The sequence below is a fragment of the Camelus dromedarius genome, chromosome 8 (genome assembly GCF_036321535.1).
Source record: "Camelus dromedarius isolate mCamDro1 chromosome 8, mCamDro1.pat, whole genome shotgun sequence".
In the NCBI taxonomy this organism is placed as follows: Eukaryota; Metazoa; Chordata; class Mammalia; order Artiodactyla; family Camelidae; genus Camelus; species Camelus dromedarius.
In genome coordinates this window covers 26,383,582-26,665,750 of record NC_087443.1, presented here as the reverse complement: position 1 = coordinate 26,665,750, position 282,169 = coordinate 26,383,582, and the positions used below count along the sequence as shown (strand labels likewise).

At 55.1% G+C, this 282,169-nt stretch overlaps 1 protein-coding gene and 1 long non-coding RNA gene across 10 annotated transcripts; one reads left to right on the top strand and one right to left on the bottom strand.

The window, feature by feature from the left end:
* Positions 1-41,651: 41,651 nt before the first annotated feature.
* On the top strand, positions 41,652-270,683 carry ZMIZ1 (zinc finger MIZ-type containing 1). Of its 9 annotated transcripts, none has more exons than XM_064487994.1 (25): positions 41,652-41,968; positions 88,094-88,214; positions 108,378-108,473; positions 129,542-129,619; positions 165,192-165,300; positions 171,425-171,538; positions 178,667-178,772; positions 236,314-236,458; positions 246,759-246,873; positions 247,895-248,112; positions 248,831-249,029; positions 249,958-250,248; positions 252,993-253,175; positions 254,168-254,245; positions 254,914-255,088; positions 255,626-255,767; positions 255,881-256,091; positions 257,313-257,418; positions 258,334-258,494; positions 259,359-259,426; positions 259,765-259,833; positions 260,316-260,560; positions 261,794-261,960; positions 265,360-265,617; positions 267,052-270,683. In XM_064487994.1, the coding sequence occupies exons 5-25, from the start codon at positions 165,241-165,243 to the stop codon at positions 267,157-267,159; spliced, it is 3,219 nt and encodes a 1,072-aa protein (XP_064344064.1). In that variant the 5' UTR covers positions 41,652-41,968; positions 88,094-88,214; positions 108,378-108,473; positions 129,542-129,619; positions 165,192-165,240; the 3' UTR covers positions 267,160-270,683. The 9 variants fall into 9 exon arrangements, with proteins under 9 accessions (XP_064344064.1, XP_064344063.1, XP_064344065.1 ...); XM_064487993.1 differs by having other exon boundaries at positions 129,539-129,619; XM_031461062.2 differs by having other exon boundaries at positions 41,653-41,968; positions 129,539-129,619; positions 249,976-250,248.
* LOC116155759 (uncharacterized) lies at positions 150,653-152,019 on the bottom strand. Its single transcript, XR_004139598.2, has 4 exons — positions 151,878-152,019; positions 151,465-151,625; positions 151,116-151,286; positions 150,653-150,944 (listed from the first exon to the last, which is right to left on the bottom strand). It is a non-coding gene; the product is annotated as an uncharacterized LOC116155759 (long non-coding RNA).
* Positions 270,684-282,169: the final 11,486 nt, after the last annotated feature.

Below are 282,169 nucleotides of genomic sequence, written 5' to 3'. Positions count from 1 at the left end.
GAGGCCATGGACACGAGCCACATCCCAGAGATCTGCAGCTTCCTCATCTGCTCAATGGCAAAAATACTAACCTGCCCCCGGGTCACTAGGGGAACTAGAGAGCATCTTGTAAACTGTAAAGTCCCATGCACATGGAGATGGCCCAAGGGGCCAGAAAGAGGGTGACTTCAGGGATGATAATAGGTCACACTGATCAGAGTGCTTGCCATGTGCACACCACTGCTCTGACAATAACCCTCTGATGTATCAGCCCCGTGAGTTAAGTAACTTGCCCAAGATCTCAGAGCTAAGAAGAGGTGGAGCAGGGATCAGGACTCTTAATCACACACAAGAGGGCCCGAGGCAGACACGGATTTGGGAGCTCACTTCTGAGAAGGGAGCAAGCAAGGGCGCTGAGTCAATGCAACCCCCAGGAGATGAAGAGCCCCCCAGTCTCATCCCCTTCCCTTGGAGCAATGCTTTGCGTGGGGAGTGTGAGTCTAGCCTGATACCCAGGGGCCATGAGGGAAAGACAGTCTGGGTGGGACCCCTGAGATGATCACATGGTGCCTTCCCAGCTGGCATAGCTGCGCTGGTTATCTATTGCTGCGTAACAAATCACCCAGAACAGTGGCACAAAACAACCTACCGTGTTCTCAGATTCTGGGGGTCAGACAGAGCGTAGTAGGCATGATTTCTCTCTGCTCCACAATGTCCGGGGCCTCAGCTGGGAAAACTCAAACAGCTGGAGAGGTGAGGCAGCTGGGCTCAGCTGGGACTGTTAAGCAGAGTGCCTAGACAGGGACCCTCCGTGTGGCTTGGGCTTCCTCACAACATGGCAGCCTCAGGCTAGTGATTCTTACCTCTTCCACGGTGGCTCAGGGCTGCAGGAGCGAGTGTGCCAGTGGACAAAGGAAAGTCGCATGGTCTTTACTGACTTAGCCTCACTTCTGCCACTCCCTGTGGGGTGAAGCCATCACAAAGCTGCCTGGATTAAAGGGGAGGGGAAATAGAGGTTATTTCTCAATAGGATGAGTGTTGAAGAATTTCTGGCTGTGTTTTGAAACCACCGCAATGGCCAGGGGTGGCCCAGCAGCCTGAGGGGGAGCACTGCACGGACCCGCCCCTCCACGGCAGATTCGCAGAGGCCGAAGGAAGTCATGGTCAGTCAGGGCAGAACCAGGACCTGGCTGGGCCTGCCTAAGCCTCCTGTACCTGTGCTACTGGCCTCCTGCACCCCACCTTTGACTTGGAGCCTCCCCCAGAATGCTGACAAGGTTGGACCAGGCACTTACCACGGAGGGCTCCACGGCATCTCTGCCACGGCAGGACGGTTTTGAGTCATATGACCTCTTGGGGCCTCCGGCTCCTCACCTGCACTGTGGCAAATGCTTCCTCGCTGCCAGGCTTCTGGGGAGGAACGGAAGAGAGAACATATGTGAAACCCAGACACCCAGTAAGCTCCCAGGGAATGCTGATTTCCTTCCAGGGAAGATGGGGAGGGGCGGGGGTGCCACATGCAGGGGTAGGATGTGGGGACCTGACTCACTGGGTTCTTGCCCAGGGACTTCACCAGAGCAGCGTGTCTGCACTTGAAGCTGCAGCAGGCACCTCTCGGGCCTGTGGCTCCCGGCTCTAATTACAGCTTTCTCGACACGTTTCCTGTTTGGGAGCTGGCAGGGTCCCCTTAGAGGAGCCACAGATAATGAGCAGTTGTCTCCAGAGCAGAGCCTTCATCCACGGGGACATTGACCCCCACACAGGCCTGAGCAGGCCCAAGCATGTCCACCTAGGAGGGCAGAAGGCCCTCCATGTCCCCTGGGCTCAATCCTGCCCACCTATACACACACACACACACACACACACACACACACAGACCCACCACCAAGGCCACAGGATTTCCTAGTCTCTGCTTGCATAGCTCCAGTGACAGGGAGCTCACTACATCACAGGCAGTCTGCTAACCTCCAGACAGTACAGGCAGTTAGAAGCACATCCCAAATCAGCCTGCCCTTCAGCTTCCAGCTGTGACCCCCAGGGGTCCCAAGATCCTGGCAACATGGAACAGAAGAAAGGGTACAACCTCTGGAGTCAGGAGGAACTGGGTTCACATTGTGATTCTACCATTTTCAGGTCCTGCAGCCTTGGTCAAGTCCCTCCACCTTGTAGAGTCTCCGTTTCCTCCTCCATAAAATGAGAGTAGTATTACCCAGTGGGAAGGGAGATTGGGAGGGTGAAATGCCTCAGCACATGTGAAAACGCCAGCACAAAATAGATGCCAAATAAAACTCATTTCCTCCCCCTCCCCTCTTGTACACTTTGCATTTGGGTGGCTTCCTTAGGCTCAGATTAAAACAAGTGATGACCCTGCAGAAGCACTGGACCACCCGAAGAATCAAGGAGGCAGAAGCCCGCTTCTCAGCTACACAGCAGAGCCTCCCAGCAAGCTGGAGGGGGCGGAGTGGGGGCAAATCTTCCCATTTCAACAACTTCTAGGTGCAACTGAATGACTACTGAATAAAGGAGGGGCAGATGGATGGATGGATGGACAGACGACAGATGGACAACTAAACAGTTTCAACAGGTTTCTAAGTCTAACCAGGAAACACCACCTTCTTTTAATCCCAGCCCTGCTAGATGTTATACTTGGGTGAGAAAATACATAGACAGTGATATTTAAACTTTATAAGCATCAGAGGAGAACTTGTAAAATACAGATTTCTGGGCCCTCCCTCCAGAGATTTTTGACACTGTAAGTCTGGGGTGGGGCCCAGCGTCTGCATTTCTAACCAGCTCCCAGGTGATGCCAACACAGCCGCGGCTCCATGAACCACGCTCTGAGAAGGAGCAGAGCAGAGCTGCAGATTTCAGCGCCTTTGGATAACAAGCTCGTGACCAGCGTGGGGTCCTCTGGCCCAGGGAACTTCCGCAGGAGGGAGAAGAAAGGCACCTCTCCCAGCCCTGGGATGCAAAAGGCAACATGACAGCACCGCCGCCTCCCACTTCTTGGAATCTTCTACTCCCGTCTCCCTCTCGTACTCAGAGCAGCCGACCTGGGCTCTCTTCAAAGGCTTCTTTGCAGACAGGGCTTACATCCAAAAGAGAACACCTCCCTGCAGGGAGTTGAGGCTGCACAAAAATCCCATTGAATAGGTGAGGTGTGCAGGGGCCACACACAACAGCGGCCCACAACAGGCCTTTCCAGCAGGAGGGAAAAAACCCGAACAGGAGGGAATCCAGCCTCCTGGCTTCCCAGACAAACACACACACACACGCATGCGTGCATCCACGCACATGCACGCATCTGCAGGCAAGCACGTGCCACGGAGGAAGGCCCAGTCCCCCCCCACCCCAGACACCCTTCCTCGCCGTGGCTCATGGCAGCAGAGCCACTGTCCAGAATCCAGCTCAGGCACCAACTTGCCGCACCGCCTTAGACAAGTCCCTTCTCCTCTCCGGGTCTCATTTCCCTGCCTGAGGTGGTTGGTCTCGGTCTTGCTTAGGAAAGGAACTGGCATGACTGAGACACCCATGTGTTCATCTGTTAATTCTTTCATTCAACAGATATATATCGAGCAATTCCTGTGAACCAGGAGCTGATCTACAGCACCGAACAGAAGCGACATGAAGCTCATGCCTCACTCACAGAGCTGGCCCTGTTCTTTGTACCCGAAGTTTTATCCCTTTTATCTCATTTCATCTTCACCTTCTCCTGTCACCTCCAGACAATTACATGAGCTGGACGTCCTCAACCATGCTTTACAGATGACGAAACTGAGGCACGGAGTATGTGGTAGAGCTGAGGCTCCCACAGTCAGTGGGTCTGCAGACCATCACACAGCCCTGAGACCTCTGCCTGGCCAAGCCTCACATGCAGCTGGGTGGGGTCGTTCCCTCCAAGTGCTCCTCCCCGCCCTCCAGGGCCCACTGCCTCACAGGGAAGCGGAAAGATGAGTGGCCATGGGGAGACTCTTCCCACCCGCCCTAGATTTGAGGATTCCAGGCTGGGCCAGGGCTGCTACCCGCTCCCCTCTTCCACCAATTCCAGGCCAGACTGCTCAGACCCTCCCTTGGCAGTGGGTGCCCTGAATCACTGGGTGCTGGCAGGTCCTTCTAAATCCCCCTTCTTGATCCATCCTGCTCATCATTTACCCCAAGTGCCCATACAAGATGCACGAGGCAGAGCAAGCCCACGTCACAGGCACTAACACAACATGGCACCTCAAAAACGAGACAAGATCTGCTTTGGTGTACTTAACCAGTTTTGCAATCCAGAAACTAGAAAGAGGCTATTTTAACTTCAACATACAAAGCAGCTTAGTGTCACTATGGAAAATAAACTTTATTCTGAGTTATGCCGAATGGGAGCGAGCCCCGGGATCCTCTCAGCGCTCGGCGCCCTTAAGGTCTCAGCCAGCCTTGGCCCCCTGCCTCGCCGTCCCACTTTGAAGATGTGCCCAGTCATTTCCCACGGCTGGGAAAACTCCTTCTCCCCTCTGCTTCTCCAAAGACGCGCATCCGTCATGGCTCCATTCACCTTCTACGTCCTCCAGGAAGCTGCTCTCCGCCCCACTCGCTCTCCCAGGGCCCACTCATCCAGCTGACAGCTCCAGGGATTACTGAGCTCTTAGACCTGGTGTCCTGCCTTCGGCTGATTGCTGGGTTCCTGCGGCATCTGTCAGGTCGAGGAGCCCGTGCAGGGGCCATACCGGGAATGATCTAAGACGCTGATTCTTTCAGAGGCTCTGCAAGGTGAAAAGGTGTTATTTGCCTTATTTACTCTCTCTCTTTTGCAAACATACAGTGGAGTTTTCCAGAGGCTTCACCTGATTGAATTCAGAAGCAGACAGGAGAACGAAACTGTCTTCTCTTAAGTGAACCATTCAAGAGACCTGCAAAACCGTAGAGTGGTACCATTCTCAAGTTTTTCCATTTTAGAAAATAGTTATTTGTCATGAAAAATAGATTCATGGTTAATATGTCATGTTCTTCAAGAATAAACATTTCATGACTTCTCAGTTTTCATTTCAAGCATGGTAAATACCAATAGATGTAACCACATAAGTAAAAATTCTTTCAGGTCCTCAATAATCTCTAAGCGTGTAACATGGTCCTGAGACCAAGTTTGAGACCTGTCAGGTGAAAGGAAATTGCCCACCCACCGCAGCTGACTGCACGAGGGCTGGGGCCTGATGACAGTCAGTCAACCCAGAGCAGCCAGGGCAGGGGACCTCACAAGGCGGGAAGTTGACCTGGGCTGTGCACCCTGAACTAGGAAATAAGTGAACTGGGCAGGCAGCTGGAGGAGAGGGCCTGAAAGGAGATGTGGACAGAAGCAGAGAGGAGAGCTGGGCTGTCAGGCAGCCACATCTGTGAGGAGCAGGGGTCCAGCACAGATGCACAGACAGGAAGAAGAAAGTGCACGAGTGGGACCAGCAGAAGCAGAGATGGGAAGGAGGAGGCGATGGGGGCGACGCCGACATTGCATCCCAGGCTCCTGTCTCCTGCTGCTCCACACCACAGGCCAGTCCTGCCCTCAACCAGGGACTTGGCTCACCCCAGGTCCCCACAATGTTTCTCTTTTCACTCCGCCCTCCCTTACTTGAGGTCAGCTGAGTACCTCTCTTCCTTGCCATCCTCAGAGCCCAACCAAAATAGCCTTGGGTTCTATCCTAACTGTGAAGCCCTGGGCAACTGCAGAGCATCCATCCCTCATTGTCAGTGCTGGGATGATGAGTCCAGCTCACGGCCCAGGGGAGGGCTCACGAGGACTGACATCAGCGCACATACGGGGGCCTGGCACGTGCCAGGCCATCAACAGGTGCAGCTAATATTAGTCTGCTTGCTCCTGCCTCGACGGCTAATGTTATTATTAGTGGTGGTATTAATATCCCAGCAGGAAATGATCTCCAAGGTCACAGAGCTCCCGATGTTACTGAGGGACAAACAGGAAGGCCAGGAATGGTCAGAAGCAGAGCTGGAGTCAGAAACCCAACACATCCCAGCGAGACCATACGCTCCCAGGGTGCTGGGGACATGCCAGCAATGTCCACGCTCACAACTCCATCCATTCCTTCTCAATTTTTTGGACAGGCATTAGGCCAGGTGCTGTCTGCCCACGATAGGGCTTGCCCCAAATGGGTTCAGTCAATGTTTGTAGATCAATCCATGGCCTCTCTCATATGGGTGGCCACTGGGAATCTAGGCCAGGGGTGGGGTTTGGAAAGGGTTCCATGAGCCATCCCCCTGATCACCAATAACAAAAACACAGCTGTTACTCCGAGCAGATCCGGTACCTGGTACCAGCTCTGGGGCCCTCCTGGGTGAACAAGGTCTGATTCATCATCTTCTTTAGCAGGAGAGAATACAAAGCCCAGAAAGGTTTAGCACCTGGCTCAGGACACACAGCCAGAGACAGGAACACAGGCTTCTCAGTGCAGATTCTGGACTCCAGAGTGCAGCCGGGGATAGCCATGGAGGTCTCGGGCACGTGGACACTGGTCAGGATGTACCTGAGAGTGGGGAATGAGGAGCAGGGTCTTCATGGCCAGAGGGGAGGGTCCAGAAGGGGAGTCTGCTGGTGCCAGCATCCCAGAAACCAGTCCCTTGGAACAGCCATTTCTCCCACCCTCTGCTCCGTGGAGCAGCTCCAGACCCAACTACTTCAAGCTTAAGTAGCGGGGCATCTGTGCTGGACGAAGCTGACTGTCCTGAAAAGGAAGGAAGGTGGAGGGTGGGCCTGCAAAGCCACCACCAGTCCTAGCCAGTGTGGAGAAGTGGTGGGGCCAGGGGAGAACTCAATGGGGAGAAGCCAGATGGGCAAGTGGACAGGGTGCAGGGAGCAGGGTGCACTGTGGCAGAGGAATCAGCTTGGGCTGAAGCGAGAAGCCCACATGCCCCCTGGAGAGGAGGGTGGAGCCTAGAGGGAGAAGGAGGCTGGCTGGGACCCTCCCCTCCTTCCCTTTCCCCAACTTTACTTCTCCATCCCAGCTGGAGTCAAGGAGCATCTTCCCAGATGGATGAAAGGCTCCCTGAAGGTGGGCCCACGTTGTCTTGCTCGCTTCCAAGTACAGGGCCTGGCCCAGAACAAAAGCTTGGCAGCCTGCAGAGGCTGTCCACAAGAGCCCAAGCCACTGAAAACAGAGCTCTGACTCCGGAAGGTTCTGTTTCTGAGGGGCTTCACCCTTGTTTCCTGATTTGTTCTGGGTGTTACGACCCAACAGTGGGGGACCACTGGACAACCAGGGGCCAGCAAGACGCAGGTGGGTGTCAGGGCCCCAGCCCCCAGCAGCTCTGTCCACAGCCCCAGACCCCTGGGGCCGGTGTACACATGGGGAGGAAGGATGAGGTCTGGTGCTGCCCAGGGGCAGCACCTCTTGAACTAGCCCTGAACACAGTGTGGAGGGAAGAAAAGGGGGCTTTGCTCAGAGAGCCCCCTGGGGTGGCAGGGGGAGTGTCAGGAGGGGGTGCAAAATCCCCCTTGGTTGGCACCCAGGAGGCCTGAGTTCTTGTCCAACGCTGCCTCCAGCAACCTGGATGTCCTTAGCAAGTCGCTGACCCACCATCTCTGAAGTCCCTAGGAGGGCTCTGCCATCAGGTAAGGCCCACATCTAGGTCTGTACTCCCAGTCTCTCACACACACACACACACACACACACACACACACACACAGCCCAGCATGCAGGGGAAGGGATGCAAGGCAGCCCAGGCAGCAGGCCCACAGCAGGGCCCCTAACAAAGGCGGTGGGGGTGGGACATTGGCAGCCAAGAGCAGTGGGGGAGGGGCTCGGGCTGGGGAGGGATGTGGCTCAGAGCCTACCAGGCCACCAGCAGCCGCAGCATCTGCTTTTTCTCACCTCTAAAGGGAATCGATTTGTCTCTGACTGATTTCCCTGACGTCTAGTTTTCTTCTCCACCCGGCTGTCAGCCCAGCCACCGTGTGCGGGGAAGCGGGGATGCGCCCTGGCCGCCCGCCCGCCTGCCTGCCTGCCTGCCTGCTGTGCTCCCCCCCCGCCTGCCCAGACTGCCTCCCCCGTCACACCGCCCCGCACACTCACCCCACGCGCCACACTCGCACAAAGAAACCCACACCCATACCGCAGCCACCCTCCCAGACGCACCCACACCCAGACAGACACACACAAACACACACTTCACAACACACACACACACTCCCACCCACACCCACACTGCAGCCACCCTCCCAGACAGACACACCCACACCCAGACAGACAGACACACTCCCTGACACCCAGCAACACTCCCACAGCCACACACCTACACACTTCCACACCAGTCTCCACCTCGGCCCTGCCGCCCCAGCCGCCCAGGAGAGCTGCCCTGAGCCACAGCTCTTCAGAGGGTCCTGAAATGCTGAGGGCAATGATGCCACTCTCCTGTGCTGTGACATGGGGAATCTGGTGGGGGACAAGTCTTGCACAGAGACCCGTGCCCAGAGTCTCAGGTGGAGGGAGGCGTGGACGTGGACAGAGGCGGTGGTCTCGGGTGGCTGCGGGCCAGCTGAGGGCACAGCCGGGTTCTTTGGCCTGGACAGGCCTGCTGCAGAGCGGCCTGGGTGAGGCGCTGGACCCAGATAGGGTCCCAGTGATTTGGAGCAAGGGATGTCAAACCTCTAGGTTACCAAGCTCGGGCCGGGTTTCCCTGGCCACAAGCACCTCGACAGGGTTTCCCAGTCCTCCAAAGGGCCCTGACTAATTAACAACAATGACGGCGGCAATGATAATACACACTGATCCTTCCTATGTTCACATTTTCACTTCCATGGCAGCGTCTGATCAGATCCTGGAAACATCCATTGGGATTGGCATTATTCCCATCTCATGGATGAGAACACTGAGATCTGAACTGGGAAAGGGACTCATGCAGTGTCCCGCATAGTTAGTGAATTTCTGACTTGGATCCAGGTCTCCTGATTTCACAGCCAAAATTTCAGACCAAAGAAACTGACTCCAGATAATGATCCATCTGCCCTCAGAAATCCCATGAGGTTGGTCCACACTGGCACCACTCTCCGCCTCAGGGAACATGAAGGAAGTCCTTAGCATGGGCGCTGGCGAGCCACATGCGCGGAGAACATATGTGCTGGAGTTATGTGAAGGTGTGTGTGATCATTAAGGGGTGGGACAATTGCGTGGAGGCGGGGGCAGGGCAGATGCGAGCAGGCTTTGCTGGCAGATGTTGGGGGCAGTGTGTCTACGGATGGTGTGTGTGCCTGTGGAGATGGGAAGCTGTGTGTGTAGGGGACATGCTGCGGGAGCAATCCAGGTGTGATTATGGGTTCCTGTGCACTAGAGCTGCATGCAGGAGGGCCTTTCGAGGGTGTGGGGCTGTGTGTATGCATGAGAGGGGTGATGGGTTTGCCAGAGATGCACCCATTGTGTGTGAGAGTGTGGGGTGCATGCCCATCGTCGTGTGTGCTCGTGCGCCTTGTCTGCTTCCTGGCCCCCTGCCCCTCCTCTGGGGCTTTATCTGGCCAGGCAGCCCTGCTCTCAGCGCAGACAGCAGATAATTGATTGATAGAACTGGTTCTTGGCTCTTCAAGGTCTGGCCAGAGATAAGAGAAGACGTGAGTACCAGCAAAGAGTGGGTGCTGAGGGTTCAAGGACCACAGATGCCCCCATCAGTCTTTCCCTCCTACGTCTGTGGCCAGTGATCCACACACCCACCCCAGCAGCATACGACAGGCAAAGATGCCCAGTGAGTGCCTGGAAGGCAGGGGCTGCGGCAGGAGCCCCCCACCCCGCCCCCCTGCCCAGGCCTGGCACAGAGCCGGGCTGAGCAATGCTTGTTGAGTGAATGAATCAGCTCTCAGCTCAGCAGCCATTCATTCCTTCCAACACCTGACCCAGCACCTACAAAGAGCCCAGCTTGGGCTGGTTTTCGGAGCTGGGGAGGCCAAGGAAACACAGGCCAGGCCCTGCCTCAGGGACATCACAGCCAGTGCAGCCTGTGAGGGCCCCCCTCCAGGCCAGCAGGACAGATGGGACAGAAACATCAACTCCAGTGGCTGGGTCACATCAGGAGTTGCCCCAGAGCTCAGACCCGCAGTTCTTTCTGGCCAGGGGCCCTGGGAGACGTTGGGAGGGAAGGCACATTTGAGGATGAATGAATGTGGCCTGCCCGGCGGCAGCGCTGATAGGAGGGCCACCACCCGCCTCTCACTTCCTGTTACGTGCCAGACACTCTGTCACTGAGCAGTTAGAGTGACGGTCACGCCACACTGTCCAAAGCCCTGTGGGGAAAGCCCTGTTCTTATCCAAGCTAAGGACCTTCATCATAGGATTTGAGAAAAATTAAAGAGGTGGACAGATGAGGTTTTAGAAAGACCCAGCCCCCGCCCCTCCGTGGGTAAGAAAAAGATGCCACGATTGTCAGCCAAGAACACGCAACCGCCAGGAGGGCTCCCCCCAGGCTGCCACAGAACTCTGCGGGGACTGATCCTCAGGAGGGTTAGGGCTTCTAGAAGGCCTCATTGGGACAGGGCAGGGGTAAGACGGTCCTGGACAGGATGCCTGCCCTGAACTCAGGTGGAGGAGAGCAAATTCACAGGCCCTTACAGTTGGGACGTGGCGCATGTCTGGAACCTCTGAATCCAGGGTCCTCTGGGCAGCACAGGCCTCCCTTCAAGGAGCAGTGACGGCCAGTTGGCTGGTGGGGGTGGACACTGCCTCTACCCTGCCAGGCAGCCCTTCTGGAACATCCCCACCATCATGGCCTGGCCCCCAACAAAGCTTCCCTGTGGTCTCCTCAACGTGGCCCATTCCGATCGGGTAATGTGGAGAACCATAAAAGTCCAGGACCAGAGGGACCTCATTTTACCAATGAAGAGGCTAACGCCAGTGAGAACGGGGAGCAGACGGACTTACAGTCACATGGCAGAACAGGGATTAAAGTTCGTCTCCTGATGCTCAGCCCGACCTCATACTGAGCGGCTGAGGCTACCTGACGTGGGGTGAAAGTCAGTTTTCCATCCTTCCCCTCTTTCTTCTGCTCCTTCTCCTCCTGCCCCATTTTCCTCTCCCCTGTCCTGCCCCCAAGCCCTACATCCTCTTTTTCTCCTTTTCCTCTCCCTCTTTCTTCTTCCTCATTCCTTATTTGCTTAAGTGAAGCAATATAATGCCCTCTAGCTCCAGCTTAGAAAATCTCTCTGGGTAAGGGAGACCTCAGGGGCCTTACCCCCTATCTGTGATAGACAGTAACAGTGCCCCCAAAGATGTCCACATTCTAGTCCCCAGAACCTAGAAATGTGTTGGTTCCATGAAAAGGGGAATTAGATTGTAGATGAAAACTGATCAGATGACCTTGAGATGGGGAGAAGTTCTGGGGTGATCCGGACAGGACTGATGTAGTTACGAGGGTACATAGAGCGGAAGAGGGAGGTGGAAGAAAGAGCCAGGGAGACAGCAGCACAGAAGGGACATGGCAGCACGAGGGGGACATGGCCTGATGTCATTGACTTTGAAAGCGGAGGAAGGGGTTGTGAATCAGGGAAAGCAGGCATCTCCAGAAGCTGGAAAAGGCAAAGAATTGGACTCTCCCCTAGAAGTCCCCAGAAGAAACACAACCCTTCTGACACCCCAATTTTAGCTCAGTGAGACTCATTTTGGAGTTCTGACCTCCATAACAGTAAGGTAATAAATTTGTATTCTTTGAAGCCATGACTTTGGAGGTTGTTTGTTACAGCAGCAATGTGCACCTAATACACAGTTCCATGTCCCCCAAAGCCCTCCGGTTGCATTCCTCCAGTGACAGGGAGCTCCCTCGAACCTCAGCCAGCTCTCGCCGTTACCAAATCCCTCCTCATGGGATCCAGCCACTCTCTGCCTTGGTGATATTTAAAGGCAGTGATCATGAAATTAATCTCCCTCCATTCTTTCCTTCTCTTTGCCTGGCATCACCAGAGTCCTTTTCTGATTGCCCTCCCAAAAAACTCCTCTCAGAGAAATCTTATTCCCTGTTCTTAGCTTTCTTATGATCTCTAGGGGTCACTCATGCCCAGGCCAAAGTTTTCAGGAGCAGAGACTCAATGCCAAGGAAGTATTAGGGTAGGAGAGAGATCATGGTCTCTGCTGGCTGGGTGATCTTAGACAAACCCATACTCTCTCTGGATCTCTGATGTGTCATCAGTACAGTGGAATGAAACCCTGTGAGCTTAATAAACGGCTGTGGGGCAGAGGGGGTCTCACCTGCCCTGATTCCTCTGCCAACACAACTCCCAAGTTCCTGCTTTCCCTCCATGTTGCTTGTCATTAATAGGCAAGAGGACAAGAGGGGAGGAGAGGGAAGGGGAAAGAAAGAAGACAGGACAGGAAGGAGAAGGGAGCTGTACGTCCCTACAGAAATTGTATTCGAATGTTTTATTATGTGCTCTGGCTCGGGCAGCACCTTAGTTAATGGTGTGTCAGATGATGGTACAAATTTATAGCTGAAGGTTTACATCACAGACAGCTGGAATGAATGACAATAAATTAATTTAAAGTGCTACCAAAGTGTTCCCCAAAGTATATGTGCTTATGAGCTCTGGGCTAATAATTTATAAATGCATGCCTTTTATAATCCTGGTCTTAAGTCTTGAAAGCAGCTAGTTAAAAAGCAGTCACATGACATAAATTATTTTTATTAATATCATGAGTGCATGATTAGGGTGGCGGGAATGGTGGTCCCCGGTCCAGGTTCCTGCACACAACCTTCTCTTCCTTCCTCCCTGTCTCCTTGTCCTGAAGGGCTTGGACCTCACAGTCCCAGGATCTGTTCCAGCCCAAGAGCCCCTCAGGCTTCCAGGGCCTGAGCTGGTGCCCCCACTCTTTGATCCCCTCTCCTGGGGTGGGAATTTCACTCCACGTCCATTATGAAGTCCCTCCTCTAAGGAGTTATTATGGTATCAGTACACTCCTCAGACAGGAGAGGGCAAACAACTTTTATGTGCAGACAATCAGCACATTCACACAAACTCATAGAGACAAAGAGACTTGCTGAGCCTCAGTTGCCCCGCCTGTAAAGTGGGCAGCACAACATTGACCTCAGTTGACCAAACAGTGCCATTGGGAGAATTGTGTAAGGCCACATATTAGCATTCAATAATACGTGTTGTTCTTGAGAGTCCCTCTACTATCCTACAAAGGGATGGGAAAGTTCAAAGTGGTTTATACAACCCAGAACCTTGTGGTTAGTTGACCTGCTCAGATCTGATAAAATGTCAGATGACCCTACCTTCCTAGAACCCCATTCCAAACTCTTCTCTCTAAAGCCAATCCCACTTACATGTGCCCTGGGCCCCCAGCCCTGCCATTTTTCTCGATAGATCCATCAGTTATTCTCTTATAGGTTCACCTTCTCCAGTGTTACATTAAAGACTGCCCAAATTCTTTGCAGCTCCTCCCATCAAGAAGAGGTGGACTCTACCCCCAACCCACATCCCACCCTTTGAATTGAGGCTGACCTGTGCTTGTTTTGACCTATAGAATATGGTGGAAGTGACACTGGGCAACTTCCAAGACTGGGTCTTAAGATATCTGCAGCTTCTGCTCTGGAGCACTTGGGAGACCCCTCTTCTGCTGTGTGAAGTCCAATCAAGATGGAAAATTCACACGAAGAACCACGACATTCCGGTTGGCAGCCTCAACTCCCAGCCACGCAATGGGCCATCTTGAGATTCTAGTCAAACCTGCAGGTGACTGCAGCCCCATGCGAGCCAGCTGAGCCCAGTCATTCCAAGAATTATGAGAGACAGTAAATTGTGGTTGTTTCAAGGCATTACAGTTGGGTGGTTTGTTACATAGCAATGGACAAGCAGAGCGCCCCTCTCTCCTGGCTGCTCCGCATCAGCACTTCAGCAAGCCCAGGCTTCTCTCATCTAAAATCCTCCCTGGATCCCACATCCCTCATCAGCTCCAGCCTAAGCTCACCCAATGACTGCTCCATTCACAACCAAACTACAAGACAGAGATGTGATGCCCCAAACCGTCTCCCCTTCCGTCCCCGCCATCCACTCCTCACCACCAGCCAGCGTTCTGGCTTTTTCTCCTCTTACTCCTCCAGGGGACTCATCTCTAAGGTCACCAGGGACTGACAATCCTCGAGTCCTGCCCTTTATCTGACAACCCTTGGGCAGCATGCCTGTTTGTGCCCATCGCCTCGCCTTTCAACACTCCCGCCTCGGCTCCTCCACCACCCCTGGGTCCGCACCTCCACTTCCCATGCCATTTCCTTCAGTCTGGCTTGGACACCTCTTTTCCCTCTCTTTACATCCTGGCGTTCCTCAGGTCTCTGTCTTGAGCCCTGGGCCCTCCACACCCCTCACTCACATTTAGGCCTGCTCGTCTCTCCCCTCCTCAATACCAGTGCCTCCCAATTCCGCATGTCCAGCCAAGATGCCCTCTCCAGGCCACAATATCCAGCTGCCTCCTGGACTTTCCACTTGGACATCTTGCAGACACTTTAACCTCAGCAGTTCCCACATTTCTTCGTTGTCTCTACACCTCCTGCCCCCTCCTTACCTGCTCCCCTTCCAGGGACATGGTTGCCCAAGTCCCAGATCTGGCATCTAGTCTTATTTCATTCTGCCTCCTCCCCATAGATAATCAGTCACCAGATTCTGGCAAGTCTAGCTCTCAGCTGGTCTAAAATCTCTGCTTCCCGTTGCCCTCAGCCAGGTCATCACCATCCCCTACTTGGAATACTTACAACACCCCCCACTGACCTTTCTCCCAGCACTTATGCACTCAATCCTTTCTTTACTCTGAAGTACCGAGACCATAATGAACATCCCTTTGTAACTTGAAGTCTTTCAATGGATCCCCTATGTCTTCAGAATAAAAGCCAGACTCACAGATGCAAAGGTATGGGCCCTAGGGCCACCTCTCCAGCCCCAGATCTGACCACTCCCACATTCACACTGGCCTTATTCCTCCAACCTGCTGTGCGCTTACCTGTTCCTTCTGTCAGGACAGCAAACACCACCTCCTTCAGGCCTGGACTTCCTCAGGAAGCCTTGTCTGCCCCACTGCACTCTGGCCCGGCCCTCCCCATCTCCCACCCTTGCTCTGTCTTCTTTCTCCTAGCACTGCTCTCCCTCAGTGTTAACCACCTGGTGAGTTACTTGTCTTCTCAGCTCAACAGTCAGCTCTGGAGGGGCAGGAACTGTTCACTACAACCTAGCAGTTGGCACAGAATGGAGACTCAGTAAGTCTCTGTGAATGAATGAATGAGAAATGAGTCTTTGGAAAATGTCATCACCTTGCCTCTTCCAACCCCCATCAAAGCCTGGCTTTAACAGATTTGCAAAGTCCCCTCCTTTGGCCTCTATTCACCCTCTCAGCTACTCAACAGCCACTTATTGAGCACCCACTGTGTGCCCAGCCCTGGGATGGACGAATGAGTATCAGATGTGTGGATTAACAAGACACCACTGAAATAAAGAGGACCAAACTATTGGTACGCACAGCAACACACCAATGCATCTCAAAAGCAATACACCAAGCAAAGGAAGCCAGACAACAGACAGCACACTGGATGATTCCATTCATAAGGCATTCTGGAAAAGGCAAAACTATAGGGGCAGAAGACAGACCTGGACTCCCAAGGCATGCGTCACAGAGAATGAGTCAGGCAGAAGCAAAGCTGTCTTTTTATAACTAGCCTCAGAAGCCATTAGGTATCACTCCTGCCACATTCTATTCACTAGAAGTGAGTCACTAAAGCCAGCCCATTCTGAAGGGGAGGAGAGTTATAGTCCACCTTCCAATGGACAGTGTCAAAGAATTTGTGAACTTGATTCAAAACCATCTGCCAACAATGCCACATCCACCAGGCACGGAGGCCACATGCACTAACATTCATGGTGTCTGCAGGCAAGGGGGTTCCATGGACACCTGGGTGGCCCAAAGGCAGCTTTAAGAACATTATTAGAATAATTTTAAAAGAGTATCTTGGGCAGAAAAGAAACCAACTCTAACTGCTACTTATTCTCTGTGTGGCCACAAGGTATTTACCCTTTCTGGGCCTCAGTTTCCTGGTCTGTAGAATAGGCATAGTTCTAGTCCCTACCACATAGGGTTATTGTGAGGACTATAAATGAGGTCATTGTGTAATGTGCTTAGGGAAACACATGGCACATGGCAATTCCTAGTAACATTGTAGTCTTTCTTGAGCTGGCAGAGGAGTAAATGAGAGGATACACAGAGAGAGCTTAGAGCAGGGCCTGCCTGGCACCACAAAAATAAATCAGTTACATGCCACTGTTGTTATATTTATAATTATTACCAACTATCATCTCCTCAAGACCTCCAGGATAATGTGCAAACTCCTAGATGTCATTCCAGGTCCTTTGCAAATACATTCCTGCCTATCTTTCTACTCCCCCATAACCCTCCCCACACACAGACCACAAACACCATCCCTGAATAGGCCCCAGACTCACAACGCTCCTCTGTGTAGCTCCTTCTTCCAAGATGCCCTCCTCCCCACCTCTTCCCAGTGAACTTCTTTCTACTCATTGTGAACGCCGGACGGGAGTCAGTGATGTCCACTCCTGGCCGTGACAGAGTAAGTGGTAATCAGACTAGTACCATCACCAGAAAAAAAAAAAGAAAGAAAGAAAGAAAGAAATAGGAAAAGAAAGAAAAGAAAACCAAAGAAACATAGAAACACCTATTTTCACATAGAAGCACAGGGCAGTGATTCCTGAGAGAAGGGAAACAGATGAGGTCAGCTCTATGATTGTCTGTTTTCTAACTGGACACATGTTCCAGGCCACTGAACAAAGAGAGAGAATCTAAGTAAAGCACAGCCATCTAACTGAGCTGATGAGACAGAGGTTGGAGCATAGGGAGGCTGAGGCTGTAGGAAGTCGTGGGCAGAGTACCAGAGAGGAAGCAGGTAGGCAGAGAAAGTTCCAGAAATCTGCATAGGTGTCCTCTTGAGCCTCAGAATGAATCATAAACTGTGTGTGTCTAGGGTGAGATGTGATGAGGTCTGGGAAAGATCAACTGTCAGAGAACAGTTACTACCGGGGAGCCATGAGTTCAACAACTAACCGAGCTCGCCCAGCGCTGAAAGGCTTTGAGTTACAACCAGCCCAGAGCAGAGAAGCCTCATTGATCAGTGTAACAAAGCCTAAAAATAAACCTCAAAAGGAGCAACTTGATCCACAAGTAAACTAACTGCCTGCCAAAGCAATATCTTTAATACTCTTTAAAGACAACAAAATCCAAACACTCAGCAGTGAAATATCAAAATGCCCAGTGTCCAAACAAAAACTCCTAGACATGCAAGACAGCTGAAAAATGCAATCCATGACTGGAAGAAGAATAATTCAATAGAAACAGACATACATGGCAGAAGTTATGGAATTAGCAAAGACATTGAAATGATTATGATAAAAATATTCAAGGATTTAAGAGAAAATATCATAAAAGGAATGAAAACCATAAAAAGAAACAAACAGAACTTCTGGAGCTGAAAAATACAGTTTATAAAATAAAAATTTCACAGGGAGGAATTAATAACAGTTAAGACACTGCAGACAAAAAGATCCATGAGGTTGAAGCCAGGGCACCAGAATTCACAAGGGAAACTAGAAAATATTTTAAACTAGTAGTATCTGCAAACCCCAAACTCCTAATTTATCCCTCCCCTCTCAGGTAAACCATAAGTTTGTTTTCTATGTCTGTTAGTCAGTTTCTGTTTTGTAAATAAGTTCATTTGTGTCTTTTTTTTTAAATATTTCACATATAACCTATAATGAAAAAGAATAGGAAAAAAATTCTATGTGTGTATGCAACTGAATCACCATGCTACACACCAGGAACTAATACAACATTATAAATCAACTACAATTTTAAAAAGAAAATATTTTAAACTAATTGAAAAAATAAAAACGCAATATATCGATTGTAGTATGGGGCTAAAAGATTGGCTGGAGGGAAATGTATAATTTTAAATGTTTAGATTAGATAAAATGAAAGTTTTTAAACATTTGTGTAGAAGAGAGTTAAGAGTAAGCCTGTGACGTCTACCGTTAGAAAAGTCGGCTTACAAGGTTGACCGTTGACAGGCATCTGGGAACCTACATTTCAAGAGGGGTCCCATCATTCCTGGATAAAAGCGGCTCACTGTACCTAAACTGTTTATGTAAACAACATGGTTTAGCTGAACACTACTGTCTTTCTGGTAGTCTGGTATGTTAGTATGTGGCAGTCTGTATCACAAGCTCTGAACAAAATCCCTGGGCCCTGGGTCTCAAATGAGCTTCCCTGGTAGACAACGTGGCACATGGGTCATCTCAGATCACTGCGGGGGAATTAAGTGCATCATGTGTGGCTCGACTCCGAGTAGACTCTTGGAAGCTTGTGCCTGGTTTCTTCTGAACTTCATACCCTGTGCCTTTTCTCTTTGCAATATTGCTTTGGATCTTTTGTTGTAATAAATTCTAGCAATGAACATGACTTTATGCAGAGTCCTGTAAGTCCTCCTAGAAAGGTCACTGAACCAGGGGGTGGTCTTGGGGACTCCTAACACACCACTGATTCACCTGAGGAAGCTTGAAAAAAAATAAGACTAAATTAAAACCAAAGTAAGTAGAAGAAAGGAAATAATAAAAAGGCAAAATCAGTGAACTAGAAAATGGACATGTACTAAAGAAACCCAATGAAACCAACCCATAGCTTGTGCTTTTGAAAAGATAGATGAAAATCAATGAACCTCTGGCTAGATTAATCAAGAAAAAATAAATAAAATATAAATTATTGTCAAAGTGGGTTCATAACTATAAATCTTATAGATGTTAAAAAGACAATAAAAGAATATTATAAATAACTTTAAGATAATAACTTCGGCAACTTAAATGAAGTAATCAAATCCCTTGAAAAGCACAAATTATCAAAACTGACACAAGAAGAAAGAGAAATAAATAGTTCTATATGTATTACAGATAAAGAACTTAATTTTATTTCATAAAACCTTCCCTCTCCCCCCAAAAATTCTAGGCCAACATAGCTTCATATCAAACATTTGAGTTATAAATAATGACAGTCAAACACAAACTCTTTTAAAACATAGAGGAGGATGAAACACTTTCCAGCATTTTTATAAGGTCAGCGTTACCCTGGTAACAACATCAGACAAAAATATTACAAAAAAACTACACACAAATGAAAAATCACAGCGGACCTTTTTAAAGTAAAAACTGACAGGCTGATTCTAAAATTTATATGAAAATGAAAAGAACCTATAATAGCCAAAATAAATTTGAAAAAGAAGGATAAATTTGGAGGACTTACACTGCTTGATTTCAAGACTTACTATACAATTACAGTAATCAATAGACTGGTATTGGTATAGGAAAAAAAAAAATGTGGATCAATGGAACAGAATAAAGCCTCAAAATAGGACCACATACCTATGATCAACTGATTTTTTTTTTTAACAAAGGTAACAAAGTTATTCAGTGCACCAAGGATTATTTGCAAGAAAATGTGTTAAAACAAATGGATATCAGACTTCCAGTGTCCAGCCTGGCATGTAAGGAGCTTGGAAGTCAAGATTTTCATCTGCATAACAAGAAAAAAGCTAAAGAAACTGAAAATCAGCAATTCTTCTTAGATCCATTAGAGAATTGAGGTCACAGGGCAAACCACTGCCTCAAAAATTGGAGAGACAGACAGGCAGATAAGGCAGATACAGAGAATCACAACTTACTGGAGCAGAAACCCACGAGCAGAAACCTCTGTGGGAACCATGCCAAGTTTCTTTTATCTAGTACATCAAGTCAGGCTTTTGATTAAAAAAAAAAATTACAAGGCATAATAAAAGCGGAAAAATAGTTGGAAGAGAGAGCAAGCATTAGAACCAGACTCAGATATGGTACAAATATTGGAATTATATGACCAGGAATTTCAAACAACTATGGTTAGTATGCTGAGTCTGCTAATGGAAAAAGTAGACCACGTGGAAGAACAGATGGGTAATACAAGCAGAAAGATGTAAATTCTGAGAAAGAATCAAAAAGAAATGCTAGAAATCAGAAACACTGACCCTGGTTCTGCTGATGCAAAACATGGCCCCATGCACCAGTGGGTGTGACTCCACGGGCCCAGTGCCCCTGGGGAGAAGGCGCCCAGGCAGGTGTGGGCAGGGCCGGGGCCATGCCTGCTGCCACCTCTGGGATAGACACATGGCTTCAGTGGGTCCAGGGCAGGCTCTGCAGACAGCAGGAGCTGTGGGAAGCAGGTGAGGAGACCAGAATTTCTCCACACTGAGCAGAGGGCCTGGAGGCCTGGCGTGCGTGGGCCTGGACTGAAGAAAAAGTGATGCTGGTGGCCCTGGGCAGCTTGGACCAAGAGAAGGGCAGCTTAGTGTCTAAGCACAGACTGTGAGTCCTCCCTCACTTCCTAGCTGTGTCACTTGCCCAAGTGGGCCTTTTTGTCCCATCTGTCCCCCAAGTTGGGTCGTCTTATCAGTTAAGGGGGCAGGAAAAAAAAGGGCAAAAGCTGCAAAGGCTTTGACATAAACAAACCAAAGGTTCTGGTCCCTGATCAACCAGTTCCAAGAAAGATGTCTTTGGACAATCACAAACTCTCTGAGCCACACTGTCTTCATCTCTCCAATGGGGCCAATAGAACTATTACCAGCGCACGATGCTGTACCAAAATGTACAACTGCGAAAAATATCACATTCTGGATTTTTCTTTCAAAAAATTAAAATTCTGACCATCCCATCTCCATCACCATGAGGCTGTCACCCTCGGTCTCAGGAAGGGGGAGGCTCCATGGTGCCCAAGAAGTAGGGCAGGGCCTCAGATCTCCACTCTGTCCTGGCCACTGCGGAGGCCCTCGCTCTCTGAGATTGTGTGGCCGCTGACGTCCTGTGGTGTCCTGCTCTGCAGGGCATGAGGCAGAACCAGGTGCAGGACCGGCCTTCCAGGCATGCCGAGGCCTGGTCACACGCCAGGGTCTAGGTCTCCTTTATCCACCTTCCTTCTCGGTCTGCTCCTCCCTCCTCAGGTCCTCATCCCTTGAAGGCTCTCCAGGCCACCTCACAGCATCTTGTCTGAGATGGCGAGAGAGAATTCTAGACTTGGAACAGCTTCTGCTACAGCCCCCAACCCCCCAGGGAAAGGGATGCAAAGGCCTGCCAAACAGAGGGATAACCAGAACAACATCTGTTAAAATCCTTCTGCACAGGACCCCCTCAGATGTGGGTAGATGGTAAGTGGGTCCATTAAGCCCACTCTGTCAGACATCTGAGGCTGCTGTGAAGAAAAAGAAACCATACAGAAGGTGGCTGCCCAGTGTGAGCCCACAGAAAGGGCTTCCAATTCACTCTACCCCCATCCTTTGATCCCGGCAATCCCACCAAGCTGGCACTGCAGGTGATGTAGGAGAGGCCCAGAGAGGGTAAGAGCCTTGGGGAAGGTCACACAGCAAACCAAGGTGAGCACTCCTTCCCTGCCCAGAGCCCTCCATCACCAGGAGAGAGGGCGAGGCAGGCACATTCCCCAAAGTGTCTGGTTGCCGGCCTTAGAGACAATGTGGGTCCTAATAAGAGTTAAAAGTAGAACTAATTGGAAAAGTATTTTTATTACAGGGATGAGCATGTGGGCAGCAGAGGAGCCCAGCATCACAGGAGTAGGCAGAGGGCTGGCAAGGCGCAGCACTCCTCCTCTTGTACAAGAGACTCTGTGTTGGCCAGAAACTGAAAGCAGTGTGGGCAGCAGGGCAGCGCTGGCTTGGAAGCCAGAAGAGAGAATTTCCCTCTTGTCCAAAAGTCCATAGTGTCAGGTTCTGAATATGAGCAAGGATGTCTGGACTCTCAACCTGGACCTTAGTTTGCCTGTCTAGGAAGTGGGTACAATGGCCACAGCAGGGCTGTGAGACTCAAACACTCTTCTCTCCTGCCATTAAATAACCTTTGCCAGAACAAGACTGCCACGATCTGAATGCTTCCCCTGGAAATTCATATGTTGAGATCTTAACCCCCAAGGTGATGGTACAAGAGGTGGGACACTGGGGAGATGATCAGGTCCTGAGTGTGGAGCACTCAAGAACGGGATTAGTGCCCTCATAAAAGGGACCCCAGAGAGCGCCCTCATCCCTCTACCGTGTGAGACGCAGAGAGAAGACAGCTATCTATGAACCAGGAAGCAGGCTCTCACCGACACTGAATCTGCCAGCATCTTGTTCTTAGACTTTCCAGCCTCCAGAACAGTGAGAAATAAAAACATCTCATTTATAAGCCATCCAGTCCATGGTATTCTGCTATAGCAGCCTGCATGGACCCATAAAGGCAGTCCCACCCTCCACACCCTCCATCCGACAAATTTCGGGAGAAGGGGGACAGTAAAGTTTCCTCGAGTGTCCCAGTGTCCTCAGCTACTGCAAGCTGTGGCCCAGCCCCAGGGGAACCCAGCACAGGTGACAGAAACACATGCCAGGGGAATTGTTCACCCAGTGGACGGAGGTCAACGAGAAATGGAAACCGCGGTTCTCAGATGGGCCTGGATTGCCATCGCTTCTCAGGGACACTGGGGCTGCTGCCGAGAGGAGAGTGCCATGTCTCACACCTGGTGGCTAGGGTGGGCTGGCGTCCAGGACCCCATAAGACCTCCAGTTTCTCCTCCCACAGGACATGACAGCTAAAACTGGGAGGAAGCCAAGGACAGGGAATCTGTCCTGGTTAGGAGCTGGTGCTCCATCATGGTCTGGCCTCCATGATTCTTGTGGGGTGGCGGTGGGGGCAGCGGGGACACCATCACCTTACTTCTCTGAAGACAGTCAAAGCCCCCTTCAACAGCCCCCCACGCTCCGCCTCTCCCCTGTGGTCTTCACCCACTCTGATGCCTACACGATCCTTTTGGAACATGGTCTTAGTCACAGTGCTCCCTCACTCACCCATTTTCAGTAGTTTCCCATCACCTCAGCTGGTTTCCCCAACCTGGCTGACAAGTGAAACTTCCCCCGGGCGCTTGTTAAGCAAACAGCAGCCCCAGCCCCCTGCCTGACAGCCTTCAGAGTCCACCAGCCTCTCTCAGGGATTTTTCCAAGCTTCTCATTTAATGGCCAAGCCATCCAATGCTCAGAGAGGCTAAGTGACTTGCCAAAGGTTACACAGCAGGAGGACTTGAAATTCAACTCCCGCTTTGGTGACGTGGCTAGAGCTCATGCCCTACTTACAGAAGGGCCATAAGGCTAGGACAGAAGCTTCAGGAAGCTGTGTCCCTCCGCAGGGGAGAGCTTGAGCCCTGTGTGGGTGGGGAAAGGCAGGTGAGGAAGGAGGAGGTTGAACGGTGAGCTGTGGAGCCCAGCCCAAAGCTGTGGGCACAGCAGGTGTTTATTCCACACTCCCTGCCTTGTTGTACAGAATCCAGAGGCTCAATGTTGTAGGTACAGCCTTCCACCCCAAATCCACCCCCAGCTGCAGCCCACAGTGAGGCCAGTAAACAACCCCTCATCGCCCTCACTAAAAGGAAACTTTTTTCTTTTTTTTTAAAGCAACAGAAACCAACATCTCTGAAGGCTGTGTGTGCTGGTGACGGGAAAACGAGCATCGCTTCTGAGAGGAAAGGGCTACCGGGGTGGGGGCGGAGGCCAGGCAGAGGCAGCAGAGATCTGATAAGGCGCTCTGCTTTGCAGGGGTTGCTGTGGGGCCTGGGGAGCAGGGGAGGCTGGGGCACAGGGCAGGAGGGAGGCTCAGCCCCTGCAGCCATGGAGCTGGGGCCCCCCAGGGTGGCACCCAGCCCTGCTGGGCACTCAGGCCACAGGATTACAAAGCTCAATGAGCCTCCCCATCCTTTGGGGCAGCCCCTTTCCCTGGATGCAGGAACCAACCAGAGGCTCCAAGGTTAGTGGTCCCTTTGTGTAGCTCTGCAGTTGACTCACCCACGGCCTTGGGCCACCCAAGGGGTCTCATTGTCCCCCTCCCCCAAAAGAAGGTGTTGACTGTCTAGCGCGGCAGTAGCAGGACATGGTGCCAGCCTGCGAATCAGGAGGTTCAGGGCCATGGGCTTGCTCTGGGACGCTGAGCAAGTACCTTTAGCCAGGGTGATGGAGACCATCCCAGTTTAGCACTGAAGGCCTGCATCCCAGGAAACCCCTTGATTGTGGGGAAACTGTTGGTTACTTTTTTCCCTCTGGGCTGGGGTTTCCTCTGCTGAGACTAGAGGACTTTCCCAGCTCCCTGCATGGCCCTCCCCATGACTGAGGACTGGGCCTGCCCTCTTGGACAGACTCAGCCTGACTGGAGAGACTGGACGTGATCCTGCCCCAGGGAGCCCAGGCGGAGCCCGGGACAGGGAGGCAGAGTGAGTGGGTATCAGGAACCAGAGAGCGAGCACATACAGGGAGACTTGGTGCAGCACGGGCTTCACGGAGGAATCTTACAAGCAGAGGAGAGCAAAGAAATGCATTCCACGGGGAGTAACAGCCTCAGCCATGGCTGAGAGGCTGGACGGCGCAGGAAGCAGTGCCCTGAGCCTTGTACTAAGTGCTAGGCTAGACAGCGGCCCCTAACTGGCCCTCAAGGGCCCCGCAGTTGAATTTCTAACTCTACTGCCTCCTCTCTCTGAATTCCCCTAGCTGCATCCACTGCCAAATGATTTGCATCAAAACAAACACAGAAAAAAGAAAACCCGCAACAGACAACAAAGGTTTGTCTAGGTTTTCTTCAAGTGAAGATGGGATTTTCACAGAAATTAAAAGCACCCAACAGGGCTCTAAAAGTGTATGCCCACGTCCCCCAAGCTTCCCTGACTCCCCGTACAGCCCACCCCAGCAGAGGAAGACCAACCTAGAGCGACTGACCGGAGGCTGAGTGGAGAGGGCCTGCCTCCAACATCCATGGGCCCACCCACACCCCCAGGGCACAGGGCTGGTCCACCTGGCCCTGCCCACCTGCCAGGCCCACTCCCTCACCCCCTCAAGCATCTCACCAACAGCTTCAGGAGTGGCAGGGAAGTCACTAGCCCACCCTAGCTTCTTGTGCCCAAGACCTCGTACTTCCAAGATGGGCTGCCCCGAACAAGTCACTTACCCTCTGAGCTTCACCCACTTCATCTGCTAAAACAAGGCAGTAAGACATGCCAGAGGGTGGAGGAGAGCAGGTATCTGTGCTAAGCTCAGGAATGTGAGGGCTTCCCAAGAGCCCAGCAAACACTTCTCTGACCCTCCTCTGGAAACCACAACCCCCCGCAACCCCCACCCCACAAAAGGGCAATGGGAGGCAGGTGGAACGGAAGAGTGAGCCCCACTCTTACCTGCTGGGCTGAAAGTTAGGTCCCAGTCCTGTGCAGAACTCTCCGCTTGGAGGAGGGGAGGGGCCGCAAGGGATGGAGGCCGGAGTGCTAGAAGTAAATGCTGTCACTTTCCCTGTGGCTGGTCTCAGCTGGTCTGGGGTCTCAGTGGGGGTCAGGGCTGAATCTGCCCTTCCTCTCCCCAGGCATTTGCTCAGCTCCCCCAGCCTCTCACATGACTCTGCCCCCCTGACCTCCCTTCCCACGTGCTGTGTGAGTTGCATACCCCTGTACTTTCCAGTTCACTCTATACTCTCAATGACCCCATCCTGAAGGCTGTGATGTGCCCAGTCTCCTTAATCAATCAATCAACTAACGAGGCTTCTTAATCAATCAACTGAGGCTCTGAGAAGCAAGGACTTGTCCAGGTTAAAGCAGAGCAACTTTGGAACCAGGTCGGATAAGAGATGCAGATACTTTCCACCGTGTGCAAAGGTCCCAAAGCAAAAGGCCTTGGCAGGAAAGGGGACTTGGGAAGCCACCAAGGTTCCTGAGCAGGGGCATGGCATGATTTGGTGGGCCATGGGAAGTTGGACCTAGGGCCTGGTGCCTGGAGACAGCAAGACCAGCAAGGAGGCTGAGAGAAAGGTGAGGCAATTGGGGAAGCAGTGGGGAGTGTAGGTGTGAGGGGTGCTGGGAGGGCAGACCACCAAGGCACTCAGCCTCTGAGTAGGGAGGGGAAGGCACAGAGGAGGAGCGAGTTGGGGTGGGGAGGACATCTCGAACTCTCCACACCTCGAGCTGCCTTCCATCCCTCCTGGTCACCAAATAGTGGGCCCAGCGGTGTCTTCATCCCACCTCCCCAGCAGGAAGCAGCTGGGGCTGGGCTCCCCCAGCTCAACTCGGCCAGTGCCGGGCTGTGCCCGCTCCTCACCATACACCAGGCTACGGTACCTGCCTCTTTTTCCAGGCTGCTTCCCCACACCAGATTGATGAACAATGTAATAAAGGGGGCAATCACATTATTCCTGAATGCATTTTAATAAAAATCAAATAAAAGCAATTATGTGAATTTTCAAGAGGATCACCTCTCCTCCTTTCCCTGAGGTGGGAAACAGAATGAATTCAGGGAATCATTAAAATCAGAAACCCGAGCTTCGTGCCACCGCCACGCTGGCGGCTGTCACACAAAGGCAGCAGGGAAACCCAGTCCCCGGCGGCAGCACGGGCGCCTTTCTTTAGCTCTTTGAGTGGAAATTCCACCTATGGGTGAAGAAGGGTAATTAAGGGCCAGGAGAGACGCTTTGAATCCAGGCTGACTTTGCCCCTCTAGTACAAATTTCCCAGCTTCAAAGGGGCCTCAGACTCCCCAGGGGAGAGCTCTCCAACTTGGCAGCCCAGGGGCCTGCGGGGAAGGCAGGCACAGTCCTCAGAGAGGGTCCCCAAATGCACACGCTCTCCCCTCTGTGAGGGACGTGCTGCTCTCAGCCCAGCTGGGGGCCAGGATGCTGGATTTGGGTGCAGAAGGAAGAGGTCCCACTGAGGGGCGATGGGTGCATGTTCCCCACCCCCCAGCGTCCCCAAAGTGGGCACAAGCCTTATGATTTGCAAGGCTCTTCCTATCTGATCAGTCACGCTAGCCCCTCATGACCTTAAAACTGGTGTGCTCACTCGGGGCTGAGGACACTGGGCCCTGGGGCCAGTGACACATCCAAGGTCACCCACCTGGTGAGGCAGCACTGGGTTTGGAGCTGGGTTCTCCCAAAGCCAGAAGGCAAGCCTCAGTCCTGTGGATCAGGTGGTCTGGACACAAAGCAGCCAGGCCTTGCAGAGACACTTACAAGAATAAGCACTGACCACCCCAACCACCATTTCCTGGGTACTGGCCTGGGCCACCATCTCCAAACACAAAGAAGTGAGTGTGTTTGTCCTCCTGGTATAAGTTCAGTACAGGGCTCCAGCGAGGTGAAGCGACCTGCACAACCCTGCAGCGAGAAGTGGGAACCGCTGGGTTTGTGCAGGGCTGTCAGAATACAGAAACAGTTCTTGATTGCCCAGCCACAGGGCCATCCTCATCACAAGAAAGAGGCCTTCGTTCAGGGCTGTCCAGTTTGCATTTGGGCACCCAGGGAAGGACAGGCAGTGATCTTCCCTTCCTCCGGCCCCTGTATTCACTCTGGATAACCTACGTCCCCCTCCCTTCTGAACAGCACGCCAGTGTTGCTGCAGAGGGAGCACCTCATCACCCCTAAGATCATCGGGGTCCTGGTTCTCAGATGGGGGCAAGCTGGAAGGCTGGCAGCCATAGGTCCCCGTTTAGGGCAGCCCGAGTTAAAGGAGCAAGCCAGGCTGGGAGGCAGAGGGCCAGCATCGGCCGTGCGTGACCTTTGGCAGCTCCCTTCGCCTCTCTGCACGTGCATGTGAGTGTGTGTGCGCGTGTGTATTTGTGTGTGAGTGCAGGGGTGGGGTGGGGGCAGTGCCCGGTCTCCAGTTCAGACATTTGGTGCTGTTCTACACTGTCCCGTCTGCCTCAGCTCCGAGCTACCCTCAATCCCTGCTGCTGCTAACAGTTATGGCGCCCCCCTACAGGACGCTCAGGGAAGTGTCACCCAAAAAGCGTGGTTTCCACCAGTGGGAAAGCAGAACGACTGGGAGGATTCTAGGTGGCCCCTCCTGATGCCAGGTTTCCCCTGGAAGTAGGGTAGGGGTTTCTGCCAGATGCTGTACCATCTGGAACCCAGACCTGGAATCAAGCACAGAGCTTCGTGTCTCTACTGGTGCCCCCTGAACCTCAGCGGCTTCTTAAGGAAGGCGGAGGCAGGGGCACCTGGCTTTTAGGGCTAGTGCATGGGGGAGGGCAGCCCTGGGAGACGGTGTGTGACGCCCCTGTCATTCCTGTCCCCTCGGGGCCAGCTGCCCCCTACTCTGCTCTGCCCAGCTGCTCAGGTCTTGCGCATACCAGCCACTCCATAAATGTGAGTGGGCGGAAGCTCAGAGAAAAGACAGACTTGTCCAGGAGGGGGACATCAAAGCAGGAAAAGGAAATGCCCCCGCCTGTTCTGTGGAGCCCGTGAACTTGGGACCACGTGTATGCACACGTGTGTGTTAGCACATGCGTGAATGTGTACACTTCTGTGACTACGCCCACTGGCCTGCACACGTCTCTCACACACACACATCAGCACAGCTGATGGGTAAACAGCAGCCCCAAGCCCCGGGCAATCTCCTCCCAGCCTTGCCTCCAAATCCCCCATCAAGACAAACCTTGGAGCAAACTGGCCAGGACCTTGGAGCTCCAGGCCCATGGGGTTCAGCAGGGACATCTATGTGCTGTCACCTTCACCCAGATTCTGTCTTGGTCACTCTGAAAGCATCTGCCTGGGTCTGACACCAGCTGAGCCTGGGCTCTGGGGATAAAGGCTGCTCTTGGGAGCTATTAGAACATCTGCTCTGGGATAAGGGCTGGCAGGGGGATGCCCAAGGATTCTGCTTAGAAGCCCACATCCAGCTCTGCTGGAGGATGAGGGGGTGAGGATCCCAGGGAAGACCTCCCAGCAAATGGAGCCTTGGAGCGGGACCTGAAAGGAGCTGGGTTTCCTGAGCAGACTAGATGGGCAGGGCATTCCAGGTGAAGGGAACAGCTTATGCAAAGGTGCGGGGGCATGCCTTGTTCAGGGAGTGCCCAGCTGCCCACGTACCTGCCCTGCTTTTGCTGGTTGCACCAGGAAGAGGTGTCCTTTTCAGAACACTCTCAGGAGTGAGAGGGCAAAACAGAGCCCCCCATTACAATAGACCCAAAGCTGGAAACTGATGCAGAAGGTGGCCCCTGAAGGGAAGGGGCACTTGCGGTGTGAGCTGCCCCTCAAAACTCCCCCTCTCTCCCTTTAGAGAAGGCACTTCCCCTCGGAATGCAGCATATAATTCAATGTCTCAAAAGCGCAGTTAGCCCCGGGATCCCTTGCGTGTGGTAAAAGCATGTGTTAAAGAAAGAAGAGAGTAATGAAGAGACTTCAGGTGGTGGTTCCCCCTGGGAAGCGAGGGGCTGGGAGAGGTGGATCCTCACTGTTGTCTGTGATATTCTAGTTCTTAAGTACAGGGGTCATGAGCCTTCATTTAATATGCTTACAGATAGTCTTTTATATGTATGAAATCTAATGTAATAAAAGTTTTAGTTGTGTTTATGCCCAAGTTTACAAGACTGTTCCGAGGCCAGGTTACTGAGATGCCTGTATGTGATTACCTGAGCTTGGCATCCTCACAGGTGCCCCATCCCCAACTCTGAGGCAGCGTAGGGCTTAATTCATGTCCCAGCCCCACTGGGGCCATAGAAGATTCTAGTCCATTCCTAGGTGTAGCTGGGAAGGTAGGAGAAAAATGGCCAGCCAACTACCTCTGTGGGCTTCGTACCTTCCCCTCTCTGGGTCTCAGTGCCCTCTCTGTACAGCGAGGGACTCTGCTTAGCTTGTTTCCTGGGTTTGAATCCAGATGTCACCACGGCAGCACAGTGACAGGGAGCAATTTCCCTACCTGGAAAGTGGGGCTATGACAAAGATGCTGTGAAGAATGAACTGACTGGTGCCTTGGGACACAGTTCCTGACATGTAGTGAGTACTCCATACATATCATTGTTTCTCATTTGTTTCTAATTACCAGAATAAACAAAGACCCTCAGGGGAAGTAGGGCAAGATTGGAGATTGGAGATTTGTGTTCCAGGTCTGGACCCACCATTTACTGGTCCAGAAGTCTTTGGAGTCCTTTCACACAGGGCCTCACTCTACTCCTGTGGGAAATGGGAACCCCGGGGCCCCCTCAGAGAGGAGAGAGAATGAGAACGTTGTGGCAAAGGGGAGTGCATTGTGAACGCCAGGGTCAGTGACCAGAGCTCTAATCCCCAAGGCCCGTCCCCAGAGGAGAAACCCCAGTCTGTGGCCTGGGGGATACACCCGGGGGCCTCACCCAGGGCGGCCCTAATCTCCGGCCAGGCCCAGCACCGGCGCCCCGCTCAGAGTTAGGGGCCTGGGCTGGATCAAAGACAGAGGGAATTAGCATCACAGAGAGCCCGGGGGAGGGGAGGCCAGGATTAATTCACTCTCCTCTTCCTGCTGTTTTTCCAACAGCTTGCTGAGTTGGGGGAAGGGTAACCGTCTACCCCCAAGCCCCTACCACACCCCCAGGCCAGTTCTCACAGAAGGAGCTGAGCAGGGGCAATGATTTGGGCGGGACCTGCAGTAAAAAGGGGATGCGCTGGGCACACGTTCTGGAACCATTGGCTTGAATGGACAAAAATGCAGAGGCCTGGGCCGGAGGGGTGTCCACAGAGGTTGGAGCCAGGCCCTGGGGCAAAGGGTGAGCAGTGTGAGCTCACAAACCCACTGTGTATTTCAAAGACGCAGAAGCGCGCACACGTGTGTGTGTATGTGAGTGTATCTATGGCAGGTGGGCACATGCCTGCACATGTATGTGTGTGCGTGTCAATCTACGATGGTGAGCCTCATGTGTAAGAGCCTGGGTGACCCAGGTGTCCAATGTGTGGACATATGGGCACGTGTGTGGACAGAGGAGCTGCCTGAGAACTTCGAAATGGGCAGAAAGGAAAAGTGTGAGGGGGCTCAGACTCGGAGTATTTCCCACAGGGAAACAGCTAGAAGGAGTCCGGACAATCCTGGCTCCACAGGCTGTCTTCATCCCTCAGGCTTCACCTTTGCTGCCAGGGCATGGCCTTGGGACCACTCGGCTGAACTGTTCTGTGCCTCAGTTTCCTAGCTGGAACCAAGGGTAATCACAGTGGTTGTGAGGATTCAATTAGTTAATATAAGGGAAGCATTTAAAATGGCCCTTGGCACACAATGAATGCTCTCAAGGATTTGTTCGTACAATTAATGCTACCTGGAGGGGGCGTGGTGGGGCTGAACCGGGCCGGCTGGAGGAACAGGGTCAGCCCAGAGCCTGCCAGCCGCTGTCCTTGCAGGAGCCGGGGAGGAAGAGTGCTTTTAAGCCAGCAGAGCTGGGCAGCTTTTGGCAGTGCCGGGAAAACGGAACATGTGGTGTCGAAAGAATCACGAGGCACAACTTCAGCCAACTTGGCAGGCTTGGTGTTCACTGGCCCTGCACACGGGCCTCCTCCTGCCCCCTCCCCTCCCCTTCCAGCTTCCCATCCCTCCTCCTTTTACTCACTTTCTGCCCCAGGAGTGTGAGGCTTGTCCCCCACTCTCTATCAGCCCTGTTTTCATCTTTCAACTGGCTCGAAAGGTCCATTCATTATGCCCATTCTGCAGATGGGGAAACAGGCTCAGAGAAAGAGCTGGACTCAAGAATCTCAGAGGAGATTACAGAGAGGCAAAATGCCAGTCTGGCCCCTGGAGCAGCCCAATTGGCTCTCAGCTCTTCGGGGTCTTCACTGGCTTTCAGGGACCTTGAAACAATTCCCTTGGCTCTTCCTGAATCACAGACTGGGCAACTAACATGTCCCTCCCCATGTTCACCCTGTCTGCTCCTTCCCACCCTCCGCAGTGAAGGGAAAGGTCTGGCCTGACAATGAAATGAACCCCTAATGTACCTCTCCCACTTCTACGCTTTTGCTCCTACTGTTCTGTCCTGTCCGTCCCAGTCCAAGTCCTCCTCATTTGCCAAGGCCCACTGCAAATGCCCACCTCTTCCATGAAACCTTCTCTGATTGACTTGTCTGTTAGTGGTCTCTTGGTCCCCTTTTCCCCAGGGACCTAGGGACATTCTTCTCATCAGCACTCATCCCTCTACCTGTTGGGAGGTCCTCGAGGGCAGATCAGGAGCATCTGTGTACACCCCGACTCCCACGTTACAGGTCAGGGCAAAGATGTTCACAGGCTGGGGTGCACCATGGGCACACATCCCCCCAGACCCCTCCAGAAGCCCTTCCAAGCCCTTGTACCATGGCCATATAACACAGTGTTCAACTGCTAAAGCTCTGGAACAGATTTTCCTGGATTCAAGTCTCAGCTCTCTCACTCACCAGCTGTGCGACCTTGGGCTGGTTATCTAGCCTCTCTGAGCCTCAGATTGCTCATCTATTAACGGGAATAATAGTTCCAATGCCACCGGGTTGTTGTGAGAATGAAGTGAGTTAACCTATGTCGGTTCCTAGAACAATACCTTGTACACAGTAAGTGCTATGTGAGTGTTTGCCATTGTTGTTAACAGTTACAGTGTTATTGTTATAACTAGGAGAGTACAAAGAGGCACTGGACACAGTCTCGGTCCCCAGGAGGATGAGAGTCTAGACAGGAATAGGAAAGGAGGTTCACATTTCTAATCTCATGTAATGGTCAAACCACCTTAGTAGTCATCACCAGCCCCACTTTACAGATAAGGAAACTGAGGCTCCAGGAGGCAGTGTAAGCTCCCGAGGGAGAGCTCACAGCCCTAAGTGGCAGGGCTGGGATTCAGGGCCAGGTCGTGCGGCTCCAAAGTCCACGCTCTTTCAACAAGCCCACGATGCCTCTCAGTCTGGCAGTGAGATAAGCCGAGTACACAAATAGCTGTAATCCAAGGTAGAAAGTGATAAGTGCCAAACAGGGACTGATAAAGGCTCCGGGAGGGCGGGGCCTGCCGCCTCGGGAGGGGAAGGGGTGGAGGTCAGGGCGGGCTTCCGAGAGTGGGTGACTTCTGAGCATAGTCTCAAAGGTGGACAGGCTGAGTGGGGAGACTTGCCAGCTGGAAGGGCCAGTGCGAGCAGACATGGGCCCCTGTGTCCACGATACTTAGCACAGTACCTGACCTGTCAATTGAGGCCCAATAAATATTTGTGGAAGGGAGGAGGGAGTGGGGGAGGTGGGGAGGGAGGGAGTGGCGAGGAGGGAGAGGGGAGAGCAAAAGGAAGAGAAAGGCAGAGAGGGAGGGTGGATATATCCTGACCCCACTTGGCTCAGGAACTATCCTTCTCATGGGTAGACAGGGTCAATTCCTCCAATTCTCTGGAGGGCTTCACAGGGCCAAAGGTCCCCCTTGTCCTGTGACACCCCAAAGAAGTAGCTCAGCACTTCCAGGCTGGAGTTCCTGACAATTAGATGTTTTGCTCAATAACAGGAAGCACTTCCCCACAAGCAAAGCTGGACAGGGCTTCTCTGTGGGGCGGGGCAGTGCTGTGCTGGAGCTGGCTTGGACTGGCTCACAGGAACCTACTGTTAAGTTTTCAGGAACTGTGTGACCTGGTTGACGTTAAGATGGCAACCTGAAATGGGCCATGGTGGGAGCATTTTACACCGTGGGAAATCGGCAAATACTACAAATCAGGTTTTCCCCACTTTGCAGAGCCAGCTGTTAAACATTCACCAGCACACCACTGGGCATCCTCTGCTATGTGAGGGAGCAAGCTTTCCATTTCCTGAAGGATGCAAGCAGAGACAGTCACCTCTTGGCAAGAATGAGGCCGAGGGGTGATGGGACTCCCATCAGATGATATCAGAAGCCCCTTTCTGGCTCCAGAGCCTACGAAAAGTCAGGTTAAAGAAAAAAATTAAGCAGGGTAATTATTTATGCCAGGAAATTATTAACCACTTGACCTGGAGGCTGGGATTAAGGCGTGAGGAGCCACATGCTTGCAGATTTCACAGATGGAAAACCTTGTCCAACATCACAGGGGAGTCAGGGACAACAATGGGACTAGAATCCGTGTCTCCATCCTCCCAGCCAGGGTTCCTTCCAGGGCACATGGGCCAGGGTGGTGGGGACAGGGAGCTCTTCCTGCACAGTTTGCCTAGGGTCTGTCTCCTCCACCAGAATATATCCTCTGTGACAACACGAACCGCATCTGTTTTGCTCACTGTTCGGCACAGGCTCTCCAGTGCCTAGTTTTGTGCCAGGCACAGAGCAGGATCTCAATAAATATTTGCTGAAAGCATTATTGTGTCTGGGATTCTGGCTGTGTCTGTAGAGTTGGGAGTGCCATCGTCTTAAGCCATGACCCCTCAGATCCCCAATCCTGCTTAGTGGCATGGAATCAACAGACCAAGTTTTGCACACCAACTCTGCCCCTTCCTGTATGATCTTGGCCAAGCCACTGGGCCTCCTTAGCTTAGTCCTCTGCCAAGTGGGTGGTACAATCTCTACCTGCCTCCTGGGGCTGTTGTGGCACTCAGGTGAGACAGAAAGTGCTCCTTACAAACTCTAAAGTGCTGTACCCACCAGAAGAAGACTGGAAAGCTGGCTTGGGTGGTCAGGTTAAGTCCAAGGGATTCCAGTGGACACTGATTGGTGACCAGGCTGCTGTTCTCTTAGGGCTGCCAACTGGGGTAATCTGGGCCAGATCAACTTTTGCAGGGAGTGGGGGCGAAGGCTTTGCAAAACGCAGCTCAAGGTTCTAAGAGGGCAGGAAGGGGTGGATGAAATGAGGACAGTAAGGATTTGGAGAAGCCCTTTTCTCCTAAGCCCAAGTCTCTTGGAGCAGAGGGAGCAGCTGAACCAGTGACTTTAAAAATCAGTTTTGTGTCTCTGCAGAGCTGTTTGTCACCTGCCCCCCTACACCTTCCTTACTGTCTTACTGGGTGAGCTGATGACTGGCACCTGCCAAGTCAGGTTGTGGATGAGGATAGAAACTCCTGGTATGTTCTGAAGTCAAACCAATGTTCCAAATGATTCCATAGAGGAAGGATTTCTGCCACTCTCCCAGACAGGCATCCACAGGCCCTCCTGGTAAGGTGGGGGAACAGGCTGGCAGGGAGGGAGGCCTACCTTCCCCCAGGCTGGGGATGCATGAGGGAGGAGGCACAGGGTGGCAGTGCCCCTACAGCCCTCCCAAGTGGCATCTGATTTTTGCAAAGAGGGTGAGGACAGCGGGAGGCTCAGTGTGGGGGCCAGGGAGGCAGGTGGAGAGAGTGCCTGTGGAGGGGCCGCAGTGTCAGCCTGGGCCCCTAGTGGGAAGCGAAATAGAAAGGCCCTGTGTCAGCAGCCAGGGCCCTGGGCGGCAGGGCTCTCGGCTCCATTCTGTTCGGCAGGATTCTAGTTGGCACCAGCTGCAGTCAGGAACAATGCCTGGATTTCTTTCTTTCTTTCTTTAAAAAAAAAAAAATTTTTAATAGAGGGGAGAGAGGGACCAGAGCCACTCACTGAACAGCTTAGCATCGTGGAAGCCTCTGAGACCATGTGTCCTTGAAAAAGCACAGACACAGGGGCCCCACAGCCGGCAGCAAGGTGCAAGAAGGCACGTCACACTGGGAGACCAGGGTCCCAGCCCCACTGCTGCCTCAAACTTACTACGTGACCTTGAGCAGGTCCATACCTTACTCGGATCTGTGGTCTCCCTGCAGCCCCCAGTGGAGCCTGCTTTCCAGGCCCCACTCAATGACAAGTACTCTCTTTCCTTCAAACTCTTAAGAGTGGCATTTGGTGTGGGTGGTCCGTGCTGCTAGCCTGTGGGCTCCTAGAGGGCTGAGTCTGGTTCACCTTCGCATGCCTGCTGCATCTCTTGCAACACGTGCCTACCTGTCAGCCACTCAGGAGCTACGCTGAGTGATGGAATAAAGCAGTGAGCCATCCTACAGATCCTACAGCCTGCAGTCTCTGGGGTGGCGGGGAGGGGTGCACACCATATAAGCTCCCTGACTGATGAGGTGTCACTCTGGGCAAAGGAAATTCCCTGTGTCTTGGTTTCCTCATCTGTGAAATGGAGAAGTTAACACTAATAATCAGCTCATGTGAGGATTAGAAGGGTTTATACGCAGTGCCTGGCACATAAAGTAACTGCTATGATGATGATGATTTGAGGACAGCAGTGAATGAGGTTGAGACCAGGCAGAGAGCACATCCGCTAGAGTTATCAGAAGAGGCTTCCCAGCAGGTGGCTGTAGATGTGGCCTGGAAGGCTGGAAGAGCACGAGGAGGAGAGTATGTATATAATGATTACAATTCTGGAAGCCACCCAGCGTGGCTACATGACAGGGTCAGGCAAGGGGTATGTGCCTTGAGGCCGGACACCTGCTGTCCAGGGGAGGAGGGGGGTTGTTGAGGCTCTGAGATCCTCTCCCTCCCCATCAAGTGCCAGAGTCCAGTGCTGTCAGGGTGCAGGAGCTGTCAGGAAGGAGATAGGAAGCTTGACTCTCCTCTGGTTGCTTGTCCCAGAGTTCCTCCAAGCAGTGCCGGACATATTCGCTCCCAGATCACCCCTCCGGCAGCACTGTGCAGGTGAAGGATTAAGAGACCTGGTTCCTGTTCTGGTTCTGACACTTCCCAGCTGTGTGGCGATGGGAAAGCCACCACCTCCATTTGAAGCTCAGTTGAGTCACCCATAAAAGGGCCATTGTGAGGCTCAGAGGGTGAGAAGTACCCCACAAAGGGAGGTGTTAAGATTGTTACCTATTCAGTCCTGGACAGTTGCAGTCCTGTACAGCTTCCTCCATATGCATATATTTCCTTATCCCTACCTGGCCGAAAGGGGGCCTCTGAAAGTACTCCCCAAAGCAGCCACCACCACTCCCAGACTCTAAAGTGTACTGTAGCTCAGTCCAATGGTGGAAGGCCAAGACCTACAGAATTACAGAACAATCAGAGGCAAAAGTGCCATTTCATGTCCCCTTTGTATCCCATTCTCTCTCATCTGGCAGATGGGGAAACAGAAACATGGAGTCTGGGATATGCTCAAGCCACAAAGCAAGTCGGGCAGTGGTGGGCTGGGTGTGGAGGTGTCCCAGCTCCTGAGGCAGGCTCCCAGTTTACTCTCTGGGGACTCCAACTGGAAGAAGTGGGCAGTGGTGAAGCTGGGTCTGGACCCACGTGGCAGAGCTCCATCATGGAAACTGAGACAATAACATGCCTGGTGGAAGGGTCTTGGGTGGTGGTGGGGGGGTGAGTCAAGGTCTGGAGGCTGGGATGATATGACCTCAGAGGATGGAGAGGGGGTGGATGAAAGGAATACAGGAGAGGAGGCAGACCAGGGGAGCCTGACATAGTGAAAAGCACATCTGCTCTCTGCAGGAACTGACCACCCACCCCTGGAGGCACAGGCCTCAAGAGCTGAGCAGGAACCAAATGCCTTCTGGATCCAACCAAGGTGTGAAGACTGAAGGTACAGCCCATTGCCATGGGAGGGGTCCGATTATTCTCTGACAGGTAAGTGAGAGTCTTTACTCCACCTCAAAGCACCCAGGTCACCTTGTCTGCACCACAGCCTGGTGATGAGATGAAGGCAAGTCCCCATTCTCAACCCTGAGGCCCAATCCAGATCTGGAGCCCTATCCTAGCCCCTCTTCTGAGTAGCTGTGAGGTCCTAAGCAGGTCATTTAATCTCTCTGAGCCTCTTTCTCTTGGGGGCAAATTACACCTTCTGGCTTGTAGAGAGGCTGCAATGAGAGAGTATTTCCCAAGTGCTTGAGGTACAGTAAGCACTCAATAAATGTGATCTTCTTCCTGTCCCTTTAGCCCTCTGGCTCCCTTTTGGGGGAGTGGAGGGTGGAGAGTGGAGAAGTTAGGAATTCAGCCCTACAGGTGCCCACCCCGAGCCCACTGAGGGCCGCCTGCCTGAGGGGACCACAGTCACCACACCCTGCACAGGACCTAAAAATTCCCACTATTGCCTTCTTCCTGGCCACCAGAACCCCTTACCCAGGCCTAAGCAATGGCCTTCTTTTCCTCCTGATGGTTCCCCAGAGGGTGGAGGGTGAGGAAATTAATAGCACTTAAGTCTGCTCTGAAGGTGGGTATGGGCTGCGCCCCCCATTGGTGCCCATAGGCAGGTCCCACGCAGCCCGCACCCTCCTGATGGACCTGAAGCCACCTCTGGAGCCAGGTGATTTATGGGCCTGCATTGGCTAAGCAAGACTGACCTTCCAGCCCCCAGTGGCTGGGGAGGGAAAGCACTATCCTCTCTGCTTCGCCCCAGACCTCCAGGCTCACAGAAGCCAAGGCCAAGAGGATAGGGGCTCAGGACACACAATCCCCTAAGAGGCCTGATCACCACCATGGACACACAATCCCCTAAGAGGCCTGATCACCACCATGAAACTTGCCCTTGGTTTACAAAGGCCCAGAGAGGGCTAGCTACTTGCTGAGGGATACACAGAGAATCTAGGGATGAGGATGCAGGGCTGGGGCTCAGGGACCAGCAGGAAACTTTGTTAATGAGGACCTGAGTTTGAATCCAGTTCACATTGGACAAGTCACTCACAGCTCAGTTTTCTCTGAAGGGAGAATGGTAATAGCACAAAGTCAAGGCAATGTGAGGATTCAATAAACTAATACCTAAGAGGCCCTCAGCACAACACCCAGCACACATTAGGCACTAACTAAGTCAGCTTCTTCCAAGACCCCACAAGGATCCAACCTGCCTTGTAATTTCTCTGAAAGTGGAATAGAGACAGCAAAGACTGAGTCCCAAGGCCTGGAACCCAGCGTCCCCTGGAGGCCAGGCAGACTCAGGGCCCAGGTGAGAGTTCTTGGACTTGCTGGCATCAAGCGCCATGCTTGCCCAGCTGGGAAGAGCTGAAATTACCCCTGGCTCCTTGCTACAGAGACTTGGGTCTGCTCTGTGTGTTGGGCTTGGCTCCTCTGCCCTCTGCAGCCACTTCCTAGTTTCTAGATGAAAAAGGAACTGGCAAAGAAGGTGTGTGTGTTGGGGGGTGTCTTCTGGACAGGAGCTTTTGAACATGAGTGGTTACCCCCAAGTTTATCTACATCCTCCACTTCCTGAAGGTGGCTATTCCTTTTCGCTGAGAGATTTGGGCAGAAATGCTGAGAGGACTGAACATCCTGACCGAGGTGGTCATCAAGGCAACAGGAACTGACTGGTCTAGTTTTTGGCTGGGGCTGGATTGCCCTCCAGGTCCTCAAACACCCAGAAACTCTGTCCTAAGATTTTGGAACTGGGGTGGAGATGCCTTTCTGGCTGCTGCAATGCTATAGATCCTTGGGGGTGGGATGCGGATAGGAAGAGGGCAGCCATGGCTCCAGCTACCTTTCAGCAAGCTGAATTCCCACCTTTCAGCCCTGGGTCAGGCTTTCAAGGGTTCCTAAGGCTATCCCCATATCCCTACTTAATGAACCTGGGCCACCCTTAGGATGGGGGGTCCGAGCTCCCTTCCACAAGAATGTGTTAGGATCCTGCCTCATGTCCCTAGAAATCTGGAAGGCTTTCCTACCATCCACACTCCCCGGGGATGCTCAGCTGCCACCTGTGCAGGAGCAGCAGCAAAGTAGCACCGTAGTAACAGTCCATGTGACAGGTCCAAAGAATGAGGCCCATAAAGGAGTGACTTCCCTTGCACCTAATGGCTTAGCGAGGCAGAATTTCCCATGGGAAAATCAAGCAGGCTCCCAGCATCCTCCCTCAGTCCCCCAGCCCCTGTGGACCTGAGCTGCAGTCCTCTGAGCTCTCAGGAATCCAGGCTGAGTTTGCTGGCTGTCAGAACAGTGTAGCCTTGAGAATGAATTCAGGGCTGGCAAATTCATTTTGCCTCCTCTCCCTCCGGTGGTGGAAGGAGTGATCTCGCCGGCCCTGAAGGAGTTCAAGCCGAGGTCAGAGATGCCTCTGAAGGATGTTCTAAAATGGGGGTTGAGGGGGATAGTACGCCGACCGGCTCCCGCGTTGGCCCAGGGTCCGCGCTGATCACTGCCCAGGCCAGGGGCGATCCTCGAGTCTGCGTGGCACGTCCGCGCTCCCAAGCGGCCCTCATCAATCAGGCAGCAGCCCTGGAGAGGCCAGGATGTCTTCTGCTAGTCTCAGGCCCTGGGGAGACCCCCGCCCCGGCTGCCTCCGGGTGCCCGCCCCCCGGCGGTGTCATTGTTCTCTGACGTCACGCCGCGGCCCCGCCCCTCGACCCCCACCCTCCCTCCCCACCGCCGGCTTCTGGCGCCCGAGACCCTGCAGCCTCCAAAGCCCGGGCCGAGCAAGGCTCCCCCCACGGCCCGGCCGGGGCTGCGCCCCCTTGCGCTCTCCCCAACTTGCCTTTGTTATTCCAGCTCCCTTCCTCGCCTCGCCTCCGACACCCCGGTGAACTGCAAAACACGGAGCGCGGAGCCGCCGCCACACCTGGAATTCGAAGCGGACTTCGGGCCGAAGGCTCCCTGGCTTGTGCCGGGAGGGGAGTGCTTGCGTGCGTGCGCGCGTGTGTGTGTCTAACCGCTGATGCGCGGGCACTGATTATTATTTGGGACTGAGGGTACCGCAAATTATGAGTAGGGGAGCTTGAAGAAGGGGTGTGGAAGAGAATGGGGGGAGATGTGTTTGTATGTGTACGTGAACGTGAGGATTTAGTGAACAGGGAAATATTTTTTGAATGTATGTGGGTTTGTACAGTGATGTGTATGTGAGTATGCTTGCTGTGTACGCGGGCATGTGTGTGAGGGAAAGTGTACGTGTGTGTGGGTGCCTGTGCGTGTAGAAGCGTGTTTGTAATACTGAGTGTGGGCGCGGATGTGTGCGGTTTGTGTAGGAGTTTCCGCGTGAGGGGCAGCGGACGCGAGCCAAAGTGGGCGCGCACTTAGATGCTCTCGGGGGTGGGTCTGCCATGGGAACCCTGCGATAGGGCGCACCACCTGCGCCTTGTGAGTGCCATCGCTCTGAGACCCCTGGGGCAGTGCCCAACCCTGCGCCGGGATCCCGCTGCCCCCACCCGCCCACGCGCACTGGGCCCTGGAAGCTCCCCGCCGGGCCTCTGAATCCACGCGCTCCTGGACCGCGCAGGGTGCCAGGGACAGACCATGTGCACTGCTTCTACCCATGGCTCCAGCCACCTCCAACATGGCCTGTGGTTGGGGTGAGGGGGAAATCCTCTGCTCGCCCCCCACCCCGTGCTTTGGGAGCAACCCCAAAGCCTCCTCCAGCGGGAGGCTTTGGCGATCTCGTTAGCAACTCGCTCAGCCCCAGTTCGGGTACCTGACAGCTTTTGCAGCCCCGAGCGCACTTCAGTCGGGGGTGTACGAGCGAAGAGGGGACACTCTGGTGAGACAGGTGATTTTAGCCCCCTCCCTAGTATGATCCCATCCTAGGCTCAGCATTTCTATCTCCAAACTTGCCAAAGCGGCTGGGGATGGGGGTCGAAGGGCGGGGGCGGCAGCCAGGGAGCAGTGAAGAGAGGGGAGAGGAGGTGAGTTGTAGGGGAGGGTAGGACAGTAGGTGGGTAGAGAGGTAGAAAGAATAGGGGCTGGGATGACACGCTAAGCCCATCAGAACCATAGAGGGGAAAGCTTGGAGAGCGCCCAGACCGAAAAGCTAGGAAGAAAGGGAGCAAAAGAAAAGGCGAGGGAGAGAAAAGAGGCGAAAAGGAGAGACAGAGGGAGCGGCGAGAGCGCAGAGAGCGCTCGGCAAGTGGAGCAGAGCGCTGGTGGCGGCGGCAGCGGCGGCGCCGCTCCGCTCCATCCGTAGCTCCGCACCGGCTTTTGTGGCCGGCCGGCGGCGCGGGGCCCTTTGGAAATAGAATAGCCAATGTAATCTGACACTTCAACTTGCTCGGCTCCGGGCGAGTTGATTCACTTACTCACCCCCTAACGCCGAGTTCCTTTTCACTGTCTGTGGACATTAAAAAAGCGAGCGGCGGCGGGCGCCTGGGAGAGCGAGCGGCCAGGCGGCGGGCGGGCGAGCAGCGATCGGGCGAGCGATCGAGCAGCGCCCGCGTAGCGCGGTGACCCCAGCCCCGGTCGGCGCGGAGCAGGAGCCGGCGCGGAGCCGATCTCGGCGCCCTCGCAGCTCCTCCCGGCTCAAGCCGGCCCTGCCCCGGAGCGGCGGCGGCGGCGGCGGCAGCGGCGCGTCCTCCAGCGGCGGCAGCGGCGCTCGCAGCGCCGGGTAAGTTTGGGGCCAGACCCGGGAGCCCGCTGGCCCCAGGCCTTCCTCCCGCTCCCCGTGGACTTTCGGGGTGCGAGCGCGGGGTGCTGGATGTGGGGTCTTTTCCATTTAAAGGTCTGCAGGGACTTGAAGAGGTAGACAACCGACCGGCGGCCGGGCTCTGCTCCGCTCCCCTCGGCGGCCAGGGGCCGAGGCCGAGGCGACCGGCTAACGCCGGGCTGCGCGGAGCCGGCTTGATCTGCGCGCGGAGGCCGGGGCTCATCGGGCGTGCGGGGCGTGAGTGCAGTTGTGCGCGCGCGGACCTGGTGCCCGCCTCCTGCCGGCGCGCCTCCAGCTTTGGTTCCATACACCCGGGGGCCAGGCAGGACCAGGATTCGGGAAGGAAAGGAGGGAGGGAGGAAGGGAAGGACCAGGGTAGGATCACCTCGGTTCTCCCTCGTCTCTTTTGGAAAGACGCGAAGTTGTGCGCCCGTGTGTAGGAGAACCGCCAAGGAAGGCGCCGGGTTTCGGGGTGGCAAGGGATGGTTAAGTTGTGCATCTGAATTTCCAGGGAAAACACACACTTCTGTAAATGGGGGCGCGGTTAAGTTGTTTGTGTGTGAATTGCCCAGGGAGACGCAGCGCAAGGTACTAGCGGGGAACGCCAAGAGGTGTGTGTAGGGGCTTCCGGTAGGTCTTTAGAAGCCTGAGGGTCGTTAAGACCAAAGCCTGGATGGGGCTGCCCCAGCCAAGAGAGGAGCCCGGGAGAAGATGTGCGTGTGTGTGCGCGCGCGCGTTGCAAATACGAAAGTAATTTCCCCGTGTTCTTTCTTCCCCTCCGTCTCCGGCGGCGGCGGCCCCGAGAGAGTGGAAGGCCGACCCGGGCGGAGGTTGGGGGGCCTAGCCCGGGCTGGAGCTGGGGTGGGGGGCGGGTTCTGGAAGCTTGTTTCACATTCCTGGCGTCTGGGCTGGGGAGAAAAGAGTGGGGATCGCGGCCTCGGCGTCTGGGGCGCGGGCAGCAGGCGCGCGTCGCCCCCTCGCCGGGGACATCTGTCCAGGAAGCCAGCCGGGCGAGGAGAGGGCGCGGTGCGGAGGGTAGGCTCCCCGCCCGGGAGCAGCGGGGGAGCGGGCGAGGGGCGGCCGCCTTCCTGGCCATTGTGCGCCAGCAGATTTTCACGGGAGACTGCCCCGGAGCCGCCGGAGAAGGCCGGGAGCCGGCCTCAGCCCGGGGTTTAAAAGACACTCCAGGAATGTAAACAACCCGAGCGGGAGGGCGGGCGGACGGGTGCGCGCCAGGGCAGCCGGCGCGGGCCCCCCAGCCCTCCCCGGGGGCAGCCCGACGGCAGGGCCGCCCAGCCCTACCCCTCTACCTGCCGCAAACTTTTTCCTCCCTTGCCTTCCCTTCCCACCTCGCTCCTCCGGCGGGGCACAGAGCGAGGGCCTCTCCCTGGGCAGGGGCCCAGGGCGCCTGGCACCCTGCGCCTGACCCTGGAGGCCTGGTGGCCTGGCCCCTGCTTGGGTGTCCGGAGTCCCAGCTGCGCCTGCCTGGGAGCCGCAAGCTTCCTGGGCAGGCAGTGCCGAAGTAACTGGGGCTCTGAGAGCCTGCCCGCCTGCCTCCCTCCCTCCTCCCTCCCTCCCGCTGCTCCTTCCCCCTGCTCTCCCCCCTTCTCTCCCCCCTTCTCTCCCTTGACTGCTTTTCCAATGCCCTGACATGAGGGAGGAAGATTTAACTTGGCAGCCCAAACAAATGTTCTCTCAGAGGTCCTCCAAGAAGCTGGCGGCTGGGCTGGCAGGGTGAGGGCACTGCTCGGCCAGCCTTTTCTTCCTCCCTGCTTGGCCATGGCCATTTGGAGCCCCCTGGGTGGACAGCCCAGGGCATGGGAGAGTAGGGCCCAACCTCACAGATTTAAAAGGGCAGGGGGAAGCTGCCTCTGGAAGTCCCTGACTGGGCAATGGGCAGGAGCTGCCCAGAGATGCCTCCTGGTGCCAAAGGTTTTCTGGAGGATTTTCTTGAGCAACAGTTTGTCTTCCTGCTGCAACCCCGGGAACAGGGCCTGGTAGACCAGAGGGTTAACCAGTGCCGTCTCCTCCTCCTCCCTCGTGGGTGTGAGGACAGGCTGGTTACACAGGGCAGGGCAGGAGGCCAGAGGCTGTTCCCAGAGGTGCCTGGGTTTGCTTATTATTGTTTCTTGAAGGTAGAGATAAAGAGGCAGGTGCTGTAGCTGGAGAATGGGCACCCTGGCTGGTGATGAATTCTTGCTGGCCTTTGCTGGCATTTGTATTATGGTCCTGGGAGTTTAAAAGTTGCTTCTAAGCTCTCTAGGAAGTTTAGAGGAGGGAGCAAGCCTTTGACTTTCTCTGTCCTGGCTGCTTTTTGAGGGGTCCAGAGTAGGGGGAATTCCTGGCCCCTCACTTGCCGGCTGCCTGGCCCTCAAGGTGTGATTCGTGAATGCCCCAAGCCTTGTGCTGACCTCCTCCCGTCAGGCTAAAGATGCTGAAGAACCAGCGTCAAACAAAAGACACATTGAAAGCTGTATCTGCCATGGAGCACAGAGCACGTGTGACTTTGGGGCCAAGGGGATGCATTTGGAGGGCAATGGTGTTTTCTTCTGAGTTTTACATTTTCGATTAGGTTTTGTTTTTCCCAAAAGAACAGAAGCATCTCCTTGTCCCAAGTCATGAGGTTACGAAGTGCTGTTTTCACAGGTAAATCTCAAAACTTTAGACTACTCAGAGTTGGTGGCAGTGACTTTTGGCGGGGGCAGGGGAGTGCGTGGAGAGCAGTAGGGAGTTTTCAAGCATTTTAAATAGTTTTTGGATTGGGGTTTTGAGGCATTCAGGGTATGGCTCACAGAGAAGAGTTGGCAATAAGAAATTGCTGGACTTATGGGAAACTTTGATAAGTAGTCCCTGCAAAAAAAAGGATTCCTGGCTTCTTGATGGGGACAAAATGTCCCTTTTTCCTCCGAAGGAAAGAGAGAGAAGGAGGAGCCTCATTCCTTTCTCAGCCAGGAGCAAAGAAAGGTCCCGAGACTGTGGGGTTTCTCACACACACACTCCCCTAGCAACAGTAAATTAGCATTAGCTCCATCCCTGTCCCCTAGAGATGTGCCCCAGCCTAGGACAGGTGTCCACCATTAATGAAACATTGCAGAGGGAAGGACCCAACTAAGAGCTGCAGACTTCACTTTTTTCCTGATCGACAGAGATGGGGATGGATAAGGAAGGAAGACACTTGGAGGCCTCTTGGAGTTTTGTCACAAGAGAATCTGTGTGCAGCCACAGAAACTGAGTTCTCTGGCCTTCATCAGCATCCAACAGGCAGCTGTGACCCCAGTCTCAGGGTGAGATGTTGCTGCAAGAAATTTGGGCACCAATAGGTTAATTTCTGGAAGCTTCTCTGGGCACTCTGTCACGGAACCAGGAAGCAGGGCCTGCCAGGTCCTGACTGAATCCCATACGTTTTCATTCATAACTTTGTTCCCCAGGGCCCTTGCCTGGCTCCTATCACCGCCTCGTCTTTGAGGTTCCTTAGGTTTTGTGTGGACAACAAAGGCCGAGCTGCTGTAATTACCCTGAACCCTGCTGCAACCTTGCCTGGTGACTGCTCTGACCTCTCAGCAGGACACAGTGGCCTCTGTCCACGCCCTCTGAGGAGGGGGGCTCTTTGTCCCCAGAGCTCTACTCTGAGGTTGAGGGGAGACAGAGATTGCCTGGGCTGGAAGCTCCGGGTGTGATTCTGAGGTTGGACCCTGCCCTCAGGGAGGATGAAGGGAGCATGAAAGGAGCTGGGAAAACCAGTCCCAAGCACAGGCTCTGAGGAAAAAGTCCAGAAACCAGTCGTGATTATTCAAGTGTTCCTATTACCTGAGGAGATAGGGGAGAGGTGTCAGGAAGCTGTCACTGGCTGACTGCTGTGGGCTGATAGCTTCACTCTGTGGGGCATCAGTCTCTACATCTGTAAAGTAGGTCCAAGAGCAGAACACCCCCCCCCCAATCCCACTTGGTTGCTGTGAGGATGAGGCAGATGTGGGCATGAGATCCCTGGGTATGTGTCCTCTGAAGGCCTGGCAGACTCTGGGCACAGAATGGATGGAGCACAAAGGGGTTGGATCGGAGGTACTAGAAGCATTTTCCAGAACCTGCTCTCCCATCCAAGCCTATCTCCCTGGCAGCTTATCATCCAGCCTTCACTTGCATGCTCCCTGCAACAGGGTGCTCACCACCTCCAGGCAGCTTCTGCCTTCAGTGGACAGCTCTGACTGTTGGCATGCTCTGCTGCACAGCAGGCCTTCTGGAAATCAACCCCTCCCGACCCTCACTCTGGGCTTGAGGTCTTGTACTTTCTTGAATGATCAAAGATTCCGTACCAGTGCCCAGGCAGGCCACATTCCTGTAGGATGGGAGGACACCCTTCAAATGGCTGCTTCCAGCTGGTATTGGGAGTGACCTGTGGGGAGTCGGGGAGGGTCTGCCTGAGGGGCTCACTGTCATCTGTCTTTGTGTGCCAGGTTTGCCTCTTGGCACTTCCTCTCTTTGGATTGGGTATGAGGGGAAGGAAGGAGATACATAGCATAGCGGTGGGTGGGGGCGGTCAGAGGCCCAGCATTGATACCAGAGATACTTCCTGAGAGTCCGCAGTGTGAGGACTGTGGCCTGTGAGAGACCCTGAAATGTGTAAGACAGTTCCTGTTCCTCAGGAGCTTATAGTCCGGCAAGGGCAGGAAGATTGGTCCAAATAAATAATTAACCACTGGCAGCTGGCTGCCTTCCACGGGGCGCATGCTGACAGTGATAACCGCAGCCCCTTGCCTTTGTATGGCGCTTGGTGGATTGAGAAGCGCTCTCCAACTTTGCTTAATTCCAGTAACAGCAGCGGAAGCTAGGTGCTAACTGTAATTAGCCCCATTTAGCACAGAGGAAAACTGAGGTTCAGGGAGGTGAGATGACCTGTGGCTCAGCCAGGACTCAACCCCAGGCCTCAACGTTCCCTGTGCTGCTGCCTGTCCAGTCTCCAACCAGGCACGAACACTGTGCAGGAATCCACACAGACCCCGAGAATGGGGAATCGGGGACTGAGGTTAAGCAGGAAGAGCTGTGCCCAGGAAGGGTCATGGTGGGGGCCTCACCTGCCCCCTCTGTTTGGCAGCACAAGGCCCACACCCTGAGCAACTGCACCCCTTTCTTTTGGCACAGAGTCTTACAGCCAGAGCTTGCTCTGAGCCCCAAATCCTGCCATGACTGCCCGGGGCACATGTGTCTGTGCAGGGGGCTTCACCCTATCCCTGGCCCTGGAGCAGGAAGCAGAGATGTTTCGAGGCCCCAGGTCCCTGTGCGGACCAAGGATCTTCCCTGGGCTGTGATGGTTTCTATAGATACAGACGTTGAGTCAGCCTGCCCCTCCTCGGGCTGAGTCAGTCCCTAGGCCGTGTGGGGTAGCCGCCCTGTGGGGGCCCTTGGATGCCTTCTGCCCTTGACACCGCTGGCCACACCCCTGCACCAGGGTTTTCTGGGGCTCATCTGAGTGCCACCCCAGGACAAGGCTGCAGGTGGTGGGGTCCAGAGCAGGGAGCAGCCAGGCAAGCTGAGCTGGCATCTCCCCAGGAAGCCTGGCCCAGCCTGGCACACCTGCACAGGTAATGACTGTAGCCAGGGGGGCTCTGTGCCCCGCCTGTCAGGCCCAGCTGCCAGGGTTACTGCAGGATCGTGCTGGGGGAGGCTGGGGTGTCTGAGCTAATTAGATTTCTTAGATTTCAATGCTCCCCTAATCCTGTTAGCCCGGCTGTAATTGTAACCACTCGAAGGTTTCAACCGTGACAGGCTGTTGAGGACAGACGGTGTGAGGACTCCCTCGGCCCCAGGCCCCAGCCTGAGACAGCCGGCTGGGGACTAGGGTCTCCCTTCCCAGGTCTCCCGGGTGGGGGCCTGAGTGATGTAGGTGCTGTGCTTTTCCATAGCTTCGTGGGCTTAGAGATCATCCAGCTCAAACCCTTCACTGTACAAATGGGGAAACTGAGGCCTGCAGAGGGGTAGGGACTGGCCTAGGACTTGGATGGCTGGTAGTAGCAGGGTGGCAGGGACTTGTGTTCTGGCTTTGTGATCTTTGTACTGTAAACTTCAGGGCAGATCTGGGAATTGTCCAGGGTCTAGCCCACCCTCCAGAAAAGTCTGCTCCCAGAGATAGCAGCTGGAGGGATTCATTGGTCCCAAAGCCTGCTCCCCAGTTGGCATGACCCCCCCCACACACACACACAGTGCCATTGCCTCTGCTGACAGGGGTGTCTGCTGAGGACTCAGGCCTGCCTCTCCCAGGGCTCCCAGACATGGGGGCTTTCTCCCTCTTCTCCACCAGTCTGTCCCAGATTCTTGATCTCTTGGAGGGTCCACTTCACTGCAGATTATAGCTTTGCCAGAAAAGGACAGAACTATTCTGGTGGGGGGGGGGGGGGTTATCAAAATACAAACGCTTTGTACTTTCAATGGCTCTTCTAAAATTATTTTGGAATTATTTTGGTGTCTGGCTGAAATGGAAAATGCACCCACTTTTTATCCTTTCTCCTACCCTGCCCGCATTCTCACTTCCCAACAACTCCAGTCATTCACCCACAGACGTTGGCACTTGCAGGGGAGTGGGGCGGGCAGCTGTGGTGCCTTCAGAACCCCTGCCTGGGAGGTTCCCACCCAGCAGTCACATCCTGTCCTCCTCTTCACTCTGGAGCAGTGGGGAGGGATGTTTGAAACCTCCTCCTACTCTGGAAGGTCCCTGCTTGTGGGTTGCACCCATAAGCCTGTGGTATAGAATTGACGAGCTGTCAGGGTTACCTGGTCTGACTTTTTTTTCTTTCCGGCCCAGGAAACCCAACTATGGAAAGAAACACTTGGCTGTATCCAAAGGCAGCAGTGAATTACAGGCAGAGCCAGGCCTGGAACCCCATCTCTCTAGCCCATTAGTTCATTAAACATTTATCGAGCACCTTTTGTTGGCCTGGTGCAGCCCTGTTAGCCGGCCTTTGGAGCTCTGAAATGAATGCTGCCCCATCTTTGACTGGGGAAGGGCTAGATGAAGCTGGGGAGGACAGGGTTCATCTCTGAGCTCTCGGGGTAAAGAATAAGGATGAGACATTTTCAGTCATACCCCCAGATCCTATGCAGCTGGGGGAGGATGGGCATTGGTGCCCCAAACTAGCAGCATGTTTCTTGAAAGGTAATAATAGATTGGTTGCATTGTAGATTTGAGGGAAGTAAAACAGAAACCTCTAGGGAGGGTATAAGGCTTTTCATCTGCCCACGCCTGTTTAGCCAAAGAAGATGGGTGGCTTCCTCTCCCTGTCCCCCAGCTCCACCCAGCCCTCTGAGTGCTGACTTTTGTCCTTTGTAGGACTAATGGGCTGCTGCCTTGTTCCTGCTAACACTTCCTCTGTGGATGGAGAAGCAGGGAGGGAGCTTCCTTGCTCCACCCTGGGAGTCACCTGTGTCACCTCAGGATGGGGGAGGAGATGCCAGGCGCCTGGACCTCACCCTGTGCACAGGCTCTCGTCCAAACTCCCATCCTGCTCCCTGGTCAAAGCTGGGAAACCTGGCACCCGACTCAGACTGGCCAGCCCTCTGGCTGAGGGACAGATGGGGCACAGAGACCTTCTGAAACCCTTACTTGGCATTTGCAAGTGGGGAGGGCCCTTCCAGGCTCTCTGTCCCACCTTCTTGTTTTGCAGTGGGAAAACCCAAAGCTCAGAGAGGTAAAGGGACTGGCTACATGTCACACAGTGAGATGGATCCCCTGCACCAGGGTGTCTCCCTGAGGGGGACGAAGTGTTCTGGGTAGGGAGGTGTGGAATTTTCTATTGATGTTGTATTTTTGGTGCTTCTGCTGTTTACACCTTTAAAACAACTAACCAGAGTCTTCCATAAATATCATAATAGCTGACATATCTTGGGCAACTAATTTGTTTTAGACTTTTAGACTGCCTGGGCTCAATTCTCACCCCACCCTCTATGACATCTATGCCTTTGGGCAGCTGCACATCTGCAAATCAGGCTCACTTCCCCTTAGGTTGAGAAGATAGAGTGCATGCAGGGCCTGGCACATAGTAAGTACCCAAGAAACAGCAGCCTCAGTCATTGTCGTGATGTTGCTCCCGTGACCTCTGGCCACCTATTAGCACTGCCTTACCTCCAGTGGACTGATGAGGATACTCTGGTAGGGGGATGGCCCAAGGTTACCTAGTACCTCAGAACCAACAAAGCCAGGCTTGGGATCCTGGCTTCCTGACTCCCAGCCCCCTGCCATTGTTCACAGTCTCCCCTTTGTAGCAGGAGGGGCTGAGAGGGCATCTCGGAGAGGCCCTGGTAACAACTCACGTAGATTTTCATCCATCCTATTGGGGGAGCCCATTCCCGTTGGAGAGATGTTCAGAGGGTGGAGATTTACATCTGGGTTCCTGCCTCCGAGCCTTATTTTTTTCACGAGTGATGCTAATATCTCCCTCATAGCTCTTCCAGTGAGGAGAAAAGGAAAGAATGAAAGGACTGGGGCTCGTCAACTGTAAACTATCATGCAGAATGGCTGTGAATGGTAACTGACTATGGGGTCTTAGGCCAGTCACAGACCCCGCTGAGCCCGTTTCCTCCTCTGAAAATCATGAGCTGAGACCACATCGAGGGTTCCCAAAATGGGTTCTCGGGGACCACCAGTCCACAGAAGGAGGGATGGCAGAGCTCACCCTCCCTCTCCTGGGAAATTGCTAGCCCCTTTGCTTCCCGCAGGGTTTCCACGCTAGAGGACACTCCTCCCACCTCCCTTTTTAATGCAGAATGACTATGGAAGACACCAGTGGACATCCTGAGGACGGCGGGGCTAGATGGTCCCTTACAGCTATGGCGTCTATGGCTCAGCCAGCAGATGGTTTCCCTGCAGAAGAACCGCCTTCCCCATGGGGGTGCTCATGGCGGAGAGGATGGGGACAGCTTCCTGGTGTTCAGAACCCCCGCCAGCCTGCCTTCTTGGCCTTCAGGCTTTACCTAACTTCTACCCTCTTCAAGCCTGCAGGTCTCTATCACTTTTGTGGGCCTCCTTTCCTTTTATTGTGACCAGACCACAAATCCATTTGTGGTTGGGCAGGCCCTAAACCAAGGCCAGCTTGGCAGAGGGGTGGGACCCCTGCCACGTCCCTAGAGATCAGCCTCAAAGCCTTGCCGGCTATGAGGGAGGAAGGGCCTCATACCTGACCTATAGGGGCCGTGAGCCTGCATGCACACCTTTGCCATTAGGTATTTTTCTGGAAAGATTGTCCCCAGCTTTGTTCTGATCCTTCAGTGAGTCCAGACACCTGAAAGCAGTGTAAGAGCCACAGCCTTCATCCAAGGGTCTAAAATCACCCTGGCCCTGGAGCGAACATGACGGCTGGGTCATCTTTCCCTGCCTCCTGCCCACAAATCCTCTGATTCCCACTCAGTGGTGTGTCACCACCCTAGTCATGGAGGGACTTGCGTTTAAAACTTTGCTTTAAAATCCAGCTTGACGTTGGGCTGGTGAGGAAACCAAGGCTGAGGGAGGGGAAGGGACCTGACCAAGGTCACTAACAGTGATAGGCCCCCAGGGACACAAGGCCTGGCATGGGGCTGGGGTGGCCCTAGGGGGTGGCCTCTTGTGCCAGCTGACCTCACTGCTGAGAGTCTTCTGTCTCATCCTCTGAGCACCAGGATTCGATGTCCCCCGAAAGAGCTAGGGATCAGGGTAAAGGGAGGAAGTCCCCGCCCACTGCCTCTTCTAGGAAGGCTGGGCAGGGATGGTTTAGGGCTTAGCTCCTCTGGGTCAGGAGGCCAGTTTCAGCCCTGCTGGCCGCACTGCCTGTTTCTCCCGCCCTGGTTAGTGTTTCCTCTTCCTAGACCGAGCGGCCCGATGGCATTTATCTGCAGGGGAGGGGTTTGTGTCTTCAGGATGCCTTGCCGGCATGAATCAGCTGTGAGTTGTTGGCTGGGGGTGTCGTGCTGCTGTCGGGGAGGCAGCCTGGGACGCTGGGGAGAGCCCTGGGCCTGAGCTGGTTTCCCATGCTGGCAGGCCGGCTCTGTGACCATGGATGCATCACTTTGCCTCTCTGGCTCACAGTCCTCCTGCCCCTGACTTCGTGGGATTCTAAGGAGTGGGCTTTGTGGCTGTCAGGGAGCGAGTCAGGGGACTCCTTGGCCCTCAGCCTGCTTACCGGGTTTGCCCAACCCCTCTGAGCTCCAAGACCTCTTTGTTCTTCTGATCCTGGAAAAGGAAAGGAAACCTCAGGTGTGATTTCTTGCCTAGTGTTTGGTGATGGGGCCTGGCTGTGAAAGGAGCTTCCGTGAAGCTGTGATTTCATCGTTGATTTATTTCCTGCGAAAGGACAGCTTTGTGATTCCTCTCACCCCAGCCTGGATTGACACTTTCATTTTTACGTGTGCTTTGTCTGTGGGGCTGATTTCGATAGGCAGAAGGAATGGAGATGCTTTGGTGGTTGGAACCCTTGGGGGCCCCAGAATTCTCAGTTCTCTGCCTTGCAGATGACTGCTGCCCTCCTAGCCAGCTCCCTAGAGGTGTGATTGTCCAGCCAGTGTGACTGTCCCTCTGACCTTCCCCCCAGGGGCTCTGGACACTACTACTCCCATTATTCACGGGACCTTTGTTTCTCGAGACAGCAAGGGAGCTTGGCAACCACCTCATCTGATGCCTTGTTACACAGATGACTTCTGCCTCTTTGCAGCATCCCCACAGATCAGCATCTGTTTCGGACTTGCACACCTCCAGCGACGGGCCACTCCCTGCGTCCCAGCAGCAACCTCCACCTAGGAAGTTCCACCCTGTGTGGAGGTGGGAAGGATGCCTCCCCCTAGTTCTCATCTTAGGACCATGCAGAATACAGTGAAGTCCATTCTCGGAAACTCCCTTCCATACTCTATGTCATGGATGTGTTCCCAGAGACTTTTCCTTGCTAGGCTGAGTCTAAGGCTAGAGCGGGCAGAGCGGGCTTCCTGGAAGAGGTGGCTTTCTTTGATCCCCAGGCTTCCTCATTATCTCTGCCTCTGATAAGAGCTTGGATAGCTTGGAGACCAGGGGCCTGACCTGGAAATGGTTTAACACAGGTCATGAGACATTGAATTAGGTTGGGAACGTCCCAATAGTGGCTCATCAGGGTCTGAGAGAAAGAAAGTCCTGGGCATCTGCTCTTCAAGGGGCAGACATATCCAGTGGTTTGAGAAGACTGTCTATCTTTCTAGCCTCTTTCAGCATGGCTCACCTACCACTGGAACTGGGGTCCGTTTCTGGGAAGATAGGGGGCTGTGAGCAATGTTCCCTCCACCTGCCTCCTTACTGAGCCCCTCTCTGCCCCACTCTGTCCCCTGCCATTCTGTCAGGGGACATCCTAAGTGTCCTGAGGCCCCAGACACATGGGATGTCTGCAGAGAGTACTGGCTTGAGAGTCAGAACTTCTGGCAGTGCCTTCCACCAACAGCATCCCTTGGGGCTGTCGCAAGAGTCAGAGGGGAGGGCCCGCACTTTGCATACTGCCCAGTGCCTCAGTGTCGGGGAGTGGAATGTTTTATTACCATGTGCTGTGATGACAGTGTCAACGCAGAAAGGCCTTGGAGATTATCCAGGCCAAACCCTCTCATTTAGCTGCTGAGTCTGACCCCAGAGGGGACAGAGGCCTTCCCAAGGTCACAGGGCAAGTCCATGGCAGAGCTGGAGCTAAAACCCAGGCACCCCTACCATTAGCCAGTGCCCAGCCTCCACCGTGTCGCTTGACAGAAGCCCTTTGCTGGTGTGAGACCCAGGGAGAGGTCCCTCTAGGGCTGTGGTGATGGTGTCTGGCTCACCTGGGACTTACCATCCTCATCTCACAAAGCTCCTGGGCCTTGTGCCTCTGGCTGTGCTCACCAGAACCTCTGGGCCCAGGGGGCAGGGGGTGTTCCCTGGGTCCCCAGGAGACAGGCTTCCCCAGCCAGGGGCTGCTGCCCTAAAGTAGGGCTCTCCCCTTCACTTCCTGCTCAGAGAGGGCTGCCCTGCACTTTGCCAGCTGTCACCTTGGGTGGAAACAGGGTCTCCAGGAGCCCCTTGCCCAGGTGTCTGGTCTAACTGGCTGCAGGATGTTACCCTGGCCTGGGACTATGGGTTGAATTTGTGGCCCTAGTCAACCTGGTGTGACCCCTCCTGGGGCTCTGAAGACCCAAAGATGCCTAGACTGTTGGAGCAGGAGCAGCCTGGGCCACTAGCTTATCTTATTCCTGTCTTATCCCCATTTCCCAGACTAGAGAACTGAGGCCCAGAATGGGAAGGAAGCTGGCTGCAAAGCCAGCAAGATACTAGCTCCTCCCACCCAAGCCAGACTGGCCTCCTTCCATCCCCCGCTCCCTGAGGCTGATTCCTTGGGTTGCCCAGGCCTAGTGTGTTTGGAACAAGGACACTGGTAACAAATAGCAACTATTGCTTTTCCTTCAGGAGCTGTTCAGGCCCTGAGGCCGGGTCTTGCTTCTCTTCTAGGTCTGGGAGCCTGTGCACAGGGAGGGCAGCACCTGGCAATCTGAGAACAAGGTTTCCTAGCTGATTTGGAGCCCCCAGTGTTTGGCCTCTGAGGCAGCAGGGCCTGGGATCTTTCTGTGCCTCCCTTTGCCCAGCTCTCCAAGAAAGATGGATTACTTATTCATTCATCAATTTTGCTGAGCACTTACTGTGTGCCAGGAACTATTTCCAAGCTCTGGGGATATAGTGGTGAACTTGATAGAGGCCTTGCTTACATTCGCGTGGGTGAGACAGTCAGCAAGTCTACAACTTAATGTATGATGTCATGCTGAGTTATGAGAAGTGTTTTGAAAAGAAATAAATCAGGATAATATAATATAAGGAGATGAATGGGAGAACTGGACTTCTTTGGATGGAGTGATCAGGGAAGCCTTCTCTGAGGAGGCTACACTTGAGCAGGTACCTCAATGCGGTAAGGGAGTGAACCCCATGAACATTAAGGAGAAGAGCACTCTAGGCAGAGGGAACAGCATGTGTAAAAGCCCTCTTGCTGCTCTAAGAAAGGCAAGGAGGCCAGTATAGCTGGATGAGTGGGAAGGAGAGGATTATAAGAGAGGAAGTTAGCAAGACGTTCAGAGACCAGGTCACAGAGGGCCTTTTGGAGCACAGGAAGGGCTTCTGACTTCATGCTCAGTGATTCGGAAGCCACTGGAGGATTTTAATTAAAGGACTGAGACCACCTGGTGTACCTTCTAAGATCCCTCTGGCCAGTGAGCTGAGAATTGGCTGTAGGGCACAAGGGTGGAAACAAGGAGACCAGCCGGGCAGCTTTCACAATAATGCAGATGAGGATGCTGGTGGCTTTGACCAGAGTGGTCAGTGGAGAAGTGAGACAAAGTCAGATCTTGGATGTATTTGAAAGTTGACCAAGGTTATGCCCAGAAGCCCATTGGGAATGCCTGCCTACCTCTGCAAAGTAAGCTGAGGGGTTAGAGCTAAAGAGCTGGCCCAGATATCCGAGTCCTATGGGTCAGAGCACTTTTCCTTTTGTGCCTGTCGCCTCCTGTGTAGCTGTAAGCTAGTTTGTCATAAGATGCCCATTTGACAGTTGGAAAAACAGAAGCATGAGGAGGTATTCCTTATACCCTAGTCTACACTTGTAAGTATGCCATTCTTCATTTGGTTTTCATCTTGATTCTCTTCCATTCATCTCCTACATTTTCATGCCCTCTATTTTATGCACTGTCATTTTCTAACATGCTGTCACCCTCAAGCCAGTGGGCCTTCGCCTATGTCACTTCCTCCCCCGGTTCTATCTGGTGAACTCCTATACATCCCTAAGAGCCCAGCTCAAGAGCTGCCACTTCTGGCCTCCCTCCCCTGACACTCTTAGACACAAGGGATTCCTTCTTTCACTGAAAATTCTCCTGTTCCTCCCCCTCTAGCCCTCCATTGCCTGGGATCAACCGGAATGGGGGCTGAGTCTGTGCCTCCCTTCACACCCCCTCTTTCCGCTCTGTGTCCTCACATGCTGGCCCAGGGCTGGCACAGAGGATAGGACACAAACATTTCAGTGTATTCCTGGAGCAGTAGCTAATCACTATGGAAACAAGGAAGTGTTGCAACTTCCCTAACTTTTGAGATTGGGGTCACAGCAGGCAGCTCTGTCTTGGCCCCAGGGGATCAACCCAGGATGACCATCTAGGGATTTTTATTGATTCAAAGTCACTTTAGGCAGGTCCTTTCCCTTCCATGGGCCTTAGTTTACCTGTCAGTGACATGGAGGCACTGGGACTGCTTGGCTCTCTAAGGTCATTTCAGCCCTAACATTTCTTATTCCTGTGCCTCTAGTCCTGCCTCGTCACCACAGGTAGGCCCTTTGCCCTCTGTGGGCCTCCATTTCCCCGTTTTGTTCATCTCTCTCCTCTGAAAGGATAACCTGCCTGAGTCAGGCCACTCCGGAATCCCAGCGCTTCCGTGGCCAGGAGACCTTAATAACTAAACTGGGATTCATGTGACTTGCAGAGGGACAAAGAGGGAAGTCCTGCTTCCTAGGAGGCAGCAGGGGTAGCAGGAAGGTGGGTTGGTGGGGAGAGGCCAGGCCAGCTCACTCTGGTCTGAACCTGCACAGGCCCCTGGGTTTCCTTCCCTCACCTGGAAGGTGGCTGGAGCCAGGGTTCGTCCGGTGGGCCTCGCCTCTGCTGGCCGCCAGCGCTCTGCATCCCGGTGCTGAGCAGAGGGCTGGGGCTGCAGTCCCCGGGCGGCCCCCGAGGCTGCAGGGTGAGTGGGTGGACAGTGCCTTCTTGCTATGACTCTCCTCTCTCCACTTCATGGCTTTGAAGCCAAGAGTTAGCCAAGCTCAAAACCACAGCCTGGCTGCCGGCACCTTCCACGGCCCTGCAGCGCCCCAGCAGGGTGGTTCCGGGGGCTCCACACAGGCCACGCAGGGCTCGGAACAGTGAAGCCAAGATGCCCCACGAAGGCCTGACCCTGAGCCAGATCCCCACCTGCCATTGGGCTCAGTGGGCAGAGGACTCAGCCTGCACCACCCAACCCCGGCTCCCACCTGGCACTTAGCTGTGGGTCAGTCTTTCCCATCAAGCCCAGAAAGAGGGGGACCTAGGATGAGAGGGCCTCTGGAACTCTTTCGCTTATCTGTAAAATGGGCAGAGAGTGCCTACCTCCCAGGGCTGCCAAGAGGGGAGGTGGAAGAAGGCAGTTTGTACCCAATAAAAAAATACTTAGGATCACCAGCTGGAGGCAAGAACAGGCCTCAGCCAGAGGGATGTCCCTGTGAACATCTTTTTCAGGAAAGGAAAGCCTGAAATATTTAAGGATGAGAATCTGGTGTTGCGGAGGAGAAGCAACTCCCTCTCTGTATCTCAGTGGTTCCCAGTGGCCAGGGCCTCATGTGGCCATCCAGATGTGCATGCCCTGCCCATCACCGCTCTGTGTACGTCTGATGTTGGGCTGAATAGCGCTCCCAGGGCAGCAATGGGCACTGGAAGGAGATCTGTTTCCCATCGTGACCAGGGAGCAGCTTCCCGACCTAGTCAAGGTCCTGGTTCTCACTGCCCTCGCTTTCCCAATCTGTGCATCAAGGCCTCTCCTAGCTGGGACTCTTTTGGAAGCCTGTTTGAGCGTTTTTACCTCCAGAGTAGGTGAGGCTCCCTACACCAGCCCCCCAGGATTGAATGTGGTCTATCTCACCTCTACTCACAAAGTTCTCACGTTCGTTGAACAGGGGCTTGCCGTCTGCCCACAGGGCTTTGGACATCATGTGGACAGTGGCATGTGGTCTCCCAGCCCCTTCTTACCGGCAAAGCTCAGTTTTGTCATTGCCTCCTCCTGGGGGCCTCTCAGGTGCTCCCCCTCTGCGTTGTCCCCCACTAGACTGTCCCCTGTGTGAGGGTACCAGCTGGGTCCTATTCCTGTATCCCCAGACAGCCTGGAGCAGAGAAGGTGTTCAGTAAAATTCAGATAGATGGATGATGGAATAGAAACCCTCAGCTATCCAGGTGCTTCCAGTTTCTTCAGCACATGGGTTTCACTTGGCTATATTCACTTGCTGGAATTTTGTTCAGTATATAGGATCCCTTTTTAAAAAAAAATCAAGGTTTTAGTAGGCTCCAAGGCCAGAGCTGGTTTTCTATACTTTTGGCCAATCTTCGTCTTTCAAAACTGGTGCTTGTTGATTTGTGTTTTTGCATTTCGTTTATTTACTTTGAGCAGCTACTTTTTCTTTTCAGGATTCCATATAGTTAATAAGGCCACTGCTCATTTTATTTAGATTTCTCATGCCAAATAGGCAAGGAGGGTTCATAAACACTCTGCTTCGGTTGTTTTCTGCTTTGTTGTGTTTTTACCTTTGTAGACTAGATTTTATCTGTTCGTTCTTCCTGCCTGAACCCGAGGCCTCCAACTCTCCATCTTTTCAGTGCTGGCTCAATGCGTTGTATCTACTGGGACTGGTGTGTGTGATGGTGCACGTTGCACACTGCACAAGTTGGGGGCACTTGCAGTGTAGTCTCCATAGATTACACCTTTATTAGATAAGTTCTGGCGGATGGTGGAAACTGTTTTGAGGAAGGGCAGCTTTGTTCCAATTCTTGTAAAGCCACCATAAGAACTAGGGACTGCCATTGGCCCACTGCCCCGACTGAAACTCGGGAGTCACCCTTGACTCCTCCCCAGGACTGCAGCCTCTGACTTTGGGTTTCCATGTCCCCACTGCCTGGCCCAGAGCCTGGCCTGTGGGAGTATGTAGTCAGGGAACTGACACCTCAGACTCCACCTTCCAGATGTTTCGAAAGCCACCCTGCCTTTTTGCCCCCGTGCATCAGCCTTTCCCTCCGTGTCTATCTCCAGCTTCCCCTCTCTTGTCCTCCCTCCACTTGGCCACTAGTGTGACCTTAACAAAAGTCACCTCTGATGCTGTTACCTCCTCTGCTCTGCTTAAAACTCCTTCATGGCTCCTTATCACCTACAGGCTGGCACTCAGGGCCCTTTTTTCTCTGGCCCCAGTGGAACTTCCACTTGTGAGTGCTTTGTGCATTCTGCTCTCTGCTGTCTGCCTGGTAAACTCCTAGGCATTCTGCAAAGCCCTGTTCAAATCTGGGCTTGCTGTCATGCACCAGCCAGATCAAAGAGGTTTGTCCCCTGCCCTTGCCACCATCTCCACTGCTGCAGACTTCATCTGGCAGGACCTCAGCTACCTTCAGGGTACTGCAGCCACTGACAGGCTCCAACTCCCTGACACCCAGCACCACGCTGGGCATCTAGCAAACATTCTAGCATGCTTGCTGAAGAGGTAGATGACTAAATGATGGCTACACTTTACACAGAGCTGGTAGCTTTTGTGATTTGGAGATATTTATATTTATATTTATACATATGTGCTCTCTAGGTGATCGCCTCAGAAGTGACTCGCACACTTTGCTTGAGAAAGAATTGAGTAATTTTAGTCCCGGAGTCCCAGCTGCCCTGTGCACATGATCTGATCCCTTGGCCTCTTCTTTTCTCTCCCTGCACCCAGTTCCAGTTAGAGCCAGAGGGGTGGCTGGGCCCAGCCTGTCTCCCAGGAGCGCCTCCTGGCCCGAGTGGTTTTGCCCAGGGTTGCCGCCCTCCTCAGCTTGGCTTCCTGGGAGAATTGGCTCAGCAGCTGCCTGGCCAGGCCTCAGGGCCTCTTGGGCAAGACTCCCTGGGCAGGGTCAGGGGCTGGAGCCTTGTACCCACAACCTACGCACCAGGCGAGTCTGCGGGCAAATCGGCTCTGGCTTGCCAGGGAGCTAAGGGAGGGTGAGAGGGAGGGACACTCTTCTTTAGGGTAAACACTGGTGTTCAGGCCTGCCTAGGCACATCCCTGTGCTATATCGGTTAGAGGCGCTGAGCTGGGAGTTGCCAGGTGTCAGCCAGAGGGTGACAGGGAGGGAGTCTTGCCTGGGATTCAGCCCCTAAAGCAGAGCAGAGGCTGCGGGAGGTTTGGGGTCCCCAGGCCAGCCTGACTGCTGTCCCCCCCATCCCCAACAATGGGGCAGCTGCCAGGGACCTGGGGAGACTGAGTGGGCCATGAGCAAGTGAATTTGCTAAGCCAGGACTGAAATCAGAGCTTCTATTTAGTTGTCTCCACTGCAAACACATTTCAATCCATGCTCACCTGAGGCAAAGCTCGTATCTTTGGAAACACCCACTGTGCACCAGGCATGGTTATTTGGGATCTAGTGATTGTTCCAGCGACCCTCAGTAGTGGGTGATGTTATCTGCATTATAACCAAGAGGAGGCTGGAATTCAGAAGGGTGAAGCTGTTCTTGGGATGCTGGTCTCTTTCTCCCTGCATATGTCTCCTTGATTTTTTTCAAATCCATGCCTGTTGGGGCAAATGAATATGGGCATGGTTGCTACCCCCTGCCTCTGACTGGGGAGCCTAAACAGGCACCTGTGCTGGCACCTCTTTGGGCCAGGCGGACAGGCAGCCAGAGAACCTAGAGCAGCTGGTGGAGTTCATTATTACCGAAGAGAGCATCTCTGTGGTCCATGGGTGGGACCCTGACATGCAGAATCCTTCTCCCCAAAAAGCTGAATGCTGAATGGGTCTGCTTCAGTGGAGGAAAGTGTAGCCTGTAGCACTTCTGTAAGTACAGATTGGGGGCTGTGGCATTGACAGAAATGGAGATGCCACCCATGCACCCAGCATTGCAGGCAGGAGTATCCGCTCACTTTCATTCGTGAACTTGGCTGGGAGTGTTTCTTGTCTTCTCTGATTTCCTCTTGGCTGGTTCTGCCCCAGTACTGTTAGAATCTTGCTTTATGCCAGGGGAAGTGGGGGACCCCTCTCCCTGAGCCCTGAAAACCTAGGAACCCTAGGACTGTGATGTTGGATCCGACAGGGGTTAGGGAGAAATTGGCAGTGCCGGGCCCCGCGGGCACTTGGGGTGCCTGCTGCCTGCTTCTGAAGGTGGAATCTCATACAGGGCATCTCAGACAGGTGTGTCCTCATCTGTTCATGGGAATAACACCCTGGCTTTGGAGGGCTGCTGTAAGCATCACCTCTATGGGCTGCACCTGGAACAGGGAACCCACCGGCCCTTCCTAGGACAGGGGCCAAAGCCGCCTCCTCCTTTGTCCCTCTCCCACTCCCCCCCGCCCCCACCTTACCCATGCGCACATGTCCACGTATGTGCACAGGAGTTCCTGGTGTTCAGAAGGGAGGGGACAGGTGGCAGAGAGACAGGATGAGCCCGAGTGTAATTTTATTTCTGTGGTTCTCCTTTCAAGCTGTCACGGTAAATCTATTTTACTTGTCACTTTGTAAATCATTATGCAGGATTAAGCCTTTTACCAGCTTTTAGGGCTTCTGCAGCTGTTGACAACCCCACCTCTTCCCTGTCCTGCTTTCTGAACGCCCCTCGCTGCTCTGGGCACTGGCCCTGCCGTTCTTTCTTCAGGCATGGTTGGTCAAAACAATGGTGGGGGCCTGGGAGACAGCTGGCCATCACTGAGTTTAGCCACCCCATTTTACTAATGGGAAAACAAGCTCGAGGGGAGGGGCAGGGACTCCCAGGCCCAGTGCCCAAGAATGCTTGAGTTTTTCTGCTGCCTCTGAGGCAGCGGGGAGGGAGGCCGCTGACAGTTACCTGGGGCGCTGCATTTGGAGGGTTTTTCCTCATCACCTGGGAGACTTGGAGCCCTCCCACTCCACCTTGGCTACAAGACCCATAGAGAGCTCCAGCTTGGAAGAGGTTTTGAAGGGAGGCAGGGTCTGCTCAGAGCCAGAGAAGAACCTCTGCCCACTCCCACGATGCAGGGCCAGGGACACCAGCTGGGGTGACAGGGAGCTAGACATAGGGGTATGGTCAGAGGCCCCACATTGGCCTGTAGGATCCTATTTATTTATTTCTCTAGAAACCAATGCTCTTCTCCAGAGAAGGCTTCAGGATGCGAGAACAATGAAGCCATTCGTTGAGATGTTCAGAATTGCAGACGGTAGCCAGGGCCCGCCAGGCCAAGAGCCAGCAGTGTGCGGTGGTGCATTTCCTATCGCCGGCCCATCTGGAGAGGACTGCTCAGAAAAGCAGAAAACACAAAGGCCCCACCCATAAGGCTGAGACACATTTCGGGAACTGAGGCTCGTAGGGCACTGGCTTTGACGGCCCAGGGATATATATACCCCACAGAGCCCTGCTGGGCCTGGCTCAGCCCTTTTTCTCTCCACCTGTTCCATCAGGGTGGACTGGCCTCCCCCACCCTCCCGACCAGGGGATTGCTTCTTGTCACTCAGGTCCAGTGCTTCCTCTTGCCTGTCTGCTAGTAGAGGCTCTCGCCTTGGAGGCCAGCATTCACCCAACCTGCTTCCCCCACGCCCCTACCCAGACCTCCTTTGTCTTGCAAGCTGACAGATTAATCACTCGCCTGCAATTTCAGTTCAGCAGGAGACCTGCTGGAGCGTCTCCTTAGGGTAGGGCCCTGTGCTTGGCATGGCGAGGGCTCCTGATGGAGGAAACCTGGAACCTGGAGTAGGAAACAGCCCCACAGCCTCCTGCTTCTCCCGCTGCTGCCCCCACCATGCTGGGTGGCAACTGCCTGGTTATTTTCCCATTTCTAGACTTGTGGTCCTTTTGGAAAGCCAAAGCCCTGTCTCTTGTATTGTCTAGCATGGGAAGCGGGGAGGTGGCATGGGCATAGGGGCATAGGCTAAAGCAATAGTTCTTGAGTGGAAGGATGGCCAAACACAAATCCTGAGACCCTGACTTCAAGGAGTTTCACAGTCTAAATTGGAAACTACGCCTTGGCTACTTGGCACAATAGGAATGATTCATTCTGAAAGGGCTAGAGAAATCTGCTAAGAAGTTCCAAGGAGACCCTGGAACAAGTGAGAGATGAGAATGGGCTAACAATGGGTCTAGAGATGGGTCAGGGAGGACCTCCTGGAGGAGAGGGCATTTTTAAAGGCTGTGTTGAAAATGGAGAGGCTTTAGCTAGAACAAGGCGAGGAGGAGGGGGAGAACAGTCACTTCTGGGAGGTGGAAAGGTATGAAGAGAGAGAGGTGGGCATACCTAGGGTTCTAGGGGATCCCAGCCAGTGCCTGTGTCACTGAGGCCGGGTCTCCAGGGATGTCTGGGACCCCAGTGGGAAAGCAGGGTTAGGAGGGGACACTTATCCTAGAGCAGAGGGATGTCAGGCAAGGGTAGTGTTTTAGGAGATTAATTGGGAATCAGGGAGCTGCTTGGATTGTGAGAGACACTGGAACCACAGATGAATGGAGTCCCTAGGGTGCATTTCAGGACCAACCCACCTGCGCTGGGTGGGCAGGCTGGTGGGGGCAGGACCTAGGGGGCTGGCCCCTCCTCCAACCGGGTCCCTCCATGCCCAGGGGATGAGGAGGAGGTGGAAGCAGCAGGGTTTCTGAAGGTCCAAGTGCAGGCTTGGCACTTACTTCCTTACCAGGCGCCGTGGCCCTGAGCCTCTGTCCTCAACCAGCAAATAGGGAGATTTAACAACCCCCCCGACCCAGCTTGTCTGCCTGGCTGCTGTGAGGAGTAAATGGGGCACAGGGAGGGGAAGGTCTTTGTGAGCTGACATCGTGCATCAGGTTTCATCCCATTTGGGGAAAATCAGTGGCTGAGATGGCGTGGCCATTCCATGGCTGCTGGTTTCATTACCAACAAGCTGTGTGACATTGGACCAGTCACTTCCCTCCTCCAGGCCTCAGCTTTCTCCTCCGTAAATGGGTCCACCCTGGTCATTCCCATCTCCCTGGGTGACACTGCAGTGAATACATACCTCGTATACTGGTGTTTCCTGCTAGGAGACCGAGGCTTCAACGTCCCTCTGTGGGCGGGGCTCCACACTGCCTGGCAAGCCCAGTTGTCACGACAGCATCATGATGCCTCCTTTTAAGCCTTGAAACTGCCACCAAGAGGTTCCAGTGCCATGCTTCTTGGTCTCCAGTGACTTCCAGGTCCATTTTGAGTTTCCTTGCACTTCCTGCCCACTCCCTGGAGGCCCCTTATTAGTCCAGTGGGTAATGAGCCCTTAGCAGCTCCAGGTTATTCCTTTCGTGTGCCTTTAAGTGATGCTCGCAGCTGTTCAGAGATTCTGACACCAGCTGGCAGAGGGACGGTCAGGTAGCTCGCTTTTCTATAAGACTGGGGAGGGTTTTTTTTTTTTTTAAGAACAGATTTTGTTTCTCTGATAAAAGAGCCCTTGAGAGAGTGAAGAGACAGGGTGCTGAAAACAGCACCCCCAAATCTGTTAGAATATGATGCAAGCAGTTGAGGGGCTGAGCAGCCAACCAATAGGAGAAAGGCTCTTGGGAGCCCACTGTTCAGTGGGTGACACGGAGGCTCAGAGAGCAAAAGGGACCATCCTGAAGCCACCCAGCAAGAGTAACTGGGTGAGAGTCTACCTAATAAAACTGAAAAAGGAAAAAAATAAAAAATAAGAAGAGTAACTGGGTGGAAGCCCCAAGCTTCAGATAATAATAATAATGACAATTACTTTATTATCCTCCACCACCACCACCACCACCACCACCACCCTATGCAGGAGGCTTATTGGGGTTCAGCACTGTGCAGAGCTGTCGCTCTGCATTATCTCATTTAATTCTCCAAAGAACCCTGTAAGGAAAGGACTGTTTTTATTCCCACTTGACATACATGCATGAGTAGAGTGATGCTCAGATTAAAGAGAGATTAAAGCCACAGAGCTAGGAACATGTCAGGGGCAGGATTTGAACACGAGTCTCAGAGTCTAGAGCCTTCTCTCCCACTGCTCTCATTGACAACCCCCCCCCCCCCCCGCCGCCACATGCCCTGGACGCCTCTGCAGGGCCTGTCCTCGGGCCAGCCCCCCGTGAAGTGGAGGAGAGATGTCTTCCTCTTTCTCGGAGGTGTGGGGCTTTCTGTATTGGGCAGATAAAAGAGCCCGTTTGGGATGATTTTTATCAGCTTGAGCAAGCCGGTTTCACTTACAGGAAGAAGCCAATTTGCATTTTGGGAAAGAGCTGAGTGTAAAGGCCACGGTGAGCACTGGGTGGATTTATAAATAAACAGTCGGCCGAGGGCATTGTGTGTCCCCAGCCGTACAATGCTGGGCCCGTACTGACACCACAAACCGTTCCGCACGTCACAGCTGCCCTTTGGACAGAAAGGGCCGAATTGAGTAAGAGCCCGTTGCTAGAAATGCCAAGGAAGCTGTCCCCGACCTGCTTCCCCAGGCGCAGGCCAGCCGGCTGAGTGGGGCTGCAGCCCAGCCTGCTCACCGTGGCTGCTGGCGTCGCGTGCCAGGTGCAGAGCCTGCCGGCGGTGACACGCGGGCGACTTGGAAGGCGGCGAGCGCCGGGGCCGGGCAGCCTGGAGGGAGGCGCTCGGGGCCAGATTCCAGGCGTTTGGGCGGGCGGGTGGCACAGAGGTTACCAGACAGACCCCAGAGCTGGGGCCAGCGCCTCACTCTGCCACTAGCGATCCTTTTGCTTTCTGGAGACTTAATTCCTTGGCCATGAAGTCACTTGTACTTTCTCCCCAGGTTATTTTGAGAATTAAGTGAGGTGAAGTTCACAGCAGATTTATCAGTTGTCCTTGCTCTGCCCTGGGATAACTGTGTGATTTGGGGCAAGTCCAAGTCCTTTTGAGCTTTACTTTCCTTTTGGAAAGCGATGGGTTGGATGCTGGTCAGGGGGCGGGGACCTCGGGCCAGAGGAGCTGCTCCTGCCCTACAGGGCCCAGAAGCCCTGACTCTCCGATCAGCCAGGGCTCACGTCCTGCGTCTTCCACCTGCGGGACCTCAGGTTTTGCAACGTCCCCCCGAGCACCTCGGTTTTCACGGGTGTAAAGTGGGGACGGGGCGTCGTTACGATGAAACGTAATAATGTATGGTTAGTCCTTAGCGTAGAGCTCGGCACCTGGTAAATGCTCATGAATAAATTACGTCTGAAATATTTCAGGAAAAAAAAATCTCTTTTCAAATCAGAACACTAGGAGGTCAAATATTCTGATTTAATTGCAGAAAATGCTAAACAACAGTAATAACCATATAATATCAATAGTTAGGGGACCTACAAGGCTCATCCATTTGCCCTGGGAGCTTCTGGAACCTCCACGGTGACCCTTGTTCACAGCTGAGTTTAACCAGTTCTCACCTGGCCTTTCAGCCTCTCCAGCGTCTGGCTCACCTCTCTGCTCAGATAAGGATCATCGCGTCTTAGCTGACTGCTGAGGGCAGACGTGCTGTTTCCCCCGTGTTCTCATTGCGCCTGCCTGTTGCCTGGGATGCATCTCATAATCTGCCATGTGAACAAGTGTCCTTGGTACCTGCTCACCCAGAGACACCACCCGGGCCTCTGCACCCCATGAGGTGCCCCTTATTCTACAGTGGGTCTCTCACCCTCAGAGTCCAGACTTCATTGCTTCAAGCTTTTTGTGGCTCCACATCTCATGGTCACATGGGGTCCCTACACCTCAGTCTTCACGATTACTTTGAACCACTGTCATCTCCTAAAGTCCCAGCTACTCACTCCTGTTTTGTAGGGAGGGAACTGGGCAGAACTTGGTGCAGTCAGCTACATGCTCTGCTCAAGTGGCGAGGTCGGGATTTGAACCTGGCTCCTGACCTGACCTCCAACCCTCAGCTTCCCACTGGCCCCGCGGCCTCTGTGGGCTCCTCCTGGAGGCAGCTTAGGGTGGAGAGGAGGGGCAGGAGATGAGTCCAGGTGGACAGATGTTTGCACAAGGAGCCAGAAGGGAGAGGGTGTTGCAGAACCTCTCGCGTGGGGGTCAGGGGGTCAGGGGTGGGAGGAGGTCGGTTGGCTCTGAAGTAACCAGCCCTTTTCTTGAGAGCTAGATCCAAAACGCTACCTCCGGGGCTGGTGGAAACTGGCTCCTTGCTTCTCTGCTGGCCCTCAGACTCAGGCGCTTATCCCCATGTGGGTACCGCTTGCGAGGCACTGGGGCTGTGTCGGTGACCAGAGCAGATGAGATAAAACAGAGGGGGAAACAGGTCAAGAAGCTGGTCGATGCCCCTGTTATAAATGATAGATGCTAAGAAAGAAACAAGTAGGGCGCTGGATGGGGACACAAAGAGTGGGCGTGGGAGGGAGGCTTTATGGCAGGAAGGCCTTTCTGAGAGGGGTCATGAGATGATGGGGATGGGGGAGGAGGAATCCTGAGGGCAGAGGGAGCAGCCTGTGCTAAGGCAGATTCTGAGACCGGAAAGCGTTTGGCATGTTCTAGAACTGAAAGGAGTCTCGTGTGGCTGGAGGAGTCTCCCGACCTGAGACGAGGTGGGTACCACCTCACATCTTCCATCCCATCTTGGACCCGGAGAGCCAGCAGAGCTGCCAGGCCAGGTGTGGACGTGGGCCCATAACTGCTTGTGGGTTCCATACAGGGCCAGCTTACTGCTCCAGCCAAGGGCAGGTGACAGGTGACATCAATGGCTATTTCTGCCTCCTGCCGGCTGCCTCCATCTTTGCAGCATGAATGGGAGGCCTGACCTCAGCTCTTGATCTGTTCCCCAGCTCTCCTCTCCACAGGAAGGCCACACTTGCCACTCGCCGCCACCTGGTATTTGAGTGACCCCCCTGCTATTACAGAGGAAGAAGGTAGAGGAGCGGGAGGGCCGCCACCACGGGTCCCAGGACGAGCCCAGGTTCTCCCATCTGAGGTCAGCCCTGGCCTCCAACCCTGACTTTATTTACTTTGGTCTTTGCTCAAAAACTCTGGTAGCAAGCTGCCTGGAATGAAATGTGAAGAACTCGAGATAATAATAAAATCAATTGGACTGTTTCCCCAGTAATTCTAGAGACTGATGCATCATTAATGTTGGTAATACAGTGCCTGTCAGATCACAAACTTCTCAATAAATGTGCAGCTGGCAAGCTCTGATAGAAATTGGAGGCAAGCAGAGAATGAGATTTGGGGCCTTTGATATATGGGGTGTCAGCGGTGCAGTGAAGTTTTTATCAATTTCTGTCACTTTGGGCTTTTGTGCTCACTGCATATGTGGTCTTCATGGCACCGCTCTGCGGGCTGCCTGGATGCTAAGTGCCCGCCCCCCCAGCAGTATGAGGAAGAACAGCTGCTGGAGGGGCCTTGACATCTGGGCCTCGACATTTCTGTGGGGCTGCATTACTGAGACTTCTCAGGTGCTGAGGGCTGGGTGGGTGGGTGAAGTCGGAAGCCTCTGGAGCTGACCCCTTGGGTCACTCAGCCACTCCACAAGCATTTACTGAGTCCCTGCTGGGTCCAGGACACCACTGGGCCCTGCCCTAGGGTGCTCCAGGGACGTTAATGGGAGCCTGAGGCTTGGGGAGCAGTTGGGAGTAGTCCAGTGGCCATGTCTACCTGAGGTCAAGGGTCAGAAGGCAAGTGGACGAGTGCCTGAGCTCTAGTGGCAGCGTCTGCTGGTGGACGAGGAGGGGGCACGCTTAGGACCAGAAGCACGCTGCGCCCTGGAGTTGATGGGAGAGGGAGGAGTTTGACAAGGCTCGGCCCCCAGTGGCATTGGAGGGAAGGTGGAACCTTCCTGGGGGGCGGCAGAGCATGGTGGTTAGTGCATGCTCTGCGGAGGCAGCCTGCCAGGGCTGAATCCCAGCTCCTGTGCTCACCACGGGGCAGCTGTGGAGAAGGGACTCTGTCTCTTCATCTGTAAAATGGGGGCGTGTCGTAGCAGAACCAGCTACCGGGAGGGATCTTGTGAGCATAAGGAATTAATGCCAGTACAGAGCTTAGAACAGGGCCCGGTACCTCATGAAAGCCTGGCCAACCCTGCCGTTTCGGGGCCGGCACCTTTCAGAGCACCGGGCCTGTGAGGTCACCGTCATTAGCAGGGAGGTTAACTAGCAGGTGGGCAGTGAGTGGGCTCAGGTCTCACTTGCTGGTGGCCTCTGGGGGCTGGGGAGATTCTGAGACTTGGGACCTGAAGGTGGCTCTTTGGAGTTGGCTCCGGGTGGGTTGGCTGGAGAAGGGCAGCTGCGTCTGTCAGGTGAGCTGGATGGGAAGCACTTTGTTTGCAAATCTCAGCAGCAGGTTGGGATTCAAATGCCTCTGGGTGCCCCCTGCCAGGGATCACGCCCTGTGAGCCAGCAGCCTCCTTAATACCCACACCAGAGCCACGGCCTTGGAAACCAGTGCTAGGGGACCCCTGGGTGGTGGGAAGGACTCAGGGGCGTTCATTCTGATGCAGCCATGGCTGCCTGGGACCTGCTGGGGAGGGCTAGCAGGAGTTAGGTGTGCCAGGGCTGGGAGGTCAGTGCTCCTGGGAGTCTCCTGGGCTCAGGGTCCCTCACCCCACTGGACAGGGGTCCCCCCAGTCTGCCTTTATCATCTTCCTCTTCCCATGGCTTCACAGGAAACCCAGGATTTACTTGCTGGTTCTGCATTTGTTTGCTTTGAAAGGAAGGCCAGGTTGTGCGGCCCCCTGGGGCCTCAGGAAAGAGGAAGCAGTCTTATTGGACTGGGGTGTGCAAAAGACCAAAGGGCCTGCATTGCACTTCGAGCCAGGAGAGGTGGCGGCTGGGCCCAGGTCTGCCCCAGGCTCCCCTGCCCCTCTCGGAGCCTCCACGTCCCCTGTGGGCCCTCGTGGTGCTGAGCCTACGATGCTGGCGCTTGTTCTAGGTGGAGGGGGATGGCAGATTCTGCATTTAGCAGGTGACTTGCCTGGGAAGAATCTCTCTCCATAACTGTCCCCCCTCCAACCTGTGGCTTGGCTTAGAGGAAGTGTCCCCTTGTGGGAGTGGGAGCTGGGTGGGGGCTGGGTGAGGCGCTGAGAGAAGCTGTAAGGTGCGGTAGCTGCAAGTGCATTAGAAGCGGGAGCAGGTGGCCCTCTTTTCACTACCTGGAGTGCCTGGTCCCAGAGGCACATAGGAACACGGGTGCTGGCTAGTTCCACCTTACGTGTGCCCCATCACTACTGCTTATGTGACCTGAACAGCCGTTCTGAACATCGCTTTCCTTATCACCAAAATGGGGGTCCTCATGCCCACCTGATCAGGAGTGTGGTAGGCATGCCCCCATGATGCTTGGAAAAACATACCTGCTGCTGAGTGCCAGCCCTGTCCCAGACTGTGCGTGACTGGTCCTAGCCTGACCCTAGGAGCTCAGAACGTTACAGAGGAACAAGACAGACCATCATGTCTACAGCAGGAGGGCCTCCTGGCCATGATGAGGGGCCTGCCGAGGAGAGCAGCTCGGGTCAGGCTGCTGGGGAAGGGCATTCAGGGAGGGCTTCCCATAGGAGGTGACCTTCAAGCTGCACCCTAAAGGATTTGCCAGGGAATGCTCTGCAGAAAGGGGCAGCAGAGGGCATCAGGCCTGGGTGGGTGGGAGGCAAGACCAGGTTGTTCAGCGGGGGTCTGATCACATTCTCAAATGCCAAACATGCCTCAGAGTTTATCCTTGACGCAGGGTCAGCGAGAAAAGATTTGAGGTTAGGAGTGATGTAGCCAGATGTGATTGACAGAATGATCACTGTAGGGGCTGCCTGGAGGGTGTCCTCACAGGGGCCCTGAGGAGGCCTACCATGGTCCAGAGGAGAGGGCATGAGGCCCAGCGCTGGCAGAGCCTGGGCAGGGAGCAGCGGCCACAGCTATATGGGGTGGGGGGTGCTGGTGGGGTTACTGAGTATTGTGACATCCAAAGGGAGTGAACTCCAGGTGCCAGGGGAAAGGGTGTCCTTGGCCCTCGGGGCTCCTGGACACACAACCCCTGGGCACTTGTTTAACCGTGCGAATGCTGGGCCTCACCCCAGCTTGTGCATATGGAAACCTGTTTGAGAACTGCAGGTCTGATGAGGAGTGCAGAGGCTGGGACTCCAAGGAATTCCAGTAGGATGGGAGGCTCTGAAGGAAAAGTGTGGAGCTGATTGCAGACTCTTGAAGGGATACAGGGAGGTGCTGCAGAGGGTGAGCTTGGCTGGAAAGAGGAGAGAAGAGGACTGAGCTCTTGTCTTGAGAATCAATTCAGCAATTAATACAGAGCATCCTTCCTATGCCAGCCCTGTAAGTGTCCAGGCAAGATCCTTGCCCTAGGGGGACAGACAGCCCTACTGACTGTCTAATGAAGGGGAGCACACAGCACTGGCAAAGTGTGGAGCTCACTCTACTGGAAGAGGAGGCAACTGAATCAGTCATCTGGGATGAGTGGGAAATTCCCAGGCCAAGATGTGAGGAAAAAGCATCTGAGGCAGATGGAACAGAACCTGCAAAGGCTCAGAGTACCAGAGGAATGTTGTCAGAGGAGCACAGCTCTTAAAGTCAGGCCAGTGGGTAAGGACTTTGTTCCCACCTAGGGGCAGCAAGTCAGCCAGGCCTCCCAAATCAGAGAAGAAAGGCCCGAGGCTGCTGGATCCTAGGAGGCATGAGGTCCTCAGCCTGGTGGGTGTTTGAGGCTAAGGGGAGTTAACAGTGCTTGTTGGGTGCTGCCTGCCCAAGGAAGGTGACCAAGCAATGTGCTGTCCGATGGCCTGCAGATTTCATTTTGGCACAACCACATTCATGGTAGCTGTGGGGTCAGAGAAGGCCCTGTTTGTCCAGAGGGAGAGGCTGCCTCTAGGCAGGTGACTGGCACCTGCCCCTCCAGTGCTAAAGTCCATCCGGGGGAACCAGGGCAGGGAGGGGGAGGGTGGCCAGGTGACAGCCTTCTTGGCAGGTGTGCCCTGTCTTCCTGCACAAGGACAAACCACGGGGCCTCAGGGGCCAGCACTGTGTCTCACACTGTCTCCCCTCCTCCCAAACACACACACACGCACACACAGTGAGGATGCACCGTCAGCCCTCCACACTCTGAGGAGGACGTGACATGAGGAACAAGGAAGGCATCAATTACTGACTGCCAGTTGCCACAACACACAGCAATCACTGGGGACCAGACAGGGGAAGTGGCCTGCTCAAGGTCACACAGCTAGTTAGACTACCAGTCAGCTCCCAGCCGCCCCCATGGCACCGAGGCCCCAAAGCTTTGGGATGAACCGGCTGAACCCCCACATGGCTCAGGATCTGGCCACCTTCTCTTTAACTCCTGCTTTGGCTGTGTCTGTGAGCCCCGGATGGAGGAGCTGTCTGCCAGCAGTAAGCGCTCTCCTGATGGAATCAGCTTGTGCCACTTTCTTCACTCTCCTCCACCTAAAACACCCCAAGGGAACAAAGCCAGAAAGCTCTGGTCCTCCCCTGGGTTGGGCCGGCATCACCCAGCCTAGGGAGAAGATGGGACAGCGGGGAATGTGGAAGTAGTGGAGTCCTGAACCCCTCCTGACAGGGAGGCAGAAATCCCAGCTCTGGAAGTGTGTAAACATGGTTATTTTTAGCCCTCAGAGGGCTGTGGGCGCAGCAGCGTGACCCGCATTTGGCTCAGCCCCTTCCTCCTGCCCCTCCCGGGGGGGGGGGGGCGGGGGGAAGAGGCCTCTTTTGCCCCTCTTCCCTCCCCTGCCATCAGCCTCGGGGCTGGGCCAATGAATTCTAGGACTCATCAAGAGAAGGAGCCGGGTGGGGGAATCTCAGCGAGGCCCATGGCCGGGAGCCGAGGCCAAGACCAGCTCACAAGGGGCAGGATGTGGTTTGCAGAGAGGCGACATTTCATGTTGCAAGAGAAATATTGGAGCCATGCGATTTCATGCTTTTTCCATGGGCTCTTATCCCCTAATTCTTGTACCTTCCCTGATCTGGGCGTCATGAGGCCTGGTCGCGAATGAACTTTCACCATTGTGTGCTCCTGACGTGTGTGACACCTCTCAGTGTCTCATCCACGCCCACATCTGTGAAGTGGGATCATTCCCAGCCTGGCTGGCAGGAGCAGAGGGGTGAGCTTAACAAGATCACAGATGTTCACTTGTTCATTCAACAAACACTTACTGAGCACTGATTTTGTGCCAGACACTATTCTAGCTCCTGGATATAAAGCAGGGAGCCAGCCTGACACAGTGCTGACCCTCCCGGGGCTATCATCAGGGTGGGGGCGAGAGACAGATAAGTAAGTACAAGCGTAAACAATAATCAGCTTGCAGTACATGCAATACGGGAATGATACAGTGATGTGTGATGGGGTGAACCAGGTTGGGGAGGGGCACATATTTTAGACAAGGGCAATCAAGAAGGAATCCCTAAGAAACTTAAATAAAACAGAACCAGTCACAGTTTCAGGGAGGAGGTGGTGAGGGAACAACAGGTGCAAAGGCCCTGGGGCAGGGAAACCAGTGGGGCTGGAGGACAAGCAGTATACTTGGTAAAGTTGGCAGGGGCCAGATGCACAAGGTGTGTGGACTGTGAGGATGCCTTGGAGAGGGCTAAAAACAGGAAAAGATTTGCTTTACAGCCTCGGGGAAGATCAGGAGGGAAGTGAGAGTGGGAGGCCAGTGAGGGGCTGTTGCCTTCACCCAGGCAAAGGAGCTGGTGAGTGGTGGGCAGATTAGAGTGCGGGGAGGGTGAACCATGGAAGTGGCGGATGGCTTGACTGAGACGGAGCATCAGAATCAAGGATGGCCCTTTGGGTTTTGGATTTGATGCCTGGGTTGTGCAGGGGAGAGGACAGTTGATCAGAGGGGGCCATTGCAGAGTGGAGAGAGAACAGGACCGGGGGGACGGAGGCTCTTCTGGACACATGTGTTTGGGATATCTGTTGACGTTCAAGTGGAGTTGGTTGCTCAGGCGAGTGGCCACAGGAGGAGCACTAGGCCCCAGTCTGACATGGCTCTCCCCCCACCCCACCCCCGAAGGCTCTCTGCCAGCCTCAAGCCAGGCTGTGTAGGCGGGCACTCCCTCGGGGCCTGGCCTGGGGTTTGTCCCAGTGCATCACAGATGAGGGCCTTCTGGACCCCTGGATTGGCTGGGGGTGGGCAGCTCCTGCAGCTTTGATGCAGAGGGGGTTAAAAGGCTCTGCCCAAAAGCCTGGGCTGACAGACCAGAAGGCACCCTGCTGGGGGACATTGGAGCACCGTTTGCCTTTGGCTGCACCTGAGCCCTGGGTGTCACTACCACGCCTCGTGCCCGGCTGGGTGGACTCTGTATTGTGAAGTAGCAACGGCCCCTCGTGTGTCTGGGTCAGATTTCAAGGACAGAAGGAGTAGCACCACGTTTGGGATTTTTAACAACAAACCTGATTCCCTTTAATTTTGTCATCAGCCAACTGTATGACCCTAAACATGTCCCCTTCCTTTTGTGGGCTTGGGAATCCCCACCTGAGACACCAAGATGGAACAGAAGGTCCTCTCGGTTCTATAGCAACGATGCCTTTAGCTTTGATTATGAAGGTTTGGTGGTGGGGGTCATGGCATGAGCAAAGGCCTGGTGACTGGAGCAGGGACATGTCTTGCAGGGCTCCGGAGAGTAGATGAATGTGGCACAGAGGCCACCTGAAGGCTGGTCACAGGAAAAGAAGCGAGACCAGACCAGTTTACTACACAAGAAATTGTGCCTTCCGGGAAAATCTCCAGGCTTTTTAAAGCCTCAGTTTTTCTGCCTGCCAAATGGGAGTGATAAAGGTCACTGAAGAGAGCTCAGCTTAGCCCCTGGGGGAATGTCTTCGATTTGGGGCAGCTGTCCTTTCCTTGTCCCTTTCCAGTTTTGCAGCCGGAATCCAAATTTCAGGGGAGGGCTCCTTTGCTGTCGGGGCTTCCTGTGAGAGCCACAATCCCGGGCCTGGGAGTCCTGCCAAAACTAACTGTGGGGGCAGTGAACCTCACCGTGGCCTTGGGGACTGGCCCACTGGCCATGGCTTTCTCAGCGTCAGCCTTAGGTCTTGCTGGTAGAGGCGCATTGGGGTTTTACCAGAGGCGGTAATGAGCCCCGAAATCACGCCAGTTTTGTGTTTCATTTCTCAAAGGCAAGATGGGTTCTGATTTCCTATCAGCGTTGATGTGGTTGCTATTGTTGTGTTGTGTTGTGTTGTGTGTATGAGTCTGTGTGTGTGTTGTAACTGCTCTGGGTTTTAGAGCTATGGTGCAAAGTGAGGAAAATAGCAGATGCTGTATCCATTTGCCACCAAACTGTCTTGAAATGCTATAAATATTTTCTAAAAAGACTGGCTTCCTAGCCTGATGTGTTAGTTATCTCCTCCCTAAGAAGCTGATTCCCGAAAATTAAGACAAATAACCTCTTAAATCACAGTTGTTAACCTCAGGTGTAGAAACTGTTACCACGCCAGCCGCGGGTCAGAGCAGCTCTGCTCCGCCTAAGTGACTCCGAGTGGCATTGAGGCGGTGGCAGCAACAGAGGGAAGAACCCTGTGCTCCGTCAGGAGGCCTGAGTCAGAAGCCTGGCTTGGCCACTCACTGCTGTGTGACCTTGGGCTGGTGGGCTCACCTCTCTGAGCCTCTTGTTTCCTCACCTGTGTCATAGAGACATGTTACCTGCCACCTCTCAGAGCTGCCGCTTGTGCTCCTCAGAGGTACACAAAGGTGACTGTCAGGGTTCAGCCACCGCATTCATCATGGCTGAGAAAACCCCTCAGCCCCTAGTCTTTTCCGGCCCTCTGGCTGTATTGAGGATGGCCTCCAGTGCCTGGGACCCTTTTCAACAGAGAGAGCCGGTAGGGCTTGGAGGCTCCAGCAGGCAGGCAGCAAGGTAATCCAGTGTTTCCTCTCCCTGCGTTTGTTGTGATGTTTAACTTCTATTTGCAGTGAGTGAGGCTAATTTCATATTTAAGGTAATTCTGTGGAGTTTTTTTTTTTTTAATAAATGTATTTTAGCAAAAACTGTGACATGATTTCAAAAAAAAATATTAAACAAATGGCAGGTTAGATGGCAGGAGGAAGTGACCCAAACCAGGACGATGGTTAGGAAACACAGGGGCTCTGCAAACTGGGTTGCCCTTTTCTTTCTGTTCACCTCTGTGAACTTCTGATCTCCATCACCTTTGCATCTCCTCGTAGAGGAGCGGACAGGAAGGGGCCCTGGGAGGACACCTTGGCAAGTTGTCTTCTGATGGCATGATGCTCAGAGGTGACCACGAACTCCATCATGCAGAGGGGCTGCAGGCCTCCCTCTCCCAGGGTCCAGGCCTTACCTCCCCCACGTATCGCCAACCCCTAGTCAGCTGTAGTAGCTGCTCCCCTAACAGGGATGTCAAATACTGTAGGTTTTGTTCTATGCTCCCTCTGGGAGGGACAGCCTGGAGTGCTGTTTAGAAGTCATTCTGAGGTCACGTTTGAGCTCTGAAGGGTGTGTTGGTAAGGCCACCATGAGCGTGGGGATGAAGCTGGGTGGGGGACCCACCTGCCTCTCTGTCACTTGGGAGCTCCCCCAGGTTGTGGCTGGATCCCGTCCACCGCGCCAGGCTTGGTGGTCCGCCAGGAATGGGGCCAGTGCTCCTGTTGGACTAAGCAGGTGCTCCTTGGATGGCCCTTTTCTATTTTGCAGGGAGCTTGCGCCAGCCAAGCCACAGGCCCTAGAGTGTCAGCCATCGGCCCATGTGCATGAGGCCCACATACTTCCCATGGTCCCGCCCTGCCATGGCTCACCCAGGGCTACACACGAGGTAGGTGCCCAGGAAGTGGGCTGATTGACCCAGATCCCTCATCCGTTGTTTTTGAGGTTCCCACCAGAGTAGGCACGCTGGCTTCTGGCTTGGAAATCCTAGCTGCCATATATACAGACATCATGATCACGCCCTGTCATGGTCCTTAGAGTGCTCACTCAATTGCCTTCATATCTGGCCAGCAGACAAGGCATCCTCATTTACCTCCATTTTGCAGGTGAAGAAATTGAGGCCCAGAGTTGGCAATTAACTTGCCTGAGGTCCCACAGCCAATTAATGCAGACCTAGCCTGAACCCCTGCCACTCATCTTCTGGCCACAAAGAGAGCTCAGAGGACTTTTATGTTTCCTGCTGCTTAAACTTCATCCATCCATCCATTCATTCCTTTTTTGTAGCCTAGTGAGTAAGAACTCTGGAGCCGAACAGCCTGCTTTGCATTTCAACCATGGGACCTTCAGTGAGTTTCTCTATCTCTCTGTGCCTCAATTGCCTCATCTATAAAATGGGCATGATTGCCACCTGGGGCTGTTGTGATGATTAATGGGTTAGCAGTGCCTGGCTCAGCTGAGGTTCTCCAGGGCCAGCTGGCCATGCTCACTCCTCCTTTGGGCAGGGCGGGGGCTCCCCCTCCATGCTGAGCACTGAGGAATCATAGAGGTGGGCCAACAAGAGCTGCTCGCAGTCTGGTGAATGTGAGGCGAGGGGTGGATGTGTACCCAGAGAGAGCATTTTGGGTGGACAGGCAAGATCAAGGGTGTCCTGGGCCCCATGGAGCAGTGGGAGGAGGATCGTGTGCAGCAGCCTTACCGCAAGAGGAGGTGTTGAGAAAGGGCTTGTTACTCAGAGGCTACGTGAGGGGCAGGGCTTGCAGGGGACAGCAAGAGCCTGCTCGGCGGAGGGACCTGAGTATATAAGGCACAGTCGTAGAGCACTGGCGTGGGGGGCTGGCCTGGCCCTGGCAGATGACAGTGTCCAGGATGTCTCTGGACAGAGGATAGCCCCCATCCCTACCCCCTTGTCACCCTCTGCAGCTGAGGCCCCCGGGCCCAACTGTGGGGTGTAAGGTAAGGGTTGAGGAGGACTGGAAAGGCCAAGTGGTTTGTCCCAGTAGTAGGAAGAGAGAATCCTGCCCCAGAGCCTTGGCACGATGTAATTGTCTATTGTTCATCAGCTGCCAAGGCAGCTCCCCACCGTCGGTCTGCCTGCCTGCCTGCCTGCCTGTCTCCTCTCTGCATCTGTCAGTGCAGTGCAGTATAAACAACCCCTCCCCATCACACAGCCACCACAGCTCCTCTTGCAGACCTGGGGGTGACCCCCAGCCCACCTGGAGACCCGTTTATTCTGCTGCCGGGGCGTGGGGCCATTTTAATCATCCTCGCTCCACCACGAGATACAGATGGTTGTGTTATGAATAGTCATAATTAATCAGCATCCACAGAGGATCTTTTCCCTGGGCGTCCAATCCTCAGGACGAGCAGCCCCAGGAGGTCCCGCTCCAGTCCTCGTTTTACAGACAGAGGGGAAGGCGTGAAGCTGGGAGGAGGGAGGCAATTCATGGGAAGTACAGCTGAGGAGTGGCCCCAGGGCCCAGTTCCCAGGTCTGGTGACAGCACCCCTGAGTTCCTCCCCAGCGTTGGACTCTCCACCACCCCACCCCCAGCCTCAGCACTCCGAGGTCCTAGTGTGCTGGCCACTGGGAGAAGCCTTCAGTGCTGGGGGTGGGAGGGTGGCCCGCAGCCTGGGGGGTAAACTTAGAAGTTTTGGGCCAGGAACAGACGAAGAACGGTAGAATGGGAGGAAAGGCCAGGCGGAGGCAGGGCCTAGTAGGCTAGCAGAAGAGAGGGTCTGACTCGGGGCTGAGGGTGCGGAAGTAGCTTTGGGTGGAGCGGGTGCCACATACCAGGTACTCCCCCACCCCCCGACCCAGATGGTGGGCCTGAGCCTGGAGCCGGCTGCTTCTCCATTCTGAGTGCCATGTCCTAAGGATCGTGATTTAACGCTTGCGGCAAGCTGCTTCCTGATTTATGGGCCTGTTCCAGACAGGCCTGACTCCGCGAGCACAACAGCAGTGAGGGGCGAGGGCGTTGCTCTGCAGATGGCCGCCAGCCCACCTGCTCCCGCGCCCGCTCTCCTGGGCCCCAGCCCTGCCGGGGCCCTGCGCATGCGTGTGCATCAGAACTGTCCACATCCCTGCTCGGCCGCCCCAGATGCCCCGAGTGCAGGTGTGTGCTCTTCTGGGTATGAGCATGTGGGCAAATGAGCAAGTGTGCCCAAGTGCACACACGTGTGCCTGCAGACACTAGTGAGGGGGTGTGCGTGCTCACGCATGTCTGTGTTGGGATGTGAGGCGGTACATACCTGGGGCATGTGGCCACCACCTCATCCTGTTTTCCTCGGCTGGATGCCATCCACACTCACATACCTACACATGGTGACCTGTGTGGCTGGCTCCTGGCCTGATCATTAGACTCAGCAGTAAGACTCCGCTATGGTAAACAAGTGCAGAGTGCCCCAGCCTTGGAGTCCTGTGGGAAAGTGGGAGGTGGGCTCATCCTCAGAGCAGTCCATCCCCCGTCCCCGTAGTGGGAGACTGGGAGGGAGGGACGCAGCCCCTGTCCCCAGGCCTCCGTGCTGTGCTTCTGAGTCACCTCTCCCCACCGTGCACACAAGCCCACACTTACTCTGTGCCAGGCCCTGGGGACAGCCCCGTGTCGTGGGAGAAGCCCAGTTGAGAGGCAGGCAGATCAGAGCACAATGCCAGGCTCTGTCGCCAGCGAGTGGGGCACGGTCCCTCTGCTTCTCCCATCCTCAGCGTTTTCCCATCGGCAAAGTGGGAAATAACACACTTTAACAACAGCCACCTTGTGGTGGTGTGAGGATTAAAGAAGTGTAAAAGCTGTGAGATAAGTCAAGGCCCTGCCCCATCAAGCCTCAGTTTCCCCATCTGTAAAATGGTAGTAACAACCCCCACTGGTTATCTCATGGGGCAGTTTTGGGGATCAGATGAGGAAAGGGCTCAGTGAAGACGGTGGGGTGGTGTTCACAGCACGTCTTCCAGCTCTAAGCACCAGAAAAGAGGGGCTCTGGGCATGTGGGGGTGAGTCCCATGTGGGGGTCCGGGTCAGATGCTCCATCTGAACCACCAACAGCCACACTCTAGCCTTGGGACTCAGGCACATTACCTCATCTTCATGTGCATCTCTAGGAACCATGGATTCCTCATCTTTCAAGCAATGTGTTAACAGGAGGTACCCTGTGGTGTGGTGGAAGGATTTGCGAGAAATGTGTGTTGAGCTTAGCACAGAGCTGGACACAAAATAAACACTCGAGTCGGCAGTATTTGTTCTTATTTTTGCCAGTCTTATTGCCATCAGGTGGACACTAAGTTCAGAAACACAGGTGAATGATGTATTGGCATCTATTACAGTAAGATCTATGTTTCCAGACTGCATGTCCATCAGCCCCCACCCAGGAAGAGTCCAGACCCCCCTTCAGGGCAGTTTGGAGGGGCTGTGGTGAAATTGCACCCCAGCCTGTAGGATGGCGGCCGGGGATGGAGGTGGTCGGTGCTGACCTCTGCTGGTTCCTGGGAGTCAGGGTGCCAGGCCCCCCACAGCCACCTGGCTCCCCCGTTGGAGACTGTGAGTCACTATACCCCTGCCTGGACTGCACCCTTGCTGGCCTGGGGTCCTGAAAGGAGGCCCAGAGGAAGACTTAATGTCTTACCTGAGCTAGGCGAGGACTGCCGACCCCACTGCCAGTGCTTTCCCCTGCTGGCTGCAGACTGAGCCCATGGGCAGCCCCATCACACGTGGGCTCCCTGGTCTGTGCCCCGCCTCATGCCAGCTGATGGGGTCCAGGAGAGGTGCAAAGTTCCCAGCCCGCTGAAGGAACGAGCCCCGGCACCCAGGCCAGCGCTGGCGGACACAGCAAGGGCTACAGGGGCTCAGAGGTGGTGGGCCACGGTGGGCCCAGATGAGCAGGGCAGAGAGGAAGCAGACCGGGCTGGAGTCAGACCTTGAAGGACACAGGGACAGTTCACTGAAGGGACAGCATTCCAGAAGGACAGAAGTGTGTGGCAAAGGTTTGGAGTCGTTCCTGGGGAAAGGCGTGCCCTCTTCCATAAGACATCTGGTCCAGATGGCCTTGGCTCTCAGTGACCAGTGGCCATGGGGTGAAGCAGATGGCCAGCAGGGGGGCGGGGCCACCCTCAGGCCTGAGCCAAAGCAAGGCCAAGTGGCCCACACAGGCCAGAGCCCGAGACCTTGGCATCAGCCACTCGGAGCCCTCGACTCGAGAGTTAATGATTCATTTGTGGCCAATTTCTGCTGGCCTTTGCCTGGAAATTCCCAAGCCTGCTCCTTCCCTCAGCTCCAGGAGCTCCAAGAGTACAGTCTCATTTACACTTGGCTGAGAACATCTCACCCACTATCCAGGGAATGGTTTTTTAAATTACAGCAGTAGCGATGTAGGTTAGCCCTTAGAAGGAACTGATTCTGGCCTACAGGCTAGGGGCTGGAATGGTTGTTTGACTGTAGTAAAGTTAGAAGCACCTCTCTGACCCCATGGGCCAAATGCTGATAGAAGAAACCCTGTTTTGTTCATGGGGCCCCCCACTTAGTTCAGAGCAGATGCAACCAGAATCCAGTCTGGTGTAATGTGAAAAGTGTTGCAACAGTTACAGAGGAGGAAATAGAGCTTGACCCAGAGCAGGACTTGGCTGAGTAAAGAGAAAGCAATCATATATGCAAAGGCCCTGGGGCATGAAAGTGCAGGGGAGGTTGAGTCGTTGTGCAATGGCTAGAATGCAGAGGGTGTAAGAGATGTCTAGAAGTTCGGACGTAACTCATAGTTGAAGGGCTTAGGGGACTTGGGAGTTTGGCAGTGGGAGGTGCTGGCAGTGGGGCTGCTACCTGAGCAGGGACAGGTATGTTTTGATTTGGATTTGGGGGTCCTTTGCCCATTCGTGTCTTGATTCTGCTGGTCAGCAAACCTTCCTTGACAGCCTCTTCTGTGCCAGCTCAGGCCCAAGCCCAGCACAGTTCCCTGCACTTGTGTGGAGCTGGACTAGAGGGAAGGGGACACGTGCAGCAATCCAGGTAGGAGCTACAGGGACCTAGCAGAGTTGCATACCGCTGGCAGGTATACCGGTGTGTGCAGAGGCTGGGGGATGACTGATGACTTTTTCAGGCTCGCCCAGCCCTGTTGTTCCAGGTCTTCGGGTGAGTGTGTTGTGGGGGTTGAGGCAGCTTTGAGGAACTTCATGTTCCTGGCAGACTGTGGATGGACAGCCTACAGGTTACCCCTGTCCTGTAAGGTCACGTGGTCTTACCAAGTCCAGATGTGTATCTGTCGCTCTGGACATGAGCAGACTGAGGCCAAAGAGGCCAAGGTCGACAGTGCTCAGGGCCCCATTCTCCCATTCCTGGCTGGTTGCACACATACTACCCCCAACCTCCCCTACCCCCTTGCAGATTTAAGACTATTTCCCCAAACCATGCAAAACATAAAGCAGCCTGATCTTCCAGGTTGAAAAGTCCCAGGCTTGGGGCTTCCTTTATGTCTTTTCAACTTTGCACATTTAATTTCTTCAGATTATTTCTTGACAGTCCCAGGCGTTGGTGGTAAACAACCGCTCTCCCCAGAATGTTTCCCTGTGACAGCAGCTTTCTCTGGAGAGGGTGCTATCAACACTTGGCAGGGCCTCCTCCCAGCTCCCAGCTCCAGGCTCCTAACTCAGGCTCCTGAGAAGCTCGGGCTTCTGAAAGGCGTTCAAGAACGTGATGCTCTTCCCTGTGTGTTCGGCGGGCAGGGCCGGGCTGGGCATGGGCCTGGCCTCTTTGTTCCCTGCAGCAGCCAGCAGCCCAGCCTGTCCTCAGAGCCTCAAATGGCCCCTGGTTGTGGATGGTCCCCAAGCAAAGAGGTGGGGTGGTATCGGGTGTCCGCTGGCTCCCACAGCCCTGGTGCCCTGGTCCTTGGCATGGCTCAGCGACAGGAGGGAGCCCGTCTCCCGAGGACAGCACTGTCAGGCCTGTCTGTGGCCGGAAGACCAGCGGCGTCCTGGCCCTGCAGCCTCCGTGGTCTGCGTCACACACTGGCTTAGGTGTCCTGAGTCAGAGCCAGGAAATGGATCTGCCATGCGGGGGTGGCGTTGCCGCTGCCCCTGGCAGCTGGGGTGAACCCCAGCCTCCTGCCTGTCCACACTGAGGGGGCCCTGGCCTCATACTTCCCTCCCCTGGCCTGGCCTAGATTTGACCAGGGGCTGGAGGAGAGGCTAAGGTGACAGCCAGCTCTCTGCTCCTCAAACTGTGCTCAAGCCCCTAACCCCACCCGGCCAGTAACTGCAGGGCTATTGACAGGATGGAGCACTGAGATCGGGTACAGCGAGCCCGCCGGGCCTCTACCGGGGCTGTACCGCTTTCCTGGAATGCCCTTCCCGGACTTATGCTCTGGGCAAGAATTTACCCCAGAATCATTTCTTTAGTGAAGCTTTCCCGGGCAGCCCCTCCTCCAGCCAAAGCCGCCCCCTTTCCCTGACCCACCCTGTTGGGCTCCATTGCGGCTATCACAATGCAGTGTAGTCACATTTTCCAGCAAAGACTCCTACATTTGCCTGTGTGAGTGCTCTGAGGCTTATTTATCTGGGCGCTTTGCACGCCTGATGTATACTAGACGCTCAATAAAAGCAGACTGGATTTCACGAAGGAGGTTCCTGAAGGTGGTGTCGGAGTGTTCCTTTGTTAATGATGTGGTGGGGGGGTTTGCCAGCAAAGAGGCTGACCTCCCCCCACCAGACCCCCTCCGCAGCCTCTGCCCCGGGAATTGCGGGGGGCTGCAGCGACCCCTACGCAATTTCCATGCAGCCTTCGCCTTCCTTGCCAGCAGGAGTCAGCTCCCTGGGCTGCCCGTGTGATCACTCTCCAGAAAACACCCCAGTGGAAACTGCATGAATGATTGATAAGAGCTGAGAGCTGTTTAATTTTTCCCCCTGTTTAATGGCTATCAATAATTTAATACGCTCTCTGTATGTTTTTAAGAAATAGCACCCATTTTGCCGTCTCCGGTTTAGCCGGCTAAATGATTTAAGTGTTGGAAATGTGCTCTGAGGATGGAGGTTGAGAGTCAGAGGAATCTGGAGGCTGGGGGTGGGGGGAAGTGGGTTCAGAGCCAGCCAGCAGCATCTTGGCCTGGGTGGGTGGGTGTGTGTGTGTGTCTGTGTGTGTGTGAAGGTGGGAGGGAGGGGGCGGGTAAAAGCCAGTGCCTTTCTGCTAAGAGCAAGATAATTGCTTTTCCGGGTCTCACTGAGCAGCAGCTGAACAGCTGTCAATTCATCCCCTCCCCAGTGCTGAGCTTTTCTGGATGACTCTGGGGGCCCCACGGGGGCTAGGAGAGAGCTGCTGCTGGTACCACCATGGGCTGAGAACCACCCTCCCCCTGACATCTTTGCCTCCTCCTAAAGCTTTTAAATCATTTTTATTTTAACGATGCAGTGAGTCTGCTGCCAGCCACGTCTTCCAGATAGGGTAAGGGTGGTGTGTAGAGGGAGGGGCTTAGAATCACTAACCTCAGGGCCCAAAGGGACCCAACAGGTTATCTGCCAGTGCTCCCCCAAACTTTCTAGATGCAAAGAATCACCTGGGAGGACTTGTTAAAAATTTACATTTCTGGGCTGCATTCCAGACCCACAGACTTCCATTCTCAGGGGAGAGGCCTGGGAAGCTGTGAGTTTAACAACAGCCCAGGTGATTGTTATCATCAGAGGAGTTTGGGACATAGAGAGTTCAGCTCCAGCTCTGATGCTTCCAGCGCCCACAGCACCACACGGCCACTCTCTCTGCTTGCACGCCTCTGGGGACGGGGCCCTCACCACTTCGTGGGACAGCACAGCCACCTGTGGAAGACAGGCCAGAGTTCCTTCCCATGTTAGGCTGGACCTCAGGGGACCCTCATGTGGAGGTTCCTCTGCTGCAGGAGAGACTGCCTTTCCTGGGTCGAAGTGTTCTGCACTCTCCTGTCCTGGCCACCCTCTGGCTTATCTGTGCCTCTCTGCTGGGCAAGGAGCCTTCCTTTCTTAGCAAAGGAATCTGGGTACCAGAGAAAATGCCCAGACATGGGGTGGGGATGGACTTCCCGCTCCAGGCCTGTGCCCCCTTTCCCAGGGGCAGGTGGGTGACAAGGTGGACTACCCTGGGCACATCAGGCTGCTTCTGGCAAGCACCGTCATTGGCACAGTGAAGATTCTGAGAGAGACAGAAAGATTCCTGGGCCTTAAAACTGCCTTGGCCTGTCAGGGGCCAGTCCTCCCACAGGACTGAAAAATGTGACTCATCGGAGAGTTGACTAAGCCAGATCTCTGGGATGAGTGTGGAGGAGCTGAGGCCAGAGGGGTCTCCCCCAGGGCCGCACACCCATTGAGGACAGAACTGGAGCTGCAAACATGAGGCATCTAGAACTGAGGCCCTGGTGCGGGGTTCAGCTGAGACCCCACTCAGCCATTGAGAGCAGGCGCGGGGCAAGGGCAGGCTTCCGCCTTCTTGCTTGGCCCTGGTGGAGACGAGTCAGTCCATGGAAGGATTTTAGCAGAGCTGATGCCCCGTCTGTCGGACATTACAACTCTCCCTTGCTTTGTCAGTTTGCCGTGTTTCAGCAGAGATGCAGTGCTGACTGCCAGTCGGGCTTTATTTTACTAGGTAGTAAAGAGGGAAGGAGTGGTGCCCTTTCACGGGTGTTACCATCTGCTACAAGATGGGGGACACCCTAAGTCCTCCCCCTCTTTATAGACCCTCTTTGTATCCCCAAATTCAGCCGTGCCCTCGGTCTACGTGGGAGAAGCCTGGGTCCCGGGAGGTGCTGGCATACGACCCGTCTTGTGATCACTAGTTCCCGCCATCCTCCTTCACCCCGGAAGTCTGCTCTGATCATCCCAGCACCACTGTGCAGGGCCCGACCCTAGGGGGATAGGAAGACGGGTGCTACCTAACCATGACAGGGCCCCTCTTGGAGAGATCCCAAGAGCTGGGGAAACCAAAGGGAAAGAATTAACTCTGTGCTCAGAAAGATCCAGCTTCAGAGAGAGAGAGTTGTGTGAATCTGGACACCTAGGCAAGGCAGGGGCAGTCTGTGAAGGCTTCCAGGAGGAGGTGCTGCCTGCCCTCCGGCTTGGAAGTACAGGAGGAAGGGGAGGGGCCTCCCAGGTGCAGAGGTGTGAGGTGGGACTATGACTGTGCAGAGGAGAGTGAGGTGAGGCCATCTGGGCAGGGGCTGGGCTAGAGAGGCAGGCAGGCCAGGGTGGGGCTGGATCTAGTCCGCCTGGGCAGAGAGCCACAGAAGGTTTGTTTGTTTTCAGCTTCTATTGAAGTAGTACATCCATGCAGAAAAAGTGTGCATATCCTAAGTGTAGCCAAAATGAATACACTCAGGTAACCACCATACAGATCAAGAAACAACATTCCAGATTCCCTAGAACCACCCCCCCATCTACCTCCTTCCAGTCATTGCGCCCCCTCAAGGACAATGACTGCAGTATCCTTGCATTATCAGCAGCACACTATCAGTTACCTATTGCTGCCCCCAAACCACCCCAAAACTTAGTGGCTTAAAACAAACAAGCACCATTGATTACGCCTCATAATTTTATGGTTTGCCTGGGCAGTCCCTCTACTGGTTTCCCTGGGGCTCATGTGACTCTAGTTGCCTGAAGGGCTGGCTGGACTGGATGGTCGAAGATGGCCTCAGTCACATCTGCCATTTGGTGCTGGCTGTTGGCTGGGCGGCCTCAGTTCTCCTCCAGCCTCCAGTAAGGTAGACCAGCTGCCTTCCATGGCCAGGCCATGTTCCAAGAGGGCCAAGGCCAGAAAGAGAAGGATCTCTTGAGACCTAGTCTCTGTAAGTCACAAAATGCCACATTCACCAAGTCCAGTGGTGAAAACAAGTCTCATGGCCGGCGCAAATTCAGGGGCGGAGGGCAGAACACACCTTTCGATAGGAGGAGCTGCAAAGAATCTGTGGCCATATGTGCTTATTCTACCACAAGCATGGAGTAGTTTTGCCTGTTCTTGACCTTTATATAAATGGACCCCTTAAGTATGTTCTCCACTGTGTCTGGCTTTTTTGGTCAACATTATGTTCATAAGATTTATCTGTATTGTTGGATATAGTTGCAGATTGTTCATTCTCATTGCTGTGCGGTATTCCTTTGTGTGGATACGCTGATTTATTCATTCTACAATTGATGGCCATTTGGGAAGTTTTCATTTTGGGGCTGTTATGAATAGCACTGCTGTGAACATTCTAGCACATGTATTTGGGGAACCACAGGCACACATTTCCATGGAGGTGGAAATGCTGAGTCGCTGATAGACCACAAGGCAGGGGACGCTTCCAAACTGTTCCCTAAGGTGGTGACCAAGGGCGTGCCCTACCAGCAGTGTTTGGGAGGCCCGGAGGGCTTTGTGGAGGGGAGTGAGGTGGTAAATAGGGGTGTTAGAAAGACCCAGCCCCCAAGCTGAAGATGGGCTGGAGGGGTATCATTGACCCTGGGATTCTCCATAATGTCCCCAAGAGGCTGAGGAAGGAGGGCCATCAGACTAGATGGCCCTATGCTGAGTATGCTCTCCTACTGCACTTTTTCTCACCCCAGGGCCACCCCACTGCCCTCTTTCCTTTACCCAAAAGCTGCCTTCCACAGCTAGCCTGATCCCCCAACAGTCAGGGAGGCTGGGGGTCTGCGTGAGCCGACATTAGGACGCAGGATCTGGGTGGGGGGACTGCCATGGCATTGTCTGGGTCGGGGGGTGACAGCTCCAGGCAGTGGGAAAGACCAGGGTACTTGGTTCTACTTCTGGCCTCGCCTCTCTCTCGCTGTGGGACCGTGGGAAGAAACGCTTCCCCTGTCAGGGCCTCAGTTTCCTCATTTGTGAACTGACAGAAAAGAGAGTCAACTTCACTAAATCTCTTTCCTCTCCCCAACCTGACCCCTGGATGCCAGAATCTAACAGGGGGAAGGGCCTGCAATGGCCCAGGGAGAGCTCAGCAGGCTTCCTGATTTCAGAGTTCATGTCAGTTGGCCCATTTTGTTCAGCTTAGTCACAGAATATCTTCACTGCCCCACTCATTCATTCATTCATCCATTCATCCATCTCTCAGGGACTCCCTGTGGCCTTGTGAGCCTCAGAGGATAAACTAGATCTCATTCTCGATGTCCAGGAGCTCCGCTCAGGGAGGAGCTAGGCCTATAGAGAGCTGGGTCAGCTCGTCCCAAAACCGCTGCAGGGTGAACAGGAAAAGGAGCGACAGGTCAGAGAGGGCTCCATGGAGGTATCTGAACAGAGAGGGGCTTTGAAAGTCAGAGAAGTGGGGAAAAGGGCTCCGGGCAGAGCACCTGGCATGTCTGAAGGGTGGGGGTTCTGGGGGTCTGAGCTGACTGCAACCCGGTGGTTGGTGTGCCGGCATGGCTGCCGCTGTAGTCCGGGGTGCAGAGGAGCTGACCTTGGTGCTGGGGCTGGTTCTGGGCCTTGCACATTGAAGTTCAGGAGCTGGGCCTTTATGGGGATGGGGTAGGGAGCAGCACCCAGTTTCCTTGGTCCTCCAAGAGATGACCAGAGGGGCCTGGGCAAGCGGGACCTGGAGGTGGGTGAAGGGGGTTGGGGTCATCCCCAGGCTCAGGCTTGGAGCTCACCATGCCCTCTCCTCTCTCCTGTAGGACCTGCAACAGCTGTGCTTGGCCAAGTTGGACTGCTAGGGCTGCTGCCTTCTTCCACTGCAACCTTTTCCTGACACTCTTAGCGGCCTCCAGTCCTGGTGGTCGGCGGAGGCCTCGGCAGGTAAGCAAGATGGGCTGGGCCTTGGCACCCGGTGTCCACTGGTGTGGGGCCCAGCCCCAGCCACTGGTACTCTTCTGGGGCCTGGAGACCCGGGAGCTGGGCTGTCATCCCTGAGGAATTAGCAGAAGGGGCTTATTTCTCAGTTTTCACCTCTTTTGGCCTCCTCCTCTCAGAGGGAGCCAGAGAGTGGAGGGTTAGGAGAGGGGTGTGCCCCGGCCCGGCACTTGGACGTTTGGTTTTATTCTGTTGCCAGCTCCCGGTGTAGCCTTGGGCATCCATGTCCGTTCATAGTTGAGAGCCTCAGCTCTCTCATCTAGTGCGTGAAAATAATAATATCCTCTGACATTCTGAGTATGTAACTCCATGCCAGGCACAGTGCTGAGTTCTGTGTAGTTAGTAACTCTCTTCATCTTCACCACAGCCCTGTGAGGCAGGTGCTGTTATCATCCCCATTGTACAGATGAGAAAACTGAGGCTTGTGGTCGGGGAGCAACTTGCCCAAGGCCACACGCCTGGCTGAGCCCCCATGGGCCCCTCAGTTCCAGGTCTGTGTGGCTCCAGTGTGCCAGCCTCTAACCCCAGTCCACTCTGCCCCTGGCCTTGACCGCCTCTTCTGGCCTCTTCTTAGGGGTTAGCATCGAGGTGATCATGGGTGTCCCCAGAACTGCTAGGTCCTGTCCCAATTCAAGGCAAAGGGATGAGGCTTTTACAAGGTGACAGTGCCTGCTGGTTGCCTGGGGTCATGACTCATTTGTGGGTGTGTTGTGACATGATCTCTGTGATCCCCAAGGTGGCACCCAGGGCCCCTTCTAGAGGAGGGGTATGCTGGTTGGATAAGGCTCTCTCTCCCTCTGCCTCCCGGTTCAGTTTCCCAAGCTTGTATTAACCACTTACTGTATGCCAGGCCTGACAGCAGCCCCTGTGATGCAGAGGAGAGGGCCCTGTCCTGTTCTGTGCTCTGGCTGGAGATCACAGCAGATGTGGCAAGCACTGTGACAGTGGAGTGGACGGGGTTCATAGGTTAAAGGGGGCATTCTGGGGAGGTGACCCAAAAGTGAGTAGCATTTGGGGAGACAGAAGCCGGGGATGGGGGATGAAGTTGGAAAGGGGATGGGAAGATTATAAAGGGCCACGAGTGTGGGGCTGTTCCCACATACACACAGGGAGGCACTCACCTGTGCGCACACGTGCGCGCGCACAAACACACACACACAGGAAGGGGTGTGTTCCAAGGAGAAGGGGCCGTTCAGGGGTCATTGGCTTCTCACCTGCTGAAACTTCCAGTAGTTCCTGGGGTGGCTGGGCAGCTTTGGGTCAAGGCTGAGCTGTGACCTCTGTATGTATGGGGGGAGAGGGACTGTCAGGGTTTGAGGGCCACTGTGTGACCATGGACATGCTCTTGTCCTCTCTGGGCCTCAGCTTCCTCATCTGGAAACAGGAAACACAGTCACCATCTGGCCCCAGCATCCTGGACAAGGAGCTCGTGAAGATCAGAGACACTGATGTACAGTGCTGAGAACAATTTGTGCTCTGCAGGGCTTCAACAAATCAGAAGTGTTATTCTCATGAGAAGAAAGTGGGTTATGGGTGTGGGCATCGCTGTGGGATGTCTGTGGGGCCTTATTCCTGCTCCTCATCTCCTGGAGACTCCATCCCAGGTCCCTGGAGCCTGGATGCTCTCTGAGACCTGGGCGTGATAAGCTGGTAAGGTCTGTGCCATCCCTGCCCCCAGCTGCACTTCCCCTGTTCGCTCCTGGGGAGTTGGGGTCCTGTAGTGTCCGGCTTCATTATACCAACCATACAAGAGTCCCTGCTGGGGACCTGGCTTGTTACATACATGAGCTTAAGAGCCCAGAGAGGGAGGCCTCACTGAACAATTTCTAGATGAAGAACCTGAGGCCCCATGAGTGTAGGTGAGGTTCTCAAGGATACCTGCTCAAAAGTGGTGGAGCTGGGCTCCAGACTGTCAGCTGCCAGAATTTGTGTTCTTTTCTCCAGTAAGCTCCCTTCAGGGTTAGGTCATTTCATGCCCACTTTACAGATGAGGAAACTGAGGCTCAGAGTGAGTGGGCCACAGAGCCAGGAAGTGGCATTTGCACCCCAGATTCAAGACTTCTCTTCCCTCCCTCTTCCTGGCAGGGCCCATCCAGGTTAGTTGAACTTCCCAAGGGGGCTCCTGGTTCCTGGTTTTACCCTAGCCCTGTATTCCCAGGCCAGAGAGTGTCCACTTCCTTGCAAGTAAAAAGGTGGGTTGTTCTCTCGGGTCCACTGTCTGGGCATGATCTAGTAAATTCCTCTCCGTGACCCCTTTGTAACGTGTCCTTAGCGTGGTCCTTTGGAAACCTGGCCGGCAGGAAGCTCTGGGGTGCTCTAGCCTGGGGGTGGCAGGCACTCCTTGCATACCCATCAGCAGGCTTGTTAGTGCAATGAGGGTGTGGGACCCTGGCATAGGGACCATGGGTCTGCCTGTCTATGGAGAGGAAATCTGGGAGGGATCCCCAGGAGCTGAGTTGGGCATTGGAAGGTAAGGGGAAATTTGCGAGGGAAATTTGCAAAAATTGTAGAGGGAAAAAGGAAGACCAAGTAGAGGGCCTGGCTCTTGCAAAGTCCCAGAGAAGTGAACGTTCATTCATTGGCTCTCCCCAAACACTGTCCATCAGAATGTCCTAGAATCAGGACCAGCTACATAATTTATGGGGCCCAGTGCAAAACAAAAATGTGGGGCCCATTGTTCACAAATTATGAAGGATTTCAAGACGGTGGCCCTAGAGCATTCAACCCAGAGTGGGTCCTTCTGAGCGTGGGGCCCTGTGCAACTGCCCACCCACGTAGCCAGTCCTGCCTAGAATAAGGGAAGACCTGAGTTCACTTGCAGATTCCACCAGTTACTTACTGGCCTCGGGACCCTGGCCAAGTCCCCCACCACCCTGTGAGTCTCATCTGCCCAAGGGAGAGAATATTGCCCTCCTCCCAGCAGCAGAAGCCTCAGCAGTGCCAGCAACCAGCTTGTCCCAAACATCTGGGAACAGTGGCTTCAGCGAGGGTGGGATTACAGCCCCTCCTGTCAGGCAGTGGTGTTCAAGGGTTCTCTGATCTGCCCCTGTCTACCTTCTCCGCCCTGCCCCTGCATACTTTGGAAGCCTGTTCTGTGTGTGTGTGTGTTTCCAAATCCTCCAGGTTACAGGGGGTGGAAGGTTCTTTTCTGTGTCTTATTTGCAGAGTCTTCTGCCTGATGGCCCCTTGCCTGCCTGTCTTTACTTGGCAAACTCACTCCTACAGGTCAGATGCCATGGAGACTTCTCTAACCGCAGCCCCTCCTCCTGACCTTTGCCCCATGACCCCTCCAGTATCTACAATGACCTCTTGTACTGTAGAGTTCTCTACAGTATGCAAGCTCTTTCACACCCCATCAGACCATTGAGAAAGCCCTTGAAAGTTCCCATTCCCATTGCCAGATGGGAAAATAGAAGCTCAAAGGTACAACCCCCGAGCCTAGCTCCTGGGCTGAGGTCAAGCCCACATCAGGAAGGGGTGCAGACAGTGGTGACAGAGGGTGGCACGTGGGCTCTGCTCTGGGCAGCTTCACCCTTCAGCATTTTGGAAGACTGGCTTTCCCCCTGGTAAAGAGCTCCAGCCCCTGGTGGGTAAGAGGCCCCAGTGGCCAGCTGGAGTACGACCCCCCACCCCACCCTTCCCTGTGGGGGCCATGGCCCAATTCTCTCAGCCTGGCGGACTGGAGGCAGGCGTATGTGGTACCAAGGCAGGTCCCACAGCAGGCAGAGGTGAGAAGGCCCCAGATGGTCTGGGCTGTGACAGCGAGCAAAGGCTGGACACAGATAGAGGGTTTCTCATTGGGGGCATGACAGCTGCCCGCTCTGGCTGGCACTTTCTACAAGGCACTTTTGGTGCGTGACTGCAGAGGGCAGTGACGTGATGAGGGTGTGGACTCTGGGCCTCAGCTTTGGGGTTTTCCAGCTCTGCCACTCCCCTCTTTGTGATTTCAGATGAGTGGCCTAACCTCTCTGTGCCCCATTTCCTCATCCGTAAAATAGCGATAGTAATAGAACCGATCCCACTGAGTTGTGAGGAATTCGACGAAGTCCCTCTGGGCTGGGACGTGTACACATTGATGGTGGGTGAACAGATGGGGTGAGTGATGGGGCTGACCCCCAGGGCTGGGGGCAGATAGGGAGGGACATGCTTGGATTGTCATTTCAGAGGGGATGTAGGGGATGGGCTGGGTTTGGGTTTCATATGAGGTGACCCCAAACAGCTGTCGATGAGAGCTCTGTGGGCAGGGACCTGGGGTGACAGCCACACTCCTTAGCCGTCCCCTCCAGCCCCATGTTTGTGGCTTCGTGCTGACAGCATGAACACCACCAACTATCTGTCAGCAGATTTCCAGGGCTACACAGTACGTGGTGGGTTTGGGGCTGGCTTCAAAGTCCTTGAATGCCAAGCCCAGCTCACAATGGTGCTGGCCGTGGCCACACAGAGCTAGGATTCCAGGGTCCCCATGTGGCGTGCCTGTCAGTCTTCAGCGCCAGCTGAGAATGCACACCCTCCTCTCCCTGCCTGGAATTCGTTGCCTGCAGCCCAGGCCCCTCCACCCCCAGCCTCTGGGCCAGCCTTGACCCTGCAACCCCTACCCCAACCTGGAGCTAGAAATAGTCTACAGCCCACTGACTGTTGCTGCCCAAGGTGGAATGCTCCCTGGGTCAGCAGGGTGGGCCGCTGTTCTCATAGGCCCTCTGAGCAGGACTTTTGTTCAAGTCTCAGTCCTTCTGCAGACCTGCCGTGTGACCTTGGACAAGTCCCTTTTCCTCCGATGCAATTGTGCATTGGTTTATAAAGCCAGAGGACTGGAACACATCAGGGTTCACAACCTGCAATGTTCTGAAGGGCCTCAGCAGCCCAGGGAAGCTGGGGTTATCCCACTGTGTGGATGAGGCAACTCAAAGCACAGAGAGGTTAAGAAATATACCCAGGGTTACAGAGCTATTGGCGAAGCTGAGATTCAGCTACTTTTACCTGACACTATGTTATGTGTTTTCCCCACACATCAAACTGTCTCTGGTAGGTACTTTCATGTTTCTTGGGTGAACCATTCACTCCATCAGCCAGAGTGGGCTGAACACTTACTGAGCACCAGCACTGTGCTAGGCACTGGCATCCAAAAGTGAATCTTTGTTCGAGTGCTGGGTGAGCACAGCCCTGGGCTTGAGTGGAGCTCATGGAGTCTACAGTGCAATGTGTGCTAGGTGGGTGCCCTCAGCGGGTAAAGGCAGTAGGGGCTGGGAGGGGCAGCTCTTCCCTGATGCTGGAGGGTGCAGTCAGAGGAGGCTGCCTGGAGGAAGGAGCTAAAGCCTTACACAGAAGAGTGAAGGAGTAAGGTCTTCCTGAGGTCTCTGCAAACTTGGTGGAGTAGGTCAGGGGTCCAGCTGAAGAGGAACCTTCATCCAGCCACAGCTGGAAGCAGGTGCTAAGGCAGCTCCTGAGGGTCACAGAGTTTGACTTTGATCGTGCGGAGAATAGAGGGTTAAAAGGAGCTGTGGAGAGTAGCACCTCATCTGTGAAGGCCAGGAGGTGGGGGTCTGGCCCCAGCCTGCAAGCTGGGGTTCACAGCTCACCCGGAGCCTGTGGCAGCAGGGAGGGTCAAGGCTGGCAGCTTGTATACTCCAGCTGGCCAGACCTGCGGCTCACCTGGCCCTCTTCAGCAACCCAGACACCTGTGGGGCTTCTTTACCCCCAGGGGCTGGGGCTCTTTACCATGAGGAAAAGCCAGTCTTCTACAATGCTGAAATGTGCAGCTGCCCTAGAGCAGAGCTCACTTACCACCCTCTGTCACCGCTGTCTGCACCCCTTCCTGATTGGGGTGGCAGGGAGTTGGCAGAGTGGGGGCTGGCAGGGAGACATGGACAAACCTATTCAGTGACATGGTGGGGCCAGAGAGGCCCAGAGTCCAGCCCAGGATCACACAGCATCATCATGGCAGGTGCAGGAGGCTGACAGGCCAGACAGGAAGGCATCCTTTGGAGGGGGGTTAGGAGGGGGGTCTGGTTCCCTCTGGTTCTCCCAGCGTTTTGTGGGAGCCTTGCTGACTGTGTGTGATCACCCATGTAGGTGTGTGGGGTGGCACACGCATCCCAGGGACGCATGACCACAGCCACCAACAGGGCTGTCCAGGGGCAAGCTGAGATTTGGCAGACTCCGTGGAGAAGGGTTCCTTGGGTGTGGCTCACCTCGGTGCTTCTCCCTCCCACTGATGTTTGCTCACCTGCCCCTCGCTCAGCCCTGGCGTTTGTCTCCCTCTGGTCCAGGAGCCACACACTTAGGGTGAGGACAGCCATGCCCAGGCCCTGTGTCCTGGTCCAAAGCCTCCGTGACTTTGCAGGGAGGGAGCAGACACTGGGTGGGGCTGCAGGGGTGGCTTCTCTATTTGAATCATAGCATCCCGGCTGCCTGGGGGAGAAATGGTCTTTAGAAATCATTTGGCCCAACCCCTCATAATACAGGTGGGGAAACTGAGGCTCTGAGAGAGGAAGGTACACCCCAGAGGAGCCCAGCACGGAGCTCCAGGCTTTCAGCTGAGCTCACTGCGACCGTAAACTGCTTCAGATGCCTAGCAGGTGTAGACCCTGGCAGGGCCCAAGACCTATAGCAGTGGTCGTGAACCAGCTGTGGGGCGTAATGTTTGCAGAAAAGACCCTCAGGGTCTGGGGGCACAGAGCGTAGGGTTGAGGGAGGTTCTGGGGATCTGTGGAGAATTGTGCAGGGTGCCCTCAGACCTGGCTCTGTTAAGCCTCATTTGTCCTCCGCCTCCTGTAATCACCGCCTCCTGCCGAGGCCTGCTACCATTAGGGCCTCTCCTCCCATCTGTTTACCCAGAGAGCCCAGTGAGGCCTGGAGTTTGCAGACCCGGAGGCCAGGGCAGGGAGAATGCTCTGGAGTCAGGCCCCTGTTAGAAAGCTGACAAGATGTGAGGGGGTGAAGAAGGAAAGTGGACTCTGGGAAGCAGGGGCTGCCCGTGTGCCTCGTCAGCCCCCTTTGCCGAGCCACTGCAGGGTGCCCAGAAGCCTGCAGTCTGGAAGGCTGCTGGATCTGTGGGACCTAGGATGAGTTCTAGGGACTCCAAGGGACTCAGGAGACAGGGAGGGCTTCCTGGAGGAGGTGGAGCTCCAGCTGATTCCTGAAGAATGAACAGGACTGTGAACCAAAAGGATCCCAAGCAAAGGGAACAGCTGGGCCCAGGCCCCAAGGCAGGTACGCAGGTACCCTGAGGATAGATCAGTGGGTCTGGGTGAGCTGAGACTGGGCAGTGAGGAAATGAGGTTGGAGATGCCCCCTAGAGGCCAGAAGGCAGAAGGAAGAAATTTGTATTTTGTTTCTAACTTGCTAACTAAACGTTCCTGAGTAGATTACTGTCCCATTTCTGTGCCTCAGTTTCCCTCAGATCTCCCCATAGCCTTGGGCACCTGGGAGCCACAGCAGGGCAGTGCCTCAGGGGAAAATCTGCCTTTGGGGAGTTGTGAGCATGTGCCAGAATCCTAGGCTCCCCTGGGAGCTGGTGGACAGCTGGCTAAGGACACTGCTGCTGGACCCAGGGCTTTTCTCTGACTGGGGACAGTTGACCTCAGACTCCTGGGGTTTGCCAGGAGTCTCCCCCAACCTGGGAGGATGGGGGGTTAATTCCCCTGGGGCAGACCCGCCTGTGGGTCCTACTCCCAGAGTGGACTCCAGGGCTGAGAATTTGGAAGGTGGGCTGAGAGATGGGCTTCCCTTCTTCCTGTGACCGATGGCCGCCTTCCTTCTTCTGAGGAAGCTGGGTGGGGACAAGGGTGGGAGTAGGTGGCCTTCCTTAAGGCTTTGGACCAGCTCAGAACCTGACCAGGAGGAGGTGGCCCTTTGAGCCAGGCCTGCTGGGCCAGGCCTGCAATCTGCTGCAGGGGCTGTGGGTGCCTGGTGCCCCCTTGCGTGCAGCCCCTTCCCGAAGCTCTGGGCTCAGCGGGGGTTGTGCTCACTGCACCCCTACTGACCCACAGCACCCCTCTGTCACCTCTCCTGTTACCGAGGCAGTAGCCACAGGCCCTTCAGCTCCTGGTACCCAGGATTTCGAAAATCCCCCCCGCAGTTTGCACAGCAGCTGGCTCAGGCCCCATCAGCATGGGGCTGGCCCGGATTCCTGCTTGGGAAGCCCAGAATTCTTTTCCGGAATAATACAACAGCCCTTCCACGGCAGGAAGGGCAAGCTGCCCTTACGGCAAAGCTTCTTCATGACTTCTGGCTCCTGTCACTTTCAAAATAATCAGGTGGGCTTAGTGGGGGCGCATTTTCCGTGGAGAGGAAGTAGAGTCGGAAAAGAGAAGGCATGAGACTTGGCCAGGGTCACGTGGCCAAGGCAGGCCTCACCCGGGATTCCAGGCCCTAGTCAAGCTCCTTTTGGGATGGAGCTAGTGTTTCCTGTTCAGGGCCACAGGCAGATGGCCAGGGCTCAGGAAGAGGAGGTGGAGGAGGAGAGTCCCTGGGGGGTGAGGAGCCCGAGGGAGAGGCCCCAAGTCACTGTTTCTCTCCTCTGCTCCAGCTACTTTAATTGGCGCGTCTGCCAGTGGTGGTGACATTTACCTGGTGGGGAAGAGGGCCTCTTCCCTCTTGAATCAAGATGCTAAAAATAACCAGGCCCAGCTTCCCAGGGCCCCTGCCCAGCCAGCTCTTGCCTGCCTGCCTGCCCCAGCGACCTTTTTTCTGGGTGCTAGAAGCTAATTGCTTTTTGAGCCTGTAGTCCCTTGTGCTAAGGACTTCCTAGGGGTCAAAACATGGATGGCATTGAATGCTCAGCTCCTAAAACTAAAGAGGGGTCTCTGCAAGGCCTACCTACCCCCAGGTATTGGGATGATGGGCCCCTGCCCAAACCTGGGCACCCACCCAATTTTCTCCCTGGGACCAGTACCCTGCCAGGCTGGCCACTCTGCCTCTGGATGCTTGAGCCCCTTCCTTGAGCTACTGGAGTTTCTCCTGGCTACCTGGACTCGAGGTGGGGGTGGGCGGAGGGTGGTACCCCTCCTGCTCAGTTATCTAGTGCTCACCTTGAGGCCTGTACCATGCCCAACACGGACGTACAAGTCGTGGCCTCCTGCCTTCACGCTGCGTGTTCGTTCTGCAGCCAAGCAGAGCCCAGACTTTGGGGCTGGACATATTTAAATCCAGCTGTGCAACCTTAGCACATTCCCAAGCCTCTGTAGTCTCATCTCTGAAATGGGCATCATAACTGACTTTGTAGTGTGGTTGCAAGAATGAAATGAGGTAACACGGAGAAAGCGCCAGATCGAGAGAGCTGGCCCCCAGTCCAGCAGGGGCCTGAGCATTTCTGAGGGCTTTCCTCTCTCTTGCTGTGTGAAGCGACCCTGGAAACGTCATACATTTGGTTGATGTGTTTGCACTGTGTTTGGTCTTAAAGACCCAGGCTGAGGACTGGGGACCTAGTCTCCTGCAAAACAGAGGTCCCTTGCCGATTTCCGTGCACGTCCGGAGTGACCTGCCACACCTGCCCCACCTGTGTGTTTGTCCAGTTCTTGCCCTGGGTCAGTGTAATCAGAATTGTGTTGACATTGGCCTGTGTATACCTGGCTGTGGGGTCATCCCAATGGAAATGGAAGTGATTCTCTGGGCTCCTTACTTACCCGCTGTGAGAACCTGGGCTGGTGGCTTAGCCCCTACACACCTCAGTGTCCTTATCAGAAAATGGGGATATTAGTGGCCCCTCCTCCACGAACACTGAGAGATTAAAGTAGCAGTGTAGGTACAGTGCTCAGAACAGGGTCTGGCACGGTGTGAGTCCTTGGAGCATGTTAGCTGGTCATCGTAGTAGTAAGACCAGCCATCGCTCACAGCGGCCGCGTGCCATTTGTTGAGTGATTAGTATCAGATGCTGTGTCAGAGCACGTTACAGTAATACACAAGGTATTCCTATAAGCTCTACGTTCCAGATGAAGAAAACTGAGGCGCAGAGAGGTGACATATAGTCTTAAAGTGGTAGAGCTGAAAACCAGAATTCACATTCAGCCCAGCCAGGTGATCAGCCGTTTGAGTTTGCCTGGGACCGTCCCAGTTTTAGCACTGAAAGTTTTGCGTCCCCAGAACCTCTCAGCTCCAGGCCCACGGAGACAGTTAAGGTACCAGCCCCATCTAACCCCCAACCCGACTCCTACACCCTGGCCCCACTGGACCTCCTCCTTGGCTTCTGGCACAGCCCTCTCCTGCCCCTGCTCCTTTCCCACACCTCCCAGATCCCTCTTCTGCCAGATTATCCGTGTCCATCCCCCCGGCCTGACTCCAGTCTCCCTATCCAGCTTCTGTTCCTCTTCGCCCTCCCCTCTGCCGGCTGGAGGGTTAGGGGTCACACCTGGTGGCTCTCTGTGCCCAGGGCTGTGCATACAGTTGGCTAGTAGGTCCTGGGCTGCACCTCACAGGGCTCAGACCCCCATTTTCACTGAGGGTTTTGGCACCTCTGTTTCCAGCCTTCCAGAGGCACTTTGGAAACCTCTTACTTAAAAGAGGGAAGATGGAGTGAGCCCCTGCCCCCAGCCCTGGCCCCAAGCTGCCGGGAGAGATTGCACTGGCCCTTCCGGTGCATTGATGGAAAGCACTGCTGACAAAGGAGAAAGGTCAGCAGTGGGACAGAGCGGAGTTGGTGGCGGCCTGCCGGCCAGCAGCACCCTCCCCCAGATCAGGGCTTCCTGGGGGGAGGGGCCCAGTGCTCCTTGGGGTCCCGGTCAATTCATATTGACTCATGCAGCCGCTGGTTCAGCGAAGCTGGGCAGTCAAGCCCCCAGAGGGCTGGGGGAGACGCCTGAGTCATCCTTGGCACCTCCCTCTCCCTTACGCCCATGGTCAATTCAACCCCCTGAACCATCCCAGAATCTGTGTCTCCTCAGCACCCCTACCCTCCACTGGCAAACAAGTCTAACTGTCTTCCTGCCTCCGAATTACTGAGCCCTTTCCAGCCCACCAATGCCTTCCTTGGCTTCTCACTGTCACCAGGAATAAAGTCCAAATTCCAAGGTTGACATTAATGTCCTTCTTGAGCTCAATGAGGCTGCCCAGAGCTGCCGGTCCTTCCCCAAGGACTTGAGTTTCTGTCCTCACCCTCAGATGAGGGCTGAGGGATAGGGAACCGCTTCCTCCAGACATGCCTTTCCAGGACCCACCCCACTGCTGTCCATCCCCAGATCTCCCACTCTCTGGGGGAGAGTGAGAGAGGTCACGGGTGAAGTATCGGGGCACCCTGGGTACCAGGCCAGCTCTGTACCCAGGGCTCCAGCCTCACCAAGGCCGCAGGCCTGAGCATGCAGCACAGCCTTTGACTAGGACCCTAGCCCAGCGCACGGCCCACCCCACACCACTCCTCAGACTCCCCTTGAACTGCCTGGTGTGTCTCATGGCCCAGTTCCCAGAGGGCAGGAGCCTCTGTCTCCCCAGCTCGCACGGAGGACAAGCCCCGATGAGGGCAGGATGCTCAGTGGTTAGAGCACGGGCTCTGGGGTCTGACCCCAGTTCCCTCACTTACTGTGTGACCTCAGGTGGTCACTTTATTCTCTGAGCCTCTGTGGCGTCATTTGTGAAATGTGCGTAATAATAGATCCTTCTTCACAGGATGGTAAGATTCATTAAAATGGTACATGTTTGCAAGATCCTGGAACATTTTAAGGGTCAATAAAGCCAGCTTTCATCATCACCAACATCACCATCGTCATCTGGGCCGGCAGGCCCTCTCCTCCAAGTGGGCTCCCCCTGGTTATTTGAGTGCACCTTCCAGTTCTGTCCCTCGCTGTTGCTTTTTGTCCTTTTCTCCCAGCACTCCTCTCCCACATTCCTAAAACCCCGGGAAGCCCAGCCCTCCCTGACCTCGTGTTGTCACCTGAGCACCTGCCTTATTCACCTTGTCCTTCGGAGCTGGGGCCCGGATTTATCCTGTTTCCCCTCCCACGGCCCCTCATAGGTGCCTTGAGCACAGTAGGTGCCTGATAAAAGTTGGTTGGGTTGAACATTCACAGACTCAAAGTCACCTCCAAGAACAACACAGCAATGACCAGCCAGGCCCCTGGGCGCATCCTCAGACTGATGAAGGGCATGTCTGGGACCAGGTCTGAGCTGCCTCAGGTTGGGTCACAGCTTGTGCCCACCATGGCCTCCTCGATGCAGGGTTTAGGGGAGGTGGAGGCGGCGTAGGTTTGGGCCGCTGTGTTAGAAGATTTTTCAAGGCTGATTCCTCTCTGGTCCTCTGCGCTATCCCTGTGTTTCATTTGCCCAGGTCCTTTCCCCACCCCCATGGTTCTCTGTTAAATTGTGTTATTATATTTAAACAAATCAATTCCATTGCAGAGTTTTTCCTGTCCTAATGATGAGTTTGCAGCACAAATGCCATTGATTTCTCACAGCCCTGAAAACCAGTTGATGAATAGCACCAGGCTTGTCTTTGGAGAGGCACTTAAAGCAGCTCTGTGCGGCCCCCCATTACCACCCCACCCCCCATCCCACATGTCACAGCTGCCTGCAGTGGCGCTGAGGCTGCATGATGAAGGAGGACCCTCAGTGTCCGCCAGGGGTGGGACGTCATCACAAGGGGCCCGGCCCCTCGTGCTGCTGGTGCAACAATCATAGTGGAGAATTTTATTGATTTTGGCCAAAGGCAGGAGCGCAACTTACAGAGCAGAGAAGCAGTGCAGTGTGATCTTTGTCTTCCCTTACAAGTTCAGCGCACGGTCCTGAGTGACAGCAGATTACAGCTCAGGCAGAGCTCAGGCACCAGTTCCAGACCTGGGTGGGCTGCCGGAGTGCTTCTGTAAAGGCGCAGTTCAGAGGTTAGGGAGCTGTCTCCACTGGGAAACGTGAAACTTCTCTTTGTGAAATCCTTCCCAACCTCCAGGGTCAAAGTCAGACCACTACACAGGGGTTTACCCTTCAGATCACTGTCAGGATCACGGCTTATCTGAGCTTTGTAGTGACCCCAGGGATTGGGTAGGCGGGACTTATTCCTCCCAGTTTAGAGCCGGGCACCCCAAGTCAAGGGCACTCACTGGGGAGGGCAGGTCAGCAGCCACACAAGTCTGTGAGTTGGGCTGGGGTAAGGCAGGAGGGAGCAGCAGGGACTGCGGCAAACTGGACTCACCTAAATCTGTAAAAGGTAACCCCATGCCCGTAAAACTATCCGGGATGGGTCTGTGGGCTGAATTAGCACTGCCTCTCCCCTAGTCTAGTTCAAGCCTTTGTTTTGGAGACAAGGATGTGGCCTGGAGTTGGGAGTGGCTCTTCAAGGTCACAGTACAAGGCAGTGTTAGAGCTGGGGTTTGAGTAGGGGAAGGGGGGTGAGGCCTCTAAGCCAGTGCTGGCTCCCCTCCCCCCAGCAGTAAGGGTTGGGGGCAGGGCAGGGGCTGTGTTGTAGGAGAAAACAGGCCCCTCACTCAGGAGACCCAAGAGTGGCCCAGCATGCCCCCCCTTCCCTTGGCCCTCAGAGATGCCTCCCTCCCTCCCTCCCTGCAGACAAACCTCCTGTCCTTCCTAATCAGGTTAGCCTCCTGCTCCATGCTCTCTCTGCTGAGCTGGACCAGCTGCCTCTAATGGCCTGTCGACCTGGCCCTCTCCTTGGCTCTGGTGTGGGGGAGGGGAAGCTCAGAAAAGAACTGTGAGTGGAAAGGGACTGCCCAACTCCCTCAATTCAGACCTTTCTGTGGCTTCTAGGATTAAATCCAAACCCTTAGCCTGGCATCCAGGACTCACTGAAATGAGGCCCTGCTTATTTCTCTAGTCTCCACAGCCCTAATGCACTCTTTGCTAGTCACAGGATGCTATTTTTTACCTCCCCACTTTTGTACATGCAGGTCTTTTTGCTACTTCCCAACTTCTCAGAAAACTCCTGGGCATCCTTCAAAACCCAACTCGTGTCTCTTCCTCTGGGCTGCTTCTTCTCAAGACTCCTGCCTCTGTCTCCCACTGGATGCTCCACTGGTCTGGAACTTATTCCCCGTGTTTGGGTGCATTATTTCTAGACCTGCTTTCCCTTGAGTTTCTGGGGAAAGGGAGAACATTCTAGAAGAATATGCTTCAGGGTGCAGCACAGAGAAATGTTCAATGAAGAAATAGGGCCAGCAAAGAACAGAGAAGTGGGGACTGGGGAGGGAAAGAGACAGACAGGAGTGCATGGAACAGCTGCTCCCAGACCCTCCACACCGCTCCAGCCTACTTCCTGCCAGGGAGGCCATTCCCAGCAACACATGTGGGGCCTGAAATAGACACGTGGGGCCTTGGTAGTGCACTTACACAGCCCACCGCTAAGCAACCCCCCCCCCAATTCTTTGGGCACAGAAGCTCCCTCTCCTGCCAGACCCCTCCTCCAGCAGTGCCCAGGCCTCGCCCCTCTGTTCCTGCTAACTTTGTTTTATAAATAAACTATATAAATAGGCTCCTCTGATTCCTTGGAGCACACAGCGTTTAAGGACTGGGGCACTGCTGCAAGCATAATTGTACTACCGAATCCATCAGCTGCCTAATTACCATTCATTTTGCATTTATTTCTGCTAATTAAAAAGAGAGAAACTCCTAACAACTTTTACGTAAATACTATATTTGTTCTATGTAAAGATGGGATGCTAATTTCCTGGTGATTAGCTGATTATCTAATTTTATAGCTGTCACACAGCCTGGCCCCGTCTCCCCTTCGCACCCCAGACGCCACTCGAGGTCCCTGATCAAATGTGGGAGGAAAGGATTCAGGGAGGTGGTTAGAGCCTCTTTATGAGGCCCAGGGGTCACCAGGAACACCACATATCACCAGGATTCAGAGGGGCTGCAGTCAAAACGACAGAGCTGGGAGGAACCATTGGCTCATCACTGTTTCTGTACAGATGGAGAAACTGAGTCTCAGAGGGGTCCAGCATCCCCTAGTCAGACCGCGGTGGAGAAGGACCCCTGACCCAGGTGTTTGGGCTACCTCCTCAGTGCTCCCTCTGTGTAGAGCTACTGTCAGGAGGAATTTTCAGTCCTTGTCTACTCCTGGAGAAATTTCTGGACCAAATCCAGCCTGAGTGGAGGATAGATACAGTCTGGTGACCCAAACCAAATCTGCCATGTGCCCTTCTGAAAACCCCCACCTCCTCTGACTTCCCCATCCAGCCAGGGCTCTGTCCCTACAGCCCCCTGACCTCACCTACAAGGCTCGCCCTCCCAGCCCAGGCCTTACACCCTGGACCACCAGGACCCGTGTGAGCGTCTGGATCTCAAATCTTCACATTATGTATTTATTTTCATGTGAATTAGAAACAAATATAATTCATACATCAAACCCATATTTTCACAGACATATTATTGCTTTAGATGAGGTGAAGTAAAAAGAAGTTGGTTCAAAATGATTTAAAGAACAATATGTGAATGACTGCGATGAAACACGATGTGGTTTAAGGTGTCTGGTAAGTGGAGTCGAGGACACTTGGGGAGGGTCTGAGAACACCGGGTCAGGGGCCAGGCAGTGAGGCCAGGGTCAGCAGCAGGGACCTGAGGACAGGATTGGCTCGTCCCTGGCCTGCGGGCCACCACTGCCTCATCCCGAGCCCGGGCCATAGTTTCCCTGCATCGTGCCCTTCTCCCCAGCCCCGCGGCCGGTAGTGGTTAGCCCACCTCCTGATTCCTTTGCCCTCAGAGACACTTTAAACAGGACTGTGTTTCAGGGAGGCCAGAAGTCAGACATCCCTCTGTCTCACACCGACTGACCGGGCATGGGTGACTTCTCAGGCTCCCCGGCCCGCCCGGCTCCCCAGGTGTGGGTGAGCGAGACCCCTCTGCTCTCTTCCTGAACTGTCTGAAAAAGGCCGGTTCCAGACGTAAAGGGAGAACGGCTTTCATGAGACCAGGTGTCGTCTGAGCTGCCAGGCAGGTCAGGGCCAGGGTCCGCACTGCCCCAAGGCCAGGGTTCTGGTCCTGGCTGCCACTTTCTGGAGTCTCAGTCTCCCGCTCTGTGATTGGGAGACACTGTGCTGAAGGGATTCCGAGAGCCACATGTAAAACCTCTCAGAGGAGTGCTTGATGTAGCTGGTAGTGGGCCCAATTCCTGGCCCAGGGCCCCCCTCGGCCTCCCACCCGCCGCCACAGTGTCTGTGCAAGATGACCCACGGCCACCAGAGACCTCCCGCTCATCTGCCCTTTTATCGCCCTGCACACAGTCAGGGGAAGCCTGGAAGACTGCGGGGGTGTGGACAGATGGAAAACAAAGAGAGAACAAAGGCGTTGCCCTGAGGAGGCCAAAAGGCGAGGTACCTCCTCCTCCCCCCACCACCACTGCCTGGCCAGCCTGTCTCACCATCACCCAGCCTCAGCCACCCCAGGCTGCGGGCCACCTGCCCCGCCCCTGCATCGACTAGGCCAGACTTCACATGGGGTCCCTACACTGGGTGACCCTCAGAAAGTCACTCCAAATCTTTCATCTGTAAATGGGGGAGTGGACAGTATGCTCTATGACCTCCAAAAGACCCCACCCCTCCCACCCCTGCTGGGGTCTCTTTGGGGCAGGATGACCCATTTCAAGGGCATCCCCAGCCCTAGATGGTCAAATTGGGTGCCCACTTCTGCCCAAAGAGAGGACCCCAGTGTGCCTTGGGCTGAGTAAGGCAAGCAGGAAGCCCCTGTTCAGGGCCAAGATAATGCCAGCCATGTAAGTGTTTGTGTGAAATGAATGAACGGTTTAACCAGAAGGGGGCTTAACTGTCAGCCCTTGGTCAGTGCTGCTGCTGCAGTCCTCCAAGGGAGGGGAAACTCTCCTGGACCTTCCAGAGCAGTAGCAAAGAGGCGTGGTTGAGGGCTCCTAGGAGCCCCGGTGCCAGGCTATCTGAGTTCATATCCTAGCTGTGTGACCTTGGGCTGCTTTCTCAACCTTTCTGTGTCTGTGTCCTCGTGTGTTAAAATAGGTATGGTATGTACCTCATAGGTTGTGTTGAGGTTAAATGAGTTAACATAAAGGACTTAGAACAGTACCAGCTAAAGGCCCATTAATGTTGGGCATTACTATTATCATCAGTTTCAGCACTGCTGTTGTTTAGAGGTAGACTTACTGGGAAGCTCATGCAGCATCAGCCTCCGGGCCCTGCCCCTGCAACACCTGGGTGAAGAGGGTGGTTTGCTTGCAGCTGTGGAGGGTTCTAGCTGGGGAGTGGTGGCAGGTTGCCATCAGGAACATTTCTATGTAAGCATTTCTGGTAAATTATTTAAAGGGGTCTGGCTTCCTAAGTCTCTAGGAATTTATTTCTTTTCTCATTCTAAATATGTATTTTTTTTTAATGGAATTACTGGGGATGGAACCCAGGACCTCTTGCATGCTAAGCATGCACTCTACCACTGAGCTATTCCCACCCCTGCTAAATATATATTTGTAATTGTATATACATTTCTAAAGAGGACCCTCCAAAATAGTATAAGCTTCGGGTCCTGGAAACCTAGATCATCCCCTGCTTATTCCTGGTACCTTGATTGCATTACTTCTTGCCCCATAGACAGCCATGTATGCACAGGCTCACCCCTGAGCACCCCAGACTGTGGTCTACACCACATGTTCTGGGCCAAGGGAGCTCGAGGAGGACAGGCAGGGAGAATGGGACCCTCAAGAAGGTCTCCTAAAGGAGACCCCACATGTGCAGGGCACAGAGCCCTGTGCCTATGGGTCCAGTGCCCCGTGCTGGAGGCTGGAGCACTGTCCCCTACCTGCCCCCGCTGCCTTCACCCTGTGTGGGCAGGGTGGGCAGCCACAAGGGGCGGCTGGGGCCGTGGGAAGCAGGTTGTGGAGTTGGAACAGTTGCCCTGGAGGCTGTCACTGGTGGGGCTGGCTGTGTGCCAAGCCCTGGGTTTAGTGTCAGGTAGGGGGAGACCCAGGATGGCCCCTGCCCTCTGAGAGCTCTTGAGGTAGCTGGAACCACAGGACTTGCACCTGGAGGGGTGAAGAGTGGGCAGGGGGAGGTGGTATTAGACCCTGTCGCATCAGGCATCTCAGAGAGTAGTCGAGAGAGCCCGGAGGTCATGAGGGTTGGACACTCGGGGAGGGCCTCCTGGAAGAGGGGCCGTTGCCTGGGGAGGCCCCCAGAGGAGTGGGCGCCGTGGGCCTGGGCGCCTCCACCAGCAGTGGGGCCTCCCGGCCCGGGCTCTGACAGGGACATTTATAACTCACAGCTGTGCAGTCCTGGGCCCAACTGACTGTGGTAAACCGATCAGGCTTCAGGAAGTCGCGTCCTGAGGCCACTCCCCACCCCGACCCCACACTCTCCTTCACCTCCTGACACCCACATCCTGTTCTAGGTGGGAGGGGCGGGCAGCTGGGGCACAGGGCCAGGGGCTCTGCGGGGTCTCCGGCCTGTGGGCAGAGGGGGAGAGCACAGAGAATCTCAGTGAGGCCCGAGAGTTGTGAGGTGGGGCCTCTGCGATCACCAGGCTCTACCTCTCAAGCACACACAGGGAGACCCAGGCCCAGAGAGCGCCAGAGGCCACCCAGGAGCCCACAGGAGCCGAAGACCAAGAGCTCAGGTTGTGGGGCCCAGGGGTGTGTTCTGTGCTTCTAAATCTAACCAGAGAGGGGATAAAACTTCCAGCCCCTGGTGACCAATTCCAGCCTAAAGGAGCCTGATAGAAGTGGGCAGAGGTGAACCAGAGGTGAACCTCAGAGAATCCTGGAACAGGTGCTTTCTTGGACCCTGCGGCTCCGCGTGGCCTGCAGCCCTCAGTTGGAACACCCCATTCTGAGACCAAATCCTCACAAGGCCTCTTGCCCATCCACCTAGCTTCTCACCGCAAAATTCGCGTGCGGAGAAAGGAATGCTCTCGCCCAGTGCTGGGAAGAGGGGACAGTACAGAGAGCTTCCGGCGTCCTGTGATTTTGACACCCTCACCTCCCTTGGCCTTATTGGCTAACCAATTCTTGGGCTCCGTCGGCCAGCCACCCCTCCCCCAGGCCTCTTTCTCCTTCCGTACAAGGAGAAGGATGATAAACAATAGTGAGTTTGCCAAAGCTTGGCCCACGTAGCTCTGGTAACTGGTGACCAGGTTCTAGAATTAGTACCCTCCCCCCAAAAAGGAAAAAGAATATGAAAACGAATATATGTATATTCACGTATGACTGAGAAATTGTGCTGTACACCAGAAATTGGCACAACATTTTAAACTGACTATAACTCAAAAATTTAAAAATAAAAATTAAAAAAATAGAATTAATACCCCAAAGAACATATTTTTGTTTCATTCATTATATATTTATTCAGTTTGATTAGAAATATCTAAGCAGCATATGAAACCAGCGGTTTCACAGATATGATCACTTTGGACAAGGCCAGATTTATTAGAACTAAAAGAAGTGAGTTAAAGTAGGGGCAAGTTTTAATCAAGTGGTCGTACAGACAGAACTCAGCTCTGACCAAGAATCGTGAAGGGCACAGAAGGCCTGAAGTTTGGGGAACACCGGGGCTCTTCTCTGCTTTAAACTCTGTTTCTGGGCCTCCTCCAGACTCTAGCCCTCAGTTTTAAGTGATCCGTCAGCCCTACAGGCAGGAGGGGACGAGCGGGGAGGGAGCTGGTTTTTCCAAGGAGGTGTACGCACAGAAAATGACTCCAAGCGTTGGTCAGAGATCTGGTGAACAATTCATAATGAGGAAAGAATTCAGGCAGGGGTCAAAGAGTGGCTTTGGAAGTGGCTGCCGGCGGCCGTGTGAGATAATTCCCCGAAGCCAGGCACGGCGCAGGGAGGAGGGCACGGCGAGGGCTTAGACGCCCGGCTAAAAATACCCCCGGCAGCTTCTCCCTGTCACCCTGCCTGGGGGCCGCCCAGGAAGGCCATGGCTTTCTGCCTTTCTCACCAGGAAGAAAAAGACAACACAAAGGCCCTGAGCCCCAGAAGAATCAAAACTTACACAGATTTGAAATTTTTTTTAAGAATCCCACTAGGAGGAGTTGGCTTGCTGGTTGGAGCACCAGAGGGTGGGGAAGACAGCTGGCTCTGATAAATCAGGCATCCTGGGACGTGCTTAAATGGCCCAAGCGGCCACCAAGATTAGGCCGCCGGTGGGACAGAGGTGGGAGGGAGCGGACTGCAGTCTGCGCCCCCGGCCGCTCACATGTGTCCTGTCTCTCTCCCTGTGTACCCAGGACCAGGAGGAGGAGGCCCGTTGGCATCAGACCAATGCTGCGAGGGGTGTGAGGATTAGAACCGCCATCCATCACTCAGCTGCCAGACCTAGAAAGGTAATAGCAGACCCCTGATGCCCTGATGCCCAGGCAACACCACCACCTTCACCTGAAACCTGGCTTGGGGCGAGGTTGCGCAGTCCGGTAGTGATGGGGTGGGGCCCAAGCCAGGATTATCAGCCTTTTCACCCAGCCCTCCTTGAGCCAGGCTTCAGGGCTCCTCTGAAACTCCTGAGTATGTCCTGCACAGAATGCTTCTGGGCTTCAGTCTGTCCATCTCTAAAATGGGTCCCCCATTTACTCCAGTTCTCAAGGATACTGTGAACCACTTGGGCCTCATTGTTACTTGGAGTTAAGCCATCTTCACAGCCTGACTCAGTTTGAACTCTGGGGACAGAGCTAAGGGTCTTAGCCCTTGTAGGTATAGCATTAAAGCCACGGGGCCAGACAGGGCTTGCGAAGAGAGGATTTTCTAAGGCAGACCACGCTGGGGATGTGTCTCCCTGGAGATGTGGTTGTGGTCTCCTTTGCGGCAGGATTTGAAACTCTATAGTGATCTCCCTGGCAGCTCTGAGCAAAAATTATTTGGGCAGGAAGGGAATAGCTCAGTGGTAGGGCACATGCTCAGCATGCACAAGGTCCTGGGTTCGATCCCCAGTACCTCCAATAAATTAATTAATTAATTAATTAAACCTAATTCCCCCTCAAAAAAAAAAAACCAACAAAAAAGGAATTATTATCTGCATTTTTAGACCATGAGACCACGGCACAAGGACATTACTGGGCCTGCCAGGGGTCCCACAGCAAGCTCTGGCCACACCATAGCAGCTCAGCTTTATCCTATTTGCCATATCAGCCTCTATACTTTTACTTTTACCACACTACACTGGTCTGGTCCATCCTCCCCAGAGAAGTCTGGCTGTTGAACCCAATAAACCACCAGTGTTTATTGCGTGCCCATGGTGGGACCCATCCATCCACCTATCCACCCATCATCCATCATTCACCTACCCATTTTTACATCCTCCTACCCACCCAACCAACCTCCCCTCTATCCATCCATTCATCATCCTCCCCCGCAACCATCCTTTCATTCACTCATCCAGCCATCCATCTACTCATCTATTCATCCACCCATTCTTCCAACCATCCATTTACTCATTAATTCACACATCAAACACTCACTGACTCTTGTGCCAAGCCAGTCCTAAACTAAGGGCTGGGCTTTGAAGATAGATCAGATCCAGCCCTGCCTTGAGATGGTGCGATCTGGGATGGAGGCTGACATGTGATCTCAGATCCAGGCCCAATTCCAGAAGTTCAGTGCTCAGGCTCCTGTAGTGTCTGAGACCTCATGGGGAAGGGAGGGGGGGCCACGTGCTGGTTCTGCAGGCGGGCATTCAGGGAGCGCTTCCCGGAGGAGGTGGCGTTGTTCATTTATTCATGCCCCAATTGTTTATTGAGAAAGTCTCTGTGCTGGGACCCACTTGATGTTTTGGAGACACAGCAGGGAATAAAACTGACAAAACTCCCTTTCCTCATGGTGCTTTCATTCTCATGAGGAGACATGGACAATAAATACCTAAAATGTGATATATAATGTCAGGTGATGCTAAGTTTTAAGAAGGGAAATTAGCCAAGTAAAGAAACAGACTATTGGATGAGGTAAAACATTCTTTGACAAAGGATGGTCAAGGAAGGCCTCTGACAAGGTGACATTTGAACAGAGACGAGAATGCAAGGAGAGAGTGAACCGGGGTGCACTTGGCACATTCAAGGAAGTAGCAGGGATGCCATGTGGAAGGAGGGAAGTGAGGGGTAGGAGGGGGAATCAGAGAGATCCTGGGGCACCCACTCACATAGGCGGGCAAGAGTAGAGCAGGGAGATGGCTGAGAAGCTGTTGCCCACATCCAGGTAGAAGTGGTGGTGGCTTGGACTGAGGTTGCCTGGGAAGGGATGGGAAGCCATCAAAGTCTGACTGTAGTTCAGAGACCTTGCAGACAGGCTTGTGGGTAGACTAGAAATGGAGGACAAGAGAAGAGGGGACAGTCCAGGAAGGCTCTTGCGTTTGGGACAAAAGCCCCTGGGAGAACAGAGGTGGTTGCTTTACTCATCCAGGGATGGCAGCAGGAAGGGCTGAAGGAAGCCGAGGAGTTGTGTTTTAGACCTGTTAAGTTTGAGATGCTTTGAGACATCCAAATGGAAAGTTTGAAAAGGCAGTTAGATATATGAGTCTGGGAGGCAGAGAGAGGTCCCGACTGGAGACATAAATGTGGGAGCTGTCGTGTGTAGATAGTGTTGCAAGCTGTGAGGCTGATGAGGTCATCTTGGGAGTGCGTGGATCAGAAGCCTGAGTCTGAGTCACAGGGCATCCAGCCCTTAGAGGGAGGGAAGATGGGTTGGAGACAGCCAAGGAGATGGAGAAGGTGCAGCCGGGGAGGGCGGAGGAGAACTGAGGGAATGGCTCTTCATGGACGAGGAAGATTTTGCTGGCAAAGCAGGGAAAGAATACTACAGGTAGAGGGAATAGCATAACAGAGGCTCAGAGGCTTCAATAAAGGAGCCATATTTGGAGAGGGGTGATGGAGAGGGTGGAGGGACCAGAGCAGCTCCTGTCTCCACACCTGGCCACGCAGAAGCCAGGGCCCGTGGGTGTCTGGCTGGGCTGTGGGTGAGCCCATATCTGGGGACCTTCCCTGTCATCCTGATTGGCACTCTCAGATTTCAGCTGATGTCTGCATACTTTCCACTTTGTTTTAAGAAGCTTCACGTACTTCTCCTGACCTCCTCCCATGCCCCTCTGGGGCTCTTGGGCCCAGGAGACCTCCCCCTTGCCTAGAGAACTAGTCTGAAAACACAGGGCTGGAGGCAGCAGCTTCTGAGTTGTCCGCAGGGGAACGGGCACCCAACAGCTTCCTATTAAATCTCTAAGCACTGCCTGGAGCCTTTATCTTAAAAGAAACTGGAGAAACTTCCTGCACTACGAGTGTGGGTCCGAGCTGCCCACTCAGGCTCACAGAGCAGAGGAGCTCACTGCCTTTGGTGGGCAAATGTATGCGTGTTTGAGTTGGGGAAGGCGTCCACCTTTGTGCGTCTGGGGTGTTTCACACTCAGCACTCAGCTTTCAGTGGAGAGAATGGCCACCACTCGGTCAGGGAAGGCTGCAGGGAGGAGCCACTGCCTGGAGGCTGAGAAGGGGCTTCCCAGGCATTTGAGGCAGGGTGGGAGGTGGGGAGAGAGCGTGTGGCCGGCCAGCTGGCTGCAGGGGCACAGTCCAGTCCATCTGCCCTGGTAAACACAGCCTGATGTGCCCTGAGATGTGGCAAAGGGCCCGGAGACTTCTCTACACTGAGTGTAGGACGGGGCCAGGCAGGTGACCTCCCGGGGTTGCTCTGGGAGATGTGCCTCTGACTCCACATCGGGGACTAGGGGGGTCGTGGGAAGCAGCTCTGACAATGCGAGGCTCCTTGGCAGGCCAGGGGCAGGAGGCTGTGGGTAATCTAATTAGTGTGCCAGGCGGATGGGGCAAGTAATCCTGTGCCTTTAGACTCACTTTTCTTTAAGCCTATCCCCACTGAATCTCTCCCTAAATCCTTCCACGGCCTGGGTAACGTCGGGCGGGAGGGGACATACCTCCATTGAACAGATGGGTAAACCAGGGCCAGAGAGGAAGAGGCTTGCCTGATGTCACAGCTAATAAGTGGCAGGATGAAGCTTTGAACTGGGTCCATCTGAACCCCCAAGCTCACACTCTTAGCGCTGCCTTCTCCCACCTCCAGAGCTCTCCTAAAATATTCATTTGCAGGCACCTTCATGTAAACCACCTCTCCAACTTCCTCATTTTGTAAATGAGGAAACAGAGGCCCAGAGAAGGTAAGATAGTTGCCTGGGACCACTCAGCAAGTCAGGGGCACAACCTATACCAGAATCTGATCTGGCCCACTGTGTCCACCCACGCCCACCCCCTGTTGCAGGCCCTGGGATCCCGGCCTGGACGCTGCCCACTTCCTCTCAGAGTATCCGCTGCCTTCTGTTCCCTGGCAGCATTTGGCACTCTCTCGGGTTGAAGGCACCAAGCTCCTCATCAGAAAGCTCCATTGTGCCTATTGTTTAAATATAGATTACTAATGAAATGCCTTTTCATTGCCTTCCCAGAGAATAGTTTCCCTGTAAAGTTAATTTGCAGTGTTATGTAAATTCTGTTTAACTTCAATCAAGTTTCTAATTATGTTTTTACCGCAGTAATTCCCATTTGATTTGTCATCTCCTGTTAGGTATTTAATGTTCGGGTGGGCGGGTTTGCTTTCCCTCTGTCTTTCTGTTTTCCAAGGCCCTCTCCCTTCCTGACCCTTGTCTGCCCACCCCCTTTCCTCCTTCGCTCCTGCCTTCTTCTTTCCCTGCCTTTTCCCCGCGGATCCCGTCCCACCTTCTCTCCTTCTTCCCTCCTTCCCTTCTGCCTCTTCCTCCTTCTCCCTTTCCTATTTCCCTCTGCTCTTTCTGGCTTTGTGTCTCCCTCCCTCCTGCCCTCTTTCCCATTGTCATCACCCCACCTTCCCTCTCTTTCTATTTCTCCATCACTCCCCTCTCGCTCATTCTTCTGTTTCTTCTCTCTTTCTCCACCCTCTCCCGCCCCCATCCTAGCCCTCTCTTCCTCTCTCTCTCCTTGTTAATACCCCCATCCCCCCTTCCCCAACTTTTCCCCTCTCTCATCCCTCCAACCCCTTCCTCTTCACCCCGTAGATCTTCACAGAAGCCGTGTGTAGGGCTGCTTCTGTGTATGCCTGGGACAGACAGGATGAGAAGTGGGCCAGCTGGGTATGCATCCCTGAAGAACCCAGGCCCCAGCCCTCAGAATCATTATCAATTGTGCTATAGAGGACAGGCCTCACCCAGTGCTGGGGGCCCAGTCGCTGGAACGTGGGAAGTCGTTAAGGGCATGGATTCTAGAGGTGGACTCTCTGGGTACACATCCCGATCTGTATTTATTAATGGTGTGATCTTTGGGTTGCTGATCCTTCGTCCGTAAAATGGGGTGACGACATTACCTACCTCGTAGGGTTGTGCGGATTCAGGGAGATAACCTATGAAGAAGGCTTAGCAAGGCAGCCTGACTGGAACTGGCTTTCATTTGACACCTCTTGGCCACGACCCTCATTTCTTTGTGGCTTTCCTAAGGTGCCTCGGCAGTGGGTTTCTGTGCTGCTGGGGTGGCGGATGTCAGGCTTGAGGCCAGGGAGGGGTGGGAACCGGCCACAGACCCCGACAGAGCTGGTGGCCGTCCCCTCCGGATGGCTCTCAGCCCTGCCTATCAGGAGATGTGGCCTCTCTCTCCTTCGGGGGCCGTTCTCAGGTCTGTGAAGTTGGACAGGCCTGCTGTTCTGAGGACGCATCTGAGGCACAGAGCCCCAAAGCTGGAAGACCCTCGAGACGCTGATCCCCAGACCTTTCCCAAACAACAAACCAAAGGCAGAGCTGCTCCTTCCAAGTTGGTCTAGACACACCCTTCTCATACCCTTTCTCCCACCCTGGATGCCCCCAGGGCTGGGCCGTGGACTCCAGCTGGAAACCGCTGCTCTGGGTACCAGGCCCGACAGGCCTGTCACTGACTCACTCAGAGACTCCCCTCTGAGCCCCGGCTCCCTTCCTACCCCAAGTCCAAACACTGGGCTTTGGGATTCTCCCCACAGCCAGTGGCTGGGCGGCCACAGTTTCCCAGCAGGCATCTGCCTTCTGGGTGGGGAGGGCGGAAGGAAAACACCAGACAGGGCCAAGGGCCGAGGGCTGAGGGCTGAGGGCCGGGCGCATGCTCCTCCCCCTCCTCCTCCCCCTCCTCCCCGCCCTCTGCTCTTCCCCTCCTGCAAGGCCCTGACACGGCCAGGAAGCACAAAACTAGTGTTTGGAGAAGGCATTCTTCTGGGTGAAGAAAAGCAGGCCCGGTCACTTGTCCTTCAGACACATGGAAACCTGAGCACTGGCCCAGTCTCTGCCCTGCTGGGCCGCATGACCACCTGACCTGCCACAAGTGGCTGTGTGTGTGTGTGTGTGTGTGTGTGCGTGCGTGCGTGTGTCCCTGGTTCAGGAAACCTTAGCCAGTCATGTGGCTTCTTTCCCTGTTTGTCTAAGTAAGCAGTTCAGGCCGGCTGCAGCCAGGAGGCTGAGCCAGGGAGCCAGGGGAGGGGGCCACACTGGCAGGGACAGTGGATGTAAGGATCACCAGGGGCAGAAGCCTGCCCTGAGCCGGTTCCTGGAGTTCTTAGGCCTCCAGATTTGGTGTTGGGGCTTGTCAGCACCCAGCTCTTCCAGAACATCTGTGGGCCCCCGCACCTGGGACGTATTTTCCTCCTGTCAAGTGGGCAGGATCACCCTTCACTGCAAAGACCCTGTGCTTTTGTCAGGAAGCAGCCACGTGCCACCCGCTGCCATTCCAGGAGGATGGAACCTCAACATTGGGCAGGGGACATCAGGGAAGGTGAGAGACAACACTGAGTCCCTGGTGGACCACGCAGCTGGGGTGAGGGTGTCCATCCTCCAGAGAGGAGGGAGTCGGATCTGGGCTTCCAGAGCAGTGTGAGCAGAGTGCAGAGCCGGGGCATCTGGGGCCTTCTCTGAGCCCACGCAGGCAGCAGAGCCCCAGAGAAACGGCTCAGTGGAATCCTTTGAGCAGGGCCTCGGTTCTCCTTCCTCCATGTTTACCTGGCTTTCAGGCTGTGTCTTAGCTGCAGAGGGCACAGTCCCCCGGATCCTCGAGGAGGAGGGCTATCGTAGCCTTTGGGGGCTGCACTTTTTAAGAGCCTACCTAAGTATCTGTTTGTGCCCCTTCCCCACTGCTACTTCTCTCCTTCCTTTGACAAACATTTCCCGGCAGCCAAGACTGTGCCAGGTCTGTGCTTAGTGAAAAACATATCTCTTGCCCTGGAGATGCTCACTGCCAGGCCGGCATCAGCAACATCTCAAGGTGGGCTGAGGGTCCCGGCTGAGCTGAGGCCCAGGGAGAGGCAGCCACTGGGTGGGGATCTGGGTGCGGCTGACCCCACAGGCTGCCCCGGGTTCTGGACAAGCGCAGATACATTTTCCCTAGAGGGTCTGAGGCCGATTCCACCAGGTGCCCAGGATGAGGGGCACAGAGAGCACTGTCAAACCTTGTCTCTGTTGTGATAAGATTTGGGGCTGTTCAACCTGGAAGGGTCCCCCGGGCTCATGAGCTCGAGGCCATTCTAATACTGCTGGAAAATTTCAACCCAGAAAAGGAATGGAGGTGGAGCGGCCACTGGTTGAGCTGGTGGCACAGACCGGCCATCCTGTCACCCATGACTGAATGTGGATTGTGGCTGGGGTGGTTCTAAAGCCTGTGTATCCCCAGCCTTGGCTTGCATGCCCCCAGGATCGGAGGCTCATTAGTTCCCCATGGCCGTCTTAGTAACTCTTCTTGGTAACCTCTTCCCTGGCCACCCACCAGGCTGAAGTCTGGCTTCTCTCTTCCACCCCAGTCACTTCAGGCCCACCCCTTTAGCCCCCCTGACCTGGTCCATCCCAAGCTTCAGTGCTTCTAGGCAGAGCGACAGACTGGGCCCTCAGACACCTCCTTCAGGGCCTGTTTGATTGGACTAGTCATCACTGGACATGTCATCAGTGTCCTGCATTGGGCAGCGAGGTGAGGCCAAAGGCAGCCCCTGCCCAAGCGAGCAGCCCCCCTTCCCAGAATGGCCCTAGGGAGGCCCTGGGGCTGCCCATGGAGCAAGCGGGAGACCTGGCTCCCAGCTCTGTCTCTGTCCCCAGGGTGATCTCAGGCCAGGCCCAGCCCCAGTCAGCCCAGACCGCCTCCAGTCTGCACTCCTCCCCAGCACTGAGCTACAAGAGCCCTTTGTCCATGGTGGGCCAGCAGCCGCTGGAAGATTCCTCCGCACTCTCTGGCCTGTTTGCTCTCTGAGTCGCCTGTTTGCCGAGCAGCCTTGAGAAAGACCGGGGATTCTCCTGCCTCCCATAGACTATGCCCTGGGCTGAGGGCCTTTGTTCAAACCTCTTCCACTTCATTGGGCCAGGCCATTAACTTCTCCACTCCCACCACAACTCCACCTGTAGACAGGTGAGTCCCTAGCTCCTGAGGCACATGGAATGTGTTCAGATCACCTGGAGACCATGGGTGACCCTGCAGGTCCTGGGCTGAGCTCCCATCCCACCCAGACACCTGACACTTTTAAGGATCCACGGGTCAAAAACTAGGGGTGATATGAAGGGTTCTTACTCTGGGTGCTGTGCCCATTGTTTGATATCATATTGTTCCTGGTGTGGGGGCTGCCCTGCCCGACGGGGATGCCACACCTCCTGCAGAAGGTACCACATTGTTCTTCACCTTTGACCCTTGGGAATTTCTGTCTTTGAGGCCTGAGATCCATCCCTCTTCAGCTTCTCCCACTGTCTTGGTCCCTTAGGCATGGCTCCTTGGAAGTGACCCTGCCCCTCTGCCCAGAGTGGGGAAAGACATTGATCCAATCCTCAAGGAGGGGCTACTTCCTGCAGCCTCCGCTCAGCTATGCCTGAAGTCATGAGCTCCTGGGGGTAAAACCCAGGGGTGCTTTTCTGTTCAGGCTTCTTGCTGGAAGACAAAGAGCTGGAGGTCTAGAAGTCAGAGGCCAAATGTCACTGAGCAGGCTGGGGCAGCCTGCCCACTCCTGCCCCAGAAAACTTCGGTGCTTCTGAGGAGGCCTCCACGGGGCCCTGCCTCCCTCCTGGGCTGGGTGGGGCCAGTGGGACAGGAAGCCAGGGCAGGCCTGGAGGATGGGACCCAGGGTGGCCTGGGCCTGAGCCAGGGATGAGGCGAAGCCCAACCCTGGCCTGGCCCCAGGGCTGCAGCCACGCAGGTCACCCACCCAACAGGAAACCCTGCCCGGCACCCCCTTTGTCCCACCCCGTGTTTCCCGCGGGTGGCGCTTCTGCTGCTTCCCGTGGGAGCTGTTGCCAGGAATCATGCCCCCTTGAGAAAGGAAGGGCCTCAGGCTCGCAGCTGCCCTGCCTCTGACCTGTTCTGACCCCCTCCCAGGGCCTCCCGTTGGTGGAAGCTCAGGGCCTACGCCCACCCCTCACCCACCCATGCTGGTGACTTATCTTCTCCTAGATGGTCAGTCACCTTTATGGGAAGGAGGAACCTCAGAGTGGGGCCAGGCCTGGGAGCCCAGAGAGCCGAGTTTTTGTCTGGGATCCACCACCAGCTTGCTGGTGCATGTGGGCTAGTCACTCAACTACTCTGGGCCTCATCTGTAGAAAGAAAGGGGAGAGGAAGAAGCTTTTCCCAGCTATGAGCCTCCCATGGGATAAAAGGTTTGAGGGTGGGATGAACCTCTACCCTTTAAGGACAGTGGGTTTGGGGTTCACTGCCCCAGATCCCCCCTCATGCATCTCAGACATCTCTGTCTCCAACCAGCAGGCACAGTGTCTGGAATGGCCCCCAAGCAGGGAGAGAGAAGTGGGTGACTGTCAGTGTCCCCATGGGGGCTAGGGGTAGTGATTCTGGCACGGCCCCTCTCTGGGTCATCCCATCTCAGACAACACAGGTGCAAACCTGGGTATCTCTGCCCGGGAAGGAAGCCTCCCTTCTCCCTCCTCCCAGGAGCTGAACAGTGGAATGTGCTGGGTCTCTCTGCTCTGCTCTGCTCAGGCAGGTGGGCTGGGGTAGCACCCTGTGGGCCAGAAACTGGGGAGGGGGCAGTGCTTGAGGGGCAGGTTCTCCCACCCCCCTCCCACCTTCCTCCTCCCTCCTCGTAGGTGCTCTGAGGCCCTCGGTTTTCCTTTGGTTGTGATGGTGAGCCTAAGTGTCGGGAGGAACAGGGCAATGACACTAAGAGAGCCAAGCCCTTCTGTGGCACTCTGCGGAGGTGCTGCTCCGACCTGCAGCTGCAGGACTGCGTGTTCACCATGATAGCACCTCTGTCTGTGAGGTCACGACTCCTATCGTCCCTGTTCCCAGAGGTGGAAACTGAGGCACGGAGAGGTGAATTGACATGCCCTGGGTAGTTACATTGGGATTGAACTGGGCAGCTGGCCCTAGAGTCCGCGTTCTTGGCCACTATGCTGCACAGCTTCTCATGACCCACCTCCTCCAGCCAGGCGCCCCCAGCCTAAGCCCAGCTCAGTATCAGCAGGGTTGCAGCCTCTTCCCAAAGGGAGGCAGAGGGCGGGTCAGGAAGCCAAGGTGAGCAGACCCAAGTCACTATGACAGTGGATGAGCTGTCAGACTTGGGACCACCCTGAGCTCTTGGACCAGCTGAAAGCTTGTCAGCAACAGAGCAGACCGAGCTGCCAAGCCCCTGCCTGTAGTGTGGTGACAGCTCAGCCTCCAGTGGCCTTGGACACATTGCCGCTCTGAGCCTTGTCATCTGCATCTGTCAAATGGGCCCTTCAGAGCCAGGGAGCTGTGAGGAGTCCTTGAGATTCAGTGAATGCAGTATCTGAGTCCTGTGGCCCCTTGGTAGGTGTCCCATTGTGTCAGGCCACAGGCACAGGGGCATTCCTGGCAGCAGGATTAAGGTGAGCAGAGTGCGTAGGTGGGAGGTCCAGACACCACAGGTCATAGTCAGGCTGGAACCTTGGACATGAGGTTGAAGAGTTAGAACTGGACCCATGTAGACAAGGGGGAGCCATTGAAGGTTCTTGGCCAGTAGAGTAATGCACTCTCAGGGAGAGGAGGTGGCAGCATGCTCTACCAGGTGTGGGACCCTGATCTAAAGGGAGTCACATGGCTAAGAGAGTTAAGCCTGGTGGGTGTCCATGCCAGCTGGGCTGAGCAGGCCTTGGTTCCCCTTCTGTTCTGTCCACTGGGCACAGGGTCTTCAGGGCACTGGCCAGCACAGGCTGGGAGGGTGTGGGGCACTGCAGGGAGGGTAGGGTCAGTGCTAATGCCGCTTCCTCTGTGTGTCCCGGAGTCCCCCCTGGCTCGAGTTGTCTGGGTTTCCCACCCAGCCCTGGGTGGGGCCCCATTGCTCCTTCCTCCTTCTGTGGCTTTCTGATCCTAAATGGGAGGGGACTCCGGAGGCTGCAGTGGGCTGTGGAGTGTGAGCCAGGGTGGGGACACTGGCGGTGGGTGGAGTCACGGGATGGGTGGCTGTGAGTCAGGAATTGCTGGGCCTGTGTGTCATCTGGCTTCCCTGCGCCTGTCTGCCTCGCCTCTCCCACACGCATCTGCGCCTGTGGGCTGCTCTGCTGGGACGACGGTGCTGTTTCCAAGAGCTCAGAGCCGACGACGGAGAAGTCAGGGGACCTGGACTCCAGGTCCCAGGCTCCGCCAACAAGCAGGGTGACTTTGGATGTGTTCCCTCCCTCCCTGTTGAAAAGTGAGGGTGGGGCTGCCAGGAGTTCTCAGCTCCTGTTATATGTGACATCCAGGGCAGCTCTAAAAGGTAGCACACCCCAGACCAGTTAAATCCCTGGGGCAGGGCCTGGAGCCTGGGTAGGAAGCTCAGGTCTGGGTGGCTGCTCTCTCCACCCTCCCCAGGGCCCCCAGGCTGCCCTGTGGACCAGCACGTGGGTTCTGGAGCCCTGCGCCTACACTGAATCTAGCTCTGCCACTTTCTAACACTGTGGGCAAATGACTTCATGTTTCTGAGCCTCAGTTTCCTCATCTGTGAAATGGGGATGCCATTCCCACTTTGTAGAATTGCCATGGGTACTAAATGGGTTAAGCAGCGTAGACAGTGTCTGTTAGAGACAGGCCTGGGGTGGATGTAGTGAGCACTGTGCAAGTGTGAGCTGCGGTGTTCTTTGATCTAAATCTGTTTTCACACCACCCCTCCCATCACTGCTCATTCATCCCTCCAGCAAACATGCTAGGGGCCAGCCCCGTGCTGGGTGCTGTGGGCGACAGTAAGAAGACACCCCTGGTTGGGGCTGGCCTTGGCCCCTCCTTTTAGCCTGTCCAGGGGTCCAGTCCCAGAGGGCAGTTTCTGTCAGTCAGTCCCAAGTATTGATGGGCAGGTGGGGGGTGGCTCCCCCAAGAATCCCACCAAGTTGCTGGGCTGAGGGAGCCCCTTTTTCTGAATGAACACAAGGAGACCCCAGACTCAAGGGAGAAGAAGGGGTATCCTAGGCTAGTGCTGATGGCCTCAGCTGGGCAGCACCTGGGGAGGTCCTCAGTGCCCGTGGGGGCTGGCAGGGCCCCAGGACATGCTCTGAGTGCACGATGGCTCAGACAGGGCTGGGCCCTGGGGCTGCCCAGGAAGGCAGGATCAGTCAAGGCAGGCAGCATATGGAACAGAACAGGGAGCCTCCTCACAGCCCATCGCCACATCCCCTATCTCCTAGAGTCCTTCTAGCAACCTGAGGCGTTGGGCAAGTATCAGTCCTCCCACTTTACAGATGGAAGATGAAGGCTCCAAGGCATCAGAGGGCACTTGCCCAGGTCGGGGAGGGTACATGCCAGAGGAGCCCACCTTGGTGTAAGCAAGATCTGGGATCAGACTTCCCTGGACAGCCGCACTGGTGGAGCATCTTGGGACAGGCTACAGAGTAGTTTGGTGATGAACACGCCCTGCAGCCCCCTTCTTCCTCAGCCTGCCCAGCAGCAGCCCTGCAGACCACCACCAGGCTGCCCTTGCAGGGAGGGCTAGCATCCCTACAAACAGCAAGAGCTCCCGTGGCCTGCCTCCTCCAAGGGCTGGGGTTGAGCCATGCACTTACCCCAGGTAAACCTCCCTCCCCATTGCACGGTTGAGTAAACTGAGGCAGGGAGAGGTGCAGGGACTGGGCTAAGGCCACATGGCTTGCAAGCAGAAGAACCAGGATTACATCCAGACCTAGGTGATCTTAGTGCCCGTGCTCAGGCTGGCCACCTCCTGCAAGCAAGAACAGTGTTCTCCTTTGTCTGGCATTTGTAAACCTGGGCCTCGGCCATTGCTTCAGACTGGCCTGGCCCACGTGTGGCCAGAATCCCAGAGGGATGCCTGTTTGGGGAGTGTGACTGCTGGGGGCTGGCCCCCGGCCCAGGAAGGGGATCGTCAGGAACGCTTGGTGCTAGGCATTTTGCCTGTGCCGTTGGGAGTGCCCGTGCCCTTCAGCCTCCTGACCTTCCCGCTGCCCTCTCAAGTGGAGGGAGCACAGCCTGGAGTCCAGGCCGCCCCACGGAGCGGACGGCAGCTGGGGCTGCCCGGTCCTGCACCAACCATGCTGTCGTGTCAGCTCAGCCAATCCTCTAGCCAGTGTTAGCCCAGAGGAGGAAACTGAGATCTGGGGGGACAGCTGACTTGCTCATGAGTCCTCAGCTCCTCAGTCCAACCTCCAACCAGAGCTGTTCTGGGTTCCCCTCCTGGTCCCTGGCCCACCCTGTCCCTCTCCAGACTTATGTCCCCTCCTCTGTTTGCTGGCAGGCTTAGACTGAGGACCTCCACGGACTCTCCTGAGAGCCTCTGCCAGGCCCCATGAATGCTGCAGGGGTCGGGGGTATCACAGGGACAGAGATGAGGGGTGTTCCTCCAGGGCCGCCCTCAGATGGGCAGTGCAGGGCCAGGCTACCCCAAGCAGAGTGGGCAGGTGCAAGAAACAAAGCCCCTAAGAGGAGCCATAGGCAGAAAATTCAGTTTAGATCATCGGCATTGGGAGTTGCGAGCACCCAGCTGGGTGGCAGGGGCTGTGGTTTGGCCAGCTCCAGTGGGTTGCCCCTCTGGGCAAGACCCTGGCCCCTGGGAAGGCTCTTCCCACACATGGGGACTGATGACATGATGGGTGTGGAAGGGAGCACCCGGCACAGAGCTTGTACCTGGAGGATGTTCAACACCTTTGGCTGTTCTATGGGGAGGGATTGGGGGCCCCCCTCCTGGGAGCTGGTAGCCCTCAGAAAGCTCATCTCTGGGGAGCAGACCCACTGGGTCAGCTCCTAAGTCAGCCTCATAAGGGACCTGGAGCCAAGATTCATCTTCCCAGAGGCCTGGGTCTTTCTCCATCTCTTTGATAAGAGATCCAGTGCTCTACTCCGGGCAAGACCCCAAGTCTGCCCTTGGCAGCAAACCTGAGCCAGTGAGAACAGTGACAGTCCCTATCTCCTGAGCACTTTCTCTGCTAGTGCAGTGTGGGCATAATCTTAAGTCCTTACGACTCTCTAAGAGGAGCGACTCATTATCCCCATTTTACAGATGAGGAAGCTGAGGCCCAGAGAGGCTAAGTCTCTTGCCCAGCATCACAGCTGAGTAAGTAGCAGAGCACTCAAGTCTGGTGTGTTAGAACCTGGAGTCACACTGTGCACCCTCCACCCATATTGAGCCCCCATCCCTTGATTAAAGGAAAAATTGTCATTCAGTGCCTTGGGGAAACGGGAGCCCCTTCCCTCTTGCTCCAATGTGAGTGAGCCACGTGCCAGAGATACGCCTTTCTCTGGTCTCAGTTTTGCCCCTTTGCACAAGCCCAACACCAAGGGGCTGGTGGCACAGTGGGGACAAGTACCTGTGTGCACCAAGAACCAGAGCACCTCTGAGAGGCAGGGTGGGTGAGTGTCGTTGCTTGGGGCCTGGGTGATGCTCCTTGAGAGAGAGGATTCTCCATTCCAGCTTGGCCTTGAAAACACAACAAATCTGAATTGGGCTCTGGGTGAAGCTTTGGAGGGGCCCCAGGGATGTGTCTGCATGTGCCCTTGAACGCATCTGCCCCTGCTCTCTGATTTCACCTCTCATTCTCTCTTCAGTCTGGGGCTTTTCTCCTGACAAGCCTCTGGGCCTTTGCCCGGGAGGAGTGCCCTCCTGCCTGAGAGACTCTGCCCAAAAGGATGATGCCCCAAACCCCCATTTGGTTGCCAGGCTGAGCTGGACACTCCCTCTAGAACTCTGTCCTAGAATTACTCTGAGTCTTGCCCACCTTGCATTAGACAGTGTGTGAACACCCTTGCAGTCAGGCTGGTGATGTTGGCCTTAGACCCTTTCTTTCTCTTCCCATCCATCCATCCATCCACCCCTATTCTTTTCTCTTCTCCTTCTCTTTCTCCTCTGGCACATAGAGGCAGTGTCAGTTGCTGAGAGAAGGAAATGAATGAGTAGGTGGATGGATGGAATGAATGAACACAGGAAGGAACCATACCTAGGAGTCCGTTTGTAGCCCATATATATTTTCCAAATGAGAAACCCAAGTCTCAGAGATGTGAGGTGTGTGGAGAGGCTCTGGGAGTCCCTGCCTTTCCCCAGCACCCTCTTTGCATCCGCACGGTGCTGGGGTGCGGCCCTGGGCTTGCGCCGGGTGGTCTCCTGGCCACGGGAGCTTTTCCCACATGGGGGCATTCCTGAGGACGCAACAGCAGACTCGCCAAACCTACACTACATTCAGCAGAACCTGCCGGCCTGCCCTGCCCCCGTCGCTTGTGAAGATTCCATGCAGGAGAGGGGAGGTGGGAAGCCAAGGGGCACTCAGCGAGGGTCTGCAGAGCAGAGTCGGGCCAGACGCGCTGGGCTTCCCGGGGCCTGGGTGTCAGCAGGCTGTCAGAACAGCTCGAAACCTTCTCAGAGGAAGTGAAGGCAGACTTCACTTGAACTAAGAATAGTTCGTCATTCTCAGGCAGCCCTGGCCAGGAGTTCCCCTGGACCCCAAACAACCAGCTTCCTAGGTCTACTTTCTTAACCGTTCCTTGAAACCAACCGCAGCTACTGTTCTTTGGTGAAAAGACTCAGGATTTCAGGTCTCCTCAGGACTTCAGGAGCCTCTGGGCTCTACCCTGCTGTGCCTGGAGTGAGAACAAGGGTCCCACAGCTGGAGATAACTGGGTACCCAATTTTAATTATGCAGGGAGAAAGGAAGAAACACCATCCAGATGTCCAGAATTCACAGCAGGGAACGCTCACCTGGGGGAGACTATCAGGGAAGGCAGCATGGTGGAGGTGGTCCTTGTGGGCATCGAAGGATGGAGTCGGTTCCAATGGGCAGAGCTGGGACTGCAGAGCTGTTGAAGGTGTGGTTTGGGGTCAGACAGCGACGTCCTGTCACGTTCAGCTGCTTGACCGCTGGTGTCTACTGGGCTGTTTCTTCATCCATAAACTGGACCTTACAGCTCCCTGGTGATAGGATTGTGCTGAGGATGGATGAGGCAGTGAGAGCTTCAGAGCTTGTTGAGGAAGGGCCTTGGCAGGCCAAAGAATGTGACGTGTTTGTGGCAGGCTGAATCACTCACTCCTTGAGCACAGTGGGCATGTGTGTGTGTGTGTTTGTGTTTGTGTGTGTGTGTGTGTGTGTGTGTGTGTGTGTGATTGGCAGCAGGTGTAAGGAGCTGAGGCCTGGCGACAGCACTGAACTGCAGGCCCAGAGGTGGAATTAATGTAGCCCCCTGCCCAACACACCACACGGAGGTGATCCAACCTGCTACCCTAGTGGCCTGTGGGTAGGTCGGTGCTCTGGCCAATGTCCTGCTCTAAAAGATCAACCTGAGGCCTCCCTAGTGTGTGAGTGGCTAGAGAGACAACTTGTAGCTGAACTTTTTCCTCCTGGCTGGCAGAACCTAGGTCCAGGACCCTGGGTCTGGCTCTTCCCTGTGTCTGGATTCCCCTTGCCACCCCTCATCCCAGCTTGGTGAGGTCAGGGAACATGTATTCCAGGAATGTGGGGGGCGGGGCGGCTGCCGGTTTGGATAACCATCAGGGTAAATATTTGCCCTGCTCCTGGAGCCAGCACTGGCCGCCAGGGGAGGACGCGCGGGGCCTATTCCCAGGGTCATGTAAGGGGATGCTTCTCTGGATGGGTCTTTGAGGCAGAGGAACCCATGTCTCCCCAGGGAGCCTGGGAGCTGGGACTGAGACCCCCTCCCTGTACGAGGCCAGAGACAGGGCCCCTGGCCCACAGAACCAGCAGCTGTCGGCCCATCTACAAAATGGGGGTAGGAAGAGCCACCTGGTCCAGCTCAGGTGATGAGGGTCAGCCCCACGGGAGCTGGTTCAGGTCAATCAGTTCATTCAGCGGAGCAGCAGGTTGGACCCAGTGTGGGTGGCTGCCCACGTAACCGTGTTCTGGTCCCCACTTGGCCACTCATGACCTTGAGTAATTACCCCTTCTCCCAAACTTTAACGTCACCATTCACTGACCTGTTCCTTCCTGTGTGGCACTTGGATCTACATACCTGTGCCCGGTTAAGCCCTCACAGCCACCAGAGCAAGAGAGGTGCTTTGTGTGATTAGCAGCAGGTGGCAAGAGCCCTGAACTTTGGCTCAGCAGCACCATCGGTGTGGTCTCCTGCCCTGCAGACCACACTGGGCCAGTCTGACCCATTGTTCCAGTGGCCTGTGGGTAGGTTGGTGCTCTGGCCAATGTCAAGCTCTGCAGGTTCATCCTGAAATCTCTCCTTGTGAGTGAGTAGCTGGAGGGGCAATCAGTCCCTGTTTAGAAAGATGGGGGCTCAGAGACGCCAAGTGACTTGCTCAAGGTCACCCAGCATTAAAGCGCAAAGCAAGGATTCACACCCAGCTCTACCCACCCTTGCCCTCGACCTTATCACTGAGGACAGGGCTCAAACCCAGAATGTGGGCTTCTAACCCCTGGCTGCTTAGAGAACAGCCAGTCACTTAGCCTCAGGCCTAGAGCCATGGTTGCAGAGCCGTCACGGTGCCCCACATGCTGGATGTCTTGTGGCATGGGCACCTCTGTCCTCCAGGAATCCCTAGTCGGCCCTGCATCTCTCTGGGCCAGCCCCAGCCCCAGTCAGCTTGGCCCAGTGCCTCCACCCAAACCCATACCCAGGTCCTTCCTCCCGGGGGATCCCTAGGGGAGGAGGGGATGGGAAGAATCCATCGGGATCCTGGGACAGCCCCAACCCCTGCGTGACCTCTGCCAAGTCTCAGACTCAGCCTTGCCACTTTCTAGCTGCGACACCCCTGGCAACCCTAACCTCCCTCGGAGCTCAGTGTCCTGCTCTACAAAGTGGGTGCCTATTCCCGCTCTCCGGAGCGCCAAGCACACGATGAGAGTGGAGGCACGTTTCAGCCTGTGGTCTGTGCTCCACCCTTTCTACCTTCGCAGCCAGAAGCTGCCCTGTGGTCAGGGCCTCTGTCCCCGCCCATCCTGGAGCGAGAGTCCTGAGTTGAGGACACCCACCCCGGGCAGTGGGGTACTCATCCCTTGGGGAGACTGGGCGGGTGCCACCACCCCACTTGGCCCTGGCTCTCAGGCTGTGCACTGCTCTGTAGCACTGAGTGCCTTTTAAGCAGGTAACACTTGCATGGATCTGTGTTCTTCATGGTTGTGTCTCGTCAGGCTGGGAGCAGGCAAAGGACACCTCTCCCTGGTCTCACCAAGTGACCAAACCCCTACAGGCTGTCAGGCTCACCTAAGGGCACCCAAGGGGCCGAGGGTAGGGGTGGACGGTATCACCTCTGTGTTCACAGCCCCACCTGGGCCTGAGCTCCCCCACCCCAACCCCAGACAAGGCAGCCCATGTGAGGGGTGCCCAGCACAAGGACAGAGGAGCCTGGCTGCCCAGTGCTGACTGCTGGGCAGGGTGTGGGCCCCCTGGCTGTCATCTGGTAGTGGGCAGAGTCTGAGTGGGGCTGCTTATGTCCCAGCTGTATTCTTACTGTCTGTTCCTTATTGCCTGTGTGACCTTAGGAAGCTAGAGAACCTCCCTAGGCCTCGTGCAAATTGGGGATGCCAGTTTAGTTTCAACCTCACAGCATTTCACTGTGAACTAAAAAAAAGTACCCCAAGCAGAACCCCCGGTGTGGACTCAGTCAAAGTGAGCCTCTGGGTCCTCTCTTTCCCAGATAGGGGTCCAATGTAGCTCATGGGGAAGGGGGTCAGTCCCCAACCAGGGCTCAAGTTCATATCCTGGTGTCCCCACTGTGTAGTGCCCTTGCTGTGTGACCTTGGGCAGGTCTCTTCCCCTCTCTGGTCTGTTTACCCCTTTGCACAAGCCCAATGCCAAAGCACCAGGGTGGCTGGGGGCAGAGAGGCATGCATTGCACCAAGAGTCGGAGCACCGCTGAGAGGTAGGGTGGGCGGGCATCATTCCTTGGGGCCTGGACAATGCTCACTGAGTGAGCAAGGACTTTCCGGCTCTGGCTTCTGTCTCAGTTGCCAAAATAACTATTTTCTCTTTGTCAGCGGGTCTGCAGCCAGCTTGCTTTTGGGAAAGGCCTGAACTGTGGGTGGTGGGGAAGCTGGAGGCTGACTCCAGGTCTGCCCCAGCCACTGACTTGCTGTGTGACCCCAGGATGGGGGCAGGTACTGCCCCTTTCTGGGCCTCACTTTCCTCCTCTGTGGAATGGGAGAAGAATCAGTCAACACAAGGGCCATTTGTGTTCCCATGGCGAGCAGAGTTTGGGGACAGCCAGAGTCGAAGGGTCAGGATGCACAGACATTCTCTTCCCCATGTGGGGTGGGGGTGCCAGGCCTGGCTGTGGGAGCTTGGGGCTTAGTGGCCCAGTGCTCCATAGGGCCCAGCACCAGCTCCTGCAAGGTAATTTAGCCTCAGCTGACTTGGTGGGAAAGCTCGCCACGGGTCTGGCACTTGTGTGTGTTACCTTATGCAGTCTGCACAACTCTAAGCGAGGTCCCCTCCTCATCCCTGTAACTCTGCCCATGGGTGAGAAAACTGAGGCACAGAGAGGTTTAAGAAACTTGCCTGGGGGAGGGTATAGTTCAGTGGTAAAGCGAGTGCTTAGCATGCATGAAGTCCTGGGTTCAATCCCCAGTACCTCCATTTAAATAAATGAATAAATTCCATTAAATTTCTCCATTAAAGACATAAGTAAATAATAAATAAACCGAATTACGCTCCCAAATTAAATAAATAAATAAACCTAATCTCCCCCCTTAAAAAAATAAATAAATAAAATAAAGTGTTAAAAAAAAAACTTGCCCAAAGCCACACTTGGTAAGGGGATGAAACCGGGACGTGAACCAGATCATTTGTATTACGGAGCCCACCTCTCAAATGCCAGGCTCTGAGGCCCCTTATTGAAGCCAGAGGCACCCACTTCACTCCCTGGGAGCCCCTGCCTGCTGCACAGTGAGGGAGGCCTGGGTCTGAGGCCTCCACCAGCCCCCTGGCATGTGTGGGAGCCCACACTTAGCACGCCCACTCCCACTGTAGCCATGGACCTCATTCTGAGAGGTGCTCAGCCCTGCAGGCAGGTTTCTCATTTGTTAGAGGAGGGCGTGCAGGCGCAGCGAGCAATGGTGATTGCCAGAGCCACCCAGCAAGGCACCTTTGTATCTGGGACTCAAACTCGGGGCTCTGTGGCTCCCACCGTGCAGCAGGACTCAGGACTCAGGACTCCAGAGAAGCCCACATGCCAGGCCCCTGGGCCTAGTCCTCCTAGATTCCTGGGGGCCTACGGGTAGGGAAGAGAATGCGGAGTCATGGTGGCCGATTATGAAGCTTGGACAGGTGGACCCCACCCAGTAAGGATAATCATGCCCCCCCACTGCATGGAGGGTGCAGGGAGACTGGGGTGCCCATGCCTCCTCCTTTGCTCCCTCCCTCACTGCACCCACCACACCACCAACTCTCAAGACTTCCACTGAGCCAGGCTTTTTTCTCTATCTTGGAGTCTTCACATATACTGTTCCCTGTGCCTGGAACACTGTTCCATGCATCTTAGCCTGCCTGTTTCTGACTCATCCTTCAACTTTACTTCCACTAAGACACACCATCCCCACACCTAAACCTCGAGTCTATGCTGTGTAACCCCTATACTCATTCTTTCTGGCAGATACCACTTTTAATTATGTGTTGTTTGATTCTTTCCCTATTATCAGAGTTCCTACAGGGCAGGGAACACTATCCTGTTCACAGCTCGGGGCATTTGCTGAAGGTTTCTTGAGTGAATGAATGAATGTTGAGTGCTTCTGTCTGTCCTTAGATCCTCCCAGAAACCCTGGGAGAGATCATTGCGGTCACATTTGGCAGGTGAGGAGACTGAAAGCCGGAGAGGCCAGGAGCTTATGCGCAATCACATAGCCAGGAACTGGCACATGTGGGGTGTCGGGGCCTGTTTGTGTTGGAACCCTCAGCATTATGCACCTCTTCCTCTCCAACTTTCAGACTCCCCATCTGTCAAGTGGGGATGATTGATTTGGCTGGGGGTGGGGGGTGGTGAGTGACGGCCAGGAGGTGGGCAGGGGGTCTGTGACAGCAGGTCAGTTCCAGGGCCCTTGACCACCCCTTTCATTATAGCAGGATGGAACTGGAGTGAGGCAGAGGGGCTGCCAGCTGCTGACCGGCACGTGAGACGCTGGTGATTCGCGGGTCACTGAGGTAGGTGTGCAGCTGGGCTGGAGAGGGTGGCTTGGGCCCAATGCTTGGGGAAGCAGCAGGTGTGTCCTGAGTGGGGGACAGGTGCTGGCCCCAGCACACTGTGCCTTTGACTGGGGCATGGCCCTCATGGGCAGGATTGGGTGCATCCCTAACCCCACCCCCACTGAAACCTCATCAGCCCCCAAAAGGGCCCCCAGGGGCCTCTTGGGCCTGGCCTTTCTCTAGAGTGGCTGCCAGGGCAGGGGTAGTGGAGGGATGCACTCACGGAGAGAGGCAGGTTTGGTGCCTCCAGCCTTGGCACAGCAGCCCTGTCCATACCACACAACCCAGTGGCACGTGGGCCTCGTGCACTGAGCAGCGTGGCAGCCACAAGGGAGGAGGCCGGGGTGAGCAGAGAGGCCTGTTGGCTGAGATAGGTGTTGTGACTGCCCCACCCCCTTCTCTCCCACAGTCACACTGAGGTGTACACTCGAGCATTCACAAGTCTCTGGGCTCTGGGGTCAGAGTGCCTGCACTGACCAGAGTTCAGATCCTGGTCCACCATGACCTTGTGCAGTTTCTCTGTACCTCGGTTTACCTGTCGATAACAGAGGGACTGGGATCATAGCTCCCACCCCCACAGGTGTGCTGGCACACCTTGTACACAGTAAACACTCAGGTTATGTCATCTCACACACCTCAGTACTCACCATCCCCTCCTCCCTGAGGACCCACCAATGCCAGGAGGGACCCGAAGTGGTCGTCCAGCCTAATGAGGGGGCTTGGGCCCCCTGGGAGCTCCTGAGAGCAGCTAGAGCCTGAGGGTCCTGAGATAAGCCACCCTGGCTTGCCTCCGCCAGGACAGCGGTGTGTCTCATCACAGAGTGGCATTTCAGGGTTAATGACACTTGGCCCTATGCCAGAGGGTGACCTTGTTAATCCCTCTTTACTCTGTGGCTCCCAACCCAGAGAGGAGAGGCCTTCACGGAAACGCTGACTTGGGCCAGAGCCCTTGGCCCCAAGACCCTGGGGCCCAGCTAAGGGAGCCTGCTGCCCTCAGCATCCCTCCTCAGGCCCCAGTGCTCCCAGGTTCCCAGATGCAAGGCCAGGCAAGCCCTGGGGACCCTCTGTACTTCTGCTGGGTTCTGGAAGCAGGGAGCAGGCCTTGATCTCCCTTCCTGCTGTAGGAAATCCTTGCTTACCCCTGTCAGCTACGTGACCTTGGGCGAGTCCTTTCATTTCTGTGAGAGTTCTCGTCTGAAAATGAGGGTAATTATACCAACATTGCTGAGAGGGCTGTTATGAGGTTGCTGAGAAGCCTGGAATCTTATAACTGTTACAGCTTGGTGAGAGTCGGCCATGTACCAGGCACTGCGCTCCTTAAATACATATTTCTCCCGACAGTAATCCCATGAGGAGCTGTGTTTAATGCCTCATTCTCCAGAGGCTCAGAGTGGTTAAGAAACCCACAGAGCTGTAAGTGGCGGAGTGGGGATTTGAACCAGGAGAGGGACCTTGGAATTAAGCAGCACACGATGCCTTAGAGACCGCAGGCGGGGCCATGGGGCAGGCTCAAGGCAGGTGCTCAGGAAAGACCCCTCCAAGCCTGGCTGCCCTCAGGAGCCAGCGGGTGGCCCCCAAAGGCTGGTGGCCTGCCCCTCCCTGGTAGGCCTGCTGGCAGCTCGATAAATCTGGGGGAACCCCTTGCTACTTGTGAGGTAACCTTTGAAATTCTCCTTCATGGTGGGTTCTCTTTTTGGGTGTTTTTCAAGGTAACGCATTCCATTTCCAGAAATTGCCAGTGGAGGAGCATTAGGCAGCTGGTAATTAATCATAGGAGCGACTTGCAGTTTATTCTTTCAAAAAAAAAAAAAAAAAAAAAAAACGGCAGAAGAGAAAGCCTTGGTGGAAAAAAGAAAAGAAAAGCTCTCCGAGGCGAGAGTGGTAATCAATACCTCGGTGTCCTAGAAACGGCTGGGGGTGGGGATGGCGGCCGTGCCGTCTCCCTTTCTTCCCGGGGCTGGCAGATGGTCAGCGCCTGCAGCAGCGTGTGTGAGGCTCTACCCTTAACTGTTAGCTCCCTGTGTGGCTCTGAGCAAGTCGCTGCCTCTCCCTGGACTCAGCTTTGTCACCTGTAAAATGGGTGAAGGTCAAGTGTCAGACTAGAAAAGAATATTAAATGATCATATTTGTTCACTGCTACTTCCTAATGCCCAGCACATGGCGGTTGCTCAGGTGATATGTTATCGGTTGAGTGAGTCAGTGAATGAATGAATGATTTTCTTGGATCCCAGTTTGCTGCCATCAGTCAAGAAGGTGGTATTGACGACAGGACATTGTTCTCTGGTTTTGTTATAAATCGGAGGGACAGCCAGGGTGATGGGCCAACTCTGTCACTTTCCAAACAAATGATGACAGCACAGCCTTGACCGGCAGACTTTGGACAACAGAGCTTGAGCCTCTCAGTGGCAACCATGCTGTCTCTCTGATGTCCTCAAGTTCAACTTTCCAAGAATCTGAGCTGTTTATGGAGATTTTTTTTTTTTATTTAAGCTGCTTTCTGGGGAGGTAGTGAGTTCCTTGTCACTAAAAAAGTAGGCAAGTAGGGGCTGGGTCTGCACGTGGCACCAGGCAGCAGATTGAGGTGCTCAGAGCATTCCTGAATTTGGGAGCGAGCATGAGGTTCTCCAGGATGGACACTAGGGAGGCTGGACCGCAGCCAGCCTCCCCTCTGGAACTCCTTCCCAGAGGCCCCCCAGAGAAGGCTGGAGGAGGCCACTGAGAAGGGGGGCTGTTGGTGCTTTAGTGCCTGATCCCTGGAGGGAAGGAGAGTGTGCAGGTGTGAGTGTGCACACACAAGTGCTGGTACATGGCCATGAACAAGTGTGAGGATATATGTGTGATTATCTAGGCTGGCACAGGAGGCCGCGAAGTGTGTATATGTGAGTGCACAAGAAAGGAGAGTGCCCACGCCTGTGTGAGTGCCCCCACCTGCATGTGCAGCTCCTGGAAAGACACTGGCACCTCAGGCCAACCCCATACATGAGGCTTGGCTCCGGCCTCACATTCAGACTGGCCAGATGGACCCTGCTGACCATGGCAGCTGACTGAGGGGTAGTGGTGGGGGAAAGGTGGGCTCCCGAGGGACCCTGGAGGGAAGCACACCTTGTTCCCCAGCTGGACATCCCAGCAGCTGCCCTTGGTCATGGAAAGAGACAGCTCTTGGAGGTCCATGCCTCCTGTTCCAGACTCAGCCTAGTCTGAGTCTAGGGTGACGAGTGGGTGGGCCCAACTGGGCCCCCCTGGGGAGGTGGGTCTGCCTGGGGAGTCCTCTGAGCAGCCTGGCTAACTTGGCCCTAGTTGTTTCTTTACTTCTCTCCTTGGTCTCCAAATCCCAGCTCGTGTGTGTGTGTGTGTGTGTGTGTGTGCGTGTATGTGTCTGCTTTCCCCTCCGTGTCTTTGTCTCTTTCTGTCTGGTTCTGTCTGTGTGGGCGCCTCTCTCCTGCCCAGCCCTCTCTTCTCACATCAGCAGCCCTACTCTGCCTCCTTCTCAGCTCTGTGTCATCACCTCCGTCATCCCAGGACTCCCTAGAACTGAGACCTCCCAGCCTGCCGCCTTTCCCCTGTTTGCCCAACTCTGGCAACACACAGCTCCCTCCCTCCCTGCTTTTTGGAGATGTCCAAGGCAGCACCCCCACAATCCAGCCACTTGGAGGTGTGCGCTGTGTGTGGTGGGCACCGTCCCATCCCTACAGATCTGCTGCCAGCCCCTCAGGATGGAGCCTGGTCTCCCAGCTCAGAGACCTGCCCCCATGGCTGCCCCTCTGTGCTGTCCTGGGCGTGTGGGCTGCTGGCCACAGTCTCGAGCAGGGGGGCGAGAGGGGGCCTGCGTCCACTACCAGAGGCGGTTGGAAACCAGGCGTTTCCCTCCAGCACTAATGAAATTCCTGCTATAATTAGAAGTGAGGTGTCCTGGAGCTGGCTGCCTGGTGGGAGCGGGTATATGCTCATGAATAAATAAGTTGTCCTTTCCCAAGGGGAGAAAGAGCCAGAGGGTGGGCTCCCAGAGAACTGTGGGCCTGGAGGGTCTCAGTGGTCTGTGAGGTGGGCCATGGACCCTGGTGGCCAGACGCCCTCATTCACCTGGCTGCCCTTGGGAGCTCCCTCAGTCCCCACCCCTGGCCAGCCAGTCTTCCTGCAGGTGCCTGCTGTGTGCCCACCCTACTCAGCCGGGCATTTGAGGCTGCCACCATCTGGCCCCAGCCTCCTTCATGGCCACATCACGCACTGGTCATCTGCTGGTGTTCTGAGCCGCAGCCCCACCACGCCACCCCCTCCCCATCGTTGTCACATGTCCCCACTGCTGCTGCTTTCTCCTGCACCTCCTCCTGCCTCAAAAGCCCTCTGCCCTGTGGCCACATGGCTCGAACCTTCTGGAGCTTCCTCAAGCCGTGCTTCCTCCTCGAGGTTGGACACAGCCTCATCCCCCTCCGGTCCCCATGACTTCCATGCCTCTGAGGCTCTCGTCATTTCTTCCCTGAACTCCTAAATCCAAAACCCTCTCCTGCACGCTCTGATGCCCTTCAGAGTGCTCAGCAGACTGCCCGCCACATCATCTTTTATTTTGTATTCATCACGTGTTGGAATGATAACACACTGGATGTTTTACAGTCTTTTCTCCTACTGAAGCCTGCGAAACCTGCTGTGTGTCAAACACGGACACCACATCGCAGGCTCCGGTGTTTAGTTGCCACGTGTGCTTCTTGGCTGTCGCATGGGACTGCGCAGCCTTGGCAGGCCTGGTTTCCTCATTTGCAGAGGGGGAGACTGAGGCTGGGGAAGGCAGCCTTGCAGATGAAAGTTGGCAGAGCGAGTGTGCTCTCTGTAGGCAAGGCTGCTGCCATCCTGCTGTTCAGAATAAAGAAACGGGCACACTGTGCTGGTTGGAAAGGTGTATCAAGGCCAGCGGGCCTGTGGCGAGTACCCAGGCCACCAAAGCTCAGTAAGAATAGAGGGGAGATGATGTGGAGGGTTCCATTCCCCGCACAGAGGTTGCCAGTGCTCTCAGGGCTTCCTTACTGATCCCCACACAGCCCCAGGCCGGGCAGCTCTCACAGGCTGTGCCACATAGGGGCCAGTCCTGCCCCCATCACCCCCAGCTTCCTGGCTCAAGCACACAGCCTAGAACATGGGGGTGGGGGTTGGAGCTCCTGGCCCCTCCCAGGAAAGAAGGGTGCCCCTGTCCTCTACCCACTCCTGCATCATCCAGGACGCATTCTGAATTGCAGAGGTGACCAACTGGTGTGTCCCCATGAACCCAGAGGTTTCCCTCAGGGTGGGGAGATGCCTGGGGCAGGGATGGAGCAGGAACCAGGAGAAAGGAATTGTCTCCCTGGAGCCTGGCCCTGCCCCTGCCCGCCTGGAGGGACCTCCAGAGATGAGGTGCTTCTCAGGAGCAGACTGACAGCTGAACAGCCCCTCCAGAGGCCCCCGCCCTCCAGAGCTGATTTTCCCCTTTGTCACCCGCAGCACCGCCGGCTGCACTTTGCTGTGCGTTTCGTTGACAGTCACTCTTGTTTGCCTCCGCTCAAGCATGGTGGTGGGAGGTCAGGAGTTCAGGTACTGGGCTCACATTCCCTCCGTGGGGCCCCTGCCCAAGAGCCCCCTCGGAGACGCTGTGGAGGTTGTGTGCGCTGAGCTCACCCCACGAGGCCCATCCATCCCCTCCTCAGCCCCACGCACCCCTGGCCTGTCCTGGTCTCTGCTCCTCCACCCAGCCGCCTGCCCTCTCCCTGCTGGCGTGTGCACCCCTGGGAGGCTCAGGGCAACTCTGAACTGTGTACCCTGCACGGGTCCTGGTACGCACACGCTGAACGGCAGCAGGGAGCCAGCAGGCACCCGGCCAGCATGCCCTCGGCTTCCCCCGGGGGTGGCAAGGGGTTTTCTCCGGCACGCTAGTTTTTCACGTGCTGGGCGGGCTGTGTTCAGGACTCTGAGGCTGTGCGCAGGTTGTGAGAAACAGTGTCATGCCCTGCATGGCGCACATTGGCCCTTTCAGCCCTGGCTCCTTGAGCATTGGGCCTACCTGTCAGATGTGTCAGATCTGGGCTGTGGCCGGTGCAGGCAGAGGAAGGAGGGGTAACCGCAGTGTGGTCCCATAGGTGTCGGTCTGCCGTGGCTGCTGGGTGAACAGTGCTCAGGGAAACTTCCAGAGCCCCCGGGTTATGGGGACCACATATGCCCCCCCGAGAACTGACTAAGGAGCACCAGCCCCCGCCCCCCACCCTGGTTAATGGAGAGCAGGGGGGTGTGTGGAAGCTTTTCCCTCGCATCTGTCTCTCCTGTTAAGTGCTTCTCAACCTTCTTCAGTTCCGGTTTGGGAAGCAGCACATCTTGCCTCACAGCTGTTTAGGACCCTCCGCTGCTTCCCTGAGGCATCTTTGGGGGCCTCTTTCAGAGCCCGTGGGAGCATCTCTGCTTCATAACCTCCATGGAATGCTCCTGCAGTGCCCCCTCGGTCTGGCCCACACTGGACAGTCTAGTATGTGACAGCCCTCATTGGGTGGCCCCTAGTGAGATCCCTCAGCCCTGCCCTCACCCAGACTCCCCACCCCTGCCACCCCTGCCCCACTCTTGTCACCGCCTGGGGAGCCAACCCCCTGCACCCCTCTGCCATCTCCACCCCCAGCAAATGCCCTCAGCCGAGGCTCTCAGGCAACCCTTGCCCTGCAGCTCCAAAGACTGAGCCAGGAGAACCTTGATGAACTAGAACTTGTGAATAATCTGGACTGTTTTTCTTTACATATGGATGAAGCACAACGAACAGCCTTGCATCCTTTAGCCAGCTTAGCTTCTCCCCATTCACAGCTCCAGGAGGGTTGATCAAGATCATTCCGTGCCTGCCAGGGCTCCTTTAGCAGCTGCTTGCGCACCTCTGCTGCTGGCGAGCTCACCACCCGAGAGTCCACCCGTGTCAATTTCAGCGTGGTAAAGGACACAGGGTGACACACGCTTCAGGGACAGACAGTGCTGGCTCAAATCCCTGCTCTCCCACCTATCCACTGAGTGAGTGTGGGCAAACTACTTCGTCTCTGGTACCTTCTGTTTTCTCATCTGTAAGTGGGGAGAAGCCCACCCACCTGCAAAGGGTGCTGTGGAGCTGGAATGCAGCAGTGGCTTCATGGGGCCCATGTTGACGGCAGACAGATGCCCTCAGAGAGACACCTCCCGCCCCTCAGCACTGGAGCATCTGCTTGAGGTTGTCATCTGTTAGGTCTGGTACCCGGGTTCTTCCCTCTTCTAGGGATACTGGCCTTCCAGGTTATCTCTGGAGCTCTCCATGGGAACTGTCAGGATGACACTTCCCCAAAGTGCCCACACAGGCCACCTGGGGCACTTGTTTAAATGCCTATTCGTAGGCCCCTGTCCTGGAGTCTGACTCCATGGGTCAAACATGGACCTAGGGCTCTGAGTTTTTAATTGATGCTTCATATAACCCCTGTGATCAGGCCGATCTGGGACACACTGATGCCAGCAAAAGGGAGAGCCATGAGCTAGGGCCGTGGACAGCATCACAGCCCCACTGGGGGAACTTAGGCAAGCCCTGTCCCTCTCTCCGGCTGTGTGGCTGTTTTCTCATGAATGAACCAGGGGTTTAAATAATTTGAAAGGGCTCTTCCTGCTCTTAAAACACCATGATAGCAGGGAGGGTATAGCTCAAGTGGTAAAACGCTTGCCTAGCCTGCATGAGGTGCTGGGTTCAATCCCCTGGGTTCAATCCTCTGAAAATAAATAAACAAATCTAATTACCTCCCCCTTCCAAAAAAAAAAAATGAAACATAAACACTAGGAGGGGAAAAAAAAAAAACACTATGATAATCAGAAGGACATTCCCTGGTGTCCTGTCTGCCAGGCTCCCTGAGTCAGATCTCTGGGTTTCAACTCCATTCCCTCTGGCCACAGAGTGTTTAGGTCAGCAGCCGCTTGCCAGCCCCAGAGCCCTCGGGACAGAAAAGCTGTTCCCTGGGCATGACATGCCATTTAGTGGCGATTCCCTTGGGCCTTCCCGGAGGCCTTAGATCAGTAGGCATCTGCTGAGCCCGCTCAGAGCTGAGATCTCTTCGGCAAGCTGCGCTGGACAGCTAACCTAGGCTGGCCGAGGGAGGCAGGATGAGTGGGGTTGTCTGGCTCCCTCGAGGGACCTTGGAGCTTTATTAGTTAACCCGCAGAGGAACCTGGAGTGGCAGAACTAGAGGGTGGCCCCGAGGAGCCCCTTCTTTTTATAGATGGGGAAACTGAGGCCCAGGGTGGAAGCTGGCCAGGTTCCCCATGGAGAAGTGTGGAGCAGGCCTGGAACCAGGCCTCAGCTTATGGTCTGGTATCTGGGCCAGGCCAGGCTGCCCGCCACCCCTCACCTTGGACAGTCCATCTGGGATGGGTAGGCCTGCCAGGCTTGAGTCCTCAGCCAGCCTCTGCAGCTCCTGGGAAGAGATGGAGGCCGTCTTAGGACATGGACTGAGGGGCCAGCTGCTCCTGAACACTGGGCCCTCTTTGACCCACACTGCCAGCCTAAATTAACAGCCCCTGCCCTGCCCTGAGTCTTCCCGCCCCAGCCAAGGACACCCCATGGAAGGTTTCCAGGAATATCCACGCAGAGGGCAATGTGCTCCAGAAATGACAAGGCTCTCACTCCCTGGTTCCCTCCCATTTTCCACTCGCTGGCGCTCAGGCGAGTTAATAAGCAGAGGTGAAAAGGCCTGATGAGCCCTTGTTTGATGTGCTGAGACAGATGGCAGAGGAGGAGTAATTCCCACTAGGGCCTTCACCCACCCCCATCCCCAATCTGGGATGATGTCAGGGCCTGGGGCTCAGGGTCTGGGCTGCACTCCTCTGGCCACTGGCATCCTGCTTGCATGGCCTGCCCTGGTGTGGGATGGGGCTGGTGGCTCTGTCTCCTCCCTGGGCTGGGAGCCCAACCAGGTCCTCAGTTCACACTGGTGCCTGGGACCAGGCCCATCACCAGGCCTTTGCACAAGCTGGTCCCCCCCACACTCTCCATCTGCAGTCAGTAAGGCGGTAGTATTTAGTAAGCAGCTACTGTTTGTGTGGGTCTGTGCTTAGCTGCTGGGGAGACAAGGAAGCAGAAGGCCCCATGCCAGCCCTCAGATGGCACACAGTCTAGGCGAAGACTCACGTGCAGAGGAGAGAATGAGTGATGCCCAGTGTCCCTGGGGCCAGGGAGATGTTAAAATCAAGGAAGGAGAGTTTTTGCAGTGAGGGTTACGGAAGGCTTCCTAGAGGAGGCTGATTGGAGCCAATTGACACTCAAAGGATTTCAAGGATTTCAAGTAGGGCTGGGATGAGACAGGAGAAGCCACAGTCTTAGGTCAGGTGTGGTCCAAACCCAGACCCTAGATAGATGCCTGTGTGTGAACGTGCTTGTGTGTACACAGTTGGAGAGTAGGGGGCTGGTTGGGTGGTGGCATTTGTACCAGAGCACCAGTGGGCACACACCCAGGCTGTCTCCTGCCACAAGGAGGATGGAGTGAGGCTGTGGCTCTGCCACTGAGGCAGCCATGCCCTCAGGCCTGGTGCACTGTAGGCCACATACATATTAAGTGGATGAACAGCACTGTAGGCCACGTACATATTAAGTGGATGAACAGCACAGAGTAACTAGCCTTCGAGTGTTGTGGGAATGAACAGCACATAGTAAATGCTCAATAAATGCCAATGGAATGGAGGCTACATGACACACACTCAGGTATCTGCTGAATGACTGAGAACCCAGATCAGGAAGCAACAGGGCCAAAGAGATGGGGACAAGGCCTGGGGACAGGGAGCAGAGCCAAGAGTGGCCCAGAATAATTCCTCAGAACCCAGGGTCGCTCAGTGTGGGAACTGACTAAGCGGGGACACGGTAAGTGAAGACATTCAGGGCCCAGCTGCAGAGCAGTGGGAGCGTCCCTGGGACACACTTGTACACAGCGTTCAGTGCACGCCCCAGACAGGCCCAGCTGTCCGGGAGCGTCTGGGACAGGAGGAAAATGCTTGCCCATCACAGGACGCAAACTCTCTGAAAAATCATTTGAAGTCTCCCATTATCCATCTCTGCTCATGTCCTTCCAGACCCTTCCCAGCTCCGTGGAAAGATGAACGCCCAGCGGTGAGAGAATAGGCCCTTCCCCCAAATCAGTCTTTTGTAATGGAAATAAATTATCTGCCAGCCTTTGGTGCCCAGCAGTTTGATAATTCAGGTGTTTAAATGGTAATGACCATGGGGCCAGCCTGGGGAGGAAGCCAGCAAGTCAGATGGGAGATTCAACAGGAATTAAAGGCATTTAATTTCAGTGCAATATGATTTTTCCAAATCTGCCACCTCTACACCAAGAATGAGCTGACTGGAGACACCAGGACCCCTCCGCTGAGGGCTGATGCGCCGGGCCAGCTTGGCTTCACCAAAGAGTACCTGGGCTGTGGAGTTTCTGGGAGGTGGCAGGAGCTTGGTGGTTGTGAGTGCAGAAAAGGACAAAAAGGGTCAGAGGGCAGTCAACAAATCCCTCAGGCCCCAAAGACAACCTGCTCCTTTTTTAGAGGCTGGAGAGGGATCTCCTGGAGAGTAATAAAGGAAGAATTTAAGAATAGACCCCAATCAGCAAACAGAGCAAAGTGACTTGCCCAGGGTCACTCAGTCAGGATTTAAGACCCGGTCCTTGCTGTTAATCATGATGCCTTGTGTGTATGTGTATGTGGGTAGGGAGGGGTCTTAACGGCAGTTGTGTTAATTAGCACTCACCCCATGGACTTTATATGCAGTATCTAATTTAATCTTCATAGAGCCTGTTTTGCAAATAAGTGAACTGTGAAACAGAAGTTTAATAGCACACCCACTGTATGCAGCCACTGGGAGCTGGGGCCAGAATTTGAACCCAGCTCCATTTGACTTTCAAGCCTGAGTCCTCAGCCAGACCCAAGGCACAGAGCTCCCACTCTGGGCATCGTGGGGGCAAAGCACCCCCATCTAACCAGGAAGATCAAAGGGGCTTCCTGGAGGCATGTCAGTTTCATCTCTGACAGACGGGTATCTTTAAATCTTCAGGTCCTGAGCTGTGTAAGGTCAGGTCACCTGACCTCCCAGAGGCTCTTCCTCTTCATCACCTGGGGCACCTCACTAGGCCTTGGAGGCGCAGAGCCAGGGGGGACCTCGGGACACAGCAGGACTTCTTGGGGTTCAGCTGCCCGTCTCTCTCAGTTCCTGGACACCAGCCTTACAGCATCTGGACAGGGAAGGAGACTGCTGGTAGCAGCAAGTCTTACCAGAAGAGTCTGCCAGGGCTTGGAGCTGCTGCATCTGCAGTATTCTGTCTGTCTGTCTGTCCCACTGCCACCTTTGTACCCCCTGGTTGCTTCATCAGCCTGTCTTTGTGGCCCTCCCTCTCACGCTCACCCTCTCACTCTCTGGATCTCTCATGCACCCATTTGGTCTGTCTCCTTGCTTGTGTTTGTCCTGCCCAGGGTAGCTGTGCTGCACAACTCCAGGGGGCGCCCCTTCCACAGATGCGCTCTGTCTCTGGGCCTTTTTCTGACTCTATCTCAGCACTGGTTTGTCCCTTAGAGCCTCCCTAACTTGTTTCCTCTTTCTTACTGCATTCCTTGCTATTTTTTTCTCTCAACCTCTCATTTCCCTCTCTAGATGTGCGTCCATGTGTGTAAGCCTGTATGCGTGTGTCCCTCCCACTCCCTGTGTACACACACACACACACACACACACCCTTCTCTGCCCCTCTGCAGGCTGGGTGCAGGTTCCTCCCTGCTCCAGAGGGCACAGCTGGCTCCCCACAGGCCAGCCAGCAGGAGCACAGCCTGGAGCTGCAGCCCGAGTACCCGCCCCCAGTAGCCCTCGTGTTCTCCATGTCCAGAAGGCTCTGTGGCCGTGTCTGCAGTGGGCCTCCCTGGCCCGGCTTGCAGGACTCCTGGGAGCCGGTGCAAGCCTGGCCATCAACCACCTGGAAAGTGGCTCTCATCTGGGAATAGGGATGCCCTGGACGGAAAGAAGCAGGGAGGAGACAGTTTGTGAAAAAACAAACAAGGGATTAGGATCCCTGAAAATGTGTCCTTTGTCTAGTGCAAGTCCCAGAAGGTGAGAGACGGGGCACAGAGAGGGCACTGTGCAGATGGGGCTGGGTGAGAATCACAACAGGGTGATGGGATGGGGCCCTTGGGCAGGGATGTGTCTCCTCTTCCCCTAGAAATGTCATAAATCTGTGGCTCACAGGCAGAGTTACCAGGCCGCTCCAAACCCACTGTGTGAGCAGAGCCTGCAGACCACCACCCTTCAGTCAGTCCTGCTGCTGTGTCCTAGCACCCTTCTGAGTGTTTGGGAGACCTCAGTGAGCAAGGGACCAGGACCGTGCCCCCACAACCTGACGCTAGCAGCGAGAGACAGAAGCCGAGGTCATTAGAGCCCCCAGGCCTTCCCCACAGTCCCCTTCCCCATTTGAGCAGCAAATAGGTGGGGTGTCAGCCCTGAGGCCCTCCTGTATGCCCGGTCACAGCCCGTCAGTGTTACCCACGGCATTCAGTGCACACTGGCTGAATGACCGAACACCACTGCTGCTGGCATTGCTCAGTTTCCTGGAAGTTCCAGAAGCACCTGGAGATGAGAGGGACTGGCTGGACCTGCGTGGAAGGGAAGCTTATGCCAGCCTGGGCAAGGGCAGCTCCAAACACCAAGGAAGAGAGCCGAGAGCAGCAGTGAGAAGGGGTGGGGAGGCCAGCTTTGCCGTGCACTCAGACCCCTAGTTCCGTGTCACCAGCCACGTGACCGAAGAGAGGTTTCTAAACCTCTCTGGGTGTGTTTCCTCATCTGTAAGATTGGAAGGTCAGACAGCTCATGGGAGTGCTCTGTGGCTTAAATGTGGTCTCAGTGCCTGGCTCATAGGTATGCAGTGGAGGTCAACTGTCATCACCGTTGTGGGGGGACACGGCGGGTGCAGGACAGTCCCATTTCACCATGGGACTCAGTTGGGGACCTGCCAGTCCGGGTTGAGGTCATTCTTTCTTCACGAACAATCTGGTGGCATTGGGAAGCCTCTTCTCTCTGTGGGCCTCAGTTTCCCCATCTGTCAGCAAGGGAGTGGACTAGCTGATGTGGGAGCCAGAGGCCAGGGGTTGGAGTTTGCGGGGTGGAATCACCAGGTGCATCAGCTGCTAAAACCACAAAAACTGCCAAGTGTCCGTGGCCAGAGCTGTCCCAGAGCAACGGCTCTCGGGGATTCCCGGAAGTCCCCCTGCGGTCCTGGGGCTCAGCTGGGCCTGCCAAGGGCTCCTAACGGCACTGGGGCAGAATCGCTCTCCCCGCACGGCTGACTGGTGGAGCGCAGGCCTGCTCGCACAGCGCCTGGCAGGGACCCGTAAATTGAAAACATGATGTTTCCTGTCGGAGGCCAGCGCGGGGCTGGACTCGGTGTGGCCTTGGAAAGCTGGCCTCACTCTCAGGAAGCCCTGCTCCCCACAGCATCGCCACAAAAACAGTGGAAAAGTGAAACCTTTTCAAGTCTGTGTTTCCACTGTAAACAGGGGATGAAAGCTGGCCCCTCGCCTCCTGGCTCTGCTCAGCCAGCTCCTCCACCCTGCGCCAGCCTGCCCAGTCTTTGGAGGCACCTCAGCTGCCCCCTCTGCCCCAGACAGTGCCCCTCTGATTGGAGAAGCCTTTTGCCTCTAATTTATGAAGCCTTTGAGTTTAGTTCAAGCATGCCCAGGCCCAGTAGTCCACAGCACCATCTTTTGAGGTGAGTGGGGCAAGAGGAGAACGCCAATGCACAGATAGGTATAGGACTCCCCCAAAGTCACACAGCAAAATGAGAGCGTCCCTTGTCCCCTCCTTCCTGCCTGGAGTGACTTCACATGGGAGGCTCTCATAGGTGGGCACACGTGCCTATGCAAAGCTGCTACCTAAATCCAGCAAGAGTTTCTTTGACGTCCTATAAATGGAGAATGTGGTGCAAGCAGCATTTAGTGGAAGGTGGCTTATTTATTTTAATCTCTATAAAGTTTTGTTTTCTCCTTATTGTAAAATGAATGCGTGCTTGTTGCATAAAAGTCTGGAAGTCACAGAAAAGTTCAAAGGAGAAAAATAAAACCTGCCCATCATCCTACCAACCAGAGATCATCCTGGTCAACATCCTGATGTATTTCTCTCTGGTCACTTTATAATTCTCTTTCCTTCTCTTTTGGACCTAAAATGTCATGAGCAGTTTTCAGGGTCACTCAGTGTTTGTTGAAAACGTGATTCTTAATGGCCCCGTGGAGGGGCCCAGAGGAGGGCCAAGGCTGTAGCCCCCTTCACAGGTCTGCATGGCCCTGGCTTGGCTGGGGGTGATGTGGTGGGACTCGGAGCCAACCTGCAGTTCATGGTGAAGGTGGCCTTGCCGGGACCCCAGGCTGGAGAACCCAAGTGGCTCTGATTTGCACGTGACTCTGGGTCTGTCTCCCCATCTGTTAAACAGGCAGAAGGGCGGACGGTCTCCATCCAGCCCTCATGCCTCAGTTGGCCTGCTGCGAGCCCTGTGTGCCTGTAGGCGCAGCAATGGCTTCCTTCCATGGGTCAGCCCGACACTGAGTGCCTAATGCGTGCAGGTGTGGGTCGGCCTCTATGGTATGAGGCGCTGTTCCCGGCCCTGCTCTCCCCGAAGCTGCACCTCCCCCACTCCTGCCCCTTTTAACCCGCAAGTCCACCCAGCCCCCCTCCTCCTGGACCCTTCTCCAGGGGGAGGCTGGAGCCCAGCTGGGCAGGGGTGGCCGGGGTCCCAGGAGGAGACATCTCCAGCCCCCTCCGCCTGCCAACGTCCTTGGTGGCCCCAAGACAGCTTTATGGAGGACGGATAGAGGCCGTCTCCCTCCTGGCAGGTTTATTTCTTCATTTTTCAAGCCCTGTTCTGATTTTTCCATGTCTCCCCGCCCCCTCCTTTCGCGTGCTTCCTTTCCTTCCCCCTCTAATCTGTCAGCCCAGCTAGAAGAGAGGGCCACTGGCCTCCAAGGTGATTGAATTATTGGGGTGGGGGGAGAGGCCAGGCTTTTCTGCGTGAGTGCTTTTGGCTTCCTGCCCTTGGAGAGGGGCTGGGGGAGGGGTGCGGTGGTGGCGACAGTGGGCGGTGGGCTTCCCAGACCGCCCTGCTCTCCCCTGTCTGGGCCACAGCTGAGCCCTGCCACCGACAGTGTGGGCTGGCCCCGGGCCACCACTCCACCACCCTGCTCTCCCCAGCCCATGCTGTTCAGGCCTCAGTTTCACCTCCAGCTGAACGGGCAGGCCTCTGTCCCATCACAGTGGGGAAGGAGAGGCATTGGGGCAGCGGTGACTCACGTGTGAGAATTTCTTAAATTCTGCTATCTCTGTGCTGCAGGCCAGGGGCCCAGGATGGAGAAAAGAAGGGAGGTTAGCACTTACCTGCTGTGTACACCAGCCATTTTCACATGCATGACTTCATGTTCCCACCCTACCCTCCCGCCCCCTCAAGAATAACTCAAAGCTAGGCAGCAACAGGTAAGAGATACTGGTCTCATTTTCACAGCTGAGACATATGCCCAGTACAGACCCCTTTTCTCGTTAACCTGCGGGCTCCTGGGGGACAGATGCTCTGTTGGGGTCCTTTCTGGCTCTCCGGGAACAGCAGAAGGTGAGACTCTCAGGACGGACCCAATAAATGCTTGAACTTGATTCTACTGAAGTGAGACCAGAGAAGTGAAGTCACTAGCCCAAGGTCACACAGCTAGGAATGGAGCCCTGCTTTGTCTGCCTCCAAGCCACCTCTCCTGCTCTGGGTGTTGACAGGGAGGCCTGCGTTCTAGCTGGTACTGTCCAGCCACAAGGCTACTGTGGTGGGTCGAGAGCTTGGTGCCTTCAGGTCTCATCCCCCTCCTGCCGGTGCCTGTGCCTCGGCTGCTCAGGCCCCACAGGCTCCCTCTCCAGCCTGCCTCGAGGAGGGGCCGGGAGGGGAAAGCCCCCTCCCCCGCTCTGGTCCGCACTCCAGCTCATGGAAATGAAAAACACATTGGCTTCATTATCCCAGACTGAATGAGCAGGGTTGCCATGGTGACAGCCATCTCAGGCCCGTGAGGGGGCAGGGAAGGGGCTGGTGAGGCCGTGGCAAGTGGGACCGGGCAGCGGGTGAGCAGATGCACTGGGCGGGCAGGCCCCAGGAACAACGGCCACTTGTGCTACCTGCCCTCACGTCAGGCCCCCGGCTTCAGATCACCATCCCTGGGCAGAGAGAAGCAGACAGGCCCCATCCTCCATTGACTGGCCCCTCGTTCTCCAGTCCTACCACCTGTCCATCTCTTCCTTCCCTCGAGGGGAGCCTCGTACCATGCTGGAAGTCAAGAGTCAGGGGAAAGATAGGAGGGGGCAGAAGCCTGTTCCCAGCAGAGAGACCAGCCCTAGGGCTCTGCTGGCCTCTCCAGTGGCGTGGATGGAAGAAATGGCTGAAGGTGCCAGGCCATGCACACCCCAGCACTCCTGGGTGGTCATCCTGGTGACCCTGTCCTCAAGCAGAACCCTCTTACAAAAGGGTTGGTCTCAACTATTCAACAGGACAGTAAGTGTGACAGTGGCTGTGGGGATGTCAGCAGGGAGTCCTGGCCCAGCACAGCCTGTGCCTGTGGGCACCCCTGGCAAGTGTCCTTAGCTCCAGACCTGAGCTGGGTTGTCCCCATGGCCCTGACCCAGGCATCCTGATACCCAAATGAGACCTTGTCTCCCCAGGGCATGGGTACCCCCTGCTACATGGCCTGTCACTCCAGGGCTTGAGTCTAAGAGTAACACCCCTAGGTAGGCCCTATCCCTTTGCTCAGCCTGGTCCAAGGGAGGCTGGCTGTACCTCCTTTCTCTTCCGGCTCCCTGGCGGTGTGGGAGCACAAGCTGCCCCTCTGGAGTGGCCCCAAACAAACATCGCCACCCCCATCTGAGCAGGCAGCCCCAGCTGGTCCTTTCATGTGACCCAGAGACACTGGGGCAGCTGCCAAGGGCCCCTGCTGGGAAGTATTGAGTGCCCTCAGGAGACTTCCCTCTCAGTGAGGGTCAGAGAAATCCAATGGGGACCCCAGCTCCAATTCCATCCTTGCCCCTACCCTAACCCCAGATCTGACCTCAGCCCCGATCTCCTGGCCCAGCCCACGTGGTCTCTCACGCCAGCCACTGTTCAAGCCATTCCGTCCACCCTGAATGCCCACCCTCACAGCCTGCACACTGCCAAGTCCGGCCTCCTCCCACTTCCTAGGTTAGATGAGGAAACCCAGGCGGAGTGAGGCATGTGCCTTGCCCAAGGCCGTGGAGTCAGGGCAGCGCGGCTCAGGGTGGGTTGTCCCTTTCCCAGGACGCTGGGCCTTGCGTTCCTGGCTGAGATGGGCCAAGTGTCCGCGTGTCCCTGGACCAAAGCTTAGCAGCTCTAGGGGTTGGTGACAGTTCCCTGCCAGAGCAGGTTTGGAGGAGAGGCAGAGAGCGCCAAGGTTTTGGCTCCTTGACAGCTATTCTCAGTTGGGAGGGGCCTGGGAAGGGCACTTAGGGGCTGGCCCTAGCCTTGCTGACCGGGCCTCAGTAAGCAGGGACAGTCCAGAAGCCCAGCCCACAAAGCGGTCATGTGCCTGTGAGGAGACAGGTGGTGAGCTGGGCAGACGTGGCCCGGGTGTCCGTGGCACTGCGGTGGCCTTGCCTCCTTCCAAATGGAGGTTGGCGCTGTGGGGAAGGCAGCACAGGAAGGAAGAACCCCAGCACCTCTCTGTGACAGGGGAAATCTAGAGGTTTCCAAGCAGCCGCCTGCCACCCCGCTGCAACCAGATCCCAGGCGCACGTTCTCAAATGCACATTCTCTGACCCTCCAAGGGAGGCTGGGGCAGAGCCCAGGAATCAGTGTCTTCGCCGCTTCCCAAGCCCCAGCCTGTGGGCAGTGCTCGCCCTGTTGCTTCCAGGGGCCTGGTGAGCCTCAGCATCCTTCACCTTTCTGCAGAGGCCCCCTCCCTGCGCTTCTGGTTCCAGGATCATGACCCCTTGCTGACTGTCCCTGGGCCTCATCCCACAGAGGGCCAGCCTCAGGCCAACCCTCAAGTCTTGTGCACTCCTTTCCCCTTCTTCCTTCTCATCCATCGTCCACCCACCCTAAAGCCCACAGTCCCCATGGCATTTGTCCCCACCATTGACCTCCCCTGACTCGGCGGCTCTGTGTCCCAGGCCCGCCTCCCAGCCACCACCACTGCCACCACCCAGCTCCCCGCCCGTCGGCGGAGGGCGGCTGCTGGGCCAGGCTGTCATTTTCCCTGCTGGGGATTATAGGTTTGGGGCTGAGGGAGTCTGAGCTGGAGGAGGAGGAGCCGGGACTCTCACCCTGGTGCCAGTCCCTAGAGACACCTCATGGGTAGGGCAGCCTGGTGTGGAGTGCTCTGTGGGCTGGGATGGGGATTCCTGTAACCCACCCCCTCCCACAACCAGTTTGGCAACCTCTTTGCCCTGCCCTGGCCCATCCTCCCACCTGTGGGGGTGGGGCAGCAGGAGAATTGGCTGGGCGATCACAGACCTCCAAGAGGACCCAAGTGCTGGTTCCCCCATCGGGTGGCGTGTGCTGCAGTCACCATGCTGGCTGTTGGGGAAGGCTCTACGGAGCAAGGTTTGGAAAGAAAGCATATATGCCTTTTATGCTCCACCGTCACAGTGCACCCCGGGGCTGGGTTTGGAGGGGACAGCGTGAGCTAGGCTCAAGAGTGTGTCAGCTCTGGTTCTGGGTATGCAGAAGCTGGTAACATCTCCTCGTGGTTCACAGCTGTGGGAACTGTGATGGGGTTTAACACCACTGGGATGACCCCAACCAAACCCAAAGCTGGGTCCCCTCTGGGGTAAATACCATGAGCATCTGTGCGCCAGGAACAGGGTCCAAAGACCTCAGTGGGGTTTGAGGATTTGAGGGAACACAGTGGAGTGGTTCCCAGAACAGACTGGAATCAGACTGCTTGTGCTGGGATGCCAGATCAAGTCACATAACTTCTCTGAGCCTTGCCTCTGCATGTGACGTGTACTGAAATGAGACAAACCTTAAACACTTGGTATAGTACGAGGTACATGGGACGAGTTCAAGAGACGTTTTCTAGTGTTCTCCCTCTCAGTTCTATAGGTGCTAACAGGCCCTGCTCCCCATTTTCTGAGCAGTGATGACCAGAGTGAGAGGGCTGATGGGGTGTTGGGACCCACTGGAGGGTGGGAGATGGCTGGCCTGTGCCTGGTGGGGCTTCCCTGGGGCCAGGTCACTGGGTTTCTGATAAGCAGGAGCAGGTCACCCTAGGTCGGTGACCACTCCCAGGGCTGAGCTGGCTGAGCTGGCTGGACTGCTGGCCACCAGAGGGACCTCTGCAGAGCTAACCCACAGGTGGCTAGGTCACCTGGGGCCCTTTTCAGGAGCAGAGGCTGCTGGGAGGCCTGACTGTTCTTGGGAATTCATGGCATGTCTGCCTGTCACAAGTACCTCAGTAGGGAAGATTTGTGGGTGAGCTTTGCAATTCTGTTTTCTCGGTGGATTATAAATCAGCTGCGTGCACGCCCTGGATGCTGCCAGTCCAAGGTGCACATGTGTGCACACCCACGTCCATGCACAGAAACGTGGTCCAGGTCCTGCCTGCCATTCCCCAGGGTGGGAGAAGGTGCTGTCTGGGGAGCCGAGCTTGAGGAAGGGAAAAACCCAGGCCTCTACTTGCAGGATCCCAGAACTCTCCAGAATCAAGGAGTCAAGGCTGGGAGGCAGGATGTCCCAGTGGTTGGAGAAGTAGCATACCTTATGCATTAGTGTGAACTCAGGAGTCTGCTTGGCTGGCTCCAAACCTTGTCCCTACAACTAACCAGCTGTGTGCCCCTGGCCATGTTGCTTACAGAGCTCTGTGCCTTGGTTTCCATATCCGTGAAATGGAGCTAATTGTCGCATGAACTTCATAGGGTGGTTGAGAGAATAAAAGAAGTAAATGTGTGTACAGTGCTTAAAACAAGTCAGGTGCATAGTGAGAGCTCAGGAAGGCCTGGCTATCGTCATCTTCACCATCATCAGTTAAGAATATACCTAGATTTCGTCATCAGACGGGGGCTTGAATTCTCTCTCTGCCTCTTGCTCGCTGTACGAATGCGGGCTTGCTTCTGAGCCCTCAGTCCTCATCCATAAAGTGGACTGTTACTACCTACTTCATAGGACTGTCTGGCCTTAAAAGAGATAAAGCTTACAAAGGATGCACTGTGAGGCCCTCAGGAAGCGTCAACCAGTGCTACGTCTGGCTCGAGGTAGAGCGTAGAGACTGGAGCCTCTGAGTCGGAGCCTCCCAGTAGCTCTGCTCTGGGGCCAGGCTTCCTGGAGAATGTTTAGATGCAGGGGGGATGGAGGGAGGCTCTGGGGAGGGGAGCGGAGCTGAGGGGAGGGGAGAATTCCAGGAACTTCTATCTCCCTTTTGCCACCAAGGGAGTAAACCGCTAGCCTGAGCGACTCTCCTCCCCCTGCCCCTGTCACTCTATCCACCCCTCTCCTGAAAACAGGCTTGGAGACTGACAGGTGTGACTCACAGCTCTGCCACTCACTTACTGGGTGGCCTTGGGCAGGTCACTTGACCCCTCCATTCCCTCCAGCCGGGCATAATTGTGTCCGCTTCCCCCAGCAACTGGGGAAAGAGTTCAGTGAGACAGTGCGTGTGGCACAGGGCGCCGTGGGGTAAGCGCTCTGCAGATTCGATCACTGGCTCCTCTCTGTCTCCTCTCCTCTCCTCCTCCCACTCACCCCCACCCCTCCCACACCTGATGCACGGGTGGCATCTTCCCAGGCCAGACATTGAAACGTTTCTCTCCGGGCAGCCGGGCTCTAAAATCCACGAGGCGCCTCTGGAGCCACGTGAGTGAGCCTGGAGGCAGGGAGGTGACAGGAAATTCAGATCCTCTCTCTTCTAACGCAGTTCCCCTGTGCCAGCCACACAAGGCTGAAGCGTGCTGGACCGTCGGTCAGCCACCCACCCCAGATCCTTTACTGCTCCCTTGAGGTCCTCGGGTGCTGTCAAAAGCAGCATTTTTTACCTGCTCAGCCATAAAGCCCTGGAAAGCGGTGATCTGAGGATGAGTAGCTGCTTGCACCAGTGCCGAGGAGAGAGACAGGGACCGGGGCGCACGATTTTGCAGAGCTGACATTTTTGCACCTCTCCCACCCAGCTCACTGCCTGGGCAGGCGGGACAGTGAGACCTTGGCTGCAGATCATTGTCGGGAGCATCCCAGGCCAAGCCTTGGTCTCCCGGCAGAACTCTGGAGGCTGGACTTCTCTGTTGCCAAGGAAACCAGTGTGTTCCCTGGAAAGGAAACCACAGTGCCTTTGGCTGTTAAGACACCCCCCTCCTTCCCCCACCAAAAAAAAAAAAGAGTTCCCTCCAAAACTGATTTCCCCAAAAATGTCGAGTCGGCAGCCTCCTGCCTCCTCCCTGAGCCTGCTATAATTATAGAAGATGAAATCTGCCCCTGACCTTGTGCTTTTCACCTCTTTTTTAAACATTCCACTGTAGCATGAGGACATGTTTTGTTTTTTCTTATTTATCTTCCTCCCATGCCAGCTGGGGCTCCGAGTCCTTCTCTCCTCTTGTTGACTGAAGCCAGAAGGGGAAGGACTTCCACTTTTTTCTGTTGTTGTTGTTCAGCTGTCAGCAAAAAGAAAATAAGCAGGTTATATTTGGAAAGCAGAGGGTCTCAGCCACCAGATCGCTATGTCCAGGGCAGGTCACAGCCTTGTATCTCCTCACGCAACAAAGGCTTGAAATATGACCCACAGATTTTCAGAGAGATGGAAGCTTTTGCAGGAGGCCTGTCTTTACTCACACAGACTTTTAAATGCCTTTGGAGGATCATGGGGAATTCTCCACTGGTTAGGAAAGGGATGGTTCTAGAAAAGGATCCTCTGGAACACCGCTACAGCAGAGCAGTCTGGTGGAGGCAGGGTCTGGAGGACTCACGTGTCGTTTCCATCCATCTTCTGATCCCTGTGCAAGGAGGTAGGGAGCTTTCACCCTGTTCCACAGACAAGGTGCCTGGGCCTCAGCAGAGGTTTTGAGATCGGCTAAGAAGTGGAGTTGGGATTCACAGCCAAGGGCCCAGGGACCCCGTGGGTCAGTTCATTAGGAGACAAAACAAAATAGGAAAAAAAGGAGAGAGAAATGTGGCCAGGGTTCATTTCAAGATCCCTGATGTTTTGCAGGGGAGACAGTTAGGGAAGGAGAAGGATGTAAACAGACCTTGGTCCTAGACCCAGACACGCTTCTCCCCGTCTCGGGCCCGGGTCTCCCCCTCTGAACAACTGTCTCAGGCCTGATGCCTCTGGAGGCCCCGCCCAGGTCTGTCCCATGGTCAATGTTCCCAGAGCCACTTTGTTTTGGTGATCTGAGCAGTTAATTTTTCACCTAGAAGGGACTCTCTGTTCCGTAAGTAATTTTAAACAAATTCTGTTCCTGTCCCTGCACTTCCGTGGGGGAAAAAACAAGACCCAGCTGGGTTTTCCACCATCCTCAGCAGACAAGGATTTGCAGGCAGTAGGCGCTCCAGGCCGTCCGCCCTGAGAGCCCTGGGCAGCAGGGTCTGGCGCTCTATTCAGGGAAACAGCCACAAGGGGCACGATGACCCGACCTCAAGTCAAGCAGATGAGTCCCAAACAACCGTCTTGCTGGGCCTTGAGTCCCTTTCGGCCCCATTCTGGGCTTTTGACAGATCTTTCCTGGTAATTCCTGAACCCCTCTGTCAGATCTTGCTATTAGCATGAGGCTCTCAGAGTGTAGAGTAAACTAATGAATTACAGCATGATTACACAGCACATAATTAACTTTGTAATTAATATGCAACTGCCACTTAAGCTAAAACACTGCTTATAGAGACGTACGGCAATAGTAAATCACAGGTCAGAAATAGCACTTTGGAATTTTCAAAAGAATGAGCGTAAGCAGGGAATCACTTAAGGCAGCAGGGCGAGTTAATTAAAAAGCAGATGAATAGTGAGCGTCCTGCTTCATCTCAGTACCTTCTCCCTTAAGAAAGACCCCAATGCCGCCCTGCCAGGGGGCTGGCCAGGCCTGGTCAGAAGGGCCCTGGGCATGTGTGGTTTTATTTCCAAAATAAACAGGCCTTCCTTGCCCCAGCCCAGCCCACCCCCATGTCTTGGCCCTCTGCCCAGCCACACCGCCCCTGCTAGGCGCCTGGCTCTGCCCCTCCACTTCCAGAAAGTTTATGGCACTGCCCCCAGCCCAACTCTGGGCCTTCTAGGGTCTAGCCCCCGTGGTGGGCACTGCCAGCAGATCACTAAGTACAGCTTGTCTGCCTTCCCCTGGATTCTAGGCTTCTGGGACTCAGGGGTGCCATCTCTTTTGTTGTTACTTAATTATTCCTTTCTTCCTCACCCTCCTCCCAGAGCATTAAAGCTAGAAACCACCTTAGGAGTCGTCACACCCAGCGCCCACTTCACCAAGGCCAGACAGTTGAGGGGCTGAGGGTTACGGTCACAGGGCAATGTGGGCCCTGAGCTGGCGGGCATTCCTCCCCTGCATCCTGTTCTAGCCCTGTATAGGGCTGGGTGGGCCTTTGAAGTGAGTCAAACCTGGGTTCCAATCTCAGCAACCCCACCGCCCCACTGTGTGACGTTAGGCAAGTTACCTAACCTCTCTGGGCCTCAGTTTCCTCATGTGTAGTCTGAGCAATGATGCCTACTTCCAGGGGTCCGTGTGGGAATTAGGTGAGAAAAACATGAGTGAAAGGGCCTGGTGCAAAGTGAGTGCTCACTAAATCCTGAGTGTCCCCTGCCGTCCTCAGAGGTTTAGAGGGTGCGGGAAGACGCACGTGACATCTCAATCAGTCCCATCCTTCAGGGGCTGAGAAAACAGGCCCGAGAGGTCAACCGTGCGTCCACAGCACCACACATGTAACTAGCATGATGGGGCCCCCCGAGAACGGATGCGTGTCCAACCTGTCCACATGTCCAACTCTAGGCCGGGCACAGCCAGGGCAAAGCTGGCACGGGGCAGTGCCCAGCGGACGGCTGAACTGGAGCTGGGCCGTGTGCAAAGCCGCTTTCCCAGCCCCCAACCCCTGGATGGAGTGGAGGTAGCTTGATTTAGGGGACGGATGCCGGGCTCTGAAGTCTGACAGACAGGCTCGAGTCCCAGCTTTGCCATTTTCTGATCTTGAGCAAGTTCCTTAATCATTTTGAGTCTTATTTTTCCCATCTGCAGACGATGCGAATCATTCTGCGTCGTTACAAAGATAATTCACAGAAAACACCAAGTGCGCTGCCGACACACAGCAGATGCTCTGTGATACCTGTTACTGTTCTTCTTGTTCACAATTATGAACACGGCGACTTCTGAGTGGTTGCTGGATGGCTACCCACGCCCACAGCCCCAGGGAGAGAACACAGGCCTGTGCCCTCCCTTTAGAGTTCTTGGCTTAGGTGGGGCAGGAGAGCCAGCCTCCCCAGCCAACCCAGTCTCTGCCTCGGGCACCTCAGTTGACATTCCAACTCTGGCCTTTGCCCTTCCAGAAAGTGACCCAGGCCTCTCTCCTCTGGACCTGGGCCAGCCTTGCTGGGGGTGGGCAGCTGCAACTCCTGCCTGGTTGGGTACATCAAGGTGGTGGTGGCTTCATGAAGCTTGCCGTGATATTGGATTCAGAAACCAGGGTCCCAGTCTTCTCGGGCAGTGGGTTTCTGATCTTGGTGCAGAGGCCCTGTGACTTCTCTTCCCTCAGACACTTCAGTATCTGGTCCCCCAGCCTGTCAGCCTGCCCATCTTCCTCTGCAGTCTCTCTCCCTGCTTTTCAGCCTCTTCACCCTACAGCCACTCCTCTTAGGTCGGCATTTGTCAAAGCCATTTCTGGGGAAAACTAGCTCTGTGTGATTTTCAAATGTGTTTAGCGAAAAAATTGTATTGTGCTCTGGTCACTTTGAAGAAGGCCAGATTCTTTAAGGCCCTTCGACTGCCAGTGTGACTCGTACTCTCCCAACGAGGGTGGGATATGCAGCTTCTCCCCAGCCCACCTGACCAGAGTCCTTCATTCAGGGGGGAGCTCACGAATCCGTGTCCAGGGCACAGACCTCAGGCCAACTGGTCTGGGGTGTGCTGGCCCCTGCCCCCCTTTTTTCCTGGAATAGGCAGTGTGCCCCCTCCGGTTTCCCTAACTGGACAGACTCCACATGGGCATCCAGGCGCTGCTCTGGAGTAGTGGTGCTCAGCTTACACTTCCCAGAGCACTGACCCTATCCCTCCTTCCTTCTGGAACTTTCCACAACTGGCTTTTGCCTCAAGGACAGATCCCTCCCGCTCCTAAACCCGGCATTGTGGCCGGTGGGCACAGGACTCCTGCCTCAGCCACCCACATCCTCTGAGGCCTGGCACCGAGCCCACAGGGTGGTTCCCAGAGGCACCCATGCGAGGGACATGGAGCAGGCAGCCTCGCCCCCACCCCTCCACCAGAGCCCTGGCCCCTTTCATTGTTGCATCAGCTGAGCTTCTGCCTAAGGTGTTGTTGCAAGATTAAAAAAATAAGTTTCAAAAATAGGTTTAAAAAAAAAGTTGAAGGTCTGCAGTGTCTAGGGTGGTGGCTTTTAACTCCCGCTCGCCCCCCAGCAAGCACCGGCTCCTCTCTGGCCCTGGCTTCCTTCTGCTGTGATGGAGAAGATAAGGCCCACCTGCCCCTGTGTAGAACCCGTGCCCACATGCTTGGGGCTGTGCTCAGTGCTTCCTATTCACTAACTCTCTTAACGAACGCGGCAGCATATGCAGTCGGTACCATTGTTGTTGCCTCCCTTTTACAGATGGGGAGACGGAGACAGACAGAGGGCAGCGTTTTGCCCCATGTCACAGAAGCTAGATAGTGACAGAGCCAGGATTTGAACCCAGGCAGCCTGCTGGCCTTAACCGCTAAGCTATACTGCCCTGGGGAAATGAGGTAATGACGAGGGTCAGGTGGGGTTGTGACACCAGTGCTTTGTAAACTGTAGAGTGCCTTGCACAGTTAGAGTGTCAAGTCAGCACACATTTTTGGAGCACCTAGGGTGAATTTTTGTCTCTCAGCAGACATTCAGAAAGCATGTTTTCAGGTCGCCTGTGGGGTACCCAGCTTGTCCCTGGAGGGTGCCAGGGATGGGACCCCCACTCCCAGCCTGGGTCGGAGGTGGCCTAGTCCCTGAGTAACCTCATGCCCAGAGAGTCCCTGAGTGCAGATGAGATGACAGGCAGGGTGATGGGCACCAGACAAGGCTGACTTACCCCCTGTACATGAGCCTTCTAGAAAGAGGCAGGACTTGTGCCAGCGTCAGCCCAGCTGGGATGCCAAAAATCCACACGGAGCCATGAGGACTTCACAGGGCTTCTGCAGAAAAATCCACAGATGTTTCCCAGTGGGAGCAGAGCCCCTGCTCTGGGCCAGCTTGGCATGGCCTGCCATGATCTCCCTGTCCTTGCCCTCCCCCACCTCGAGGCTCCTGAAGCTCCTCCAGGCAGGCCCCCACCCTAGCTGTCTGTGGCTGCAGGCCTGCCCTAGACAGGCACCTGCAGGGGGTACCTAGACATGGTTGGGGCAGAAAACGCTGAGAAGTTCAGGGTAGCCAGAGCTCCCGAGGCCTGAATATAGGTCCTGGCCCCACTTCTGACCCAGAACAGGTACTTCAAGGCTCTGCCTTGCCTCCACCCCCACTGCTGCCCTGGGCCTCAGTTTCCTCATTATGTAAATGACAGATCTGAGCAAATCCCCAGGTCCATTCTAGATCTAAGCCAGGAGGACTGTCCCTAGAGCTGAAGCTGTTTAAGAAATCTGCAGGATATTTACAGCCTTCTAGAGGACACCAGATAGTGGTCAAGGAACCGTGGCTCCATCTCCAGCTTCATCCCACCCTGTGTCCTCTGAGTGCCCTCGGGAAACTGTTTCCACCCTCCCTCTTCTCCACTTCCAAAGCGGGGAAGGCATCTGAGTCTTTGGAATCGCCTTGAGACAAAGCCAGGCCAGAGCCACTGCACTGTCCTGGGGAAGGCCTGCGGCCCGGGCCCAGCACCAGACAGCGTCAGGCAGGACTGGGACTCCCTGTCTCAGCACTGTCCTCCATCGGCCAGCAATGACAGTCACCTTTCTCACATGCAGGGTAATTGGGACCAGAAAAGGAAATGTGAGGAAGGCTAACATATTCCCATGGAGAGCATGATGCAGTAGAACATGATGGGTGGTGTAACCAGGTTGGGGTTCAAGTCCTGCCACTGCCACTTCTCAGTAGTGTGACCTTGAGCAAGTCTTTGCACCTACGAGCCTCATTTTCTTCATCTCCCGGGTGGTAATAATGATAGGCACATATAGGTCCAGTGGTTGTTCAGTTGTTCAGTATCTCTTTGCATTCTGAGCAAACAAAAAGCAGAGGTGGCATAGCCTTGGGGACGAGAGAAAACCCAGCAACCTTATCCAGGGCTGAAGCTGGCCCTCCTTCCCCTTCTGGGGAGAGAAGCTGTCAGTGAAAGTTCACTGTGAGGTCATGGATTTGGAGTACCGCCAGAGGGTGGCAGGAGAGTTTGGCCTCAGGGGCGTGGCCTGAGCCTGTTGAGACGTCACATGCCCCAGAGGGATGAGGCACACTGGAGCGCAGCTGGGATTCCCAGCACAGCGTGGGCCGGGACAGGGGCCAGCACCTTTGTCAGGGCAGCGTCGACACCCGTTCTCCCAGGCCGGTCATCCTCCCCTCTGGATTAACTCTTGTGTCCCAGAACAGGCTGTCGGGCAGACACAGCTGTGTGGGGCTGGCCCTCAGAAAGCCCTGACTCTGAAACACCCAGGGGACACTGTGTCATCCCATTAACACCATTGACACTGGGGGTGACTGTAGACGAGGATGAGCACTGGGAATTGGGTCATGGACAGAGGTGGGCCCACCCTTCTGGGAGCCTCAAGTGCCATGCCAGAGCGTCTGAACTCTGTACCGCCAGGTATGGAGCCCTGTGCAGTCTTGGCATAGGGGCACTCCTCCGAGTTGAGGAGGGGGAACCAGATTTGGAAGAGCTGTTGTCCGAGTTAGGATTTCCCTCTTCAGAGCACTGTGCCCTGCGCGACTTTACTTACTCAGATTCTCAGCCCAGTGGGGCAGGGAGGGGCTGTACCTTGCTTTTGGACAGATGAGAACACAGGCTCAGGGAGATAAAGTGCCCTCCCACAGCCTCACAGCCAAGACAGTCTGGCTCTCAGGGCCCACCCCCTGCCCAGGGGCCTCGCCCTGTGCAAGGCCACAAGCTGGCCCCAGGGCCTGTGCCAGTTGCCCCGGCCAAGAATGGGCAGCAGCTGGTGCTGGTCAGCTGCCTGGAGCTGCCTCTTCCCTCCCTCTCCCCTCTCATGTTCTGTCCCTCTGCCCCTCCTCCCTGACTTCCCTGGGGTAGGGCACAAAGTCACTCTGACTGTCTGCGCTTCACCACCACCCTCTTCCTCTGACTCCAGGCAGGAGGATCGGGAGTGGAAGAGTCACCCGCTCTGCGACCACAGTCAGCTGCAGCACCTCTCTGAGCTCCTTTGCCTTTAAGATGAGGAAGGCATTAAACTGTATCAGTGCTGTCTTAACCTCAGTCACTTTTGTACTGTTTATACCCTGTTTAAAATGTTTCTTTACTCCATTTAGGTCTGCCATCCCTCCCTAATTTAACCCTATCCTAAATAATAATATCCAGGAACTCTCCAGTGATGATTGTTCTAGTCCACATACTCCACTATGAAAATGCAAAAGCTTTGCCCATGGACCACCTAAAACCATTCTTGTTCCACCAGTGGTACAGGTTTCACTCTTTGGGAACCCCAGACTGGGTTATCAGAGTATCTCTCAGTCTAAGATCTTCTGATTCTGGCTGGGTCATTGGGTTTTCAGCTTTTGCCACTCTGGGCTGGACAATGGCCATCCATCCATCAAATGAGGATTGCTGAGCACCTTCTGGGTACCAAGCCCCAGGCTAGGCTCTGGGAGTCCATAACCGGAAGACATCCCAGCTGACGGGGGAGATGGCTGCAAAGATACCCTGCTGGTCTGGTACCACCAAGATGGGGGTGTGTGACAGGGGCACTGGGGACATAGGAGTAGAAGTGAGTGGCTCTGCTGGAAGAAACCAACCAAGAGGGCAACCGTTGAACCAGCCTTGATGGATGAAGGGGGTCAGGCATTCTGAGCTGGGCAAGGGGGCAAAGAGGTGTGATCTCCAGAGCACAGTCCAGGAGATAAGGAGCAGCTCCACATGGAGGACATGGGATGCAGCAGGGTAGGAGGTGGGGGCAGGCCAAGGAGACCCGGACTGACACTGTCATGTGCAGGTCACCGCTGAACCCAAGGCCCCCGACATCTGCCCCTTTTGGAGTTTGAAGGGTAAAGGGGCTGGCTGAGATGGTCCCCTGGAACCCCAGGCTCTCCCACCAGGCTGAGCAGCAGGCAGATCCCAAGCTCCCTGGCCCTAGCGATGTCTCGGAACGCAGCCTCTGCTCTGCAGACTGTAGGTACAGCCCCCCACCCCTGCTGCCGGCACTGCTCGCCCCGGGGGATTGAGCTGCAGATGTGCACGGTGATTGAATCGTTTCTGCACACCGCTGCTCACACAGCTCCCCTGGGGGCCCGCCACTTGCCTATGCAAGCTGTCAGGAGATGTGTGTGCTTCATGAGTCTGGGCCAGCACTCGAGTGCGTGTACCTACACTTAAGTGTGCAAAGGAGGTACTTAAGTATGTGGAGTGTGCACACACATGTGCAAATGCCTCTCCCCTGGATGCATGTGTGTTAAGTGTACCAGTTAACTTGCTTCACCTCAAAAGTAAAACACACTGATGTTAGTACCACTGATGTCAGCCTGCCACCCTAGGGAGCTGCCTCCCGAGCTCCAGCACTGCCCTTCCCATGGGGCAGCTAAGAGCAGCCCCCTCCCCATTTCTAGGGAGGAGCCTGCTGAGGGCCACATGCCACTCCAACGTTTCAGAGGCCCAGGCTCCTCCTTAGACCCAGCGAGACGAGTTCCAGTGCCTCTCGGCCCTTGCCTCCTGGTGTCCCTCCCCTCCTTCGGCCCCTGCCTCCCATCCTGTCACAGGAGGGTACAGGACCAAGTGGTCCCCAGGTGCCCATTCAGCTCTCAACAGTCTCGCCTCTGAGCAGCCCTGAGAGCCTCTGGCCTTTCCTGAGCAGGCCTTCTGTGATCCGCTGAGGGCGAGCTCGCCGGCGCCCCCCTGGTGATGATAAGTGCAAAATAGAAGCTCTGCCCTTTCAGTAGCCCCCCCGGGAGTTGGGAAGACAGGGCCAATCCAGATGTCACCATCAGAAAACCTGCCCACACGCAATTAAGCCGAGCATAAGCGCAAGGAAAAGTGTGCAGCAGAGAAAGATGCAGCATTTTCAGTCTTAGGTGACCCTGGCACAGCGGCATTCCCAGCGTGTCCTGGGCCTGCAGGCTTCGCAGTCCTGGAGGTAAGCATTCCACGCTTGTCTGAGATGGCGTTTTCCGAACAGCTGGAGCTCCTCACACCGACATCCTAAGATGTTGGATTTTGAAGGGCTGAGAACCGCTGGCCAGCCTTCATTTTACAGATGGGAAAACTGAGGACTGGAGGAAGGGACCGCAGGGGGTTGACCACCTGAGCACCCCCGCCATTCCGAGGCAGACATGTCAGGAAGGGCCGAGGCCGTGGGTGCACGCAGGGCCAGGCCAGAGTGAGCTCTGCTTGGGAGGGGGCCCGGCTGTGGTAGGCTCTGGAGCTGCAGCCACCACGGATGATTTGCAGCCACTTGTGGAGTCTTAGAGGAGGCCAGGCTGGGAGGAGGGAGGCAGCAGCCAAGCCCAGTGATGCTCCTGCAGCGGAGGGCGACCTCTGCTGGCCGCTGAGCGCTCGCCACTTCCCGACACTGGCCGGCATGCAGGGAGCCCAGCAGCACTGGGAAGGCCTTGGAAGCAAGTGGATGGGTTTGGGCAGGTTGGGTGGAACCAGGGGAGCATCTCTTTGGGTCCAGGCACAGCCTTGGGTGAGGACTTCCAGGAGGCTCTGATCTCCAGTCTTGGAGGAATGGAAAGAACGACATATGAATGGTTAGAAAGGCAGGGGGTTTGAATCTCAGCTCAGCACCATCCTGGCTGTGTGACCCTGGGCAAGTCCCTTCACTTCTCTGAGCCTTTTAGGATTAAGTGAATTAGCAACTCACAAGGCCTGGCCTGGTGCCTGAACAGAGCGGGTGTGGAACAAATGGAAGATCTCAGGCTGCTACCTCTTGCCCCCATCCTTCAGCCTGCCTCTTTTCTCCAGGCCCAAGACATTCAGCCTTCCAGGCCTTGACCCTTTCTCTGAAGGGGCTAGAGCTGCCAGCCCCGTCCATTCCTAGTGTTAGTAACTCCAGTTTTCCGTTGATCTTGGTGGTTTAAAAATGTCACCTGATCTGTGAGTGTCTCCTTAATCAGCCAGACATCTTGTTCTTTTATAGATTAAGACATACATGGCACACAGTTGTCCCTGTGATCTGTGATGTCTCTCCTCTCTACCCTCTGGGTCTCGCCGGTATCCCAGGCCCGGCCGTTCATTCCTGGTTCCTACAACATGGAGCCCTGACCTGGAGAAAAGCCCCCCTGGGGTCTAGACTCAGCCCAGATGTGCCATGTGACCTTAGACACATCACCTGTGGGCCTCAGACTCCTGAGAATAAATTAGCTAAACTCAGGGTGGTGGGAGACCTCAAAATACCTTTGGCCAATGACATTCTAAGCATCTTTGAATCCAGAAGCCAACTCAGTCCAGCCATTGGGTGCCAGACCAGGGTTGCCCGTGAGCCAGAGTGGAGATGGACCCAAACTTGGACAGTCTGTCTCCCCTCTACTGTTTGCTTCCTCTGGTGAGACCTGTAGCCCTGGCCATGGCTCAACAGGGGAGGACAACCTCAGGGCCCCCAGGGGCTCTCTGGGTGGGTCTGGACTCCTGGTGCCTGCTTGGGGCTTCCCTGGGTGGGCTGAGCATCTGTAGGCCCCAGAAACAATCTGTCAGTCATTCGGCAAGGATTTATCAAGGCCCCACCAGGTCTCTGACCCTACAGACAAAATGCTGTGCCCATCCAGGGAAAAGTTCCTACTTAAGAGGCAGAGCCTCGTGAGGCCACCTAACCCCTGCTCCTCACCATCCTGCTCTACAAATGGGAGGAGCCTGCTCAAAGCCCTTCTGTCCGGGAGCACGCAGGTGCTCACTGCAGAGAAGGAGGGCCCTGATGAGAGAGCCCCAAACCTCCACAGTGCAGATTTCCACCCCTCTGGGCAAGCAGCTTCATCAACAGCACCCCCTGCTGGCCACTTGGGCCGGCCCTTTGTCCTGGTTGGCTGCCGCCTGCGGACAGGGGATTGAAGCCTGGGGCTTCTTTATGCTTCTCTTCAGGCTCCTCCTGAGCTAGTTTAATGGGTCTCTTTGGCTCAGCGTCCCTGCCCCACTGGCTGTGGACACAGCACTCTTTAACTGGGACCTTGGTGGTCATTGTTCACTCCTGCCCCAGGTGAGGGCTGAAAAGGCCTAGCTCCCTGTGTACCATGTGCCTGGGAGACCACCAGGGACACTTCCACTCAGGTGGTGTCTGGCATCGGGAACTGAAGTGGCCTCACCAAAGATGGCATTGTCTCATTCCTGTTCTGCCCCCCCCCCCCATGTCCCTGCTTCCCCCACCATGGCTTGTCCTTGGCCCTGGGAGCCCTTGTCATGGGAGCTCTGGGTGAGGCTCTGTGCAGGTAAACTCAGGAGGAGAAACTCAGCCCCAGCTCGGGAGGCCTGCAGGGGTAGCAAGGGGAGTGACACTCGTCACTGCTTCTCCCTGGACACACACACACTTACGGCACTGCAGCAGCCTCCAGTGGGCACCCCTGGACTATACAAAAGTTTAGGGAAAGCCAGGATTCTGTAGCCCCTGCTACTATAAGCCCTGAGCCTCAGTTTCCTCATCTGTAAAGTGGGGATATAGTAACAGTGTCTATATCCAGTGCCTGGACCAGCACCTAATTTATAAGAGGAGAGCAACAAATAGTCACCTAGTAGGTGACATGGAATGGGTACAGGCTTGGACCAAGAGTTCCTTGAGCCCAAGAAAATGATTTCGTTATAATCTCTCCACACCCCATAGATCTAGTAGGGTATAAAATATTGACAGTATTTCCTGAGTGAGTTGGAAGCATGTGTGGATGGGCAGTTGGAGAATAAAAATGTTTGGATGGATGCATGGATGAGTAGATGGAAGGACAGATGGATGAACAGGCATCTAGACAGGTAAATGATGGAGAAGTTGGATGTCTGGGTGTCTAAATGTGAAAAGTGAGGTGAATGGAGGTTTGCTGGTGGGGTGAGTGTGGAAAAAATCAATGTGGGGGCACTACCCCCATTTTTACCTCTTTGCTGCAGAGCACCAAGATCAGGTGAACCCAAAAAGGATTTATCCAAGTACAAATGCCCGAATGACCTGGAAGCTCCACTTCTAGGAGTGTGTCCTCTAGATTAATTCGCACCTGATGATGTGACCAGTATAAAAGGTGATCCTCCAGCACTGTTTGTAGTAATAAAAATCTGGGGACGGCTCAGGCCTCATCACTCGGGCTGGAATGTGAGCCCCTGAGCAGAAGGGCCTTGTCTAGGGCCTCAGGTGTTAGAACAGCACCTGGCGGGGGCGGACGTTCAGATGGGCAGTTGGACAAATGATTCATCAGTACCTGGGATACTGTGCTGCCATTAGAAAATGAAAAGACTCTTTATGTCTTGATGTGGAATAAATTTTGAAATGTTATTAAGAGGGGGAAAAAAGCAAGGTCCTGATAGTGTATATAGAATACTATTGTTTTATGTTTTAAGGGGTGACAGAGGATAGTACACATAGATATTTGCTTCTCTGAGTCCCTCAGGAGGCGGATGATAGTGGTTCTCTCCAGAAGTGCCCCTGGGGGCAGGGGACAAGGCCAGCACTTCACCGGACACCCGTGATTTTTGAACCATGCAAATGAGTTGCCTTTTCAAGTACAAATGGAACAATGAGACGTGCTTTAAAGGAGCCGTGCGGTGAGGAGCTCCTTGGAAGAGGACCAGGGCTTTCTTCCCAAGGCTGGGGCCAGGCATGCTGTTGGTTCCCTCAACCAGGGTGCTCGTGCTGGGGGCAGAGAGTCAGGATGTGGTTTCAGGACAGGCAGACAAACACAGTCCAAGCTCCTTCTGGCCCTGGGAACTTGGCAGATCTTGGACCTCAGTTTCCTCATCTGTAAAATGGAGATGGTTCCAGTCCTACAGAGTAGATGTACGGAGTCAAGGAGAGAATGCAAGGGCCCAGCCTACAGAAAGTGCTTGGCAGATGGGACCTTTGGTGACATGACCAGAGACGAGGGGCCTGAGTGTTGCAGGGTAGCAGAGAAGGCCAGGGGCCATAGGTCTCTGATCAGCGCCCTGTGTCTGACCCATGTGTCTGCAGCCTGAAATGCCCACTGGGTTCTGGGAGGGGAAGCTCAGCCAGCAACGGGCAGACTCCTGCTTTGGCTCAAGGACCTGGACTCCTGAGCAGTTGGTGAAACAGAGCTGAACCTCTCCCTTCTCTCTCTGCCTCTCTGCCTCTCCCCCTCTGTCTCTAGCTCCATCTCTGCCTTTGCCTTCATAGCCTCCCCGGAGAGGCCTGGGGACCCCAGGGACTTTGGGGAGCCCAGAGGGCTTCTTCTGCGTAGCCTCCGCCTACCCCCCAGAAGGAAGTCACACTCACGCTCACATTCCCCGGGCCCAGCGCCATTCAGGTAGAGTGAGCCTGGTGAGTGTGACATCCATGTACCCCGACCACTCGGCCATGAACTAGCATTCAGAGCCCCAGTTCCTGGTTTGGGCGCTGGCACTGGCTCCCTGTGCCACCCCAGGTAGCCCCCTACCTCTCTCGGAGCCTCAGTCTCCTTATCTGGAAAAGGGGTGGTGGTGCTAATTGCTGCCCTCCTTCTTTCCCAGGAGAGCAAAGGTTAAAAATAGAATTGTGCTTTGTAAAGTGTGCAGAACTCTAAGGCATGGGGGACTCAGGAAGGGCACGTGGCACCCACGACCGGATTGTTGCCCTTACACTGCACACGCAGCGAAGGTCGTCACATGGTACGCTCCCCATGTACATGTGCACGCGCGCGCGCGCACACACACACACACACACACAGCCACATGGAGTGGGCTAAGCCCTGAACTGGGAATCAGGCTGGGGCTGCCGTCCACACCACCGCCACCCAACACGTGTGTGTGTAGAAATGCGTGTAAGCAAGCGTGCAGTTCCATGGCCCATGGGGGACATGCCTGCCCACTGCTCACATAAGCCACCCACCCAGGAGCACCTCCTGCCCTCAGCCCAGGTGGGGTTCTCCCAGGGCTGAGTGTAGGGAAGGGTTGGGCGGCCATGGTCACAGTTCCTCCTCCAGAGCGAGGCTGTCGGGGCAGAGGGCCCTGGAACCTGCTGGGAGCCACTGGGCCCAGCATGCCTGCGTGGGGGCAGGAAGGTGGCTACAAGGTTGGCGGGCCTGGCACAACCCTAATGACACCCGCTCTTCTGTGTCTTCACAGGCTGGACAACGTTCATGGCTCTCGGGTAGAACCCAGCGAAACGGCCAGAATGAATTCTATGGACAGGCACATCCAACAGACCAATGACCGACTGCAGTGCATCAAGCAGGTGAGTGTGTGGCCTAGGCTCACTCCTCCTCCTCTGCCAGCCTGGCACAGCTGGCGAGGGCAGGGCAGTGACGTGCTAGACTACACTGTGTAGCTGAGCACCCAGGTTGCTGGGTGGAGGTGACGGTAGGTGACAGCTGACTGCCTGAGGCTCCCGACCACCCTCCTCGTGAGAATGTGGCTGGTGTGGACCGGCCTAACACTGGCATCACACACTGGGGTTCAGATGTCAGCTCTGCCCTGTCCCTTTCGATCTCCTCCCAGCTGTGTGACTTTGGGCCAGTGTCATGCCCTTTCTGGGCTCTGCTGTGCATTTTGGGCTATTTTGAGGATGCAGTGAAGTACCTAATCTTCCCAGACCCGAGCTCCCCTCCCCTCTGCTTCGGTGGTTCTCTGTAAAGAAACAGAAAAGGAAAGGTCCTGGGAAACTCGATCATCTTACAGAAAAGGAAACCAAGGCACGAATGGGGAAGGGAGTCACCTGAAGTCACATAACCCAGCCCCACTGTTGGCCAGGAGGGCCTCATTCCAGAGGATGCAAGGTCCCCCTCCTGCCTATGCTCACACCAAGCTTAAGAGGCAGTTTGCCTGCCAGGACCCTGTCTGGATTGTTCAGAGGTGGAGAACGTTCTCAGTGGACTCAGAGGTCCCACTTTTAAGACGCCTGGGTGAGCCTGGGCAAGAGCGGGTGCCCCCCAGTGGTGACTAGGAGTGGTGCGCCTGCCCTCTGAACTCAGCCTCCCTGCAGCCCAGGGTGGCAGTGTCCCTGCATAGACTCTGGAGTGTTATGTTATACCAGGAGGAAGCAGATATGCTGGAAGGGGCATGAGCTTTGACGTCAAACAGGCTTGGGCCCAAATCCTAACTCCTCTGTGTACCCATGGTGTGATTTCTGGCTTGTCCCTCTGTTTGTCTGAGCCCCGGTTCCTCCAGTCAAATGGGGCCAATGAGGCTGACCTCATAGGATGCTGTGAGGATATTATCGGTGAAGCACGTAGCCCAGTCTGGCGCATAGCAGGCAGGTGACCAGCTAATACGTCTCAGCGACAGGGAAGGGAATGCTGCTTAGGCGGGCTTAGCAGGCAGCTCAGGTAGCCCCCATAGGCCTCCGGCCTCAGGACCCCAGCCAAGCGGGGGAGGGGGGGCTTACAGCGTCACCCCGACCCAGCCTGCCTTCCCTGAACACCAGGGCCCAGTGGAGCTGAGGCTGGTCCATGGGAATGAGAGATGTGTGTCCTTTCATTAGCATCAAGCAAAGCAATCTCGGAAGCCTGTGCTGGGTCTGAGGAGAGGAAATTGAAGAAGACTTGTTACAGATTGAACTCAGCCGAACAGCTCTCCCAAATGCCAATTATGCCTCTGTTCACAGTCATAGAATAGAAACCAGACGATGGGCTCCTCCTCCCCAGCCCTTCCCTCCTCCCCAGCCCTTCCCTCCTCCTCCTTCTCCTCCAGGCTCTGCGGAGCTCTCTCCCAGCTCTGCCTTTGACCCAGTTTCTCCTGCCCATGAGGGATCAGCTGTCAGTGGCTCCACCCCTAAAAATACAGTCAAGCCCCTGGGCCTGAGCCCTTTATGTGCGGGCCACACAGCTCTTCCTAAAACCTGCTCACAACTTGACTTTTCTCCCTATGTCTGATTCTGCATCACCAGAAATTGGGATGCCCTTTACTCCCTGGACCTCCCAGGGGTCTAGCATAGGCAGAGCCCCACCCAGAGGCAGCCCTCTCGAAGCAAGGTACCCGGGTCTCAGATTTACCAGTCAGCGAGCCTGAGTCCCTGGTCCACCACTCACTGGCCTCCTGACCTTGATTAAGTTGCCACTTCATCTCCAGTCGTCTGTAGAATGGGCATCTTGATGCGCGCCCAGCCAGTGGGTCCCTGAGAGGCTCAAAATCCAGGGATTGCCTCCGCTGCTTTCCCCCAGCCTGCCCCCCACACACATGTGCACCCACACACACACAGCTCTGCTTTTGAGCCAGACAGCGGCGCAAGTGTGAGGGTGAGCTGGATGTCCAGATGCCCCCTGGGCCATCCAGAGCTCCCTGCGTCATCCATGCCCTCTCCCGCACCTCCGGTCACACACAGTTCAGCACTGATGTCTGTCTGCTCCACAGCCTCCCCAGAGGGCAGCTGCTACTGGCTGAAGGCTGTTGATTCTCAGATGCCCAGTATCCTAATCAGAAGAGAAAAGTCTGCATGCTCTGAGGAGGATGCATGTGCTGGCGGTGCCTCCCTCTGGCTGGTAGGGTTACAGTTCCCATCAGGGGCCTCACAACCTCGAACTCTTGGCCCTGCCTCACTTCGACTGCGCACCTTTCCCTCCCCACCCACCCTGGTTCTACCTGCTGCTGGCACTCGCCAGCCCCTGTTCACCCTGCTGTCCATCTTCCCTCCAGGCCCCTGGCTTAGCTGCCCTTGTGCTTTCTTAGCCTTGGGTACTGGAAGAATCAGTGCCTTCTTTATAATGTGCTCCACTCAGAGGTCACAGGCACATCTGGGCTCCACATGCAAATCCATGCAAATGAGCTAATTCCTGCACAGCAGCCCTCCCAAACCCCAGGTGCCCTTTTGAGTATCTGCACCTCCCATTTCTGAGCCCCAACTTTCCTGGACACCCAGCTCCCTCACCCATCCTGCTCTTTCTACCTTAAGCTATAGGCCCTGTGGGGTATATGCATCAGGTCTCCCACCAGGCTGAGTTCCTTGGGTGGGCCGTATTCATCTGTAAGTTAGCAGAGCCCAGGCCAGGGTAGGGCCCAAATATGTTGGAGAAGAACAGGGGAGAAGTGGCCTGATAGGTGAATAGCTAAGGGAATGAATGTGTGGGTGGATGGATGGACATATGGATGGGCAGTTAGGTGGGTGGATATAGATGATGAATAGATAAATAATGAGTGAATGGATAAGTGGGTGGTTGGATAGATTCTGGATGGATAGGAAGTTAGATGAATGGATGGATGAGTGATGGATAAAGTAGTGAATGGATGAATGGGTAGGTGGGCAAATGGATAGACGCATGGATGAATTGATTCATTTTTGGATGGATGGGTGAGTAGACAAATGGATGGATCATTTGATTCACAGATGGATTGATAAGAAGATGCATTCATCATCACTTGGTCTGAGTAGCCAATCCCTAGAGTGGGCACTGGTGTCCCCTACTCCTACCCCAGCAGGCTCAGTGGCCAGTGGATAGAGCCCAGATCTTTTGAGGAATTGAAGAGATGGGCAGGCTTCCTGGTAGGGGATGAATTATTAGTAGCATCCAGTAACAACCACAGCCAGGTAGGCCTCTGCCTATGATTCAAATCTGGACATCCCCAGCTCCCATCTCCAGACCATCAAAGGCTGGCCAAGCTCACAACCACCCAGCCCTGGCCCCTCCATGTGGCATTGGGGACCTGTTCTGAAGCTGCCAGATAGCTGGCCTGCTCTAGACAGACCATCCTTTGGACAGCTAACTGCTCACCAAACATCTCTGCTTGGACCTGGCCTTGTGCCTGTCTTTGGGGTTCTGGAGGTGAATGGGGCACTAATTCTACTCTCAAGGAGCTCATAGGAGAAACAAGAAACCACACAGAGACCCTAGCATACTGACCAAGAGCAGTCTTCACCTGGCACCTGCTCTGCGGTGGGGATGTCATTGCGTATGTTGTTTCTAAACTTTGCAGCAACCCTGCAAACTGTCCCCATCCCATTTTGCAGATAAGAGATATCTGAAGCTCAGGAACACACCCAGGGCTACATGACTCAGTGGCTGAGATGGGGTTTGGTCCAGGTCTGTCCTGTTCATCACGTTGCATCTCTTAGTCTCTGTACACACCAGTCACCTTGTAGTCTAAATGGACGGCTGAAGTACAGAGAAGGGAGGAGGTCTGGCCAAGGCCATGGAGCCGCCGAGCAACAGCTACTCAACGGGATGCCGGACATCCTTCTACCGATGAGTTGCGCCCACGAGTGACCACCCATAGCCCAAGCTGAAGGCCATGAGAGCTGGCTGGGGCAAGGGTGGAGAAGCTCCCAGGTGGACTGGCCAGATAAGGGAGGCTGGGTGCCTGGGGGCCAGAACAAAACTGGGCCCCTGAGACTGGCCTCAGAGGCCACTTGGAAGCCCAGAGCCCTAGGAGGTGGTGCCAGGGTTGGGTGCTGTGGGCAGGCAACTCTGAGAGCGCCATGCGGTGGTCACTGACCCTGTTAATTGGGTGTGACATCATGTAAATAAACGGAATAACTCGGTTAGCAGAGGGAGGCTGCTGGGCAGGGAATTAACTGATTTGCATGGCTTTCCACACAGAGACCAGATGCTGCCTGTGGCCTTGGAGAGGGCGTGTTTTAGAGGGCACAGGAGGCAGAGGTGAGGGCCCACTGCTGCCCTCTCAAGGGGGACGCTTCTACGCGTGGAAGTTCTCCTGTCTTCCACAGATCACGTGCGGGGAGCTCTGTCTTTAAAGAAAGAGCTGCATGTGCAGCCAGGGCTGGGAGCTGGTCAGTGCAGCTGTGCTTCCAGCGGAGCCTTTGGGGGGCAGAGTCAAGTCCAAGGGCAGCCCCACTGGGGAGCACCCCACGCGCCAGGCGCTTTGCCAGACATCGTGTGAGCCTCGTCTTGTTTACTCCTCACCACAGCCCCACCGCGGCGGCCTGTGCTGCTGCACACTTGCCCTTTTCTTTCCTTCGTCTCTCCCTCTCCCTTTTCTCCCCCAGAGGGAGGATAGAACAGTTTGTTTCTTTTTCCTCCATCCATTTTTAAATCTTGCCTCACACAAACCACGTTGTGATAGCAGTCATAACGCCCTGAACAAAACAAAAATTCCTGCCACCAAGCTGTGATCTGTCATCCCCATTTTCCAGATGGGGCGGCTGGGGCTCGGAGAAGTGAGGGGCTGCCCTAGGTCAGGCGCTAGTTGTGGGTGAAGGTGGTGTGACTCCAGAGTCTGGGCCCCACAGGGAGTCCCCCAGCACATCTGCTCACTTCCCAATTCTGGGTCCTGGCAGCTCCTAAGGCCCCTCTCTGCTTTGGCTCCAAGGCAGACTCAGTGCTGCATGTTGGGGGAGAGTGGCTGCCCTGGGGACAGCCCAGTCTCTCCCAGCACCAAGGACATAAGGATGTCAGAAGGCACCACCATCCCCTTTGCAGCTGGCTTATACTCCAACCCCTGTGGATAACTTCTAGGTGTCCTGATGGAAGACCCACAGGCAGTCACACCCAGGCCTGGAGTCCCAGCTTAGCCCCAACCTGTTCCGTGACCTTGGACTCAGTGCCTAACTCTGGCATTGCCTGGGAAGGCATGGAAAAGTGTTAAAGAAGGAAGGGGTAACATGGAAGCCACCCCTCCCCCACCCCCACCAGCCCCTTGGCCTGGCTCTGAAGCAGAATCTAGAGGACTTGCTACCAGACTTCAGTCTCTGTCAAGTCGGATCCCATGACTGGGCGGGGCCTGAGCTCGGGCCAGGACCACTCTCAACCATGCCAGCATCCCCCCTCCTGCCCCCGCCCCCAAGCCCAGCCAGACTAGGCCCAGGAAATCTGAGTTTGGAGAACAGGAGAGGCTAAACCACATACACCCGACCACGCTGTGACAATTACCTGGGCACAGTGTGCTTGAGTGCATCTTCCCTGCTGGGTGTGGCCTGGAGGCCTCTTTCTGACCCCCTTCACGCTAGTGGTGCGCAGAGCTGGGCTGTGGTGGTGATGGTTAGTGAGAGGATGAGGGGAGGGGCCTCATCAAGAAGGAACCTCCAGGGCCCGTCTGTCCTGTCAGGGAGAGCCAGCCCCAAGTATGGGAGCCCGGTGCCTCCCTCCTGAACCCCGCAGGCTTCTGCCCCCGCTGCCAGCATCCAGAAAACATTTTAATATCTAACATCACTTCCCTTTTCTAGAACTTGGTTTTTCTATCTTTGCAATGGGGCCATTAATCCCCATCCTGCCAGGGACAGGGATGGAGGTGGGGATACAAAGCAAAGGTGGATGAGAGGGAGTTTGAGAAAACTCGTTAATCCTGGCCTGCCCCTTTCTGTGTCTCCTCCCAGGGAGACCCGGGGTCTCCACCGCCCCAGACTCCCACACTCTAACCTGTGCCGGCCTCACTCCTGGAGCCTCATGCTGCCTCCTTTCCCTCTCCCACAGCACTTACAGAACCCTGCCAACTTCCACAATGCCGCCACAGAGCTGCTGGACTGGTGTGGAGACCCACGAGCCTTCCAGCGGCCCTTTGAGCAGAGCCTGATGGGCTGTTTGACGGTGAGTGTGCACCCCCCCCACCTGTGCTTGCACCCAGGGAAGACGGCTGGGGGCCAGCATGCCTATCCAGGTGCAGATAACAGAGGATGAGAGCGAAGAAGGCTGGTGCTGGAAAGGAGGGCCCTTCTGTGTATACCCCTGACACATGTACACCCACAGGGAACCTGGTCTGATGGGGAGACAGAGTCCTCAGCATTACTTGGGTTCTCCACACTTGAGAAAGACACAGGTCCTACTTTAAGAAGTTCCAAGTCTGATGTGGGTAAATGTTTCATTATAAGTAAAGCAGAGAGACTCGTGAAGGGTTTTCATCCACCTTTTATCCAGTCATTCATTCATTCACTTAGGTAAACATCTATTGAGCTCTTTTTATAGTCATCCATCCATCTAGCTATTCATATAAGCATTTTTTGAGTTCCTATTACATCCACCCATCTATCCAAATAAACACTGATTGATCCCTCATTTATCATATGCAATCCCCTCTGCTAAGTCCTGGGAAACTGAAGATGAATAAGATCTTGCAAAGCCTGATTCCCTTTCTAGTCAGGGAGACAGATGTAGACAGGGACCGCTGAGAAAATCGTGTACAGGTTGGAGACAGCACAGAGAAGGGAAGCATTATCTGCCTGGCTTGGGGGGCAGGTGCAGAAGACTGAGAAAAGGGAGCCCCTGACACACTTGCAGGAGTTTGATATCCCTGCACCAGCGCTGAGGGCAGTGAGAGTGTCCTAGGCACATGGAACGGGACACGCCAAGGCCGAGATATACAACAGAACCCAGGGAACTGAAACGAACTCAGCTTGGTAAGGGTCTAGGATGCAAACTGGGCAGGGGCCAGGCCCAGAGCTGGTGGTACGATTTGCCAGGCTTAGAAGCTTACCAGCTGATAGCCACGTGGAAGGAGCTTGAAGCTTGTGAGTGTCCCCAGCCACATGAGCTGTATCCGTAAGTGTGAAGGCATCAGCAGTCAGGGAGGGTAGCTGCTCAGAAGGTCCTGAGTCAGCTTTAAAAGGAATGTGGGTAAATTGCTGAGGAGCCCGGCTACCCCAAGGCTTGGGAAGGAGGGGGCCGAGATGGATGCCTGGCCAGATGCGAACGGTGGGTAAAATCCAAGGGCACCATGTGAAAACTTCCAGACAGGTGAGAGGCAAAAGGCCCACATGGCCTGCACTGGAGCAAAAGAAGTAGTGATGTTAACGTGGCCCATCACTGCAAAGCACCTCTTCCGGGGCTGATACTGAGCGTGGCCCGCTGGATATGCCCTCTCACTGAATCCACTACAAGGCTGGTCCTGCCTTCTTGCCCATTTTATAGAGGTGGAAACTGAGATGTTGGGACTGACTGACTTCCCAAGGTCACACAGCCAATTAGAAGCGGACCTGGGATTCGAGCCGAGACCCATCTGCCTCTAGAGGGGATGCTCCTGGCCATTAGGGATGCCAAGCAGGGATGCAGCCAGGACCCTCCTGGGGCTCCTCCATTTGTCTGAAGCCAACACCATCTGGCTCCCTCAGGGCCACTGGGCCAAATCAAGCAGCTGCCTGCACTGCCCAGGCCTCCTCATCCTCCAGCCCCCTGGGCTCCCCCTCCCTCACCCAGCTCCCTTAATCCTCTTTGTGGGGATCCTGGTTCAGGCTAAGCTCCTCGGGCAAGGACAGATGTTACTCCTATCCCAGCTGCTGGCAGCCTTACGTGAAGGAGGAGGTGGGGCTGCCCCCCTTCCCCAGCATCCCACCCCAAGCCTGACCCTGCCTAGGAGGTGGGGACCTGAGGCTGAATCTGACAATGGCTTTGGCCAGGCTAGATGGGCAGGTGGGTATGAGATGACCAATAACTGGCCCTGCCCCTGGCCCTGCCCCTGGCCCTGTCATTCATCTATTCATTCAACAAACATTCATCAAGTTTCTGCTGTGGGCTGGGCCCTGCGCTGGGCTCCGAGGGGAGTCCAGTGAGCACAGTGGGCTTCTCTCAAGCAGCTTACCTTCCAGTGGGGGAGGCTGACACTAAACACAGCACCCCGTGAGAGCGGGCAAGGTGATGGTCAGGAAAAGTCTTCCAAGGAGGTCACCTCCAGCTGAGACCTGAATAGCAAAAAGGAATCAGCTAGGGGAAGATGAAAGAAAAGGGTATTCCAGGCAGAGGGAATTTGCAAAGGCCCTGCGGTTTGATGTGTTCAAGGAACAGACAGAGGTCTCAGGTGGCTGGAGCACATGAGAGGGAGAGCGGTACAAGATGAGGTCGAAGAGGGAAGCAGAAACCAACTAACACAGAGCCTGCAAGCTGAGAAGTTTGGGTGTTATATGACAGGCAGTGGGGAGCGCATGGAGGGTCTTAAGCAGGTGAGTGATGGGATATGATTTCTGTGAAGACTCAAGCTCTGAAGCAGAGCATCCTTGGAGGGTAGGATGGAAGGATTGTGGAGGTCTTCCTGGAGGAGGGAGCCCAGAGAGGACTCTGTAGAAATCTGACTGGCGGGGGTCGAGGCTGTGGCTTTCCAGAAACTGCACATGGAGGCTCAGTGCCAGCTCTGCACCCTAGCTTAATAGGCATACACTTGGGTGACTGGCCAGCTCTGTCCCCCACCCCCACCCCCAGCCTGCTCCTTAGCCAGAAAGGGGCCCCTCGCCCACCCACCACAGCTGCTGAGACCCGAGTCTGACTGTCGCTTACAGTACAGCAGAACCAGCAGCAAGCAGTAGGTGGCGGGGTGGGGCGGTGTTGGAGGTTCATAGAAGACACCCTTGGTGCCCATGGCATTTTCCGGGCACTGTCTCCTTGCATCTTATGAAGACCCTGCAAGGGGGGCAGGGAAGGCCTCGGGCTCTGTGCCAGTCCTCCCATCACCCTGTGCATCCTCAGCCCCAGCCGTGCCCCAGGGGGAGGGGTGGGGTGGGACAGGTGAAAGAGCCCAAGGGGCCTAGGCAGGACGAGGCTGCCGAGCACACACACACACTCACACACACACACTCACTTGCACACCCCCTCCCCATCCAGAGAGCAGCCTGAGCCCTGCAGGTTGCCATCATCCCCTGGGGGACTTCTGCAAACAAATTCCTCTGGATCTGGCTTACTTGGAAGGTATAAATTAAAACCCACTTAGCCTCAGGCAGTAAATGGACATATTTTTGCCATTTGAGGGCTAGGCCCTGGGGTGAAGAGCCTTGGACGGAGGGCAGTCCCTGCCTTACCCTCCCCTTCATGCCCTCTGACCCCAGGATGCAGAAATGCAGGAGCCCCGTGGCCCCTCCGGAGGAGCATCTGCCAGGCACCACTTCCACTTCAGGACCAGGTTCTTCCTTAGCCCCTCCCTTAGCAGCAGGGCTGAACCCCTTCTCTGGGTGACCCCTCAAAATCAGGCCTCTCTGGACTTGCTCCTTCTTCTCCCCAGTGAGGTGGAGCATGCTTGATCTGCTCGAGTAACAGAAAGACGGCTCAGGTGGCCAGAGCACAGGAGAGGGGAGGCGGGTATAAGAGGAGGTTGGAAAGGGAAACAGAAACCAGTCAGCGCAGCAGTAATGCCCACCCCATCTCTCCTGTGAGGACTTGCCCACAGCCTCTGAGCTTTCACTGCTGAAGCTGTGGGGGTATGTTCACAAACAGCACTCATTGAGCTGTGTGCCTGGTCCTGGCTGACATCCTTGCAAGTAGGAGCTTTTGTACCCATTTCACAGATGAGGAAACTGAGGCCCAGAGAGGTTAAATCACCTGGGTGAAATAGAACAGCTAGTAAGTGGCAGAGCCAGAGCCCCATCTCATGCCTGACTCCAAAGCAGCAGGAGCAGCAGCCGCCACAAATACCTGTCCACCCCAGCACTGAGAATGGTAGCAAACTGGGAAAGGGAGGGCTCTGCCCGGAGGGGCTTGGGGAATAGCCATGAGACAGAACTGGGACACATAGAACTGGCAGAGGCCATCACACACCTTGGAAATGAGGGATGTTCTTGCACCTTTACAGAAGAGGAACCTGAAGCTCAGAGAGATTAAGTAACTTGCCTTAGGTTGCACAGTATAGATTGGAGTAGGATTGGAGCACAGACCCGGCATACATCCAGTTCCCCTGACTGCCTCATAGGATGTCAGAGTCCAGCCACTAGCCGGAAGCAGGAACCCCTTCTTTAGCATCTCCCAGACAGCCTGTCCTGCTTCACGGCCAGGAGGCTGACTGCTTTTCAAAGCAACACACTCCCTTTATGGGACTAATATAAGTGCCACATGACCTTGAACACGCCCCCTCTCTCGCCTCTGAGCTTCAGTTTCCCTCTCTGTGGCCTGAGGGGCTGGACTCCCCGACCTGTAGATTCCCCCGGACCCTGGGATCTAAGTCTCAAACAGCCAGGCCCTACAGGTCAGCCTCAGGAGCACCTCGTGGGCTGGGCTGAGCTGGCTGGGCCTGAGCAGCCAGCAGAGGGCAGCAGTGCCGCAGCCACACGCCACAAGCCTTTGTTGGGGAGGGGTCTTCACTGAGGGGTCTTCACACACATTGGGCTGGGAGCAGGCCTCCTGAAACACGACAGGAGGCTGCTCAGCTAATCCCACCCTCCCCACCACTGTCAGTCAGACCCACCTCACAGAGCTTTTCTGGGGGTCCTCAGGCTTGACCAGGGGAAGCAATACAGTGCACGAGGCACTCTAGAGTAGCAGGGTCCAGCTTAGCCTGCTCTGCCACACCTGTGCTGGGTGACCTTCAGCCAGGCCCTGCCCTCTCTGTGTCTTGGTAAAAGGAGACTGTTGGAGCCAATGACCCTTCTGAACACTGGGCTCAGGGGACTCGGTGACAAAGAGATACTCCCAAGCTTACAAGACAGCCCTTATAACCAATTCCAGGCCTCTCTTGCTCAATTTAGCTAGGTTGGTTTTTTTTGCTGTTGTTTGTTTGTTTTTAAACCAGAGCAACAGGATTAGCCAGTATTTGCTAAACAGAAGGACCTCTGCCTTTCTGCCCTCAACCCAGAGCCTGAGGGTTCTCCATGCAGGTTGGGAATTATGGCCTTAACCCTCTGTGCGCTGGAAAAGAAGTCCTCTCCTGGAAAGAGCCAAGACTTTGCAGCTTGGCTGCCTGGGATCACATCCGAGCTCTCTCACCTGCAGTCTTCTCATCTGTACAGATAACAAACAGTACCACCTTGTCAAACTGTTGTGAGAATTTGGTGCCTCACTACTTATGAAGCATTTGCTTAGCCCTCATAGCTGGGAGCTAGCATAGTCATTACACTGCTGTGTCAACGTGTCCCACAAACAGCAGCCTCACTGATGCACCAGTCCAAACAAACTGCCTGTGCTCACTCGCATCCACCCCAGGGCTCACCTCCCAGTGACAGCCAGGAGCGGAAGTGACCCTTCCAGAACCCTCCTCCCCACTCTCCAGTGTCTGTGTCTGCAGAACTGAAATACGCAACAGGCCATGAGGAATTGGGGGCCTTGGTTTTCCTGCTCGGACAGTGAGACTATCGGTGACAAGGCCCTTGCCCTGGGGAGTCTGTCTATGTGTGGCGGGAGCGGGATGCTGCCTAAGAACCACAGTCCAGGGGCAAATAGAGCCTGTGGGAAAGAGGCCTGAGGGGAAAGGGCCTTCTGTTTGCAGTGGAGAAGATGAGCAAACATTCTAACCTGAGAAATCCTTTCTCCTCCCTGCACAGAGAGTCCCAGGAGATGGGAGCGGGGAGGCAGGGCCCTGTTCCAAGAGGCTCTGGTGGTCCTGGGAAGGCGGGCTCCCCTGGCTCCTTCCTGACTCACCGGGGCCACTCTCTCTGGGCCTCAAGTGTCCATATTTTTTTAAATGAGAGAGTTGGCCTCGGTTAGGGGTTTTCCCACACTTTGTAGCTCTAGAGCCCTGTAATGAACCCTTAAAATATAAGACAGATATTGGGGAACTATCCTAATGGCTGCAGGGGCTGGGCCAACCCCCAGGGCAGCCCAGGCTCTCTGAGGACCTCTGAGAGCCTCTGGAGCAGGTGGTGTCTGGGGACTGGACGACGGAGCCTTCCCTTTCTCCCAAGACTGAGCGCCGCGTCTGGGAGCCCTCCTTTCCCCATCAGCCATGGCCGCCCCAGCTGCTTCCTGAAACGACTCCATTTTCCAAGGTCCTTCCTTCTTAATAAGGAAACCTAATTTGGCGGCTGTTAATGAGGAAGGCGGGCAGGAGGGAACAGATCTGGCAGTGGTGGGACACCTGGGAATGGGCGTGGACGGGGCGGCGCCGGGCGGGTGTGAGCCTGCGGAGCCATCTGTGGGGCCCCCAGAGCACCCTGTCCCTCACTGTCCCCCAGGGACTGACAGCCCTCCCCGCCCATCACCTCTCCCCATTCCCGCCCATGCTTCTGAGGTTTACAAGGAGATAGGTGGGACCTCCTGTCCAAATGCATTGATGTTGGCAGACTTCCACTGGTGCTCTTAGGGGCACCTCCCGTGAGCCGAGCCGGTGCTTCGCTCTGGAGACAGCCCTGCAGTGTTGGATCTGAGAGGCTGCAGGGCGCCTGGGGGCCTAGGCGTGTCCATCTGGGGAATTCTTAGCAGTCCGTCAGGCGGCTCCCAGCTGGAGCTCTAGGGAAGCAGTGTGTCCTAAATCGGCGCTTCTCCCCAGGCCCTGATTCAGGAGGGGTTGATTCCTCTGAGTGGGGACCGTGCTTGGAGTAGTGAGGGTAGCGAGCTCCCCTGGATGGTGGGTGCTGGTGCTCAGTGAGGGGGCGGGGAGGTGATAGGAGTGAGAGACTTTCTGGGGGCTGGGGGCTTGGTAGGGAGTTTGAAGAGCTGCACCGGGGGAATAAAGACCCTGGCCTGAGGCCATGCAAAACTCGGTGGTACAGCACCCCCAGCCAACTTCTAGAATGTGGCCTAATTTGAGCCCTTGATAGCGACAGGGCCTGGGCTTTGAGATCAGGCCCACCTCCGGACTGGAAACCCCCAAAGGCAGGGGCCAGGATCCCAGGGCCTGGCATGGAAGAGGTGCTCACCAATGTTAGCAGAGTGATGGAAAGATACAGTTTGAGTCCCAGCTCTGCCTGATGTTGGGGACCTGCCTTAGCCTGCCCGCCTCACCTGTGAACCAGGCACATCCACCACTCTGGGATCAAAAGCCTGGCGTGGACAGTTACTCACCCCTGCCCTTCCTCCCCATCTTGCTGGCAGGTGGTCAGTCGGGTGGCAGCTCAGCAAGGGTTCGACCTGGATCTCGGCTACAGACTGCTGGCTGTGTGCGCCGCGAACCGAGACAAGTTCACTCCGAAGTCCGCTGGTAGGTGACGGCTGGGGGCTCCACAGTGTCATTGGGAGGTGGGTGGGGCACGGGACTCGACCCCAGGACCATTGCCACCCCTGTCGGGTGGCACCTCTGTTTGTCCAGGTGTGGTGTGAGCCTGCAAGGAGCAGCAGCTCACCTGCTGGGCTCCAGGGCCCATGAGTGGGGTTTGTCCCCCATCTCAGGGTCAGCGAAGGGCCCAAGGCACACCACACCCCAACAGCAGGCTAAAGGGAGACATGCGTCCTCTCGTCTCAGCACCACGGTGACCCCTTGGTGTAAGTGCTGTGATCGTCCCCATTTTACAGCCCAGGAAACTGAGGCTCAGAGAAGCTGAAGAGTTTCCCCAGGTCACACAACTGAAAAGTGGCAGAGCTGGGATTTAAGCCCAGGCCTGTACTCCAGAGTCAGCATTCTTAACCTTGATGCTCCACTGTATTTATTCAAAAGCTTTTATTTAAAATAAAACATAAATTAAAATTAAAATGAACCAGTACATTCAGAGTGCTAAAACCTGCTCTGTGTAGTATTCTCCATCGCAACTCTGTCACTGCCTGGGACCCCCTGATCCCATAGAAAACAGAGGCCACAGAAGGTGCCAGGCAGCATTCTGTCTGCAAAGGCTTTAAACACACTAAAGATACAGCTTTACCTGTCCCTCCATCCTCATTACCTTGCTTAAATGGGGGGTGTCGTGTAAGCTTTAACTCCAACAGACTGGACAACCCAGCCCTGTCACTTGCTAAGTGTGTGGTCTCTGAGCCTCAGTTTATCTCCTCGGGAAGACAGGAGTGACAAGGAGACCTCCCTTGCCGGGGTCAGTGCTAAGCACGGTGTCTAGATGTTGTTAACATGCTTTATCGAGTCACAACAATTCATTGAAAAAGAAAAAGCAGTCAGTTATTTCCTCTGTATAAATAAAGCAGACGTTTTCTCTGAATCTGTTCATCAGTTCTTTGGAGTATATACAGAAACAGCCTTAATGCAAATGCTGAAGGACATCGCACTATGGGTTTTCATCAGTCTGTGCAGCCCATGGTCTCTTGAATGTGGGGTTGCACTCCACTCTATGTATGTTTACAGTGGTCCATGCACATGGATTGCGTGTCACTCATAAAAGGGGATGAAGGTCTCGTTAGCCAATAGCTGCTCTGAGCTCCCTGACGCGCCGGCCTTTGTTGGGGTAGCACTATTGTATTGAACTGCTTGCCAGAAAATGGTCTTGGAATCTCATAAGTGACGTCTATTCCTGATAGAATCTGCAGTTTTAATAACTTAAGTCAATACAATTTTGAGAAGGTAAAAATTGCTACTTATCCAAGAAGCATGTATGTCCACGTCTCTGTTGAGTGTCTGCTTTGTGCAGGCATCTGGCTGGAGCTGGGTAGCACTGAGGAGTGAAACAGACATGGTCTCACCTCGGGAAAACGGTCCAGAGCAGGGGTCGGCAAAGTTTTTCTGTGAAGAGCCAGATAGTAAATAATTTAGGCCTTGCAGGCAATACAAAAGCAACCATAGACAATATGTAAACAAATAAGGGTGGCTAGTTCCAATAAAATCTTATTTATGAAAGTAGGTGATAGAATCATTTCCTAACACCTGGTCTAAAGGGAGAGAAAATCATTAATCAAATAATCATAGCTGTTAGTGTGTGGGCGTGTGTGTGTGTCAGGGATGCTGTGAGACCACTCAGGAATGGGGACAGGCTTCCCCAAGACCCAAAGGTCAAGTAAAAGTCGAGCAAGTGAAGAAAAGGAAGAAGAGCTGCCCAGGTAAAAAGAATTGCCTGTGCAAAGGCCCTGAGGTAGAAGCAAGCTTGGCTTTTGGCAGAACTAAAAGAAGGGCAGTGGTTCTAGAGCCCAGAGGCAGAAGTCAGCAGCAGTTGGACATACAGGGCCTGTCTGGAGGGTTGTGGTCTTTGTCCTAAGAGTTAACAGGAACATGGCTAAATTCTGATTTTGAAAAGATCACTCCAGCTACTGAAGAACCGATTGCACAGAGGAGGCCAGTGTGGATGGAAGGAGCCAGCTGGCAAGTTGCTGGGATGTCAGGATGAGGATGATGGTGGCCAGACCAGGAAGTTTCCACTTCCTGTGGAGTGGAGTGGAGAGAAGTGGATGACTCCAAGGGATATGTAAGAGGTGAAACCGAGGCAGGGACAGTGTGGCCAGAGGGATGGGAGGAAAATAGGAGAATGAACTGTCCTAGAAACCCTGGCTGCTCCTGAGGTACCTGTGTAGCCCGTCCCTCGGGTCTCTCACACCCCTGCTGGTACGTGCTGGGTTTTCTCCCATATTTTGTACAATGTCCAGCTCTGCGAGGCACAGGATATTATCTGCGTTTATGGATGAAGACATTGAAGCTCAGAGAGGTCTTGTGACTTGCCTACTGTCACACATCTTGTCAGTGATAGAGCTGGGACTTGAAGTCATGGCCTCCTGACTCCAGGCCTCAGGCTCTGCCCCCTGCATCATAGCTGACTCTGGGGCTGGCTGGGGACCTAGACCTAGGAGAGCCTCCTGGACCAGGATCTGAGAAGCTACTCTATTTGGGAGAGCCCTTCACTTTGCTCAAGTCTCTCTAGCATGGCCCTCATCTCAGTATTTCCAGCATCACTTCTTCTCCTGAGACAAGGGATTTAGTCCTTCCCCATCTGTACCCAAGCTGTGCACAGCTCTTAACAGTTTATAAAGCCTTTTCCCATACATGTGTCTATCTAGTCACATGTTAGGCCCTAGGCCCCTAGAGTGAGTTCTCAGTAACCCGTTCTGCAGCTGAAAACACTGAGGCCCAGCAGTGCCTGTGGCTTAGCTGTCACTTGAATTCACGTGTCAGGAGCCAAACCCTGGTCAGCACCAACAGCCATGACCAATCACCTTCCACAGGCTGCCCGCCCCCCTCAAGAAGCACGGGCCTCAGGGTTCTCAGGGTTTTCAGGGTCCCAGCCATCCCCCTGCTTGGCCTGTCTTCTGGGAAGGCAGCGTGCCAGTCTGAGGGGGATTGCTTCAGCTACTGGGTTTCACTGGTGGGATTAAAAGGCCTATGGGAGGGGGCAGGCTGGACCATGAGAGGGGTGGAGGCCATGGAGGACAGAGCAGGGACCCTAAATTCCAGAGGAGGCTCCAGCACTGGCCCCGTCTTTGCCACGTTGCCCACCTCCCAGAGCTATGGCCTCCTCTGTAAAGAGGGCCTATATTCCTGACCCGCAGGCTGCCCACAAGGGTCAAACGAGACTCCCCAGCTGTGGAAGCGAGGGGCCGGCTAACACCCGGTGCACAGTGTGTACCAACTCAGTGTTAGTCTCCAGCCTTCCTTCTCTGCTTCTGTCTTGTCCCCATCATGGTTCCTGACCTCTCTGATGCCCTTCCTGCCCCAGCAAGGCTATTTCCCACCACTCTTTCTCTGAGGCTCTGTGGGTGAGTGCATGACCTCCTAACCCCACCTCTGCATGCAGCTGTGAGGGTCCCTTTGGCTTCAGGTGTGTGTGGTGGTGGGGGGTGGCCACACTGGCCACAGCTGGGCCCACCTGGGCCTCTCCAAGTCAGGCCTGTGCAGTTCTAGAACGTGCTCTGTCCTCAGAGCTCCTGCAGCCCGCCCTGCTGTCCCCCCACCCTCCTGTCCTCCCGTCTCCGTCTGGGCTCCGGTTCTGTCTCACTGACGTGTGCGATTTTCACCCTCCCCGTCCCTCCCTCCCCTTTCTGTCTGAGGGTCTCTGATGCCGTGCGCTGTCTCTGCCTGTCCTTCCCTTCCCTGCCGCCCCTCAGCCTTCCTCCCTGTGTCATGGTGTGCGTGTGTCTGGGGTGAGGAACAGGCCTGTGTACGTGTGTGCGCGTCTCCCACTCTGCCTCCCCCGCCCCTCCTCCCGCTCCATCTCCCTGTCTGTCTCTCTTGTCAGGAGGCCAAGCTGGGGCCAGACGAGGGCCGGTGGGATGAGCTCATGCAGCGAGGAGCCGTGCTTTGTCAGGAGAGATGGCAGGGAGCCGGGCTGGGCTGTGCGCGCCAGCATTGGTGGGCTCTGGAGCAGGAGCTCAGGCCTGGGGGCAGTGCTGTGCGGTGTGTGTGTGTGAGAGAGAGAGAGAGAGAGACAGAGACGGAGCGTGAGCGCAGAGCAGACACTGCAGCAAACCGCCAAGTCAGGCGTCTCCACGTGGGCCCCTCAGATACCCAGCCCCCAGCTCTTTGTTCTGGCGCAGCCCTTAGCCTGTGCTCGCACACGGGAGCACGCGCACACGCGCACACACTGGCGTCCTCCTCGTCGGGAAGGTCCTTGGAGGCCACAGGCTTCCTCCTCTGCCTCGGTCCAGAAGGTCACCTGCCTTGTGCCTCCCCTCGTCCCCCTCCTCCAAGACCACGGCAGGTCCACCCTGCCCGCCCCCACCCCCAACACCGACCGCAGCGTGCCAGTTCTTGGCAACTTGGCAGTCAGCGCCGAAATGTCAGCCTCCCTGGCACGGAGCGGGCCCACGCCTGCAGGCTACGTGGGCACCAAGCACCAGGCAGTCACCGTGCCCGAGGTCTCCAAGAGCCCTCTGTGTGCCTCACTACTGCCCACACCTGAATGACTCTGTCCCCTTAGCTGACCCCTGTGAGCAGCCTAGTGGTGTGTTAAAATAATAGAATGGGAAATGTCAGAGCCCAAGGGATGGGGAGCCCAGGCCCAGAGAGAGGGGACCTGCCTCAGGGCATAGCAGGACAGGGCAGAGCCCAGACAAGAGCCTGGGGTGCTTGCTGCCCGTGCTCTTGCCCCTCCTGCTTCCCTGAGTGATGACTCTGGGCTCACATCTAAGATGAGAGGCATGGAGCTGTTGGCAGAGTGGAAAATGTGGAGAGAGCAGCAGGTCTGGGAGGTGCCAGGGCGTCCCAGGGGCATCCTGGGAGAGGCAGCCAGCAGGCGTTTGGAGAAGGGACCAGAGAACTCAGGAGAGAAATCAGGGCTGGAAGAGGCAGCCCCTGAAACCTTCAAGGAAGAGGAAACCAGCCTGCTTAGGGGTGAGTGGAGAGTGATTGTCAATCACCCACCTGTGGGCTGGATGTGGCCTGCAGACAGCTGAGGTCTGACTGTTCGGTGGTTTTTAAAAATGCCTGTTAGTTGCCAGCATTTGCTTTTTTGGAGAGTGCACTGTCCAGTTAAATGCCTGACATCCTTTGAATGGGAACCTTGGGCCAACAACCCACTGTGGTGGTGGCAGATCCCTTCGATAAGTGCTGTGCTTCCCCCATTATCTTACACTCCAAGCATGTCCTGCATTTGGAAACCCGCTGGACCCTCTGGGCTTGTGTGCTTCTTACCCTGTTCTGTGCACACCCTCACGTCCCAACACAGCCGCCTGAGTCCCGGGCCCAGGCGTGGAAACCCAAGCAAAGCGGATCACCTGCTTTGTGTTGACAAACATCTGCCTGATCAGGTTTCTCCAATGTGCTGACAGCACCCCACCCCCACCCCCCGCCCCTAGGAGCCCACAGCAGACCACGGGATGGGGCTGAGACATGCCCTAGGCCCCAGCCAGCCTGGAGGTGAAGAATCTGGAATGTGATGGGGCCCCTGCCCTGCCCCTCTGGGTCTGTGGCCTGTGTTCCACTCAGGAGGGGCTCGGGAGAAGCTCGGTCCTTCTTGGAAGCCCTCAGTCCCAGGGGGTTTCTGCAGCAACTTGTGTAGCAGTCCTAGGGCTCAGAGACAGACCCCACACACACAGGGGGCCTTATTGCAAGTGTCCCACCTCCATCGGAGGGTTGGGATGGGACCCAGGCCTCAGAGGCCAGCCAGGTCATTTCATCTCTTCCACTCAGGACTCCTTAAGCAGGAGAAGGCAGGTCATAAACCATTTTCCTCTGTCTCTGAAAACAGTCCTCCTTGCTTCCACTTGGCTGAATGGGGGGCTCTCAGATTCCCACAGTGGTGGGCACATTCCTGGCCTCGCTCGGAGGCCCAGCTCCCATCTCCACCTTCACGCCTCCCCCACGGCCTCTGTCCACCCCCCTCTGCCTCTGCCCACCCCAAAGCATGCAGCCGCCTTCCTGTCACCGTCACTGGGGAGGACAAATGGCCTCATTCAGGGACACCCTGCCAGATCTGTCTCTCTAAGACAAAGCTGTGCGCAGCTCTGCGTGAAAAACGACTCGCAGCCTCTCAGCGAGCAGGCGGGATTGGTGGGTGCAAATTGCAGGGGATTTGTTAACACTTGCTGGCTCCCCTAGAGACAGTGGGCAGGCAGGCCCTTGCCCTTGAAATGCCAGGCCGCCCAGCTGGGCGCCTCATCAAGGCCAGGGACAAACTTCCTCCTGGACACCAGCCCCCACCCCCACGTCTGAGCTCAGCAGAGCTGGGATGTGGGGGAGGGACTTGGCTTCCTTCCCCCTGCTTGGCCGCCTCTGCACTCCAGGTCAGGTCCTGCTCAGGAAAGGGCTCTGGATTTCATCACCAGGCCCCTGGGAACCGACTCGCAGTCAGCTCTGTTTAAAGGACAAAACCTGTTTATCACTCACCTTCCATCAGGTCACTGCTGTGGGAGAGGCCACTGGGGCTCTTATCAGGATACCCATTTTGTAGAGGAGAAAACTGAGGCTCTAACAGAAAAGAGACAGACCCAGGTCACATGGAAGCAGGTGTTGGACCTCCAGATGCTCAAATCTGGAGTAGAGGGAGCCGTCCCCCTTCTGAGTGACCCTGTGTGAGCAAATGGGATAGATTGTCCTGGGTCAGTGGCCCCTGGCTCCCTCCCCTCCCCCAGCTCCCTGAGGGCTGAGGCCTGGGATCCAGTGGCCTCACTCTGCTCCTGGAGAAAAAGAACAGTGGGGAGGAGCACACACGACGGGGGTTTGTGGACACAGCGTTCCCAAGCTAAGGGCTTGGGGGGAGGGGTAGCTGCGATGGTCCCTGGGGTGTCGGAGTGAACAGTGGGGAGAGGGGCGGTGCCACAGAAGAATGAGAGAGGGCAGATTTGGAAATAGCTTCCAAGCCCCGTAAGGGGGAACTGAGTATTTCAGTGGCCACTCTGCAGCCATTAAAAGTGAAGTCTCCCAGGAATGATTACTACGTGAAAATGCTTGTGACATAATATTCATTTTTTAGAAGGATAACAAAATGGTACATTCAGCATGACCTCAACCAGGTGCAAAAACAAAGCGTACATTTAGTTCGGCATGGAAAACAGAAAACAGAATGGAATATACCAGAATGTCAGCTTAGAAACAAGGGACCTGCCTGGGTGGGGATGGCGACTCTGTCTTCATTTCCCACGTTTTCTGCAGGGAGCACAGACGCTGTTTTTAAGCAGAAGCAGCGATGGGCGTTGTGGATTCCTTTGGAGTTTGGCTGGAGCTGGCAGGGGTTGGGAGGTGGGGGCAGGAGCGCCCTGGTCTCCAGGCTGGCTCAGCAGTTTCCCCAGTGCGGCCCTCCTTGGGTCCCCAAGGGCCCTGCGGGGCAGGCTGCTGCCCGCTGGGGAGGCTACTCTTCCCATCTCCCTCTCTTGTGCGGGATGAGCTCATTGCAGGCTCCCGGGCAGAGCCAGGGTGTGCAAGGACATGGCCGCCTGGGGCCCAGCTGGTGGAGAATGAGGGGGTGGGAGGATGAGGGCGTCGGCTCATGGCAGGGGGATCTGGGAGCCGGGACCCCAACAGGCAATGCAGAACCCTCTTAACATGGGGCTGCTTGTCTTACCTGGACCCTCACGGCTCCAGTCCAGAGCCCCAGGAGGGACTCCGTGCACCCAGGCCATGTGATTGGGATGGGGTCTGTGAGGCCAGACTGGAAGGAGAGGCTGCTGGGGATGCCTCAGTCAAATGATGTGTGTCTTGAGTTTGGGTTCCCCCAAATGCAGACCCTGCAACGAAAATTCCAGTGCAAGCAATTTATTTAGGAGGTGCCCAGAAAACACCAGGAGAGAAGCAGAGACATGAGATGGGGAAGGGAAGGGTGTGGAGGAAAGCATGTTGTTAAGCACTCTCTATACCTGCTGTGGGGAGGTCCTGGAGACAGAGTAGAATGTGCCCCTTGGTCAGCCTCAGAGGCCAGGACCACAAGGTGTTTACCCAGCATCCAGCATCTGCTATAGGTTGAGGGCTCCTTGGGGTCAGACGTGGATGCACCCTCCAGCACTCGCCTTGGCGAAGATGCCCGGCAGAGTCACGGGGCTCACAGCAAGCAGAGGGTGTGTGATGCGGGAGCTATGGTACCAGCAGCAAGGCGCCTGCCCAGTTTCCGTCACCTGCATCCCATCCTCATCACCTCTGCTGTATTCCAGTCCCACTCATATTCTGATTGTATTCCTCATATTGCTACTTACTTATTTTGACTTCAAGATGGAAATTTGAAAAGGAAACTTTTTATCTCCTACTTATCGCCACCATAACTGGCAGACCCGCCTTCCTCGCCACGTCTGGACGCTGACTGCATCTGGGTGGAGCTCCAGGCGCCTGCTTCGCAGTAGAGACTAGGCTAACTCTGCCAGTTAAAATGGGAGCCTGGAATTTAGGAAACTGAGGCTCTCCTTCTTGAAATAGTAACATACCAAACAAGGGAAGAGAGCTGACCTGGTCTTGGTTTCCTCAGTGGTCCCGTGGCCACCTTAAGCCATCTTGGGCACCACATCCCCTAGTCCGCACTTAAGGGTGCTCCAGTCAGAGGACAGCCCTGGATGAGGCCACGGAGGCCTGAGTGCCACCCTCCACCTTCACCTCCCCCGTTCAGGCCAATCCCCTCACCCAGCATCCATTTCTTCCACAGTCCAGTGCATCTGCACCATTTCTCCATGTTCATGGCTACAGGGAGAATGATGAGGTCATGGGCTTGAGAATGCCTCCCAGAATAAAAAGTACTAAACAGGAATTTTCAGGGCAAGGAATGATAAGCATCTTTTGCCAGACCCACTCCGTGCCAAGCACGGGGGCTACAAACACATATAAATGCACCACACACAGTCCCTGCTCCCGGGGTTTGAAGTCAATGAATGCTCCCATTCTGTGCATGAGAAACGACAGTAATCCCACACAGACACAGGCCCTTTACATGGCCTTCCTTGTCCAGCCCGTTGAGATCCCCAAAGCGGGCTTATTCCCCTTGAAAGAGGAAAAGACTAAGGTTCTGAAAGGTGAGGAGATGGCCTCAGTGGTTGCGGAAGTGGGACCAGATCTCAGGCCATCCCTGCTTCTCTGCAGGTGTCCCCAAAGAAATGCATGCCTCTGGGTCGATGCAGGGCCACAGGGTTATCACCCTCCAGGCACCAAGCTTGTTGTCACCTTGCAGCCGCAGTGCTGCCTTCCACAACCCAGCCCAAAGGTGCATCTGGGACAGAGGTCCGGCCAAAACATTCCCCACCACCCCAGGGTGCCCTGAAGATGCCGTGGCCGCTAGAGAAGTTCATAAAGCCATGGGCAGCAATTAATTCTGCAGAGGAAAGAGCCAGGTAAGAGGATTAAGGAAGCCAGATCTTTGGTTTTAAGACGGAGCTTAGCTTTCTCACCCCCAGAGGAGGGATTTCAGGGGATTCAAGGGTGTGAGAGTGAAATGGAGCAGAGACTTGGCAGAAAGTGGGCAAGGTGGTTATGGAACTTTTAAAGCAAATGTTGCAAGCCACAGCCTTGTAAATACCCCCTGGGTTAGACAAGCAGACAGGAATTAACGATGGTGCAGGTATCATCAGCCTTGCCTATTTAGACTTACAGAGCCAGGGCAGGGCATCTAGATTAGGACAGAAAAATCTAATTTATCACCCCTTTGAATCGTGATGATAGCAAATATTTGGTCAGCGTTTCTCATGGTCCCAGACACTGTGTAAAACATCCATGTTGATCCCAGACCCAAGTCTGCCCCATTTTAGAGATGAGGAGACTGGGCTTTAGGAAGAGTGAGTGATTTAACCAAGGCCACTTGGTTAAAAAGAGCCAAGATTGTGATTCAAACAAGAATCTCTAACCCTGAAGCTGTAAGCTGCCCCCTACTCTCTATGTACAGGTTGAGATGAAATGCTGGGAAAGACGTATTCAGGACTGAAGAGAGCTTGTCAGGATCACCTGAATTGCTCGCAGGTAGAGATATTAAGTATTTGACAGTGATTTGTCCTTGTTGGGAGGTTAAACGCCCTCGCATCTTTGCGCTCATTCAATCCTCACGGTCCCGAGGATGGTGAGGAGCAGAGAGCCTGGCGCATGGTAAACATTCAGTACATGTCAGCTTTCTTATCACAATTTCCTGGTCAACCCCAATTTCAAATTTTTTTTTTCCAGAAACCATTCAGCTATTTCAGAGAGAGGAGTAGTGGTTAAAAGCCTGGACACGGCAACAGCATGTCTGGGTATGGAAACCACCCAACCCTCCACTCACCAGCTGTGTGACCTTGGAAAAGTCACTTACCCTCTCTGTGCCAAGCTTGCCTTAAGTGATAAAAGGGGATTGTAATAATGCCTACATCACGGGTCTTAAGTAAGTTAATGTATGTACAGTGCTTAGAACAAGGCCTAGCATATACTAGGTGCTGTATACGTGTTAGCAATCTTATTCCAACATGCTGGCATTCAGACTTTCTTAGGATGCCTCTCATACCTGGAGATAGGTCAGAACCCTCTGCCTGACCTGTGTCTTGGTTTGGGGTCTGAAAAAATATGGAATAAGTAGGTCCAAGATAAGTGCCAACAACACCCACCTCCAAGTGAGTAGGTAGAGTGGGGTCCTGTTAACTCAGGCCAGGGAATGGCCCCTTCTTGAGGGCTGGATGCCTACAGGTTTCTGTAAGACAGCAGAGGTTCACATGGGGTTAATATCGCATCTTCCTCCCCTAGCCCTCCCTGCACCCCCCCCATCTTCCCCTCCAAAAAGGAAGCTGACCCCAGTCGGGGAGGCAGGCAGCCTGCAGGAGTACAGAGTCAGAGAGCCGGCTGAGGCAGGCTATACAGGGCCAGTGATACCCTGTCTGTGCCTTGGCCTGGGGAAGTTTGAGGGTCTCTGTCTCTCCAAGTCTCCCAGCAACCCTTCCCAAAATTCTTTCAAGAGAGAAAGTAACATTTAAAGTACCATTGCTTGAATTCCTACTTCATGCCAGGCTTTGTACTAAGTATTTTATAAACATCATCCCTGATCCTTATGATGAACCAACCCATTTTGTAGATTGGAAAACTGATGAACAACTTGCTAAAGTAAAAGAACACTTGCCCAAAGTAACTCAAATCCTTTGTGTAACAAAGTGAGGGGTAAGTGGATAGACCCTCTGATGGGACAGTTGTGTGGACAGTTGAGACTAAAGAGAGGATGGAAAGAAGCAAGGGAATGGGGGGAGGGTGTGAACCAGGCTGCTCTAACTCCAAGTCCTCTCTCCTTTTCGCCCAGGGTTGTACCTTCTCTCTCAGGGATCAGGCTCAAATGTGAGTGTCCTGCTCAGCCTTGTCCCCAGGGCCCATCTGGCCAACAGACAGACCCTCATCCTCTTGTCCCTCATAAGCTACCCATCATCAGTATGCAGAGCAGAGTGAGGGCTTAGGAGGGACCAGGCCCTGGAAGTGCTGGTCCCAACCTGCAGGCCCCCAGCCCTCCTGGCCCCCATGCTTTCAGTGGCCCTTGAGTCGGGTCCAGTGAGCTGCTGGGATAGGGCTGGTCTCAGGGCATGCAGAGCCAAAACCTAGAAACCAAAGAGAGGGCAGCATGAGATAGGATAGGGGTCCAAGCTCGGGCTTTCAGGATCAGGCTGACCTGGGCTCAGCTCAGCTCCATCACATCCATGCCAAGTGCGACCTCAGCCACGTCTCCAGCCTCTCACAAAATAATGAGTGCAAAGTACTTAACTCAAGCTGGCATCTCAGAAGGGCTACATAATCGTTCTGTTAGTAAGTCCTGCATTGCAGTGCAGGCTCTGAAACCTACTTGCTGTGTGACTTTACGCAAATCACTTCACCTCTCTAAGCTTGGGGTCCAGAGGATCTGGAATCCAAGTCTCCTGGCTGGAGCAGCAGCAATTCCGTTTCCATGGCAACCCAGCTGCCTCTCAAGGGACCATCTGGAGCATGTCACCCAGGCAAGGTGCTGCCCAGGCAACCAGGTGTTTGTGTTTTGCAGTGGAAGCTCTGCAAGGTGCTAATTCCCCTCTCTGGGGGCAGGGTGGTGGCCTGGCAGGTGGCTGAAAGGAATCATCGCCTCCTCGGCTGGCTGTGCCTGCCCTTGCTATTCCTGGGTCCAGAGAGAAACAGACTCCAGAGCTTGGGAGCTCTAGCCAATGACTTCCCTTGAAGAGCTATTAACAGTTGCTTCATTATATTCCTAGGCACATTTTCTGGCTTGTTGAGGCTGGTCAGGTGGGAAACGTTGCCTGGGGCTGGACTCTTGTAGGGAATTCCAAAGGACCTAGTCTCACCTGTTTGGGATGAAGAGCCACCATTGTCTCTGGCAGGAAGCAAGAATTACTGAAGGGGGGTGGGGGGGGGAGTAGGAGCCTGCCTTTGAAACAGGCACATAATTATAATGACAGCAGAAACTTAGTGCAAGGATAAACTAATTCACCCCTTCGACAAACGTGCATGGGCACCTATTATATGCCGACTTTGTGATTGGCACTTAGGTAACCCTGGAGATCTTCTGTATCCGCCAAGAGCTCACAGACCTGGACGGGTTAGGAAAAACACAATGTCAACAGACCCACATAGGCAAAGGGAGAAGCTGAAGGCGGGCGGGGGTGGGGCGTTCAGAACCCTCTGGGGCCAGCCACTTCCAGCAGGAAGCTCCCAATTCAGAGTGGCTGGAAAAACCAGGGACAGTTCAGGGATAGTCCGGACTCTGCCATCACTTGACACAGGTGAGCACCTTGACTCTTACAATGACCCACGAAGGAGAGTTCTATCCCCTTTTGCAGATGGGGAAACTGAGGCTCAGAAAAGTGAAGTCCGTGCCCAGGATCACACAGCTGGGGAGTGGCTGAGTTGGGCTGAGATCAGAACTGGGTCGTCTATGTCCACCACGCACCCTGTCGGAGGCTGCTGCTCTCCCTGTGGGCTGCCAGGGGTAGCTCCATTGCCTGGAAGGGTCAGGCCTCTCTCCATGCTGAACAAAATAAAATAGTCTCCCCTCCCCCCTTTGTCCTCCTGGCTCGCTCCTTCTCTTCCCCTCTCTCCCTCTGCCCATGTCTCTCCTCCCTCCCCTTCCCTCAGTCCTTCTCCCTCTCTCCTTCCCTCCCTCTCTTTTCTTCTTTCTCCCTCGCTGTCCTCCTCCCCTCTCCTTTCCTCTCTCCTTCATTTCCTTTGTCTCTTCCTTTCCCCTTGGGACCGCTGCTCCATGCACCACCGGTCCTGCTGGCTGCAGCTCAGCTCTTCCCAGGCGTGGTCACCTGCAGCCTCTTACTCTGGGCCCCAGGCTCGCTGCCCAGGGCAGCCCCAGTCCAGCCCTGGGCTACATCCCCAGAAGTGCCTGCTGCTGTTTGGCGCTGTCCCCTCCTGAGTACCGTCAGCCGAGGAAGTGACATAATTGCATGTCTTCCCTTTCCTCCAGGCTCCGTGTGGTCCCGAGCCCACTCTCAGATGTGCGGCCCAGATGTTTAGAATCGCTGCCTCCCAATTAAGCGTCTGCTGGGAGGCCGGGAGGCACGGGGCCCGTGTGTGTGTGTGAAGGGCCCACGTCTGTGCAAACGGGGCTGGGAAGAGAGAAAACGGGAGCTCGCCTTCCCCAGGCACAGACGGCGGGAGATTGGTGTGCCATCGCGCTCCGTGGGGAGGCCGGGCGCTGGCAAGTGCGACGAGTGTGAGCCTCTCCCAGTCTCTCCGGGGAGAGATTGGTGTGTCTGCCTCCTGGGGACCGGGCTTCTGCATCTGGTTCTTCTCCTCCCACCCCAAACGAAGAGAGAACTGTGGGAGGAGAAAACAGCAGAGGAGGAAGGCACTGCCCCTCTAAAGAGTGAGGACAGGGAGCGCAGAGGCAGCCCATCGGTGGGGTCTGTTCCCTCGGAAGACCAGTGCCCCGGGCTGGCCGAGGCTAGACTTCAGGGTCCGGGCACCAGGTGGAAAGGGCTTCCTCAGTTTGGTGTCACAGACCCACATTTCCACACAGCCAGGAGGTGACACAAAGAGCAGTGGCATCCAGGGGGAAAACACGGGGTGAGTCTGGGGGATCAGAGAGCCCAGCACCCCCAACGGGGCAGCCACTGCACAGGGGGCCTCCTGAGGCTATTTGAGACACGTGCCCAGAACCACCAGGGCTTCCAATTCTGCAAGAAGTATCCTGAGAATTTTTTTTTAGGATCCCCCCTGCACCTTAACAGAGGGCACTAGGGATTGAACCCCGGACCTCATGCGCACCAAGCACGTGCTCTACCAGTGAGCTATACCCTTCACTCCCCTCCTGAGGTTTTTAATGTTTTTTAATGTTGTCGACCACCTCGTATTTAAGACTCAGTACTGGACAGTCCAGCTGTGCCTGAGGGCCGGCTCTCAGGTGGCCAGTGGAGGCACAGGACTTAAACCATTGAGGACCAAGCAGGGACAGATGGTCTCATGGCTGATGGGAGGAGGAAGGGTCCATCTGTGGAGTACATGCCGACTGTGTTATCTTCAGTGAATATGGAAAGAGGCCCCATGCCATGTGAGCAGGGGAGGGTTGGTAGTGAGGAGCACCTGAATGGAGTGGAAGCGGGGGCGGCACAGGAGTCTTTGAAGTGTAGAAATCACCCACACGGCATGTCCAGCCATGGAGGTGGGCCACCCTGGGTTTGCATCCTGCTCCCTGCTTTCGAGCTGTGTGACTTCAGGTAAATGGCACAACCTCTCTGAGCCTTAGCAGTGGCATCAGGAAACAGATGATGATAACCATACCTCCCTCCCAGAGGTATTGATGATTAGATCAACGACATGGAGGGAGCTGTGCCCTGCATGGCGTGAGAACTCGGGATCCACTTGCCACATCCTGGTAACAGGCAAAACAGGTGGGTGGAGAGTACCCGCTCCCCAAAAATTAGCTGTGAGAGGAATAATAGGCTGGGTTGAGGAAGAGAATACTGTGCGCTGGAGAGGACAGAGGAAGCGGGAGCACAGTGCCCTTTTGGAGTGCAAGGGGTATATGATAAGTCTCAGTAGTATCAGCGGTAGTTTTGTTTTCGTTGCTGCTGTTACTCTGATGTGAATGTCAGCGTGCAGAGGGCCTTTGGGGATCACCTGGCCCAACCCTCTTTTTTTATCTGAGGGGAGATCAGCACAGAAAGAGGGAGCAATCTTCCCAGCATCCCTCCTTGCACCAGGGGTAGGACCAACCTGATACGGTGCTTACCACTAATACTCTTCCCATTACTACTGGCAGTACTGTTACTCCCGTGACAGCTACTATGACTGCTCCTGCTATTACTCAGGCTAGCCTATCGCTTCCAATACTACCATTATTTTACTACTACTATGAATCAATTAAGGAGTGAACTTTTACGAAGTTCTGACCATGTTCCAGACGCTGGGCAAAATACTGCACAGACTTCCTCTCCTTTCATCTTTATAAAAATATTGAGAAGCTGAGACTCAGAAAGGTTAATTACTTGCTCAAGGCCACACAATTAGCAAGTGGCTGGGCTAGAATTAGACCCAGGCAGTCCCGCTCCTGCACACCTGGGTACCAGGTCAGACTACCTCCCAGAAGAAAGAAGGAGGCTTGACATCCCGGTGACTGGATGAGTGGAGCCCTGGATGCATCCCAGAGGCCAGGCTGCCTTGTGAATCAGCCCAGGGGGCAGCTGCCTTTGTGGAGGGATCTAATCATATCTCTCCTGCCTTGTTTCAAAAGACCTGAAATTCCACTCTTCACCTGATTTTCTTTGGATTAAGTTATGTGTCCCTCTGTCATTAGCCTTGTTCATTCAATCTGTCTCTTGATAATAGCATGGTAAGGGTGGTGAGGCCAGGTCCCAGACCCAGACAGTCCTGTCTTCTAGTCCTGGCTCCTTGCAAGCTGGGTGACCCTGATCCTGTCCCTTCACTTCCCAACAGTGGGATCTCATCTCTGAAGCTCCCAGATCAGGGCCTCACAGAGTGGCCTTCCTATCCTTCCCCTATGACTCTGGGGGACCCATGTCATAGTCCCAGGTGCATTACTTCTTGCAGATGAGGCCCCCACCCCCAGTAATGGCAGGAAACCAACAGACTATGTCTGGAAGAATCCAAGAATTTAGAGGTTATTCCTCCATTCATTCAGCAGACATTTACTGAGCACCACAGCGTCCTGTGCTAGGTGCCTGCATAGTGTGAGTGAGGAGGATGTGGTACTTACCCTCCAGGAGCTCAGGGCTTGATGGAGAGGACCAACTTGGAATAAATGCCTTCTGACGATGATGTAATCTTGTGACCGGCTCTGCAAAGGTTGAGTGGAGTAGGCCATGAGCCTGGGAGCTGAGAGAAAGCTTTCTCAAGGAAACGACCTTTGCAGGAAGGCTCCAAGGAGAAAATCTGCCCAAAGAGGGCAGGGAAAGGCATTCTGGGCAGAGGAAACAGCATGTGCAAAGGCCCCAAGTGCAGAGGAAATGTGAGTTTAAATTTTCTCTCTACTTCTTCTGGCTTGGTATCCCTGGGCAAGATGCTTCTCTCTGAGCCTCAGTTTCCTCACCTGTAGAATGGGAACAGTTGCCACCTGCCTCCCAGGGTTCCAAGCAACTGAGAGGTTAAGGGATATAAGAGTGCTGGTGCTGGCACTGCTTCCCTTGGATGCCTAGGGAATCTGGAGGCTGCCTCTTGGCTCCTGGCTTCCAACCACCCCCGACACTTAAGGCTTCTGTTGGTACTGGTTGTTCCTCAGCACAATTAGGTAATTAGGCCAAATTCAATTACATACCACAATGCCAGTTCTGTCTGGGGCCCAAGGGGGGGAGTGGGCTCCCTTTGCTGGGGGGAGCCGCAGGAGTGCTGATCCCAGAGCTGTGACTTCCTACCACACATCCCAAAATACTGCCTGCATCCCAGATGGGGAAACTGAGTCAGAGACGAGGCAAAGCTGCTTGGCCCCCAACCACAGCATCCTCAGGGCTGAGATCCCCAGGGCTGATTTTTTTCCCTCCTTGACATCCCCTACCTAAGCTGCTGGCCCATGTCTTGTCCCACCTTTCAAATTCATCATGGGGGGCCTGGCTCCAGTCCATATGGACAAGTCCTCAGTTGGTGGGAGAGCAGGATTTAGCTTCCCTGCCGCCCTTGGATTTGTGGTAGTTTCTCCTCCCAGCTGCAGACTGGTACCCAGCCACTATTCAGCACTTTGGAGTGTAAATTTGGAGGGAAAGCACACACCCAGTAAAGTTGGGTGAACCAGGGTTTATAAAAGCCTCTAAGCCATTTTCTGGAGGCATCCAGACAGGAGCAACCCAGGTGGAGGCTAGCATAAAGACTCTCTTGGAGACCAAAGCATGAGACTTCCAGGGCCTTGAATACCAGTCTAAAGAGTTTGAACTTGAACTTGATCCTGACAGCACTGGGGAGCCAGAGGCGGTTTTAGACAAGGGAGTGACATGGTCAGATTTGCTTCTTAGAAAACCTCAGGTAGAGGAGGGACCTACACCAGAGGCAGAAAAAACAGTTTGGAGGCTATCCCCCAAGACAAGAGACCACTGGGGTGGAACTGAGCCAGGTGTAGAAAGAAAGGAATAGACAGTGACTCCTGTTGCCCATGTCCTGCCCCAGGTCACCTGCAGTCTGAGCCTCAGAAGCTCGGTTGGTGACATGGAGCTGTTCTATGCTTGCTTCTCGAGTTATCAGTTCTGAAGATGATGTATAGCGCTTTTCAGGATGGGGAAAGTCTCAGCTTTGAATTCATTCAATTCTAAAATGAAAGTGGTTTTATGGGGTGTTTATTTCTAATCACAAACATAGCACATACTCCTTGCAGAACAATTAAGGCATACAGAACCTGACAAAGAAATTAAAGAATAACTGAGCTCTCACTCCCATGGGATAATAACTTGGTGAATAACCATTATTCAACAAACATTTGTTGAACACCTACCGTGTGCCAAGTGTAGCATTGCCAGGGATACAGTAGTGATCAAAACAGATAAAAATCTCTGCCCTCATGGAGCTCACAGTCTACGAAAAATGATGTGCGTATAGATAGGCTGCAAATAAATATCCAAAAATGAGACCATAGTGGGCCTGCTGCTTTGCAACTGGCTTCTTTGTCTTAACAGGGTTATGTACAGATATCCCCTCAGTATCCATAGGGGGTTGGTTCCAGGACCCCCTACAGATACCAAAATCCACAAATGCTCAAGTCTCTTGTATATAAAATGGTATAGTAACACACATCCTCCCATATACTTGAAATCATCTCTAGATAACTTATAAAACCTAATACAATGTAAATGTTAGGTAAATAGTTGTAAAGACAATGTAAATGCTGTGTTAATAGTTGCTGGCATGTGACAAACTCAAGTTTTGCTTTTTGGAACTTTCTGAAAAATAAAAATTTTTTTTTAATATTTTTTAATCTGCAAATGCAGGTGCAGTGTCCAAAGATACAGAAGGCCAACTGTATAGTATAAGAATCTTGCTTGGCCTGCTCTGGCCTTTACAGGAAATCAGTGGGGGTCAGCTCAATAGTGACACTTCTTGGGGTCTTCCCAGCCAAACTTGGGGAGACAGGTGTCCCCAGCAGCAAAGAGAGGTTCCTACATCTACACTAGATGTCTTCACTGGGTGGGGAAGCTGTGGCCCAGAGAGAGACAGTGACTTGCCCTTGGTCACACAGTAAGCTCCAAGTCCTTCTCCCAGGCGGCATCTCCCTCAGCTGGGGCCTTGGCGTCTGGGCTGAGGAGTGTGCTGTTCCCACCTGCCGAGCTTAGCTCTGCAGGTCCTGATTTCAACACCAGGCCTCCCACTCCTTGCCCTGCCCTGGCGGCCACGTTGGATTTTCCCCAGACAGACATTCCTACATGGCCTGTCTGTTCACGTCCTGAGCCCCCAGGGGTGGGGGACACCTGGGACCACGCTGGGGGAGTGAAGGAAGTCACCAGATCCCCTGGGCTGTCATGGGCTGGGAGCAAGGGGCTGGAAGGGAGCAGGCACCTGGACGACTGTCAGGAGAGGAGGACGGGGAGTGCGCCAGGTGACGGAGGGTTGCTGGCAAGCTTTGATGGGCTCAGGAAGCTTGTAAAACTACTGCACTGCTGCCCAGGCTGCACTGAGGTGCTTGGGCATGCTTCTCAACCACCCTTCCTCTCCTCCTCCCTATCACAGCACCCCAAAACAGAAAGGGCCTCAGGAACCATAAGCCTACCAGCGTGGGATCCCTTCCACAGCTCCCCATCCTCAGCTTACACACCTCAGGTGACAAAGGTGCTCGCTACCACCCTGGGCAGCCCTGACTGTCAGGAGCTGCTTCCTTCTTTTGAGTCCAAACCCATCTTCTTTTCATGCCACCACCCATCTTCCTGATGCATGTGACCCCCACTGTGGATGAGGAAGGGACTGAAAGTTCCAGAGTCTGGCCCCCAACCTCCCTGTGAAGAGGGGGAAGAACAGAGTAGGGCAGACACTCCCCATCTGAATCCTAGTTCATAGAAAGAAGCAGTTGATGGGCAAGAGCCATTTAGAATAGTAAATGTGTCTAGCACTTTACAGTTTGGAGAGCTGACCCTTGACATTGCAGTTGGTGAAAACACTGGGAGGGATGGCTTGGGGCTCTGGAACAATCCAGAAGTCCTGGATCTAGTCCTGACTCTGTCACTAATTTGCTATGTGACTGGAGGAAGCCCTGGTCCCTCTCTGAGCCTCAGTCTGTTTCCTCAGCGGAAAATTGACTAGGCTGTCTTTACTCCGATGCTTAAGGAGTTGATGGTTCCAGATAGGCAAATAGAGTCCCTGTAGGAAAAAAGGGCTGATGTCATAGGCTGTGCAGGTTGTGGGGCACGCTGGGGCCAGGTGGTAGTTGGGGCAGCCTGCATTCAGCCTTGCTGGTCTCCCCAGCCATGAGTCAGAGAGTGTGTACAGCCTGAAATCCTTCCCCCATCTGAGCTCCATTTCTTCCTCTGCAGAGCTGAGGACGGCCTCCTCCTGGTGCCCGTAAGAGCCTTTGTCTGGGGAGCAACAGGAGTGAAATTTGGCCGCCCCAGCCCAGACAGGGAGGTGTGCTGCCCAGCCAGGCAGGCAGAAAGACTGACAGTTTCAGCAGGAAGGAAAATTGCTTTTACAACTGCAGGGAGCTTATGTCAGTCGAACTGGGGGCTGTCCGGAAGCCCCCTGTCAAAGCTGTGTCCAGGGAACAGGAAAAAAAACCCAGGACTGCTGAGGCACGGACATTCGAGCTGCCTTGGGCCTCCCTTCCCTTCAAAGGCGACTCCAGAAATCAATGGGAAGAGATTCATTAGGGGCCTGGGTGGCGAGCTCCCCACCACCTCTTGCAGCCCCTTTGTTAGCTGGCCCAAGCTTCCTGTCTGAACAGGCTGCCTCCGCTGAGAAATAACCCACGTTCTCCCAGACTGCAGCTTGGGGACCTCAGCTTCGGGCAGGCAGGCAGCGGGAACAGGGCACCACAGTCCCAACTATTCACTCATTTGTTCCTTGATTCATTTATTCCATCAGGTAGCTGGCCCATGCTTCATTCATACAGCAAATACCACGCATCTGCCTGGCAGATTTTAGATCCTCTCAATATAAGGTGTTCAAAACAGGCAAAAGTCACTGTTGACATAAGCTTGACTTCTAGCAAGGGAGACCACGTTAGCAAGAGAAGGAATCGAAATGCATCAGTCACAAAGGCTAAGGGAAACCTGAGTCAGGAAAAGAGCGGCAGGAAGAGTCGGGAGGGGCTGCAGCTTTGGGCAGTGCAGGTGAGGAAGGCTTCCCAGGGGAGGTGTCACCTGAGTGGAAGCCTGCAGGAGGTGGGAAGTGAGTCCAGCCACCTAGAGAAGAGCGTGGGGGCATTTGCAGCCTGAAGGCAGCGAGGCTGGATCAGAGTAAAGCAGAGGGAGACTGGAAGGCAGTGAGGTCAAGGGAGGTGATAGGGCCCAAGTTACGTGGGGTCTTGTGGGTTGTAATAAAGATGTGGGTTTTTACATGGACTGAGCTGGAGCCGCTGGAGGAGGGGGTTTAAGCAGAGGAATGATGAGCTGTGACTTAGGTTTTAGCAGGGTCACCGTGAGTATTAGTTTGCTAGAAAAGCCATAACAAAGTGCCACAGACAGGGTGACCTGGACAGCACGATTGTGTTGTCTCGTGGTTCTAGAGGCCAGAAGTCCAAGATTGAGTTGTCCTGGTGGCAGGGACATGCTCCCTCTAAAGGCACCAGTCAAGGACCTGTTCCAAGCATCTCTCCTAGCTTCCAGCAGTTCCCCAGCTCACGACAGCAGAACTGCAGTCTTCACACTGCACTCTCCCTGTTTGCATGTCTCTGTATCTAAATTTCTACTTTGTATGAGGACACCACTCATCTAAGATTAGGGCCCACCCTAATGACCTCATTTTAACTTGATCATCTGCAACCCTGTGTACAAAAAATTTCACAGGTACTGGAGGTTAGCACTTCAGCACCTTTGGGGGCAGGGACGGTGGTGGTGGGGACACAGACCCACAACACCACGGCCACTCAGCCTCTGGAGAATGATGGCTTGTAATCTCCTTTGGTCCTCCTTAGCACCTGGGGTTAGCTGACCTCACTCCTCTTATACTAAGGAGGAGGTGGGGACCCAAGGAAGCCTAAGTGACTTGTCCAGGGCCACCAGCTCGTCAGTACTTGTTCCTGAGCCTCAGCCTCCAAATCCAGACACATCGCCTCTCTCCACAGCTCCTCAGCTGGTGAGGGCATGGCCAGTTCCTTCCTGTCTCCACTCCAACCCCTCAGGCCCTGTCCGCATAGCTGAGAGGCCTGTGGGGGCATCTCAGTGGCAAGGGCAGACTGCCTGGGGTGTGGCTGCCTTCCCAGCTGAGTGAGTGGAAGGGCAGGCAGTTCTTAAAGACAGAAGCCACCTGAGAGACCATTTCATGCTTGGTTCCTGGGTTCCACCCCCCCTACCCCCATCCTCTCTCCTTCAGCCTGGCAGGCGGGTTTCCTGGATCCCCACTAACCTCTCAACCAATTGTAGGGTTTCTCGGAGGTGCCACTGGAGGAGTGGGGCAGGGGTTGGTTTTGTTTCCTTAATGAAATGATTATAAGATTTGGGTCAGTGCCAAATGCAGACTTCTGGGAATGTAGCCTGAGTGTGGAATGAGGGCCCTGCTGGGGGATAAATCCAGGAAGGGAGTAGGGTACAGTGACAGGATGTTCTGAGCCAGGGAGGTCTTATTCTCCACTATGAACCCCATCCCCGCTCAGGTGGAGGCCCTGGCCAACCCAGAATGTCAGGTAGATGCCTAAATCACACAGAGGCTAAACAGGAAAAAGAAACAAAAAGAAACAAAACATTTCCATATGTGTAATATGATGTGCTGGAAAGAACATGAAACAAGAGTTGGGGGACACGACTCTCATCACATCTCGCTTTGTGACTTTGATGCTCAGTCTCCTCTGGACCCTGAAGTCCCATCTTGGGAATACAGTATGATGGTTACCAGTGCAGACTTTAGGGCCAGATGGCTGGGTAGTTTAAATCCTTCTGCAAGTTGTCTAAAACTCTCTGTGCCTCGTTGTTATCCTCTGTAGAGTGGAAATAATAATCACATCTTATCAGAGAGGGCTGTCAGCGAGGATGGTTTGTTGATACTTGGAAAGTGCCTAGAACTGTACCTGGCAGCCAGCAGGCACTCAGTACCATGAGCTCTGTATTACTATGGATAGAGGAGACACCTGGATCCAGCTTGGGGCTCCCAGCTCTGTGTCCCCAGTGGCAGTGTGCCCTCCTGCTGTCCCTGTACATGTGTGTTGGGGTGGGGCTGGGGGGTCCTGAGGCCTGGCAGAGACACCAGCATTGGCTGGGAGCTGAACCTCAGCTGTGCTTTCTTTCTTCAAGACTGTACATGTAGAATTAAGGAGGCTAACCTGGGTGAAGGAGGAAGGGAAAGGGGCAAGGAAACAGTGTTATCAAAAGACACTGCAGTTTGTGTCCTGACCCCTCAGAGGTGGGCAGAAGCCCCAGAGAAAGGTCCTTGAAGGCAGAGTCCCTGAATCAACTCGCGCCCAGTGCAGCTGCTTGAGTGCTTCCTGGGGTAGCCGAGCCGGCAGTGAGACAGATGCTCCACAGCCAGTTACCCCGGTATGAGTGCGTGCCTTTATTGAACCTACTCTGTGCCCCGCATGCCCTTTCATGTGTCCTGACTGAGAAGGACCAGTTTTGTGGAGACAGATGACCAAGCAGGTCCCAAGGTCTGAGCTCATGCCTGCCACACTCCTGTGGGCACCACCTGGGGCCTCCCGGGCTACTTCCTTCTCCCTCCAAGTGCTGGAGCCCAAAAGGGTGACATCTCTGAGTCACTGGGGTCCTTGTCGAGACCTGCTGAATCAGCAAGCCCAGCTTGAGAAAGATTTGGCTCTGTGGCTCTTGGGTGCATTGTTCTGCCTCCATCTCAACTGAAGGGAGCTAGGGTTTTGTATGCACCCCCCCTAAAGCCTTACATAGGAGATGACCCAGTCCAGAGCCTGGAAACCGCTTTCCACCCCTGGGGGACCTACATCCTTTCCTCTTTTCTCCTTACTGGCCTGGGCTGGGGCAGAATCCAGAAGACCCATCCCTCTGGAGGTGAGCTGGGGTGTCCTGGAGGAGGCTCCTCTTGCACCCGACTCCACCCTAGCGGTCCCTTCCCCCCATGGCCCGGTTGGTCCTGCAGACGTGGGTTCCACCCGACAGGCCCCCCAGCTGGGTGAAGCATCCTCCCTCCCGCGCCCTCCAGTGCATGGCACGGCTGCCTTCCCGGCTGCAGTGCTGTGATTTACTGGCGGCTCCTCCCCGCCAGGGCCCACGGCAGGAGGAGTTCAAACACCGGCAAGAAAAGCCACCAGCTATTGATCCCCGAATCAGGCTTCCCGAGCGCTCGCGGGCATTCATCAAGGAGCCACGGCGCCAGGGCCGCAGCTCTCCCTTTCTTCTTCCTTTCTTCTGCCTCCCAAGTCATCCCCCTGGGCTGTGCCCCCCCTCGCCGAGGTCACTCAGAGAGCTCGCTGAGTGACTGCGTGCAGAGGTGGAGAGCGCCTTTGTCTGCAGCCTCTTTCCTGTAGATCCTTATCAAGGCAGGAGCCCAGGGGGTGGAGCGGGCCACTTTGGGCCCCAGGCCTTTGAGCAAATCTTTGGAAGTTGGAGAAGTGGAGTTGGAACATGGAGTAAATGGGGAGAAGCCCTTCTGAAGCAGGAACTGGTTGGAGTAGCCGTATTTCTCTAGACTCCCAGTGTGTAACCCAGTGGGCTGGGGAGGGGTTTGAATAGGACTGAGCTGGCCTTGAAATTAGCATGTGAAAACCCTAGCTTTGGCCGGGAGGCCTTCTGTGCTGGCTGGTGAATGGATTCTTGAAAACAATTTGTTTTCCTAATTACATAAATCTGCTTGTGGAGAGGACCCCCTCCTACTTTTTTAAAATTCACCTGGGAAAGTCAGTTGGTCCCAGGCCTGTGAAGCTTTGAATAAGCATGTCAAAGCTATTCCTTCACCCTACCCCTGGGCTCCTTCCAGAGTAGTTCCCTGGGAGGTGGGGGAAGGGGAGTGGTGGGGCTGTCATTCATCTCCCAGGCAGTGCCACCAGGTCGGTGTCCCTCTGTTGTAAAACTCTGCTCAATTCCAGTCCAAATTCTGGTTCAACCTACAGGAGTGGTTTTTCTGAATTCAGTGACTGGGGCCACATGGTACCAACACATACAGGATATTTCAAGAATGAACCTGGATGTTCCAAACATTTGGCTCTTTGGTGGCTTAGAAGACACTAAGGATCAGATGACTATTGTGAACTATCATTGCACAGAACTTCTGGGAGGGGAGGATCCAGGACACCTGTGTTCTGGTTATTTGAGGTCTTTGGCTGCTTGAATTCTGTATAATTGAGGTCTGCACCTTAACATTGTGTTAAAACCAGATTAATGTTAGAAACCACATCTTAGGGACATCCATCTCAGTGTTTTCTTCTGAAAAGGGGGCCAAATTGTCATGTCTCCTCTGTTTCTGAGTGTCACTCAGCACTGGGCTTTGGAGTTTGTGGTCCACGGGATCTGCAGTGGGGACAGGGCCAAGGAAAGAGAGAAAGATGGGAGGTCTTCACTAGCCTCTTCCATCCTGGGATCTCAAACTCCTGTGGGGCTGCTTGGGAGGGCAGGGCCCCAGTGCATGTCTCAGTGAATAAATCACTATCCCTAAAGAAGCCATCATAACCCAAGATGAGGAAAGGCTCCTCAGAGGAGGTAAGACTGAGCAGAGTCTGGAATTTGGGCAGAGCAGAAAAGTCCTTCCCCAGCTGTCCCAGGGTTGGCCCTGCAGGAAGGCAATGCCAATTAATCTCTCTTGCAGGGAGCGAGTTCTTGTCCAAAAGGCAGAAAGTTATGCAGTATGAATTAATCCATTTAACCAGCTCCTCGGAGGGAAAGCCCATGACAACTGCATTTCCAAATGCCATCCCTGAAAGTGGTATTTCAAGTGGCAGTGGGTGGGATTAGAGCCTGCTAACGATTTATGTCAAACAAGGAGCAAGAACATAATTTCTAGATAAGTGATTTGTCTCAGCCGATTCCGGGGCTGGCAGTAGGACAGACAGGAAGGTTTAGGGACCAGCCAGAGCTCAGACTGAAAAGGGTGGGGGGCCAGGGGGTAGTAATCAGAAATGAAGGTGGGTAAAGCAACATCAAAGGCTAATAGACCTGGTCAATTCCCCATTATGGCAAGGAGAGCAGTGCATGGCAGTCGCATATAGAAGAGATTTTAAAGACAATTCTGGCTACCTTTCTTTAGGGTGAATGATGGGGCCCCACTTACCTTCCTAATTGGGCAGTTAGGTCACCGCTCAAGAAATTTTCACTGCAGGTATGTGGGGTCTGGGGGAGGTGGCTATAAACTAAAGCGTCTCCCAAGAGGGTCGTGGTGATGGAAGTGCTCACGAAAGAGGGAGGAGCGAAGAACCTTTTGGGGTGGTAGGGAGGCGGGTGGGCTTCCAGGGGTGTCTGCTTATCTCAGCGCCAGGAGACCTTGCGACAGACAGGCTGGAAGGAAGAGGCCGCGGCCACCACAGGATGCAGTGTCAGGAAGGCAGCAGCTCCCGGGGCGGGGCAGGGCCGCGCGCAGCAGCCGCCCCCGGCTTCCCTACTGCCTCTGGTTCTAGGGCACAGGAACTCCCCCAAGTCGGGGAGCTCGAGCGTACGTGCGCCCGCTCACCCTGTATGGGGGAATCCCAGGGGTGGCAGGGGCCTCTGTACCGGGAAAGATGCCAGGCCTCCTGCCTTCTCTGCCCCTCTAACCCGTTCCGAAAATCCTTTAAAACGAGGTCACAATCCGGATGCCCCAGTCCCGCCTCGCCCCCTTCCCTCCCCCAGGCCGAGGCCGCCTCCAGGCCAGCTCCCTTCTCCGCCCCCACCCCGCTTTGGACCCTCATTAGCATGACCACTTGGGAGGAATCTCTGGGGGGCGGGAGACACCCGAAGTCATCCACCGCCAGCGCCTTCCCGGCGGCCCCCTCGGGCGGCAGCGTTCCGGGAGACCCACTCGCACAAGTGTTGCTTCCAATTAATTGCCTGGGCGGGGGAGGAAAGGGGACCTGGTCGCCGCCCCCGCCCGGAGGCTATAGCGCCGCTCGTCGGGTCGTGCGTTCGCTCGGCGGCGGCGTGCACCAGCACCACCCCTGCGTGCAAGTTTGAAATGTGAGCTGCCTCCGATTCATACTCGCTCGCGTTCCCTCGCAGCAAAGTGGCTGGGCCCACGGTCTGCGCGCGCGAGTGAGTGCTGGCGGCGGGCTGGGAGGCGGGGGTGCGGACGGCGAGGATCGCGGGGCGGGGAGGGCGCGCGCGAGCCAAGGCTCCCTGGAGACGACGAGGCAGGTCTGCTAGCCTTTCATCTTCCTCCCGCGCTCCTCCTCCTCCCTCCCCTCCCCCCGCCGCGACGCGCCCGGCCTCCCTCGAGCCCCCAGCCCCACGCGGGCGCACGCAGAGCGGGTGGCCGTGCCATCGGGGTCCCGGCACGCGGCGCAGGGCGCGGGCCGTGGGAAGTTTCGCTGGCGCGCCCCGTGCGCCCCCGCCCCCCGCGCGCCCCCGGCCCATCCCCGTCCCCGGAGGGCTGTCGCTTGCGCCCGGGCGCGCGGCTGGCTGCCTTCTCGGCGGCGGCGGCGGCGGCCCCATTAGCGGAGCCTCCGCCTGTGATTGGCTTCGCCCGGGAAGCTGGAGACGGGCGATGAATAATTGATGTGTGCGGTGCGGTAGCCGGACGGCGGCGGCGGTGGTGGGCAGCAGCGAGCGGGAGCGCGGGAGCCAGAGCGCCCTCGGAGCGGGCAGCACGGAGCGAGCGGGCGCCGGAGCCGCCCGGGCCCCCGCGCCGCCGCCGCCGCCGCCCCGGCGCGGAGCGGGGATGCAGGCGGCGCCCGCTGCCTGCGCGCAGCCTTTGTTCGGCGCCGGCTGAACCCTGCCGGAGTCGCTCGCCGCGGCCACCCCCGGCCGGACCCAGACCCCCGCGGGCGCCAGGGCGGGACCGCGGCCGGTGCAACTTCCAGGTAAGTGCGGGGCCGGAGGGGTCGGCGCCAGGGCGCCCGCGGGCCGGGCCCCGGCTCCCTCCGGGAGCGAGGGTGAGTGTGCGTGCCTGTGTGTGACAGAGGAGGGCCGGTGCATTGTGGGTAGCGCCGTGTGCTGCATGGTGTCAGCCCGAGGCTTGGCCGCGAGAGTGGCACCGGCGTGCACCGGGCCCGTTTTGTGCGCCTACAGAGGGGGCCCTCCTTCTCCTCAGGGTCCGGGACCAGGGTGCTCCTCCACCCCCCCACCCCCCAGAAGGTGAAGTGTTGGCTCTCCAGCAGACATTTTACAAGGCTCCGTCCTGAATCGGCTTCTGTTGCAAAAATAAGAATCAGCCAGGAAACCTTGCGCGGAGGAAGCAGCCGAGGGTCCTTAACTTCAAGCTGCTCCTTTGTCAGGGCTGCCCTAATGCCGAAAGCTTCCAGAGACCCTATGGGCTCTGGTGATGCCACCATTGCGACGGGGCGCCCTTCGGATAGGTGGTGGGTGCAGAACACACTTCTGACAAGTGTTTGCTGGGAGGCTGGCTGGAGGAGGAGGAGAGATGGGTTCGCTCTAGAGGGCAGGAAGGGGCCTTTCTAGGGGTGCCTGACACTAGGCTGTCAGGATCTTGTTTAAGACCTTGGAGAGAGCGTTTCTCAGAGGACTGCCTGGGCTGAATGTCTGTTTTGGTAGTCAGGAGCATGTGGTTTTGGTCTAGGGGTCTTACAAGCTTTGGTGCCTGGGGCACTAGATACGTCCCAATTCTTGAGTTCACCTGGAAGCCAGCTTGGGTGGGAGTAGAAGAGGTCAGGGATGTCTCCCTGTCCTCACCCTTTGCACCAGTTAAGAGAGGTGGTGCTTCCATGGATGGGCTTCAGGAGACCATCACTCTCAGGATGGGTGCCTGGGTCCCCTGCCCTTGACCATCAGGCTGGATTGGCAGATGGGTGCCAGGCATGGCTGGTAGCTCCTCCAGCAGGATGGTCTTGTGAGGCAACTGGCAAGGAGTTGGTGCCAGAAAGCTTCTTAATGGCCCTTCTTTGAGAGTGGGCCAGAAACCCGATTAGGGAATGAGAGCAGGCAAGGTGATGCACCCTGAAACCAGGGTGTCCCCAGATGGTGTATAGGAACTCAGATCCCCTCCAGTTCTGGGGCTCTGGGCTGGAAGCTCATCTCCCATCCACTACAGAGCAGAAGGCCCTGACCCACGGCAGGGGGGTTGAGGGGGTGAGTCTGGGAGTCCACGTGGCTACTAGTAAGCCTCTTTCCCTTTTTTGTGTATTAGCTGGGCAGTGACTACCCCCCAACTAGGATTCAAGTCCCCTCCTGAGCTATTTTTACCCTGAACTTCCTTAGTGAGAAACCACCAAACAGCGATGCTTTAGTGAGAATCTGGGTCTATACCGGAAGCAGCAGACTGTACAGAGTTTGAGACTTGCTTCACAGTGCTGTCTCCGCTCCTCTGCACAGCCTCCCCATCCACCAGAGCCCCTTTGCCTCCCCCCCCCACTCCACCGCTCCTCCTGATTCTTACTACAGCCTGTGTGCTCAGGGATTTGGGAGCCCTGTTTCAGGTGGGAAAACCAACTGGTGTGCTTGAGACCACCCAGTCAGGGGACAGAGGAAGCCAATCATGGCTCCGACTGGAGCATGGCCTTGACTGTGAGCTCCTTGAAGGCAGGGGCCATATGTTACTCATCACAGTGTACCCCAGTATCAGCCACCATGCCTGGCAGGTGGTAGATGCTCAGTGACTGCTGAGTGACTGCATGAACAGAAAGCTGGTTGCAAGCTGCTTTCCCTGTTGGAGTGGGGAGGTGATGGAGAGGTTGAAAGAATGCTTCTGGATGGAAGTCAGTGTTGGCTGAATACTAAACAACCAGGCCGTGCTCAGTCCCTGGGAACTCCAAGATGAGCTCCCAGTCTGATGGCAGCCAGTCAGACTGAGAGAGGTGCTCCCACAGATGTTCAACCAGAGTCCTACCTGGGAGCTTCCTGACGGCTCTTTCTGGGTCACACCCCAGAGAGTAAGGATCATGGAGCTGTGCTTAGAACAGGAGTGTTCAGTATGATAGCTACTAACCACATGTGGGTGTTTATACATTTAAATTAATTAAAAGTTCATTTTCTCATTTGTACCAGCCACAGTTCAGATGATCAACAGCCACACGTGGCTAGTGGCTACCAGATGGGGCAGCTCAGATCATAGAACATTTCCACTGTGGCAGAAAGTTCCATTGGACAGCTCTGGCCCAGAAGGATGGAGATTTGGGAGAGAAGTGAGGTGAGAATGTCAGATCAGAGCCCACATGTGTGACAGTGCCGGCTGAGTCCATTTGATACAGGGACCTTCAGTTTTCTTAGTGCTGCGTTTCTGGCCACCTCCCAGCAAGGGGAGTACAGGTCAGCCAGGTGCTCCCACTTAGTATAGGAGAAAGCTGAGATTCAGTTTTGCCCAAGGTCACCCAGCGAGTGGCATGAGCCCCATGTCTCCAACTTCCCCGACAGTGCTCTGCCACCTAGCAGAGGTCAGCCAGGGGTAATGGTGGGCAGAGGTCCCAGGAGCAGCCTCAGACCTCCCAGAGGACTGTCTTGGTGCCCAGTAGGCGTCAGCCTTAGTGAAGTCATCCATCGATCGGGCGGGAGAGCCAGCTCAGCCTTGAGTCCCCAGGAACAGAGAGTTCTGTGCTGGCAGAGCTGGGAGAGTCAGAGAGGCTCTCCGGGAGAGGAGGTGTTTACCTTGATCAATGCGGCTTTGGTCCCAAGGGAGAGGCTGACTCCTCTCCACAGGGGAGGACCCCATCAAGGGACCCATGGCCAGGTTCATTAGCACCACCCTGGAGGGAGGCATGCAGGCCCCAGCCCAAGGAGGAGAAGAGCTGGGGGACATTTGGCTAGCACAGGGTTCCCTTTGCTCTCCCCCTGCCCGGGCCTGCTGCCCCTCACGTCACGGGGCATTCGCGGTGCCACGCTCGCCCTTGCTTTCCCTGAAGCCTCAGCTGCAGGAGGAAACTCTCCCAGGGCCTGGCAGAGAGGCAGCAGCCTCACGAGGGAGCCTGCTCAGGGAAAAACAGCGCCCCTACCCTCGAAGCACTTCCAGCCTCTCCGGGAGCTCCTGGCCAGAGGGGCGAAGGGACTTCCTGCCCCAAGGTCACACGGCAGGGAGGGCCTGGAATGGAGCTAATGCCCTCTCATGGTCCACTGCAAATCCCAGTCTGCCGCTTTGAACTTGAGCTTTATAAAAGATTTAATTATGCCTTGCTTCACTTTCCTGCTCCAGCCCTGAAGTGAGGTCACTTTGTCTTTGGCCTTGTCCCCGTGTCCTGAGGTGCCCACCTCCCCCAAGCAGCAGGCCTCACTGCATCCTCCGGCTTCCCTTGGCCCTGAGCTGACCAGAACTGGAGATCTAAATAGGGGCTGTCTCTCGGTCAGGGATCCCAGCACCCCTGAGAAGGGGTCTTCAAGGCCCATGCAGGGGAGCTTGAGGAATGAGAGGATCTTTGGGGACAATCCGAGTTCCCAGTCCCCTTGAGTGAGGCAGAGGTGGTGTTCAAGGCCCCTGCTTCCTGGGCCTTTCCCTGGGCCCTCTGGGGACGCTCACGGTGCTGTTGATTCCCAGAGTCTGCTGTGCTGTGTGCCCTTCAAAACGGACTGACAGAGCCGGGCCCAGAGCCTTAGGCTGGGCCTGCCAGGCAGTCTGCTGCCCTCCTGCCCGCTTCCTCTCAGTTGCCCCAGCCATGACACAGATGCCTGCTTGAAGCCCTTGTGACCCTGCTGGGTTCTCCAACTGCCCCCACCTACCCTTGGGTCCAGGCCTCATGAGTGCTCGGCCCTGGGCAGTAGTGGGTACTTTGTGCATGTCTGGTGAATGAAGGACAGAACTTTGGCCAGGACACCCACATCCCCTGAGGCCACGGCTCCCCAGTCACCCCGGAGATGTGGTTCTGGGGTATGGCCCAGCCTCTGTGATTTTTCTTTGGTCTTGTAAAGCCCCCTCAGATAATTCTGATACTGTTCATGGCAGCATGGCTCTCCGGGCCTAGCGCTCAAGTGATAGCATCTGTGATCTGGTGCCAAATTAGTGTGTAACCTTTGGCAAGTCACTTCCCCTCTGGGGGCCTCTGTTCTCATCTCTGTACTGAGAGCGCTGCTCTATGTCTCATCTCTGAAAGGTAGACTCCACTCCAAGAGTTGCAGCTACTGGAGTCTTATGCTAGAGGGTGTGCGTGTGTGTGAGGTGAGGAGGCAGGAGACGGAAGAAGGCTTGGCCCTGCCTTTGGGTGCTACCGCCAGCATAAGGCGCAGCAGGGTGAGGAGAACTGAATGAACAGAGGCTTATGTTCCACACCCTAAGAGCTGTAGAAGAAAGAGGGGGAAGTGGTGACTTTCGGGCTGGGGTAGCCTGAAACTCTTCCCAGGTGGCCCTTATTTTGGAAATGGGTAGGATTTGGGTCTTGGGGGAGAAGGGGAATGAATGTCAGGGGTGCCTAGGGAGGATGTTGCTCCAGGTGAAACAGCAGAGGTGAGCATGGGAGGCGGAGCCATTGCTGAAACAGATCCTATTCCAGGAGCACAGATCTTATCCCCGGGGCCAGAGAAAGCCAGGGAGACCCCTGGGACTCTAAGGGCTTCCGGGAGCAGGGATGCTGCTGGGTTGAGGCAGGACTCCATTCAGGGAAGTCGGGGAGCCCTGCGAGGTCAGAGCTCTGCTGTGGGAATGTCCCTGCCTCTGCTGACGCAGTGGAAAGCCTCGTCTGGTTGCAGGGTTCCTGTTCTGTGGTTGCCCATGGTGGGGGGGGCGAGGGCAGCTAGCTCTTCTTCTGAGGAGCTCCGGGAACTTGGTGGAACTTGTCCAGGCCTCCCCTCTGCTCTCTCCTGGGAAAAAAAGAGAGCTTGGTTTGTGGAATTTGCCCCCAGTCCCTCAGGGGTTGCAGCCACTTCCTAGGAGGGTTTCAATCAATGTAGGCGGTTCCCTGGGGCTGGAGGGGACAGGTGACAGGGGGACAGCCTATGGACTGGCGGCAGTTTGGCCTCACACCCTCTCAGTGCCTCCTCAGTCAGAGCCCGAGGCGGCTGGTGATTTATAGGCACCCTCTCCACCTCCCAAGAGTGCAATCTGGTTGGCAGATTCACAGTGTGCACAGAAGATTTAACAGCATCTGGTTCAGACCCTACATGTGGGAGAGAGGGTGGTGAAAAATGGGGGGCCATGTTTCAGAGGTGAGGGAAACCTCCCCTCCACCCTGCCGCTTCCAGGATCAGCCTGAATGCCACCAGCCAGGAGGCCTTCCCTGGTCCCCTGACCCAAGCAAACACACAGACACAGGACCCTGTCTCCTAACAGTCCTTTTCATTCTTTTGTATATCCAGGACCCACAACCTTACATCAGCCTGTTTTATGTGGTCATTTGCCCACCAGGTGTCAGCCCCACTAGGTTGTAAGTTGCTGGACAGGACAACCATGACCTGTATCAATGCTGGGTACTCAGTATATGTGGCTTAAGTGACCAGCCTGGACATAGATGGGTCACAGCAAAGGCAGTCACCTAGGAAGAAACAGAGGTCTGAGCTCTTGACCCAGCTCTGGCTTCCCAAGTTGACCATGTGACAATGCCGAGCCCTCGTCCTTCTTGGGGACCCCACCTGTAGGAAGAATCACTAGATTTACTGTGCTGTCCACTAGAAAGGCCACTAGCTGCATGTGGCTGTTTTAGTGTATATTAGATGAAATGAAAATTTCAGTCCCTCAATTGCACTAGCCACACTGCAGGTTCTCAGTAGCCCCATGGGGCTAGCGGCTACCATATTGGACAGTCCTGGAGGGTCTCTAAGGGGCCTCATAGATCTGTCGTCGTGGATCTGTAGGGAGGCAGGGTCCCAGGGCCTCTGCCTACCTCCCTGTTAGCAGCTCCCACCCACTCCTCTGTGCACAGGGCCCTGGACTTCCCCTGCTGTCCTTTCTGTGAAGCACAGGGCCCCGCAGGACTTCCCTGCTTCACCCCACCCATCCCCACCCAGCCTGGGCTCTTAAAATGAGGCCACCCAGCACCCTTCCCAAGACAGAGCTGGGGAGTAATTATGAAACCCACATCTGTCATTTACTGGGTGACTTTGGGCAAGTCACTTAACTTCTCCAAGCCCCTGTCTCCTAATGAATAAAACAGAGCTGCCTGTACCTGCCTCTGCCTGGCAGAGTTGCAGCGGGGAGTAAATGAGAGGGGGCTGCGCAAGCACTCAGTGTCTGGCACATAGTAATTGCTCAGTAAGTTTTAGCTCTTGTTACTATCAGGTTGACTTATTACCCTCACGGCATATGACCAGCTCCCAAACCAGCTGGGCTTTCGGTTTCTCTTGAGTTCCTCAGCCCTGACGCCTGGGTTCTTTCTTGACCCGGCCACACATTGGGCCTATTTCCTCGTCTGTAAGGTGCTCCTCATACTGTGTGTTGTGACCAGAGACCTGGCCGTGCAGTGCGGAGGGCCCACCTCCTGCGTGGTGTCTGCTGCCGGCAGCCGTCTGGTGTCCTAGCCCTGGAGGAGGGGCATGGGGCCATCACACGCATCCACTTTCATTTCCCTCTTGAGGAAGGAGCTGTAAGTCTACACCTTGGACTCCTGAAGCTCTCTGGCTGACTTGCCCAAGAACCTCAGCCGTGAGTAAGCGTCAGCCGTCCTTGCTGCTCTGTCATCGGTCTCCTCGTGTTTGTGTAAGGCCCGTTCCTCTGGGGACACATCCTCCTGCTTCCCTGCCTCATAATCTTCCATCACAGCCTAAGTGTATCCAAATGCTCCCCCATTTCACCCCCTCCTGCGCCTGCACAGGGGGCCTTTCCTCCAGCACCAGCCCTGAACTGGCCAACATACAGAATGCCCACCTCCCTCCCCGCCCAGCCTGAGAAACCCTGGGGCCAACAGCCGCCCACCTCCCCTGGGCCCCTGAGAGTTTTTGGCCACGGGCTCAGGGCCCCCCTCACTGTTTGCTGAGAGAAGCTTGTGGCTTTAACCCTCAGGTGTGTCTGCGTTTCATTTGCCAACAGCAGTCCCCCAAAGCTCCTGGGGAGGCCCTGGAAGGAGGACAGATGCCACCGTGCTGGGGTCTCAGGGCAGTGGCACCCAAAGCAGAGGAAGCCTCCCCCCCACTACCCTTACTGAACCCAGGGCAGCTTTACCATGGGGTCTCTAATGACTTCTGGATGTCCTCTCCCCACCCCAGGGAGGCAGCGCAGCCCACTGAGTGGAGCAGCCAGAGGTCAGCATCAGGACAAGAAAAGGGACAAGGGCCAAGCAGTCGCTCCCTGTTGTGAGCACAGCCTGGCTCATCCTGTCCGGGCCACTTTGAAACAGGAACAGGTCCTCCGCTGTCTCCATGCCCCTGCCCCAAGGCGCCAGTGAGCAGCAGACGGGCCTGGTGGGCAGGCTTTTGCTGGGGGAGAAGGATCATCACCACTCGGCCACCCCCCTGCCCCAGCACCGCCTCTGCCCCTAGTGAGTGGAGCCCCCACAGCCCACCCACCTGGAATGAAGCCTCCCCGCATCAGGCCTGTCAGGGGCTGATAATCCTCTCAGGGCTTTGCATGGTGTTGTACTTTCTCCGGGATACGTTTGATGACCTGGATAAGATCTCTGTCCTCAGATTACAAATGGAGATTTCCTCCCTGCTTGTGACTTCCTCATCGCCCCCTCCTCTCCCAGGAGTGTGGGGTGCTCTCCGTGGTGCCCTGAGGGCTCTTGCCCAGATAGATCCCAGCTCTGGACAGGCCTGGCCACCCAAAGACTGGGTTCCCTGGATGCCTCCCTGGTCTTAGACACCTGTTACTTAAGCCTTGCTGGGACCCCCCACCCCGGTGATCTGGAGCTTGAGCCTCCCCTCTGCCACTTGAATTGCCTCTCTGTAAAGTAGGGGCACCTCGCCCCGGCAGTCCTGTTGTAACAGTGGAAATCCCTGCACACACGCCCTCCACGCGTGTCTGCTCACTCATACGCACGCCTGTGCCCCCCTGGGTTCACTGTGCCCGAGTTAACAGCCCTTGGTTTGTACGGGAATATTCTATTTCTTCAAGTTCATGGCTGGAGCTCATTTGAGTTGGTATGTTCCACATCCAAATGGGCAAAAAGTACACACTAATACATTTTGAATGAGTAAGTAAACAAATGAAGAGCTGGCTCTGGGTGGGGCACTGTGGGGAATGTGAAAAAAGACAGGGTCCCTGTCCTCTGGGAGCTTGAAGTCCCCAAACGAAGATGGCAGAGCTGGAAGGGCCATACGTAAAGTGGGAGCATGCCTGTTGCAGGGGATGTGTGTTGCAGAAAAGCGTAAGATGGGACATCGGCAAATGTTACGTGGGTTTTGCATCTGCTTACGTATACAGTGTACCCATGTGGTTGGATGTGTGTGACCCCATGCGGGCATGCGAGAGACACTTACAGGTTGACTGATTATTGGATGAGTGTATATGACGGTGTTCTCATAGGGTTGTGTAGATTTGCAAACACGGGGTGTTGAGAGTGTCTGTAATGTGGGGGGGGGGCACCTTGGCAGCCGAATGGCATGTATGTATAAGAATTAAGGTGTCCTGATCTCTTTGGGGCGTGCAGGCGCCCGCATCATCCCTCCCTACTATGCTGGGCTGTGTCAGAGAGATGTAGAGCCTGGGTGTTTACAGCAGCCCCTCCACTTACCAGTTGTGTGACCTTGGGCAAGTTACTGAAGCTCTGAGACGTCTCAGCCTCCGCAGAAACAGGAATGGTAATAGCAGTGACCTCGAGATGGCTGTGAGGACCTGCTGAGTCTGTGCTCCTGGATGCAGTTCATAAATGTTAGTTGATATCATCATCCTAGAGTAGGAGGGATGGTCCCCCAACTGGCCTGGGGGCCCTGGCCCCGTCCTGCCCCTTCTCCAGTGCAGGCGCATCCTTAGCTCACTCAAGCCAGAGAGCAGACATGCAGCTCTGAGTGGGGGCTCACCCCAAGGCTCTAGGGATGTTCTCCCTCCCAAGAGAGGGCCAAGGGCATCTGGCCCCGCAGCCCTCTGTGCTGCAGCTCTCCAGGGACTGGGGGAGGGGCCTGGGAAGGCTCGGCTCGCTGGAGCTGACCCCAGAAGGCCCTTCCGGTCCTCAGGAAGATGACTCTGGACCCTCCCAGACCTTTAGGAAAAAAGCGTTCCGTGGCTTCCTGGGGAAATCAGCCCTGGCTACCCGCAGCTTCCTTTCTGCCTGTCTCAGGGATGGCAGAAGTCTGCGAATAGTCTCAGAGGTGCCTACAGAGAGAGACTTTCAGATGTTCGATGTATCAGAGCACCACAGAGTCAGAAGACCACCGGCGTTTCACTTCTCATGAGAAGTCACTCGCCTCTAGGGGCCCCTACTTTCCCCACCGGAAAAATGGGGTTGTTGATTCCTGTCCTCCTTGGCACCAGCATTGACTGAGCCAGGGCCACCTGGGTCTCTGAGCCCTCACCGCCCTGTCTCCCAGGCACAACACCTGAGCAGGGAGCGTCCCCCTTGGTTGGCCCTGCTCCCTCTCTAGCTGGCTCTGACCTCTTGCCCCTGAGCCTTGGTCTCTGGTAACCAGCTCTGCTAGCTCACCCGGAGCGCTCTTCCCCTTTGCGGGCTGTGTGGGGAGGGAGAACACCCCGGCCAGGTGGCCTTGCCTTACCCTCCCTACCCTGGGTCCTGACTCCCGAGTTCTAAGTAAACAGGGGTCAGAGCTTGTCTCTGAGGTTACACGTTGGAGCAGGGAGTAAAAATAGCTGATGTTTTTAGAGCACTTCAGGGTCCAGAAAGGTGCTTCCACCTGTATGGTACCATCTCTCCCCGGGGGATGGGGGTTCAGTCACTGCCAACACTGGGCAGCCAGCGGGGCTAAGGGCGGGCAGGGGTTGCCAGGACAGAGTTGAGGCTCCAACTCTGGTCTTCCGCCTTCAGAGTGCAAGTCTTTGGTGCCCTCCAGTGGCCCTTGTCCCCACTTCCCTGAGGTTATGTGGGGTCCAGACCTCAGGATTTGGGGCTTGGTTAGGGGCTCCTGGCTTGAGACCGTAATCCTAAAAGGTGTCCACCTGCCAAGCACCCTGTATGCCCTGTGTGGATGTGCAGACCTGCACATGCACACACACATATGCTCCCCGCCCTTGAGGGTCCCTCTCCATTTAAACAACTTCATTGTAGCTTAAATTCTCATTTTCGCCAACTTTGTTTTTAATGTTGAACAACCATCACTTGTTTGTATATACTTCAGAAGCAAAGTCCCGGGGGAGAAGCTGTCTGTTTTCTTAAGCCGAATCCTGGAAGTCCAATTAGGAGCAATTGTTCCACTTCTAAGGTTTTCCAGAGGCTGCCTGGCATGCCCTGCTGAGCCCCTAATTAGGCAGCCAGGGCGCCCCAGTTCAGGGCCCAATCTGTTTGAGGGCCAGGCCAGGGCAAGTTCGGGGCCTGAACCCAGGCCGAGGGATGGGGGATGCAAGGGTTGTGGGATGGTCCTCTCCTCCATCCAAGGGGGCTGAGCTTCCTGCCCTCCATCCCAGGGCCCTGGCCACCTTAGAGGACAACACGCAGTGCATATCAGCAGAGTTGGGGTACCCTGGGTTTGAGGGAAGCCGCCTCTTCAGGTCCGGGTGGCCTCATGCTCCCACTGAAGCTGGTGACAAGACTGCTGAGTGCTGTTCTTGCTCCAGCCACTGCGAGGTCATCTGTGATAGGGCCCGGCCTGCCTGTCACCCGTTCACTGTGGATTCTCTGAGCTGATTAGAGCCAGGTCTGTGGGCCGCCACGGTCCTGCATCAGAGTCAATGTGACACTCAGTACCGTGGGGCCCAGGGGAGGAGGGTCCAGCCGGGTGGGGAAAGGCTTCCCTGGAGAGGTGAGGCAGAACCGTGAAATACGGAGGGCGGTTCAGATGGTAGAGACGGGCAGGCAATGTGAGGAGAGGTCAGGGGCATCGGGCCTGCAGGCTTTGGAAACCAAACACCTAATATTTTTGACCTTGGTCATGATCTTCAGTACGTTGCCTGATGGTCTCCCTGTACTTTTGCTGGGAGAGAAAGGCATGTAGTTGAAAATAAACACATGCCTGCAGCCAAGCTCAGCCTGCAGCCTAGGGGTTTGTCGGAGCTGCACGCACAGCTGGTGCCTGCTCGCTCCCTGTTGGGCCTTGGCCTTCAGCCTAGACTGGCTCAGTCTTGTGGAGCCATGGAGGGCCCGTGGCTGCCCTGGGAGGCGCTGCCCCTCACCCAGCCCAGGCCTGTTCCCTGCAGCTTCTGGGAGGTTCAGGTTTCTGCCCGCCAGGTGGGCAGCCCCCACCCCCTTTCTCTGCAGCAGCAGCTCAGCTCTCAACACTGCCCTGCTCCTGCCACCTGAGCCCCCCAGGTGCCATCTGCCACCCTGTTTCCAGGCCGCAGGTAGGCGGCCTTGGGGCCGGGGCAAGGAGGAGGCAGGAAGATCCCAGATGGGGCAGGTATGGGGCTCCAGCCCCGCAGGGCAGGTAGTGCTGGGCCCTCTACCTGGCACCTGGGTTGTCCCCATCTCCCTAGGAATGGGTGAGAGCAGGTCTGGTAAAGTGTGGGTGTCTATAAGGGGGTCCTTCTCCCTCTCTCTTTCTCTCTCTCTGTCTCAGCATCTCTGGATGTATGAGCAGCAGGGTCTGTCTGGCACCTCTGTGTGTATCTGCTTATCTGATCATCTCTGTCCCGAGCCTGGTCATTCCCTAGGCATCCCTGCCCACCTCCTTGTGTCTCTACCCACCTGTGTCTCTGTGCCTCTCTGCCTGTACCTTCCATGTCTCTCTCGCTGTCACTGCATCTCTGTCGCTGCCTATCTCAGCTCTGAGCTGATGAGGGTGCCTTTGCCATCAGATCCACCTCCCCCGACATTGGGTTGCTCTGCCTAATTTCATTTTCCCCGGGTTCCAACTCACAGAAATAAACCCTCCTTCCCCACCCCGGCACTTTTTTGATTTAACAAGCCTGCTGGAAAACAATAGTGATTTCCGCATCGATCATAAACAGAAGTGATTACCATACAATTACAGCCTGAACCATCAGCCTCGATGCAATCACTGAGCTGCATTGTAAATAGGAAGACAATTGCCTGCAGAATTACCCCCAAATTGGTTTAAGTGGCAACAAAAGAGTGTTGGCATTTTTGTGAGGGGGGGGGGAATGCTGGTGGTACTGGCAACAGAAGGTCCCCACTCACTGGTGGCTTGCTAGGGAGAGCTGCTTGCCACCTTCCCCCACCTCATCTTTTTTCCTTCAATTATTGCTCCTTGCCCATCTTGGCACCATTTGTTATAAACTCATTTATACTAGTGTGTGAGTGGCTAAGTGTACATTTGACTGGGACAGTGGAGAGGGGTGAGTCTAGGGGAAGGGGGTGTTCCTGGGAGGCCTCCTCAGCTCCCCTGATTTCCCCTCTCCCCAGTCCCATCTCACCTCTGCCTCTTTCAGGTCACTTCTCCCCTCTAGGCTCTTCTCCTGGCCTGGCCCCCACCCTGCAGCCATCCCTCCCCATCTCCCAGCCTGGTGGTGGTCCCCTGCCAGCAACCTCCTGCATTCCAGCCAGGGCAGCCTGCTCCCTCCTACAGCTGCAGCGTGTCCCTGGTATCCTCCGCAGCCGCCCGGTCCAGCTAGAAGCCCCAGAGCCAGGTCAGCCCACTCCTGGGAGCCTGCCAGCCACCACTGCAGCAAGTTCCTGAGAGGGGCTCACAAACAGGCTTCCCTTGACCTGGGCCTGCCCCTTTGCAGCCTCTGTTTTTATCAGAAGTCCTCTGCCAGCAGGCCGCCTCTTAAATGTCTGGAGACTGGACTCCTGAGCGCCAGCTGTTTCTGCAGGGCACTTGTCTTCACTTGGGGAGGTGATTTCTCTCCAGGGTTAGGCTGTTCTGAAGTCACTGGGAGAGCCTGCCCACTGGCACACGTAGATTCTACCAGATTTGTCCAAATCCAGGTTAGAAGTGCTTTTGCATGTTCCATCTGATCCTCACAGAAGGATTAGCACATGCTGATTTTATTCTCGTTTTTGCTAGACGAGTGACTCAGCTGGCGCCGGGTCACACAGCCCACCAATGAGGGGTAGGGTCTTCAGACCCCTACTGGAATGCTTGTTTCTAGACGCCATTTCTCCAGCCTTCCCAGACCTGCAGGGCACCGGCTGGGGGTCTCACCTGGTCTCTGACCTGCCCTGAGAGCTCAGAAAGTACCAATGATTTTAACAGGTCCCAGTGAGCAAACACTTGCAGGTGCTGAGTTCTGTTTGTACACTCATTAGTGCCCTTCATCCCCAAGCCAGCCCTGTAAGGGGATGGTCAGGTCCCCGTTGAGGGGACTTGACTCACTCAGAGCTCAGGTTCCTAGTACAGAAGCTGGTTTAAGCCCGTGTCTGCCCCTTTCCAGACTGTGCTAACTGGCATCCTATAAAGCAGAGGAAGCCTGAAGTATTTACAACCTAAAGTCTGTCAGCTGCCCCAGCTTTGCCCTGCACTGGAAGGGGCCTCACTGCCACCTTAGGGTTGGCCTGAGGGACTGAGGTGAGCCGGGCAGGGTGTGGCTGCACCTGTGTGCCTGCCACCCACCTCCTCAGCACTGGCGTTGAAGGGCAACCAGTCCATTGAAGACGCTGGCCAACGTGGCATCCACACACGTGGTGGTCAGGGGAGAGGTTGCTGCCCCCTGCCTGCCCAGCCGGCCTGCCCCATCCTGGGTCTTTCCTCCTGTTGTGAGTCCCCTGGGTAGTCAGGTGTCCAGTGGGAAGATGGAGGTGGGTTCAAAGCCACAAACACCTGGACTCAAGTCCTGTGTCTGCCACTACAGGGTTTGTACCATCCTTATCTCTGAGTCCCACTTCTTTTTATTTAAAATGGGAGTCTGCTCACCCTGCTGGATGACGAGCCAGTAGAGGTGACCGTGTTATCAGATAACAGCTGCTGTTCCCCTGGGCCTCAGAATCTGGCCCTCCCTTCGAGAAGGAGGGGGCCCAGCCTTCAGGGGCCATTTGTTATGTGCAGAACTTCGTACAGGGTATTTCGAGGCTGCCTGGTTGGCCCTTCAGCACACTCTTGAAAAGGCAGCAACCACTCTATCAGTGATGTCCAACATGGAAGCCAGAGCCCCATGTGGCCAGTCACACTTAAATTTAATGAAGTAACATTAAATACAATTTAAAACTCAGCTTTTTGGTCACAGTAGCCATGTTACAAAGTGCTCAATAGCCACACATGGCCTGTGGCTCCCGTTTGAACAGCACAGATAGACAACATTTCCATCGCTGCAGGAGTTATTTTGAACTGGCTGCCCTGTGTTAATCATCCCCTTTTACGAGTGTGAGGTTGAGGACCAGATCAGTGACATGGCACACTCAGAGTCCCAGCTGGAGGAGAGGGGGCTGGGACTCATGCCGGAGCCACTTGGCAGTGTGGCACGCAGAGCTCGCCTTTTGTTGCCAGCTCCTGTACCTCCTCCATGGGCCCCTCAAGGGCAAGGACTGTGTTTGCTCTATAGGCCAGTGCCCCGCCCAAGACCTGCCCCCCGGGTCAGCATTTGGGCCGGTATTTGCTGAGAAAGTGATGGAATGAATGACTGAGTGAGCACCGCCTGCTGAAACTTGGGGGCCCACTTCTCTCCCCTCCTGCGGGAGGACATGCAGAGCCAGCTGCTGAGGAGTGATGGATGGCCCCTCTCCCGAGATAAATGTGGCAGTCAAGGTAATCGGATTGTGTGTGACGGTCTCATTTGTAGGCGAGGGTAGGAAGCGCCCAGCCATGCCTCGCCCCAGCCGCCCATATTAGTTTAATCAAATGCCCAGTATCTAAATGACTGGGCCCCAGTGATGGATGGTGTGAGCTGTGTTAAATGCTGTTGCCCTGTCAAGCCCAGCTTTTCAAGGCACTGCCAGGCTCCTGGGCTCCCTCATTTGTTTCTTCTTGCTTGGTTATCTCTGCGTGGGGCAGGGAAGGTGGGGCTAGGGCTATTCTGTCTGTCTTAAGTCTCTGATTTTTCCTGGAGGAGAGGGAAAAGGACGGAGCTGGGGGAGGAGTGAGATGGAGTCACCTTCCACCTCTTCTGGGAAGCCTTCCTGGGTGACTGCAGACAGTCTTGGGGAGCCTGGCTCTCCAGGGCCCTTGAGCATTGGCCTCACTATGCACTGTGTGGCTCCTGTCTTGTTCAGACTCTCCTCTTCCCTGGGCCAGCCTTTTCGCGCTCTTCAAGGAGTATACCAGAAGTTCTTCACTTCAATGTTGGAAAATTCTCAACTTTCCCTTATGGTTGGTTAGTGGTTGTTGTGTCCTCTTTGAAAATCCCCAATCCCATAGTCATGGAGATATTCTCCTATATTATCTTCCAGAAAGTCTGTTATTTTGCTTTTTTTTTTTTGATCTGTGGTGTGAGGTAGGGATCAAGTTTCCAGTATGGTCATTCTGACCATCCGCTATGTGCTCTGGACCAGGCTGGGTCCTTGGGAGAAAGGAGGTAGAAAAGACACAGTTCTGTCCTATAGGAGTGACAGTCAGTTTGAACTGAGACTTGTCTTCCTAAAAAGGAGGCTGAGCCCAGCATGTACAACATGCCACCATTTGTGTCAGGGTGGGATCTGCCTGAACAAGCTGTGCTCACGCTGGTATTGTCACCCATGTGTCAGGCATTGTTCTGGGTACCAAGGACATGGCAGTGAATGCAGCACACAGAAACCCCTGCACTGGAAGAGCTTTTGCTCCAGTGCAGAGAGTGGGGCATCGGATGATAAATAAGATAAAAGGTAGAAGGTAACACATGCCAGGAGGAAGGATCCAGCAGGGCAGGGAAATAGAGGGAGTGGGCTGGCAGGGGCGGTGTTGCCATCTACACACTGGAAAGGTCAGGGAAGCCCTCTGAGTAAGGAATAAGGACTAGATGGAGAGAACTGAACGACGGGGATATCCAGGGCAGGAACCTTCCAGGCAGATGTTGCAAAGACCGTGATGCGTGAAAGTGAGGGAATCACTCTGGAAGGAAAACCAAAGCCACTAGTGTGATTACCCTGGTGGCAGGGACTGAGCCATAAGACTTGGGGAGGGGAGACCACATTCTTGAAGACATACCTTTTTTCTACTTCTGTGTATTTTTAATCACACGCACACATTACTTCTTCAAAAGTCACTGTTGAAAAGTCAAGAAGGGAGGGCGGCGAAATGTAACAGTGAGGTGGAATCATCAGATATAATAGAAAAACTACGGGTTTGGAGGCTGGCAAATGTGGGCCCTCATCCCACTTCTGGTCTCTAGCTGAAATGTTAGCTTTCTAAAGGAGCTATTTGCACATTACTTAGGTAAATAAAAGTTGTTTTATTAATTAAAAATAAGTCGGTCCCGTTCTGTTGATTGTTTTGGCTGGTTGTCGTTGGGCAGGTTCCTTAACCTCTCTGAGAGCCAGTTTCCTCCTGGAAGATGGGGTAGTGATCCTGCCATCCCAGGACTGTCAGGAAAATGAACAGAGAAAAGGAGTGTGTCCAGTTTCTGCCTGGCCTCACTTGACCTTCCCCTGGGCATGTCCCTGCATGACCCGGCCCACCGCAGACCAGAGGCAGAGAATCTGTCACTGTCCTCAGATTCTCCAAGGGCTCAGGACCCCAGAAAGGCCCAGACCCTGCATTCTAGCTCCCTGAGAGGCAGGTGGATTTGCTCTGGACCCCCAGGCTGACGGCCATCCAAGGCCCTGTGGCCTGCTGGGTGGTTAGTTGTTTGACCCGTGGGCCCTTCAGAGCCCCCTCGGGATCCAGCTTGCCCAACTGGTGCCTGCTCGGCTGGTCCTTCCCAGCTGGTAACCTGGCTCTGTCGCCCCTCCCTGCCCCGGTGTCTCCTTCTCTCTGGGTGCTGTGTTAATTTTTCATGGCCTCCCTCAGAGGCAGAAGGCAGAGAGAGCGCTTTCCTGCAGGGAGAGAGCAGGCACTGGAGCAGGAGGAGGGAGGGAGGGAGGGAGGGCTGCGTGGTGATTAAACACTGCAGAGGCCTAAACAAATGACGGCTCCCTCCCCCAGCTGCTCTGGGAGAGAAACAGGGAGCCAGCCTGAACTGCAGATGGCCCAGGCCTCTGTCTGTCCCCGCCTGCCTACTTGGAGCTGCCCTGGGGCTGCTTCCTGAGAGCCACAGGGATGCTGAGCCCTGCAGGATCCAGCTCAGTTTTTACAGCCACTGTGAGGCAGGCCTCAAGGCAGAGAGGGCTCAGGGCCACACAGCTCACACACTGGTGAGTGGTGGAGCCGGAAATGGTTATGAGGAGGCAGTAGAAGTTACCTCCTAGAGTGTTGGCCTGAATGAGATGGTGCATGCAAAGTGCTCAGAACAGTGCCTGGCCTAAATCAAGTTGTCTGCAGGAGTCACTGTCAGGTTTGCCTCATTACACCTTTAAAGCAGCTGGGTGAGGTAGGTTTACATGCAGGTGAAGAAACTGAGGTGCACATAGCTGCCAGGGTCTTGCTCAAGATTGCATGGTTCCCACAGTAGATCAAACCCGGGCTCACCCACTCCTGACTCCCTGTCCAGTGTTCTTTCCCCTGGACCACTGCCAGGAACAGTCAGGGGGTCAAACCTCCAGAGCCTTGAACATAAAGATCCGGGGAAGTTAGCAGCGGTGTCGGAGACCATCTGCCAGGCACACAGGACTCCTGGCCTGAGAGCTTGCATGAAGGGGAGAGGGAGGAGTGGTCCCCTCCCCCTCCTTTCATGCAGCAAATGGCAGCTGAGCTTCACCCCTCAGTCTAGAGAAGTGGTTCTCAAAGTGGGGTCCCCAGACCAGCAGCATCACCTGGGAACTGGTTAGAAATGCAAATTCTTTCAGCTCCACCCCAGACCCACCGAATCAGAAACCCCACTGGGAGTGAGGCCCAGCACTCTGGATTTGAACAAGCTTTCCAGATGCTTCTAATGCACAGACAAGATTGAGAAACCCCTGGCCTGGAAACCCAGGTGCTTCATTCTTTCCCTGGGACTTCACCACCCGGGCCACAGTCACCCAGACATCACCCAGGTGTGTTACACTCTGAGTAACAGGTGCAGCCAAGGAAGCACTAGATGTAAATGGAATTCTTATAAATGATTCTTATTTTCATTGCAACAAGGCAGCTGGATATTTAAAGAAACCTCACAGAATCATTTCATCGTGTAAAGGAGCTTCTGCAAAGAGAAGAAAAAATCTCTCATTTCCTGCCCCCTCCCCCTCGAAGTGTTCTATAAATTCAGTCTCTTTGTCAGGTTTTCTTCAAATGGTGTCTACCAATACATAAATAAAACAAGTATAGATCGTGTGCTAAAAGAATGAAAAATAGACTCTTAAGATGCATCCAGGGCCCCTGCAGTTTAGAGGGAGAGCCCGGTGGGAGGAATGAAGGCCAGTCTGGCATCCGGGGCAGCCAGGTCATCCCCTGCTGGGCACCTGGAAGGGTCGTGACAGCCAGGCGTGGGGGGTTTCCAGGGCTCCATCGAACATCCACACTCCGGGTTTCTCAGAAAAGGAGTGGAGTGACCAATCAGGAGGCTAATAGAATAGAAATGTGAAATGTGCGGGCAATCGGGTGATTTTGCTGGATAAACAGATAGGAGAGAAAACCCTGCAACACAATTTTGGGTAAGGAACCCACTAGAAGGTTGTCATCTCCCACCTTACGGGGTCAGGAAGGAGCATCTGAATCTGCCACCAAGTGCCACCCATGGGTCCAGGTCTTGTGCCCCTGAGCTTAAAGACCTACCTAATTTGCAGAGTGACTTGAGCTGGCTCAGAGCCCTGCCTCCACCTCTCAGCCACTTGCCTGGTGCTCAGGCCTGACAAGCCTGGAGTGGGGAGAAGGAATCACAGTCAGTGTTTGTTGCACTGGGAGCCTGAGATACTTGGAGGTCAATCAGGTCTCTCAGCCAGGAGAAGGAGGGGGTAGGCTGGGGTCCAGATGGTTGGAGGCAGGAGAGCTGGGGGTCCCATTAGCAGGTTTTTCCTGAATCTGCTCTTTCTTAAAGAGCAGTAAGTGACCCGAACCCAACTCGCAGTAATCAAGGGTCACCCAGCAAAGTGCTGCCTGCCGCAAATCTCCCTCCTGCCCTTGTCACCACGGCAAGCCACTCTTTAGGGCTGGGAAGCTTTCCTGGTGGTTACTTTATAGAAAGAAAGTGCCCTGGAACTGATCGGTACCTCCCCAAGGCTCAGACCTGGGACAATCTACCCTGGCTCCATGAGCTCAGGCTGGGTGCAAGGAAACTGCCATTTAAGAGTCCCGGGTTTGACACGGGCTCCTGGCTCCCACGGGAAGAGGCAAGGGCCTGAGATTGGACATAGTGGCTGGAGCGGATGGAGCGAGTGCTCAGCAAGGGCTCCTAGCGCTCAGACTCACAGCCCTCTTGCTGTCCACAAAGGTGGACAGTTGTGTGTTTGGTCTCGGGGGTCTGCTTGACCTTGGGAGGGGCCCGGCCTCGCGCTGACCTCTCCTTCTTTTGCTGGGAGCAGGAGGACACAGCCAAACTGTGAGTACCCAGCTGGGAAGCCTCAGAAAAGTAAATTACGCAGGGAAGAAGTTGATCCCCGTAACCCCTCCTTACCCCTCGGGCTTCCTGAGAGCAAGCAACAGCAGTGGTGTTTAACCCCTGGGCAAGCTGTCCGTGTAGAAGAGAACCGACTGGCCAGGTGGCCTGCTGGAATGAGGAGCGTGAGCTCAGGTTCCTGGGGGCACGGCTCTGGGGCCTGCAGGCGGGCAGGTGTGGAGCAGGTCTTGTCTTGCAGGTGCACTAGGAGTGTCATCCCAGGGCCTGTGGTGGCTGGGGGCGATCATCCTCACCACCCTGGGCTTGCAGATCTCCATCCTGCTCCAGTGCTGCCTTGAGCGAGATGGAGGTAGGGAGACTCCCTGCCATGATTATTCTGGTCCATCCATGGGTAGCCAAAGAAGTCTGTCCTGTTGGAACCTGTGAATATGGGGTTTGGGTGCACAGAGGCCTCAATCTGCTGTGAGTGGCTCAGGGCCCCTCCCCTCTCCAGAACACTTGCTTGGCTACGAATGCTGCATAATTTCAGCTTAGGTGGTCTAGCTCCGCACGCCTGCCCCACTGCCAGCAAACATCTCAGGCAGGAGATGTCCTGCCTTGGTTCTGGCCTGCTGCAAGCTCTGGTGTGTCCTAGCTTCTCTGTGCTTGCCCCTCATCTCTAAGATGGGGGCTGTGACTTCACCGCCACCAGGTGGCTTCTGAGAGCCAGGGGGCCAGGGGTGTGTGAGCGGCCCCTCATGGGGGTGTAGTACACAGGGCCGCTCTTTGGTGGGTGCCTCTGTCCAGGCCTGTCCCTCAGGCTAGCAGGACTGAGTGGCAGCCCCAAGAAGAAAGGGGCATTCTCTTTCTGATGAAAGCAGCCCTTGAGCTTGTTTTGAGTGTCTTTTCATTTGAATTTGAGTTATCCAGGAAGGCCTAGAGGGTAGTGTGAGGTGGACAGAGAATTTTCCAGGCTGGGATTTTCCTAAAGTCCACAGACAGGCTCAACCTGTCTGACGTCTCCTCTTGGGTCCAAACATCCTGCTCCACAAGGTTGAGGGACAGCCAAACTGGTTTGGGAATCAGCCCTGCCGGCCTCAAGGTTCCCTAGAGTTCAGTTCCCAGGGTGAGTTCACAGGCCTGGAGACACTCAGCTCCTGCCAACCCGGACAGCCCTTGGGGAGAAGGGGTGGGAACACTGGAGGAAGGGAACGGCCCAGAGGCCCTCTCCTGCCAGGCTGAACCGCAGGACCTGAGATGGCAGGATCTGCCCAGCGCGGGGAAGCAGGTAAGGCTGGGTGGGGCAGGCTGTGAGCCTCCCTGCGAGTCCTGGGATGGGACCTCTTGCCACTCACTGGGTCAGCCACCTGCACGTGGGGCCTGAGGGAGCGGGGATAAGGGGAGCGGGTGGAGATGGAGAGAGACAGAGTCACTTGCGGCCAAAGGGCCAGCAGGCGATCCCTCCTTGCTTTGACTTTCTTAGCCACTGTGATGAGAGATGACAGAGCAGGGGGCAAAGTGCGAATGATCTAGAAAAGCCGGAAGTAGTTGAAACTCAGGACCGTGTGCTGCTGCTGCTGCTGCTGCTGGGAGTGCAATGATATGACTGTTTTGCAGCAGGACAAGATTTCCCCCCAAGGAGAACATCTCTGGCTTTCTGTTCCAGAGGTCAGCCGTCAAGGCCACTAAAGTCCATCCTGCGACCCCCCCAGGGACAATGTTTCCTGTAGTTCTAATCCCTCTGTGGCCCCAGAAGCTCAGGGTGCAGAGTCCTCCCCTCCTGCCCACCTGCGGGGCCCCATCACACCTGGGTCCTGCTCACGTCGGCTGTCAGACCTCAGCAGATCCACTCCCGGCTTGGCTCGAGGCCTTAGTAAACAGGGCACCTGGGCAAGGTGAGAGCTCTGGAGTCCCTTCCACCTGTAGCCCACCCTGGTGAGGAGGGGGAGGGTCCAGGCATGAGGATGGACAGCTCATTTCACCCACAGCACCTGCGGGATTACAAGGGGGTCAGGGTGGGCCTCAGCCCCAAGAGATGAGACATTGATGTGAGACCAGGGCTGACTCCTGGGGCCACCGACTTCAGAAAGTACAAATGCTCGCCCCTCTTTTACATACAGCCCAGAGAGGGAAGGAAGTTGCCCGAGGTCACACAGGAAGTTGGTAGCAGACCAGGGACAGTGAGCTGGGGTGGTGGTGGATTGTGGGAGAGGGGGTGGGTGGGAGGCACGGAGCCATCTCCTGGGATGTGCTTGCTCTCAGATGGGTGAGATCACTGACTTGTTGGGGAGGAAGGGAAACCATCCCAGACCAGCTGCACAGCCGCTGTCCTGTGGTGTGACTGTGGTTGAATCATCTCCTCTTGGGCCTCCATTTCTGATTCATAAAACAGCCTCATCCTTGGCCAGCCCCTCGCTGGGGGTTGTGAGACTCCAGTGAGGCAAAGGGTGCCAGGCTGTTGGGAAAACTAAAGGCCTGTCTGTCCACCCCCATGACCCCATTAGGTCCTCTCTGTGCATAGCAGGGTGCTGTCACCCCATTGCACAGATGCACACATGGCACAGGCTGCCTCACTGGGTCAGTGGCCACACAGGGCAGATACCTGATCTGAGGCCAAGCAGCCACTGCCCCAGCCCACAGGCTCTGATTCTTTGCCCCTGGCTCTGACCCTTCACAGTCACGTGCCTTCTGTGCTGTTTCCTGGGAGGAGATGACCTGAAGGAATAGGCAGGGAGGGGGCCCTTTTGTCTATTTCTGGGGCACCGAGCAGTGGTGGGCCCACAGAGGAGGATGGGCAGATGGTAATCCATGGGTAGCTCTGTTCTCGCGGGTCACGGCTCGGAGCAAGATTCCTGACCTTGGCCCTTGTCCCACCTCCTGCAGGACACACGAGGGCGTGGGGGCTGAGGAGGGGCCAAGGGTCTGCCTGCCACCCAGGCACTCTTGAGGAAGGAGGGGTCTGCCCAGACTGGCCACCTGAGCTGAGTCAAAGTGAGCAGCTGCTGGGGCTCAGTTTCATGGGGGCCTGGGTGTGTCCAATCCAGGGTGTCTGGCAGGAGAAAACACTGGGTCAGGGCACTGCTGGACTGCTAGGGAGCAACACTGCCCACCCAAAGGGCGCCTGGTGTGAAGGAGGTGGTGTAAGGCTGGGCCCAAGGCATATAAGCATTTTTGTGAGCCTCTTGGAGACGAGTGAAAGAAACTGTATTTTATTTGAGCAACAGTATATAGATGAGGACGCAGAAGCCTCATAATCGATAATAACAATAGAAACAGTAACAGTTTATTCTTACAGCCCTTCCTATATGCCAGGCGTTGTACTGGCATTTTATGTCTATCAGCTTGTTTAGTCCTCATGACAACTTAGGAGGTAGGTAATATTTATTATTTATATTTTTATAGTATTATTATATTATTTGTATCCCATTTTACCAAAGGGAAAACCAGAGCACAGAGAGGTTAAGTGAGTTATCCAAGGTCACACAGCTGCTAAGTGGCTGAGCTGGGACTTGAACTCAGGTGGTCTGGCTGGAATCTATGCTCTTGGCCACTCTGCCTTCCAGAGGCAGGAGATAGTGGGCATTTTGTAACTTCTGAGTTTCCAGCTGAGACTCACACAAGACTTGCCATCTCTCATCATCTCTGTGATTTAAAACTTGGGCTCTTTCTTCATCTTTGGGCTCCTCATGCCAGGTCTGTGAGCAGAGGTTCCTCTTATTGTCTCCCCACTTTACAGATGAGATGGAGAGACCAGCCCAGGCCTCTCAACCAGCCAGGTCATCTCAACAACCCCTTTGCCCTTCCGTCCCCGGTACTCATCACTCCTCCCTTTCTCTGCACAGATCTGAGGAGTGGAACCCTGGTCCTCAAGCGCAGGCAGGAGTCTTCACTGTCTCTGAACCCCACACTTCCCTGAGAAATGGTCCCAGGCAGGACCCCGTGTTTGGGGAGATGAAAGAGGAAAGTCAGAGGGTAGGAGGGTGTGGCCTGGTCTGCGAGGCAGGAGGACAAGCAGCAGCGTCTCCAGAGAGCGCTGGGTGAGATGCTCTGGGGAGGCCCTCCTCTGCCAGCCCCCACATGACGGACACAGCGACACGACCAGTGCCAACCCACCAGCAGAGGAAGGCCACGGCTGGCCTTCCAAGTTATACGAATAGATATTATTTCTGTAAACTGCTTACCTTTCATTCCCCATTTTGGAGTGACCCACCACTGGGTGTGCATGTCACAAAACAGGTGTCACTTGTCTGGGTTATAGATTTTATTTGATGACAGCACCATCCTAGACACATGGTGATAGGAGTCCATTTGGGGTAATGCCCCTGGGGCCAGGGCTCCACCCCTGAGGAGTGGGGAGCTGCTGGCAGGTTTAAAAGCCACAGGGTGCCAGGTCACAGGTATTTCCCTGGTCGTCTGGGTTTCAGATGCAGCGTGCGCAGTGTCTGTCCATCTCTCCCGTCTCCTTCCCGTCAGCTTATATAGCTGTGATTCGTTCCAGTCCGTTAGTTGTGTTGGCTGCGTAGCCTGTGCTGGTGCCAGGATTGCAGAAGTGAACCCCTCAAATCTCATCATGGCCCTCAGGGTTCATGCTCTCGCTCTAGAACATCTTGACTTTCCCCTGGGTAGCCCAGCTCTCTCACTCATTTCAGCATCCTTTGAGCATCTCCCGTCTACCAGGCCCTGGGCAGCCTCTGGGGACACATTGGAAAGAGGTGAACAGAATCCATTTGTGGAAAAATTCCTCTGGCCACCTTGTGGAGTGCAGGTTGGCAGGAGGCGAGATTGGTGACTGAGATAAATGATGGGGCGCATCATAATTCAGGAGAGAAAGGACAAGGCTGCAGAAGGTGATTGGAACCGGCAAGAAGCAGAGGGGACAGGCTGCAAAGATAATCAGGCTACGATGACCCATGGGTGTGGCAGGGGGGAACAGGTGGTGCCCATCCTCCCAAGGTGGCTTGAGGTGCTCCTGGGGATTCTCATGGTTATGAGAATAGGAACTCAGATGTGTCGGGAGGGAACAGAGGGGAAGGGGGTGCCCAGTGTGGAAGACTGGTTCTTCTGCCCTGACTCGCCTGTGATGGGAAAGGGGACCACTTCAGAGGTCTTGTATGGATGTAGTAAACTGATGGTATGAAAGCATTTGAAAATGCGTCGTTAGTGTATTTCATTGAACAGCGAACCCCATTTGTGTGCTCCTGGAAGCTCTTTCTGCCTCGCTCTGCCTGAATCTTCCTCCCCTCTCCCCCAGGGCATGGTTTGAGAGGCTGCTGCCTCGCAGACTCGCCTCCTGGGTACCCCTGAGTCCTGCCCCATCACTGGATCTCAGAGCCCTCCCCCCTCCCTCCCCCTCCCCCCTCACACACACACACTCACGCTCTCACACATGCCTCTGTTCTTCCACAGCCTTTCAGCTGCTAAGATGCTCTTTGATACTTAATATGCCTTTGTTTCATTTTGCATGTAGCTTCCCCAGGCTGCAGTGCATTTGATAATTCTCCTGCTTGGCCCTTATATCCAGGTCTCTGTACCCTCCTCCCCAGACAGCTTTTCATCCTCCTCGACCCTCCCACAGCTGCTCCCAACCCTTCCTGATTCCCAGATCTTACCAGAAATGAATATCCCGGCCTTTTGCTGTCTGAATCTCCCCTTGCTTGCCTCCAAAAGGAATGAACGCCTTTTATTTTTGCGGGGGTTGGGGGGGGCACGTGGCTGCCTCTGGTTTTTGGCTCTTTTTCAAGCCCAAGTCCAACCTAGCAAGGGGCCGCTTTTCGCATGTGCCCGGGTGAGCTTGTCTGCTCCTTTGATGCTCCAACTCCCAGACCCCAGCCTCTGCTTCCCTTTTACCCCCAACTGGCTCATTGTCCGCTGGTTACTCGCCTGGCCTGGAGAATGCAGCTCCACCCTCCCTACCTGGAGCCCAGGCAGTTCCCAAACCCAGCAGTGCAGCCTCTTCCTTCCGCCACCTCTCTCAGATCAGACTAGCAGCCCCACACTAGTTCATCTGGTCAGCCCATCCTGGGCATCCCTTCTGCCAGGAGCTGCAGGTAGAGGCAAATGCAGGGCCTGTCACTGTTTCTAGGGAAGGCACATCTGGGACAAGCCACAACCAGGATGCCCCCAGGGCTCCAGTCCAGACCTGCCCTCATTCCTGCATCTGGTTTCCTTTTTCTTGTCCCTAAAGGACACTGGTGGTAGCGGCCAGCTGCAGGGGGACCAGCCAGAGAGATCTTGGGGAGCAATTTCGGGAACTCAGCTCTCCCTCGGTGCCCTCCTTCAGACCTGAATCCTTTGACCCTCCTGATTCTCAGCCCCCTGTTCGTGCTGCCTTATCGTAGCATCCTCTGAGGCGGGGGCCCCTTGTCTACTGGATCCCGTTAACAGAAGGTGCTCCCCATTGTCACACACACCACTATGTTATGTACCGCTGGGAAGGAAGAACACACCACCAATCACACCACGGTATGGCCTCAACGGTAAGACACGTGCTGCTGACAGAAGATTTAGTTGCTTAAGTCCATGGAACCCCAGTGTCCCTTGCAGCTTCCTGGATAAGCTACAAAGACATGTGCACGCAATGGGAACATGAGAGGTCAGCCAGTCATGTCTTCTCCCGGCTGGAATCCTCTTTCCCTTCCACCAACCCCTCAGGGCTGCTACGGTGTGGTCAGAAGCGGACAGAGACACCAAGGCCATCCTGTTGGTCACTCATCTACCAACCAAGGTCAATAATACTGTCATTGTAGCAAACCCATGTATAGCACCTACTATGTGCCTGGTGCTGTTCCTGTACGTCATGGTGGTAATTCAGCACATCCTTACAGCTGCTCTGTGAAATGGGAAGTAGAATTACCATCACCCCATTTTAGGGATGAGGAAACTGAGGCACGAGAGTTTAGGTGCCTTGCTCCAGGTGTCACATGGTTGGTGGAGACCGAGCTGGGGTGGCTTGTGGAGTTCGTGCCTCACCAGCTCTGCGGGGGCCGTGTGATGCAGTGGTAGGTGTGTGATTGAGGGCTTGCTCTTCTGGGGCTACTTTGAGTTACAGGGTCCTTTGGTCCCCCACCCACCCTCCCTCCCTTTTAGCTTCTGCTTGGATTCCCATGCGGTTGATTGACAGCTCTAATTTACAGCTCACCTCCACTCTGATGTGGGCAGCTTCTGTTAAGCCCTTTTCACAGATGGGGAAACTGAGCTCCAAGCAGTGGAGCAGCCTGTGTGGAATCTCCCAGCTAGGGAGTGTTAGGGCACGATTCAAGCCCCATCTGTGGAACTCAAGAGCCAGGGCCCTTAGTGCCTGCTTCCCACAGCCTGCCCGCCATTGTCCCCTCTCTTCCCCTCCCCCGGGTGGTGTAGGCACTAGTGCTGCCTCATCAAAGAGGCACGCTTGGCTCACCCGTGTACACACAGCTCAGACCCAGGCACACACAGGTGCACACCTGGATACCCACCCCACCTGCGTTTGCCTGTGGGTCCTCCTGGGTCTCTGATTTTTTTGGTTGCAAATTCCTGCATGTTACCATTAACCAGCATTTGCCTTGGCACGGGAACGGCTTGTGTTGGTTTACACCGTGAGGAGAGCCTGCACCGTGTCCGTCCACCACGTGTCTGCCAGCGTGGCCTCTGTGCTAGACAGCCAGCCGCTCAGGCCAAGGGGGTGATGGGTGGTGCCTCCCTCACTTCTTGTCCTTTCCCTCTCAGTGGTAGGAACGTGGCTGCCCTGGCATCTGTGCTGTGTCCTGGCTGCCTAATCACATCTGCTCACAGCATCCCAGACCCTACTCAGCCAGGCCACACTACACCACCAGCCTCCCTTTATTCTCTTTACGGAAAACCACTCCACTAGCAGTAGGAAGACAAGGGCCGTCCTTGACCAAGTAGGAGGGTGGCTTGTGACATTGGAGGAAAGCTCCAAATGCCCCCGTGGTGCCCCCAACCCCTCCCATGGCGTGGGGGCCCTTCGGAGGAGCGTGGGCTGAGAGGGGCGGCCGTGGGCAGGGCGGGCAGCAGGCGGCACCATCTGCGGCCCTCCTTTGTGCTGGCAGCCGAGCAATCCTTCCATGGCTGTGATCCGCCGGGCCTCGTGCTTGGCGTGCAAATGAGTTTCCAGATGCCCGGTGCCCCCCCGCACAAGAAGCGGTAACTAGGGGCCTGGAGAAGAATGGAGCAATCTGGAAATTCATTTCTGTTTGTTTCAGCCTCTCTGAATAGGCTGCCTCCCCCTCCAGCTGCAGCAGATGTGTGCTGGGCGCCCGCATTAGGGGCGTTGTGCCATGGTTTCTGGGCAGACACACGCCAGGGTGGGGCCTCTCCTCTCTGGCACCCTCCTCCCTGTGCAGGTGGTGGCATGGGTGGCCCACAGAGAGGGACAGGACTCAGCTTTTAAGACACAGCTCACCCATTGGCACCCCCTCCTGGAGGGAGAAACAGGTGCCCCCTCGAGAGGAGCCCAGGCTGAATCTCAGCCTCACTGCCTCCTTGGCTGAGCATCTTCACGCACTACACAGGCCGGGCAGACGCACCCAGCAGTGCTGGCGGGGCCCCTCAACACCCCACCCTGTTCCCACAAGAGCCACTGTCCTTCCTTTGCCCTTCGGACCCCAGCAGGCCCCTGAGATTGTGGACGCCTACCTCCCGGCCAGCTCGCAGCAGGACTGGATGGACAGGGTTCTCCTGCTGATCCTCAAAGCTGCCTCCTGGCCCCTGCCTGTCTGGTGAGGGGCAGGAAGGAACCCACTGCTCTCCAAGATGCCGGGCCCTACTCATTCCACACTCCTTAAAGAGCTTGCCTGGCCCATGGGCAGGGGGCAGAGCCCGGCAGGGTCTGTCTCAGAGGGTCCCCAGCCCTACCTCTCAGGGACGGGCGCTGATAGGGGAGCCTCTGCAGGATCTGGGTGACCCAAAGCAGCAGCCCTGTGCAGCCAGTCCGGAGCCTCGTGTGTCTGGACCTCATCCCCGGGTGACTGCTACGTGCAGGAAAGGGTGTGATTCAAACAAGGCTGAAAGGGTTCCTCGTTGAATCAGAGGAGCTGGAGACCATGGCCGGTTCATTTTTGCCTTCTGAAGGGTACCACCTTCTCTCCCACACCCTGGTCCAGCCTTGGGCTCCAGCACCGGGGCCTACAGCAGGGGCGCCGTCTGTGTCTCTGCCCCTCTCTGGCTGTGGTTACTGTGGGCGAGTAACTTCACCTGCCCAAGCTTCAGCCTGCTCTCTGTAGAATGGAGATAACAGCTGATACCCTGGATCACACAGGGTGGATTCGAGAAAAGGACACAGAATCATGTTGTACAGTGTCCAGATGGGAGACCCTGGGAATGAGGGAGTGGGCTCCCTCCAAATGGCCAGACAGTCCTGGTTCAAAAGGCTCCTGACCACCCCACCCGGTCGACTCCTTCCAGAACTACCAGATCAGTCTGGCTGAAGTACTCACGGCAGGAGTGGGACCCTGGCTGGGGTGTGACCCACCTCTTTGTTTCCACAGCCTCAGCAGTTCCCCTGCCGCCCCTGACCACAGCACTGGAGGAAGGCAGGGCAAGGGTCCCTACTTCTCTTTCCCTGTCAGCAAACTGAGGCCCAGAGAGGGTCTGTGAGCTCCTTAGGGTCACACAGCAGGATGGTGACAGCCCAGGCTTCCTAGCTCCTGACTCCGTCCCCAAATCTTAGCTCAAACATGCACTTCGGAGGGACTAGCTAGAAACACTGACCTTGGGGTGCTTTTGGCCCTGGTGGCCACACTGGGACAGTTAAGGGTGAAAGAAAGTTGCATTCTTCCTCCAGCACCCAGTTCATTCTGGTTGCTTTTCTCTTGGTGTCTGAGGCCCTGCTAAGCCCTCACGTTCTCCTGCCTTTGGTGCCCCTGGCAGATTCTAACTCGTTCCCCCACCCCCCACCCCCAGGCCACTCTCTGCCCTCAGAATCGTTTGTCCTTTCAAGCATCTGTGCCTAGTGGTGCAGGGACCAGTCACGGGTCTGACAAGAAGTGGGTGCACCCATGCTCAGCAAAGAGGCACTTTGCGGGGAGGAGTTTCAGGGAGAACCCTGCAGGTACTCCTGCGGTTGTCAACAGGTTCCAGGAAGAATCCGGATTTTTTTAAACCTTGTGATTTGGGGCCCCACTCACGGAGGGAAGCTATGTTGAGCCAATTATTCAGAGTCCGAAGGGGTGGACTTCACTGAGATGTCTGGGGTTGGCCAGCAGTTCCCAACCTCGGCCCACACGAGGTCTGTGTTTGGCCCCCTCCCTCCCTCTCCAGTCTCCCCTTGGCGCCGCCTCTGCCGTCTGCTCCGTGGTCTTGACTCACTCCTTTTTGCTGTTACAACTGACCTGTCTGTAATCTACTCCTACAGCAACAGAGGCTTTTCAGGCCTCCTTTCTTCGGGGGTGTTAGTCCCATTATGCAGGTGAGAACACTGAGGCCTCCTAAGGAGGCTTAGTGACTCTCCTGGTGTCTCACCAAGGTGGGGGCAAAACCAGCGTCGGAGGCACCCAGTCTGAGAGGGTGAGGTGGCCGAGGAGCCCGCTGACCATCTTGTCCTTCCTTGCAGCCCTGCTGTCTTCCTGGTGCGAGGAGCTCGGCCGACTGCTGCTGCTCCGACATCAGAAGAGCCGCCAGAGCGACCCCCCTGGGAAACTCCCCATGCAGCCCCCCCTCAACTCCATGAGCTCCATGAAACCCACTCTGTCGCACAGGTGAGTGGGCTTGGGCCATCAGGGGTGGTACAAGGGCCTGCTTGGGTGGGCACTGGACAGCCACCCCTCAGGCCCCCAGGTCTCCTTGGAAACACCCCTCAGGTGGAAGACCTGGAGTGTGGACCCCTGAGCAGCTGGGAGGATGGTACCGTTCCTAAAAATATAGCTGTCATGTCTTAAATCCCCATGGATAAGTGTTGTTCCTCCCCCATCAAAACTGAGGCTGAAAGCTCTGGTCTTGCCCAGCCTGGCTGCTTAGTCCCTTCCGTGGAGGGCTGTCTCTTCTTCATGTTCTAGACTTCTGGTGGAAAGTGAGTGTTCCTAAATCCAGAACCTTCCCTCTTTGCTAAGCAGGGGTTAGGCAAACCCAGAGACACCCAGGGCTTGGAAGGAGCTCAGGAAAGTCACAGGGCTGGTGATCCCACCCTTGGACAGGGACAGAGCCATCCCAGGCCATCGAGGCAGGAGTTGAGGGAGGCTGGGCCACCAGCACAGGGATGGGGCCACCAGAGGTCCAGCATTGCAGGAGGGACAGGCTTGCCAGAAGTCACCAGGCACTGAGGAGCTGTCCGGTCTGCCCTGCACCAGCCTCAGAAGGAGCACGTGGTCAGGACCAGCAAGTGTCCCAGTTAATTATCCCGCAGGTCCCTTGCTGAGCTGAGGATGCCCTCTCCCAGGGCTCTGCAAGCTGACCCTGGAACAGCAGGGCCTGTCATGCTGTCTGTGTGTCCCCACGGATGACTGGGAGGGGCATTTACAGTCACAGCTCCACTCCCATTACCCAGCCTGACCCAGAGCACACTGCAGGAGACCTGGGTCACACCATCGACGCGCAGGAAGTCAGTTGCTGGCCAGGCTTTAGAAATTGAGTTAGAGGCAGTTGATTTTTGGAGCCAGAAGGGAACTTAGAGTTCCTTGGATCCAGTACCTGCCCAGGCAGGTTGGCCCCCGACATGTGGTTGATTCCCTGCCTGGGTCAGAAGCACCACAGCAAGCCCCCTGCTACTCCTCAGGGTCACTGCCTTGTTACGCCCTCCATCAGGACTATGACAGCTCTGACGCTTAGAACAATCCCCTTCTGTGGGTGTTTCTGGGTGTAGTAATGCTGGCTTTTGGGCCAGGGTAGTTTTTTTATGGTGCAGGGCTTTGCAGGGCAAGTCATGTCTTGGTTTCTGACCACTCGACTCTTCTAGTGACCCCTGGCATTGCTAAAGGACTCTCACACATTTATCAGAAGTGTCACCTGTGGTTAGGAACAACTACTCTAGAAAGGCAAAGCTCTCCTCCGTCCACCTTCCCCACCTTGCCCCTGGCTCTGCTAAAAGCCGCAGGTCTTCTCCAGCTGAACTGCTGCCCAGCCCCTGAGCACAGGCTGCGGCTGACTGCAACCCAAGCTACACACTGTGCGTTTACCCTTGTCACCTTTTAGCTCCTTAACCCTCCATCCTGCGAGAATCATCCTGCTTCTCGTCATCCCCCATCTCGTGTCCTTCCCAGCCACCCCTCCTCCAAGTCATTTCAGTAAAGCTGTTGCTGATGGCAGGCCAGCACCCTCCAAAGACCTGCCCCAGACCTGCTTGGCCATGACCACAGCCAACCCTTGGCCAGGTCTTTGCTGAGTTGAACTGAAGGCATGAGACTGTCGAGCCCTGGGGTGAAACAGATAAACGGCATCTCTGCTCCAGGAGCCGACTCTCACTGGCTGAGGAGATAATACTCAGTGAGGCAAAGGTGGGAGCAGGCAGATTGAGGCAGGTTTAGGCGACAGGCAGGTTGGCTGTGGGATTCATTAGGAGGAAGATGGCCAGGCTGAAACAGTCAAAAGGCTTCTTAGCCAGAGGATGTGGGCCTTGACCTTGAAGGACTTGGGCTGGGAATTGGGCAGGTGGCGGTCTATGAGTTTAAACTGGCTTTCGCAAGAAATGCTATGGGCTGAAGAGCCACCAGCTGGTACACAGTGCCCTGCCACTACCCCTGGTTCAGCCCCTGTACGTGCCCTTGGAGTGCTGGAGAGTGCAAAGCAGGCAGCTTCTCAGAGAAGGGAGGGCTGTGTGTTCTGGAAGACTCACTAAGTATTGACAAGTGACCCATCGGTTCCATGGAACTCAGCCTCCTCACGGAGCACAGCGAGGTGGCAGGCATTCTGAATACCCTACACCCAGATGGCAGAACTGGAAGGGAAACGCCCAGAGTGGGACAGTGACTTGCCCAAGAACACACAGCCAGGAAGGGGCGGGGCACTAAAACATACTGTGTCTCCCCTTCACCCTGTCACTGGCCATTCAGGACCAGTGAGGTGGTATCTGGTCGTTAACCCGATTCTAATCCACACCTCACCCCTTTTCCTGATTTATAGTTGGACAGTTGAGACTGGAAAGTGTCATCTGTTGAACAAGGCCCAACCCATGTCCCTTCAGTCCAGGGCTGTTCCCAGGGCACAGTGTGGCCTGAGATTCGAGGTCAGCTGCTCTCTACCTGTAACTTCCTGAATTTCCCAAAGCCCCCTCATTTCCAGAGAACTAGTGAGGTGTATCGCCTTTTAAGTCCCTGTGTAATTTCCCGAACAAGAAGGAAGGACAGTGGAGGAGAAAGCCAAGTAATGTCACAGACAGGAAACGCTTCTGCCCACCCTCCTCCACAGCTGTGTTGTGAATGACTTGGAGGAAGGACAGTCCTCTTGCCTTTTCATTAAGGAGACCTTGGGCAATGGGTAAGCCTAGGGACCCTGCGTGTTCAGGATTGGGTGCTCAGAGGTATGCACTGATCGAAGACTCAGGGGTCCTTGTCTGAGACTCTGAGGACAAGCAAACAAGAGAGAGTGAGGGAGCCTGGATGCTTGAAGCCCCAGGCTGTCTCCCTGTGACTGTCGTGTTTCTGTAATTCAGGCGTTGAGATCATGTCTGTTTCAGGCCATGGAGGTCAGGACCACAGCATCAGTCTGTGAGGAGAGGCTTGTGACCCCTTGAGCCAGTTTCTGAGGGTGCTGGTAGTCAGGGATAGCCCTGGGTACTTGCATGTTTGGCTAGAGCTCTGTGATTTGTGGAGCAGCGTGTGGGCTCGCTCCCTGTCTGGTCCTGACCTCCCCACTTTACAGAGGCCCGCAGAGTACTATGCTGGAGAAGGGAGGCTGGGAGAGGCCAGCCCAGGGTAGGAAGGGGCCTGGGGCCTGCACCCAGGCAGCAGGACCCCTTCATTGTCCCTGCAGTGACCCAGACTTGATGCCAACAAACATTTCTGCCTCCTCCCAGATTTTTAATGAGTGGCTAAAAAAGCCACTTGTGGTTAGTTCATTGTCTGTATGCAAATCAGTGCCACAAAGGTAATTGAAAGCCTAATAAATCTTGTTTACACTCTTAATTTGATTATAATCAAACTCAGCTAGACCTGGGAAGCTTCAAAGACCGAGAGGTGCCACCCTTCCTCTTCCAGGTGAAGGATTTGCAGCCCCCAGAGGAGAGGTTCTGGGTGGAGCCCTGTGCTCTATTTGAATCCTGTGGGGCCCTGGGGCTCTGCTCCCATCCTGGGTGGGGCCCTGGAGCTCCCTTCCCATCCTGGGCGGGGTGCTGGATATCCCCTCCCATCCTGGGCGGGGTCATGGATCTCCCCTCCCATCCTGGGCAGGGCCCTGGGGCTCCCCTCTATGCAGCAGGCAGAGGTACAGGCTCTGGACTTTACAGCTGCCGGCCATTGAGTTTCAGCTCTGCCATCTTCCAGCTGGGTAACTTTAGGCAGTTCTGTAACCTCTCGGTGCCTCAGTTTCCTCATGTGTGGAGGTGAAATAACAGCAGTGCAGGACTTTTGTTGCCAGGCCTGGCACACAGGGAGCCCCATGGACCAGTCGTTATTCTCCAAACCTTCAGCCTCGTGCCATCAGACTCTGATGTGCTCGTTAACTGTCAGCCAGCAAAGAAGGGATCAAGCACAACTGACCCCTGGTCTTCTTCTTTCCCATCACACCACCTTCCCTGCTTTCATTTTTAGCTCTTTTTTCACAGCCAAACCAAATGCTCAGTTTGTAATAGACCCCTCTTCTTGCCCCAGGAAAAAAAAGCAATGAAAGGGAGATTGAAGGATCTATAAATCCTGCTCCATGAGTTCCAGATTGCCAGGATGCAAAGATCTTTTCCTTTCCTCTTTCCTATTGAAAAAATTTAAAACCCTCTAATATGCAGTTAGCTGTACAAGTTTCTCTCTGAGTTTCACCGCAGGGAGGGAAGGAAGCGGTCCCCAGTAATTGTAATGATGGAGAGCGCTGTTAATGGTCCCCCTAAATTAAAAAGGGTGGGAGCTGCAGCTCCTCACTGGCTTGGTGTTTCATTAGTGGTAATGCTACAGCCTTGCATGGAGACAGGACCAATATAGCCAGATCAGGGAAATTAATTAGGGTCTGACAATACCCTTAATAGGAATTTGTTATTTCTCCCAAATAAAGTGGTTGTTAGAAGTGCAAGGGGAGAAATAACTCAGCCCTCCCCTCCTCTTCCCTCCATGAATGTGTGTGTAGACAGTTTCACAGGAGGTGCCCCAGGAACCAGGAATCATCACTCCCTCTTTACTCCTGTCCTCATATTTAGCAAACATCAGTCAGTCCCATGGGGCTGGCAAACAGACATGTAAACTATCTACTATAACTGCAGTATGAAGAGCTCTTTATAAAATATATGGAAAAAAGTGGTGAGGGAACAGAGAAAAATGCCCTTGGTTCTTCTAGGGAGAGTCGCAAAAGGGAACATCCAGGCTGGGTTTTGAAGTATAAATAGGAGTTTACTAGCTAGAGAAAGGAAGGCAGAGGAACATTGAGGAAAGCCTCGGAGGCTTGGAAAATCCATTTAACAGGCAGGAATGATAGTAACACCCCCTCCCGTTGATGGCCTATTTGCAGAATTTCTAAGCACCATCATTGTATCATCGAGTAAATATGGGTACCTTCACCCGAGTTGAGCTGGAGAAATGGAGAAAAAAAATACAGGTTCAGTTGAGCAGGGACTATTTGCCAGGCACTGTGCTAAACTTTATCTGTATTTGTATGTTTCATCCTAACACGTTGATCAGCATGTCATCCAAATCTGGGTGACAGTTGTGTTTTCTCCGTGGCGCCTGATCCACAGTAGGTGATCAATATGTTAAGAGAGTATTAAGGTTCCACTTTACAGTGTGAACGTTGAGGCTGACTTCAATAACACATCTCAGGTCATAGAAACCAGCAGAGGCCGACCAGAGCCAAGGTTTGACCCTAAAGAATCTTAAATTCACAGCCCAGATAGCTAACCACTGTGCTGCAAGGACTCCTTCTGCCATTTGAATATTAGCTAAAAGAACGTTTAGTCAGAGTCCTTGAATATTTGCCAGCATACTCAGTCCCAGACCAAAGCTAGTGATTTGATGTATAACGTGGGTTTTTTTTCCTGGGACAGGAATGGGTTTCGTCTACAGCCAGTCTTTGAAGCCAAACGTTACATCTCCATGCTGGGTGGCTTCCCAAGGGCGACTTCCCCAAGAGCCCTTGGAGAGCTATGCCCCTTCTTGGAATTCTCGTGTACTTGTAGATCACCTTTGTAACGTGTGCTCCCTTGTGTGTCGTCATCTTTGTACAAGGAAATGCCACCTTACCGGATCTTGAGCTCCCCAAGGCAGTGGGATGTGGTCAGGTCCACCTGGCAACCTTTGCCCTTGACTAGTTCTGAGAGCCTGGGAACCTCGGATCTTAAGAGATGTGTCTGTTCAGCCCACTTCAAAGGATCACATGAGTTCTTGGGTGAATTACATGTAGTTTCTTCCAATATGGAAGCCACTCGATAAATCATACGAATCACAGCAGCCAGCAGTTTTAGGGCGCCCAGAGTGTGCTGGCATGGTCATCTTGCCCTGCTCATGTGAGCTCACTTAATCCTTATGACCATCTTCTAAGAGGGGCTGTCATCATCCCCGTGCGGGGCGAGGGATGGTCTCAGGGACACTGAGGCATAGTGAGAGTGAGTAGCTCCTTCATTAGCTTTCCTCTGTCCCCTCCCTGGAGGGCAGGACCTTTCACTTCCTGGGTGTCAGTGCCCATGAGGTTACAAGCACACTGTAGGTGATCAGTAATCAGGCTTAATGAATGAATGCATACATTCATTCATTCTCAGGTACCCCTCTGAGTGCGCCAGCCCAGAGAGGTGGTGTTTCTTTCCAGCACTTTGGTTAGCAGAGGCTTCCTGAGCCCTGCAGGTGTGTGAAGACATCACTCCAGGCACAGGTAGGCTGAGAACTCGGGGCTCCCAGGGCAGAAGGACTCTCACTCAGGCCCCGACTTGCCCCCAGGAGCGAGTAGAGATCAGGCCCGTGGACGTGACAAGGGCTTCCTGGAAGCGGTGGCCTTTGGAGGAGGAGCCTGGAAAGGATGAGTGGTGTTTTTCAGGGTGGGGACAAAGCGTCCAGGCTAAGAGGCACAGAGGTGGGGAAGCAGCTGCCGCTGTGTTAGGAGTCGCTTGGCCGGTAGAACATTGCTGAAATTCCAAGTGGCCTCTGGCACTGGTGCCTCTGTAGGTGGAGCAGGATTCTTAGGGCAGGGTTGGCTGGATAGGTCTGTGGCTGGGGGTGGCTTGTTGCGTAAGACCAGGCCATGCTGGATTGGGGGTGTGCAGAGCTGGGCAGACTACTAAAGGTGGAATTCTCAGATCCCGGGGAGCTGGCCTCCCTCTGAACTGCGACCGTATGGACAGGAGGGAAGTGGCTCCCAGTGGGAGACCCTGAAATTCCTCAGCCCAAGGACCTCTGACCTGGGCCGAGCATGTCTGCTGGTTAAATAGCACTTGTAGAGGAGGGACACAACCTCAGGGCTCCCCCAAGGCCTCCTAGGTCTTCTCTTCATCACCCTGGGCCCCTTCCCACCCTCGTAGGTCCCAGGATCCTGGCTCGTCCTTGATCCTTGGGCACTGGGAGTCAGGCAACCTCCCCCACTCCCCCACCAGTGGCAGTGTCTGAGTCTGGGCAGAGGCGTTGGCAGGGCTGACTGCCACCGTGGGCCTGTGGGGGCGAGCGCCTTCGCTGCGCCAGCAGGAGCCGTCTCCCCAGGAGATGAGTCACAGTCGTGTCGGTACGGCTGCCACTTCTGCTTCTGCAGCAGGTGCGAGTGGGGGCGAGCACATCCCCGAGACCACCCCTCCACGCGTGTGCCTGTCTCCTCCCCCGCGTGTGCACAGCATCGTGCCAGCAGGGCCCATGTGCATGCACACATACATGTCCCCCACCTACACACATGCACGCCGGGTGTACATCTGGGCTCTGGGGTGAACCTTCCAGCCAGACGGCGGGATGCCCAGTTTGGGAACCTTGGTTGAGTTTGCTTCTCACTGAGCTTGGGGTGGAGGGGACAAAACAGGAAGGAGCCGGTTTCCGCCCACAAGGCCCACCCACGAGCTGCAGGGCAGTTGGGAGCTTGCTGGCGGGCCTGTATCCCGGTGAGCCGGGGCCTCCCCGCCTGAGGTGGTGAAGCAGCAGCTGCGGGGCCCCGCCAGGCTCCGGGGGCTCCCGCGGGTGGTTCACTTCCTGAGCCAGCCCGGCGTGTTCTGAAAGGACATGAACCTCGGTCAGAGCCAGACCTCATCGTGAAGGGTTGGTGGGAGCCTGTGGGGCAGGATTTCTGGGGAGAGAGGCCTGTGCTCTGCTCAGTCGCTGGGGTCCTATACTCAATCAAGGTCCACCTATGGTGAGAGCCCCGCAAGAGAGCAGGTGGCCAGGGTCTCCTCTTTGTTGTTTAAAACCCTAGCCTGCAGGGCCTCCCTGTAAGACTCTGGTGTTTCAGCCCTGGGACCAAGTGGTGCCCCCTGGTCCCCAGTGACCTCCTGGGAGAGCAGGCCCTGCTTGTTCTCCTGAGCTCCTCTGCCCCACCCGCCCGGGCTCTCTGGGCTCCCAGGTCCCCCGGCAGCCTCCCCAGATGCAGAGAGTGTGAGCTGTCGGTCACCTTTGGCCTGGGTGAATTACATCTGGGCCTCGCCCCCTTTCCGCTGGCCCACATCACATCTGGCCTGCAGAGGCAGCAGAGGCGGGGTGTGGGCAGGAGGGCTGGTTCCCTAAGGACAGCTCCTCTCCCCCTAGTTCTAGGCCTCCTGTTCCCCACCCCCCGTCCCCTGACCAGAAATCATGAGTAATGCTAAAGCCTGTGTCACTTCCCACTTAAGAAAGCCTTTTTGTCTGCAGTCTCCTCTTTAAGCCCCATCAGACTTAGGCTACCAAGGCCCATGTTGTTCAGACTTACCTGCCTGAGACCCTCATTAAATGTGCACATTATCCCATGACCCAGGGCATACACATGCTCGTATATAAAATTAAGAAGTCTGTTCAAGGGATGATATGCATCCTTACACTGTGCTCACACTTGATTACTTTCTTTTTTTATCCCCTCTTTTTCCCCCTCATGCTAGTTCAGTGTCACGACCCACTCGTGTCATGACCTGCAGTTGGAAGACACTGAGAGTAGAGCGGTGGTGGGGTGTGTCCTGTTCTTATGCCCATTTGACAGAGGGGGAGACTGAGTGCAGACAGGCTCAGGAGCTTGTACCAGGGTCCTGACCCAGGGAGGGAGAGGCCAGAACTTGCAACCAGGGGACCAAAACAAAAGCCAGAGTAAGAGGAAAAGGGAGTAGGCATGGGGTTGCTCTTCTGCGGGTCAGGGCAGACCCATCCTGAGCAGAGACAAGAAGAAAGTCAGGGGCTGGCCAAGCAGAGAGGGTGTCCAGGCAAGGGGACAGCCAGCAGGGGCAGTCAGTGATGTGGTCCTGCCCTCCTGGCCTGACTTGACCAACACTACTGACTGCCCCCCAGCAAGGAGCAGGGCACAAGACTCAGACCCCCGGCTCCACTCTGCCCAGCTGTCATGCAGGACTGTGCCTCCCTCCTGGAAGTTGGAGCTCTGGGCTGGCTCCCAGCATTTCTGCCCCTAGTTGCCTCGGCCTCCAGGGCCTGGGCTGGCTGCCCGGCTGAGGAACAGTTCTCTAGGCATAAATGAGAGCTTTTGCCTTCTGCTGATTTCCTGTGATGAAGGCAAAAGTCAGAGGCGTGAGGTGCTTTCCTACCAAGCCACCCTCCTCCAGACCCCCTTCCCCCCACCTATCCCCGCTCCCCAGGTACCCAGCAGCACTGCCTTGCAGGCTTCGCCCCTGTGGGGATGCTTTGGACAGAGGTGGTACACAGATGTGGGTGCTTTGCTTTTCTGCTCTTCCTGGGGCCGTGTCTGGGATTTTCTCTCAGTAAGAGGTGCCAGAGAGCCAATGCAGGACCCGCTCTAGGGGAGAGGCAGCCTCAGCTCAGCACTCCTGGGGGCTGAGACCCCTGGTAGATTCCTTAATCTTGTGTCCCTGCCCCTCTCACTCTCCATCTGTACCATGGCGACCAACAGGAAGCCATTATTGAGCAGTTGTGGTATGCAGGGCGGGGCATCGGGCTTTGCTTCTGATGTTTGGGGGCTCCTCAGGAGATGTCATCGAAGAAGGTAGGTACTGTTGGAACTAGAGAGAAGACTAGGGAGATGTGGGAACCGCTGGGGTGGGGCTCCCAGAGGGGCGGGAGCCAGGATGGGAAGCTGGATAGGGTGGAGGGTGGGATTAGCCAATGGGGTAAATCGTCCTGCAGCTTGAATTTGGACTTGGCTTGTAAACACTAGATGCCATTGAAGAAGGTCTTTAGTTGTGCTGAGTGGCTTAGGTGTTCCAGGGAGATTCGCTTGGCAGGGATGTGCAGATTGGGGTGGAAGCACGGAGGAAGCACAGCAGGTAGACAGGTGTGATCTGGGAAGAAGAAGTGACATGAGGAAGCTCGTTCCAAAGGCCAAGTCCGCTGGGTGGGGTGACCAGCTCATCATGAGGGGTTGGGGTGAAGGAGGAAGAGCCAAGACTCGGACTGAGGCCCTTCCAACCTTTTCTGAGAAGGACTCAGGAAGTTTTGCTGGGAACCTTGTACAGGGGAACCAGAGCCCTTTCTGGAAAGCCACCTATAGTCAGAGCCTGGTTGAAGGCAGAGCTTAGACTGAGCCTACAGGTCTCTCTTCCTCTGTAGCCAGGCCTGTGGACCTGGCCTAAGGGGAGGCAGACAGCCACCTCTGCAGTGATGGGAGCAGAGGTGGTCACTTTCAGTCTGTCCCCATTCAGGGTGCACCTGTTCTGCACTGGACACTGTGCCAGGCCCGGGAGACCCAGAACTGATGGAGAATGGGGTCACCTGGGTTTGGCTGGGAGCTACAAAGTATGGCGGTGGGTGATGGGGTACACCTCGTCTGAGCCTGTGTCTGCAGCCTCTGAGGACCCCCCTCTATCTCCCTCTGCAGTGATGGGTCATTCCCCTATGACTCTGTCCCTTGGCAGCAGAACACCAACCAGCCTCCCGGCTCCCTCTCCGTGGTCACCACGGTTTGGGGAGTGACCAACACATCCCAGAGCCAGGTAAGAGCCTTCTCTCCCCCCAGCCACAGCCCCTCCTGTGTGGGACCATCCCTCGAACCCTGGGGCCCTTGGGTCACCATGCCATGTCACCCTGCTTGCTCTCCCAGGCCCTCCCCAGTTGGAAAGACCAGCTTTCAGGGCACACCCAGCTGTGGACATGCCTCTACCCAGGATGGGTCCACACCTGCCCCGAGAGGATGGCACCTGGCCCCTGTGCGCTGCCCCATCCTTGGGCCTTTCGGAGGGAATGGCTTTCACCTGACAGACAGCGAGGAGTTCTTTCCTGACCCACACTTACTTTGGTTGGATAAACAGGAGAACTTCCTGGTTGTTTTTATCCTCAGGGTTCCAATACCTGGGGTCATTTGACCCTGGGTAGCCTGGGTTGGATTTCAGCAAAAGCTTGAGCCTTAAACTTATGACAAACTCCACTCCACACCCCTAGTCAGGCCTGCCTCCCACTCTCGCTCCTGCCCTTTTCCTCCACTCCAGCCTCTGCCAAAGCCACGTGAAGGGCTCGGGGCTGCTTGCCACCCTGGAGGGAACCATTACACTTACCTGTGGTCTCGGGCCCCAGGGAGCCCCACAACTGGGATCCTGCCGCCCTCCAGAGCTAGCAGGTTGGGCTTCTCTTTGCCCTCACAGAGCAGCAGCCCAGGGCCTCTGTGTGGCCTGACCTTTGGGCATGCAGGCCACTTTGTGGGGTGGGAGGGCTGAGAAGTCCGATGCTTTCCCACCTGCTGCCTGGTGCAGGACCAGCCCCACCTCGTTCCATCACAGGCTGAAGTTCTCATCTCTGCTGCCTGTTTTCAGGTGGGGTTACCCACTTACAATCACTTGTGTATTATGCCAACAGTTAATGCCCAGATGAAATTAAAAAGCCCCCCACTCTTTTCCTCCTCCTTCTCTCTGTTGTCCTCCCTCTGTTTTGACTCCTCCTCCACCTCCACCCCCACCTCTGTCATTTCTCCTTTTTTCTCTCCACCACCGTCTGGGTGACAGCCACTTTCTCTGCCCACAGGTCCTCGGGAACCCTATGGCTAATGCCAACAACCCCATGAATCCAGGCGGCAACCCCATGGCGTCGGGCATGACCACCAGCAACCCCGGCCTCAACTCCCCACAGTTTGCTGGGCAGCAGCAGCAGTTCTCAGCCAAGGCTGGCCCCGCGCAGCCCTACATCCAGCCGAGCATGTACGGCCGGCCCAACTACCCTGGCAGTGGGGGCTTCGGGGCCAGGTGAGCAGGGCCGGCCCGGGGCGGCAGCCTTCAGAAGGGGCGTGTCGGCCCTGCCTGCCCTCCACCCAAACAGTAGGGTCAGATGTAAATCCCAACGTGTGCTTCCTGGACTGGGAAGTATGGGGATCCCTGGCCCCCTACTTCTCCTCAGTTTTCACATCTGCCTGCAGGGCACAGTAATCCCCCATTCTGGGAGCTGGCCTGCGGATCAGACGGTGCACAGCTGGGTGGTGTTCTTGTGGCCATCAAGCCCGTGGGGCTCAAAGGACTACCTTTGTGTTCCTCATGATGACCCCTCTCTGTCACATCTTTATAAGTTGGAAGACATCGAGAGACCTGGCTCAGGAAAGCAGCTCTAGATGGGGTGCAGGAGGTTCAGCTCTGCCCTGCTGGTTGTGGAAGCAGAACTGTGTCGGGGCTGGGAGTCCTTGGCTCAAGAGTAAGGGAGGGAGAGGGCCTGGAATCCCAGGAAGGGGCTCCGGGGACCTAGGGGTGGCACAGAGGTGTCCCATCCCCCCTCTTGCCACCTTGCTCTGTCCAAGACTGCCTCGTGGCCTTAGCCCTCCCCAGCTCCCAGGACTGAGCGCTGTCCCCTCTGGGCTCTCAGAACCGACCCACCTCTGAAACGACCGACCTCTCCCTGCCCACCCAAGGCTCGTCATAGGTTCATCTTTAGATTCAGGCGACGTCTAACTCTCCCTTCTTCTCTCCCTCGCAGTTACCCCGGGGGTCCTAATGCCCCTGCAGGCATGGGCATCCCTCCACACACCAGACCACCTGCTGACTTCACTCAGCCAGCAGCCGCCGCCGCAGCAGCTGCAGTGGCGGCGGCGGCAGCCACGGCCACGGCCACAGCCACGGCCACTGTGGCAGCCTTGCAGGAAACACAGAACAAGGATATAAACCAGTATGGACCGGTAAGGGCCGCAGCAGTCCTGGTCCTCTCAGCCAGGCAAACAGCCCTGGGAATCGGAGTTGAGGGGCTGGTGTCTGTTGAGCCATGTGTGCAGAGGGGAGCTGGCGGTGTCAGGGTGCATTTGAGCTCTCTTAGAAGCTGTGAAGGGGTGCGTGTTAGGATGCAGGCATGTCAGTGCTGCTGGGTGGGGCGGGGGGTTGTTTGGGTGCTTGTGTTGGTTCTGCGTGGGGTGGTGGCTCGTGTGTGTCTGCCTCTGGGGAAAGAGGTTCCCTCTTGCTCTCTGGGCCCTACTCACCAAAGAGTGGGCTCTATCATTCTGTCCCCCCGGTGGCCTCTGAGGACTGGTGCCCTCCTAGTCATCCCATCTGTAGATCCTGCCCAGGTCCCAGCTCTGCTCCCCTGACCTTCAGAAGGATGGGGTGGGATGTAGGAGAGGGGGACCCCCCCCCTTGCAGAAGTGCAGGCCAGGCATGGAGAAGGGGATTGCAGGATGGGGACAGCAGGGCAGGTGGGCAGAGGGGTGGGAGCTGAGGCCTCTTCAGACTTTGTTGATGGAGGGTGTGTCTCTGTGGGGCCAGGGCTTCCAGGAAAGGGGCTCCTGCCTCCATCCTCATCTGCCTCCATTCTCCCATGTGTCTCCCCTGCACCCTCTTCCCCGTTCCCTGCCTGCCTCCCTGGAAATGCTGCCTGTGCATTGGAGTGACTGCGCCCCACCCCCATTAACACCCCTCGGGCTGCATCTTTCCTGTGCGGCCTGCAGAGGGCAACAGTGAGCCCAGGAGGCCAGTGGTCCTTTGGGACCAGCTGCAGCCGCACAGGAAAGAGTCCCCCGGACCCCCAACCCCCACTTCCCCCATTCTTCCCTCCCTGCACTTTCAATGCATGTGGCATTTTATTCTTTTTTTTTTTTTCTTCTTCTCCCGTTGAAGGTCTGTTCCTCTTTCCAGATGGGTCCCACCCAGGCGTATAACAGCCAATTCATGAACCAGCCCGGGCCTCGGGGGCCTGCCTCCATGGGGGGCAGCATGAACCCTGCAAGCATGGCGGCTGGCATGACGCCCTCAGGGATGAGCGGCCCTCCCATGGGCATGAACCAACCCCGGCCGCCCGGCATCAGCCCCTTTGGCACGCATGGGCAGCGGATGCCCCAGCAGACCTACCCGGGCCCCCGGCCCCAGTCCCTTCCCATTCAGAGCATAAAGAGGCCATACCCGGGAGAGGTGAGTATGACAGCAGGGTGGGAGAGGGGAGGACCTGGGGCTTGAAGACCCGAGTGCTGTGGGCAGTACCTTGAAAAAGGCATGGATTGACCTTTAGGAAACCTGGACCAAAATGCAGAGTCTTAGGAGTCAGGTGCTCCTGAGTTTAAGATCAGCTCTGCCATTTCCCAGCTGGAAGACCCTGAGCAAGTCACGTCACTTCCTTGAGTCTCTGTTTTTTCTTTTTTAAAAGGCAATGACAATCCAACCCACCTCCTGCGGCTGTTGGGAGTCTTGAATGAGGGGATGTAGATGAAGCACATGGCCCTGGGCCGACAAGGGTGGGCACTAACTTAGCAAACAGAGCCACAGTCAGGGTTCTCTTTTATCTTGGTGCAGATGCTAGCTGGGTGACATTGGGTCTACATTCCTCACACCCACATGAGGGTATCTCACACCCAAGAATGAGAAATGAGACAAAACCCTGTAAAGATCTAAAGGCCGTGCATGTCGGAGAAGTGATTGGAAAGCGGTCAGCGTGTTTCTTAGGTTTGGTCAGGAGGAATGCTGCCTATTGGGCCGCCCAGCCTGCTCAGCCATAGGATCTGGGAATATTGAGGGAAGCAGACCCAACCTCCTGTCCTCCAGGAACCGAGACTTCAGCAGGAAAGATAAGGTTTTAGCAGGAAACCACAAGGGATTGATGCTCAGTGGGGTGAATGGAACTCAGTGTGAGGTCAGAGAGGGAGGACTTCTTGGAGGGGGTGTCACAGGGCCTTCAGCGAGCACTCAGAAAGCGAGCTGGCAACAAATGGCCTGTATGGGTACCTGGGTGAGGATTTAGTTCACCTGAGGAAGACACAGAGACCCAGGATTATGGCCAGGTGCACACTCCTCAGGGGGCCCACCTGGATCCCTCATCTGGACAGGGCCCTTTCCTGAGCATCTCCCAGCGCTCTGCTCGCCTGCTTCTTCTCAGGTTGGCTCCACTCCGTGTCAGAACTGTGCCTTCAACTTGGGCTGTCAGTGGGCTTAGAGCCCAAAGACCCTGAGTTCCTTGAAGGTCTGTGTGCTTCCCCTCAGCACCCACCCTTACTCGGGCTAGAAGGTGGCTTGGCCACTGATGGAGGGATCCTGGGTCCAAGAGGGGAGAGAAATCAGGGACTTCCTCCAACACCCAGGAGCCTGGGTCAAATCCGGACCTCCTCCAGGTGGGTACCAGCTCAGGGAGAGGCCATTGAAGGATGGCAGTTCTCGAGGCCCTGGATGTTTCTGGGGGTGAGGGCAGGGGCCTCGGCCTGTGGGCCTCACTCCCATGCACAGCCCTCCACACGACTTCTGGGCCCTCTCAGCCCCTTCTGTGCTCAAACTCCCGGCGTCCCTGCTGGCTAGGCTAGGGATGCATCTGTCGGCCCCGCCTCAGGGCTGCAGGCACCCACGGAGGCAGTCATAGAAAAGGCAGTGGAATTCCCAGTCATGAGCCTGACATCAGCCTTGCGCCGAGACCGCTCTTGGCTCCCTGGCTCTTGCCTGCCACAGGGGAGCACACAGAGGCTCTCAGTTATCTTTTCTCAGTCATCCTCTTCAGAGACCTCTGATGCTCCCCAGCTGCACTGTACCAACCCTGGGCTGTGACACTGGTGGCCACAGCCTGCATTGCTGGGCCCTGTGTGGGAAGCCCGGCCTCACCTTGCAGTATACATTCACAGAACCTTGGAATTGTGGGAACCTAGGGGCAGGGGCTGGGATCAGGTCACCTGGTCCCACATAGGACTCTTCTGTAGCCCAGGGGACAGGCCCCAGCCTCCACTTCCCCTTCTGCAGTGATGTGACAGGACTCCCATCATCACACAGAGTGGCCACCGTAGTGCAACATCGTAAGCTGCGCCAAGTTCTTGGGCACTGACGCAGACCTCTCCCTCCTCTGCCGTCTACCCCAGCTCTTCTTTCATGTGTTGAGCAAGTATTGACTGCGGGCCTGTTCTTTGCCAGACACTGGGACACCGCCGTCTCCTGGACCTCTGAGCCTGGAGGGCAGGAGAGACAGTTTTATAAACAAGACAGAGAAGAAGCACTGACTCTGCAGGATGTAATGGCCTGGGCACCCTGAGGGTCACCTGATTTTACAGACTGGGAGGCAGCTGCAGGGTTGGGAGTGGCTCTCCCAGGATGGCAATGCTGCCCCTCCCTGGAGCCGTCACCTCTTCTCTCTCAGTTGCCTCCCCCAAGAGGGACTGTCTTGTCCCTTCACCAACCTGGGTTCTCCTGACCTCTGCACAGGTGGCCCAGAACTAAACATCAGTGTGTTCTGCTCAGTGTGGGGTATGGGGACAGCGCCTCCCAGATTCAGCCTCAAAATACAGGAGTTGGGGGTCACCTTTCCAGAAGTGCATCCTTTGTGACATACTAAGCACTAAGAGAGACCCAAAGGGGGCTTCAGAATTGAGCGGTCTCATGATGGCGTGAACAAAAGGCTCTGGAAGTGCCCCTGGGCTCAAGGGGCATGGTGATTCCAGAAATTCAGCTTCATGGGGAGGTGACCCTCAAGCCAGATGGGCAGGATGTAGTGTTCCTGGATGTCAGGGCAAGAAGGGACCCCAGGCATCATCTGGTTCTGCCTCTCCGCTTTCCGGGTGGGGTGGGCATTCTGTGGGTGGAAAACAGCAGGGACGGAAGAGAGGAGGTGGGATGGTCCTGGCACCCAGTGCGCAGCTTGGTTCCAAAGCACTGATGACCTTTCCCCGCTTCTCTCTCTGCCACCACAGCCCAACTACGGAAACCAGCAATACGGACCAAACAGCCAGTTCCCCACCCAGCCGGGCCAGTACCCCACCCCCAACCCCCCACGGCCGCTCACCTCTCCCAACTACCCTGGGCAGAGGATGCCCAGCCAGCCGAGCACCGGGCAGTACCCACCCCCCACGGTCAACATGGGGCAGTATTACAAGGTGAGTTCCCCCCGCCCCATGGGCCCCTTCCTTCCTCACCCCTTCACCTCCCTGCCCCTGCCTGTGTCATCGTGGCCGTGGACGTCTCCTAAGGTCACCAGGGGGCAGACAGAGATTTCTGGATGTGACCTCATGTGCTCAGAGCTGTGCATGCGGTGGCCGAAATAGGAGACTGGCTTTTCTTGGTTCCTGTTCTCATGGGGCTCAGAGATGCTTTCCCTTCTCCTTCTCTATTTATAGCACACACAGGATAACAATAACAGTGAAGGAAATACATTTTTTAAAGAAAAAGCACCTGCCCGAATATGTTAAGGTTTGATTGCAAACATTGTATCTAGGCATGTGGGCACAACTGCGTTGTATAGTTTTTACGTGTAGTTGTTATTGCAGTTGTAATTTTGAATCAGTTTCTTTCGCTTGACACGGAGTCATAAACATGTCACTTACAGCTACCGTCCCTGTGGTTTTCACTTTTAATGGCCGCCCGACATTCTGCTGGGAACTGTACCATATTTTATTGTTCTCTTTCTGTTGGACATTTGGGTTGTTTCTGAGTTTTCACTTTTGAAATAATACTATGGTGAATATCTTCAAGCACATAGCTCTTTCCTTCTTTGGAATTATTGTAAAGTGTGTCTGCAGGAATGAGGAAGACTCTGGAAATATTTTACACTTATTTACGAATGAATCATGCCCGCGTACATGACCACCCACCACATGGACTTACTGTTTTTACCCCAATTTCAGCACACTAGGTGCTGTGATTTTTATAAATTTGCTTAATTGGTAGCTATGGGCAGAGAGAGGCAAAACACTGACCACCGCAGTCACCTGCCCTACGCACCCAGCCACCCCCACCTCTCACCCCAGCACTGGGCCGGCCTCTTTAGCATCCCCTGTCCTCCTGGAAGATTTTCTTTTTGGGAGGGAGAGCGGTCTTCTGGGATCTTTTTTGCCTTCCATTCATGGCATTGTTTATCTTGCTTTACCAGCCAGAGCAGTTTAATGGACAAAATAACACCTTCTCTGGAAGCAGCTACAGCAACTACAGCCAAGGGAACGTCAGTAGGGTATGTTCCAGTGTCCATCTTGGGAGTTATAACCCACACGTACTACATTAGAGGGGGCCTCACTTTTCCTGCCCCAGCCTCTCTGGACACGAGTAGGGTCGTCTACTCGGGGGCACAGAGATGCTTGGAGAATCTGCAGCCAAGATGAGTGGGCTGAGGATGAGTGTGGACCTGGCCAGTCCTGCAAAGTAGCAAGGCGAGGACTAAGCGAGGAAGGGAGAGGGGCTTCTGGAGATGCTCCATGCCTGACTCCACCTGGGGACCCCGGTGGGGTGGGGTGGGGATGAAGGATGTGGCCCGGGGCCACGATGTGGGCAGCGGGAGGCCGTGGCTTGTTCTAGCTTTCCTCTTCTCCCAGGATTGTATTAGGCCCGTCCCCCACCCCCTTGAGCCTGTGTCTCCATTGGTCAAATAGGCTGGGGACCCTGGTGCTGTGGCCCAAGTGAAGGGTGGGAGGCCCTTGCCAGGCCCGTCTGTCTTCTCATGGTGGCAGAGGCCTGAGTGCAGCCAGGATGGAGGAAGAGGTTTTCTTGGGAGACTCTCCTTCCTCAGGGGAGCAAGGGCCATAGCCCTGGGACCCTAGGGTGGGTGGGGTGTAGGTCCACAGCCATGGCCTCTCCTTATTCCTGTGACCCCATAACCTACATGTGGTTTCTCTTTCCCTTCAGCCTCCTAGGCCGGTTCCTGTGGCAAATTACCCCCACTCACCTGTCCCAGGGAACCCCACCCCCCCCATGACCCCCGGGAGCAGCATCCCCCCATACCTGTCCCCCAGCCAAGACGTTAAACCGCCCTTCCCTCCCGACATCAAGCCAAACATGAGTGCTCTGCCACCACCCCCAGGTGAGTGCCCCACTCTCGTCCCCTCTCTGTCCAGCCACCCCACCTCCCCCTGCCACCCGGAAGTGGGCCAAGAGCCAAGGGGCTTGGAGGTTGGACTGACTGCCTGTGGAGGCTGGGCATGTGGAAAGGGCAGGAGGGTGTGAGAGCAGGCCTCCTTACCTCCCGCCTGAGCAGCTGGAGGCTGGGGAGGAAAGCAACTCTCAACTGTGGAAACGGGAGGGGAGGAGAAGCCAGGGGCTTCCAGAGCAGGGAGCAGGTCGAGGCAAGGGAAATGCATAGCTGGATGAGTAGGACGTGGGATGCAGGGGTGGTCAGGATGGGATCTGATGGACTGGAAGAAGCCAGGGGCCACCTGGTGTACCCTGAGCACACAGTCCGGCTGCTGTGGCCCTGATCACACACACGCCCAGAACATGTAGCCACGCATGCGTGCCGTGTGGGTGAGCGAATCCCACCCCTCCCACGGCCCCAGAGCCCATGCTCTCTGTGCGGGTGGCCAGGGGCTTGCGGCTCACTGGCGCCCCCACCCCCGCCCAGCCAACCATAACGACGAGCTGCGGCTTACGTTCCCCGTGCGGGACGGCGTGGTGCTGGAGCCCTTCCGCCTGGAGCACAACCTGGCCGTCAGCAACCACGTCTTTCACCTGCGGCCCACGGTCCACCAGACGCTGATGTGGAGGTGAGTGTCGGTGCATGGCACCGCCCAAGCCGGCTGGAGGCGGTCCCTGTGGTGACATGGAGGCCCCGGGCAGCACCCTCTTGGATCCGCCCTGAGCCTCGCCCTGCCCCCAGGTCTGACCTGGAGCTGCAGTTCAAGTGCTACCACCACGAGGACCGGCAGATGAACACCAACTGGCCGGCCTCGGTGCAGGTCAGCGTGAACGCCACGCCCCTCACCATCGAGCGCGGCGACAACAAGACATCCCACAAGCCCCTGCACCTCAAGCACGTGTGCCAGCCGGGCCGCAACACCATCCAGATCACCGTCACGGCCTGCTGCTGTGTGAGTGTGCGGGCAGGGCCCGAGATCCTCAGCCCCTCTGGGCCTCAGCCGTGCCCTGGGGTCTCCATCACCCCTCCCCACAACTCCCAGAGCGATCTTCAGAAGTACCCCAGAAATGTGCCGCTGTGTGCTCAAGGTTGTGTGATGAAATTCAGGCTCAAGTGGGCCTCCCAAGCTGCCGCGCTCTGACCTGAGACTTGGCCTTTCCCTCTCGTACCGCCGCCTCCATCCTTCCTGCACACTCACCTCCACTTCCTTCTATAGCTCCTCCTTCTGGACATCATCCCCCGTGCCTAGTACCTTCTTCCACTGGAGAAGTTCTGTGTATCCCTCAAAGCTAGGCTCTGTTCATGCCTCATCTGCAAGGAATTTAATATTCTAATCACCTTTTCCCCCCAGGCCCAACTCCACCAAATCTGGAGTTAAATCCCTTCATCACCCAACCCTTCTGTCACAGAATCGTGTGTGTGTGTGTGTGTGTGTGTGTGTGTGTGTGTATTCTGAGTGTGTGCCCCTCTAACTTGTGGCTCATGGATCTAAGACCATGTCTGAGCCATGCTCCTGTCCCCCAAAATCAGGACCTGGCACACAGGGCTCACTTGGGGATTTGCATGGAAGTAGATTACCTGTCCTGCTCTGCTGATCTCCCTGGGGGAGAAGGAATAGCTCTGATCCTGCCCTTATGAGGGTTGGGGCACCAAGACCAACTAAAGATAGGAGTCACAGGACTATGGATGCTTTCAGAGTGAGGAGCCTGTGGGAGTTTGTTGGCCTATGCAGTCCTAGAAGGCTTCCTGGAGGAGTGAAAACAGGATGACATCCTGTGGCAGGATGGGCAAAGGAGGCATGATGGGGAACAGCGGTGGGCAAGGGTAGGAAGTGAGGTGGCTCCCGTTCTAATGTCATGTGTCCCATAACCTCATCCTGGGTTTGTTTCAGTGTCAGAGTAAGCCTTGTTGGCCTAGACCAGTGGCAGCTATCCCCAGGTGGTGACCCCGGTCTGGGTCCCCCAGCTCACAGGTCCTAGGACACATCCTGGGCCTTGAGGGCTCTCTCCCAGGTCCCAGGGGACCCTCTCCTAGAGGGGCATCACCATGGACATGGGGCCCTTTCCTGCACTTGTCCCCTGGGGCAGGGGGGCAGCCTAGGCCTGCAGAGGCCCAGGTGGGCGGGCCGTGGGGGCCACGGGGCAGGGACCGAGCCTCCACTCTTTCTCGGCAGTCCCACCTCTTCGTGCTGCAGCTGGTCCACCGGCCCTCCGTGCGCTCTGTGCTGCAAGGCCTCCTCAAGAAGCGACTCCTGCCCGCAGAGCACTGTATCACGAAAAGTGAGTGGGGGCGTGGGGGCCAGAACCAGACCCCAGTCCCACCAGGTCCGTCATCCCCTGGCATGACACCACTGGGCCCTGAGTGTTCCCTGGCACTAGCTCCTCCTCCTCTCCCTCCACTGCTCCTCCTCTGGGGCTATGGGGATGATCAGATGAGCACATGGTTCTATGAGCATAGGATGTGAGGAAGGTTAAAACAAAATGCCATAGTGTAGGTAAGCTAGGCAGGCTTCTTGGAAGAGGTGATCGCCAGGAAGGATGGGAGGAACTGCAGAAGGGGATTCTTCATCAGGAGCGAAGCACAAGGGTGGATTCCACACTGGCCCGCCCACCTCAACAGCCCAGGCCTAACCCTAGAGGGAGGGACTGGGCCCAGAGGCCCCGGTGCAGATGCTTGGTGGGGGCGCACCATGCAGGGAGGGGCACCACTGCTCCCCCTTCAGTTGTGCTTCACATTACATCCCGAGCCCCAGAACGCCACCAGGTGGTTGTCCATTCTGGTTTCCACACTTGGAGAATTAAGTGCAGAAGCGCCTGAGGGGGGGCTCTCCACTGACCCAGAAAATCAGTAAAGTGACAGACTAGGTTTCTGCAGGTTTTGCAGAAAGTCCTGCCTTCCCTGTGAAGGCAGGGCCTGTGCTGCAGAGACGGGGGCTGACGTGGCCACCTCCAGGGGCACATGAACTTCACACATGTACATGCAGGGTTATCATTCCAGAGTTCTGGGTGGCTCAGGGCCCCCGGCATGCCAAGCTCTGCTTCACCCTGGCTGGGGTGTGCTACATACCTATTCATGAGACCACCCCCCAGTGTTGGGGGGCATGGAGAACCAGGGTATGTTTCAACCACATGAGGCAGTGAGGGGTGTGCAGGACGGTCCTGCCCTCCTCATCCACCAGTGCCTCTGCCCCACAGTCAAGCGGAATTTCAGCAGCGTGGCTGCCTCGTCGGGCAACACAACCCTCAATGGGGAGGATGGCGTGGAGCAGACAGCCATCAAAGTGTCTCTGAAGTGCCCCATCACATTCCGGCGCATCCAGCTGCCTGCTCGAGGCCATGATTGCAAGCACGTCCAGGTGAGTGGTCCCAGGGAGCCGCCTGAAGTCTGACTGGCATGGCGAGGGGTAGGCTGGGGGGCAGCGGAGCCTGTCTCTGACCCCCAAAGGATGCCGTAGCCATCAGCACTGATTTCACTCACTTCCACTATCGCGTATCCTTTGAGCATCTTCCATGTGTGCTCAGAGCTAGGTTCCCAGGGGGCTGCAGGACTGGATTTAGACAGTCCCTGCCCTGGCAGATGCCAGATGCCAGCTGGAAATGCTGCACACACAGCCACCACGGCTGATGGGGAACCTGAAAGCAGGGCTCCCTCTGCCCGGTTCACTGCTGTGTCCCGAGGCCTTGCCCTGAGCAGGTGTTCAGGAAGTGGCTGTGGGATGAATGACTGTCACAGTCTGGTTGGCTGCAGCAGAGCATTGTGCAAATCCGGGCAGCCCGGGTGGGTGGGATTCACTGAGTCGGGGCTACTACAAGGCCAGGCCAGCCACACCCTCAGCCCCGCTCTCTCACATAATTGATGAGCTGGATAGTACGTGTCCTCCACGCTTGGGCTATCACAGGGCAGGATCGGTAAGGAGCAGCTGCAGGGGAACCAAGAAGGCTTCTCGGAGGCTGTGGGTCGTCTGAGGCGTGGGGGTGATACGAGGAGGGCTGGGCACAGACCTATTGGGACTCCACATGGCTGGTATGCTGTGTGCACAGCAGAAGATTGGCACAGTCATCACCCCACTCAACCCCCAGCCCTGAATTTCTCCATCACCTGTCTTGTTCCCTGGTGGGAGGTCTTCATGAGGGTCTCAGAGGCAGTGGTACCTGGATCTAGGTCATTTCTGAAAGCCCTGGTCTCATCTGTCTGTCTGTCTGTCTCCCGGCCTCTGCAGTGCTTTGACTTGGAGTCATACCTGCAGCTGAATTGCGAGAGAGGGACCTGGAGGTGTCCTGTGTGCAAGTGAGTCTCGCCCACCTCAGCGGGAGCTTCCTCTCCTGGCCGACGAGGGGAGGAGCTCGGCTGGCCTCCCTCGGGCCCTGTTCTTTGGGATCCAACCACTTCCATCTGCCCTAAAAGCAGAGAAGAGAACCCAAACACAGCAGAGGGGCTTGGATCACGGGGGCTGTGCACAGTCCCTTTGTATCAAGATACAACAAGGCGGTCCTCTCGTGTTGATGCCCCCAGTCGGAACCAGCAGCAGGGGCAGGGTCTCCTGGACACAGTGGGGAGGAGTGGGCTGTGCCCCCACCCCCTAGGATCGAGGAGCAAAGGCCAAGCCTTCCTCTCTCCTTTTCCAGTAAAACCGCTCTGCTCGAGGGCCTGGAAGTGGATCAGTACATGTGGGGCATCCTGAACGCCATCCAACAGTAAGTGGGCCTCCCCATGTTAGGGTGGGCAGGTGGGGGCGGGGCGGGAACACTGGCTTGGATTGCACAAGATGAGTGCCTGGATGTCCCTGTTACCCCATCCTCCACCGGGCTGGCAGACCGCTTACCCACATCCCTCAGCTCTCTGCAAATTTGAGGACTTCTGTACCTGAACTTTCCGGAAAGGACTAAGCTCAGCCAGAGCAGGAAGCTGACAGTGTTTGCAACAGCAGCGGCTTGGGTGGAGGCCTTGGGGCCAGCTGCCCCATGCCCAGCCACTTGCTTTTCCTATAGCCTCAGTCTCCCCATCTCTCAAAAGATCTAAAACACCCCCACACCTCTGTCATATGCGGAGTGTGGTGGTGGGAAGTAGGGCAGAGGGAGCCTGGACCAGGACACCTCAGTGTCTGCCCAAGCTGGAGGCTTTGTGTCCAAAGCCCAGCGCCACAGAGCCTCAGCTCTGTCCCCTTGCTCCCCTGCAGCTCCGAGTTTGAAGAGGTCACCATCGACCCCACATGCAGCTGGCGGCCGGTGCCCATCAAGTCAGACCTACACATTAAGGATGACCCTGATGGCATCCCCTCCAAGCGATTCAAGACCATGAGTCCCAGCCAGATGATCATGCCCAATGTCATGGAGATGATCGCGGCCCTGGGCCCTGGCCCATCCCCCTATCCACTCCCACCTCCGCCGGGGGGCACCAACTCCAATGACTACAGCAGCCAAGGTGGGTGATATGGGACAAGGAGGGAGGAAGGAGTCCCACTGGGGGACACAGAATTTCTCGGATGGTAGCAGGTGCAGGGAGGGTATGATGTGAAGGTGCAGAGATAACACACCCCTAAAAAATCCTGCGTCACTGGACTTGGGGGCGTGGCAGCCCATGCAATGCCGTCTTCGACCCTTTCCACCCAGCCACCTGGTTCCATCCAGCCCTGTGGGTTGGCACCCAGCCTGGAGGGCATGAATGAGGAGCTGCTCCATGAGCCAGCCTCCTGCCTCTCCCATGCACCCTGTCCAGCCTCCTAGCCTGAATCCTGGAACCCCTGTGCTGACAGGTGCCAAGCCTGAGGCCGTTAGAGTCTGCTTTGCTGGGGGCGCTAACACTACTCCCCCTGGAGTTCTTGGCCTTCCCGTGTTTCTCTCTGACATCTGTATACTGTCCCTGCCACTCTCCTACCCTTCCAGAGACAGAGTCTAGGGGCCTGGAGCTCCAGCTTCTGGCCACCAAGGTCACCATCACTGCCTTCTCACTCTCCGTGCTGCCCAGACCAAACTGTACTACACTGCCCTCGGTTCCTGGAAAGTGTCCACCCCACCTCAAACACAGGGGACGGCAGCCACCCACAGGATTCCTGCCTTTATGGGCTCCTGGATGATGAGAGGCCCGGAGAGGTTAGCCCACCTAGCCAGAGTCCCGCAGGATGCTGAGGGCCCCAGCTCTCCAGCATGCTGACCCTCTGAGTTCTTGCCACGGCCACGTGGTGGAGGGAGCAGCAGCTGGGGAGCTGGCTTCTGATGGTGCCATCTTGAGTTTGAAACAGCTTTCTTCATGGACTTGGCAGATCCTGACCCTTTCCCTGGGTCTGGGTCATCCCAGTGACAAAGTGCTGCCTCAGGGGCTGTGGGGGGCAGGTCTGGGGGGCTAGCTCAGCAGATCCTGTGGAAGGCTCAGACTTGGGCCTCATCCTACATCCCCGCTGCCCACAGGCTTCTGGCCCACCCTTCTCCCCCTCTGCCCTGCCCATAGCTGGAGAACAGCCCCCACCCTGGAGTGCCAGGGCCCACAGGAGAAGGCTGCATCACTGCCCCACTGCACAGCCCGGAAGCCTGAGGCTCCAGGAGCCGACTCCAGCCTCTTGGGAGGAGGGATTTGGTTCTTAATTTATACACTGTGTCCCCTGGGGGTGGCCATCTTCCCTCTGGGTGACACCCTTTTTCCAAACCCATCTTGTTCCAGGCAACAACTACCAGGGCCACGGCAACTTTGACTTCCCCCATGGGAACCCTGGCGGGACGTCCATGAACGACTTCATGCACGGGCCCCCCCAGCTCTCCCACCCCCCAGACATGCCCAACAACATGGCTGCCCTTGAGAAGCCCCTCAGTCACCCCATGCAGGAAACTGTGAGTACCTCTCCCTCGCCGACGCCCTCCAGCCTCTGTACGGGGCTGACAGGGACAGAGGGCTCCACCTGGACCTCTCCAATGTTCACCTCATTCCCTCCCAAGCAAAGGGGAGGACTGAGAATTGAGTCTCCAGGAGTGGGCGGCCTGACTGATTCTGGGTCATGGCCTATCAGCGTTCTTGGACTCGGCTGTTTCATTCACCTCAGACATCAGATTCTCAGGAGATGGGGGAAACTTCAGGCTCTTACCTGTGCCCACACTGCATACATACACACATGTGCACACCCCACACACACAGGCCCACACACCCCCATACACCCCACACATGTCCCCACCGCCACACACATGCACACATACCATGCCCTCTCTCCCTGCCTTACACACACTCTTACACTGACTTACTTTAGCTCCATCCATCCATCTAGAATTTTGTCCCAAACCCAGGCACTTACTCCCCAGGGGTCTGAATCTTCCAGGTATCACCTCTTCCTGCAGAAAGAAACGTTGGGAAGTCTACTTACCTAGACAGTATTCACTTTTTCGTCCTATTTCACATGTTAACACACCCTGTGTTGCTGAGAAAGCACCTTCAGGTAAGGTGTCCTGTGCTGTCCAGAGGTCTTCTCTTCCTGTGGCCCCCACGGCCATGATGGGAGCCCTGGCTACCTCCTGAGTCCTCACCTAGGGAGCACTCCCAGCCATGCCTTGTGCCATGTGTAAGCAGACACAGGCCTCGTGCTAATGGAGCAAAAGTTCTGGCAGTGCCTGGATGGATGGATAACAGTTGGGGCTTTGGGGAAACCAAGGCCCAAGGGCTAAAATCTGAGGCCTCAGTCATTCCTTCTGTCCCTGGTCTCTTATCCTAGCAGGAAGGCAAATCCCTGAGGGCTTGGCAGTGGGTCTTGGGCCACAGCAGCCAGAAAGAAGGCTCCAGGGTCTTGCCAGTGCCTGGCAGTGGGGTTAGGGGGCCTCTGCCCAAGGGCACCTCTCCAAGCCCCCCCATCCTCCACCACACGCCCTGGAAAGAAGGGGCATGCGTTCCCCACACCTGATGTGGAGTTGGCTCCGCCCCTGGGCCGGGGACTGTCCTGCACGCCAGAGCTACCTGTTCTCAGCCAGAGCGACTGTTAACCAGAAGGACTCTAGGTGAAGGGCACTGCGGCAGCTTTCCTGAGGGACCCCAGAATGCCAAATTGGAAATAGCTGCTTTTACAGGCCTTTGGCCATATTTTTGCAAGTTATTTTCTGCCCCGTGGGGCTTCCAACTTTTGGAGGCCTCTCCTGGCCTCCTTCCCCAGCCTTGCTCCCTAGGACATCAACATCCCACGCCCGGGAGTCACCCAGATCACACTCCTCTACACGTTCCCACGGCGCCTCCCGAGTCCTCACAGTTCCCAGCACTGCAAGACAGTGGCGGGAGTGCTGTATGCTCCCTGTGTCCGATAGACTTTCTCCTGCCTTGTTAGCCCTGCCACCTGGGGCCTTTGCAGAGAGACTTAAGCCTGTGAGCTGACCGCACAGCCCCCCAGGATGCTCCCTAGATATGCAGTGTCCTTCTCCATCTCTAGGCTTTCACTCTATAGTATCTGGATCCAGAGTACAGCTGCGTAAGGGGGAGGAGGTAGCGGGTACAGTCCCAGATAAACATTCCCCACACCTGCCGGACCCCAGCAGCCTGACCCAGCTGAGCATGAGACTAGGAAGGGTTTCCATGTGTGCACGGACGGGCAAGAGGGCTCCAGCCAGGCCCTGGTCACTCAAGGACTCTTCCATGCCAGGTGGGAGGGTGACAGGTACATCAGCAGGTCCCAGAGAGCACCTGCTCCTCCAGGTTCTGAGACATTCCAGCAAGACGTCAGGGCCAAAGGGGAGGGCAGTTGTGTCAGCAAATCTGGGGACTGTCAGTCCAGGGCTGGGCTGCTCCAAGAGTGTGGAGCCCCTCCCTGCCCCACTACTTCCCAGAATGGGCACTGTAGAGCATCACAGGCATGGGTGAGAGCCTTAGACTGGCCTCATACTTACAGCTGTGGTGGCCGTCCCTCCAGCCTCTCCTGGTCCCTCTTACTTCATATGCATCCCACATGTGGTCCCACAGGGTCACCAACCCCACGGTGGTGCGGTCATCCCCTATTCTCAGGGCCCGGGCTAGAGGGGCGTTGTGTTGTGTGGGGCCACCTGGACCATGGGCAGAGGCCAGCCCACAGCACGGCCTGGGGAGCAGCTTTCAGGAGAATCAGGAAGAGGAACTAAGGTCTGAAGAGTATTAGGGATGGCGTGGCTGCCATTTCCAAACCCACAAAGAAAGGAAGTGTCAGTGTTTCTGTGTGGCCCAGAAGACGGGGCAGGGAGGAGGATACTGGAAGACTAAGGAGATATGTGGTCACCAGGCTGCTGGGTCTGAGTGAGCTGCCTGACCAGTCAGTGAGCTCCCTTCACCTGCCGAGTGCAGTGGGGCTGGGGGTCCGTCAGGGATGCTGGGAGTGGGATGAGGGCTTGGACTCGGCCTTTCAGTCTGAGATCTGAATGCCGAAGGCTGCTGAGGCAGCACACAGATTGGCAGGGGAAGTTAAAGTGTCTCCCACCCTGTGTCCCCTGCCTGCCCACCCGGGAGTTTATCTGTGAGAGAAGCACGCCTGCCCCAGCATCGAGGCACTCCGTTGGTGGCCTCGTGCCCAGGGTGGTGTGTCCAGGTGCCTGCCAATCCTTACCACGCTGTGGGTGTGGCCTGGCACTGCCTAGGTGGGTAGCCAGCAGGAAGGGTCTGGCAGGACTCAGTAGCCCTGGCTCTGCCCCTCTGACTTGGGCTCATTTCGTCTTACCCAGGGGCAGCAGGCAGAGCTTGCACTGAGGCCCCGGCTACCACTGGAGCCTGCGTGCCCGGTGTCACCCCCAGCCCAGGGCCCACGTCGGGGCACAGACCCCCCTCCCTGAGCTGCACGCCTGCCCCATGCTGTCGTCCGTGTCTGCTCTCCGCCGCCCCACGCCGCCAGCAGCACTCCCGCCCGCCTCCCTGCTCCCTGGAAACATGCCCATTTTGCTTCTCCATCCTGCCCTCACTGTTGTTCATTGTGCTGGTGTCCGGGCGAGGGAGGCAGAGGGGCTCCCAGGGGCCTGGACCCCGCTCTCATGTCTCTGCTTGTCTCAGAGCCCCTGGCCGCCTCCCTCCCGGCCCCACGCAGCCTCTGAGCCCCCTTGACTGACGGTTTAGGGGGGAGGACTTTTTTTGTTTGTTTCTCTGCACCCAAAAAAAAAAAGGCATTCAGCTGTGTAAAGGGGTGGCTTTGTTTTGGGGGTTTGTTATTTTCCTGGTTTTGTTTGGTTTTCATTTCTCCAGGCATCTCGTCGCTGTACCTCGTCACCTCACCTTTCTTTTTCCTGCTCTCTCCTCCTCCACAGATGCCACACGCTGGCAGTTCTGACCAGCCCCATCCCTCCATACAACAAGGTTTGCACGTCCCACACCCCAGCAGCCAGTCAGGGCCTCCATTACATCACAGTGGGGCTCCTCCTCCTCCTTCCCAGCCTCCCCGGCAACCGCCACAGGCCGCTCCCAGCAACCATCCACACAGCGACCTGACCTTTAACCCCTCCTCAGCCTTAGAGGGTCAGGCCGGAGCGCAGGGAGCGTCCGACATGCCGGAGCCTTCGCTGGATGTAAGTTGGGGTCACCACGTGCCTTGGCCTGGGGCTAGGCCTGGCACTGGGACCTGCCCGAGAGCAGGGGTGGGTGTTAAGGGCCCGAGGCCCAGGGTGGAGGACGTATAGCCGTGAGGGGGTGGGGGTGTGGAGGGTGGGCCCCGCCAACCTGCCTGCCCTGACTCCAGAACCAGGGAACCCCACAGTGGGCAAGCCTCACCGAGGGTCCTAGCATCCCCTCCCTGACCCCGCCGACTCCGTCCCTGTCCCCTCAGCCACAGTCCTGCAGCCCAGCCCTGCCCCGCCTCCCCCTAGGTCTCCATGGCGTCCCTCTGGGCAGGTTTTGGAGGCAGCACAGGAGGGTCCCCGCTCTTCCTCCCACCTCCCCTCCCCCTCCCCCCACATCGGCTTGCCATCTCCGCGTCTGCCACACTCTCTGGCCCAAGGCAAGGGAGGGCCTGGAGGGACAGGGTCCCTCTGTCTGTCTTGCTGGTGTATGTCTGTCTCCAGTTTCTAGTCTGTGTGTTGTCATGCCCTGTGCTTCTGCTCGCTCCATCGCTCACTCTAAGAGGCCCCTGTGTAGGGGACAGTAGGATCGGCCTCGGGTCACGCTGGAGGGGGTGACCGAGGCGGAAGTGGGCAGCTGAGATTCAGGGGTCACCCCTCTTGAGAACTGAATGGTCTTGAAGGTGGGGGCGGGGGACACTGACTGATGGGTGCTGGGCAGCTGGCCAGGGCTGCCAGGGAAGAACATAACATCTGCCCCTCCTGTCACTCACCCCAAGGCCCTGGATTCCCAGAGAGGAGGCATCCCTCTCCTCAGTCACTCCTGCCCTTCACATCCCAGCCCCACTGTCACCCTTGGCCCCAGCAGTGTCAGAGTCTCTGTGGTGAATCGGGTTCACTCGGCTTTCTGGCCGTCTTAGATTCTTACCCAACTCTCTTCCCCAGCCCAGACCAGGGCAAGAGACCAAAGCTTCAGGGACCTCACGGTGGAGGGCTAGTCTAGCCTCTGCCCAGGGGCACAGGGAGCAACACTGCTACTGGCCAGCCAGCCAAGAGCGGGGAGCTCTCGGGAGAGGTGCAGGGTCAGGGGAGCCACAGGGACCGCCCAGCCTGATGTGCAAAGCTGCATGATTTCTGCTGGGAAGCTGAGTGACCTGCAGCTCCCCGTGGCGGGGTCTAAGGAATGCTCTATTCAAGACGAAGCCTCTTGGGTCCTTTCCACGGAACTGATGGGCTGAGGGGCCCTCTCTCCCAGGCTCGAAGTAAGCACGGTGGCCCAGATGCACCTGGGGGCCGCCAGCACTGGTAGTTTCCCCTGTCTGGGCCAGGGTCCCAGGAGACAGGTAGGGGGCGAACGGACAGGCCTGGGGTGCCCTGCCTCCCTCGCCCTGGGCCGGCTCGGCCCTCAGCCGACACCTCATCTGGGCTTCTGTGCTTCTTTTCCAGCTTCTTCCAGAACTCACAAACCCTGACGAGCTCCTCTCGTACCTGGACCCCCCTGACCTGCCGAGCAATAGTAACGATGACCTCCTGTCTCTCTTTGAGAACAACTGAAGCCCACCCCTCCATCAGGGCCGCCCCTCCCCACGCGGCCCCCTCCCCCGTCTGCCCCACACACCCTTTCCCGCCGGGAGCCCCTGCCCTCGGACCACCCCGCCGCGGCCATCTCAGAGCGCAGGGGGAGGGAGGGTGCGCTGCGGACGCGGCGTGGGTTTGGAGCCCATGCCCAGAGCAGGCCCCGAAGATGACCCTCCAGACGGGGAGCCAGCCAGGGAGGGGGCACACGCTGATGGTGGCTTCCAGATGACCCTCCGGCGCCCCACCAGGGTCTTCCAGTTTCTAAACTGTAACCTGGCCTCCCTGCTTCCTGGCCCAGAGCCACCTCCAAGTGACTGTGAACCTGAGGGAGGGCCCCCCAGACCCTGGCGGCCCCGAGCCTTGGAGGAACAGCGGTGGTTGGCGGAAGTGAGAACGGCCTGCCCACCATCACCACCACCCCCCACCACAGAAAAGCACAAACCTCTGGGAAAGAGAACTCTCAGGGGCCAAGGCTGTCACTTGGACCCCTGCCCTCTAAGCCAGGATACCCTGTAAAACATTCTCAGAAAGCAGAGAAAAAGGACAAGATTCTGAGTTTGGGAGAGGGTGAGCCATTCCTGGTTGGGGACCGGTGGGAAAGGGGGTCAGGGCCTCCTCAGAGCCAGGATGGCTCCACAACCTTTGAACTCAGGCTAGGGCCCAGCCTTGAGGGGGCAGAGAGAGAAGGAACCGAGCTGAAATTACTGTGCCCTTAGTTGGGGGCGGGGGTGGGGTATGTGCCGCCAGGCAGAGTTGGAGTCCAATAGAAACAGCAACTTATAACTTTGCTCCAAGCCACTCCCTGTTTTTAAACGACAGCAACTTAAAGCTACAAAGTCATCTGGAGAAAAGGAACATTGGACTTGGACAGCAAGCAAACCATTTCTCTCCACGTGTTCTGTTTCCTTCCTCCTGCTCCCCCTCCCCACATCTCCAGGACTGTTACGTGGGACACCCACTTCCCTCTGTCCTGGTTCCCCTTCGTCCACCCAGATGGCAAGGTGGTGGTGGAAAGGCAGGGCGTACGCGGGCTCAGCCGCAGGAACCCAGGCATTGCTATCTCTCTGGCCCTTTCGTCTGGTCTGGTCTGCCCCTCTGCTCGAGGCCGCCCCTCCCCGACTCCAGCCCAGTCCGTTGCCGCCTGTGCCAGGATGTACCCTCGAGCATTGCGTGGTGTTTCTGTGGCTGTCTCAGATGCCGCACTTGGCTGCCGTCTCTCCTTCCCTCTGTGTCCCTCTGCCCCCAAAAGCTTAGCCCACACTCCTGCTCCAGCAGAAGCAGCTTCACTCCATCCGGCTTACTGCTCGTTGTCAGTCTCCCGGGTAGCTTTTGGTGCGTGTTTTGCTCCATGCTCCTCTGTGCTCCCCAGAGCCGCGTGGCCTGTGATGCTGCCGGGCCATCAGGTTGCTTGGGTCCCCTCGGTAAATTTGTCACGCCCCTCCCTGCTGCTGCCCAGGGCCCTCGCCTGCTCCCCCATCCACTGTCTGTTGTCAGTCTCCGTCTCCCTTTCTGTTGGGGGCGGGGATCCCCAGCACTCCTCTGGATTTGACCGGAACGATGGCCTCAGCTGTTGAGTTCCAGTCACTCTACCAGACGGCCTGGCACAAGGTTTTCTGCAGGAAGGCTGCCATCGTCCCATCCCCGCCCCTTTTCCTTTGTCCCCCTTGTCGAGGTTTTTCAAACAGCGTGGTGTTCCGTATGCAAATCAATTATTTTAAGAATTGCTTTTGTAAATACCTTTGTGAATATTTTAGTATTGTCTTTGATAATATTCAACATTTTCATGACCTGGTTATAGCCTTTGCTGGTGTTTTTAAAATACCTTGACTCAACGACAAAGACCGAGTCCCTTTTTTAAAAAAAAAAACAACAAACAAAAACAAAAAAGCAACCAGGGCCATTTGTACAGATGAAGGGACAAGAGCATGGGTGGCTGTACCGTGAGTTAGAAGACCAGGTCACCCACTGTTTAGAGCCATCCCCAGTTGGCTGGTGGTAGCATGTGGCCGTCTTTGCCCCAGCAGGTGGCCACGTTCTGTGTCAGGCCATCTGGGAATGTTCCGCCCCAGACAGACTTACAGATGCCTTCCTTGGAAGTTCCCGCCTCCTGCCATGCCACTTCTTCTCAGAAAGGCCTGGGGTCCGTTCTGGTTCTTACTGGGGTGTCCCCACTCTGCTCACCGACCTACCCACAGCTTTCTAGTGCAGAGGGTCGACACGCTCCCCCCAGCCCAGGCTCCAGGCACCTCCCTCAACCAACTCTGAGGAAACCATGGGCTTGGCACCCGAGGCAGGTTTCCTGGGTCCCCTCCCAAGCGAGCCTCCACCAGCAAGTTCAGCAAAGAGCTTTCCAGAACCGTGGTGCCTGAAGCCCGCGCTCTTCCAGAGCGGTTTTGGAGCCAGGCCAAGGGGAGCGGGTGGCATCAAAGCATCCGGGGCTGGAGCAGACCCCAGCTGGTGACACTTTCAGGTGACGACAGCCTCCCCAAGCAGGGGCGTTTCTGAACTCTGGGGAGATGCTTCCCTGATCCTTTCGGATGACTACTCGGAGCCATAAGTAACCTCAGCAAAAACAATGCCTCAGCAAGTCACTTCTCCATGACAAGCACCCACCCAGGCCACAGGCATGTTTCTGCCCCGACCCGACAGGATGGATGGGGCGCCGGCTGGCAGGCGGGAAGGCCCAGGTACAAGCAATCCCCCCATCTTCTTGGTTTGAAGCTTTACCCGTGTATCATGTTCCTTGTAGCCATTTTTATTTTTTAAGAAACTTCTAATACTTTCTCCCTAACGGAAGCCCTGAACCCCCAGAGCGCGACACGTCTGCTCCCTCGGCCTGACCTACCCAGACAGGGCGACGTCGGCGGCAGCGACTCAAGGGACGTGTGTACATATGTAAATGGGAAATAGAGACATGTTAACAGATGCATTCATTTCCCTCGGAATGTGTATTGTTTTTATTTTACGGAACAAAACAAAACAAAAAAAAAAAGGCTTGGAATTCCATCTTAATGTGGAAAAACTAGATCCTGTCTGTTAGTGTATGTGAGGTCTCTCTCCGCATCTGTCTCCTGTAATATACTCTGACTCTGTGTGGAAAGGAATTTTTGTTCCATTTTGTTTTTATTTTACCTACATGTACTATTTAGCTTCAGTGTACTAGTCCTGCCACCTGTGTATTTTTAGGGTGCTATGGAAATAATGAAAAGAAACGGGGATTTCAGAAGAAAATTGTAACCAAATTCATACTTTGTATAATTTTTGATATCATGATCGCAGGTGATTCCCACGTACACACATGAACACACCCACAGTGCAGCCCGAAGTAACTTCCCACAGCAACCGTCATTGTGTACATCTCTGTACAATGCAATCATTTCATACTTTAAACTGGTCAGAAAACTAATTGTGATTTCTAGTCTTGCAAAGCTGTATGTAGTTAGATAATGTGACAACCTCTAATATTTATCTAATAAATATGTATTCAGATGAAACCTGTATATTAGGTGTTCATGTGGTTATTTTGTATTTAAAGATCAAATTATTTGACTATTGCTAGACATTTCTATACTCTGTTGTAACACTGAGGTATCTCATTTGCCCATGTTAATTTTTTTCTAAATAAATGGACAAAAACGAAGGTTTGGCGAATTAGCTATTTTGTGAATGTTAAGGAGTGGTTTGGGTGTTTCTGTTTTGGCTTTTAAACCACCACCCCTGCCCAATCAGCCTGGAAAAAAAAAAATGCTGTCAGGTGCTTAGCGTCTTAAGTTGGAGGCGCCCCAGCCACAGGTGTCCCTGGAAGAGGCCTCGGAACCTGGGTCAGGTGACTGTTCAGAGCCCAGTGCCCTCACCTCCTGGTGGGCCCCGGTCACCAGCAGGCCCTGGGCCTGGTGATGGGATGGACAGGCAGGAAGGGAGAGGTCCCTGAACTGGGCCAGGCCCTGTGTGGGGTGTTGGGAACTCAGACCAAACGTGACTCAGGGAGGGTGCACTGTGCTGGCTGGGCTCTGCTAGTGAGCCCCTTTGGATTCTCTGGGCTTAGGAACAGGAATCTATTCATGTCAACATGGCCACTCCTGTTGACCATCTCTCTGGCCAACCCACTCCTCAGCACCCCTGCCTGCCTTCTCCTCCAAAGGAACCTTGGGTCTTCCCTTGCCGGTGACTGCAATTTACATAGGATTCTCTGCTACAGCCCCTGCTCAGGCCCCGGTTCTAACAGTCCTTACAGCCTCAGACACAAATGACTGCCCTTCCTGTGTCTCCTCCTGAACTTTGGGGAAGTGAATCTGATTCTCAGAGCCTACCAGCCACTGCCGCCGTCCCCTTTACTCAGCTCTGGCCTCAGGGGACAGGAGAAAAGCAAATGTGGCTGTTGTGGGCCCCCCACCCCCACAGAGACTGGGTGAGAGCAAGTCCAAAGAAGGAAGTGGGGGCTGGCCAGCGCCCCAAAATGTGTCCCCGGAGTATGTGTGTGTGTGTGGGAATGCGTGTCAGGAGAGGGTGAAGGTCTGCGTGTGAGCGGGTGTATGTATGCAGGACTGAGCCAGGAGGGTGCCGGTGTCACCAGCCATGGAAATGCCTGTGGGGAATTGGGGGCCTGGAAGTCCCCCGCCTCTGGGGCTTCTCCAAGGTGGCCAGTTTCTCTTTCGGGGAGATGTGAGGGGAGAAGGAGAATTTATATTAAAAATGAAAGCCTGTGGTCATCACCTTCTGCCAGCATCACAGGGCAGGAGGTGTTTTCTCTGAAAACAGACACTTCCAGAAAAGGGGTGAGTGGCATCCGTGACAGCTTCCCAGGTGGGGCCCCCAGCTCCTCGTTGCCATGGGGCGGTGCTTCCCCGTGGCCACATCGAGTGGCCTGTGGAATCAGTTTGATGGGTTGTAACCAGCACTTTTTAAAGATGTAACTGAGAATAAAGTAGAAAACATTGGGAGCACCCTAGAAAGTAAGGGTGAAGATTGTATGGTGAAACTTTTGTTGCAGTTGTGTGTGTGTGTGTGTGTGTGTGTGTGTGTGTGTGTGTGTGTGTGTGTCTGCTGAGTCATGATGTAAAATTAATTCTTACTTGTGGGTTGTGGTTAAAAACAAAAAGTTTGAATGCCATTGCCTTGAAGGCAGGAAGTGGGCAGGGGCTGGGGAGGCAGAGGCAGGGCAGTGCTCCCTTCACGATAAAAAGCAAACCTGCTAGTCTAGCTTTGGAGACTGAAGCCAAGGATACAACTAAATTCAGGCTGGTGACTGCCTAGCAGGTCTGCATGGAGACCCGCCTACTCCACCCCACTAACTCCTCCTGAGACTGGTTACTCCTGCTGTGGGCTTAGAATGAGAAAAGCCCAGGGGAAAAGCCCAGCCAGGGCCTGGCTCAAGGCAGCTTGATGCTCCACTTCCCGCCACTCCTCTGTCCTCCCTCTGCTGCCCTCCCTCCCTCTCCTCACCCGGCCATGCATCACATCCTCCAGCCAGCCCATGGGTCATCTTGGGTTTCAGTTCTTCCCAACCCGCCCTGCAAAGCCCCTACCCTGAATCCAATGACTGGCTCTCCACATCAGGCCATAGGGTGCTGGTGGGGAAAGTTACTCGGCCCTGCAGGTCGCTGCCAGGACAAATTAGGGTCTCCAGGCTCACTGCGACCTCAGGGCAGGGTCTCCCCACCCATCCACCCATTTTCTTCTTGCTCTGCTCCAGCCTTCTGCTCCACCTCACTCTGCAGGCTATCCCACCATCACACAGACCCCCACTAACTTTCCCCCACCCACAAACCCACCTCTATCCTCCCCCAGCCTTATCTTCCTCCACCCAGGCCCAGAGGATGTGGTGTCCCTTTCCCAGCCAGGGCCAGCCTCTCCCTGAGCCCCTGACACTGTGACCTCTTTCTCTTCTGGAAGGGACTTCAGCTCCTTCCCTTTACTCCCCGCCTCCCCCATCCCCAGGTCTGGAGCTCTGAGCTCTGGGTCTAACAGCCTCATCCCCACTCTTTGCTGTCCAGCCTCTCCCTGCTCCTTCTCACATAGACTTCTCAGCCTCCTTGATCACCCATCCTCCTTGACACATTGCAACCCATGTCTCTGAAGTTCTCTGAAACTTCTTAGCCTGGGAGGTAGCCTCTGAGAATAGGATGCTGGAGGCAGGTCACTGACCAGATGTGAATGAGGTCCCATCACTGGTCACAGTTGTGGGCATGGGGTAGCCCTGTATCGGCTATGATTTCCACCTGTAGTGAACCGGGATGGCACACAGGTGAGGGGGCTACACCAGCTGGTGCAGCATCTCTGGCCTTTGAGATGGAGGAGGAAAGAATAACTGCTAAGACTATGGAATTGAGTGGCTGTTGCTAAGTGTCACTGATTCATCAAAGAAAGGAAATGACAGTCCCAGATGGCTTCATTAGCCATTTGAAACAAAGTATGAAAGTCCAAGGAAACCTCTTTGCAAGAAGCACTGAACTTATCTTCTGCAGCTGGAGGACAGACAGAGTGAGATCAGGCAAGGACCTCATTGTAAGAGTGGAAAGACCTCAGAATGGGCTGGATGCTCTGTCTCAAGCCCCTAGTAGGGATGAAATGAGATCCCAAGATTCGAGATGAAGACGGTGGCCCCACACCTCCCCTTGGAAGATATCTATTGCCACGTGAAGGGTTTATTATAACCAGCTGACAGACAAGGAACATTCCTGAGTGCGGCTCACAGATGAGGCCACTTGGTATGTGGATGCAAACCCCATGTGGGCCAAGCCTGCACTACAGCCCCACGTAAGGGGCCAAAAGACTGCGGTGAGAGGGCATCCTTCTGATAGGCAGAGATTTGGGCTGCGCATCTATTCTGCATGGAGAGAGAAGTCACTGAGAAAAAGAGATACATGGACTCGTGGGCAGGGGCAAATGGCTTCCTAGTTGGTCAGAGGCCTGGAAAGATCAAGAACAGACCATCAGGGACAGGAAGACTGGGAAAGAGGCATGTGGTTGCGCCTTTGGGAGTGGGCAAATTCCTTCCTTCTTCTGGGCCGGGTCCTCCCCTCTGCCCTTCTTTCTGCCCCCCTCTGATATGTGAGCTGGGCTATGCTGCTGTGGCAGATAAGCACTGAACTATCTGGGGCTTATTATGGTGCTCACGTCTCAGCTCAGCGTGGGTGTTCCCCGTGGGGCGCTGTCTGTGTGGTCACTCATGAACTCAGGTTCTTCCCATCCTGGAGCCCTGCCCTCCTCTGGGTCCTGCAGGTCTCTGATGCGTTTGGCTGGCCAACGGGGCAAGACGAAGGAGGGCCCCGTAGAGAGTGAGTTTGTGCATCAAGCCCACATTCTACTGACTGGAGCTCAACAACACGGCTACGCAAAGGTAGCTGGGAAGGAGTTCAGAGAGGAAGCAACGACCTAGGAAATGCAGTCTAACTACACGAGATGGGAAGAGAGACTCCTAGGGAAGGGTTTCGATTGGTCCAGCTGGGTTCTGGGCCGGCTCCCTGGGGCAGTTACTATGGACTGGAAGGCAAGGTTCTATCTGTCCCCGTGGATTTGATGAACACTCAGCCAGTATATCAGCTAAACTTTCTGCATAACGAGTGCTATTTATCATGAATGGCTTGAAACAGGTATTTATTTTTTGCCCATGAGTGAGCAGTTCCTCTGATCGGGACCATCTCTGCTCATCTAATCTCAGCTGGGCTTGCTCGTGTGCCTGCAGTCAGCAGACGATCAATTGAAGATGGCCTCACTCATGCGTCTGGCAGTTGGATGGCTGTCAACTAGGGGATGGGGTAAGTGGGCCATATGTCTGTCATCGCCCATCAGGCTGGCCAGGGCTTGTTCAAATGGTGTGGGCAGGTTCTGAGAGATGAAGTGCACAGGGCTTCCTAAAGCTCAGACTTGATACAACAGACCTGCTACCTCATTCCATTTGTCAAAACAAGTCACAAGTCCAGCCCAGATTCAAGGCATGAGGGAGTAGAATCTACCTTTTTTTTTTTAATTCTTTTTCTTTTTTTCCTTCTAGTTTTATTGAGATGCAATTGACATAGAGTACTGTATAAGTTTAAGGTGTACAGCATGATGATCTGACTTCATACATCATGAGATGATTGCCTCAATAATTTTATTGAACATCCATCATCTCACACAGATACAAAATTAAAGAAATAGAAAAATTATATCTTTTTCTTTGTGATGAGAACTCTTTGGATCTACTGTTAACAACTTTTCATATATAACATACAGCAGAGTTAATTATCTTTATCATTTTGTACATTGCAACCTTAGTATTTATCTTATAACAGGAAATTTGTACCTTTTAACTGCCTTCATTCAATTCCCCCTGCCTCCAACCCCCACCTCTGGTAACCACAAATCTGATCTCCTTTTCTATGAGTTTGTTTGTTTTTGAAATATAATTGAGCTACAACATTATGCTATTTCCTGTTACACAACATAGTGATTCGATATTTCTATATATTTTGAAATGATCACCGTAATAAGTCCAGTTACAATCTGTCACCAAAGATACTACATTGTTATTGACTATATTCCCCACACTGTGCATTTTATAACCATGACTCCTTTATTGACTGAAAGTTTGTACCTCTTAATCTCCCTCACCCATTTCTCTCCTCCTGTCATTCCCCCTCCCCTCTGGCAACCACCTATTCGTTCTCTGTATCTATGACTCTGTTTCTGTATTGTTATGTTTATTAATTTGTTTTATTGTTTAGATTCCACACATAAGTGAAATCATACAGTGTTTGTCCTTCTCTGTCTGACTTATTTCACTTAGCATAATACTATCTAGGTCCATCCATGTTGCTGCAAATGGCAATATTTCATTCTCTTTTATGGCTGAGTAATATTCTCTTGTATATTAACACCACATCTTCTTTATCCATTCATTTATGAATGAACACTTTGGTTGCTTCCATATCCTGGCTATCATAAATAATGCTGCAATGAACATTGGGGTGCATGTATCTTTTTGAATTAGTTTTGGTTTTCTTTGGATAAATTACCAGAAGTGGAATTGCTGGATTGTATGATAGTTCTATTTTTAATTTTTTGAGAAATCTCCATACTGTTTTCCACAGGCTGCATGAATTTACAATCCCACAAACAATGCACAAGGGTTCCCTTTTCAGTCTCCAACACTTGTTGTCTTTTTGATAATAGCCATCCTAACAGATGTGAAATGATGTCACATTGTGGTTTTGGTTTGCATTTCCCTTATGATTAGTGATGTTGAGCATCTTTTCATGTGCCTGTTGGCCATCCATTTGTATGTCTTTCTTGTGTCTATTCATTTCCTCTGCCCATTTTTCAGCCGAGTTGGTTGTTTTCCGATATTGAGTTGGGTGAGTTCTTTAGAATATTTTGGATATTCACTGCCTATTAAATATATCATTTGCAAATATCCTCTCCCATTCAGTAGGCAGCCTTTCATTTTGTTGATAGTTTCCTCCACTGTGCAAAAGCTTTTGTCTGAGGTAGTCCCATTTGTTTATTTTCACTTTTGTTTCCCTTGCTTGAGAAGATATATCCAAAAAAATATTCGACACCGATGTCGAAGAGCGACTGCCTATGTTTTCTTCTAGAGGTTTTATGGTTTCAGGTCTTACATTTAAGTCTTTAATCCATTTTGAATTTATCTCTGTGCATGATGTGAGGACATATAGACTCCACCTCTTGATGAGGAGTGCTTCCACGGCACATTGCAAAGAGGTGACAACAGAGGGAGGAGATTTCAGGGTACACAACTGCAATCTACCACAGCCAGTTTCTGCTCATGGTTCCATGGGAGCTGACACAACCCTGCTTTCCAGGCTGTGATGACTGGCCTGGGGGCGGGCCCAGAGCCCAGCAGGACCAATCAGAATCCTTTCCTAGGATTTTTCCATTCTGGTGCTAAGATGGAGACGCTGTGTTCCTTGAGCCATGATGCTGTGAGAATGCAAGCTTGGAAGTAGCTGGCTGTCATGTCTCAGGCCACATGGAGAGGGAGGCCTGCAGTTAGAGACCATGAGGCTGCCACACAGAGAGTATCAGAGAAGAGGGATAGAGAGGAAGAGGAGGGTAGCACAGAGACCCTGGTCCGAGAATCTCTCAGGCACACTCTGTGCCTGAGATTCCCCTTTCCTCTTGGCTAATTTGAACTGGGTCTCTGCCAGGCACTGCTTTAGCCACTGGAGAAACCATCTGACAAACGCAGCCCCTTACTTTTTGGTTGGCCTGAGCCTAAGGTATAATCGTTGGCCAAGAGGGCAGAATAAATTCATGAAAGGGCCATGGGAGGGATATGGACTTGGATGCGGCTGGTGCCAGGCACCCCCTCTCCCCTCTCCCAGCTGTGCCATCCCACTCCAAGAAGGAGGTGAGTTTCCTGGCGTCCACAGGAGAGAGGGCTTGGAGAACTCCAGGGTCCAGTTGGGTAGAGTCTCAGGGCTGAGGATCATGGGACTCAGCATACTGGGCTTTTTCGGGTTCCTACACCCAGAGTGAATGCTCAGAAAATTCCATCATAGCATCATGGCTGCCCAAAGAGAGCCAACTAGCGTATGTCAGTCAGGAAGCATTGGGTACCAGCAACAGAAAATAACTCATTACTATGAAGGAAGCAAAAAAAGCATTTGTTGGTAGGATGTGGGTGAGTTGAGAGGCTGGGAGGGAAGAATGGAAAATGATCTCATAACAGACAGGAGCTCTGATCCAGACAAGATGGAAGCAGAAACTAGTAGGCTTATCAGGCAGAGATCTAGAAAAAAATGAATAAATTCCAACTATTTTTCTGTCCTGGTGTCACATCCTGGTAAAGAGGATCTGATTGGTCAAGATAAGGTCACAGGCAAAACTGCCCCCCACCCCCACCCCACAGACATCTGAGGAAGAGTCTGGTGGAAGGTGCCTCAGGGACCCCTTTGGTTTATATCAGGAGTCAGCAAACTACAAGTCTGGGGACCCAATTCAACCAGGCTCCTGTTTAGGGCCCAAAAGTTAAGAATGGTCTTTATATTTTCAAATGATTACGTTTTAAACGATTATGTAAGTACCCACATCATAGTCTCAATTTTGCCTCTTGTCCCGCAAAACATAAAGTATGTATTATCTGGTCCGTTAAGAAAAAATTTGCAGAACACTGGCTTACACAGTAAGGCTAAGGCACTCAGATACATTGATCCACAAACTCAGATGTAGAGGGAGAAAGGTTTCCTTCCAAGACAGTCAGAGTGTTGTTAGTAAGGGGAGAACTGTGGGAGGCCAGACCTGACAAAGCTGTGTGTGTGTGTGTGTGTGTGTGTGTGTATACATTGCCTGTCTGTCTTCAAACTGAAACGTCTCCCCATCAGTTCTTGGTCTAGCAAGAAACCCAGGGATTAAAGTGAAGTGATTTGGACAGGACATCCTTCATTGTCATCGTCAGGTTAACAGAAGAGATGTGTTGTAATTCAATTCAGAGCAGGAAGGAACGGGAGCTCCCTAAATATCAAGGAACATCAAGGTTACCGTCAGGAAAAAGGCCAAATTACATAAGATGGAGAAACAGGGATGTTCCTTATAGATCTGGGAGACTTCAGCCACCATGTAAGAAGTCCAGCTACCTGAAGCCCCAATATGGAAAGACAACGGGGCGAGACCACATATAGAGTGAGGGGTTGCCCACAGAACCCCTGTTCTCTCCAGCCCCTCCTTTCTGAGTCTTTTCAGCCTGAGCACCAGACATGGAAGCGAGGAAGGCTTCAAGATGAGCCCAGCCCAGTCACCATCTGGCTGAGGGCGCAGAACACCCCGAGGGTGGAATGTCAGCTGAGGGCTGGGTCCACTCAGCCCCCAGGTCCACACACCGAATCAGTGTTGTTACTGACGGAAGCTGTTGTTTTAGTCTGTCATGCAGCCACAGGTCACCAAACCACTGGTGTGAGCCAAAGTCATGTTTGCCACGCAGGGTGTGCTGGATTCATAGTTATTTTAGAACAGCACCAGGTCGGTGGGATGGAGGGATGGAGGTAAATCCTTGCCATCCTCCCCACACGTCACTCCCAGAACCAGTCCAAACAGGACCCCTGGGCTCTGTCACAGTGTGAGGACTCAGTAAGGATCCAGGTTTTGTCATGGCTCTGGGGAAAGATGAGGTGTCCCAGGAGAAGAGAGCAAAGAGAGACAGGATACGGGGAAAGTGGCAGGAGGTCCCTGTGGGCAGCTTTTCAGAGGCCGGTGGAGGGTCAGCCCTCCCGTCCATGAGGACACCACTCTTACTAGGAAGGGCTCGGTGCCTGATTCCTACCCTCAAAGTCCCTGAGATTTTGAAACAATCACCCAACCCCCTTTAGCACCTTCACAGCAACTCCACACCTAGGGGACATGTCAGGGGCTGCAGCTATGGGCCAATAAGTGGTATCTTCTGGGTCCAGAGAGATGGCAGCTTCTCTCTCACTGTGGCCTCTGAGCTGCACCAGGAACCTGCCCCCTAGTGGTGTGCAGACGGAGAAGCAGGAGTATGTCCCCCAAGCCTCTTTCCTCCAGGAGCAGGAGAAGGCTGGAAGGAGACCCCTGTCCCAGGGTTCAGTCGGAGGACCCAGAGCTTGGACCCCACCGGAGAAGGAAAGAACCCCAGGGAAGCACTGAGTAATTGGAGTAATGGGAGCTCCCTCCCCTCCTGGCGCAACAGGAGAAACAGGGACACCACTCCAGGCAGGTGATTCCTCCAGCCCCCTGGGCCCTGACCCTGGCAACCGAAGAGTAATGAGCTGGAAAGTCCTGAGGATGCAGGGTCCAGGGAGGTCTCAGATACCCTGCACCGCCTACAGAAGACCCAGCCCTGCCCCTGCTGCTGCCAGAACAGACTGGAAAGAAAAAGTACGAGGAGCCGAGTGTCTGTGGGGCCTCGGAGGAGATGTCACAGTGACGGATGCACCTGAGCATTAATCACACCATTAAGGAGGTGTGCTCGAGGCCCTCTCTCCTGTGGCTTCCCTTGTAAACTGCATGCCTCCAGGGAGAGAACGTCCAGGGGACCACTTCACGCTCAGGTGTTTGTGACTCACCTGGGCCAGGTTGAGGGCGAGGAAGGAGGCTCAGGAGACACACGGCTGCCGTGACAGTCCTGCCACGTGCTGCCCCAGCCTGAGAGATGCCCACAGGTACTGACCCACCACACCAGCCCCTGGGCCATGGTTCTGGCTGGGCCTGGAATTACTTCCTGGTGAAGAGCTGGTCAGGCCACAAGGAAACTGCCCAGAGCAGAGAGAGAGAGAGAGACGCTGGCTTCCTGGCAAAGTTCCACAGCTGTGTGACCTCAGGCATTCATCCATTCTCCTCTCAGGGCCTCAGTCATCCCATCTGGGCAGTGGGCATCCTGCCTTCTCATCTCATCACAACTCCCCTTTGCTAAATAGGGGAGGTGAGCAGGCAGATGGGACCAGGGCTGCACAAGGATTCTATAAGGTGTGGAGGGACGTGCTCGTGGAGGAAGCATCATCCTTGCTCTGATGCCCAGGAGAGCCAGTCCGGGCTCTTTACCCCACAGAGTCCCCGACTTTGGCGGGGAGGCAGACCCACTGTCGACTTGCAAAAGTCCACAGTTGTTAGTGTTGACACAGAATGTAAGGGGGGCCAGCAGGACAGTGGCTGGGGTACAAGACTTCACATTTACCAAGCGCTCAATTAACACTGTTGGTGAAACAGTCACACACGCCCCATGAGGGACATGGTCTCTTTTGTTTGCTGCTGTATCCACAGTGCCTAGACTAGAGCCTGGCATACGGCAGATGCCTAATAATTACTTGCTGGGAAAAAAATGAATGAATGAACGAATGAATGAGCAAACAGAAGAGGGGTAAGAGAAGGCTGTCAGGTGAGCTGGACCACAAAGAATGAGTCAGAATGAGGTGGAACAACGATTAGGGAGAAGAAGCAGGATGTGCACACGCTCAGAGGCATGACCGTGTGCAGAGCGTCTGGAAACGGCAGGATTTCTGCTGCGCCTGTGGAAGAGGGAGAGGACGTTGATGATGAATTGGGTCTGAGAACCGGAGTCTTTACCTTGAGGACACGGGGGACCTACAGCGGGTAGCTGGCTAATTAAATGTGGTGGGGTTTGTAAACAGCTTTATGGAGATACAGACCATACAATTTCACCTATTTCAAGTTCAATGGCTTATAGTATGTTCACAGTGTTGTGAATCACCAAAATCGATTCCAGAACATTTTCATTATCCCAAAACGAAATCCCATGCCCATTAATTTTCAGCCCTCAGCCCTCCCATCCCGGCAGGCCTAGGTAAGAGCTAATCCACTTTCTGTCCCTATGGATGTGCCAGTTCCGGACATCCTTCATACAGGATGTGGTCATTTGTGACCAGCTCCTTTTACTTAGCATAGTGTCTCTAAGGTTCATCTGTGTTGCAGCATGTATTGGTGCTTGATTTTTTTTATTACCAAATACTATTCCATTGATGGATTTACTGTATTTCTTTCATCCATTCATCAGTCAATGGACATTTGAGTTGTTTAGATGTGGTTTTTAAAAAATCTTCTGCTGGCTAAAATTAACAAGACTGACAACATCAAATGTTGGCGTGGATATGGAGTGACCAGAACTCTCATGGCGGTAGGTGTTTGTAATAGTACAACCACTTTGGAAAAGTTTGGCAATTTCTTATAAAGATAAATATGTATCTACTATATATCCCAGCAGTTCAATTTGTAAGAAACGAGCATATATGTCCACACACAAACTTGCAGCATTTTTTATAACAGTTAAAAAAACTGGAAACAGCCTAGCTGTCCATCAACAGGAGAATGGATAAACAAATTGAGTTACATTCATAAAAATGGAACCTCATCCAACAAGTTCAAGGTGGATGAGGGTGAAACATTACGTTGGGTGAAGAAAGCCAGACATAAAAGAGTGTGTTGTGTATAATGATTATGAAATTCCATTTTATGGGAAATTCAAGAACCTGCAAAACTCATCAGAACAGAGGTTGTTTTGGGTGTGAGGTGACTGATT

Excerpts from the sequence above, each read along its gene's own strand:
- ZMIZ1 (XM_064487995.1), top strand. The coding sequence starts at position 165,241 with ATGAATTCTATGGACAGGCACATCCAACAGACCAATGACCGACTGCAG. Across the intron at positions 236,459-246,758 it reads AAACCCACTCTGTCGCACAG|TGATGGGTCATTCCCCTATG; the intron begins GTGAGTGGGCTT and ends CTCCCTCTGCAG. Across the intron at positions 249,030-249,957 it reads ATATAAACCAGTATGGACCG|GTCTGTTCCTCTTTCCAGAT; the intron begins GTAAGGGCCGCA and ends CTCCCGTTGAAG.